Source organism: Choloepus didactylus, chromosome 20 (assembly GCF_015220235.1).
Source record: "Choloepus didactylus isolate mChoDid1 chromosome 20, mChoDid1.pri, whole genome shotgun sequence".
NCBI classification, from domain to species: domain Eukaryota; kingdom Metazoa; phylum Chordata; class Mammalia; order Pilosa; family Megalonychidae; genus Choloepus; species Choloepus didactylus.
This window is the reverse complement of record NC_051326.1, coordinates 59,792,047-60,067,548: the sequence shown is the minus strand read 5'-3', so window position 1 is coordinate 60,067,548 and position 275,502 is coordinate 59,792,047. Positions and strand designations below refer to the sequence as shown.

The 275,502-nt window shown below is 39.1% G+C and overlaps 1 protein-coding gene and 1 pseudogene across 1 annotated transcript; one reads left to right on the top strand and one right to left on the bottom strand.

The window, feature by feature from the left end:
• Positions 1 to 44,423: 44,423 nt before the first annotated feature.
• Positions 44,424 to 252,832, top strand: NOL10 (nucleolar protein 10). The gene is made up of 21 exons (XM_037813078.1): positions 44,424 to 44,574; positions 49,763 to 49,808; positions 50,303 to 50,401; positions 75,946 to 76,023; positions 77,203 to 77,240; positions 79,133 to 79,269; positions 80,475 to 80,540; positions 81,901 to 81,961; positions 101,181 to 101,266; positions 105,609 to 105,687; positions 108,119 to 108,268; positions 135,055 to 135,121; positions 148,680 to 148,732; positions 209,889 to 210,015; positions 213,442 to 213,521; positions 213,751 to 213,849; positions 215,369 to 215,458; positions 237,664 to 237,837; positions 238,108 to 238,355; positions 243,967 to 244,069; positions 250,810 to 252,832. Exons 1-21 carry the CDS (start codon positions 44,509 to 44,511, stop codon positions 250,927 to 250,929), a joined length of 2,067 nt encoding a protein of 688 aa, XP_037669006.1. The 5' UTR covers positions 44,424 to 44,508; the 3' UTR covers positions 250,930 to 252,832.
• On the bottom strand, positions 223,606 to 224,425 carry LOC119516687 (annotated as a pseudogene).
• Positions 252,833 to 275,502: the final 22,670 nt, after the last annotated feature.

The window sequence follows — 275,502 nt, the reverse complement described above, 5'->3', positions numbered from 1 at the left end:
ATAGGACCTTTGAAGATCCTACTTGGGTAAAGCCAAATTGAAGCAAGGTGGGTGTGCTGATTAGAAGCTGTTATGTAACTTAGGCCAGGAAAGTTCATGGTCTTTTAACCCATTCCTGTGGGTGCAGACCTGTTGTGGGTGGGACCTTTTGATTAGGTTATTTCAATTGAGATGTGACCCAGCCCATTCAAGGTGGGTCTTAATCCTTTTACTGAAGTCCTTTATGAGAGGATAAAGGGCGGAAAAAAGCAGAGAGAGCTTAGAGAGGAAAAGCCCTGGAGAAGCTAAGAGGATCCACAGAGGAAGCCACTGGAACCAGAAGCTGAAAGCAATGCAACCCTGGAGAGAAGGACCAGCAGATGCCAGCCCTGTGCCTTCCCGTGCGACAGAGGTGTCCTGGATGCTGGCTGCCTGTCCGCAGAGTCCAGGTATCATCCTGTTGATCCCTTAATTGGGACATTTTCATGGCCTAAGGACTGTAAATTGTTAAGTTAATAAATTCCCATTTTTATAAGCAAGTCCACTTCTGGTATATTGCATACCAGCAGCTTTAGCAAACTGAGTTAAGCCAAAATGACCAAAGTCTTTCTAAGCCAAGGAAAATGTAGGTGGAAGTAGAAACCAGAGTAGAAGCCAGCAATGCGAGCCAGAGAAGGAGACATATCACAACGTGACAAAGGCAGAGATCAAGCCAGCACCTGGACCCTGCAGACTCCGAGAGACAGCGTGACCTTGATGAGGACTTCCAGCCTCCAACACTGTGAGACGGTAAATTCCTGTTGTTTGAGCCAACCGGGGTGTGGTATTTGTCATAGCATCCCTGGCAAAATGAGACACCTTCTCGTCACTTCTCATCCCATCTCCTTTCCTAGATGCTCTTTAGGGTTTTGCATAGTCAAGTCCGCACATTATAATAATGCCTTAAAATTGTTTCTCAACTTTCTTCCAGGGCCCAGGGTTCTTTGATCAGTTTTCTCATTCAACCAACACCGTTGTTGTTTAAGGACAGCTGTCATTATGCTTGGCATTTTTTTTTTTTTTTTGGTTGGATAAAATAAGGCTGAAAAACTTTCACGATTCATTTGCCCAATTTTACTCAATTAAGGAGAAGTCTCCTCTGTTCATTCACTCAATTAGCAAGTATTTTCAGACATTTCGGTGCATGCAAAAATAAATCAGAGATCAGCAGTAAACAGAAGCAATATATTGTGCAGTCCCAACTCGCTAAGGTAGGAAAATAAAACACAAAGCAGGATGTGAGCCATGCATAAAATTTGGTCCAAGTATTCAAAAAATACTGTGATCCTCATTTCACAGATGAGGAAACAGGCTCAAGGAGATTAAGTGATTTTCCAAGAATGCAATTAGTGATAGACCTGGGACTCAAATTCATTCTTCTGCTGCCAAGTGCATATTGCACTGCAAGATCTAAACTATCCCTCCACTGTCCTATCCCCATACTCTGGGATGTACCAGGGTTTCACGCTAATATGTACAAACCAACCAGATCTCCCCACCCCCCATTCAAGGTCCCATGTAATTACAGTATTTGCAAAAACTGACCATACAAGTTAAATTATATAGTGTGCTACAGAAAAGATGGATTTTGCACCAAATAAACATCTCTTCCTTTGGTCTCACACAGAGGTTGAAATTTTAAAACACAGCCAATATCATCCTTTACCCTTTAGCTGGAATTACCTTAGTCCCAACCAAGTCCATTTCATTCACATCTCTAATCGAAGTCTGATCTCCTTTTCAGCCTCTTTATCAGTTGCTGCAGGGGCAATGCTGGCACTCTCAGATGCCGAACTCAGGCTCCAAGTCCAAGGCGCCACACAGATGCCTGAAGCTCCAGGGACCGACCAGGTCACACATAAACAGCTCAGCATCTCAGAATTTAGAAATAACTGTTACAACTCAGGAATAGATGTGACTGCTGTAAGAGCTTACAACCTAGGAACCTTTACAGTAAGCCTTCTCCTGATAACACATGCTCCCAGATGAATTCTCAGAGTCTGCACATTATTGTTAGTCCATATTAGTGAGGCATTACAATGTTTGTCTTTTCGTTTCTGGCTTTCACTCTGTATACTGTCCTCAAGGTCCATTCACCTCACAACTTCATTCCTTCTTGCACTGCTGCTCAGTATTCCATTGTTATTTATACAGTTTGCCGTTCGATTTATCAGTCGCTGTACCCTTAGACCACCTCCATCCACTGCAAACCATGAATACTGCTGCCACAAACACCAGTGTGCAATGTCCATTCACGTCCCTGCTCTCAGTTCTTCCAAGCATATACCTAACAATGGGGTTGCAGGACCATATGGCAACTCCACAGTTAGCTTCCTGTGGAACCACCACTGTGCCCTCCAGTTGGGCTGCATCATTCTACTTCCCCACCAACACTGAATAGGTACATCCTCTCTCCACATCTTCTCCAGCACTTGTATCCCTCTGTTTATTTTTTAAACAGTTTTATCCACACACCATGCAATCCATCCTAAATAAACAATCAATGATTCCTGGTATAATCACATAATTATTCATTCACCACCCCAATCTGTATGAGGATATTTCCATTTCTTCTGCAAAGAAAGAGGAAGAGGAGAAAAAAAAAAAAGAATAAAAAAAAATATAACTATAAAATAAAGAAAATAAAAATAAAATAAAATAAAATGCAATGAAAAGGTTAGACACCACCATCACCACCACCAAGAATCCCATACCACTCCTTTATAGCCCCCTTTATAGATATTTAGCTTTGGTATACTGTCTCTGTTACAATTAATGGAAGCATCTTACAATGTTACTGTTAACTTTAGACTCTAGTTTGCATTGATTGTATCTTCTCCCCATACCATCCATTTTTCAACACCTTGCAATGTTGACATTCATTTGTTCTCCCTCATGTGAAAACATTCATATTTTTGTACATTTAGTCACTGTCATTGACCTCTCTGGGTTTCGCTGAGTTATCCAATCCCAGTCTTTATCTTGCAGATGTAATTAGGATCTCGAGATGTATCACACTGGGTTTAGGATGGGTCCTTCACTACTCATGTTGTATTACTTAGTGTAGTTGCTATATGCTGAAATGATAATTGCCACACCTTGGCTTCTTCTTTCCTTGAACTCCTCCCTCAGCGATCTCATTAGCCCTTCACTCCCACGGTCATAGCCTAGACTTTGTCATCACCACTGACCATGAACCTCCCTGATCTCAGTTTCCTGCATCCCACTGTCTGATCCCACTGTTCGGGTGAATAAATAAATAAAATAATTAATTAAATGAAAAAATGGAATTTTCCCTGCTGCCAAAAGAGGCCCTTCCCCCCCTTCCCTTTTCTTAGAACATTTGCTTGAGAAAACTTGTATTTGTAAATCCTACCTCTGTCCCTTTCATATGTATGTAAATCTTTTTGAAAGCTTAATAAGCCTCTTACCAGCACTACTGGAAAATGGTTTTCTTTAGGGCCTAGGAGCCATCCCTTTGAAATATAAACACCCAGGAAGACGGAGCCACAGTCTTGTGTCCCTGTGGGAGTTTAGCCTAGGAGACTTGTTCTAAGCTGAGTCTCATTTGTCTGTCGTGAGATAGTTTTATTTTTCCTTAAGGTAAAAGTGATTAACACAGGTGACTTTAAGGTCACTTATGAACAAATGTACAGCAAATGGCACATGAGGATGAGTCATTGTTTATATTGAAAATATGCAGGTAATAGATTATATCTGCTTGGCTATATTAAAAGGGTGAATTTCTTTCTGTCTTTGTAATGTCATTAACAGATTACTTGTGATGTGCATTGCAGTCTGCCTTAGTAATAATAAAACTGTTTTCTTTCTTTTCTACCTTTGTAGGAAGGGTTTTCTGGGTTGGCAGGAAATTCTATTTTTAATTTTTTCCCAACAGCACCACTCCCATCTTTCCAGTTCATTCCCTTAGTCCTGGTTCCCTATCTTTCTACCCCACTGGGGCCAAAATCCATTGAGCCTACCACCTTTTCATTGTCTGTTACATACATACACACCTGTGTTCTTTTCCTTCTTAAATTCCATAGCCCATCATTGTAACTAATCCCTTACCTACCTTCTCAAAAATCTTGCCACATTTTTGTTTCATTTTACTTGTTTGGTGAGAAACCAACCCTGGTGAAAATCAATTCTTTACCTAGAACATGCTGCATCATGCAGCCATAAGTGTTAGAGGAAAACACATGTCTATCCTGATTAGTTTCACTTAAGTTTATGACAAGGAATCTAAGTGGAGCCTTTAATACATTCCACTAACCATACCATATTTCCCTGATCCATTCTCTCTCCACTCTCCAAGGCAAGTATTACAAACCTCACTCCTCTCTGGTATATCCAATTCTTCATCTCCGATCTCCACATTTCTCTAAGAAAACTAAAACAACTGGAAGAGAGCCTCCAGCAACCTCCATTAGACACCCATCAGTATGTGTTCACATACACTGCTGTTCTGGTTGTCAATGCTTCTGTTTTCCAAAACACCAGAAATGGATCGGCTTTTATAAAGGGGGTTTATTTGGTTACAAAGTTACAGTCTTAAGGCCATAAAGTGTCCAAGGTAAGGCATCAACAAAAGGGTACCGTCACTGGAGAAAGACCATTGGCATCTGGAAAACCTCTGTTAGCTGGGAAGGCACCCAGCTGGTGTCTGCTTGCTCCCAGGTTGTTTCAAAATGGCTTTCTCCAGAACGTTGCTCTTGGGGTGTTCTGTCCTCTCTTAGCTTCTCTGGAGCAAACTCTGGGCTAGCATAAGTCTGCTTTCAATGGCCATCTCCAAAATGTCTCTGTAAGCTGCAGCAGCAAGCTCCTTCTGTCTGAGCTTCTTATATAGGGCTCTAGCAAACTAATCTAGTCCCATGCTGAATGGGCAGGGCCACACCTCCATGGAAATTATCTAATCAGAGTTATCACCTGCAGTTGGGTGGGTCACATCTCCATGGAAACAACCTAATCCAAAGGTTTCAACCTAATTAACACTAATATGTCTGCCCCCACAAGGTTGCGTCAGAGAACATGGCCTTTTCTGGGAGACATAATATACAAAAACTGGCACAACTGCCTATAAAATTATATAGAGAAAGACCTAGGGACCCTTCAGAGCCAAAAAAGCCCATGCCCTACTTTGTCTATGAACTCCCTCTTGAGTTTCCTGTTGATATCTTTTGAAATTTGAAAGCCCTACCAAGGAAGTTAACCCAGATGGCTAATTGAGTCCCTAGTTCATTATATTTGCCCCAATAAAAAAGAAAGCACACCTGCTCTAAACCTGCCCTTATAAGATGGACAAACTCCTGTCCAATCAATATGAGCCAAGCTAACTTCCTTTTTAAGCTATAGAAATCATTTGCCATCCCTAGAAGATTGAACCTATTTCCAGTTTTGCAAGTGATTTGGCTTCCTTGCTGCAGCAAAACTTTTTTAAAATTCAGTTTTGTTGAGATATATTCACATACCATACAGTCATTCACAGTGTACAGTCAATTGTTCACAGTACCATCATATAGTGGTGCATTCATCACCACAATCAATTTTTGAACATTTTCATTACTCCAAAAAAATAAAAATAAGAATAAAAATAAAAGTAAAAATGAACTCTCAAAACATCCTATCCCCACTATCCCACCCTATTTTAAATTTAATTTTTGTCCCCATTTTTCTACTCATCAGTCCATACACTGGATAAAGGGAGTGGTGAGCCCCAAGGTTTTCACAATCACACAGTCACACCACGTAATCTACATAGTTATACAATCATCTTCAAGAATCAAGGCTATTGGATTAAGGTTCGACAGTTTCAGGTATTTCCTTCTAGCTATTCCAATACACTAAAAACTAAAAAGGTATATCTATATAGTACATAAGAATAACTTCCAGAATAACCTCTCAACTCCATTTGAAATATCTCAGCCACAGAAACTTTGTTTCATTTTACTTCCCCCATTTGGTCAAGAAGACTTTCTCAATCCCATGATGCCAGATCCAGGCTCATCCCCGGGAGTCATATCCTGCATTGCCAGGGAGATTTACATCCCTGGGAGTCATGGCACATGTAGCAGGGAGGGCAGTGAGTTCACCTGCCGAGTTGGCTTAGAGAGAGAGGCCAAATCTAAGCAACAAAAGAGGTTCTCTTGGGGTGACCCTTAGGCACAATTATAAGTAGGCTTAGCCTCTCCTTTGCAGTAACAAGCTTCATAAGGGCAAGCTCCAAAATCGAGGGCTCGGCCTTCTAAATTGGTAGTCCCCAATGCTTGTGAGAATATCAGCAATTCCCCAGGTGGGGAAGTTTAATATTTCCCCCAGTCCCTCAAGGGGGTTTTGCAAATACAATTTTATTCTCTGCCCAAATTACTTTGAGAGGTATCAGGATTTCACACTAATCTGTACAAACCAACAAGATCTCACTCTGTATTTAAAGTTCCATGTAATTATGGTGTTTAAGTAAACTGAGCGTACAAATTAAAGTATCTGGTATGTGCAGCAAAAATTTGGTGTCCCAAATAAAATGCTGTAATCTGCAAATTCAACACTGATTTGTCTTTCAACACTGTCCTTCTTTCTTTTACTGCTGATGAACTAGCCCTATGCTTCTTTCACAGGCAACCTCACCCAGGTGTGCATTGGATCCCCTATCTCTCCTTGCCTCAAAGATATAGTTGGCCCCTCTCTCTTCTACATCATCAATTTTTCCACCCTGCTGGATAATTTTCATCAGCATACAATCATGCTGCTATTTCCATTAAAGAAAAAAAGCAACCCACCTCTCTTGACCCCACCTTACCCTTCATCTACCACCCCAAATATGGACTCTATTTACAGTAAAACTCTTTAAAAGTCTCTTCCTGTCTCTGTCTCCAATTATTCTCTTCTAATTCCCTCTTTAACCCACTCCAGTTAGACCCTGGCCCATTGCTTCACCAAAATCTTTCCTGAGAAGATTACTAATTACCTTCACTTGGCTGAGTCCAGTGGTCAGTTCTCATCCTCTCTTTGAAACACTTTCTTTACTTGCTTCCAAGTCATTATACTCAGAGTTCTCCTCCTACCTCACTGGCCACGCCTTCTTGGTCTCATTTTGAGACTCAGAACACAGTCCTTGGAGTTTTCCCCCTTTTCACCTACATTTACTCTCAATGTGATTTTATCCAGTCCCAAGGCTTTCAACCCTTCCTTTATGATCTTGGCACCCAAATGTCTCTTTACAAATGTTATTACCCAGCTTGGATCTCTCTCCTAGGAGAGTTCTTCCCAAACTCCACATTCATTTCTCCACATTTCTACCCTACATCTTCACTCAGATGCCTAATAGACATCTCAACATGTCCCAAATCCACAGACTTCCCCGTTGCAGGAAAGGACTAAACATTCCTTTCAGTTGCCTAGGCCAAAAACTTTGGAGTCGAATTCCAGTTGCCCAAGATGGCAGTGTATGGCACTCCAGGGTTCTATACCTCCACAGAATCTTTGAACAACTAGCAAAAACCATCAAAACTATCTTCCTCAAAATTCTGGAAAACAGTTAAAGGGTTGTAGTAACTGAATAAGTGCTGAATCAAGAAAAACACGACTTAAAACCAGCAAGAGAAGCTCATGGCACCCTTGCTGGCCTTTCCCCCAACTTCTTTCTGGCATGGTGTGGAGATGGGCTACCCTCCCATTGGGTGTACCTGGCCTTGTTCCAATGGGACCCTATTGAACATATTGGTGTGCCTATATGTCAGTCCCTATCTATGAGGTGGCAGTTTGAAAGTTTGAACCAATAAACTTATCTCTGGCTCACCCTCCCAGAATTTGCCCTGCAGGTAGGAGCAGCTTATGGACAGTTAAAGCAGTAAAAAAATAAACAATTAAATCCAAGAGGTCTTGAGGCATATAATTACAGGCTTGAAGACGTATAATAGAGCACCAAGAAAGGAGGGGGATGTCTATTACACAAGAATTACAGGAGGCATTCCAATTCCTGTAAATGAGGGAATTCCTAAAGCAAGAATTCAAGCCCAGGACAAGATACAAGCTCAGAAGAGATGGAGAAGACCCCACACTTCTGCCCCAGACTGGTCTTCTGGATAGGAGGGCTAAACTGTGAAGGAGAGACCAACAGAGAGCTAATTTGCAAAGACAGTGAAAGGTGTATATTTGTTTGTTTGTTTGTTTTATTAGTTCCTGGCACATCACTAGCTGGAAACAAACTGCATTTAGTTTATAACAGATAGTTCAAAGCCATAGTTAATGCATTAAAATTTACAGTGTGCAACAAAATTACAAGATGAACAAAGAAACAAGAAATGATGGCACATAAAAAGGAACAAGATAAATTATCAGAAGCCATCAATGAAGAAGACAAGACTTTGGACATACTAGACAAAGATTTTTTTCCAATTCAATTTTATTGAGATATATTCACATATCATCCTCCAAAGTGTACAATCTATTGTTCACAGTACCATCGAATAGTTGTGCATTCATCACCACAATTTTTTAACATTTTCATTGCTCCAAAAATAAAAAATAAAAATAAGCATAAAAATAAAAGCAAAAAGAACACACAAAGCATCCCATCCCCCAACCCTCCCACATTATTCATTTAATTTTTCAGACAAAGACTTTTCAAAAAACAATCTTCAATATAGTCAGAGATAAAGGAGTACTCAGAGAAAGAACTAAAGGATATCTGGAAAATAATGAATGAACAACATGAGAATCTCAACAGAGACAGAAATTTTAAAAAGAAACTAAGCACAAATACTAAAGTCGAAGACCACAATACCTGAAATTAAAAATTCCCTAGAGTTTCAACAGAGATTAGAACTGGCAGAAGAAAGAATTCATGAATCTGAAGATAAGACAATTGAAATGACTCAGGATGAGGCACAGAAATTAAAAAAGGGAATGAAATAAGTGAACAGAGTGTAAGAAACCTGTGGGACAGCAGAAGTTTACTGATGTATGCATTATGGGAGTCCCAGAAGGAGAAAAAAGAGAGAAAGGAGCAGAAAGAATATGCCAAAAAAAAAAAAAAAAAAACCAGGCAAAAAACTTCCCATATTTGACAAAAATCATGAATATATACATTCAATGAAACCAAACAGGATAAAACTGAACAGAATCATGCCCAGACACATTGTAGCTATATTGTCAAATGCTGAGGACAAGTGAAGGTTTCTGAAAGCTGCAAGATAAAAGCAACATGTAGTGTACAAGAGAGACCCAATAAGATTAAATGCCAATTTCTTACCAGAAACCATGGAAGCAAGAAGGCAGTGGGATGAAATACTTAAAGTACTGAAAGAAAATGACTGCCAACCAAGAATTTTATATCTGGTGAGACTGTCATTCAAAGATGAGGGAGAGACTGAAGAATGAGAGAATGATTAAATGAGAGGGAGGAATTGTAACAGAGAAGTTAGGATTTAACAAATGATTATGACAAATCTATTACAGAATTTGGAATTGTGGAACTAATTGTGGAACTATAACCCACACAGTACTTTGAAATTTGCTCTACAACTACTTGTTAACCTGTACTTTCAAATCTATCACTTTTCTGCATATATGTTACATTACACAATAAAAAATGTTTCAAAAAAAGATGAGGGAGAGATAAGTGTGGGGACTCAGGGCCTGGGCTCCCCCCCCCCCCCCCCGCAATGGAGAATGAGGCCCCACAGCATGTAGCAGCCTGTGTGACAGGGACAGAAGTTAAAGGTCATCAGAACTCCTCAGGGGACAGAAAGAATGTACAGATGGTACTGTAAACAAAGCATTACAACTACCCTCCCCTGATCCCCTCCCATAACAAACCCCCAGACCCCTGGGTCATGAGACTCTGCTGAAACTCTGTTCTCAAACTCTATGCAAAGTTTCTGTCCTAAAACTTTATAAACTGCCCCTTGCACTTCCTGCCCTTGTGGAGTGCTAATTCCATTTTCCTCAGACAGCCACCACCGGGGACCCTCTACTGTTTGTCAGTCCTAGTAAAACTCAGGTCTGAGACTGTGACTGGTGTGTTCTTTGGTCTTAGGACCAAAAAGCTTCAAAAGCTGGGTTGGAACAATAAGGTATTCCCAGATAAACAAAAGCTGAGGGAGTTTCTTACTTCCAGACTTGCCCTACAATCAGTGCTAAAGAGAGTTCTTCAAATCTAAAGAACACTAGACTAGACTAGACTAGACTAGATTGAACACTAGACTAGACTAGACTAGACTAGACTAGATTGAAGCAGCATAAAGAAATTTAAAAAAAAAGAAACTCCAATAAAGGTAAACATATGGGTAGTTATAAACTCCAGTAATATCATATTCTATTTTTGGATGTAACTCTACTTATTTCTTACAGGCTCAAAAATGCAAACACATAAAAAGTAATGATAAATCTATGGTTTGGGGCATATAGTTATAAAGATATAATTTGTAACAAGTACAACAAAAAAGTGGGGGAGACATAGGGGTATAGGAACAATGTATGTGTATGCTATTGAAGTTGTTAGTATCAAATCAAATGTGATTAGGATAGATTTAGGATGTTAAATTTTAGTCCCATGGTAACACAAAGAAAATATCTAAAATGTATCTACAGAGGGAAATGAGAAGGGACACAAAATGATACACTACAAAATATCGCATATATATGAAAGTAGGCATTAATGAAGAACTGAGGGACAAAAAAGGTATAAGACTTCCAAAGACTAAATAGAAAAGTGGCAGAAGAAAATTCCGTGTTATCAGTAGTTTCTTTAAATGTCAATGGATTAAACTCTACAGTTAAAAGGCAGATATTGGTAGAATGGATAAAAAGCATGACGCAAAAATATGCTGTCTACAACAGAGTCACCTCAAATTCAAAGACAATAGTGAAAGTGAAAGTGAAAAATGGGAAAAATATTCCATGCAAATATTAACCAGAAAAGAGATGCAGTAGCTATGCTAATATCAGATAAAACAGACTTTAAGTCAAAAACTTATGCAAGGGACAAAAAGGGACAATTCAACAAGAAGACATAACAATTATAAATACATATGTACCTAACAGTAGTTCCCAAAATATACCATGCAAATATTGACAGATTTGAAGAGAGAAATAGGTGGTCATATGTTAATTGTTGAAGACTTCAATACACTACTTTTAATAGTGGATGGAAAATCTAGAAAGAAGATCAATAAGGAAATAGAAGATTTGAATGACACTATAAAACAACTAGACCTAACAGACATATATAGAATACTTACCCAACCACAGCAGAATATGTATTTTTCTCTGGTATATATAGGTCATTCTCCAGGATATACCATATGCTAGGTCACAAAACAAGTCTCAATAAGTTTAAAAATATTGAAATCATACAATTCATCTACTTTGATAACAATGGAATGAAACTAGAAATCAGCAACAAAGGGATAACTGAAAACTTTACAAATATGTGGTAGTTAAACAATGCACTCTTAAACAACCAGTGTGTCAAAGAAGAAATCACAAGGGAAATTAAGAAATACCTTGAGGTGAATGAAAATGAAAACACGGTATACCAAAACTAATGGGATACAGTGAAGAAAGTGCTAAGCGGGAATTGTATAGCTCTAAATACTTAAATTAAGAAAAGAGATCTTGAATCAAAGACCTAACCTCACAACTGGAAGATCTAGAAGAAGAGAAGCAAACTAAACCCAAAGTAAGCAGAAGGAAGGAAATAACAAAGAGTAGAATGAAGATAAATTAAAGAGAGAATAAAGAAAAATCACACAGGGTATCAATGAAATAAAAACTGGTTTTTGAAAAGATCAATAAAGTAGGCAAAACTTTAGCTATATAGGTAAACAAAGAAACAAAAAAGGACAGGACACAACCAAAATCAGAAATGAAAGGGGAGACATTACTATCAGTCCCTCCTAAATAAAAGAATTACGAGGATACTATGAACAATTGTAAACCAATAAATTAGATAACCTACATGAAATGCATAAATTCATAGAAACACACAAACTACCTACATTAATTCAAGAAGAAATAGAAGAGCTCTACAAACCAATTACTAGTAAAGAGATTGAATCAGTCATCAAAAACCTCCCAACAAAGAAAAACCCAGGACCAGATGGCTTCACATGTGAATTCTACCAAGCATTCAAGAAAGACTTAGTACCAATCCTGCTCAAACTTTCCAAAAACTGAAAAGGATGGAACACTTCCTAACTCATTCTATGAGGCCAACATCATCCTAATACCAAAGCCAGTTTAAGATACCACAAGAGAAGAAAATTACAGACCAATATCCCTTATGAATATACCTGCAAAAATCCTCAGCAGCCCATTAAAGGAATTATACACTATGATCAAGCAGAATTTATCCCAAGTATGCAAGTGTGTTCAACATAAGAAAATTAATTAATGTCATACACCCCATTAGTGGAATGTAGGAAAAATACCACATGATCATCTCAATTGATTTAGAAAAGACATTTGACAAAACAAGTACCTTCTTGGTAAAAACCATCAGAAAACTAGGAATAGAAGGAAACTTTCTCAACACGATAAAGGGTATATAAGAAAAGCTCACAGCTAATGTCATACTCAATGGTGAAAGACTGAAAACACTCTCTCTAAGATCAGGAACAAGACAAGGATGCCCACTGTCACCACTGTTATTCAACATCGTACTGGAAGTTCTCACCAGAGCAATTAGGCAACAAAAGAAATAAAAAGCATTGAGATTGTAAAGGAAGAAGCAAAACATTCCCTATTTGCAGATGACATAACCTTATATAGAAAATCATATATATAATCCTGAAAAATCCACAACACAGCTACTAGAGCTAATAAACTAATTCAGCAAAGTGTCAGGGTACAAGATCAACAAACAAAACATTGGTGGTGTTTCTATACACTAGTAATGAACAATCTGAAGAGAAAATCAAGAACAAAATTCCGTTTACAATAGCAACTAAAAGTATAATATATCTAGGAGTAATTTTAACCAAGGATGTAGAAGAACTTGTACATGGAAAACCACGGAACATTGCTAAAAGAAATCAAAGAACTAATAAATGGAAGGACATTCCATGTTCACAGACTAGAAGACCCAATATTGTTAAGACGTCAATTCTACCCAAGTGATTTACAGATTCTACCAGTCCCAACCAAAATTCCAACAGGCTTCTTTGCAAAAATGAAAAAGCCGCTCTTCAAATTCATATGGAAGAGTAAGGGACCTTAAATAGCCAAATCATCTTGAAACAGAATAATAAAGTTGGAGGGCTCACACCTTCCAGTTTTAAAAGCTATTACAAAGCAACTATAATCAAAACTTGCTACATCATGGACGACCCTTGAAGACATCTGTTGAGTTGAATAAGCCAAACACAAAAGGACAAATATTGTATGATCTCACTCATATGAAATATTTAGAATAAGCAAATTCATAGAGTCAGAAACTTGAATAAAGGTTACCAGAGGCTGGGGTAGGTTTAGGGAATGGGGAGTTCATGTTTAACTGGTAGAGTTTTCCCCCTCATCCTATGCCATGAAACAAGATAACATGGAGTTGTCTTCCTGGTCAATGGGTAACCTCACTGCCTTGTCTAATCATATTTCCATAGCCCAGGTGACCTCTGATAATTGAGGAGATCTGGGGACTAGAACAGGCAAAACCCATGGGACTAATTCTACCAATGCTGTGATTCCAGAAAGGACAAGATACTTCAGGGGCTGACTCACAGTTTCTATGTTTGTGGCTCTCCCTTGTTGGGAGGCCTCCCAGGGCTGCGGGAGCTTGATGAATTCAGTGTGCTCCACGGTTTGCTTCCAGCCTTGTAACTTCATAAACCTGCTGAGTATGCTAGTGCAGGAGGAGCCAAGGCTGATGGCATCAGGCCTGGCTGGGTTAGAGGAGCCACTGGCCCAGGGGACAGAGGCTGGGGAGCTTGGGTTGCCCTCAGAGCTGGGACTCATGCCCTGCTATTAATTTCTAATAAATAGTAATAACCGCAACTACCTTATCATGCAGCCATGGTCATTTCTGACATCTCCCTGAGTCTGTTTCCTCATTTGTATAATGGGAATGAGAGTTTCTACCTTGAAGGGATGCTGTGACTATAACAGCAGATAATGTCAAGAAATTACCTCGAGGGCAATGGAAAAGTTTTGGTAATGGATGTTGGTGATGGTCACACAACATTGTGAATGTAATTGACACCACTGAATTATATGTATTTTGGTTTGCTAAAGCTACTGGAATGTAATACACCAGAAATGGATTGGCTTTTACAATGGGGATTTACTAGCTTATAAATTTATAATTCTAAGGCCATGAAAATGCCCAAATTAAGGCATCAAGAGGAAGATACCTTCTCTGAAGAAAGTCTGCTGGCATCTGGGGTTCCTGTGTCATATGAGAAGGCACCTGGCCGGTGTCTGCTGGTCTTTCCTCCCAGGTCTCATTGCTTTCAGCTTCTGGTTCCAGAAGCCTCCTGGTGTTTCTTTGTCTTTTATCCTCTCACAAAGAACCCTAGTAAAGGATTAAGAGCCACCTTGAATGGGCTGGGTCACATCTCAATTGAAATAGCCTAAACAAAACATCCTACCTACAATAGGTCTGCACCCACAGGGATGGATTAAAAGAACATGGCCTTTTCTGGAGAACATTTTGGAGAACACCACTTTGAAACACAACCTGGGAGCAAGCAGACACCAGCCACATGCCTTCTCAGCTAACAGAGGTTTTCTGGATGCTGGCTTCAGGCCAGCACAGTATGTTTGAATGTGGTTTAATGGGAAATTTAGGTGGCAAGTATGTTATCAGCATAAAAATTTTAAAAAAGATGGAGCAGTACAGCACAATCAGTGAACCCCAATGTAAACTATGGACTATAGTTAATAGTATAAACATAATAATATTTCTTTTCCTCAATTTTATCAGAAGCACCACATTAACGCAAAGTGTTAATAGGGAAACTGCATGCTTGAGGGAGAATGCTACATTTTCTGCAAGATTTTTCTGTAAGCCTACAAAAGTTCTCTAATTAAAAAAGAAAAAGATAAGCAGTACGCAAAATAGAAAAGAAGTATCATTATGTTATTTTAATAAATAAATTAATTAAAAAATGTATATAAAAAGGTTTTCTATAAGTGCCATCCTCCACCTCACCTCCTCCCCATCTCAGGGGAAAAAATACACAAGCCTTTGGAGTTAATTGTTGACTCCTCTGTTTCTCTCACACTCCACATCTAAACCATCAGCAAATCCTTTAAAACACAGAATCGGATTGTTTCTTACCACCTCCACTACCATCATTTCCTGGTCCACTCCAACATCACGGCTTCTGAACTCCTGAAGTAGACTCCTGTGCCAGTTTGGGTGTATTATGTTCCCACAAACACCATTATCTTTGATGCAATCTGTGGGGGCAGATGTATTAGTGTTGATTAGATTGGAATCCTTTGATTGAGTGTTTCCATGGAGATGTGACTCAATCCACTGTGAGTGAAATGTTTTATTGGACAATTTCCATGGAGGTGTTACCCCACCCATTCAGGGTGGGTGTTAATTGGATCACTGGAGTTGTATAAAGGAGTTCACAGACAGAAGGACCAGAGAGCTATTGAGAGTGATATTTTGAAGAAGAGCTGCGGTGTAGAGAGGACAAAACGCCCCAAGAGCAACATTTTGGAGAACGCCATTTTGAAACGCAACCTGGGAGCGAGCAGACACCAGCCACATGCCTTCTCAGCTAACAGAGGTTTTCTGGATGCCAATGGCCATCCTTCAGTGAAGGTACCCTATGGTTGATGCTTTACCTTGGATGCTTTATGGCCTTAGGACTGTAAGTTTGTAACCAAATAAACCCCCTTTATAAAAGCCAATCCATTTCTGGTGTTTTGCAAAATGGCAGCATTAGCAAACTGGAACACCTCCTAAATGTACCCCTCTGTCTCAATCCATGACCTTCTACAGTTACCTTTTCAATAGCCATGGTGATCACACTGAAACATTGGTCTGAAAATGACAATCCTCTGCTGAAGCCCTCCAAAGAATTCCCATCTAGGAGTACAAGCCCAAGTCCCTACATGGCTTGCATGATTCTGCATGGTATGTCCCCATCTCCCTCCTCTATTCCAGCCTCGTTGGCCTCCTCACTATTCCTTAATCTTTCCAGGCAGATTCTCACCCCAGGGCCTTTGACTTCTGAAGGGCTATTCCTTCTGAAGGAAACAATCTTTTTTAAATATTTTTTTACTTGGTATGTTTTAGGTTTACAGAAAAATCATGCAGAAAATATAGAGCTCCCGTATACTGCACCCCCCCCCCCCATTTTTGCTGCTATAGCACTCTGCATTAGCTACAATTGAAGAAACAATATTTGCAGGAAACAATCTTGATAGCCATGTGATTGCTTCCTTTACACCTTCAGGACTTTGTTCATATGTGGTCTTCCCTGACCACTCAGTTAAATATTGCAGACTTTTTATCACCCCCACCCCCCTTCCCTACTAGCCAGTATTTCTTTCCATAGTGTTTACCACCATCTAATAAACTATGCCCTTTACTTACTTATTTTATGTATCTGTCTTTCCCCACTAGAATTTAAACTCTAGAAGGACATGGATTTTCAACTGTTTTGTTCACTGCTTTATTGCTAGTCCTTAGAATAGTGCCTGGCACATTGTAGGCACTTGTTCTAGTTTGCTAATGCTGCTTTTTCACAAGACGCCAGAAATGGATCAGCTGTTATAAAGGGGGTTTATTTGGTTACAAGGTTACAGTCTTAAGACCATGAAGTGTCCAAGGTAAGTCATCAACAATTGGGTACCTTTACTAGAGGATAGCCCATGGCATCTGGAAAACCTCTGTTAGCTGGGAAGGCACATGGCTGTCATCTGTTCCAGAGTTCTGGTTTCAAAATGGCTTTCTCCCAGGACGTTCCTCTCTCAGCTCCTGTGCATTCTTCAAAGTGTCCCTCTTGGCTGTAGCTGCTCTTCAAAATATCACTCCCAGTTGCTCTTGTGGTTTTTGTCCTCTCTTAGCTTCTCTGGAGCAAAAGTCTGCTTTCAATGGCCGTCTTCAAACTGTCTCTCATCTGCAGCTACTCTCTCAGCTTCCGTGCATTCTTCAAAGTGTCCCTCTTGATTGTAGCAAGCTTGCTTTTCTGTCTGAGCTTATATAGTGCCCCAGTGAACTAATCAAGGCCTATGCTGAGTGGGCGGGGCCACACCTCTATGGAAACTATCCAGTTAAAGATCTCGCCCACAGTTGAGCGATCACATCTCCACGGAAACAACCAATCAAAAGTCTCCAACCCAATCAACACCAATGTTTTTCCTGCCCACACAAGACTGCATCAAAGATAATGGTGGTTTGGGGGACATAATCCAAACCAGCACAGCACTCAATAAATATTTGTGGAATGAATGGATAATATTTATCCTCCTGACTAGAATGTAAAGTACACAGGATTAGAGACCTCATCTTTATTTTTACCACTGAATTCTCAAGGGTCAGCTCAGAGCGAAGTACATAGCAGGCTCTCAATAAATATTGATTAGTAAATGAACGACTTGTTTCCCCATCTGGAAAGTCTGACCCTTTCCTTCCAGCTTTCACATAGCTTCCAAAGTGATTTTTCAAAACAACAAAGCTGGTTATGTCATTACTCACTTTGCTTTAAATCCCTGAATGAATTCCCATAAATTTCAGAGTGAAATTCAGTTTTCTAAGGCCTTTCAGATTTCTTGTTACTTCTTTGCAGAATGCATCTCGAGCCATTCTGAACCATCTCAATATTTGAAGACTACATATTTTGTCTTCCTTGTTGTCTCTGCTTGGAACACCTTCCCTTCTCTAGGATGACCAACGGATTCATTCTGGTCTGTCCAGTATAGTTTTAACACTGAAAGTACTACATCTTGGGAACTCCCTCAATCCTGGGCAAACTGGGAGGATCAGTCACCCTATGTTTCTTCTCCCCAATTTGTCTAACACCTGTGGTGGTCTGGAATTGTATGTAAGCTAGAAAATTATATTTCTAAAGCTAACCCATTCTTGTGGATGTAGGCCTATTGTAAGTAGGACTTTTTGATGAATTACTTCAGTTAAGGTGTGGCCCAGGGTGGGGCTTAATCCTTTTAACTGGAGTCATTTAAAATTGGGATCAATACAGAAAGAGTGAGAGAAAAAAAGCAAGGAAAGCAAGAAGCTGAAAGCAAGGAAACCAGAAAGAGAAGGGAGAGACCTGCAGGTGCTGCTGTGTGCTTTGCCATGTGGCAGAGGAGCCCAGCATCACTGCCAGCCAGTCTTTGGGAAGAAAACAGTGCCTTGACAATGGCTTGATTTGAACATTTTTCTCAGCCTCAAAACTGTAAACTAATAGATTCCCATTGTTAAGCCAACCCTTTTAATGGTATCTGCCTTTAGCAGTTTAGGAAACTAAAACGCACCCATTTATTCCTAAAAATGTGGCTCAATTATATGAGGCCAGTATCCCCAGATATCAAAATCAAATAAAGACATCACAAGAAAAGAAAACTATAGACCATTATTTCTTATGAATATAGAAACAAAAATCCACTACAAAATACTTGCAAACTGAATGTATCAACATATAAAAGGATTATACACCATTACCAAGTGGAATTTATGCAAGGAATGAAAAAATTGGTAGATCATCTGAAAAGTACTTAAGGTGGTATACTATATGCATTGAATAAAGGATAAAATCCCACACAATCTTCTTGATAGTTGCAGAAAAAACATTTGTCAAAATTCAACATTCTTTCATAATAAAAAAACTCAACAAAAATAGAAGGGAACTTCCTCAACCTGATAAAGGGCACAGCTAACATCATATTTGATGTTGAAAGACTGGATGCTTTTCCCAAAGATTAGGAACAAGACAAAGATATCTGCTCCCACCACTTCTAATCAATGTTGTGTTAGAGGTTCTAGCCAGGGCAATTAGGCATAAAATGATGTAAAAGGCATCCAGATTGGAAAGGAGTAAGTAAAAGTATCTCTATTTGCAGAAGACATGATCTTGTATAGAGGAAATGCTACATACCAGAGTAATTTGCCCAGAAAATGAAAAAGTATTTGAAAAGTTCCTTGAGGGACTGGAGAAAAATGTGGAACCATTAAACTTCCCCACCTGGGGGATTCCTGATATTCTCTCAAGCATTGGGACTCCCAATTTAATAAGCCAAGCTCTCAATCTTGAGGCTTGCCCTTATAGAAATTTTTCTGTAATGGTGAAGCTAAGCCTACTTATAACTATGCCTAAGAGTCACCCCTAGAGAACCTCTTTTGTTGCTCAGATGTGTCCTGTATCTCTAAGCCAAACTCTGCAAATAAACACACTACCCTTCTCCCACTATGTGGGACATGACTATCAGGGGTGTAAGTCTCCCTGGCAACATGGAACATGACTCCCAGGTGAGCCTGGCACTGGCAGTGTGGGATTGACAATGCTTTCTTGACCAAAAGGGGGAAAAGAAATGGAACAAAATAAAGTTTCAGTGGCTAAGAGATTTCAAATGAAGTCAGGAGATCATTCTGGTGGTTACTTTTAGGCAAGCTTCAGCCAGATATTGCAAATTGTCACAGTATGCCAAGCCCCAATCAACAGTATTCCTGAAAACCCTATAGAATACCCAGGGATCTATCTAAGACTCTATAAAAGTTTTACTTATTTATTTTTTCAGAAGCTAGAGACTCCAGATTGTTCCTGTGCCAAATGAACCCTGAAATCCCGAGGCACCAGTCTCTCCAAGAACATCAACCACTTCTATTCTTCTACCCCATAATGTCGACACCCTTTTTCAGCATGAAGAAGTTAGAAAGGCCATTGCCCAGATATCCCTGAAGGTTGAGAGAAAGATAAAATGAAAGGGAGGAGGTGTAACTGAGAAGTTAGGATTTAACAAATGATTGATTACTGACTCATTATATCTATCTATCTATCTATCTATCTATCTATCTATCTATCTATCCATCTATCCTATCTATCTATATTTCTTTTTAGTTTCTAGTGTATTAGAATATCCAGAAGGAAATACCTGAAGTTGTTGAATTAGAACATAGTAGGCTTGATCTTTGATAATGATTGTATAACTATATAGCTTTTATCACAAAGAAAGAAAGAAAGAAAGAAAGAAAAAAAATACTATTAGAACTAAGAAGTGAGTTCAGGAAAGTTGCTGAGCTTAAGATCAATATTCAAAACTCAATTATATTTATAGATACTTGCAATGAACAATCTCAAAATAAAATTATAAAAACAATTCCATTTATATTAGAATAACAAAGAATAAAACACTTAGGAATATATTTAACCAGGGAAGTGCAATATCGTACTCTGAAAACAACAAAACAGTGTTGAAAGAAATTAAAGAATACCTAAATAAGTGGACAGAAATCTGTTTTGGTTTGATAAAGCTGATGAAATGCAACATACCAGAAATGGACTGGCTTTTAACAAGGAGGATTTATTAGCTTACAAGTTATAATTCTAAGGCTGTAAAACCGTCCAAATTAAGGCATCGACAGGACTATATGTTCCGAAGAAAGGCTGCTGGCAATTGGACCTCTCTGTCACATGGCCAGGCACAAGGCAGATAAAATGTAGATCAATTTGGGAAGAATTGCCATCTTAGCAATATTGATTCTTCTCTCCCAGAAATCGTTGCTTCCAGCTTCTGGCTTCAGTGGCTTCCTCTCTCATCTTCTGTGGGTGTGTGTTCATCTCTCAGCTTCTCTTAATTTCGTCTCTCTTAGCTTCTCTGGGGCTTTTTGTGTCTTTCTTTCTCTTAAAAAGGACTCCAGTAATAGGAGTAAGACCCACCCTGGGGCAGGCCTCAACTGATATAACCTAACTAAAAGTTCCCACCCACAACAGGTCTGCACCCACAGGAATGGATTAAAAGAACATGATCTTTTCTGGGGTACATACAGCCTCCAAATTACCAGAACATCCCATATTCATCAATCGGAAGATTTATTATTGTTAAGATGGTAATTCTTCCCAAACTGATCTACATTTTATCTGCCTTTTTTATTTGCAGAGATTGAAAAGCTGATTCTAAAATTTGTATGGAAATGCAAGAGACCCAGAAGAGCCAAAACAATCTTGAAAAAAAAGAACAAATTTGAAGGAGTCACACTTCCTGATTTTGAAACTTACTGTAAAGCTACAAAATCACAAGAATGTGATACTAGCATAAAGATAGATGTATAAATCAGTGGGACAGAATTGAGCATCCAAAAATAAACCCTCACATTTATGGTCAATTGACTTTCAACAAATGCCAATAATTTGGCAAAATTGAAAGAATAGTCTTCAATAATTAGTGTTGAAGCAACTGGATATCCACAAAAGAAAGAGGACCCCTATCTCACACCATGTACAGAAAATAAACTCAAAATGGACCATAGACATAAATATGAGAGAAAATCATAAAATGCTTAGAAGAAAACATAGGAGGAAATCTTTGGGACCTGGGGTTAGGAAGAGGTTTCTTCGATATGACACCAAAAGCACAAGCAACAAAAGAAAATATAGATAAGTTAAACTTCATCAAAATTTAAAACTTGCATTCTTCAAAGGACACCATCAAGAAAGTGGAAAGTCAACCCATAGCCTAAGAGTCGCCCCCAGAGAACCTCTTTGTTGCTCAGATGTGGCCTCTTCTCTCTCTAAGCCCACTTGGCAGGTGAACTCACCTCCTGGGATGAGCCTGGACCAGACATTGTGGGACTGAGAAAGCCTTCTTGACCCAAAGGGGGAAGAGAAATGAAACAAAGTTTCAGTGGGTGGGAGATTTCAGATGGAGTTGAGAGGTCATTCTGGAGGTTATTCTTATGTATTTTATAAACATCCCTGTTTAGTTTTAGTGTATTAGAATAGCTAGAAGGAAATACCTGAAACTGTTGAACCCAGTAGCCTTGATCCTTGAAGATGATTGTATAACTATGTAACCTATATGGTGTGACTGTGTGACTATGAAAACCTTGTGGCTCACACTCCCTTTTCCAGTATATGGACAGATGAGTAGAAAAATGGGGAAAAAATTAAATGAATAATAGGGGGGAATGGGGGTGGGATGTTTTGGGTGTTCTTTTACACTTGTATTTTTATTCTTTTTTTTTGGAGTAATGAAAATGTTCAAAAATTGATTGTGGTGATGAATGCACAACTATATGATGATACTGTAAACAACTGATTGTACCTGTGGATGATTGCAGGGTATGTGAATATATCTCAATAAAATTGAATTAAAATAAAAAGAAGTAAGAGAACATTAAAAAAAAAGTCAACCCACAGAGTAGGAAAATATTTGCAAATCGTAGATCTGATAAGGGACTTGTAACTAGAACTCTTACAATTCAACCATAAAGACAACCCTATTTAAAAATGGGCAAAGGATCTGAATAGACATTTCTCCAGGGAAGATATACAAATGGTGAGCAAGCACATGAAAAGATGCTCAACATCATAAGTCATCTGGGAAATGCAAATCAAAATCAAAATGAGCCACTATTTCATACCCACTTGGAAGGCTATGATAAAAAAAAAGACAACAATAAGAGTTGACAAGGAGGTGGAAAAATTGGAACCCTCAAACATTGCTGGTGGGAACATAAAATGGAGCAGCTGCTTTGGAAAAGTTTGGCAGTTCCTCAAGATGTTAAACATAGTCACCATACAATTTCACTCCTAGGGATATACTGTAGAAATGTAATCATATGTCAAGAAAACAAAACAAAACAAATGTGCCCCCAAAACTTGTACATGATTGCTAATAGTGGCATTTTTCATAATAGCCAAAAGTTGAAACAACTCAAATGTCTATCAACTAATGAAGAGATAAACATAATGCAGTACATCCATATGACAGCATATTCATCTGTAAAAAGGCTGATACATGCTACAACGTGGATGAACCTTGAAAACAATATGCTAAGTGATAGAAGCCACTATTCTATATAAAATATCAGGCAAATCTATGAAAGCAGGAAGTAGATTAGTGGTTCCCTAACACTGGGAGAGAGAGTATTGAGGGAAATTGGAGAGTGACTGCTTATTAGGACTGGCTTTCTTTGGGGGACGGGGGGTGATGAAAATATTTTAAATTTGACTGTGATGATGGTTGCACAACTCTGTGAATATACTAAGAAAACATTGAGTAAACATCACAATTTAATTGGTGAATTGTATGGTATGTGAAATATCTCAATAAAGCTTTTAAAAAAGCAACAACTAAAAAAAAGTTGGCACAAATCCCATCTACTGAAAAAGGTAACCTAAAGAAAAAAAAAACCCAAAAACTCAGCTAAAGCATCGCTGGCCTGTGAAGCCTTTTCACATCCTTATTTGGTTTCCCACATCCCCTGGAATCACCCATCCCTCTATCACAACTTCTAATGCATTAGGCTGTAATCCTGCATTCTTTTTCTGTCTCCATAGCTGGACTGTGAGTTAGTAGAGGTACGAATCACATCTTACTCATCTTCGTATTGCCAAAACCCAGCATGGGGCTGGGCACAAAGTTGGTTGCCAGTAAATGTTTGTTTAATAAGTTGAGTTCTTGTAATTATTTTGATGAACATTACTCTGCCTAATAATTTGATAAAAGCATTAATCAAATATGTGATAATCTGATAGCATATATTATCCATCATCATGAATAACACATCCTTAATTCATAAACAGCTGGTGAACTTTGCTGAAATCAAGATCCTGAAAACCACGCTATGCCTAATGCCCTTAGAAGTCAGTAATGCCAAATTCTCCCAATACTTAAGCTCTGTGTTGATCACAACACTGTGTAGCCAACATTTTAGGGTGTACAATGCTGTGCCTGTGGCTTGAATGGCTGGGATCCGAGACTTGAACCCACCCAGCCCAGCTCCCTGCCACCTTGCTGGAGCTTGTCAGCCAACTCTGAGCCCTCTGCCTGCAGCCCAGCTTCGACGATGAGCCAGGCCACCTGGTTTGTGTTTCTGACTCATCTCCGTGTCCCTCACCCTGGCACAGCGTCTCACCCGGAGTGGATCGTCCGTCAGGGCTTGCAGCATGTTATCAGCCTGGCGGAAACCTGCTCTCAGCCAGCAAGCCAGTGCTGGCGAGCACACTCTTGACCCCAGAGCCCCCACGAGTGGGTGGCTGGTCCTGCCAATTCTTGTACTTTCACACCCCTGGGAGCCTCCTGCCAGCTGAGAGCAGAGTACACGCCTCCCTCCCCAGCACCTGAGAACAGTATAGGCAAGTTCCTTGGGTGCCAAATAAGGCTCTCACCCCACTATTGTCTTAAAGAGATTTTAAAGATTCCTTTTTAAACTGCTGAAGACATCTGTGAAAATTTATGCTAATATTGATGACCTGCTCTCTCCCATTGGATTTATTTGGTGGGAATGACACCTTAATCGATAGATGTAATATAATGTAATGAGCTAACCCAGCTTTTTTTTTTTTTTTAGTATGCCATTATTTTTAAGGTGTATCCATTTGGAAAATGAGTATTATGTAAACAAGGAATTTTCAGAATGTTATAAAGGAGCCATGGTTCTCAACACACATAAGAGCCCATGGCATAATTGCACTGATTTTCTACAAATCCATGGCTTTATGGAAGCCTGCTGAATCCTTTGACAGACTGAAGCAGTTCACACAGATCAGCACCCAAAGTGGGACTTTTGAGATGTTAGAAGAAAACAGTCGTGGACTCTCTCAGGAGAGGGGAAGGTATTTGTAGCTCTGGGTAGGGTGTGACCCTGAGCCTGCTGTCCAGAGCTGAAGCTGCCCAATCCTATAATTTAGAGAAGTCCATCCTACCCTGCTTCACCTCCCGCCACCTCTGCTTTTCCCGCTTTCCTTTCCTCACTCCAGTTCTTTTCATACCGCTGTGTCCTCTCCCCAGTCCATTCTCCCAGTGCTCGGAAAGCCCCTTCCACCTTTCCCCACATCTGCCATGGCCCTCCCCTGAGGACATCGTTGGGGAACTGCTGATTCCAGTGCTGTCCCCTGCTGCTGCTGGACTACAATGTCTCCATCCTTCTCCCCGTAGAAGGCCCTAAGCCCTTGCAGCTCCTGCCATTCAGCCAACCACCCTCTGCCCCTCCTAGGAAGGGACAGGAGAAATCAGAGATGTGTGCTGAGGTGATAGCTCCTATAGAGATGATGAGGTCCATCGGGGAGAGAGCCATGCCTGCCCAGGTCACCATGGGGTGAAGCCAGTCAACAGCCAGCATGACCTGAGTGAATGAATAAATGAAGTGTCACCATCTGCCCCACCTCCCTTTGCTCAGATTTAGGATGTCTTGGCTTTGGTGCTGTCTTTATCTCCAGTCCCAGAGCCACCATCATCTGGGGTGACTTCAGCGTCCTCACAGATGCCATGCAACCCCCTGGCCTCCACTCCAAGGACCTTCTCTTTTGTTTTTCTCCCTCTCAGCTGCCCACTCCTGCGGCCACACCCTGGAGCTTGTCAGCACCTGAAACTGCTCCACCCCTGAAATCTCAAATACCAACATCCCACTGTCTTACCACCATCTGCGGTTCTTCCCGCTCTCTCGTGTCTACCTCCCACCGCACCTGCCTTTCTACTCATACGTGTGCGTCTGCTTCCTCCTCCTGATCTTGCTTCTTTCCCTGCCGGGCCAGGACTCCAGGCGACTGTCTGAACTTCCCTCTCTTTAGCACATTTGATGTCCATACGCCATTTTCCATTCCCTAATCAACCACCCTCTGCCCTGTTTCAGCAAAACCCTAACCTGGATCAATTTTATAATGTCTCTTCTCTGGCTGCATCTTGGCAGCTCAGTAGGGCTGGAAAGGGCCACACACCAGAGCTGACTGGTCCCACCCCATCTTCGGGTTCTGGCATGACCCCCACCTCAATCAGGCCCCGGCTCAGCAGACTTTCTCCAGCTGCCCCTCTCCTTCGGTCCTTTGGCCATTTATGCCCTCCACAAGTGCACGTGGATCTCCTGTCCTGTGCCAGCCCTGTTCACGAACCTGGGGACCAAGTCACATGCTAGGGAAGAGGGGGGACAGAAAATAGGTGAATAAATATTTACCAAAGTGATTCAGCTAGTTTAAAATCACAATTATGGCTGAAGTTTCCTCCTCAGGCTTTGCAATCTTCCCTCTGTAGATTACTTTGTCCTCTACTTCAAGAAAAGTGATAGTCTGAGATGTTATATCCTTTCTAATTCCTCCAATCTTTGAATTTATCACCTACCCCCCCCCCCCCACTATCACCTCCTTTCCTCTTGTCAAAGGATGTTGACACGATCCTCCTGACGGAATCCTCCCCTCCTTGGAAGGTCATCTGCTTCCCTTTATCTTCTTACTGTCACTCCACTGACCCATTCCCTCAGCTTGCAAACAAGCTCAATTGTCTTTGATCCTAAAACCATCCTCCTTGGACCCCAAATCTCCTTCTACCTTCCATTCATTCTCTCTCATTCCCTTCTCTTCTAAACTTCTTGCAAGGTTTCTTTCCTTACTGCCATGCACACATTCATTCAACTCATAGTGGAGGACCTGCTCTTGCCTCTATGCTCACTGCTGGGGATACAACAACGAACCCAACAGACCTCCTGAAGCTCCAATTCTGGCAGAGAAGGCAGATAATACACAGGGAAATAGGTAGATGAGGAAAGAAATTGACAGAGTATTACAAAGACCTACGAAGAAGGTAAGAGGAGTAATGACACTGAGAACAACTGGGAAAATCCACTTTAACTAGCGTGGGCAGGACTATTCTCTTGGGAAAAATGATAGCGTCTGAATGATTGGAATGAATCCAGTACGTGAGGAGCAGAGGCAGGTGTGTCTGGGGCCACAGGAGCAGCAAATGCCAAGGGCTGGAGGTAGGGAGCTGCACGACTTGGGCAGGGAACGGAAGCTTTTCACTCCTCAGTCCCCACAATCTGGGAACGATAGGAATAATCGGCAGTAATGTTCCTCGGATTCTGATGTGCATTGACTAGGTGCAGGCCTCCTGTTCATTCATCGTCCTGGCTTCATTACACCTCGTTCAGCACCGTCTTCTGGAACCACTCCTTGCAACTTCTGTGACTCCATTCTTCCCTTATTTTCCCACTGTCTCCATGACTGTTCATTCCTTCGCTTCTTTCTGGGCTGCTCTTTCTCTCTGACCCTCTTTTACATTTTGTGGTTCCCAAGATTTCCGTTCCTTACCTCTGCGCTCTGACTCTACACGAGTTCCATAAACTTTTGGGGCGTTACAGATCCTTTTCTTTCTATGATGATTCCTTTTTCCAGAAAAATAAATAAATAAATAAAGGCACATTTTACAGACAAGATTTTTTTTTTTCAGACAAGATTATCAAGGGGGACTGTGGGCCCCCTAGTGTCATGAACTCCAAATTAAGAAACATCTTCCATACATATTCCTGGGGAGATTGAACCATTCTCACAGTACTATCTAAAGTCTTATAACTTTTAAAAATCAAAGTATAACATATATACAAGAAAGAGACTACGTTACAGGTATACAACTTGATGAATCTCACGTGGGAACTCCTGGGACACAATCACCCAGGTCAAGGAAAAGAGCCCCCTCCACTTGCCCTCTTGCAATCATCATATTTCCCTCTTCTTCCCCCAAGAGAATTACTGTCCTTATCTTTAACACCCTTGATTAGTTACAAATGTCATAAATAGGATAAATATGCTCTTTAGCGCTTGGCTTCAAGTCAGCATTTTGCTTGTGCAATTTCAGGGTCTTAGGTGTAGCCATAGTTGGTTCATTTCCATTGGTGCAAATGATTCCCTTGTCTGATGTACCACAGTGAATTTTGATGGATTACTGTTTCAAGTTTTGACCTCTTATGAATAATGTTGCCATGAACATTGTTGTGCATGTCATTTGGCAAACATGCTGTAAACATTTCCATTGAGAATATATTTAGGAGTGGAATTGCTGGGTCACAAGGTACACATATATTTGACTTACATAGGATAACCCCAAACAGTTTTCCAAAATGATTGTACTAGTTCACCCACCCAGCAGCAATGTTTGAGAGTTCCTGTTGTTCTGCATCCTTGGCAATACTAAATATTATCAGAATATTAAATTTTAGTAATTCAGATATGTGTGTAGTGATAGCTCATTGTGGTTTTAATTTTCATTTCCCCAGTGACTCATGATGTCCAGTACATTTTCATGTGCTTTGTGGTCACTAATATACTTTATTTTGTGAAATGTTTTTTCAAATCTTTTGCCCATTACGTTATTGGATTTTTAAAATTCAGTTGTAGGAATTCTTTGTATATTCTGGATACCAGTCCTTTGTCAGATATATGCTTTGTGAATATTTTCTCCCCGGTCTTGATCTTGTCCATTCATCTTAACTGTATCTTTTCATGATGAGAAGTTTTAAATTTTGATGAAGTCTCATTTATCAATTTTTCTTTTATGGTTATTGCTTCTGTGACCTAAGAAATTTTGCCTATTGTCCAAGTCACAAAGTGATTCTATGTTTTCCTCTAAAAGCTTTATAACCTTAATCTTGATGTTTAGGTCTATGATCCATTTTGAATTAATATTTTTTTGTATGGTGTGCAATAGGACTCAAGGTCAACTTTGTTCTCATATGGATATCCAGTTATCCCAGCACCATTTGTTGAAAAAGATTCCCTTTCCCCACTGGATTATTTGGGTGCCTTTGTTGAAAATCAAGCGTCTACATAAATGAAGATCTTATTTCTGGGCTCTCTAAACTCTTCCATGTTCTGTTTGCTTATGCCAGAAGCACACTATCTTGATTACTGAAGCTTTACAATAGATCTTGAGATCACCTAGCTTAAGTCCTCTAACTTTGTTCTTTTTTCAAAAGTGTTTTGGCTCTGGTGAGTCCTTGGCTTTCCTATACACGTTTCAGAATCGGCTTGTTAATTTATAAAAAAACCACATACAAAGCCTTCTGGGATTTTGATCGGGATTGTGTTGAACCTATAATTTGGTGAGAATGTATGTATTCACAAAAAATCTCATCTTGAATTGTTAATTTTTATCCCGATTCCCTAGCTCCCACCAAAACCTGCTCCTACTGATGTATTTTCTGTCTCGGGAAGAGTACCGTTATCTACTGTTGGGCCTAAGCCTGGAAATTGGAAGGCACTCTTAACTCTGCCCTCTCCCTGAGCCCCCAAAACAATCATTAAGGCCTACTGAATTTTCTTCCTTAATATTGAGTGGCTCCATTCTCATCTCTTTATCCTTACTATGCTAATTCAAGCCTTCATCACCACTCTCCTGGGTAACTACAATTACATTTTTCTTTATAATTTTTATGGTGGTAGCATATATACTACATGACATTTCTGATTTTATGCCCTTTCACACATAGAATTAAGAGGTGCTAATTGCATTCACAGCGTTGTGCTACCATCATCACCATCCTTTACCAAAACTTTTCCATCACACCAAAGAAAAACTCTCTCCCCATCAAGCATTAACTTCTCATTCCCACCCCCAACCCTGCCCCAGGTCCCCTGTGTTCTATTTTCTGCCTCTATGAAATTGCCTATTCTAGATATTTCATATAAGTGAGATCATACAATGTTTGTTCTTTTGTGTCTGGCTTATTTTGCTTACCTTAATATTTTCAAGATTCATCCAGGTTTTAGAATGTTTAAGAATGTCATTCCTTTTTACAGTTGAATAATATTCCATTGTATGTATGTATCAGTATATATCACATTTTGTTTATCTGTTCATGCATTTATGGCCCTTGGGTTTCTTCCACCTTTTGACTTTTCTAAATAATGCTGCTGTGAACATCGGTGTACAGATATCTTTCTGTGTCCCTGCTTTCAATTCTTTTGGGTATATGCCTAGAAGTGGAATTGCAAGGTCATATGATACTTTTATACTTAAGTTTCTGAGGAACCGCCAAGCTGTTTTTTACAGCAGCTACACCTTTTTATATTCCCACCAAGAATCCAGGAACGTTCCTATTTCTCTGCTTCCTTACCAACACTTGTCATTTTCTCTTTGTTTGTTTTTAAATAATAGCCATTCAAGTGCATGTGAAGTGGACTCAGCAATCACCTCTTAGCTAGCTTTCTGCTCTAGGCTGCTCTCTTATTTTAGCAAGAGCGTCTGTTCTTGCTAATCTGGCCAGGCCACTCTGGCTCAAAGCCCATTATCTCCAGGATGAAGTCCCAATTGCCTTCAACTAAAATGCATCATGCTCATAATATGGCCCTTTCCTACCTCTTCAGCTGCATTCCTTCCTCTTTTAAAAGCCCCACATCCTACAAATGAGTTAGGGCTCCTCCTTGGTGTCCCCGTAATGCCTGTACACAAGACTGGCTATCTAATTTGCAGGGCCCAGTGCAAGATGAAAATGTGGGATCCCTTGTTCAAAAATGATCAAGAATGTCAAAGATGGTGGTGACAGAGCATTGCATTGAATGCAGGGCCTTCTGAGCAGGGGACCTCGAGCCACACCAGGTCCTCTGCACACTTCACACTTGCTATCGTCTTTGTTTCTATGGAGTAGGCAGCCCCACGAGCACGAGGGGGCCAGAGAAGTTATCCATGAAGTGAGATGCTTTCTTCAAAGTCAACGGCTTTTGTCTGTTGTTATAGCCTGATCATTTTGAAGGCTCTTAGGAGGTAGAACATTCACTAGTATTATAGTCCAGTTTCTCAGCCTTGAAAACTGGAGTAAACAAATTACTATGTGTGAGACCCACTGTGATCAGGGCATTGGGAGTTCGGATTGAATGAAACTGATGGTTCTTAACAATGACAAAACTATGCCCAACATATACTGGAAACTTAATGGTTTGTTTGTTGCATGAATGCATGAATGGATATCATTATAGTAAGTGTGACCAAGAATAAAGAAGCATTAAAATAATGCAAACATACAAAAATTTTATAGTAAGTCCTCGAGGCACTTCAATACAACTCAAGCACCACGTTTGCACACAGTGAATTTAATTTCTCAAATCCTCACTATGTGTCAGGAGTCTATTTCTTGGAGGGAGGAATGATTCTGTCTTTCCCAGAGTGAGAAAAACAACCTGTGCTGGACAATGATGATGAAGATAATGACTACAGAAGTTGTTGTGTTGGGCAGAATTCTAAGCTGACCTCCAATGACCCTCGTCTTTGTATAATTCTCTCCCCTGTGAATATTATAACATATTACATTACATTACAAAAGATATTTTGCTTATACTAATCAGTCGACTTTAAGATAGGGCCTAACCTAATCCCAGGAGCCCTTTAAGAGCAGAGAATTTTCTCTGGCTGGTTGCAGAAGAGGAAATCAGGCTTACCTCTGGCTGACCTGAAAGAATGCAATTATCCGTGTTGTGAACGGCCTATGGAGTCACAAGGAAAGGACCTGAGAGTGACCTCTAGGAGCTCAGAGAAGCCCCTGATGGTCAGCAAGGAAAACTAGAACTTCAGCCCCACAGCTGCAAAGGACAGACTTCTGCCAACCAGCAGAACACGCTTGGAAGATGCTTTTCCCCCAGAACCTCCCTAGCTGGCATCTTGATTTCAGCCTTATGAGACCCTGAGCAGAGAATCCAGCCATGTCGTGCCAGATTTCTGACCTACAGAACTGTGAGCTAATGAGTCAGTAGTGTTTGAAGCTACGAATTTTGTGGTAGTTTGTTATGCAGCAGTGGAAAACCAGTAAGTTGTAAGTGGCATTTTTATGAAAAATTCCTCACAGGGCATGAGAAAACCTAAGTGATGACCCAGAGAAACAGGAAGTTGGATGTTTTGGGGTCCTGGGTCGGGAATCCCTTAGCTAGCCGTGAGGCATTTCAGTACTCCAGGGAAACTCAGATATAGGAGACAGACCACAAATGGAGAAGAAAACCATGAGATCAGCAGGAGTCTGAAGGACAGAAACATAATCCTTGGTGATCACTTAGTATAGTACCTTCCTCATTCATTCGTTCAACAAGTATTTACATTTGTTCTATTCTCAGCACTGCCTTTGTAGCAGTAAGTTGGGTAATGTTTCCTTTCTCATGGGACTTACATTCTAGGGGAGCATGGAGGATTCAGAGTGTAAAAAAGTAGAAATGTCAGTGAGCCAAGCACTTTTGGATACTAAGTACAATGAAGACAACAAGCACACTGGTATGATAGAAGCTGCTGGGTTATGGTAGGGGCCACTGTGGTGGTGGTGGGGTGACATTTCAGCTGACATCTGGATGATGTGAAATAGCCAGCCATGGAAAATCTGAGGACAGAACATTCCAGGCCAAGATAACAGCAAGTGCCAAGATCTTGAGACTAGGAAAAGAAAGAAGAAAGTGTGACTGGGTCATAGAAGAGGTCAGAAGGATAGGCTGACACCTGGTTGTATAGGGTCTGGCTGGCAGCATTAAGAACTTGAGATTTAAATATGTGTGTAATGGGTTTTTAACAGGAGAGCAACATCATCTGATGCACTATTTTGCAGGATTGCTCTGATTGTCGAGGTGAGAGCTGGCTGCCTCAGGGGAGGAGCGAAAGCTGGGAGACCAACGAGGAGGCTCAGGAGATAGTCAGGCAATGGTGATGGTGTTGGTGATGTGGGCCAGAGGGTAGCAGTGGTGATGTTGAAATCCAGACAGATTTGGGATCTATTTTGGAGTCAAAGCAGATTTGATGTGGAGGGTGAAATTGGGTAGATGGTGATGCAATTTATTGAGATGAGGAAGGCAGAGGAGAAGTGGCTAGAGATTCAGGGGCCATCAGGAATTCTGTTTTTCTAGGTTAAGTTGGAAAAAATATCCACAAGTCTATTGCAATGCTTTACTGGGAGAATGTGAGGAAGCAGGTTCTAGGAAAACAGAGACCCTCCATGGGTTTGGCAATGTAGTCAGTGAAAACCCAACCTGACTTCAGTATTAATATCTTTACTTGGTCTGATGTATATCTCTGGCAAGGCTGAATGGGGCTTATTCCCAAGATCCAAACAAGGTGGCTATACCTAACCTTGTTTTGAGTCCCAGTCCTCTTGGGAATCTGATGAAAACTCCATGTCTGTTCCATAGGAAAATGCACGCAGATGGAAATTTTGCACCAACTATTGGGGGTTTTAGAATTCCTTGAAGCCCACCTGTGGAGTCCTAGTCTACAGACCCCAGGTCAATATGCTGAACGAGGAGGGTCTCCCACAGAGTCATCTAGGAGAAGAGGACCAAGAGAATCACATTGACCCAAGGCCCAGAATGCATGTTGGTGGACAATGGTCATCTCTGCTCAGCATTTGAACCTCCTTCCAAGGTTTGTGGAAGGAAACGTGGTGCAGAAACTCTCCTCTCCTCTCCCTCCTCCCATGCAGCTTGCATGTGGGCCAATGATCTAGGCCTGGCCCATCAGAAATACTACAGCCTCTGCAATGGGAGTAGGTTACATTAAGGAGAAAGAAGGGAGCATCCTTCCCAGAGTCAGGAGGCTGCAGTGGCAGCAGGTATGTCCAGTTTTAGGAGCAGCGCATTGTGGAGTCTGGGCTCAGTGGCAATGGCAGCAGTGTCCTCACTGGGCTAGATTCGGGCCTTTTTTCTGGCTGCTGCCCAGCCTCCCTTATTTCTGCTCTTATTTGAGCCATCTCCTCTGCCTTCCCAAAGATTCTGGGAGCTACTCAACATCCTTTCTATAAATTTTTTTTCCTTTTACATCAGTCAGAGCCTGGGATTGTTGCTTGTCATTAACCCTGAATGATAAGAGATATAACCCTAGAATGGGAGAGAGTGTGAGGAGGAGTGTTCCAGTTTGCTAATGCTGCCATTATGCAAAATATCAGAAATGGATTGGCTTTTGTAAAGGGGGTGTATCTGGTTACAAAGTTACAGTCTTATGGCCATGCAAATGTCCAAAGGCATCAACAGTAGGGTACCGTCACTAAAGAACACCGATGGCATCTGGAAAACCTCTGTTAGCTGGGAAGACACATGGCTGGCGTCTGCTTGCTCCTAGGTTGCGTTTCAAAATGGCATTCTCCAAAATGTCTTTCTAAGCTGCAGCTGCTCCTTCTGTCTGAGCTCTGACAGGGCTCAGGTAAACTAATCAAGACCTACGCTGAATGGACAGAGCCATGTCTCCATGGAAATAATCTAATCAAAGGTATTACCCACAGTTGGGTGGGTCACAGCTCCATGGAAACAACCTTATGCAAAGATTCCAACCTAATCAACACTAATACGTCTGTCCCCACAAGATTGCATTAAAGAACATGGCGTTTCGGGGAACATGGTACATCTAAACCCGCACAAGGAGGTAGGAGTGTTCTGCAGTCAGAGAGAGCTGGGGTTGAATCCCACCTCTTTCATGCAACATTGGGCAACTTGTTTCTCTTTTTGTTTTTAAACTTTTAAACCTCCAGAAAAGCTGAGAAAACAGTATTGTCAACCATTCACATACCCCTTACATAGATTCAACAAGTATTAATATCTTATGACCAGTTTCTTGTTTGTTAATCTAAGTTTCATTTTCCTCATTTGTAAGATTGGAAAATCAATACTACCTCATTCATAGGTTTTGGTGAAGATTAAATGAGGTACCTTATGTAAAATATTTAACCTCAAATACCTACTGTACATACAATAAACTGGTGATAGTAGTAGTTGTAGTAATAGTAATTCTTACAGCAAATATTTACTGAGCATCTACAAGGGGTGAGACACTTTCAAGGCCTCAAGAATATGATGACAAACTTGGAAGTTTAGGGCTCTATGGGCGATGTAGATAAGTAAATAAAAAATTACAATATAAGAATAGTCTTCAACCATGAATAATGTTCAAGTCCTTGTAAGGGGAAAAGAAATCTCCAGCTCTCAATGTTGACAACTTTTAAAAAATTTTTTTTTCTGAAAAAATTTAAATGTAAAGAAAATCATGAATATAGTATAGATAGTTTCCATATACATTTCACCCAGTTTCCCTTATTGTTATCAACTTACGTAAGTATGGCGTGTTCATCAAAATTAAGAAATTAGCAATAGTACAACACTACTAATTAAACTACAGATTTTATTCAGAGTTTACCAGTTTTTTTCACTGATGTCATTTTTCTGTTTCATGTTCCAACCCAGGGCACCACATTGCTGCTAGGACTTAACCCTTTTCAGTGTGTTGCTTACATATGTACAAATATAAAACCTAGTGATAACGTTGTTGTATTTTTGCCTCTTATATTACTATAAACTAAAACAAATTAATACAGTATTTTCAAGGGAAACTCTAAAACCAATACAATTCAAATAATTTAATAGGATGGTTGATATCTAGTGGGGGTGAAGTGACATCTCATTGTAATTTGATTTGCATTTCCTTTACCGAGGCCTTTTTTTCTTTATGCATCTTTGATCTACTGCCTTTCAGTCTGAAGAGCTCCCTTTAGCACTATTTGTAGGGCAGATCTAGTGGCGATGAACCCCCTCAGCTTTTGTTTCTCTAATTTTTGAAAGACTGTTTTGCCTGATATAGAATTCTTGGTTGGCAATTCTTTTTTTCAGTACTTACAATATGTGCGCCCCACTGCTTTCTTGCTTCCATGGTTTCTGATAAGAAATGGGCACTTTACCTTATTGCGCTTCCCTTGCAGCATTCAGGATTCTTTCTTTGTCTTTGGCATTCGTTTTTCTTTTTTAGAATGTTTTTAGCAATTCGAGGCATATTTCCCTTCCAAATAAATTTGATAACTAGCTTTTCCAAGTCTGCAAAGTAGGTTGTTGGAATTTTAATAGGAATTGTATTGAATTTGTAGATTTGTTTGGGTAGAATTGACATCTTAATGACATTTAGCCTTCCTATGCATGAACAAGGAATATTTTTCCATTTTTTTAGGTCCCCTTTTATTTCTTTTAGTAAAGTTACATAGTTTTCTATGTATAGGTCTTTTTGTTTAAGTTTATTCCTAGGTACTCAATTTTTTTAGCTGCTATTGAGAATGGTATCTTTCTCTTGAGTGTCTCTTCAGTTAGGTCATTTCTAGTGTATAGGAACATTACTGACTTCTGTGCATTAATCTTGTATCCCACTACTTTGCTAAATTTGTGAATTAGCTCAAGCAGCTGTGTTGCCGATTTCTCAGGGTTTTCCAGATATAAGATCATATCATCTGCAAATAATGACAGTCTATCTCTTTATTGAGACTTTCATTTTGTTTATACCTTGTCTTCCTGATATCCTTGAGCTCTTTGCCATGTTTTCCATTAGCTTTTGGAGTATATTTAAGACCACTTTTAAAAAAGTCATTGTCTGGGGAGGAGCTAATATGGCGGCATAGAGAGGAGTGGAAGACTGTTAGTCCCCCCGGGAACAATTCATAAATGACCAAAAAACTAGTAATAACCTGGAATAACTGAGGGGAGACAAATGTGACTATCCACTCATCATCCACCAACCTGAATTGGGAGGAATGCCCGAGATTGCAGCATGAAATCTGTAAGTAAAACTGCGGACCCGCGCTGAGAGCCGAGAGCCCCCCCTCACAGAAGCCTCGCGGTGCTACAGAGCAGCACTCTTTCAGCCCAGCTCAAAGTGGGGTTTTAATGTTAACTGCTCAATACAGACAGCGAATCCCCAACAAGCAGACAGAGGCTTTTGGTGACAACTGACCTTAGGTGAGTTGGGGGACAAATCTGTCTCAGGATGGGGAGCCCAGAGGATCAGGTGCTATCTCTGGCTAATGGGAGAACCTGGGAGCTTTTCTGTCCTTTTCTCTCTCTGTGGAGAAAACCTCAGCCATTTTCAGCCTGCAGTGCTTTGCAGCAAGGACAGCTTCAGCCATTTTAAAATCAAAACACTTTGATCAGCAGAGTCAGAGAAACAAAGAACTTATTGATATGGAGATCACCTCTCTGGAGGGGGCATAGCTTCCCAAGAGGAAGGGAGGGGCCCAGCTCTACTGCCCGCCTTTCCAGAACCAGAACCCAAAGCCTGGGGGAGGAGAGCGACAGGCCACACCCTCTTACACAGGCAGGCACAGGCTGACAGGTGCACCTGCCGGGCAGAAAAGCACAGGGGTATCAATCCTCTAAGAAAAACCATCAGGGAAACCAGATACTGAATATTTCCTCCTCCTGTGACCTGAGCCTGTTCTCGTCTGGGAAAACCTGACTGGGGTGGCCTAGGAGGTCAGATGCCTAGACAACAGAAAACTACACCCTACCCTAAGAAAAATGAAGCCATGGCCCAGTCAAAGGAACAAACGTACACTTCAACTGAGATACAGGAATTTAAACAACTAATGCTAAATCAATTCAAAAAGTTTAGAGAATATTTCATAAAAGAGATAGAGGCTGTAAAGAAAACACTGGACATACATACGGCAGAAATTGAAAGTTCAAAAAAACAACTAGTAGAATCTATGGAAATGAGAGGCACAACATAAGAGATGAAAGACACAATGGAAACATACAACAGCAGATCTCAAGAGGCAGAAGAAAACACTCAAGAACTGTAGAACAAAACACCTGAAAGCCTATACGCAAAGGAGCAGATGGAGAAAAGAATGAAAAAATATGAGCAACATCTCCGGGAACTTAAAGATGAAACACAGTACAAGAATGTATGTTATCATTGGTGTCCCAGAAGGAGAAGAAAAGGGAAAAGGGGCAGAAGCAATAATAGAGGAAATAATCAATGAAAATTTCCCATCTCTTTCGACATAAAATTACAGATCCAAGAAGCATGGCATACCCCAAACAGAATAATAGGCCTATGCCAAGACACTTAATAATCAGATTATCCAATGTCAAAGACAAAGACAGAATCGTGAAAGCAGCAAGAGAAAAGTGATCCATAACGTACAAAGGAAGCTTGATAAGACTATGTGCAGATTTCTCAGTAGAAACCATGGAGGCAAGAAGGAAGTAGGGTGATATATTTAAGATACTGAAAGAGAAAAACTGCCAACCAAGACTCCTATATCTGGCAGAACTGCCCTTCAAATGACAGAGAGTTTAAAATATTCTGTGACAAACAGACAATGAGAGAGTTTGTGAACAAGATAGCTGCGCTACAGTAAACACTAAAGGGAGCACTACAGACAGAAAGGAAAAGACAGGAGTGAGAGGTGTGGGCCACAATTTGGGTGATGGTAGCACAGAAACATAAGTACACTGTACAAAGATGACTGTGAGTATGGTTGAAAAAGGAAAGTTAGGAGCATGTGGGACACCAGAAAGAAAGAGGAAAGATAAAGACTGGGACTTTATAACTCAATGAAACTTAGAGTGCCCAACAATTGTGATAAAATGTACAAATATGTTTTTGCACAAGGGAGAACAAGTGAATATCAACCTTGGAAGGTGTTAAAATAGGGTGGTATTGGGGAAAAATACAGTCAATGCAAAGTACAGACTATCGTGAACAGAAATTTTGTATTATGCTTCCTTTAATGTAACAAAAGCAATATACCAAAGCTAAATGCCTCCGAGAGGGGGCATAAGGGAGGGGCATGGGACTCTTGGCATTGGAGTGTTGTCTGAATCTTATTCTATTTTAGTTTAATTCTATCTTTCCTTTCATTGCTTTTCAGCTGTCATATTTCTTTCTTTCTTTTTCTTTTGTCTCTCTACCTTCTTTGGCCCTTCCTCCTTCTTTGTGGAGGAAATGGAGATTTCCTTATATAGATAGTGGTGATGGTAGTGAATACTTAAATGTGTAACTATACAGGGAACCATCGATTGTTTACTTAGGATGGAAAGAATGGTGTATGAACAAAACCGTCTTAAAAAAATGAGTTGATGAAGAAACCTTGAGGGCACTACATTGAGTGAAGTCAGACACATAAGGACAAATATTGCATGGTCTCAGTGATATGAACTAATTATAATATGTAAACACATAGACATGAAATATAAGTTAACAGGATATAGAATGAGGCTAAACAACAGGGAGCAGTTGTGTATTGTGAGCAGAATGTTCAACTAGGTTGAACCTAAGTGTTTGGAAGTGGACAGAGGTGATGGTAGCATGTTATTGTGAGAATAACAGTGCTGAATGGTGTGCGAATGTGGTGGAAAGGGTAAGCATAGAGTCACATGTCACCAGAAGGAAAGCTGGAGTTTAAAAGATGGGAATGTATAAAACAGTGAATCTTGTGGTGGACAATGTCTGTGATTAACTGTACATATATTAGCAATAACTTTCATCAACTAGAACAAATATATGACACTATAACTAGAAGCTAATAATAGAGGGGTATAAAGGGGGGAAATATACCTATTGCAAACTATGTACTACAGTTGACAGTATTTTAACATTCTTTCATCAACATTAACAAATGTACTATACCAATACTATAAGCCAATAATGGAGGGGAGGTGATTAGGGGTAGAGGAGGAACTGAGTTTTCTTTTTGTCTTATTTCTTTTCTGGAGCAATGCAAGTGTTCTAAAAATTGGAAAAAAAATAATTGTGGTGATGGATGCACAGCTGTATGATGTTACTGTGGGAAATTGATTGTGCACTTTGGATATTTGGATAATTGTATGGTATGTGAACAATCTCAATAAAATTAAATTTATTAAAAAAGAACAGATAAAACCTGATTTCAGGGATATTAAAAATTATGTCCTGCAATACTCATTACGGTATCAATTAATTTTATCTTCACAACAACCCTCTGCAGTTAGGAATATTATTGTCTTTATTTTACAGGTGGGGAAACCGAGGCAGAGAGTGGTTCGGTTGACTTGTTTAAGGCTCTCTACAGGCAGCAAGTGGTATAGCCAGGCTTTGGACCCAGGCAGCCTGGTTCTGGAGTCTGTGTTCCTGGCTTAGTTATACTGTCTGAGGACTGAATGCTTGTTTTAGAGATGATACTAGAAACTTGGAGAAGTTGTACTCTGCTTTGCAGCTCAGTCCTCAGTGGAAGTAGCCTGACCACCAAGAGTGAAGTAGATCAGACCCTTAGGCCGATGACTGGGGAGAAGGAGTTGTCCTGGGACTAAGTATGCCTCATTTTATCTTGCAGAAAACATTGTGTTCCCTTGCATGTGGTCCCTGACTCTTAGACTGTGACACTCTTGTTGGAGGGACAAGATGTATAAATGGACATACTTGAAACAATAAGGAATCATCAGGCACAGAGCTAAACTGTTTCAATTATTACTGAAGGCCAAAATAAATGGAACAAAGAGTTACAAGTTTGGGTCAGGATGAGGAGTGATTATTTACTTGGTCCAATTTTAAAAGGAGTGTACTATTTACCAGGCACTGGGTCAGGCCCTGAGAACACAGAAATTAATAAAGTTCAGTCCTGTGCCAATCTAACGGCTGGTAGTGGTGGCAATGGGGAGGGAGGAGGAGTGTCAGAGAAGCAAAATTAAAATCCACAAAGATAATTGTCATAGATTGACTGCAAAATAACTCAAAAGAATCCAAGGGTGAGGCAGTGATGGGGATACAGCTAAAACAAGATGGTCGAATGTGACTTGTTGAAGCTGGGTGATACATACGAGTTCAATACACAATTACACTTTTAAACGCATTTAAAATTTCTTATAATAATAAAAATGAGGGAGGAAGAAAATAGAGAGAACAGGTTCCAAAGGAGCCCATGCCAAGTTTAATAAAGGAAGACATTTTATGGGCTCTTTAAAAAGGCTAATTTTAATTAGCCTTGAGACGATGTGGTAACCAGAGGAAATCCTAGTGCCTGAAGAAATGCCAAGTGTGGGCACCTAATATAGCTTTACATTCAAGTGTGTTATTAGTGTACTTAAAAGGATGTTTTCATTTAGTGTTTAATTTGATAGTAAAAAGCTATTGGTCAGAAAAAAAGGATACAATTACTACAAAGTAGTTTCCATGATACAGTGCAAGTACAAGAGCTTGAGCAAAAGATCCCATAGGTGAGTTTTGAAGAGATAGGATTTGGCCATAAGGAGGTTGAGAGAGCATTTCAGAGTCCAGATCTGGGTAGGTAAACATTCAAAACCAGAGTCATGAAATCAGTGCTAATGAAGCAGAAGGAAAACATAGGGGTCAATGAGAATTAGGAATGAACGAGTAAAGCAAAATGGTCTATGGCCCATATAGGAGTACAGTATATATATATATCTTTTATCTAACACTTGCATAGTATTTACGTGACAGATGCTATTCTAAGTGCTTTACAGTCAATAGCCTTTTACAATACATTCTTGAAAGAGAGATAATAAAACTAAAGTATGTGTGTACATAAAATTATTCATGATTTCCTAAAAGTCATCCTGCATTTTTTTGAAAATTAGCTGTTTCCATATTTATGACTTTAAAAGGCCTATTATCACTGGGAAACCCATGATCTTTCTACCCCAAGGTAGCACACTGCCACCCCCAGGAGGATGGGAGTTCTGCATATTTCATCAAAGAAAGTGTCAGGAAGAAGGCAAAATTTGGACTGGGACTTGACAGTTATAATAGAAACAAAATGGCTAAATCCAGCAGTCCTTATCTCACCACCAACTGATATAACCTGTTGTTCAAAATGATATATCTCAAGAAACCATAGGCATGTACAACACAGTGAATATAAACTTCAGACTATAGTTAATGGTATAATTTATAATAATAGTTTCATCAATTGTAACAAAGTTACCATACTAATGCAAAAATTTTGTGTTTTTTTTTAACTCAGAGATTTGCTACTTTATTTGCACAACCAACTCATATACCAGAATTAGAATCCCAAAGTGTAGAAAATAGCAAGTCTAGGTCCCAGGTAGAGGGCATCTTAGGGAATGGAAAAATAAACAATATATTCTTAATTCTGAAAGGTAGAGACTCTGTGTTATATCAGTATATGATTATTGGATTTAATGTCCCTTATACATTCTAGGGTTTAATGAATCTCTTTTCTCCCCAGTGATATGTAATAAGAACATTTCACTATTTCTGAAATCTAATTTAAAGGCTATCAAGTTAAGTCCTAAATGTGAAAGGGGAGTGTTACTTTTAGCCATATGACATGGCAATCCTATGACAATTGCGACTCAATTTTCTAGTTGATCACTGGGATTGGGATAATGCAAAATTTTAATAAGGGATAACTGTGTGTACTGGGGGGCATATGGTAACTGTATTTTCTGTATGATTTTTCTGTAAATCTACAACTTCTCTAATTAACAAAAATATAATCCACCTCAGTTACATGTGGACAGATCTGAATTCTGCAGTTTACCTTAACTAAGCAAGAGTAATCCCAGCTATTGTACAAAGAAAACATTTAACTTAATGATGTTTAATACTATATATAAAGCAAGCAATTGTGAAAATAAAGTTGAACATCAAGTTATAAGAAACTCTAACAGAAAAATGAGTGGTTGCCTAGGGCTGGGGGCAGAGGATGTAGTGACACAAACAGCACTGGGTTTCTCTTTGGGGTGATGAAAATGGTCTAAATTGACTGTGGTGATGGTTGCACAACTGTGAATATACTAAAAACCATTATATTGTATACTTTAAATGGGTGAACATTCTGGTATATAAATTATATCTCCATAAAGCTGTTTATAAAAAGGAAACTAAAAGAATTTGGATAAATTTATATTTATTTAGTATATGGCATTTATTTTCAGTTTTATTTTACAAAACACATGGTAGTCACTACTTGCCAGGCACAGGGTGCCAAACACTTTACAAATATGAATGTATTTAACCCTACAATAACTCCATGAAGTGGGTACTCTTGTTATTCTCCTTTTACAGATGAGGAAACCGATCGACTCTTTTCTCCAATCTGTAATTTGGAAAAGCAATTTACCTAAGTTGATTCAGCTAAATGCGGCAAAGAAAGGATTTGAACCCTGATGGTCTGGCTCCAGAGTGTGTGATCTTCAGTGCTATATGCTGCTTTTCATTTTTAGCTTGTTTTTCTATATATGTAATAGATATGCAGTGCAGAAAATTTGAAAATTACTTCACCTTAGATCTTGAACTTGAGGACAGTTTAGGAATTTATCTTTGTTTACATTAAATGTAAATATTTAGACGTGTGTAACAGAGGCCAGGCACTGTTCTGGACATTGGGGTGGGGATGGATGGAGAGGGTGGTGTATATAAAGACAAATGATATACAGTTCATGAAGAACTCTTAGCCTAATTCAGATACAACGTGCTGTATTTGTTATCTAGGATTTGAGAGTCTCTGAGATTTTCTCAGTAGGGGAGTAAAGTGATTATATTTGTGTTTTAGACAATTTGCATGGCAGTAAAAAAGAAATATGTATTACAGCAAAAAAGGAAAAAAAAAAAAAGAGGTATGGAGACCATTTGGGGATGTTGGCAATCCAAAAATGACGAGTATCTGAACTTGGGTGAGAGGAACAACACAGAGTGCATTTGTAAGAAGTATTTCTTAATTAGAAAAAACAAGGCATAAAAACTGAATGTCAGGGCTAAAGGTGGAAATGATGGCTCAGAAACGCTATTAACCAAGATAAAGAATAAACACAATACTGAGATCTCAACTAAGGAATTCAGGTGTAGACGTGCTAAGCCTGGGGGCCAGTATGAAATTGTGTGGTAATATTCAAATTGGGAGTAACAAACTGTTGCCTGGAAACCAGGGAAGTCTCTATTTTTGAAGAATTAAACTGATATTCGAAACCCCCGTTCATTTGAGGCATTGTGTCCTACGTTATTATAAGAAATGCTACTATACCGTAAAGTTAGGGCTAAACCAACCAAGTAATATATAGCAGTAAGATACCATGGCAAAGTTGGGACACTGTACGTTTAACTGGCTCTTTTCTCAAATCTATAATTTGGAAGAACGCAGACGCTGCTTAATAGGGAGTGGGTACCAGGTTCCGCTTTCAAAGGACGATCAGGAGAGAAAGGTTGCGAAAGCTTTCTGAAAACGATGCGCACGGGAGGGCTGCGTCTCTGATTCCCGTCACACAGCCATCCCCAAAGGCGCCACGTTCAAATCCACTTCTTCCCGTTCTTTTACCAAAATCTGTTTGCTTTCGATCTTATTTCTCTTATTAGTTAGTGGATGAATGCCAAACAAGGCCAAAAAATAAGTAATATATATTTAACACGTAAACTTTCAAGAGCATGTATTTCTAAAGTAATGTTACAGAAACACTGGAGGAGAGAAAAAATACGGTTCCACTCCGCCCCCGCCCACCGACCGCCTTCCTCGGCTGAGTTCACCCGACCGGAACCCCTAAGTCCCTCCTCAGCCCTGCCAACGCCGCTCCGCCCCCGCCCAGGACCTTGAGATTTCGGCCTGGGCAGCGACTCTTTATTCTGCTTCCTGTCGCTTGGAATTTGGCCGCGCCCGGTATCGGTGTCGCCGCGAAACTGCTCGCATCGGCATAACTCCTTCTCTCCTCGTCTCTACTTTCTTCATCGGGAACGGGCGGGAACCCGGAGCCCGGAAGTACGTCATCAGAGATCGCCCGCTGAGGAACCGCGCGGCGAGGCTGTGCGGTTCAGATTCTTGAGTGGCCCGGGCAAGAGGAGCGTGGACTGCAAGGCGATTTGCGGCTCCACGGCGCCGCCATGCAGGTGTCCAGCCTCAATGAGGTGAAGATTTACAGTCTCAGCTGCGGCAAGTCCCTTCCTGAGGTGAGTCGTTTCCAGTTCCTTCACTCTCGAACTCTTCGGGGTCCTCCTCCTCGTGGGGCAGCCGCCCCTCTCCTCGGCTCTGTCTCTGGTCTCTGATCTGGGTCCTGGCCGGCCCCCCCCACTTGGGGAGGCCCAGAGGCGAGTGACATTACCCTGGGGTACTGGTCGGCACTGGTAGATGAGGACCTTACTGTCACCGCGCCAGAAGCTGGACCGAGAGGTGATCAGGAACGATGAGCTTTGCCCGAACTTTTGTAGAGTTCTCCAAAACAAGGGATGCGTCCCATTGGGCTTCCGTGAATCTTCACAGCTGAATGATTTCAGTTTTTTTATTTCCGAGATGACTCATTCTATTTTCTGCTAGCTCCATTCTGCAGTTGAAACCTTCTAGGGACTTTTTTAAAATTTCTTTTATGGTGGTCTTCAACTCCAGTGTTTCCGTTTGGTTCCTTTTAATAATTTCTGTTTCTTTATTGATATATTCATTTTGTTCTTTTTTCTCATATCTTTTAGTTTTTTTTCTCTGTGTTTTCGTTTATCCGTTTGAACATTAAATTAAAGATTATGTTTTTAAAGTCTTTGTGTTGTATGTCCGAAGTCTGGTCTCCTTTGTTGGTGGTTTTGAATTTTTATCTTGTTCCTTTGGATGGGTTATCATTTCCTGCTTCTTTTCTTGTAATCATTTATTGCACATTGTACATTTTAAGATTTTAATATGTTAACTCTTGAATTTAGTCCCCGAGCTGTCTATTTCTTTAGTTTGTATCCAGCTAATGATGTGGCAGAGATTTCCTTGAATGCCAAGAGCTAACAAAAACAAACCAATGCAAATTGCAAAACTGACTGTCATTGCAAATTGACTCCTGTTGGCTGGTGCCCCTCTTCAGAGTTTGGTTCTCCTAACAAGAAAATGAGCCTGAGGTGAAAGTGCAGAGTTCTTCTCTGCTTTTCTCAATGTGCGTCTTTAACTGGGCATGTACTCGTTCCTGGCTTTAGAAATTCTCCCTTTCTCATGGATCTGAATGCCCCCTTTACTCCCTATAGAATAGTATCCCCCTCCCTGGGTGTTCTATTTTATGTCTTGTGCAAGTAATTCTTTGTTCCAGACTGCCTCAATTTTATTGTTTCTTACATGGCTATTTGCAAGGTGCCTCTGGGTGCAGGACAAGTTCTGGTACTGTGGACAGAGACAAGTGTCTTGGTTCAATCCCTCGTGCTGCCACTCAGTAGATTGACATACAGGCACCCCAGGATGCGCATGGGGTTACTCTGCTCCTTCCAGAACAGAGCCAGGAACCAACAAGAAGAGCACAGGCTGACCCCCACTCCTCACAGTGAGGGATTGGGGAGGGGACCAGTAAGGGTACCACGAGCTTCTCCAACTACTTCTGAGTTGTGTTTTCTTGATTCTGTGCCCCCTCCAGTTACTATAACCCTTTATCTGTTTTTTGGTGAGCTCTGAAGAGGATGGCTCTGCCAGTCTTTTCTAGTTGTTCAAAGATTCTGTGGGGGAATGGAACCCCGGAGCATCATCTTGGTTGACTGGAATTCCCTGCCCCAGGTTTGCACTTGGAATTCTCTCTGCTTGACTATTTCTTCCAGAGATTCTCGAGGTTTACTTCCTTTACTGAAGAGAAGCCTAATCTTATTAACATTTCATTCCTTTTCCAACACTCCCTAACGTCTTTTTTCTTCCTTTATTTTTCTCTGTAGCACATTACCATATTACCATTTGGCATTCTAATTATTTTACTTGTTTATTTATTAGTGTCTTCCCTCACTTGAAAGAAAGTTTCAAGAGTAGGGGATTTTAATTTTGAGTGGTTTTCTAATGCTTCAGCATGTGTTTCCTCTTTTGTTGTACAGGCTTGACCTAGACCTTTGCTTCACTGTTATTTTTTTAATACAGAGGTTCTCAAAGCAAGGTCTGTGAGTCTCTGGAGGTTCCCAAGACTCCTTTAGAAAATCTGTGAGGAGAAACTGTTTTCACAGTGATGCTGTTACTTACTTTTTTCACTGTGTTGACATTTATTCTGATGGTGCAGAAGCAATGGTGGGTAAAACTGCTGGCACCTTACTATGAATCAAAATTGTGACACCAAACTATTAGTAATCATTGTATTCATTGCCACATACTTGCTGTTAAAAATATGCTAGTGTTTCTAAAGATTGTCTTTGAGAAACATTGAGTAATATTAATTTAAATCTCAATCCTTGAGTGCACATCTTTTTAATATTCTGTGATGAAATGAGAAGTACACATAAAGCACTTCTGCATACCAAAAGTACAGTGGTTGTCTTGAGGAAAAGGACCATGTAGTTTTTTGAGTTGGAAGCTAAATTAGCTGCTTGTTTTCTTGAAATGAAAGGTTTACTTAGAATGACTTATAGACAAATTACTGTTATTCAGACTTACGTATTTGGCATGCATTTTCTTGAAAATGAACAAAGTGAGTCTGCCACTTCAAAGGAAAGCAGCTGATATTTTTTGCTGCTGGTGATAAAGTTTGTACTTTCAAGTAAAATTTAGAATTTTAGAAAATTTTATCTACCACCATGAGCTTGACAACTTCCCAATTATTACTGATACTTTTCAAGTCTTTACTGATAAGATTGGTGGTATGATTGAGGAATGTGCACTTTTGATATTGTTTGATTAAATGTATCAACATCTGATCTGCATAATTCAGTGAACCAGTGTTTTCCAAATGACCAATGCGTGATGTTACAAAATCATGCATGGGTAAAAGATCCATTCAAAAATGCAGTATATACCAAAGAATATTTTGAAAAAAATTTATTGTGGTAACATGTATACAACTTAGGTGTGTAATTATATTGGGCTACCATCATCACCATGCATACCAAAACTAACCCAAAGAATTGTAATGTAACTATGTACAGAAAAGTCATCGATATGGTTTCAGGTTCCACATTGCAACTAATCTTAATGAAACTAGCATTCGGTGAGTTTTGGTTGTACTACCAAAGAAGAATATCCAGAATTATTTGAAAGGGCTAATGAAATACTTCTTCCTTTTTCAACCATTTATCTGTATAGACTATCTTAGTATACTTAAACCAAAACAGCATATCACAGCAGGTTGAATGCAGAAGCAAACATGAAAATCCACAGGTGTTTCCTATTAAAAAGATTAAAACTTTTAAAAAGTAGCTATTTTTCATTGAAATATATTATTTAGGTTAATATGTAATGGGTTTGTTGTTTTTAATTGACTACATAAATATTTAAATAATTTCTCAGTTTTAGTTTCTAATATATTAAATATTAATAGATATAACCCACATAAAAAAAAGCTCTTTGGGGTCCTCTATAATAGAGTGTCAAAGGTCTTGAGACCAGAAGTTTGAGAACTGTTTTATAAATCCCTCTCTCCCCTTTGTTCTCTTCATGAGTCTTCTTATAAAGTCATTCTAGTTCATCAACAGGTTACCCATTTTGCTTTACCCATGTCAAGTGTAAGAGCTAGAGTCTTCTTTTTTCTTTTTCTTATCAACAAAGAACAGTGAGGCGTCTCTCTAGTGAGAGAATTAAGTCATCAGCATTCCAGAGCTGTTTTGCTAAGTTTCTGATTAAATTCTTTGGCAATGGTAAAGTACAGTTCTTTTAGCTATGGCTTTATATAACGTAGAGTGGATGGCTGAATTTACTGACAACTTTCAGTTCTTTGGTGAACTTTTCTCTTTTTTTTTAACTTGATACATCTTTGTTCCCATACCATACTGACTCTGTGTGCTCCCCTGTAGTGCTGTCAATTTATACAAAAACTCATAGATGACCTTTCTTTCCTTCTCATCATCACTGTGTTAGAGAATTTCTTTCTCTCTAGGATCCTAGACTCCCATATCTCTGTCCCCTCCCTTTCTCCCCAAGCTCTCTTGCTCAGGGTGTATGAGTTGAGTTATTGTATTATACTGCCCCTTTCCTTGAACATAACTTCCTGAGAAGAGGAAATGGAATCCTGGTCATTAGAGCGGAAGTCCTGGCAATATACCTTTGTTCTGTTTCTGTTACCTTGATGTAAAATAATATAATGAGTTCCTAGAAGTTATACTTTAACACCACCTCTAATTTAAACAGTACTGTCTACAATAACATCAGAAAGTATAATCACAAAGACTAGGATAAACCTATAGATGAATATGCTGAATACAAAGGCAGGAGGAAAGCTCTGGCTCAAACTCAGGCACTTCAAAGTGTTACCTCTTCAAATGCAGACACTGCCCAGCTGTCATGCTTATGGTCTTGGTGAATCCACATGATTGGAGAGTCCTAAAGATTATAATGTCATGTATTTAACAAGGGCTGTGACTTGTGTTTGTGCTTTTAGAAATAACACCTGTTAATTTATTTGCTTTTCTTTTGATTCCTTTAGAGTAGAGTTTCTTAATTTTGACACTATTGACATTTTGCGGTTTTGACTGCATTGTAGAATGTTTAGCAGCATCCTGATGCTTACCCACCAGGTGCTGGTGATATATCCTGCCCCACCTGCACCTATGCAGTGTGGCAACTGAATATGTCTTTAGCAATTAGCAGATGCCCCTGGTGCAGGCAGGGAGGGAATTCTTTCTGGTTGAGATCCACTGCTTTGGGTATCATCATTGACCAGTGCTTCATAATTGGTACCCGTTCATTTCAATAGAATTATGCTGCTTGCCAAAACTAGGGTACTCTGAATTACAGAACAAAATCTGTTTTCAGTGACTATGACTTTAAAAAGTAACATTTCTTTATTATCAAGTATCAGTTTTTTTAATCTAGTTTTAGTCTTTGTAAGAAATATAATTGTATAAGTAACTGTCTCCATTTAATGTTTTGCTTTTTAAAATTTCACTTAAAAAGATGAAGTCATTCCATGTATTAGTTATAACTCATAATATTTTAGGCTAACTCCTTTCCCTAGGTTGAGTAGATGTATTAGTTTTCTTCTGTATAAAACAGAGTAGTTCTAAAAATGTGTCTTATGTATGTAAGTATAACAAGAAAAAAAAATCCAGATGATATGTTAACAGTTAGGTTAGGATTACAGAGTATTTTTATATTCTGTGTTATATATTCCTGGCAGGCTTTAACTTTTTAATATAAGCATATATTATTTTTTGCAAACAGAAAAACAATTTAGGGAAATTGGTTTTAAAATGAAGTCTCCTTGTTTTCTTTAAGTGGCTTTCTGATAGGAAGAAGAGAGCATTGCAGAAGAAAGATGTTGGTGAGTAAAAATTACTTTTCTACTTCAGCTACAGCAGTGGTCCATGGTATAATGCTTTCCACTCATTGCTATTGTATTTACATGAAGGTTTATGAAAATGGAGGGAAATAAATGTAGTGGAAAATAAGATTCTCTCTCTCTTTTTTTTTTCTTTCCCCTTTTCCTTCTTAAGAAAGCTTTGTCATGGTTAATATTATCTTGGTGGGTGTCTGATTTGATTTTATCCTACTTAGTTATAAACTAATACATTAGCCTGTTACTGTTCTTTTGAAGACAGAAGACATAAGACCCTTGGTGTCAGAAACAAGGGACTTTATTATTCTAGGCACAGCAAGTAGCATAAGTGGGACTGTTTGAGTCTTCTTTCCCAAAGTTTGAAGCATTGGGGGATTCTTTTACCTATTTTTAGTTGCTGTGACTTCTTTGCACACTTGGCCTTCTGTGGTATAGAATAAAGACTTGACTGTTAAAACATTTATTTTACCTCTTTGTAGATGTTCGTAGGAGAATTGAACTTATTCAGGATTTTGAAATGCCTACTGTTTGTACCACTATTAAAGTGTCAAAAGATGGACAGTATATTTTAGCAACTGGTAAGTAATCTTTTTGGTTTTGATTTATATACATTTCATAGCAGGAAATAGTATGGTAGGAAAGGTAACTTCTTTTTTATCCTAATATTTTATTATGAACAATTTCAAATGTAGAAACTGTTGAAAAAATTGTACAGTGAACACCCGCTGGCTGCTGAAACAAATACCATAAATGGGTTGACTTAACAGGAATTTATTGGCAAATTTTTTAGTGCAGTTCTATTGAGATATATTCACTTACCAGATAATCAACCAGAGTGTACAATCAGTGGTTCAAAGTATCATCATATAGTTGTACATTCATCACCAATATCAGTTTTTTTTTCCTCATTCCAAGTTATTTTATTTATTAAAAACAACAACAACAAAAACCCGTAGCATACAGTTCACCATTAATGGCCAAAGAGTAGTTTATATTTCCTTTACCTTTGCTGTTTGTGTTCAATACTGAGGCCATGTTTTATATGGGCTTCTTTTTTAATTATTATTATTATTATTATTATTAGTTTATATTTACCATGTGATCTTTATTGGAAATCTTTATTTCTTCATCTGGTTTCTGTCAATTGCTTAGTGTCCCTTCCTTTCAACCTGCACAATTCCCTTTAGCATTTCTTATAGGACTGACCTGCTGGTGATGAAGTCCCTCAGCTTTTGATTATCCGGGAATGTTTTCATCTCCCCCTCATTTTTAACCTCCAGGTGTTTGTGAATTTTCTAAGTCTTTGATGGTTATTGACTTCTGTTTGTATTCCATTGTGGTCAGAGAATGTGCTTTGAAAAATTTCAGTTTTTTAAATTTATTGAGGCTTGTTTTATGTCCCAGTATATGGTCTATTCTGGAGAAAGTTCTGTGATCACTAGAGAAGAATGTGTATCCTGGTGATTTGGGATGTAATGTTCTGTATATGTCTGTTAAATCAGATTCATTTATCAGATTGTTTAGGTTTTCAGTTTCCTTATTGGTCTTCTGTCTGGTTGATCTATCTATAGGATAGAGAGTGATGTGTTGAAGTCGCCCACAATTATTGTGGAACCATCCATTGCTTCCTTTAGTTTTGCCAGTGTTTGTCTCATGTATTTTGTGGCACCATGATTGGGTGCATAAACATTTATGATTGTTATTTCTTCTTGTTGAATTGCCCCTTTTATTAGTATGTAGTGGCCTTCTTTGTCTCTCATAACATCCTTGCATTTAAAGTCTATTTTATCTGAGATTAATATTGCTACTCCTGCTTTTTTTTGGCTGTAGCTTGCATGAAATATTTTTTCCATCCTTTCACTTTCAATTTCTTTATGTCCCTGTGTCTAAGATAGTCTCTTGCATGCAACATACTGATGGTTCATGTTTTTTGATCCATTCTGCCAGTCTGTATCTTTTAATTGGGGAGTTTAATCCATTTCATTCAATGTTATTACTGTGAAGGCATTTCTTGAATCAGCCGTCCTATCCTTTGGTTTATGTTTGTCAGATACATTTTTTCCCCTCTCTTTCTTATTGTCCTTTAGTGAACCAGTATTGAATCTCTTTAGTACTGAACCTTTCTCTATATCTCTCTCTCCTTTCTTTGTTTCTCTGTCGGTAGGACTCCCTTTAGTATCTGAAGTAGAGCAGGTTTTTTTTTTTTTTTTTTTGACCAATTATTTTTAATTAAAGTATAGAACACATACAGAAAATACACAAAATCAAGTGCACAACTCTATGAGTTACCATTAACATAAACTACATCTCATTTTTTAACATAGATATTCAATTCACCAACTGCCAAATTATTGAAAAGACAGACATTTATCCTCTGCTCTGCATGCCACCATTGTCATAAATTAAAATCATTTACATGTGGATCATTTAATTTTGTCTATTTGTCTATCCTTGTACCAATGCTCCTGTCTTGATTATCTTCACCTTTAACAAGTCCCTTTTTCTTGTTCTTCTTCAATTGTTTCTTGATATTTCTTGGCCATTTGAAATTCCTTGTGAAATTTTAAGTCAGCCCGTCCATTTAAAAAAAAAAAATCATTTAGTGACTTTGGGGCGATTGAACCTATGGAACAATTTGAGGGAAAATTGACGTCTTTTTGATATCTACTCTTCTAATCCATGAACAACTATGTCTATTCATTTATATAGCTCTTTAATCTTTCTTAATAGAGTTTTATTTCTTTAGATTTGTATGTATCTTTTCTTTTTTATTAAATTCAGTTTTATTGAAATACATTCACACACCATACAATCATCCATGATATACAATCCACTGTCCACAGTATGATAACATCTTTGATAAGGCAGTGAAGCCGAAGCAACTGGGAAAGAGCAGCTTGTTCAATAAATGGTGTTTGGAGAACTGGATATCCATTTCCAAAAGAATGAAAGAGGATGTCCATCTCACACCTTATACCAAAATTAACTCAAAGTGGATCAAAGACCTAAACATTAGCACCAAGACCATAAAACTCTTAGAAGAAAATGTAGGGCAATGTCTTAAAGATCTTGTGAAAGGAGGTGGTTTCTTAGACCTCACACCCAAGGCACGAGCAACCAAAGAACAGATAGACAAATGGGATCTCCTCAAAATTAAACACTTTTGTACATCAAAGGACTTTGTCAGAAAAGTAAAAAGGTAACCTACACAATGGGAGATGATATTTGGAAACCACATATCAGATAAGGGTTTAATATCCCGAATATATAAAGGAATCCTGCATCTCAATAACAGAAAGACAAACAGTCCAATTAAAAAATGGGCAAAAGACATGAACAGACATTTTTCTGAAGAGGAAATACAAATGGCTCAAAAGCATATGAAAAAGTGGTCAACTTCACTGGCTATTAAGGAAATGCAAATCAAAACCACAATGAGATATCATCTCACACCTACCAGGATGGCCATTATCCAAAAAACAGAAAATGACAAGTGCTGGAGAGGATGTGGAGAAAGAGGCACACTTATTCATTGTTGGTGGGAATGTAGAATGGTGCAACCACTCTGGAAGACAGTATGGAGGTTCCTCAGGAAGCTAAATATAGATTTGCCATATGACCCAGCTATTCTATTGCTGGGTATATACTCAGAGGAACTGAAACTTAAGACACAAACAGACATTTGTAAACCAATGTTTATTGCAGCATTATTCACAGTTGCCAAGAGATGGAAACAGCCCAAATGTCCATCAAAGGACGAGTGGATAAACAAACTGTGGTATATACACATGATGGAATATTATGCAGCTGTAAGACAGAACAAAGACATGGATCATGTAATAATGTGGATGAACCTTGAGGACATTATGTTGAGTGAAGTTAGCCAGAAGCAAAAGGACAGATTCTGTATGGTCTCACTAATATGAACAGACATTAATGAACAAACTTTGGGAGTTAAAAGCTGACAACACAGGCGACTAGGAGATAGAAAGAGGGCAGAGATCAGCCATTTGATGCTGAAGGACTACAGAATGTTTAGGATTGATTGCATAGATCCGGAAATAGATAGCATAATACTGTGTGATGGTAGCACGGTATTGTAAGTACACTGAACAAAGATGTCTGTGAGTAAAGCTGAAAGAGGTGGGACAGGAGAATGTATGACACCAGAGGTAAAGATAGATGATAAAGACTAGGACTGTATAACGTGGCAAAAACTGGAGTGGCCAATGACTGTTACTAAATATACAAATATAAAAATGTTTTTGCATGTGGGAAAGCAAATGAATGTCAACCATGTAGAAATTTGAAAAAGGGATGGTATTCAGGAAAAAACATAATCAAAGCAAACTGGAGTCTATGGTCAACAGTAACATTGTAATATACCTCCATTAAATGTAACAAAGGCAATACGCCAATGCTAAATGTATATGAGAGGGGGATATAGGGGAGTAATAGAGCAGGTCTTTTATTAGCAAAGTCTGTCCGCATTTGTTTGTGAAAAATTTAAGCTTTCCCTCAAATTTGAAGGAGAGCTTTGCAGGATAAAGTATTCTTGGTTGGAAATTTTTCTCTCTCAGAATTTTAAATATGTCATGCTGAGTAGTCACCACTTAGTCTTATGTTGTTTCCTTTGTATGTGGTAAATTGCTTTTGTCTTGCTGCGTTCAGAACTTGCTCCTTCTCTTCAGTATTTGTTAGTCTGATCAGAATATGTCTTGGAGTGGCTTTATTTGGATTTATTGTATTTGGAGTTTGCTGGGCTTTTATGCTTTGTGTATTTATATTTGTAGAAGGTTTGGGAAGTTTTCCCTAACAATTTCTTTGAATACTCTTTCTAGACCTTTACCCTTCTCTTCCCCTTCTGGGATACCAATGAGTCTTATATTTGGATGTTTTATTTTATGTATCATATCCCTGAGGTCCATTTCAATTTTTTCAATTTTTTTCCCCATTCTTTCTTTTGTTCTTTCATTTCCTGTTCTGTGGTCCTCGAGGTCGCTGATTCGTTGTTCAGCTTCCTCTAGTCTTGTACGATGAGTATCCAGAATCTTTTTAATTTGGTCAACAGTTTCTTTTATTTCCATATGATCATCTATTTTTTTATTTACTCTTGCAATTTCTTCCTTTTTTTTTTCAGTTTTAAAATGTGGGCAATTTTATTTCTTTTTGATTTTCAGTATTTACCAGCTTTTGTATAATGAACGTTAATTACCTATTATTAGGGACAAAATTTAAGTAGCACCAAAATTCACAGTTGTTACTCCTTGACTACTGCTTCTGATTTCAAGCCTTGAATTGGAAAGGGACATTTTTTTTTTTTATTGAGATTGTTCAGATACCATACAACTATCCAAAGATCCAAAGTGTACAATCAGTTGCCCACGACACCACCATACAGCTGTGCATCCATCAACACAATTTTTTTTTTTCAATTTTTAGAAGTTTTTCACTATTCCAGAAAAGAAATAAAGACAAAAAAAAGGAAACTCACATCCTCCCATACCCCTAACCATGCCCCCCGCCCCGCTCCATTGTTGATTCATAGTTTTGGTATAGTACATTTGTTACTGTTGATGAAAGAATGTTAAAATACTACTAACTGTAGTATATAGTTTGCAATAGGTATATATTTTTTCCTTATATGCCTTTCTATTATTAACCTCTAGTTATAGTGACATACATTTGTTCTAGTTCGTGAGAGAGATTTCTGATATTTGTATAGTTAATCACGGACATTGTCCACCACAAGATTCACTGTTTTATACATTCCCATCTTTTAACCTCCAACTTTCCTTCTGGTGACATGTGTGACTCTGAGCTTCCCCTTTCCACCACCTTCACACACCTTTTAGCACTGTTAGTTATTCTCATTACATGCTACCATCACCCCTGTCCATTTCCAAATATTTAAGTTCACCCTAGTTGAACATTCTGCTCATAATAAGCAACTGCTCCCCATTCTTTAGCCTCATTCTATATCCTGGTAACTTATATTTCATGTCTATGAGTTTACATATATAATTAGTTCATATCAGTGAGACCCTGCAATATTTGCCTTTATGTGTCTGTCTTATTTCACTCAATATAGTGCCCTCAGGGTTTCTTCAACTCATTTCTTTTAAGATGGTTTTGTTCAAACTCTGTACATTCCATCGTAAGTAAACAATCGTTGTTTCCCCTTATAGTCATGTATTTATGTATTGAGCACCATCGCCACTCTCTATATAAGGACATTTCTTCCACAAAGCAGGCGGAAGAATCAAAGAAGGCAGAGAGGCAAAAGAAAAAGGCAAGAGAAAGAGAGAAAAACAAACAAACAAAAAAACTGGCTAGCTTGTAGATGACAAAAGGAAAGACAGCATTAACCTAAAGTAGAATAGTCAGACAACATCACCAATGCCTGGAGTCCCATACCCTTCCCCTATTCCCCACCTCCCCATATGCATTTAGCTTTGGTATATTGCTTTTGTTACATTAAAGGAAGCATAATACAATGTTTCTGTTAATTATAGCCTCTAGTTTGCATTTATTGTATTTTCCCCCCAATCCCACCCTATTTTTAACACCTTGCAATGTTGACATTCATTTGTTCTACCTCATGTAAAAACATATTTGTACCTTTTATTACAATCGTTGAGCATCCTAGGTTTCCCTGAGTTACACAGTCCCAGTCTTTATTGTTCGTCTTTTGTTCTGGTGTCCCACATGTTCCCAGCCTTCCTCTTTCAACCATATTCACAGTCATCTTTGTTCTGTGCTACTATCTCCCAAAATTGTTTTCCAAACCTCTCACTCCTGTCTTTTCCTTTCTGTTTGCAGTGCTTCCTTTAGTGTTTCCTGTAGAGCAGGTTTGTTGTTCACAAACTTGGTCATTGTCTGCCAGAGAATATTTTAAGCTTTCCCTCATATCTGAAGGATAGTTTTGCGGATATAGGATTCTTGGTTGATGGTTTTTCTCTTTCAGTATCTTAAATGTATCACCCCACTTCCTTCTTGCCTCCATGGTTTCTATTGAGAAATCCACACATAGTCTTATCAAGCTTCCTTTGTATGTGATAGATTGTCTCTCTCTTGCTGCTTTCAGGATTCCCTCTTTATCTTTGATGTTTGATAATCTGATTATTAAGTGTCTTGGCATAGGCCTATTCAGATCTCTTCTGTTTGGGGTACGCTGTGCTTCTTGGATCCGTAATTTTATGTCTTTCGTAAGAAATGGGAAATTTTCATTGATTATTTCCTCTATTATTGCTTCTGCCCCTTTTCCCTTCTCTTCTCCTTCTGGGACACCAATGGCACGAAAATTCTTGCTTTTCGTTTTGTCTTTAAGTTCCTAGAGACATTGCTCGTATTTTTCCATTCTTTTCTCTATCTGTTCTTTTGTGTGTAGGCTTTCAGGTGCCTTGTTCTCCAGTTCCTGAGTGTTTTCTTCTGCCTCTTGAGATCTGCTGTTGTATGTTTCTAGTGTGTCTTTCATCTCTTGTGTTGTGCCTTTCATTTCCATAGATTCCGCCAGTTGGTTTTTTGAACTTTCAATTTGTACCTTATGTACGTCCTGTGTTTTCATTATACGGTTCATCTCTTTTGCCATATCTTCCCTAAACTTTTTGAATTCACTTATCATTAGTTGTTTCAATTCCTGCATCACAGTTGAAGTGCAAGTTTGTTCCCCCTGACTGGACCATAATCTCATTTTTTTTGGTGTAGGTTGTAGTTTTCTGTTGTCTAGGCATGGTTTCCTTGGTTACCCCAATCAGCCTCTCCAGACCAGAATGGACTAAGGTCCCAGAAGGAAGAAATATTCAGTATCCAGTTTCCCTGAGGGTGTGTCTTAGAAGATTGGTGCACCGTGATGCCTCAGGTCACTGTGCTTTTCTGCCCAGCAGGTGGCGCCTGTTAGCCTGTAATTCTTGACCGGTGTAAGTTCAGAATGAAAGGCAGGTAGTAGAGCTGGGCCCCATCCCTTTCCTCTTAGAGAAGATAGACGCCCTAGGGGGAGGTCATTAGCATTTCAGTGGTCTCTCTCTGCCTGTGCTATACCCTTGACTGGGTCACAGAACTGGGAACTGAAAATGGCTGAGGCTTTCTCCACTGAGTTGAAAAAGGAACAGAGCTAGTCTGAGGCAACCCTCCGGCTCTCCAAGGTCAGTCGTCATCCAAAGCCTCTGTCTACTTATTGGGGATTCGTACCTCGTAGTGAGCAGTTCATACTTGCTAATTAAAACCCCATTTGGAGCTCAGCTGAGCTATATTCACTTGCTGGGAGAAAGCTTCTCTCTGGCACCACGAGGCTTTGTAGCTTGGGTTGTGGAGGAGGGGTCTCCTGATTTGGATCTGCAGTTTTTACTTACAGATTTTATGCTGTGATCTCAGGCTTTCCTCCCAATTTAGGTTGGTGTATGATGAGTGGACAGTCATGTTTGTACCCCTGCAGTTATTCCAGATTATTTACTAGTTGTTCCGGTTTTTTTTCAGGTGTTCCAGGGGGACTACTTAGCTTTCACTCCTCTCTATGCCGCCATCTTATATCAGTTGCAATTTCTTCTTTATGCTCTTCTAGGCTCTTCTTCATGTCCTTTATATCCTGTGCTGTGTTCTTCTTCATGTCCTTTATATCCTGTGCCATGCTCTCGTTGTTTGTCTTTAGTGGTTTGATTAATTGCTCCAAGTACTGTGTCTCCTCTGATCTTTTGATTTGGGTATTTGGGTTTGGGTTATCCATATCGTCTGATATTTTCATATGCTTTAAAATTTTCTGTTGTTTTTGGCCTCTTGGCATTTGCTTTACTTGATAGGGTTCTTTTAGGATATGTAGGACTATTCACAGACTTATCTCTAATTTGTCAGATCTACAGCTTAGTGGCGTACACTTTCTCTAACCAGCAGATGGCATCCACAAGTCACCTATTCCCCTCAAGTCAGTTCTCCCCAACTTTGTCTTTGTGGTGTGTGGGGGTCTGATTCTTGTGGGGTCCAGTTGGTGCACCAAGTTTGGGTGTGTTATTGGTGCTGTCCGCCCTGAATGTGGGGTGTGTGTCTGAGCTGTTAGGGAGGAAGGGCAGCTTTAATAATCATACCTCCCAGGTGTTCCTGGAGATTTAAGGCTGTTGCAAGAGTCTAAACCTTCATTTCAGTCTCGCCACAGACTATCTCTGCTGCTGACGCACAAGTCCTTGGTATTGGCATATGGTCCCTGGGATTTCCGAGTGGGTCCCTCTTCCAAGCCGTGCCCTCCTAGGGCTTCTGCTGAGGAAAGGCTGTGCTGCGTCACAAGTGTGCGCCGTCCCTCAAGGGAAGTTCTGGGCTGCCGGCCCATGTAGGGGTGTTCCCAGCCTGCTGTAAGGATGGCTGAATGTGATGTGTTAATTTCCCCCTTTTTACACAGCTCTGCCTTACCAGCTCTGGGACAATTAGCTGCGGGTGTGTGAAAGGCTATTGTCCATGCCTGATATTGTGGCATGTGCGTGTGTTGCTGGAAACGCTTCCTGTCACACTGGGTTTTTTGGTGCGACTCTGGGCTGTGGCTCCGGCGCCAGACAGGAGCATTCCCAGCCCTCCGGGAAGGTGGCTGCAAGGGGCATGGTTATTTTCCCCTTTTGGCTCCCCTCTGCCTTCCTCACTCCAAGACAATTAGCAGTGGGTGTGCGAAAGGCTGTCTTCCACACCAGATATTGAGGCGTTCTCACAGCCCATTCCTGCTGCACTTCACTGTGTGGTTCTCGCTGTTGTATCTGCAGCCGCTTTTGGGTTTTTCAGAAAAAGAGCTAGTCCGCTTCCAAATGCCAACCCATGCTTTCCCCACACCGCAGCATGGCTGCTGGACATTCAGCTGGCTCACTCACTCGTTTCAGAATGCAGACTCCCGGTTTCACCAAGTGCGTGGTCCCTGTGGGTTTGGCAGACCTTGTCCAGCTGGTGCATCGCTGGAACTGGTGTTCTGGGTCACTCTCTGGCTTTTATCTAGTATTTTTCACAGAGGTGTTTTGTTGTCCTGTCTCTCCTAGCTGCCATCTTAGGTTCATCTATTATTATTTTTTAATAAATTCATTTTTATTGAGATGTAGTCACATATGATACAGTCATCCATGGTGTACAGTCAACTGTTCACAGTATCATTATATAGTTGTTCATTCATCACCCCAATCTATTTTTGAACATTTTCTTTACACCAGAAAAAATAAAAATAGGAATAAAATATAAAAGTGAAAAAGAACACCCAAATCATACCCCCATCCCACCCCATTTTTCATTAATTTTTTTTCCCCATTTTTCTGCTCATTCATCCATTCACTGGACAAAAGGACTGTGATCCACAAGGTTTTCACAATCACGCTGTCACCCCATGTAAGCTACATAGTTATTCCATCATTACAGTTTGATAATTTCAGGTATTTACTTCTGTCTATTCCAATACACTAAAACCTAAAAAGGGGTATCTATATAGTACATAAGAATGCCCGCTAGAGTGACCTCTCAACTCCATTTGAAATCTCTCAGCCACTGAAACTTTGTTTCACTTCACTTCCCCCTTTTGGTCAAGAAGATGTTCTCAATGCCACAATGCTGGGTCCAGACTCATCCCTGGGAGTCATATCCTGCATTGCCAGGGAGATTTACACCCCTGGGGGTCAGGTCCCACGTAGTGGGGAGGGCAGTGAGTTCATGCCGAGTTGGCTTACCTAGAGAGAGAGGCCACATCTGAGCAACAAAGAGGTACTCAGGGAGAAACTCTTAGGCACAATCACAAGCAGGCTTAGCCTCTCCTTTGCAGTAACAAACTTCATAAGGGCAAGTCCCAAGATAGAGGGCTCAGCGTACCAAACCATCAGTCCTCAATATTTGTGAGAACATCAGCAACAACCCAGGTGGGGAAGTCCAACATTTCCGCATTTTCCCCCAGCTCCTCAGAGGGGCCCTGCATATGTATTTTTTTTCTCGGCCCAGATTACTTTGAGATGTATTGCTGTTTCACACTGACCTGTGCAGACCTACCAGATCTCACCTCCTATTCAAGGTTCCATGTAATTATGGTGTTCAAATAAAGTGACTGTACAAGTTAAATTATTTAGTGTACTACAGAAAATAAACATCTCTTCTTTAGGTCTCAGATAGAAGTTGAAGTTTTAAAACACTGTCAGTATCATCCTTTACCCTTTAGTCTGATTTGCCTTAGTCCTAACCAAATCAGCTTCATTCGTATCTTTAATTGAAGTCTGATCTCTTTTTCAACTTTTTAAACAGTTGCTGTATATGGTACACTGACTTTCATAGCTGCAGGACTCTATCTCTGAGTTTCAGGTTTCACAGATACCCAAAGTTCCAGGGAATGACCAGGTTGTACACAAAGAGCCCAGCATCTCAGAATTTAGAAATAACCATAACAACTCAGGAATAGATGTGACTACTGTAAGAGCTTACAATAAGCCTTCCTCTGATAACTCAGGCTCTTGAATTTAGTTCTCAGATTTTGCGCATTTTATTTATTCCATATTAGTGAGGCGTTATATTAGTCTTTTTGTTTCTGGCTTATTTCACTGAACCTACTGTCCTCAAGGTTCATTCATCTAGTTGCATGCCTGACAACTTAATCTCTTCTTGTAGCCGCTTGATAGTCCATTGTATGCATACACCACAGTTTGCCCTTCTGTTCATCAGTCAGTGTCCCCTTAGGTGACCTCCATCCATTGGGAATCATGAATACTGGTGCTGTAAATACCAGTGTGCAAATGTCCATTTGTGTCCCTGTTTTCAGTTCTTCCAGTATATACCTAATAACGTGGTTTCAGGATTATATGGCAACCCTATACTTGGCCTCCTATGAAACTACCACACTGCCCTCCAGATGGGCCACAGCGTTCTATTTCCCTACCAGCAGTGAATAGTTACACCCCTCTCTCCTCATTTTCTCCAGCACTTGTATCTTTCTGTTTATTTTTATTTATTTATTTTTTATTTTTATTTTTATTTTTTCAAATTTATTGAGATTGTTCAGATACCATACAATTATCCAAAGATCCAAAGTGTACAATCACTTGCCCCTGGGTGCCCTCATACAGCTGTGCATCCATCACACTTAATTGTTGTTCAATTTTTAGAAACTTTTCATTACTCCAGACAAGAAATAAAGTGAAAGATGAAAAAAGAAAAAAAGAAAAGGAAACTCTAATCCTCCGCTATCCCTAACCAACCCCCCTCAATTGTTGACTCGTAGTATTGATATAGTACATTTGTTACTGTTTATGAAAAAATGTTGAAATACTACTAACTGTAGTATATAGTTTGTAATAGGTATATAGTTCTTCCCTATATGCCCCTCTATTATTAACTTCTAATTGTATTGTCATACATTTGTTCTGGTTCATGGAAGTGATTTCTAGTATTTGTACAGTTGATCATGGACATTGCCCACCATAGGATTCAGTTTTATACATTCCCATCTTTTGACCTCCAACTTTCCTTCTGGTGACATATATGACTCTGAGCTTCCCCTTTCCACCTCATTCACACACCATTCGGCGCTGTTAGTTATTCTCACATCTTGCTACCAACACCCCTGTTCATTTCCAAACATTTGAGTTCATCCTAATTCAACATTCTCCTCATATTAAGCAACCACTCCCCATTCTTAAGCCTCGTCCTATATCTTGGTACCTTATATTTCATGTCTATGAGTTTACCTATTATAATTAGTTCCTGTCAGTGAGACCCTGTAATAATTGTCCTAATGTGTCTGGCTTATTTCACTCAGTATATTGCCCTCGAGGTTTTGTCATCAACCCATTTTTTTTTTAATATGGTTTTGTTCACTCACCATACATTCCATCCCAAGTAAATGATCGATGGTTTTCTGCATGGTCATACATTTATGTGTTCACCACCTTCACCACTATCTATATAAGAGCCTCTCCATTTCTTCCACAAGGCAGGAGGGAGAGTCAAAGAAGGTAGAGAGGCAAAAGAAAGAGGAAAAAAAAAATGACAGCTAGGAAGCAGCAAAAGGAAAAATAACCTTAAATCAAAGTAGAATAAAGAATCAGACAATACCACCAATGTCAAGTGTCTAACATGCCTCCCCTATCCCCCCCTCTTATCTGCATTCACCTTGGTATATCACCTTTGTTACATCAAAGGAAGCATAATACAATGATTCTATTAGTTACAGTCTCTAGTTTATGCTGATTGCATCCCTCCCCCAATGCCTCCCCATTTTTAACACCTTGCAAGGTTGACATTTGCGTGTTCTCCCTCGTAAAAGAACATATTTGTACATTTTATCACAATTGTTGAATACTCTAGATTTCACCAAGTTACACAGTCCCAGTCTTTATCTTTCCTCCTTTCTTCTGGTGTCTCACATGCTCCCCACCTTCCTCTCTCAACCGTATTCATAGTTACCTTTGTTCAGTGTACTTACATTGTTGTGCTACCATCTCCCAAAATTGTGTTCCAAACCACACACTCCTGTCTTCTATCACCCTGTAGTGCTCCCTTTAGTATTTCCTGTAGGACAGGTGTCTTGTTCACAAAGTCTCTCATTGTCTGTTTGTCAGAAAATATTTTGAGATCTCCCTCATATTTGAAGGACAGCTTTGCTGGATACAGGATTCTTGGTTGGCGGTTTTTCTCTTTCAGTATCTTAAATATATCACACCACGTCCTTCTTGCCTCCATGGTTTCTGCTGAGAGATCCGCACATAGTCTTATGAAGCTTCCTTTGTATGTAATGGATCGCTTTTCTCTTGCTGCTTTCAGGATTCTCTCTTTGTCTTTGACATTTGTTAATCTGATTATTAAGTGTCTTGGCATAGGCCTATTCATATCTCTTCTGTTTGGAGTACGCTGCACTTCTTGGATCTGTAATTTTATGTCTTTCATAAGAGATGGGAAATTTTCATTGATTATTTCCTCTATTATTGCCTCTGCCCCCTTTCCCTTCTCTTCTCTTTCTGGGACACCAATGATACGTACATTATTGTACTTTGTTTCATCCTTGAGTTCCCGGAGACGTTGCTCATATTTTTTCATTCTTTTCTCCATCTGCTCCTTTGCATGTAGGCTTTCAGGTGTTTTGTTCTCCAGTTCCTGGGTGTTTTCTTCTGCCTCTTGAGATCTGCTGTTGTATGTTTGCATTGTGTCTTTCATCTCTTGTGTTGTGCCTTTCATTTCCATAGATTCTTCTAGTTGTTTTTTTGAACTTTTGATTTCTGCCTTATACATGTCCAATGCTTCCTTTACAGCCTCTATCTCTTTTGCAATATCTTCTCTAAACTTTTTGAACTGATTTAGCATTAGTTGTTTAAATTCCTGTATCTCAGTTGAAGTGTATGTTTGTTCCTTTGACTGGGCCATAACTTTGTTTTTCTTAGTGTAGGTTGTAATTTTCTGTTGTCTAGGCATGGTTTCCTTGGTTATCCAAATCAGGTTTTCCCAGACCAGAACAGGCTCAGGTCCCAGAGGGAAGAAATATTCAGTATCTGGTTTCCCTGTGGGTGTGTCTTAGAAAATTGCTCCCCCCTTTGATGCCTCGGGTCACTGTGCTTTTCTGCCCAGCAGGTGATGCCTGTTAGCCTATAATTCTTGACTGGTGTGAGGAGGTGTGGCCGTGTTCCCCCAGGCTCTGGGGTCTGGTTCTGAATGGAAAGGGCCCCACCCCTTTCCTCCTAGAGAAGACAGACCCCCCAGGTGGAGGTCATTAGCATTTCAATGGTCTCACTCTCTGCTTGTGCTGTCTCCGCCCTTCCCTGAGTCACAGCCCTGGAAACTGAAAATGACTGGGGCTTTCTCCACTGAGCCAAAAAAGAAACAGTCCCCTTCAGACCCAGTCCAAGGCAACCCTCCGGCTCTCCCAGGTCAGTCGTCACCCAAAGCCTCTGTCTGTTTTTGGGGATGCATACCTGTAGTGAGCAGTTCACATTTGCTACTTAAAACCCCAGTTGGAGCTCAGCTGAGCTGTATTTGCTTGCTGGGAGAGAGCTTCTCTCTGGCACCACGAGGCTTTGCAGCTTGGGCTATGAGGGAGGGGGCCTCACTACTTGGATCGGCAGGTTTTACTTACAGATTTTATGCTGTGTTCTCGGGCATTCCTCCCAATTCAGGTTGGTGTATGATGAGTGCATGGTCTCGTTTGTCCCCCCGCAGTTATTCTGGATTATTTACTTGTTGTTTCTGGTTTTTTGTAGTTGTTCCAGGGGGACTACTTAGTTTCCACTCCTCTCTATGCCGCCATCTTGCTCGAGTCTCCTCTGTTTATTTTTTAAACAATTTTATTCACACATACAGTCCATCCTAAGTAAATAATCAGTGGTTCCTGGTATGATCACATAGTTATGCATTCACCACCACAATCTATATGAGGACATTTCCATTTTTTCTGCAAAGAAAGAAGAAGAGGAAAAGAAAAATGAAGAATAAAAATAAAAAAATAAAAAGCAGAGAAACAATAACTCATAAGAATCCCATACCCCTCCCTTATATCCCCCTTTTACTGACATTTTGTTTTTGTATATTGCTTTTTTTACATTTCATGGAAGTATATTACAATGTTACTATTAACTATTTACTCCAATTTGCACTGATTGTATTTTTTCATATACATCCCATTTTTATCACCTTGTAATGTTGACATTCCTTTGTTTTTCTTCATGTAAAAGCATTCTTTCATTTGTTTTTTTTTTTTAGCATTCTTTCATTTGTACATTTAATCACCATCATTGTCCACTCTAGGTTTTGCTACGTCATGCAGTCCCAGTCCTTACCTTCTTTCTTTCATTCCAGTGTCATACATTCCCTTAGCCTTCCTCTTCCAATCCCAGTCAATGCTCAACTTTGTTTGATATACTTACAGTATTATGCTATTGTCTACCATTTTGTCTTTTGGATTTTATATGTTGTTCTAGTTTGCTAATGCTGTGGAATGCAAAACACCAGAGAAGGATTGGCTTTTATAAAAAGGGGGTTTATTTATCTACACAGTTAGTCTTAAGGCCATAAAGTGTCCAAGGTAACACATCAGTAATCGGGTACCTTCACTGGAGGATGGCCACTGGCATCCGGAAAACCTCTGTTAGCTGGGAAGGCACGTGGCTGGCGTCTGCTCCAAAGTTCTGGTTTCAAAATGGCTTTCTCCCAGGAGGTTCCTTTCTAGCAAGCTTGCTCCTCTTCAAAACATCACTCACAGCTGCACTGAGTTCCATCTCTTTGAGTCAGCACGTTTATATGGCTCCACTGATCAAGGCCCACCCTGAATGGGTGGGGCCACGCCTCCATGGAAATATCCCGTCAGTTATCATCTACAGTTGGGTGGGGCGCATCTCCATGCAAACAACCTAATCCAAATGTCCCAACTTAATCCCCACTATTATGTCTGCCCCACAAGATTGCATCAAAGAATATGGCTTTTTCTGGGGGACATAATACATTCAAACTGGCACATATGTCCTATCTTATTTTTTTTCCTCTCTCTGTTTCTACCCTTACTGATAGAATTCATTTCTGTACTCATCTCCAGACCTCTCTCCTGTCTTTTCCTGTCTGCCTGTAGTGTTCCCTTTAGTATGTCTTGTAGAGCAGGTCTCTTGTTCACATACCCTCTCAGTGTCTCTTTGTCTGAAAATATTTTAAACTGTCCCTTATTTTTGACTGACAGTGTTGCTGGATATAGAATTCTTGGTTGGCAGTTTTTCTCTTTCAGTATCTTAAATATATCATACCACTGTCTTCTTGCCTCCATGGTTTCTGCTGAAAAATCCACATATAGTCTTATTGAGCTTGCCTTGTATGTGGTGGATGGCTTTTCTCTTGCTGCCTTCAGGATTCTTTGTCTTTGACAATCTGATTAGTAAGTGTCTTGGAGTAGGTCTATTTGGGTCTATTCTCTTTGGGGTATGCTGCGCTTCTAGGATCTGTAATTTTAAATCTTTCATAATAGTTGGGAAATTTTTCAGTGATTGTATCCTCTGTTATTCTTTCTGCCTCTTTTCCTTTCTCTTCTCCTTTTGGGATACCCATGACATGTATATTTGTCCTTCAGTTTCCTAAGACCCTGCTCATATTTTTCCATTCTTTTCCCTGTCTTCTTTTGTGTGTAGGATTTCATATATCCTGTCCTCTAGTTCACCAGTCCTTTCTTCTGCCTTTTCAAATCTGCTGTTGTATGTTTCCATTGTTTTTTTCTCTTCTCTCTCTTGTGCCTTGCATTCCCATAAATTCTGTGAATTGTTTTTTCAAACTTTCAAGTTCTTCTTTATGTTCACCCGGTGTCTTTTTTATATCCTTCATCACTTTTGCCATATCTTCCCTCAACTCGTTGATTTGATTTTTGAATTGATTTGATTTAGCATGTTTGTTTGAGCATCTTTAATTAGTTGCTTCAAATCCTGTAAATCGTTTGAAGTGTTGTTTTGTTCCTTTGGGCCATATCTTCATTTTTCCTAGTGTGACTCATAATTTTTTATTGGTGTTTAGGCTCCTGATTTCCTTCATTAGTTTATTCTAGATGTCATTTTCACTCTTTTTTCTTTTTCTTTTTTCTTATTGGTTGACTTTGTTCTCAATATATTCTTTGGCATGCAGTTCAACTTACTTTAGACTTCTAGCATAGCTTCTGTTTAATCAGAATTTTTCATCTCTTATTCTGTTTCTTGTGCTTACTGTATAGAGCTGTTTATTTATTTATTTATTTATTTTTAGGAGGGTTTACCCAGATATGATCGACCCCAAACAGAATTTCCCAGACCAGGCACTTCCAGGTCTCAGGAGGAGGGTGTAATCAGTATCAAGTTTCCCTGAGGATGAGACTTAGCAGGTTGTCACATTTTCCTGTGAGGCCTCTAGACCCTGTGCTTAAACATTCTGCCCAGCAAGTGGCACTTGTCAGCCTGCAGTTCCCCGTATTTGCTTTGTCACAAATCTATTCGTTTTCTAATCTCTCTGTCCATCTAATCTATCTTGTTTTTTGATTCATTTCAAAGCAGATGTCAGTATACTTCACCCCTAAATACTTCCGCATATATTAGAGTTCATCACTGACTAGAATTCAATCATTTTTTATTTTTTGAGGTAAAATTTATATGCACTGAAATGCACAGATCTTAAGTGTGTCATTTTGATGAATTTTGACAAATGCATACAACTGTGTAACCCAAACCCTTATCAAGATACAGAACATTCCTTTGATCCCCCAAAATTCCTTCATGCACCTCTGTTCTAGTTTGCTAGTGCTGCTGGAATGCAAAACACCAGAAATGGATTGGCTTTTATAAAGGGGGTTTATTTGGTTACACAGTTACAGTCGTAAGGCCATAAAGTGTCTAAGGTAACACATCAGCAGTTGGGTACCTTCACTGGAGGATGGCCAATGGTGTCTGGAAAACCTCTGTTAGCTGGGAAGGCATGTGGCTGGTGTCTGCTCCAAAGTTCTGGTTTCAAAATGGCTTTCTCCCAGGATGTTCCTCTCTAGGCTGCAGTTCCTCAAAAATGTCACTCTTAGTTGCACTTGGGGTATTTGTCCTCTCTTAGCTTCTCCGGAGCAAGTCTGCTTTCAACAGTTATCTTCAAACTGTCTGTCATCTTCAGCTCCTGTGCTTTCTTCAGAGTGTCCCTCTTGGCTGTCACTCCTCCTCAAAATGTCACTCGCAGCTGCACTGAGTTCCTTCTGTTTGTCAGCTCATTTCTATGGCTCCACTGATTTAAATTAGATCCACTCTGAATGGGTGGGCCAATACCTCCATGGAAATTATCCAGTCAAAGTCATTACCCACAGTTGGGTGGGGCACATCTCCATGGAAACACTCAGAGAGTTACAAACTAATTAACACTGATAGGTTTGCCCACACAAGCTTACGTCAAAGGTAATGGTATTTGGGGAAACATGATACATCCAAACTGGCACAACCTCTCAGTCAGTTCCTGCTCCCAAACACACAACGGCCACTACAGTTCTGATTTTTTTTTCACCATAGGCAGGTTTATCCTCTTTAGAACATTCTATAAATGCAGTCATACATTATGTATTCTTTTTCTTCAAGGCTTATTCAATACAGAATTTTGTGTTTGAGATTCATCCATGATGTTGCATGTGTCAGTAGTTTGTATCTTTTTATTACCAAATAATCTCCCAGTGTATGAATATATCAAAGTTTAATTTATTCTTTTCCATTTGATGGACACCTGGCCTATTTTCCTTATTTGGTTATTATTAATAAAGCACACGAACAACCTTGTACAAGTCTTTTTTGTTGACATATGCTTTCATTTGTCTTTGGTAAATACGTAGGAGTGGAATTGCTAGGTTTTAGGTTAGGAGTGTGTATAGGCTTAAAAAAACTTTTTTTTAAAAATTAGAGCATTTGGAGGTTTACAGAAAAATCATGCGGAAAGTAGCGAGTTCCCTTGTTACCACTGCCCACACACAGAGTTTTCCCTATTAGTAACATTTGGCATTAGTGCCTTACCATTGCTACAATCAATGAAACAATTGTATATTTAATTTTTATAAGAAACTGTCAGACCTTTTCCACAGTGGTCTTATTTTGTACTCCCACCAACAGTGAATGAGAGTTCCAGGAAAGGTCGCTTTTAAGGTAATGTTTTTTTGTATCATGTACTAATGCTGTTTATATCGCTAGTATTTTGTGTTAGGAGTATTCATCATTATGAAAAAGCCATGAGACATATGGAAAGTTTATGTTATAATTTAGAACAGTATTACCCAAACATATTTGGTTGTGATTTGGCATGTAGTTCTGAGTGTTCTCCGTATACTTTTTTCCACTGGTTTAACTGTATCCATCTAAATCCCTTTTCCAGCCACTTTTGTATTTGATAGAACATCATATACATACACATGCCACTCCCTTTATTCTGTGTTAATGGTATTAATACTGTCCACGATTCTTAGCCTACAGTCTTTTTTTTAATACATTTTTTTAATTGTGAAATTTAACGTACATACCTAACAGTGATAACTTTCAAAGTACAATTTAACAGGTTGTTAGCAAATTTCAAAGAATGTTGTGGGTTACAGTTCCACAATTCAGTTTATTCCTTTACTGTGAAATATATATACAGGAAGGTGATAACTTTCAAAGTACAGTTTAACAAGTAGTTATATATGTAATTTCAAAGAATGTTATGGATTACAGTTCCACAGTTTCAGTTCTTTCCTTATTGTGAAAGATAAGGTTTATACAGAAAAGTGACAACTTACAAAGTATAATTTAGCAAGTAGCTATAGAACAAATTCCACCATTTCAGTTATTTCCTTCTAGCTATTCTAATACTCTAGCATCTAAAAATACATATATTTATAAAAAAGATTCAGTATTTGTAATCCTTTGTTCAATCCTAACTTGTCTGTTGCTACCTTTTCCTCTCATTGAATCACTTTCTCGATCTTCAGGGGTGTCTAGGAACTGACCACCCTAACTTGTTCATATTGAAAAGGTGTGTTGACTTTAAGGGGAAAGGGGCTACATCTGGTTGTTGTTTTTAAAGAGGCTGTTGCCTCTGGGTTTTAGGACTTGTATGGCATAGGATCACTGTGGTGGATTTAAGTTTCTGAGAGATTTACTTAGTGAGTGAAACTTTTATAGATTCTCAGATAGGGACCTATGTATTTCGGGACTGTTGTTGGTGAGGGCATGGCACACTATGGCCATTTGGAATATCTAGCTGGAGCTTGCATAAGAAAAACTCTAGGATAGCCTCTCAACTCTATTTGATATATTTTAGCCACTGTACCTTATTTTCTTCCCATTCTTTTCCCCCTTTTGGTCAAGAAGGCATTTTTAATCCCTTGATGCCAAGGCCAGGCTCATTCTGGGAGTCGTGTCCCACGTCTCCACGGAGATTCATTCCCCTGGGAGTCATGTCCCACATAGGGGAGAGATTAATGAATTTATTTGCTGTGTTGGGCTTCAAGAGAGAAAGGCCACATCTGAGCAACAAAAGAGGTTCTTTGTAGGTGCCTTTTAGGCATAATTATAGGAAGGCTTAGCTTCTCATTTACAACCCTAAGTTTCACAAGAGTAAGCCTCAGGATCAAAGGCTTGGCTTATTACATAGGGGGTTCCTAATTTCACATAGCATATATTCTGTCCAAGATAAATAGTGTCTCACATTACCGTCACTTAGTTGTAGTCATCGTCACTTTCAATTTTAAACAATTGTCATGAGACAAAACATCCCAGAGCTCTTATCAGTTGCTAATTATTCATCCCTAGTATTAGTGTAGTGCTGGTAAGATATTCCTATAAAATATAATTTATAATATGTTATGATTAGTTTTTCCATATACCACTCTGTTGTTAACTCTTTGTACCAGTGTCATAACCTTAGAGGTATATCATGCAAACACTTTTTTATATTTGTAGTATTACTCTGTGGGTTACATGCCTTTAAACAACCACTTTCGATCATGTTCTTCTTCAGTGTGGCACTGATACTTACAGTCTCATCAGTGAACCATAGTCACCCGTGTCCATTCCCATGTCTTTAAGTTCACCTTCATTATCATGTCTGTACATATTAGGTTATCATTCCCCCTTCACTAGCTTCTGTCTATCTCTAGGTCCCCTATATTCTACATTATAAGACACTGGTTTCGCATTGTTTAGGGAGTTCATAGTAGTGGTAACATACGATATCTCTCCTTTTGTGTCTGACTTATTTCACTCAGATTTATATCTTCAGCGTTGATCCATGTTGTCATATGTTTCAGGATCTTGTTCCTTCTTACTGTTGCATAGTATTCCATTATATGTGTATACCATGTTTTGTTTATCCACTTGTCTGTTGAAGGACACTTGGATTGTTTCCATCTCTTGGCAATTGTGAACAATACTGCTGTGAAGATCAGTGTGCAAATGTCTGTTCATGTCACTGCTTTCAGATCTTCTGGGTATATACCAAGAGGTGAAATTGCTGAATTGTAGGGTAACTCAATACCTGGTTTCTGATGGACTGCCAAACTGTCTTCCATGGCACCTGTACCATTATATATTCCCACCAGCAATGAATAAGAGTTGCAGTTTCTCCACTTCCTCTCTAGCATTTGTAGTTTTCCATTTGTTTAGTGGCAGCCATTCTTATTGGTGTGAGATGATATCTATTGTTGTCTTGATTTGCATTTCCCTAGTAGCTAGTGAAATGAACATTTTTTCATGTGTTTTTTAGCTGTTGTCATTGAGTTGTAGGACTTCTTTATATATGCAGGGTATGAGTCTCTTACCAGATACATGGTTTCCAAATATTTTCTCCCATTGTGTTTGCTGCCTCTTCACCTTTTTGACAAATTCCTTTGAGGTACAGAAGCTTTTGATTTTGAGGAGTTCCCATTTATTTATTTTTTTCGTTCATTGCTTGTGCTTTGGGTGTAAGGTCTAAGAAGCGACCTCCTAATACTAGGTCTTGAACATGTTTCCCTACATTATCTTCTAGAAGTTTTATGGTACAGTCTCTTATACTAAAGTCTTTGATCCACTTTGAGTTAATTTTTGTATGGTTGTGAGGTGGGGGTCCTCTTTCATTCTTTTGGATATGGATGTCCAGTTTTGGATATGAATGTCCCAGCTCAGTGGATTTGGGGGCCTTATCAAAAAATCAGTTGGCCATAGATCTGGGGGTCCATTTCTGAGTTCTTGATTTGATTCCATTGATTGATATGTCCATATTTGTGCCAGTAACGTGCTGTTTTGACTACTGTGCCATTATAATAGGCTTCAAAGTGAGAGAGTGTAAGTCCTCCCACTTTGTTCTTCTTTTTTAGAATGTTTTTAGCAATTTAAGACCCCTTTCCCTTCCAAATAAATTTGATAACCAGCTTTTCCAAGTCTGCAAAGTAGGTTGTTGGAATGTTGATTAGAATTGTATTGAATCTGGTAGATCAGTTTGGGAAGAATTGACATCTTAATGTTTAGCCTTCCTATGCATGAATTTGAATATTTTTCCCTCTCTTTAGGTCCCATTTGATTTCTTTTAGTGAAGTTATATAATTTTCTTTGTACAGGTCTTTCACATCCTTGGTTAAGTTTCTTCCTAGGTACTTGATTTTCTTAGTTGCTGTTGTGAATGGAATTTTTTTTTTTTTGAGTGTCTCTTCTGTTAGGTCATTTCTAGTGTATAGGAACATTACTGACCTTTGTGCATTAATCTTGTATCCTACCACTTCAGTGAATTTATTAGCTCAAGTAGCTGTGTCACTGATTTCTTAGGATTTTCCAAATGTACAATCATATCATCTGCAAATAATGACAGTTTTACTTCTTCCTTCCACTTTGGATGCCTTTTTTTTCTTTGTCTTTCCAGATTGCTCTGGCTAAAACTTCAAGAAGAGTGAAAAATAGTACTGACAGTGAGCATCCTTGTCTCATTCCCAATCTTAGGGGGAAGGTTTTCAGTGTCTCACTGTTGAGAACTGTGCTAGCGTGGGTTTTTCATATATGCCCTTTATCATATTGAGGAAGTTTCCTTCAGTTCCTCCCTTTTGAAATGATTTTATTGAAAAAGGATGCTGAGTTTTTTCTAATGCTTTTTCTGCGGCTGTTGAGATGATCATTTGATTTTTCCCTTTTGATTTGTTAATGTGTGGTATTACATTCATTGATTTTCTGTTGACCCATCCTTACATGCCTGGAATGAACCCCAAATTGTCGTAGTGTATGATTCTTTTAATGTGGCTTTGGATTCAATTTGCAAGTGTTCTATTGAAGATTTTTGCATCTGTATTCATTAAGGAGATTGGCCTTTAGTTTTCCTTTCATGTAGCATGTTTATCTGGTTTTGGTATTAGAGTGACGTTAGCTTCATCAAATGAGTTAGGTAGTGTTCCTGTCTTTTCAATTTTTTAATAAGAGTTTGAGCAGGAATGGTGTCAGTTCTTTTTGGAAAATTTGATTAAATTCCTCTATGAAGCCATCTGGGATTTTATTTGTAGGAAGCGTTTGATGACTGATTAGATCTCTTTACTTGTGACTGGTTTGTTGAGGTCTTCTGTTTCTTTTAGGGTCCGTCTATAGCCTGTATAGACTTATGTTTAAGAACTGATAAGGTGGACTGAGGAAACCCAAGATATATGGACACAGTAAAGACCTCTTTGAGGACTAGAAGAACTTAGAGAATAAATCATTTTTTTCATCTTATATCTAGAATAATAAGTGACTTGTTCAAGCTCAGAGATCAACTACTTAATAGGGCTAGCATACAAATTAAAAAGAGATTAAATGTCTGTTAAATTATACGTTTCTTTAAAAGATCATCCTTTACTTCCAGGAAAAATTACTTTTCTTCTCATTCATAACTTTTAGTTCTTATTTTTATCTTAAAAAGAATATTAAATAAATCATAGTGTGACTGAAAAACTGAAATTTTTGATTAATTTAATTTAAATAGCCACACATGGTGGTGGCTACCATATTGGATAGCCTAGTTCTAGAATCCAGAACCTTCTGGCTCAACTTTTCTAGAGGGCCTTTTTTTCTGGTATTGGTAGGGGAAGTGGACTTGGGGTATTACTTTCTTTATAATTTAATACAGTAGTGGTTCTTTTCTTTTGATCTCTTTCTCTCTTCTTCTACCTCAGATTGCTTTCAATGTTTTAGGCCATGTGACTGAAAAAAATTATTAACTAAGATATGGCCTAGCCTTTAAACAGATTTTAGGCTAGTTGGGAAAATAGACTATCCAAGGGACTGAACCAGGGAAATGTGCTGAGTGTTAATTTGTTGCAGAACTAAGCAGCCTCTTGGTTCCTTTTGGAAGCATTAGATCTATGATTGTGCCAGATGCAATTCTATTCTTAGGGTGTTGTTAGTCTTATATTAGTTTTTTTTTTTTTTTTTTGAGAAAAAGCATGGTAAATAGTGGGCTGCTTTAATTTATACTTACATTTTGTTGTCACAGCTTTTTTTCCTGATGGCTAAAATAAAAATGTCAATCTTTAAAACAGTGCAGAAATGCAAAGAAAACAAAACCCCAAAAATAAACAAAAAAGGAAGTAACAGCTCTGTATATATCAATAGTTTTGCATATAGGCTTTAAAATGTTCTTTTACACACGCACCTGCATACACCTTCCACAAATCTATTAAAATTGTCAAATTGTCATTTAGCTGCCAGCTCATGATATATTTATTGTTTTTTTTTTAACTTCCCCTTTTAAAATGAGATCTTGAGTTTTGATCAATGCCAGTAAATGTAGAACTACCTCGTTCTTTTCTTTTGGAAATATCATTATTGGTTTTAAAAGTTGATCTATTTCTTTTCCTGATTGCAAACATGATAAACTTGTATAAAAAGCAGACATTACAGAAATACATAGCCTATGAAAGTCCTCCAGCTCTTTTCTATACAAAATACTAACAATATCATTGTTTAATTTTACAAAAATAGGATCACATATGTAACATTCTGCAGTGCTCGCTAGTGCTCTCCCTGCACTCTCTCTTACTTTTTTGTACATTTTGTCAGCTCTCCACATCAGTAGCTGTGGCTGCCTCATCCTCTCTCTGGGCCATATAATGTTCCATTGTATGGGTTTACTGTGGTGTATTTAACCATTTCTCTACCTGTGCACATTTTATTTGCTTTCAGTTTTTGACTATTTATAGATTGTGCTGCAGTGAATGTTCTTCATGTCGTTTGTATACTGAAGAATGTATTTCTGTAGGATAAGTTTGACTAAGTTAGAATGCAGAGCCAAGGTGGATAAACATCACGTTTTATACATATTACCAGATTGTCTTCCAAAGTTGTGTCTTTATACTCACAGTATCTGAGAATACTTATGTTTCAACACCCTTACCAGCACCACATACTAACCATTTTTTAATCTTCACAAGTCTGATAGACAAAAAATTTTCTAGTAGTTTGTTTTAATCAGCTTTTTTTAGCTTATTAGTGATGTTTATATTTGTATTTCATTTTTTATGACTTGCTTATTCACACCCTTTGCCCATTTTTTCCTTGGATGATTGGGAGGGGCTGGTGTTATATCCTTTTCTTTTGAAATGGGTATAATTAATCCTACCTAGCTCTGAACAAAAAGTATAGTTGACATATGTGCAGGTTATTGACTATGAAAAGTATGTCCTTAAGATTTCACATACCATTGATTTTTGTCTTTACAGGAACATATAAACCTAGGGTTCGGTGTTATGACACCTATCAGTTATCCTTGAAGTTTGAAAGGTGTTTAGATTCAGAAGGTGAGTAAGAGGTCAGATTTGAATTCATGAAAATAACTTTTTACATTTGGCTGCTTTTCTACTTTTTAAAATGGGAACAGATGGTACAAATCTTAAAAAGGGGTGGTGTAAACTTACGACATCCATTTGTTAGCTCAGAGTTCTGTAGGTCATAAGTCTGCAGGATTTGTTATATTCTATACTCGGTTGTCATAAGGCTGAAGTGAAGGTTTGGTCTGGGCTGGGCTCTTAACTGGAGCCTCTGGGAGAGAATTCGCTTCCAAATTTATTCAGGTTGTTGGCAGAGTTCATTTCCTTGTGGTTGTAGGACTGAGCCCCCCATTTCCTCGCTGGCTGTCAGCCGGGGCTGCTCTCACATCGCCGCCTCCAGCTTCAGGCCAGCACCCTTCTCATGCTTCCCCCCTGCTGCCAGCCCAGGAAAAGCCCTTTTAAAGGGCTGGTGTAGTTAGATGAAGCCCATCCGGTGACTTCCCCTTGCCATATAATGTGACTTAATCAAGGGAGGGGTGTCTCATCATGTTCACAGGTTCTACCCACATTTTCCAAGAAGAGGGTTTACACAAGGGCAAATGTCATTGGGAGTCATTCTTGGAATTTTCCCCACCACAGATGACAAGTAAAATGGGAAATTTCATGTATTTTTATCAGTTTTTCTAGTGTTTGGGACCCAATGGAATATGGGTTCTATTGGATTATAAGCATATTTCCCTAACTTGTTTTACCCTTTGCTTTTTGAAAACAATTGAAACCCTGTGGACCGCTGATAGCTCTTTTAGCTCTTTGTTTTCTTTAGCAGGTGTACTGTGATGGGGTAAAAAGTTACTGTTATCTTTTTTCAAGTAACAAGTTTTGATTTTTCCTTAATGTACATTTGAAAGTCTTGTCTTAAAAATTATTTTGTTTTAAACATCTTAAGAAAACAGTGGAAGTCATTACATTTTTGTGAATTTACCTATTTTTAATTGGCTTCAATTCTGCAGACAATGTAGTTGATCTATACTGAGAAATTGTACATTAATTTTGCATTTGGTGTTTTAGAGGCATTAAAATATGGTTAGGAGCAGAAAAGCAAAAAACAATACTTGTGTATAATTTCTGTGTTGAATTACAGTCCTTTGCCTTTTCATTAAAATGCCTCATTGATAATTGCATTTTTTCCTACTACTTCTTGTTTTTCAGTTGTCACCTTTGAAATTTTATCTGATGACTATTCAAAGGTATGTTTGATAGAATTGATTTGTAGTGGCTCTATTCAAGAAATGAATGAGTGGACCCAGGGGTGTAAATCTCCCTGGCAATGCAGAATATGACTCCCGGGGATGAATGTGGACCCGGCATTGTGGGACTTAGAGTATCTTCTTGACCAAAAGGGGGATGCAAAATGAGATGAAATAGTTTCAGGGGCTGAGAGATTTCAAATGGAGTCGAGAGGTCACTCTAGTGGACATTCTTATGCACTATGTAGATAACACCTCTTAGGTTTTAATGTATTGTAATAGCTAGAAGTAAATAGCTGAAACTACCAAACTCTAACCCAGCAGTCTGGACTCCTGAAGACAATTATATAATAATGTAGATTACAAGGGGTGACAGTGTGATTGTGAAGACCTTGTGGATCACACCCCCTTTATCTAGTGTATGGATGAGGAGAAAAATGGGGATAAAAACTAAAGGACAAATGGGATGGGATGGGGGGATGATTTGGGTGTTCTTTTTTCACTTTTATTTTTTATTCTTGTTCTGGTTCTTTCTGATGTAAGGAAAATGTTCAGAGAGAGATTGTGGTGATGAACGCATGACTATGTTATCATACTGTGGACAGTGGATTGTATACCATGGATGATTGTATGGTGTGTGAATGTCTTTCAATAAAACTGAATTTAATACAAAAAAAAAGTAAAACAAAATAAAAAATAAAATAAATTAAAAAAAAAATGAATGAGTGGAATTGTATGTTAATAATAATTATTTTTAAGATGTTCCCATTGTTAAACTAAAGATGATTGTGTAGTAAGATATAACCAAACATTTTTTGTTACTATTTTTTAGTTTGTGACATGTATGATATTTAGTATTCTTTACAACAGTGATAGTGATATCCTTTGACCAGTCTAATATTGGAAAATTAGTTTTTCCATGTCATATATAATGTATCATATATGAAATTTTTAAGAATTCATAGCAGCCATCCTTTTAGACCTTTATGTTTTAGATTTGTGGTTCTGATTATTGCATTAAAAATAGATGTATTTGCCAGGTTGCTTTCATTCTCTTATTCAGATGTGAAAAGTAAAATAATAGTGCTGTGTATTTAATTTTCTTAACCCTGTAAATGGTTGTGAAATACTCTGAAATAGTTCAAAACACAGCTAAATAGATTTGTCTCTTTTCTTTCTTTTTTTTGTTACCATTAGTTCATCTTTCAATTGTTTATGGTCATTTCAATAGTTACATGATTGTTAAAGTCCTTATTTGGTATTAAATTAAAACTTTTTAGTAATATCAAATATCATCTTCAAGGCAGATTGAATTTTCTTTGGTGACATGTCATTTTATAATGTCTTCAGTTCTGGAAGCTACAGGGTATAGTTTATCCTTTTGCCAAGGCAGCCATTTTTCATTTGTTTTGGAACATGTATTTTTATGATGTATTTTCTCTAAATGTTGATAAATTTGCTTTTAAATACCATCTGCAGTTTGTAAACATACCTTTCTGATAGATTCAAGTTAAATTTATATAAGTTTATCAAAGACTGTGTGATAATTGTAGGTTTATTGAAATGTCTTCCTAATTGAAATGGGAAATTACTTGTTGGGGTTACTGTGTAATGCTTTACTTTATTAAATGCTATCACCATATACAAGAAGGATATTTGTTTTAAGTCTTTCAATTCAAAGTTCAGATTTGCAGAAAAACAATCTATGATGCAAGAAGACGTTAAGAAGACAGCGGAGAGGCAGATTGTGTGTGTGTGTGTATGTGTTTAAAGAGAAGGAAGGAGGCTGAGAAAGAAGAATTTTTTTTGTTTTTGCTCTGCTTGGTTCGGTGATGATGAAATAGACACTTCATCCAGAAACCTAAGCCAACTAATTCTCGTTTCATTTTCAGATTGTCTTCTTACATACTGATAGATATATTGAATTTCATTCACAACAAGGTTTTTATTACAAAACCAGAATACCAAAGTTTGGGAGAGATTTCTCTTACCACTACCCATCCTGTGACTTGTACTTTGTTGGTGCAAGGTATTGGATCTCATTGCTCTCTCTTTTTTCTTCTTTCCACCTCCCTAAAACAATTTGTTTCTTAAATTTATTTTACATTTTGTTTATTTAAATAGATTGCTTTAGAGAATAATTCAAAGTGTCCCATGGTTATTGTAAAAACTTAGAAGTAAGGGATACGCAAAAACAAAAGAAAACAAAACAAGCCTATCGCCTACATATTGATGCGTTTTATTTATAAGTAGGATCATAATGTACTGTTTTAACCCCTCTTGTTTGACTTAATAAAATACATTTATTTAGTGTTTAAAATGTCTGTGGTAGTTACATGTCCCAGTGGTTGAACCAGGAAATAATGGTGGGAAATAGGCAAACCTGTTTAACGTAGCCCCTTTGCCATAATTTATTAGACAATATTGTTTAGATTTTATTTCCCAGATTTCTGTTTACCCAATACTTCTAGATCCTGCTTTAAGTTTGTTTCAACATCAGTGATGAATTTATATCTGGACAGTTTGTGATTAAGGCCATATGTGGTTAAAAGAAATTGGGGGAGGGGCTTAAACAAGAGTATGACGTGTCCCTGTGTTTAGGTTGCTTAAAGGGTATAGCTGTGAAGTGTCTGGCTCATTTAAGAATTATATCCTTAAATTTTATTACCTAGTGCTCTAAGTCTGGAGACAGAGACATAGGTAACTAATAGGGTAATATTGTTTTGGAGTCAGTTTCTTAGCTCTGTTGCACAGGGTATTTTAAAACGTTTTATTCTTAAATTCTTCTTTTTATGATTATAAAAAAATACTCATTTTAGAAAATAGGGAAAAACAGAGAAAAGTATAAAGAAAAAATAATCATCCATAATTATGCCACATAGAAGAAACCCTTATTAGTATTTTATTCTAGTTCCTTCTAGTCCTTTCTTATATACATATATAGATACATTATGTATACTTTTGGATCTTGCTTTTTTACTTGCTATTATAGTGAGCATTCTCTGGGTTATTTGTAAATAGTATTCTACATATTGACTTCATACTATTTCCTTGGCACATGAGTGATTTAAATCACTTATGTGAATAAGTTCACAAATTGACTTTTTTTTTTTAGGTTTAGAATACATTTTTGTATCTGTTTTACAGATGCCTTATGAAGAATGTATTGCAAAAATAATACTTAAAGAAAAGTCCATTGTGGTTTACCAGAGTTTTAATTTTGTTACTTTGCAGCTCTGAGGTTTACAGATTAAACCTAGAACAAGGACGGTACCTGAATCCTCTACAAACGGATGCTGCGTGAGTATTTTTAGTAATACTGCTGTATTTATTTTGGCCAGGAGATGGCAACAGATGCTCAAGTTGTTAGCAAATAACATTTAAGCAACATAGGTAAAAAGAGTACTGATTAGTTTTCTCTGAAACAGACAAAAATTCTCTGAAGACTTGGTGATTTCTTTCAAATTTTAATTTTAATTTAAAGAAGTTTTAAAATATACTAAACACTTTAGAAAACTCAGCTTGTTTTTTAAAATTTTTTTGGTAGTGGTCTTAAAAGTTTCATTCATGGCTTTGATTTGTGGTATTTTTTTCTTGTAGAGAACTTTTGAATTAACTCTGAGTACTACTTTTTAAAAATTTTTTTGCTGGCAGTCATTTAAGGTTTTTCCAGTTTTTCTTTGATCATACATTGTATACTTTTGAATGTGGCATAATAATAAAAATAATCAATAAAATAAAAATAGTGAAAGCACATACTATATGCCAGGCATTATTCATTCATTTTAGATATGTTAACTTGTTTTAATCTCACAATAAATTTTTGTGGTAGGTACTGTTATCATCTCCATTTTATAAATAGGGCAGCTGAGGCTCAGAGAGATTAAGCAGGTTGCACAAGATCACACAGCTAGTCAAGTGGTGGAACTGGGTTACTTCCCATCTATGTAAATGAAAAGCTTTGTTGGATTTTCCTTACCACTTTGTGAGGGTTTCTAAAGATAAGAAGAACATGAAGTGATAGAAACTAGGTAAACTTCTGAGCATTTTTTTTCACATTGGCTTGAAATGCTGCTATTTTCTTTAAAAAAAAAATTTTGGTAACTTTGTGATGAATTCTTGAATAATAAAAAGTTTTCGGCTCTTTGATCTCCACATAATAGCAGCTACTATTTAGTTGGTATCTTCTGTACTCAGGGGCCTGTGCTGAGCATTTTGCAGTTCTTTTCATTTAATCCTCAAAACAGCCCAATTGAGGTAGGCAAAGTATCCATTTTACAGAGGAGGAAATGGAGGCTTAAATCAGCACACTCAACTCAAACTGGTCTCAGGATTATCATAGTCATTGCCCATGCCCTTTCAAGAATGCTACCTTGCCTAGGAAGGAAATTGAGAAAATGGAATGTACCTTTATTCTTATGGCTGGAGGACAGTGTTTCCCTCTTCTGGCCAGCAGAGTGCCGCCCTGGTGACTGTGAACCAAGCATTGACTCTTTTATGCCTTGTATTTGTCATTTGCAGATGAGTGAGAGAGGACCGGCATACGTTTTCTCTCCACAGAATTTGGGTTGACTGTTTATTTAGAAAGTTTATTGAATCTCCTCTCCCTCTAAACTACATGCTAACCAATACCTTTTCCTTTGTGACTTTACTGTTTTAGGGAGAACAATGTTTGTGACATAAATCTCGTGCATGGCTTGTTTGCCACAGGAACAATAGAGGTATGTATACATTGACATTAGTTTTTTAAAAAATATTTGTTTTACATTTGATAATGAATGGAGTTGTTTTTTTTTTTTTTTAATCTTCATTTTATTGAGATATATTCACATACCACGCAGTCATACAAAACAAATCGTACTTTCGATTGTTTACAGTACCATTACATAGTGGTACATTCATCACCCAAATCAATCCCTGACACCTTCATTAGCACACACACAAAAATAACAAGAATAATAATTAGAGTGAAAAAGAGCAATTGAAGTAAAAAAGAACACTGGGTACCTTTGTCTGTTTGTTTCCTTCCCCTATTTTTCTACTCATCCATCCATAAACTAGACAAAGTGGAGTGTGGTCCTTATGGCTTTCCCAATCCCATTGTCACCCCTCATAAGCTACATTTTTATACAACTGTCTTCGAGATTCATGGGTTCTGGGTTGTAGTTTGATACTTTCAGGTATCCACCACCAGCTACCCCAATTCTTTAGAACCTAAAAAGGGTTGTCTAAAGTGTGCATAAGAGTGCCTACCAGAGTGACCTCTCGGCTCCTTTTGGATTCTCTCTGCCACTGAAGCTTATTTCATTTCCTTTCACATCCCCCTTTTGGTCAAGAAGATGTTCTCCGTCCCACGATACCAGGTCTACATTCCTCTCTGGGAGTCATATTCCACGTTGCCAGGGAGATTCACTCCCCTGGGTGTCTGATCCCACGTAGGGGGGAGGGCAGTGATTTCACCTGCCAAGTTGGCTTAGCTAGAGAGAGAGGGCCACATCTGAGCAACAAAGAGGCATTCGGGAGGAGGCTCTTAGGCACAACCATAGGGAGGCCTAGCCTCTCCTTTGCAGCAACCGTCTTCCCAAGGGTAAAACCTGTGGTAGAGGGCTCAACCCATCAACCCACCAGTCCCCTATGTCTGTGGTCATGTTAGCAACCATGGAGGTGGGGTAGGCGAATACCCCTGCATTCTCCACAGGCTCCTCAAGGGGGTACTACATCTTTTTTTTTCCTTCTTTTTCTTTCTTTTTTTTTTTTTAACTTTCCCTTCTTTTTTAAATCAACTGCATGAAAAAAAAGTTAAAAAGAAAACAAACATACAATAAAAGAACATTTCAAAGAGACCGTAACAAGGGAGTAAGAAAAAGACAACTAACCTAAGATAACTGCTTAACTTCCAACATGTTCCTACTTTACCCCAAGAAAGTTACCTAATACAGCAACATTTCTGTGAACTTGCTCCTACTGTATCCATCAGAAATTAACAGACCATAGTCATTCCTGGGCATCCCCAGAACGTTAAATAGCTTATCTGTTCTTCTTTGATTATTGTTCCCCCTTCCTTAATTGCTCTCTATTGCTAGTTCCCCTACATTCTACATTATAAGCCATTTGTTTTACATTTCTCAAAGTTCACATTAGTGGTAGCATATAATATTTCTCTTTTTGTGCCTGGCTTATTTCGCTCAGCATTATGTCTTCAAGGTTCATCCATGTTGTCATATGTTTCACGAGATCGTTCCTTCTTACTGCCGCGTAGTATTCCATCGTGTGTATATACCACATTTTATTTATCCACTCATCTGTTGAAGGACATTTGGGTTGTTTCCATCTCTTGGCAATTGTGAATAATGCTGCTATGAACATTGGCGTGCATATATCTGTTCGTGTCACTGCTTTCCGACCTTCCGGGTATATACCGAGAAGTGCAATCGCTGGATCGAATGGTAACTCTATATCTAGTTTTCTAAGGAACCGCCAGACTGACTTCCAGAGTGGCTGAACCATTATACAGTCCCACCAACAATGAATAAGAGTTCCAATTTCTCCACATGCCCTCCAGCATTTGTAGTTTCCTGTTTGTTTAATGGCAGCAATTCTAACCGGTGTTAGATGGTATCTCATTGTGGTCTTAATTTGCATCTCTCTAATAGCTAGTGAAGCTGAACATTTTTTCATGTGTTTCTTGGCCATTTGTATTTCCTCTTCAGAGAACTGTCTTTTCATATCTTTTGCCCATTTTATAATTGGGCCGATTGTACTATTGTCATTGAGTTGTAGGATTTCTTTATATATGCAAGATATCAGTCTTTTGTCAGATACATGGTTTCCAAAAATTTTTTCCCATTGAGTTGGCTGCCTCTTTACCTTTTTGAGAAATTCCTTTGAGGTGCAGAAACTTCTAAGCTTGAGGAGTTCCCATTTATCTATTTTCTCTTTTGTTGCTTGTGCTTTGGGTGTAAAGTCTAGGAAGTGGCCGCCTAATACAAGGTCTTGAAGATGTTTTCCTACATTATCTTCTAGGAGTTTTATGGTACTTTCTTTTATATTGAGATCTTTGGTCCATTTTGAGTTAATTTTTGTGTAGGGGGTGAGGTAGGGGTCCTCTTTCATTCTTTTGGATATGGATATCCAACTCTCCCAGCCCCATTTGTTGAAAAGACCATTATGACTCAGTTCAGTGACTTTGGGGGCCTTATCAAAGATCAGTCGGCCATAGATCTGAGGGTCTATCTCCGAATTCTCACTTCGATTCCATTGATCTATGTCTATCTTTGTGCCAGTACCATGCTGTTTTGGCAACTGTGGCTTTATAATAAGGTTCAAAGTCAGGGAGTGTAAGTCCTCCCACTTGGTTTTTCTTTTTTAGAGTGTCTTTAGCAATTCGAGGCATCTTCCCTTTCCAAATAAATTTGATAACTAGCTTTTCCAAGCCTGCAAAGTAGGTTGTTGGAATTTTGATTGGGATTGCATTGAATCTGTAGATGAGTTTGGGTAGAATTGACATCTTAATGACATTTAGTCTTCCTATCCATGAACATGGAATATTTTTCCATCTTTTAAGGTCCCCTTCTATTTCTTTTAGTAGAGTTATGTAGTTTTCTTTGTATAGGTCTTTTACATCTTTGGTTAAGTTTATTCCTAGGTACTTGATTTTTTTAGTTGCTATTGAAAATGGTATCTTTTTCTTGAGTGTCTCTTCAGTTTGTTCATTTCTAGCATATAGAAACATTACTGACTTATGTGCATTAACCTTGTATCCCGCTACTTTGCTAAATTTGTTTATTAGCTCTAGTAGCTGTATCGTCGATTTCTCAGGGTTTTCTAGATATAAGATCATATCATCTGCAAACAATGACAGTTTTACTTCTTCTTTTCCAATTTGGATGCCTTTTATTTCTTTGTCTTGCTGGATTGCCCTGGCTAGCACTTCCAGCACAATGTTGAATAACAGTGGTGACAGCGGGCATCCTTGTCTTGTTCCTGATCTTAGAGGGAAGGCTTTCAGTCTCTCACCATTGAGTAGTATGCTGGCTGTGGGTTTTTCATATATGCTCTTTATCATGTTGAGGAAGTTTCCTTCAATTCCTACCTTTTGAAGTGTTTTTATCAAAAGGGATGTTGGATTTTGTCAAATGCTTTTTCAGCATCTATTGAGATGATCAATTGATTTTTCCCTTTTGACTTGTTAATGTGTTGTAATACATTGATTGATTTTCTTATGTTGAACCATCCTTGCATGCCTGGAATGAACCCCACTTGGTCATGGTGTATGATTTTTTTAATGTGTCTTTGGATTCGATTTGCAAGTATTTTGTTGAGGATTTTTGCATCTATATTCATTAGGGAGATTGGCTGGCAGTTTTCCTTTTTTGTAGCATCTTTGCCTGGTTTTGGTATTAGATTGATGTTAGCTTCATAAAATGAGTTAGGTAGTGTTCCATTTTCTTCAATGTTTTGAAAGAGTTTGAGTAAGATTGGTGTGAGTTCTTTCTGGAAAGTTTGGTAGAATTCCCCTGTGAAGCCATCTGGCCCTGGGCATTTATTTGTGGGAAGATTTTTGATGACTGATTGGATCTCTTTGCTTGTGATGGGTTGGTTGAGGTCTTCTATTTCTTCTCTGGTCAGTCCAGGTTGTTCATATGTTTCCAGGAAATTGTCCATTTCCTCTACATTATCCAGTTTGTTGCCATACAGTTGTTCATAGTATCCTCTTATAATTTTTTTAATTTCTTCAGGATCTGCAGTTATGTCACCTTTTTCATTCATTATTTTGTTTATATGGGTCTTCTCTCTTTTTGATTTTGTCAGTCTAGCTAGGGGCTTGTCAATCTTGTTGATCTTCTCAAAGAACCAACTTTTGGTGATCTTTATCCTCTCTATTGTTTTTTTGTTCTCTATGTCATTTATTTCTGCTTTAATCCTTGTTATTTCTTTTCTTGTACTTGGTTTAGGATTGGTTTGCTGTTCATTTTCTAGCTTCTTCAGTTGATCCATTAGTTCTTTGATTTTGGCTCTTTCTTCCTTTTTAATATATGCGTTTAGTGCTATAAATTTCCCCCTTAGCACTGCTTTTGCTGCATCCCATAGGTTTTGGTATGTTGTGTTCTCATTTTCACTCATCTCTGTATATTTAGCGATTTCTCTTGCTATTTCTTCTTTAACCCACTGATTGTTTAGGAGTGTGTTGTGTAACCTCCAGGTATTTGTGAATTTTCTAAGTCTCTGATGGTTATTGACTTCTAATTGTATTCCATTTTGGTCAGAGAATGTGCTTTGAATAATTTCAATCTTTTTAAATTTATTGAGGCTTGTTTTATGTCCCAGCATATGATCTATTCTGGAGAAAGTTCCATGAGCACTAGAGAAGTATGTGTATCCTGGTGATTTGGGATGTAATGTCCTGTATATGTCTGTTAAATCTAATTCATTTATCAGATTGTTTAGGTTTTCAATTTCCTTATTGGTCTTCTGTCTGGTTGATCTATCTATAGGAGAGAGTGATGTGTTGAAGTCTCCCACAATTATTGTGGAAACATCAGTTGCTTCCTTTAGTTTTGCCAGTGTTTCTCTCATGCATTTTGTGGCACCTTGATTGGGTGCATAGACATTTACGATTGTTATTTCTTCTTGCTGAATTGCCCCTTTTATTAGTATGTAGTGGCCTTCTTTGTCTCTCAAAACATCCCTGCATTTGAAGTCTATTTTATCTGAGATTAATATTGCTACACCTGCTTTCTTTTGGCTGTAGCTTGCATGAAATATTTTTTTCCATCCTTTCACTTTCAGTTTCTTTGTGTCCCTGTGTCTAAGATGAGTCTCTTGTATGCAACATATTGATGGTTCATTTTTTTTGATCCATTCTGCGAATCTATATCTTTTAATTGGTGAGTTTAACCATTTACATTTAACGTTATAACCGTGAAGGCATTTCTTGAATCAGCCATCGTATCCTTTGGTTTATGTTTGTCATATTTTCCCCCTCTGTCTATTAATATCCTTTATTGTACCCATACCGAATCTCTTTAGTACTGAACCTTTCTCCAAGTCTCTCTGTCCTTTCTTTGTTTCTCTGTCTGTAGGGCTCCCTTTAGTATCTCCAGTAGGGCAGGTCTCTTGTTAGCAAATTCGCTCAGCTTTTGTTTGTCTGTGAAAAATTTAAGCTCTCCCTCAAATTTGAAGGAGAGCTTTGCTGGATAAAGTATTCTTGGCTGGAAATTTTTCTCACTCAGAATTTTAAATATATCGTGCCACTGCCTTCTCGCCTCCATGGTGGCTGCTGAGTAGTCACTACTTAGTCTTATGCTGTTTCGTTTGTATGTGGTGAATTGCTTTTCTCTTGCTGCTTTCAGAACTTGGTCCTTCTCTTCTGTGTTTGACAGTGTGATCAGTATATGTCTCGGAGTGGGTTTATTTGGATTTATTCTATTTGGGGTTTGCTGAGCATTTATGATTTGTGTATTTATGTTGTTTAGAAGATTTGGGAAGTTTTCCCCAACAATTTCTTTGAATACTCTTCCTAGACCTTTACCCTTTTCTTCCCCTTCTGGGACACCAATGAGTCTTATATTTGGACGTTTCATATTATCTATCATATCCCTGAGGTCCATTTCGATTTTTTCAATTTTTTTCCCCATTCTTTCTTTTATGCTTTCATTTTCCATTCTGTCATCTTCCAGGTCACTGATTCGTTGTTCAACTTCCTCTAGTCTTGTACTATGAGTGTCCAGAATCTTTTTAATTTGGTGAACAGTTTCTTTAATTTCCATAAGATCATCTTTTTTTATTTAGTCTTGCAATGTCTTCTTTATGCTCTTCTAGGGTCTTCTTGATATCCTTTGTATCGTGTACTATGGTCTCATTGTTCATCTTTAGTTCTTTGAGTAGCTGCTCTAGGTGCTGTGTCTTTTCTGATCTTTTGATTTGGGTGCTTGGGCTTGGGTTATCCATATCGTCTGGTTTTTTCATATGCTTTATAATTTTCTGTTGTTTTTGGCCTCGTGGCATTTGCTGAACTTGATAGGGTTCTTTTAGGATTTGTAGACCAATTGAAGTCCTTATCTCTAATTTATCAGATCTACAGCTTCATGGAGTACACTTTCTCTAACTAACCAGCAGGTGGCGTCCACGAGCCACCTGTTCTCCCCAAGCCAGTTCTCCCCTGCTTAGCCTTTTTGGTGAGTGGGGGAGTGAGTCTTGTGGAGTCCAATTGGTGTACCAAGCTTGCGTGTGTAGTTGGTGTTGCCTGCCCTGTATATGGGGCGTGTTTCTGGGCAGTCAGAGAGGGGGGGGTGGCTCTAACAATCAAATCTCCCTGGTGATCCTAGAGTTTTAAAGCTGCTGCAATAGTCTAATCCTTCAGTTCAGTCCTGCCACAGTTTGTCTCTGCCACTGACCCACAAGTCCTTGGTATTGGCGTATGGCTCCTGAGACTTGCAAGTGGGCCCCTCTTCCAGGCCGTGCACCCCGGGTCCTCTGTTGAGGGATGACTGTGCTATGTCACAGGTGAGTGCCGTCCCCCCAGGGCAGTTCTGGGCTGTTGGGCTGTGTAGGGAGGCTCCCAGTCTGCTGAAATGATGGCTGAATGGGGCTTTGTTAATTCACAGTGCTCTACCTTCCCAACTCTGGGACAATCAGCTGAGGTTGCAGGGAAGGCTAATGTCCACGCCCAGTTTTGTGGTGTGTGCCTGTTATTTGAAGCACTTCCATCACACTGGGTTGTCTGGGGCAGTTCTGGGCTATGGGGCTGGCGATGGGCAGGAGTGTTTCCTGTCCACCAGGATGATGGCTGTGAGCGGACACCCCCCTTTTCTTGGGAAGTTGTGGTGTTTAGTGAATTTTCTCAGCCACTGGATTATTGCGTTTTGTCTCAGAGCTCTCCTAGTTCTGCTCTTGACTTGACCTGCCCAAATTGCAAGTCTTTGAAGCTTTCTGTATTGGGCTTCTTAGAGTAATTGTTTTAGAAAAAGAAAAAAGGATTTAAAAAAAAAAAAAAAAAAAAAAAAAGGGCCCTCCTCAGAGATCTAATGGGTTATTGAAATGCTAAGAGACAAAGCAGCCAGGGCCATTAAGGAAAGGTCCACAGGGCAGAGAGATCAGCTTTTCTTCGGGATTTGCATATGCGCCTCAGGGCCTGAGCTCAGGCCTGAGCTCTGCCCTTCCCCTTTCTATGTTCACCAGAACTCCAAAAATCCTCTGCTTTTATTTTGGATTTTTTCGTGTTTTTTTTTTCTATGCCTATCTCCTCTCTGCTGGGCTGGCTGCTCTCAGATTCTCTGGTGTCTGGTCTCCGTCTATCTATGGTTGGAGTTTGGATCAGTAGAATGAGTTTCCGATAAGGGCTGCCACTGCAATTCTCCCTTCTCCTTCCCGGAGCTGACAGCCCCTCCTCCCACGGGACTGATCCTGGCAGGGAGGGGCGCGGGTCCCCTGGCCGCAAAAACTTACAGATTTCACTGATCTCAGCAGTTCCACGTTTTCATGAGTGTTGTATGAAGTATGCCCAAAGTCAGATTGCTCTGTGGTGTCCAGTCCACGCAGTTCCTGGCTTTCTACCTACTTTCCTGGAGGAGTAACTAAAACATACAGCTCACCAGTCTGCCATCTTGCCCCGCCTGGAGTTTTAATTAAAGACAGTGTTGCTTGGTTCCTTAGAGCAGGGTGCTAATAAGGTGACAGCCACTGGTTTGCCTTTTGTACAGAATATTTGCGTTTCCACACACAGACACAGCTGCCTCACTGCTGTAGACTGCCCCATCATGCCTCTGATTTGGCATGATACATCGATCGTCAGGAACTAGAGGGAAAGGTCTTAAGTAGCTGAGCCCAGCTCACCATCACTGCTGAATCGCCACCTCACAGAGAATACAGCAGACAGTTGTTCTTCTCCATGGAGGCAATATGCTACACAGTCCCAGCTGTCTGTTACGTGGCCAATAATTCCATGACTCTCTCCAAGGCTTAGTTTCCTCATCTGTGAAATGGAGATGGTAATGCTTACTATATTACTTTCCTAGGGCTGTCTTAACAAATTACTACTAACTGGGGGTTATAAAACAAAAGAAATTTTTTCTTTCACATTATGTAGGCTAGAAGTCCAAAATCAAGGTGTTGGAGGGTTGGTTCCTTCTGTAGGATCTGAGGGAGAATCTGTCCTGTGCCTCTCTCCTAGCTTCTGGTGTTTGCCATCACTTTGGCATTCCTTGGCTTATAGTCGCATCACTCTTATTTCTGCCTCTGTCTTTGCATGGCCTCTTCCCTCTGCTTGTGTCTGCCTCCACATCTTTCACTCCTTATGAGGACCCCCACCATTGGATTTAGGACCCACCTTAATCCAGTGCAGCCTCATCTTAACTCGATTACATCTGCAAAGACCCTATTTCCAAATAAGGTCCATTTTCAGGTACTGGGGGTTAGAACTTGAACATATCCTTCTGGGAGACACAGTTCAACTTACCGTGCCCACTTTATAGAGATGTTGGTGAGAATCATGTGAATTAACTTATATGGAAACAATATAAATTCTAAATGTATATAGGGTAGTGATTTGTATATGCATCTTATATAGTAGCATTCAGTAAATATTGAGTTGAAAATACATGGCATTTTCCTTTTCATGCTATGGTATCTTTGGAACAGTGTCCTTCATAGTTGCCAAGAATTTTTCCAGTTTGCACTTTTAATTACGATAATAAAAAAACTCATAAAAAAGGAAATATGTCAGAAGTATAAAATTAAAAAGTGTCCTCTTATACCTTCCAACACCCTAGGTCCCTCTTACAGGGTTTGAAGTATATCCCTTCAGTTTTCTTCTATGTGTATTCAAATGGGCATAATGCATATATATGTGTTCATAATATTTTTAAAAGTTTTTTTTTTTTAAAAGAAATTATATTTTCCAATGATTCTCCATCTTGCTTTTTATTTTTTTTTATTTTTTTTTATTTTTATTTTTTTATTTTTTTAAAATCATCATTTTATTGAGATATATTCACATACCACGCAGTCATACAAAACAAATTGTACTTTCGATTGTTTACAGTACCATTACATAGTTGTACATTCATCACCTAAATCAATCCCTGACACCTTCATTAGCACACACACAAAAATAACAAGAATAATAATTAGAGTGAAAAAGAGCAATTGAAGTAAAAAAGAACACTGGGTACCTTTGTCTGTTTGTTTCCTTCCCCTACTTTTCTACACATCCATCCATAAACTAGACAAAGTGGTGTTTGGTCCTTATGGCATTCCCAATCCCACTGTCACCCCTCATAAGCTACATTTTTATACAACTGTCTTCGAGATTCATGGGTTCTGGGTTGTAGTTTGATAGTTTCAGGTATCCACCACCAGCTACCCCAATTCTTTAGAACCTAAAAAGGGTTGTCTAAAGTGTGCATAAGAGTGCCCACCAGAGTGACCTCTCGGCTCCTTTTGGAATCTCTCTGCCACTGAAGCTTATTTCATTTCCTTTCACATCCCCCTTTTGGTCAAGAAGATGTTCTCCGTCCCACGGTGCCAGGTCTACATTCCTCCCTGCGAGTCATATTCCACGTTGCCAGGGAGATTCACTTCCCTGGGTGTCTGATCCCACGTAGGGGGGAGGGCAGTGATTTCACCTTTCAAGTTGGCTTAGCCAGAGAGAGAGGGCCACATCTGAGCAACAAAGAGGCATTCAGGAGGAGACTCTTAGGCACAAATACAGGGAGGCCTAGCCTCTCCTTTGCAGCAACCGTCTTCCCAAGGGTAAAACTTATGGTAGAGGGCTCAACCCATCAAACCACCAGTCCCCTATGTCTGTGGTCATGTTAGCAACCATGGAGGTGGGGTAGGCGAATACCCCTGCATTCTCCACAGGCTCCTCAAGGGGGCACTACATCTTTTTTTTTTTTTTTTTTTTCCCCTTGTTTGTCTTTTTTCTTTTTTTTTTTTTTTTTTTTTTTTTAACTTTCCCTTCTTTTTTCAAATCACCTGTATGAAAAAAAAGTTAAAAAGAAAACAAACATACAATAAAAGAGCATTTCAAAGAGACCATAGCAAGGGAGTAAGAAAAAGACAACTAACCTAAGATAACTGCTTAACTTCCAACATGTTCCTACTTTACCCCAAGAAAGTTACATAATATAGCAACATTTCAGTGAACTTGTTCCTACTACATCCATCAGAAATTAACAGACCATAGTCATTTCTGGGCATCCCCAGAACGTTAAATAGCTTATCTGTTCTTCCTGGATTATTGTTCCCCCTTCCTTAATTGCTCTCTACTGCTAGTTCCCCTACATTCTACATTATAAACCATTTGTTTTACATTTTTCAAAGTTCACATTAGTGGTAGCATATAATATTTCTCTTTTTGTGCCTGGCTTATTTCGCTCAGCATTATGTCTTCAAGGTTCATCCATGTTGTCATATGTTTCACCAGATCGTTCCTTCTTACTGCCGCGTAGTATTCCATCGTGTGTATATACCACATTTTATTTATCCACTCATCTGTTGAAGGACATTTGGGTTGTTTCCATCTCTTGGCAATTGTGAATAATGCTGCTATGAACATTGGCGTGCAGATATCTGTTCGTGTCACTGCTTTCCGATCTTCCGGGTATATACCGAGGAGTGCAATCGCTGGATCGAATGGTAGCTCTATATCTAGTTTTCTAAGGAACTGCCAGACTGACTTCCAGAGTGGCTGAACCATTATACAGTCCCACCAACAATGAATAAGAGTTCCAATTTCTCCACATCCCCTCCAGCATTTGTAGTTTCCTGTTTGTTTAATGGCAGCCATTCTAACCGGTGTTAGATGGTATCTCATTGTGGTCTTAATTTGCATCTCTCTAATAGCTAGTGAAGCTGAACATTTTTTCATGTGTTTCTTGGTCATTTGTATTTCCTCTTCAGAGAACTGTCTTTTCATATCTTTTGCCCATTTTATAATTGGGCTGTCTGTACTATTGTCATTGAGTTGTAGGATTTCTTTGTATATGCAAGATATCAGTCTTTTGTCAGATACATGGTTTCCAAAAATTTTTTTCCCATTGAGTTGGCTGCCTCTTTACCTTTTTGAGAAATTCCTTTGAGGTGCAGAAACTTCTAAGCTTGAGGAGTTCCCATTTATCTATTTTCTCTTTTGTTGCTTGTGCTTTGGGTGTAAAGTCTAGGAAGTGGCCTCCTAATACAAGGTCTTGAAGATGTTTTCCTACATTATCTTCTAGGAGTTTTATGGTACTTTCTTTTATATTGAGATCTTTGGTCCATTTTGAGTTAATTTTTGTGTAGGGGGTGAGGTAGGGGTCCTCTTTCATTCTTTTGGATATGGATATCCAACTCTCCCAGCCCCATTTGTTGAAAAGACCATTATGGCTCAGTTCGGTGACTTTGGGGGCCTTATCAAAGATCAGTCGGCCATAGATCTGAGGGTCTATCTCTGAATTCTCAATTCGATTCCATTGATCTATATGTCTATCTTTGTGCCAGTACCATGCTGTCTTGGCAACTGTGGCTTTATAATAAGCTTCAAAGTCAGGGAGTGTAAGTCCTCCCACTTCGTTTTTCTTTTTTAGAGTGTCTTTAGCAATTCGAGGCATCTTCCCTTTCCAAATAAATTTGATAACTAGCTTTTCCAAGTCTGCAAAGTAGGTTGTTGGAATTTTGATTGGGATTGCATTGAATCTGTAGATGAGTTTGGGTAGAATTGACATCTTAATGACATTTAGCCTTCCTATCCATGAACATGGAATATTTTTCCATCTTTTAAGGTCCCCTTCTATTTCTTTTAGTAGAGTTATGTAGTTTTCTTTGTATAGGTCTTTTACATCTTTGGTTAAGTTGATTCCTAGGTACTTGATTTTTTTAGTTGCTATTGAAAATGGTATCTTTTTCTTGAGTGTCTCTTCAGTTTGTTCATTTCTAGCATATAGAAACATTACTGACTTATGTGCATTAATCTTGTATCCCGCTACTTTGCTAAATTTGTTTATTAGCTCTAGTAGGTGTATCGTTGATTTCTCAGGGTTTTCTAGATATAAGATCATATCATCTGCAAACAATGACAGTTTTACTTCTTCTTTTCCAATTTGGATGCCTTTTATTTCTTTGTCTTGCCGGATTGCCCTGGCTAGCACTTCCAGCACAATGTTGAATAACAGTGGTGACAGCGGGCATCCTTGTCTTGTTCCTGATCTTAGAGGGAAGGCTTTCAGTCTCTCACCATTGAGTACTATGCTGGCTGTGGGTTTTTCATATATGCTCTTTATCATGTTGAGGAAGTTTCCTTCAATTCCTACCTTTTGAAGTGTTTTTATCAAAAAGGGATGTTGGATTTTGTCAAATGCTTTTTCAGCATCTATTGAGATGATCAATTGATTTTTCCCTTTCGAGTTTTTAATGTGTTGTAATACATTGATTGTTTTTCTGATGTTGAACCATCCTTGCATGCCTGGAATGAACCCCACTTGGTCATGGTGTATGATTTTTTTAATGTGTCTTTGGATTCGATTTGCAAGTATTTTGTTGAGGATTTTTGCATCTATATTCATTAGGGAGATTGGCCGGTAGTTTTCCTTTTTGTAGCATCTTTGCCTGGTTTTGGTATTAGATTGATGTTAGCTTCATAAAATGAGTTAGGTAGTGTTCCATTTTTTTCAATGTTTTGAAAGAGTTTGAGTAAGATTGGTGTCAGTTCTTTCTGGAAAGTTTGGTAGAATTCCCCTGTGAAGCCATCTGGCCCTGGGCATTTATTTGTGGGAAGATTTTTGATGACTGATTGGATCTCTTTGCTTGTGATGGGTTGGTTGAGGTCTTCTATTTCTTCTCTGGTCAGTCTAGGTTGTTCATATGTTTCCAGGAAATTGTCCATTTCTTCTACATTATCCAGTTCGTTGCCATACAGTTGTTCATAATATCCTCTTATAATTTTTTTAATTTCTTCAGGATCTGCAGTTATGTCACCTTTTTCATTCATTATTTTGTTTATATGGGTCTTCTCTCTTTTTGATTTTGTCAGTCTAGCTGGGGGCTTGTCAATCTTGTTGATCTTCTCAAAGAACCAACTTTTGGTGATATTTATCCTTTCTATTGTTTTTTTGTTCTCTATGTCATTTATTTCTGCTTTAATCCTTGTTATTTCTTTTCTTCTACTTGGTTTAGGATTGGTTTGCTGTTCATTTTCTAGCTTCTTCAGTTGATCCATTAGTTCTTTGATTTTGGCTCTTTCTTCCTTTTTAATATATGCGTTTAGTGCTATAAATTTCCCCCTTAGCACTGCTTTTGCTGCATCCCATAGGTTTTGGTATGTTGTGTTCTCATTTTCATTCGTCTCTATATATTTAGCAATTTCTCTTGCTATTTCTTCTTTAACCCACTGATTGTTTAGGAGTGTGTTGTTTAACCTCCAGGTATTTGTGAATTTTCGAAGTCTCTGATGGTTATTGACTTCTAATTGTATTCCATTGTGGTCAGAGAATGTGCTTTGAATAATTTCAATCTTTTTAAATTTATTGAGGCTTGTTTTATGTCCCAGCATATGATCTATTCTGGAGAAAGTTCCGTGAGCACTAGAAAAGTATGTGTATCCTGGTGATTTGGGATGTAATGTCCTGTAGATGTCTGTTAAATCTAATTCATTTATCAGATTGTTTAGGTTTTCAATTTCCTTATTGGTCTTCTGTCTGGTTGATCTATCTATAGGAGAGAGTGATGTGTTGAAGTCTCCCACAATTATTGTGGAAACATCAATTGCTTCCTTTAGTTTTGCCAATGTTTCTCTCATGTATTTTGTGGCACCTTGATTGGGTGCATAGACATTTACGATTGTTATTTCTTCTTGCTGAATTGCCCCTTTTATTAGTATGTAGTGGCCTTCTTTGTCTCTCAAAACATCCCTGCATTTGAAGTCTATTTTATCTGAGATTAATATTGCTACACCTGCTTTCTTTTGGCTGTAGCTTGCATGAAATATTTTTTTCCATCCTTTCACTTTCAATTTCTTTGTGTCCCTGTGTCTAAGATGAGTCTCTTGTATGCAACATATTGATGGTTCATTTTTTTGATCCATTCTGCGAATCTATATCTTTTAATTGGGGAGTTTAATCCATTTACATTCAACGTTAAAACCGTGAAGGCATTTCTTGAATCGGCCATCTTATCCTTTGGATTATGTTTGCCATATTTTTCCCTCTCTCTATTAATATCCTTTATTGTACCCATACCGAATCTCTTTAGTACTGAACCTTTCTCCAAGTCTCTCTGTCCTGTCTTTGTTTCTCTGTCTGTAGGGCTCCCTTTAGTATCTCCAGTAGGGCAGGTCTCTTGTTAGCAAATTCTCTCAGCATTTCTTTGTCTGTGAAAAATTTAAGCTCTCCCTCAAATTTGAAGGAGAGCTTTGCTGGATAAAGTATTCTTGGCTGGAAATTCCTCTCTCTCAGAATTTTAAATATATCGTGCCATTGCCTTCTCGCCTCCATGGTGGCTGCTGAGTAGTCACTACTTAGTCTTATGCTGTTTCCTTTGTATGTGGTGAATTGCTTTTCTCTTGCTGCTTTCAGAACTTGCTCCTTCTCTTCTATGTTTGACAGTGTGATCAGTATATGTCTCGGAGTGTGTTTTTTTGGATTTATTCTATTTGGAGTTCGCTGAGCATTTATGATTTGTGTATTTATGTTGTTTAGAAGATTTGGGAAGTTTTCCCCAACAATTTCTTTGAATACTCTTCCTAGACCTTTACCCTTTTCTTCCCCTTCTGGGACACCAATGAGTCTTATATTCGGACGCTTCATATTATCTATCATATCCCTGAGGTCCATTTCGAGTTTTTCAATTTTTTTCCCCATTCTTTCTTTTATGCTTTCATTTTCCATTCTGTCATCTTCCAGGTCACTGATTCGTTGTTCAACTTCCTCTAGTCTTGTACTATGAGTGTCCAGAATCTTTTTAATTTGGTCAACAGTTTCTTTAATTTCCATAAGATCATCCATTTTTTTATTTAGTCTTGCAATGTCTTCTTTATGCTCTTCTAGGGTCTTCTTGATTTCCTTCATATCCCGTACTAGGGTCTCATTGTTCATCTTTAGTTCTTTGAGTAGCTGCTCTAGGTGTGTCTCTTCTGGTCTTTTGATTTGGGTGCTTGGGCTTGGGTTATCCATATCGTCTGGTTTTTTCATATGCTTTATAATTTTCTGTTGTTTTTTGGCCTCGTGGCATTTGCTGACCTTGATAGGGTTCTTTTAGGGTTTGTAGACCAGTTGAAGTCCTTATCTCTAATTTATCAGATCTACAGCTTCGTGGAGTACACTTTCTCTAACTAAACAGCAGGTGGCGTCCACGAGCCACCTGTTCTCCACAAGCCAGATCTCCCCTGCTTAGCCTTTTTGGTGAGTGGGGGGAGTGAGTCTTGTGGGGCCCAATTGGTGTCCCAAGCTTGCGTGTGTAGTTGGTGTTGCCTGCCCTGTATGTGGGGCGTGTTTCTGGGCAGTCGGGGAGGGGGGGTGGCCCTAACAATCAAATCTCCCTGATGATCCTAGAGTTTTAAAGCTACTGCAATAGTCTAATCCTTCAGTTCAGTCCTGCCACAGTTTGTCTCTGCCACTGACCCACAAGTCTTTGGTATTGGCGTATGGCTCCTGAGACTTGCAAGTGGGCCCCTCTTCCAGGCTGTGCACCCCGGGTCCTCTGTTGAGGGATGACTGTGCTATGTCACAGGTGAGTGCCGTCCCCCCAGGGCAGTTCTGGGCTGCTGGGCTGTGTTGGGAGGCTCCCAGTCTGCTCAAATGATGGCTGAATGGGGCTCTGTTAATTCACACTGCTCCCCCTTCCCAGCTCTGGGACATTCAGCTGAGGTTGCAGGGAAGGCTAATGTCCACGCCCAGTTTTGTGGTGTGTGCCTGTTATTTGAAGCACTTCCGTCACACTGGGTTGTCTGGGGCAGCTCTGGGCTATGGGGCTGGCGATGGGCAGGAGTGTTTCCTGTCCACCAGGATGGTGGCTGTGAGCGGACACCCCCCTTTTCTTGGGAAGTTGTGTTGTTTAGTGAATTTTCTCAGCCACTGGATTATTGCCTTTTGTCTCAGAGCTCTCTTATTTCTGCTCTTGACTTGACGTGCCCAAATTTCAATTCTTTGAAGCTTTCTGTATTGAGCTTCTTAGAGTAATTGTTTTAGAAAAAGCAAAAAGGATTTAAAAAAAAAAAAAAACGGCCCTCCTCAGAGATCTAATGGGTTATTGAAATGCTAATAGACAAAGCAACCAGGGCCATTAAGGAAAGGTGCCCTGGGCAGAGAGATCAGCCTTGCTTCGGGATTTGCATATGCGCCTCAAGGCCTGATCTCCGCCCTTCCCCTTTCTGTGTTCACCAGAACTCCAAAAATCCTCTGCTTTTACTTTGGAGCTTCTCGTGTTGTTTTCCTTCTATGCCCGTCTCCTCTCTGCTGGGCTGGCTGCTCTCAGAGTCTCTGGTGTCTGGCCTCAGTCTATCTATGGTTGGAGTTTGAATCAGTAGAATGAGTTTCCGATGAGAGCAGCCACTGCAATTCTCCCTTCTCCTTCCTGGAGCTGACAGCCCCTCCTCCCCCGGGACTGAGCCTGGCAGGGAGGGGCGCGGGTCCCCTGGCCGCAAAAACTTACAGATTTCGCTGATCTCAGCAGTTCCACGTTTTCATGAGTGTTGTATGAAGTATGCCCAAAGACAGATTGCTCTGTGGTGTCCAGTCCACGCAGTTCCTGGCTTTTTACCTACTTTCCTGGAGGAGTAACTAAAACATACAGCTCACCAGTCTGCCATCTTGCCCTGCCTCCTGCCTGCTTTTTATTTTAATATAACAGTATATAATGGGAATCTTTATATGTTGGTACTTTTATTGCCAAATTAATTTCCTGAATTCATAGACAGGTGTTCACTGTTTGATGTACTATATAGTTTATTAAACAAATTCCATATGGATGAAATGTAGGTTCCTCTACTCAAATTATTTTTATGTTACTAGATTATAATTTGAAATGGGGCACATGAATTGCGGTAACAGAAATAGGTAAAACTGTTTTGAATATGTTTTAACACTTTTATGCCTAAATCAGGCCAGTGAAGTATTCTCTTGGTAATTATTATTCTCTTGGTAATTATTTTACTTGAGATCACCAAGGGGAAGTTTTAAACTAGTTGCTGTGAGAAAATAGTTTTTAGATAGAGTCCTTAGAGCAATCTAGGCTAGATACCAGGAAACGTACTCTGTAAGAGAAATTATATATTAGAATGGGCTGCCCTTTCGTCAGCTGTTTTAAGACCAGCACTGGGACATGTTTCGGGGAGGGGTAGATAGTGCTCCATAGGCTGAGGTTCCTGAAATTCCTTGATTATTGAAGGCTTAAAAATTGACATGCATAGTCAGACCAGATTTAAAAGTTTATTTTTACATTAATTCTGACATTATACATTAGATTTTGTTGTCTTTTGTGATAGTCAATATTTTAAGATCGGACATAAGTGCTTGCGTTTTGTGCTTTTTGAAGTGTCAAAGAAAGGAGGCTTTAGCAATGGAAGTACTCAAATTTAGGTTATAGAAAACCAGCATGGTTAAAAAATAACTTTTTTTAATGGTCTTAAAGTCTTTTACTTCGAGAATGCATAGATATATACTACATTATTTGGGACCATCTGCTGTAAGATTTGTAAGATTTCTCTTAATTCATTTTTGTGACATACGTATTTGTAATAATATTAGAAGATTAATGGGATCAAGCCCTCTAAGTATATTTGAAGTCTTGTTTTAAGGCAGTTCGTATATTAAACAATTTTTTTTTAATCTTTGTGTATGCTTTTGTTTTCTTTAACCATTACAAAATTAAAGAATACAGCAGATGACAAAGTGAGAAGTATGGTTTCCTTCTCCCCTTCTCCGATCCTATTCCCTTAAGTAAATGCTGTTAATAGTTTGTTCTGTGTCCTGTCAGAGTTGTTTTGTTTTTTTTAATATTTATTTATTATTTATTAAGATTCATTCATATGCCATACAGTCATCCAAAATATACAATCAGTTGATCACATTACCATCTTATAGTTGTTCATTCCTGTCAGAGGTTTTTCTATGTTTGTATGAATATTTTTTTAAGAGACAAATGGCATATTATTTTTTTTCATAAATTGCTTTTTTTACTTTACAGATTATGAACATTTTTGTCTAGTACATGTAGCTGTGTCATTCTTTTTAGTGGCTACATAGTGTTCTGTTAAATGAATATACCTCATTTGCTCCTTTGTTTTGTTGTTGGTGATTCTTTTTTTATCTTTATTTTAACTTTATTTTTACCCCAGCTTTTTTTTTTAAGTCACTTTCAGAAAAGTTTAAAACATAGTCCCATAATCACTTATATACATTTTCACATTTGCTTTCTTTCTTTCTCTTTCTCTGTGCATATAAATCTATATACATAATATATTTGGGGTGGGGGGAACCATTTGGAAATAAGATGCAGATATTATGACATTTCAGCTAAATGCTTCAAAATGTATTTCCTAAAAATGAGGACTTTCTCCTATGAAAGCACAGTACCATTATCATACCTAAGAAATTTACCATGAATATAATATTATATATTATATATGTAACATTTATATAATAATATTTAAATATTTAAAATTTCCCAGTTATACTAAAAAAGTCCTCAAACCTTCAAAGCTGTTCTTCCCCACAGCCCCCCTTCCCCAGTCTAGGATCCAGTCCAGGATCTGCACTGCATTTTTTTCTTAACTACATCTTTTCTTTTATCCAAGAAATTCAGCTTATGGTAAAACCTTTAAGCAGTACTAAAAGGATATAAGGCAAAAGGTTAAGTTTTTATTCTCCATGAGATAATCACAGTTATTAGTTGGTTTTTTCTGTGTGTGTGTGTGTGTACAATTTTTCAAATGGTAGCTATTATTGAAATGATTACTGTTTGTTTGTTTAGGGTCGAGTGGAGTGCTGGGACCCAAGAATTCGAAATCGAGTAGGCCTATTAGACTGTGCATTAAGTAGTGTCACAGCAGATTCAGAGTAAGTAGAGATTAATTTATAGTTGGACCATTCATCAGCTTCCGATTTAAGGAAATGTATCAACATTAAAAAAAAAAAAATGCCTAAAGGACAAAACTCTTAAGACTTATATCTGAGGTTGTAGTTTTGTGATTGTTTTACTTAAAATTTGTTTCCTTTAAAAGCTCACTAAGCAGGTAAACCAGATAAAATTTCTTTCTACAGTACTATAAAGAATATCTTATTTCTTTAGGTGCATTAGAATTTTGTTAAAACAAGAATACTACTGGAATTTGTATTTCCATTTCTGTAGGATCTAGTAATAGAATCAGAAGTCTGTCTCCTCCCTGATTAGCAAGCAAAAAGATGTGCTTTGAATTCTAAGGTGTAGAGAAGTAAGCATTTTCAATATTTTCTTGTTCCTTTTTTCCTAATTCTTAAATTTTAAACAATTAAAAAAGTAAAACACACCTGGGGGGATAAAACCCTCTAAAACAAAGCATAGGATTGAATTAAGTAAAAATTCAACAGAGGTGATTATTGTTGCAGTTTGGTATATATCCTTTGATAGATTTTTCTGTGCTCATATTGACACATATACAGGTATATTGGTCAAATCCTTGACATGAGATTATTTGCTATAATCAGTTTAAGAACACCTTTACTCTGGGCTTTTGATATTCAAGATAATGATTTTTTTACTAGTATATACTCATTTCAGTTGATCAGACCACTTACCTGTAGCTTTGTATAGAAACTGTGAACTCTGTGAATTTACTGTGAAATTTTGTGTGATTTGCACATTTCTGGATGACAGGATCCATAGTTCTTTTTTTTAAAGAATCAGTTTATGTAAAGGAGCCTTGACCTAGAAAAAGTTAAGAATTACTTTCCAATATTTAGAAAAACATGTCTGTGCCTGTATATATTTTTCCTCATGTAAGTAAAGAATGAATGAATTAATGTCTTTTCATCTCTTAATTATGCCATTTAAAGTGAGCATAGGAAATAATTTTCTTCCTGTTACTAAATTTTATTGATGTAGTGCCAACAAACAAACTTCATTAATCATGGTGTGGAGGATAATATATTAAACAAGTTTAAATTGGAAAATTCACTCATTCTACATTTTTTAATAGAATTGATCAATGGAAAATGCATATTATTTCTTCATATGGGCATGAAAGAAGATGAATCAGAAATATAATTATTTTTAGAAAATAGAAAACTGATTATAAGTAATAAGGAACTCAGTACCTCAGAAGCAGAAAGGTTATTTTTCTCTCACTTTTAAACATTAATTTGTCTTTGAATTGGAATAGACAGGCTTGTATTGACAGAAAAAGCTCTGTCATTGATTGTATCATCTTGAAAAAGTCATTTTAGAAAACAGGCCTGCAGGAGTTATTTATAATATATATTAAGGCTCTTTCCTCCCTCCCTTCCTTTAGAACAATCATATACAAAAGACAGGTTTCCCATATACCACACTATTATTAACACCTTGCATTGGTGTGGTACATTTGTTACAATTGATGAAAGCACATTTTTATAATTGTAGTATAAACTGTAGTCCATGGTTTAACTCGAGGGTTTACTGTTTGTGTTGTGAGGTTCCTTGGGTTTTTATTTTATTTTTATTTTTATTTTAGTATCATATGTACAATCTCACATTTCTCCTTTTAAACAGTTTGAAATATACAATTCAGTGCTGTTAATTATGTTCACATTGTTGTGCTACCGTCACCACCATCCATTACCAAAACTTTTCTGTCATCCCAATTAGAAACTTTAAGGCTGTTTCTATTTAAAATTTAATGGCTATGATAAAAGTAACATTGTAGAAAATTTAAAGAAGGGATATGAGAAAATAATCTTGACTGGAGTCTTTAAAAACATAGGAATATTTATTTGCATGTATTTTTTAAAATAAAATATTGACTTACAAACATTTTTTAGTGACCTCTTTTGTTGTTGCTGATGGGTATTTTTCAGCTGTCATGGAGGTTAAATGATGACCCTTTTGTTGATTTTTAAAAGAATAATTTTTTTTTTTTTTTTTGGGAAGTGTGTTTGTTTAATTCGTTTCTTCACAGTATTAACATTGCTTCATGTTCCATGTATATAAAGGTTGTCTCTAAGAATTGGAAATTTATCAGTAAAAAAAAAGTCAATTTATTTAATTATTCTTGTTGCATTTCCCTTCACAACAGAGGTGTTCTCTTCTGTATTCACAGGAACGTTGCCACAATCTTTTAATTAACCTGGTCATAGTACAAGTATGTCACCTAGGGACCTGGTCCACACCTCAACAATTACCCAGTCATGACCTATAGACCAAACAAAATGTTAACAGGAATAATAATGAAGAATAATTTTATTATTTTGTAAAAATGATTTATACTTACTATAAAAATGTTAATTATGTTCACAAAAAAAAAAAATGAAAAGAAAATAAAAACCTCTGCATGTACACAAGCAGATAAAACTATAATTTAAGTCATTAGATCCCTATTGATATATTATGGTTTTTCACCTTAATACATCCATTTATAGTTCTGTGAATTGTTTCCTGAGGGAAAATTTGTAGAAATTGAATTCCTGAGTTAAAGAGTGCATGTTTTTAAGGCTTTTGATGCACTTTGCTAAATTGCCTTACAGAAAACTTACTTCAGTTTAAACTTCTACCAGCATGTACAGAGTGGATATTGTCCCATAATTCTTAGCCCAAGGCATCTAATATAACAATATTAATAATATTAAAATGTTAGAAAGAGCCTAGATATTAAACAAGAGGATATTGATTAATGAGCATGGTAGAAATAGAAACTATCAAATGGCACTTTTCTTTGCCAGCAACTGTTCTAAGTTTTTTACTTATATTCACTTACTTAATGCTCATACCAACCCTTGGTTTTAAGTCCTGTTACTGTATTTGTTTTATAGATAAAGAAACATCCATCAGAGGCACAATACTTTGTACGGCCTTTAAGAATTATGTTGCAGAAGCATATATACTATCTGGGAAAGCTGTTCCAAATTATACAGTTACCTATGGTGTTATAGCAAATTTTTACAAGAAAAAAATGAACGCATATTTATTGGCATAGGAAAGAATCTGGAAGTGTACGAAATGTTAACAGTTTTTCTTGCTAATTCAGTTTGGGTGATATTATTTATTGTTTTCTATTTAACTTTTTTTTTTCCTACACAAACATCATAAACTATCACCCTCTGTTTAACAAAATTTGGAAGATTGAGCTAATATAAGAGAGAAAGAAATATGTATAAATATTGGAAAGGTGAGGACAGATGTCCTCTATCATTATTTACAGATGATATAATTGTTTGCTGAGAAACCCAGTATAATCAACAGAAAAACTGTAAGAACTAATATGAAAGTTAAGTCGTGTGGTTACAAAATACATGTATTTATCAGCAACAACCAGCCAGAAAAATACAGTGGAAAAAACTTCTCATTTCTAACAAAAATTTTAAAATACAGAGGGATAAACCTGTCTGAAGAAAATGACATTTTATTAAGAAACAAAATGTTTGAATAAGTAGAGAAAAATAACCTGTCACTGTACTGAAAAATGATTCTAAAGTTCATTTTGAAGAGTAAATGATCCAAATTAATGTGGATGTGAGGCCTCAAGGTTCCAAACAGATGCTTCAGTGTAATTACTGGCTGAGGCTTTAGGTGGCCTAAGAGACTTGGTGATGCTCACCAGTCAACTAATTGGACTGGTCCCAGGGCATGTAGACTGTAAATATTGAAATCAGGACTCCTGTCTACATCTGATTGAAGCTAGCACTCTCTGTCATTAACTATTGCTTTGGTACTGATATTCTTAGATGGTGAGAAGCACATTTGAGTCTTTGGTACTTTTAGAAGTTTTAGGATCCCCATTGGGGTTTAGGCTTTTAGTTAGCTTGACATGGCTAACTCTAAAATGGAAATGGGTACAACCATGCCTAAATATAAAACTGATTCCTCCTATGTTAAAAAGAGGGTGTTTCTGTAAATATTTTTCTAACTTCATTAAAATGGAAGATATTGTTAAACTGCTTCTTTTCAGTTGGTTTTTCATTTTTCAGACTTTTTTTGTTTGTAGCTACTTTGAGAGTATTTCTTATAATTTTTCTAAGAGGATAATCCATAGGTTTTTGAAGGTAGATTTCATTGTCTGTAAAGATTATTTTTTATTTTGATGATGAAAGTTTGGATTTAGTACCTTTTAAACAGAAGGTCAGAAATATGATTTTTCTTATTAGATTTGAAGTGAGAATTAATAATGAACTTGCTGCTTGGAAGGAGTTTTGGCCATATTTACATGGACATGAATATTTTGCCTTTCAGGATAAACAGTTTACCAACAATTTCAGCTTTGAAATTTAATGGCGCCTTAACCATGGCAGTTGGAACATCCACAGGGCAGGTAAATGTGTTTGAGTTGGAAACTTCACACTGAAAGTTAGTATTACAGGGGAGTCCGTATGCTGTGGGAATTATCCACTCGTTCTACTCAGTGTGGGACCCAAAAATGGGGCATTTTTGCTCTGCCAAAGTAGAGAGGGTACTCCAGTATGCAGATGTCTTGCACTCTGAGTTTTTATTTTGGCTCCGGTGGTTAGTCTGAGAGACTCTAGAGCTAGAGCTTTACTGGGCCAGGACTTGGTTGTTCTCTTGGCAGGAGTTTGGGACATTTTCAAGAGTTTTTGGACCATTGGAATTTTGCCAAACTTCTATTTTTGGAGTTTCATAGTGTGTTTGAATACACATTAGAGGCTCTGAGAATTCCCACAGACAAGAAATGTGTTTAAAAAGTATTTCTAAAATTTGCTTATCCAAAGAAGTTTTTTCACACAGAATTATTAACCACATCGCATGCGATGAATGGTCAGCAGAACACACTTCAGAAAACGCTGAACTGAGGGGTAGAATGAAATAAACAGCTGCAAAGATTAATCTGCATCATCCTTTCTTCCTCCCTCCTTCCCTTTCTTTTCTTTTTTTATATTTAATTAAATATTTATTTTATTTAGTTTTTTCTTTCCTCTTTGTATTTTTGTATTAAAATTTTTTTTGGTCTCAAATATGTCTGTAAATCCCTGAGAAGATGTTAGACTGTATTTCCTAGTGGATAATGCAGACCAGCAGGAGCTGCCCACTAGGCACGTTCCTTGAGAATATAGAGTCCAAGAAGGTATATGCTGTCATGAAATTTACCACTTTCCCCTTTGCTTTGATCCCTGTCTCTCCTTTTTTTCTTATTGGAACACTGGCAAAAATAGGTAAATTTGTCTGTGGGTGATTTTTTTTTTTTTTTTTAATACATTGGATGGGAAAGATTAGTTTCTACAGTACAAAGATTTCAACCCAAGAGTCAGATTCATCTCATCTCAGTAGTAGGAAAAGATTTCAGCATTTAAAATGTATAAATATAGAAGGAACAAAACTATTTCTTTTTATTTTATGGAAAAGAACCTGTTGATTCTTTTGGAAAAGTGAAAAATTTTGTGTAGTTCTATCTTACATGCATTTAACTTCATGCTGACTTTAGAAACTAACCCAGTAGGAAAAGGACTGCACTTGTAAAGAGTCTTAAGATTTGGGCCACAACTAGAAATACCAGTCTGGAAAGATAGGAAGCAAGTGGCCAAGTTCTTCTCTATAACTTTTCAGAGAGTAATATGTACTTAAGTATTATTAAATAAGATATTTATTACAATTCAGCAAACACTCATGAGAATTCACTGTGTTTTGCCTTGTGTTATTTTCATATAATTTTTTTAATCAGAGAAATTGTAGATTTGTAGAAAAATCATACATAAAATACGGAGTTCCTGTCACATGTATTATTTCATTTGATTATTGTAATAGCACATCTATTGTCCGTCCATCCTTCCATCCCTCCATCCCTTTTCTATCCTTCTGCATACCAGTATATCAGAATGGAATAAACTCAGTACTGACAGCAAGCAAAAAACTTAGAATTTTTCACCCATCTCCTATTTGTAGTTAATAATTGAGTTATCTAAAGGAAGTCTGATTCAAATGTTTCTGTGAGCACTACCTGTCCTGGCTTCTGCTAATTGCTAGCTCCATCAACAGTTGTCAGGGCAGAGCCCACACATTTATAAATTGCCGTACCCCCAGAAAGGGTCTAAGACCCTGCCTCCAGTAGATTACTACCTCCATCATTATGAGTCAGACGGAGCCTACCCTCTGGGAGAAGGATGCAACTTCCCCAGACCCCATTGCGTTGATGACAGGAGTCAGAGGAGAGCCGCCTCCTCGAAGCCTTGCCAGCACCAGCTGTCTTGACTGCCGGGACTCTCCCCGTTATGCCTCCCATTCCCATTGATGGGAGTCTCTGTGGACTGGGGCATAGGAGGCCTCAGTTTATGTTTGTTGAGCTAAAGAAGAAAACAACTTCTTAGGAACTATCCTTTTGTTCCTTTCTTAGTATAGCTTAGTAGTTCTCTAACTTGGTGTGCCTAAGAATGACTTAGGGTTACATTCATAAAACCATATACTGTAATGGTAATTTTTTAAATGCAGTTTTATTGGGATATGTTCACACAATATACGGTCCTTCAGAGTGCACAGTCAGTTATCCGTAGTTGTGCATTGATCACCACAGTCAATCTCTGAACTCTAACGGTAATTTAAGAGTGTTTTCTAGGGTGGTTTTGCTGGCTGACTTTAGAATCTTAGCACCCTGAACAAGAGCGTTCTTTGTGCTCATAGAAAGGTAATCAAACAAATACATGGCAATCATTATTCTAAGTTTTAAATGTTTCTTTTTAAGATGAAATGTTTAGTTTGTTTAAGCAGAAATAACTTGGATTTTTTTTTTCTTTTAGGTTTTATTATACGATCTTCGCTCTGATAAGCCATTACTAGTTAAGGATCACCAGTATGGTCTACCCATTAAGTCAGTTCATTTTCAGGATTCATTAGATTTAATTTTGTCTGCAGACTCTCGAATTATCAAAATGTGGAATAAGAATTCAGTATGTATTTTTTGTTGAAATTACTTTTTTGCATATTTTCCTAATGCTCCTTTTCTTTCCATTGCCTTGTTTTAATTGTGTGGGTTCTTGAAAAAGACACTGAGTATCTATTTGGGAACATAGTAGGAAGTCAGTTATTTCACGATAGAGAATATCCATATTCATATAAAGTGGCCATGATGGAAGTTTTTCTGATTTGCTAGAACTGGCACACATTTGTAGATGTCCAGTTAGAGGGTAAATCGTTGTTTAAAAAAGTTGTTCATGAGAAATCCTCCTCCGTCCTCAGCCTCTCTCACAAACTTAGGATAAGTTTTTAAGAGCCTCTCATTTTCCGTACCTGTTTCTTATGCTTTCCAATCTCATCCCTTTTCCCCATCTCAAACAATTGCATTTTTTCCATTATATTTATGTATTTATTTTTTCTCAAACAATTGCATTTTAAAGAAGTGATACCTTTACAGTAGTTTTTTACCATATTTTTTCTATGGTATTTTGATATTCTCTCCTTTCAACTCCATCATTTAAAAAGTAATAATAAACCTCTGTTGCTTATTCTTATCCATCTGCTTTTCATTTTACATTTTAAAACAAGTAGTTTGAGAGAATGGTAAAAGGTTAGTTCATCAAATAAATGTAAAAAATGCTTTTACTATAGCAATTGCTTTTAAGAGTTCTTTGCATTTAATTAACTAGAAACTTATCTTTAGTATCTGTCTCTCTGCCTGTTTTCTAAACATTTGAGACTAGGTTGTATACATCATGCTTCTTGAACACTTATTTTCTATTCATTTTTTTTTAATATTCATTTTATTGAGATATATTCACATACCACACAGTCATACAGAACAAATCGTACATTTGATTGTTCATAGTACCATTTCATAGTTGTACATTCATCACCAAAATCAATCCCCAACACCCTCATTACCAGACACACAAAAATAACCAGAATAATAATTAAAGTGAAAAAGAGCAACTAAAGTAAAAAAGAACACTGGGCGCCCTTGTCTGTTTGTTTGTTTCCTTCCCCCACCTTTCCACTCATCTGTCCACAAACTAGACAAAGGGGAGTGTGATCCCCATGGTCCCCCCAATCCCACTGTCCCCCCTCATAAGCCACATTTTTATGCAATTGTCTTCAAGATTCATGGGTTCTGGGTTGTAGTTTGATAGTTTCAGGTATCTACCACCAGCTACCCCAATTCATTAGAACATAAAAAGGGTTGTCTATATTGTGCATAAGAGTGCCCACCAGAGTGACCTCTCGGCTCCTTTTGGAATCTCTCTGACTGAAGCTTATTTCATTTCCTTTCACATCCCCCTTTTGGTCAAGAAGATGTTCTCCATCCCACGATGCCGGGTCTACATTCCTCCCTGGGAGTCATAATCCACTTTGCCAGGGAGATTCACTCCCCTGGGTGTCTGATCCCATGTAGGGGGGAGGGCAGTGATTTCACCTTTCAAGTTGGCTTAGCTAGAGAGAGAGGGCCACATCTGAGCAACAAAGAGGCATTCGGGAGGAGGCTCTTAGGCACAATTATAGGGAGGCCTAGCCTCTCCTTTGTAGCAACTGTCTTCCCAAGGGCAAATCCTGTGGTAGAGGGCCCAACCCATCAAACCACCAGTCCCCTATGTCTGTGGGCAAGTTAGCAACCATCAAGGTAGGGCAGGCCAATACCCCTGCATTCTCCACCAGCTCCTCAAGGGGGCTCTACATATTTTTTTCCTTGTTTATTTTTTATTTTTATTTTTTAACTTTTTTTTCCTAACTCAACTGTATGAAAAATAAAAAAATTAAAAAAAAATTAAAAAAAAATACAATAAAAGAACATTTCAAAGAGACCATAACAAGGGAGTAAGAAAAAGACAACTAACCTAAGATAACTATTTTACTTCCAACATGTTCCTACTCTACCCCAAGAAAGTAACCTAATATAGCAACATTGCTGTAAACTTGTTCCTACTATACCCATCAGAGATTAACAGACCATAGTCATTCCTGGGCATTCCCAGAATGTTAAATTTACCCACAATAGCTAATCTGTTCTTCTTGGATTATTGTTCTCCCTTCCTTAATTGCTCTCTATCGCTAGTTTCCCTACATTCTACATTATAAACCGTTTGTTTTACATTTTTCAAAGTTCACATTAGTGGTAGCATATAATATTTGTCTTTTTGTGCCTGGCTTATTTCGCTCAGCATTATGTCTTCAAGGTTCATCCATGTTGTCATATGTTTCACGAGATCGTTCTTCTTACTGCCGTGTAGTATTCCATTGTGTGTATATACCACATTTTATTTATCCATTCATCTGTTGAAGGACATTTGGGTTGTTTCCATCTCTTGGCAATTATGAATAATGCTGCTATGAACATTGGCGTGCAGATATCTGTTCTTGTCACTGCTTTCCAATCTGCCGGGTATATACCGAGAAGTGCAATCACTGGATCGAAGGGTATCTCTATATCTAGTTTTCTGAGGAACTGCCAGACTGACTTTCAGAGTGGCTGAACCATTATACAGTCCCACCAACAATGAGTAAGAGTTCCAATTACTCTACATCCCCTCCAGCATTTGTAGTTACCTGTTTGTTTAATGGCAGCCATTCTAATTGGTGTGAGATGGTATCTCATTGTGGTCTTAATTTGCATCTCTCTAATAGCTAGTGAAGCTGAACATTTTTTCATGTGTTTCTTGGCCATTTGTATTTCCTCTTCAGAGAACTGTCTTTTCATATCTTTTGCCCATTTTATAATTGGGCCGTCTGTACTATCGTCATTGAGTTGTAGGATTTCTTTATATATGCAAGATATCAGTCTTTTGTCAGATACATGGTTTCCAAAAATTTTTTCCCATTGAGTTGGCTGCCTCTTTACCTTTTTGAGAAATTCCTTTGAGGTACAGAAACTTCTAAGCTTGAGGAGTTCCCGTTTATCTACTTTTTCTTGTGGTGCTTGTGCTTTGGGTGTAAAGTCTAGGAAGTGGCCGCCTAATACAAGGTCTTGAAGATGTTTTCCTACATTATCTTCTAGGAGTTTTATGGTACTTTCTTTTATATTGAGATCTTTGGTCCATTTTGAGTTAATTTTTGTGTAGGGGGTGAGGTAGGGGTCCTCTTTCATTCTTTTGGATATGGATATCCAACTCTCCCAGCCCCATTGTTGAAAAGACCGTTATGACCCAGTTCAGTGACTTTGGGGGCCCTATCAAAGATCAGTCGGCCATAGATCTGGGGGTCTATCTCCAAATTCTCAATTCGATTCCATTGATCTATATGTCTGTCTTTGTGCCAGTACCATGCTGTTTTGGCAACTGTGGCTTTATAATAAGCTTCAAAGTCAGGGAGTGTAAGTCCTCCCACTTCGTTTTTCTTTTTTAGAGTGTCTTTAGCAATTCGAGGCATCTTCCCTTTCCAAATAAATTTGATAACTAGCTTTTCCAAGCCTGCAAAGTAGGTTGTTGCAATTTTGATTGGGATTGCATTGAATCTGTAGATGAGTTTGGGTAGAATTGACATCTTAATGACATTTAGCCTTCCTATCCATGAACATGGAATATTTTTCCATCTTTTAAGGTCCCCTTCTATTTCTTTTAGTAGAGTTATGTAGTTTCTTTGTATAGGTCTTTTTTTTTTTTTTTTTTTTCCATTTTCTTCAATGTTTTGAAAGAGTTTGAGTAAGATTGGTTTCAGTTCTTTCTGGAAAGTTTGCTGGAATTCCCCTGTGAAGCCATCTGGCTCTGGGCATTTATTTGTGGGAAGATTTTTGATGACTGATTGGATCTCTTTGCTTGTGATGGGTTGGTTGAGGTCTTCTGTTTCTTCTCTGGTCAGTCTAGGTTGTTCATATGTTTCCAGGAAATTGTCCATTTCTTCTACATTATCCAGTTTGTTGCCATACAGTTGTTCATACTATCCTCTTATAATTTTTTTAATTTCTTCAGAATCTGCAGTTATGTCACCTTTTTCATTCATTATTTTGTTTATATGGGTCTTCTCTCTTTTTGATTTTGTCAGTCTAGCTAGGGGCTTGTCAATCTTGTTGATCTTCTCAAAGAACCGAATTTTGGTGATATTTATCCTCTCTATTGTTTTTTTGTTCTCTATGTCATTTATTTCTGCTTTAATCCTTGTTATTTCTTTTCTTCTACTTGGTTTAGGATTGGTTTGGTGTTCATTTTCTAGCTTCTTCAGTTGATCCATTAGTTCCTTGTTTTTGGCTCTTTCTTCCTTTTTAATATATGTGTTTAGTGCTATAAATTTCCCCCTTAGCACTGCTTTTGCTGCATCCCATAGGTTTTGGTATGTTGTGTTCTCATTTTCATTTGTTTCTATATATTTAGCAGTTTCTCTTGCTATTTCTTCTTTAACCCACTGATTGTTTAGGAGTGTGTTGTTCAACCTCCAAGTATTTGTGAATTTTCTAAGTCTCTGATGTTTATTGACTTCTAATTGTATTCCATTGTGGTCAGAGAATGTGCTTTGAATAATTTCAATCTTTTTAAATTTATTGAGGCTTGTTTTATGTCCCAGCTTATGATCTATTCTGGAGAAAGTTCCATGAGCACCAGAAAAGTATGTGTATCCTGGTGATTTGTGATGTAATGTCCTGTATATGTCTGTTAAATCTAATTCATTTATCAGATTGTTTAGGTTTTCAATTTCCTTATTGGTCTTCTGTCTGGTTGATCTATCTATAGGAGAGAGTGATGTGTTGAAGTCTCCCACAATTATTGTGGAAACATCAATTTCTTCGTTTAGTTTTGCCAGTGTTTGTCTCATGTATTTTGTGGCACCTTGATTGGGTGCATAGACATTTACGATTGTTATTTCTTCTTGTTGAATTGCCCCTTTTGTTAGTATGTAGTGGCCTTCTTTGTCTCTCAAAACATCCCTGCATTTAAAGTCTATTTTATCTGGGATTAATATTGCTACACCTGCTTTCCTTTTTTTTTTTTGCTTTTTTTTTTTTTAATCATCATTTTATTGAGATATATTCACATACCACGCAGTCATACAAAACAAATTGTACTTTCGATTGTTTACAGTACCATTACATAGTTGTACATTCATCACCTAAATCAATCCCTGACACCTTCATTAGCACACACACAAAAATAACAAGAATAATAATTAGAGTGAAAAACAGCAATTGAAGTAAAAAAGAACACTGGGTACCTTTGTCTGTTTGTTTCCTTCCCGTACTTTTCTACACATCCATCCATAAACTAGACAAAGTGGAGTTTGGTCCTTATGGCTTTCCCAATCCCATTGTCACCTTCATAAGCTACATTTTCATACAACTGTCTTCGAGATTCATGGGTTCTGGGTTGTAGTTTGATAGTTTCAGGTATCCACCAGCAGCTACCCCAATTCTTTAGAACCTAAAAAGGGTTGTCTAAAGTGTGCGTAAGAGTGCCCACCAGAGTGATCTCTCGGCTCGTTTTGGAATCTCTCTGCCACTGAAGCTTATTTCATTTCCTTTCACATCCCTCTTTTGGTCAAGAAGATGTTCTCTGTCCCACGATGCCGGGTCTACTTTCCTCCCCGGGAGTCATATTCCACGTTGCCAGGGAGATTCACTCCCCTGGGTGTCTGATCCCACGTAGGGGGGAGGGCAGTGATTTCACCTTTCAAGTTGGCTTAGCCAGAGAGAGAGGGCCACATGTGAGCAACAAAGAGGCATTCAGGAGGATACTCTTAGGCACAAATATAGGGAGGCCTAGCCTCTCCTTTGCAGCAACCGTCTTCCCAAGGGTAAAACTTATGGTAGAGGGCTCAACCCATCAAACCACCAGTCCCCTATGTCTGTGGTCATGTTAGCAACCATGGAGGTGGGGTAGGCGAATACCCCTGCATTCTCCACAGGCTCCTCAAGGGGGCACTACATCTTTTTTTTTTCCTTGTTTTTCTTTCTTTTTTTTTTTTTTTTAACTTTCCCTTCTTTTTTAAATCAACTGCATGAAAAAAAAGTTAAAAACAAAACAATTTCTTTGTGTTCTTGTGTCTGAGTCTCTTGTATGCAACATATTGATGGTTCATTTTTTTTGATCCATTCTGCAAATCTTATCTTTTAATTGGGGAGTTTAATCCATTTACATTCAACGTTATAACCGTGAAGGCATTTCTTCAATCAGCTGTCTTATCCTTTGGTTTATGTTTGTTGTATGTATTTATCTGTCTCTCTATTAGTATCGTTTATTGTACCCATACCGAATCTCTTTAGTACTGAACCTTTCTCCAAGTCTCTCTGTCCTTTCTTTGTTTCTCTGTCTGTAGGGCTCCCTTTAGTATCTCCAGTAGGGCAGGTCTCTTGTTAGCAAATTCTCTCAGCATTTGTTTGTCTGTGAAAAATTTAAGCTCTCCCTCAAATTGGAAGGAGAGCTTTGCCAGATAAAGTATTCTTGGTTGGAAATTTTTCTCACTCAGAATTTTAAATATGTCATGCCACTGCCTTCTCGCCTCCATGGTGGCTGCTGAGTAGTCGCTACTTAGTCTTATGCTGTTTCGTTTGTATGTGGTGAATTGCTTTTCTCTTGCTGCTTTCAGAACTTGCTCCTTCTCTTCCGTATTTGGCAGTGTGATCAGAATATGTCTCGGAGTGGGTTTATTTGGATTTATTGTATTTGGAGTTCACTGGGCATTTATGATTTGTGTATTTATGGTGTTTAGAAGATTTGGGAAGTTTTCCCCACCAATTTCTTTGAATACTCTTCCTAGACCTTTACCCTTTTCTTCTCCTTCTGGAACACCGATCAGTCTTATATTAGGACATTTTATATTATCTGTCATATCCCTGAGGTCCGTTTCAATTTTTTCGATTTTTTTCCCCATTCTTTCTTTTGTGCTTTCATTTTCCATTCTGTCATCTTCCAGGTCACTGATTCGTTGTTCAGCTTCCTCTGGTCTTGTACTATGAGTGTCCAGAATCTTTTTAGTTTGGTCAACAGTTTCTTTAATTTCCATAAGATCATCTATTTTTTTATTTAGTCTTGCAATTTCTTCTTTATGCTCTTCTAGGGTCTTCTTGATGTCCTTTATGTCGTGTTCCATGCTCTTCTTGATGTCCTTTATATCACATGCCATGGTTTCATCGTTCATCTTCAGTTCTTTGATTAGTTGCTCTAGTACTGTATCTCTTCTGATCTTTTGATTTGGGTGCTTGGGCTTGGGTTATCCATATCGTCTGTTTTTTTCATATGCTTTAAAATTTTCTGTTGTTTTTGGCCTCTTGGCATTTGCTTAACTTGATAGGGTTCTTTTAGGATTTGTAGACCAATTGAAATCCTTATCTCTAATTTGTGAGATCTGCAGCTTCGTGGAGTACACTTTCTCTGACTAACCAGCAAGTAGCGTCCACGAGCCACCTGTTCCCCTCAAGCCAGTTCTCCCCTGCTTTGCCTCTGTGGTCAGTGGGGAAGTAAGTCTTGTGGTGTCCAATTGGTGTACCAAGCTTGTGTGTGTAGTTGGTGTTGCCCACCCTGTATAAGGGGCGTGTGTCTGGGCGGTCAGGAAGGGGGGTGGCTCTAACAATCAAATCTCCCTTGTGTTCCTGGAGTTTTAAATCTGCTGCAGTAGTCTAATCCTTCAGTTCAGTCCTACCACAGTTTGTCTCTGCCACTGACCCACAAGTCCTTGGTATTGGCGTGTGGCCCCTGAGACTTGCGATTGAGTACCTCTTCCAGGCCTTGCACCCTCTGGTACTCTGTTGAGGGATGACTGTGCTATGTCACAGGTGAGTGCCCTCCCCCCAGGCCGGTTCTGAGCTGCCGGTCTGTGTAGGGAGGCTCCCAGTCTGCTGAAATGGTATCTGAATGGGGCTTGTTACTTAATGCTGCTCCACCTTCCCAAGTCTGGGACAATCAGCTGAGGGTGCAGGGAAGGGTAATGGCCATGCCCAATTTTGTGGTGTATGCATGTTATTGGAAGCACTTCCGTCACACTCGGTTGTCTGGGGCAGCTCTGGGCTATGCGGCCGGTGACGGGCAGGAGTGTTTCCTGTCCACCAGGATGATGGCTGTAAGCGGATGCCCTCCTTTTCTTGGAAAGTTGTGTTCAGTGAATTTTCTCAGCCACTGGATTATTGCGTTTTGTCTCAGAGCTCTCTTAGTTCTGCTCTTGTCTTGACCTGCCCAAATTGCAATTCTTTGAGGCTTTCTGTATTCGGCTTCTTAGAGAATTGTTTCAGGAAAAGAAAAAAATATATAAAAAATAAAAAGGGCCTCCTGGCAGATCTAATGGGTTATTGAAATGCTAAGAGACAAAGCAGTTAGGGCTATTAAGGAAAGATCCAGGGGGCAGAGAGATCAGTTTTCCTTTGGGATTTGCAAATGAGCCTCAGGGCCTGAGCTCTGCCCTTCCCCTTTCTGTGTTCACCAGAACTCCAAAAAGCCTCCGCTTTTATTTTTGAGTTTTTCGTGCTGTTTTTTGCTATGCCTGTCTCCTCTCTGCTGGGGTGGCTGCTCTCAGATTCTCTGGTGTCTGGTCTCAGTCTGTCTGTGGTTGGAGTTTGGATCAGTAGAATGAGTTTCCGATAAGCGCAGCCACTGCAGTTCTCCCTTCTCCTTCCCAGCGCTGATGGCCCCTCCTCCCACAGGACAGAACCTGGCAGGGAGGGGCGCGGGTCCCCTGGCCTCAAAAACTTAAAGATTTCGCTGATCTCAGCAGTTCCACATTTTCATGAGTGTTGTATGAAGTATGCCCAAAGTCAGATTGCTCTGCGGTGTCCAGTCCACGCAGTTCCTGGCTTTCTACCTACTTCCCTGGAGGAGTAACTAAAACATACACCTCACCAATGCGCCATCATGGCCCATCTCTATCTCCTCTATTCATTTTTTAGATAAAGAGGCTGGAAGATCCGCCAGCCTCAGCATTAGTGGCCAGAGGGCATGTCATCCTTTTTTTTTTGAGTTGCATGTGATAAAGCTCCCCATTACAATTCAACTACCTGCCAGAATCCCTGGCTTCTTGTACCTTTATGTTTTGTTTTATTTTATTTCATTAACTCCTTAAGTATTGACTTTACTTTCACCTTGCTTTCTTTTTCCCTTTGGATCTGTTCCACAGATTGAAAGTTATCTTTACAGTGTGTTCAGCTTATCTCAAGCCCTAATACCTTCATACCTCCTTGTGACTCTGCTTTTGTTAAGGGATCCCAGCATTTCTAAATTCTTGATTGTCTGGGAATGTACTATGATGTTTGCATTGTATGCTTTTGAGTTTGGAAGTTTTCAGAGACTTTCTTAAGAAGATTCATTGTTTTTCTCTGGAGTCTTGGACCAGCGTCGTCTTTGCAATCCAACTAATTTGTTTTAAGACTGATTTTTTTTATTATTATTATTTAATGTCCTTTAATAAGTTTTATAAGTTGCGGCACAAAGACATTGTACATCTTTTGTTAGATTTATTCCTAGGTAGGTAAAATATGTAGATTTATTACTAGGAAAAAATAAATTCTTTCTAATCCTTATGACTTTAATTTCTTCTGTTCTTAATCTCTCTCTTTTTTTTTGTTTTAATTTTTATTGGGATTGTTCAGATACCATATATTCAGAGATAGAAAGTACACAATCAGTTGCCCCCAGCACCCTCACACAGCTGTGCATCCATCACCACACTTAATTTTTGTTCGATTTTTAGAACCTTTTCATTACTCCAGACAAGAAATAAAGTGAAAGATGAACAAAGAAAAAAAAAGAAAGAAAAAAAAAGGAAACTTGAATCCTCCCATAACCCTAACGAATCCCCTCAATTGTTGACTCGTAGTGTTGGTATAGTACATTTGTTACTGTTTATGAAAGAACGTTGAAATACTACTAACTGTAGTATATAGTTTGCAATAGGTATATATTTCTTCCGTATATGCCCCTCTATTATTAACTTCTAATTGTATTGTCATACATTTGTTCTGGTTCATGGAAGAGATTTCTAATGTTTGTACAGTTAATCACAGACGTTGCCTACCATAGGATTCAGTTTTATACATTCCCGTCTTTTGACCTCCAACTTTCCTTCTGGTGACGTATATGACTCTGAGCTTCCCCTTTCCACCTCATTCACGCACCATTTGGCACTGTTAGTTATTTTCACATCTTGCAACAGATACCTCTGTTCATTTCCAAACATTTAAGTTCATCCTAGTTGAACATTCTGCTCATACTAAGCAACCGCTCCCCATTCTTGAGCCTCGTCCTATATCTTGGTACCTTATATTTCATGTCTTTTTTTTTTTTTTAAGATGGTTTTCTTCACACACCATACATTCCATCCTAAGTAACCAATTAGTGGTTCTCTGCATGGTCACATATTTATGTGTTCACCACCTTCACCACTATCTGTATAAGGGCATCTACATTTCTTCCACAAGGCAGGAAGGAGAGTCAAAGAAGGTAGAGAGGCAAAAGAAAGAGGAAAAACAATGACAGCTAGGAAGCAGCAAAAGGGAAAACAACCTTAAATCAAAGTAAAGAGTCAGACAACACCACCAATGTCAAGGGTCTAACATGTCTCCCCTATCCCCCCCTCTTATCTGCATTTATCTTGGTATATCACCTTTGTTACATTAAAGGAAGCATAATACAATGATTCTGTTAGTTACAGTCTCTAGTTTACATTGATTGCATCCGTCCCCCAATGCCTCCCCATTTTTAACACCTTAAAAGGTTGACATTTGCTTGTTCTCCCTCGTAAAAGAACATATTTGTACATTTTATCACAATTTCTTGAACACTCTAGATTTTACCAAGTTACACAGTCTCAGTCTTTATGTTTCTTCCTTTCTTCTGGTGTCTCACATGCTCCCAGCCTTCCTCTGTCAACCATATTCGTAGTTATCTTTGTTCAGTGTACTTACATTACTTTGCTACCGTCTCCCAAAATTGTGTTCCAAACCTCTCACTCCTGTCTTCTCCTGTCACTCTATAGTGCTCCCTTTAGTGTTTCCTGTAGGGCAGGTGTCTTGTTCACAGTCTCTCATTGTGTGTTTGTCAGAAAATATTTTGCGCTCTCCCTCGTATTTTTTTTTTGTTTTGAAATTTTGTTTTGAAATACATTCAAAGTTACAGAAACAGTTGTAAAAACAATACAAACCCCATACACAGAACTCCAGCATACCCTGACACCCCTCCCCTGATACCCCGATCCACCAACTTTAACATGCTGTCACACTGCCATTTCTCTTTCCCTCCCTCCCTCCCTATCATCCTTCATCTGTTGCTCTGTCTTCTGAACATGAGAGCAAGCTGCACACATCCTTGAACAAACACTATAATTCACATACACAATTCCCAAGAACAAGAACATTCTTTTATGCAATCCCATTAAGCACAGCTAAGAAGTTCAAGAAATTCAACATTGATACAAAGCTTACATTCTGTATTTCCTTTTTTTTTTTTTTTTTCCCTTATGTCTCAGCTGTGTTTCTTTGAGCCTCCTGTCGTCTATTCTCAGAGCTCATCTAGGATCATCCTTGGCATTCAATTGGCATCTATTTAAACTTTTTTTTTTTTTTTTCAATTGTGGAAACATAAATGCAGCCTAAATCTTCCCATTCCACCCCCTCCCTAGCATTCCATTAGTGGAATTAATCACATTTAGAATGTTGTAATGCTATCACCTTCCCACCATCCATTACTAGAAATTTCTCTTCACCTCATACAGCAACCCTACACTCATTTCTTAACTCCCCATTGCCCTTTCCCCCACTTATCGTGACCCATTCCTTTCATCTCTACTGTCATATTCTCTGATAATTTCTTTGTGTTTACTGTGGGGTTTCAAATTAACTTCTTAAATCCATAACAATCTTGTTTTCCTTTGATACCAACTTAACTTCAATAGGACACGTAAACTATGTTCCTATACTCCTCCATTCCCCCAGCTTTATATAGTTCTTGTCAAAAATTACGTATTTTACATTGAGTCCAAACCCACTGATTTGTCATTAGAGTTTGTGTATTTTAGATCCTGTAGGAAGTAAATAGTGGAGTTACAAATCAAAAATTATTGACTTCTATTTGTATTCCATTGTGGTCAGAGAATGTGCTTTGACTATATTCAATTGTTTTTTTTTTTTTTTTTTTTTTTTTTTTTAATTTATTGAGGCTTGTGTTATGTCCCAGCATATGGTCTATTCTGGAGAAAGATCTGTGATCGCTAGAGAAAAATGTGTGTCCTGGTGATCTGGGATGTAAGGTGGTATATGTGTCTGTTAAAATTCTCTATATCTCTCTCTCCTTTCTTTGTTTCTCTGTCGGTAGGGCTCCCTTTAGTATCTGAAGTAGGGCAGGTCTTTTATTGGAAAAATTTCTCAGCTTTTTTTTGTCTGTGAAAAATTTAAGCTCTCCCTCAAATTTGAAGGAGAGTTTTGCTGGATAAAGTATTCTTGGTTGGAAATTTTTCTCTCAGAATTTTAAATATGTCATGCCACTGCCTTTTCGCCTGCATGGTGGCCGCTGAGTACTCGCAACTTAGTCTTATGTTGTTTCCTTTGTATGTCGTGAATTGCTTTTCTCTTGCTGCTTTCAGAACTTGCTCCTTCTCTTCAGTATTTGACAGTCTGATCAGAATATGTCTTGGGGTGGATTTATTTGGGTTTATTCTATTTGGAGTTCGCTGGGCATTTATGCTTTGTGTATTTATATTATGTAGAAGGTTTGGGAAGTTTTCCCCAACAGTCTTTGAATACTCTTTCTAGACCTTTACCCTTCTCTTCCCATTCTGGGGCACCAATGAGTCTTAAATTTGGATGTTTTATTTTATGTATCATATCCCTGAGATCCATTTCGATTATTTTGATTTTTTTCTCCATTCTTTCTTTTGTTCTTTCATTTTCTATTCTGTGGACTTATAGGACACTGAGTTGTTGTTCAGCTTCCTCTGATCTTGTATTATGAGTATCCAGAGTCTTGTTAATTTGGCCAATAGTTTCTTTTATTTCCATAAGAGCTTCTGTTTTTTTATTTCCTCTTGTAGTGTCTTCTTTATGCTCTTCTAGGGTCTTTGTTATGTCCTTTATATCCTGTGCCATGTTCTTTTTCATGTCCTTTATATCCTGTGCCATGTTCTCATTCTTTGATTGTAGTCCTTTGATTAATTGTGCCAAGTACTTTGTCTCTTCTGATATTTTGATTTGGGTGTTTGGGATTGGGTTCTCCATATTGTCTGATTTTATCTTATGCTTTAAGATTTTCTGTTGTTTTTGGCCTCTTGGCATTTGCTTTGCTTGATAGGGTTCTTTCAAGCTGTAAAAAAATACCAATCTAATTTTTCAGATCTACGTCTTGGTGGCATACACTTTCTCTAACTAACCAGTAGATGGCGTCTGCGAGTCACCTAATCCCCTCGAGTCAGTTCTCAACTTTGTGGTGTGTGGGGAAATGATTCTTGTGGGGTTCAGTTTGTGAACTCAGTTTGAGTGTGTTGGTGGTGTCCACTCTGAATGTGGGGCATGCGTCTGGGTGGTTAGGGAGGGAGGGCAGCTTTAATAATGAAACCTCCCAGGTGTTCCTGGAGATTCCAGGCTGTTGCAAGAGTCTAAGCCTTCATTTCAGTTTTGCCCCAGATTTTCTCCGCTGCTGACCCAGAAGTCCCCGGCATTTACGTAGCGTCTCTGGGTTTTCCTAGTGGGCCCCCCCCCTCAGCCATGATCTTCCAGGACCTCTGCTGAGGGAAGGCTATGCTACGTCACAAGTGCACGCCAACCCTCAAGGGAAGCCCTGGGCTGCTGGGCCGTACAGGGGCGCTCCCAGCCTGATGCAAAGATGGCTGAATGGGTCTTCTCAGCCCCCCCACTTTTCACACAGCTCCACCTTCCCAGCTCCGGGACAACTAGCTGTGTATGCACCCAAGGCCACCGTCCACGGCCGATATTGTGGCGTGTGTGCGGTGCTGTGGGATACACTCCACATCACACTGGGTTTCCTGGCACGGCTCTGGGCAGTGGTTACGGCCCCGGGCCATGAGTATCTCCAGCCTGCCGGGGAGCTGGCTGCAAGCAGCGCAGTTTCTTTCTCCTTTTGGCTCTCCTCTCTACCCCCTGGCCCTGAGGGAATCAGCAGCGGTCTGTCCTCCACGCCAGACACTGAGATGTTGGCACAGCCCGCTCCTGCCGTGCTTCACTGTATGGTTCTCACCGTCATAACTGCAGCCGCTTCTGGTTTTTTTTTTTTTTTTTTTTAAAGAACTAGTCCGTCTCCAAACGCCAACCCCTGGTTTACCCGCATTGCAGTGTGGCCACGGGACTTTCAGCCGGCATACTCACTCGTTTCAGAATGCAGACTCCCGGTTTCACCAAGTGCACGGTCCCTGTGGTTTTAGCATACCTTGTCCAGCTGGTGCATCGCTGAAACTGGTATTCTGGGTCACTTTCTGGTTTTTATCTAGTATTTTTCATGGAGGTGTTTTTTTGCCCTGTCTCACCTAGCCGCCATCTTAGGTTTTCCCCTCCCTCATATTTGAAGGACAGCTTTGCTGGATATAGGATTCTTGGTTGATGTTTTTTCTCTTTCAGTATCTTAAATATATCACACCACTTCCTTCTTGCCTCCATGGTTTCTGCTGAGAGATCCGCACATAGTCTTATTAAGCTTCCTTTGTATGTGACGGATTGCTTTTCTCTTGCTGCTTTCAGGATTCTCTCTTTGTCTTTGACATTTGTTAATCTGATTATTAAGTGTCTTGGCGTAGGCCTATTCAGCTCTATTCTGTTTCGAGTACACTGCACTTCTTGGATTTGTAATTTTATGTCTTTCATAAGAGATGGGAAATTTTCATTAATTATTTCCTCATTTCCTCTATTATTGCTTCTGCCCCTTTTCCCTTCTCTTCTCCTTCTGGGACACCAATGATACGTACATTCTTTTACTTTGTTTCATCCTTAACTTCCTGGAGATGGTGCTCATATTTTTCCATTCTTTTCTCTGTCTGTTCCTTTGCGTGTAGGCTTTCAGGTGTTTTATTCCCCAGTTCTTGAGTGTTTTCTTCTGCCTCTTGAGATCTGCTGTTGTTTCCTTCTGTTGTGTTGTGCCTTTCATTTCCATAGATTCTACAACTTTTTTTTGAACTTTCGATTTCTGCCTTGTGTATGCCCAGTTTTTCTTTATATCCTCTATCTCTTTTGTGAAATCTCCAAACTTTTTAAATTGATTTAGCATTAGTTGTTTAAATTCCTGTATCTCAGTTGAAGTGTACATTTGTTCCTTTGACTGGGCCATAACTTCGTTTTTCTTGCTGTAGGTTGTAGTTTTCTGTTGTCTAGGCATCTGCCCTCCTAGGCTACCCCAATTGGGTTTTCCCAGACAAGAATAGGCTCAGGTCACAGAAGGAGGAAGTATTCAGTATCTGGTTTCCCTGATGGTTTTTCTTAGAGGATTGACACACCTGTGCTTTTCTGCCCAGCAGGTGCACCTGTCAGCCTGTCACCGGCTGGTGTAAGAGGTTGTGGCCTGTGGCTCTCCTCCCCTAGGCTTTGGGGTCTGGTTCTGGTAAGGTGGGCAGTAGAGCTGGGCCACTCCCTTTCCTGTTGGGAAGCTATGCCCCCTCCCGAGGGGTCACTGCATATCGATAAATTCTTTGTTTCTGTGACTCTGCTGATCAAAGTGTTTTGATTTTAAAATGGCTCAGGCTGTCTTTACTGCAAAGTGCTGTGGGCTGGAAACAGCTGAGGTTTTCTCCATAGAGAGATCTCTGGGCTCCCCGTCTTGAGACAGATATGTGTCCCGACTCTCACAAGGTCAGTTGTCACCAAAAGCCTCTGTGTTCTTGTTGGGGATTTGCTGTTTGTATTGAGCAGTTAGTATTAAAACCCCAGTTAGGGCTTCGCTGAGGCCCACTCGCTTGTTTGGAGAGTGCTGTTCTCTGGCACTGCGTGGCTTCTGTGAGGGAGGGGTTCTTAGCTCTCTGCTCTCAGCACGGGTCTGCAGTTTTTACTTACAGATTTTATGCTGCCATCTCGGGCATTCCTCCCAATTCAGGTTGGTGGATGATGAGTGGATAGTCAAGTTTGTCTCCCTGCAGTTATTCCAGGTTATTTACTAGTTTTTTGGTCATTTATGAATTGTTCCAGGTGGGGACTAATAGTCTTCCACTCCTCTGTATACCGCCATCTTTGCTCCTCCAAGACTAATTTTTTTAAATCATATTTTTTAATTGTTAAATATATCATATATACATAAAAGTAGTAACTTTCCAAGTGCAGTTTAACAAGTAGAGAGCAAAATTTCCAAGATTATTATAGGTTACAGTTACACAGTTTCATTTACTTCCTTATTATGAAATATAACATATATACAAAAGGTAACATCTTTGAAAGTATGATTTAACAAGTAGATATATAGGAAATTTCTGAAATTGTTATGAGTTATAGTACCATAGTTTCAATTATTTCCTTATTGTGAAATGTAATATATATATACAAAAGGGTATAGCTTTCCAATTAAAATTTAACAAGTAGCTATAGAACAAATTTCAAAGGATGCTATGTGTTATAGTTCCACCGCTTCAATTCTTTTCTTCTAGCTATTCTAATACCCTAGCAACTAAGAAAAAGAAAATTGTATAAAGATTCAGTATTCATAATCCTTTGTTAAATTCTATCTTGTCATCTTCCTGTATCTAGTTCATTCATTTTCTCGATCTTCAGGGATGTCTAGGCATTGACCACCCTAACTTGTTCATGTTGAAAAGGGGTGTCAACTTTATGAGCCAAGGAAACATATCTAATTGATGTTTTTGAAGAGGCTATTGCTTCTGGGTTTGGGGACTTAGCTGGCATAGGAGCACTCTAAAGGATTTAAGCTTCTGAAGAATAAACTTAGTGAGTGAAACTTTTATAGAGTCTCAGATAGGGATCCGGGTATTCTTTAAGGTTTTTGAGACTTCTGTTGACCTGGGCTTATCATATTGTGGTCATTTGGCATATCTAGGGGAAGCTTGCATAGGAGTAACCTCCAGGACAGCCTCTTGACTCTGAATTTTCTTAGCCACTAAAACCTTATTTTGTTGCCTTTCTTTTCCCCCTTTTGGTCAAAAAGGCATTCTCAATCTCTTGGTGTCAGGGTCAGACTCCTTCAGAGAATCTGTGTCCCATGTCACCAGGAAGGCTTATTCATCTTTGGGGTCCTGTCCAACATGGGGGGAGGGTGATGAATTTATTTGCAAAGTTAGAATTACAGAGAGAGGAAGTCCACATTGGAGTAACAAAAGAGGTTCTCTGGGGGTGACTCCTAGGCATAATTACAGGTGGGCTTAGCTTCCCTTTTACAACCATAAGTTTCACCTGAGCATGCCTCAAGATCGAAGGCTTGACTTATGAAGTAGGGGGTTCCTAAGTTCACAGAGCCTATGTTATGTCCATGATAATCCATCTGTATCTCACATTATCATCACTTAGTTGTACAATCTTCATCACTCTCCATTTTAAACAATTCTCATGACCAAAACACCTTGTAGCTCTTGTCAGCTCTTAATTATTTGTCCCTAGTATTTGTGTAGTACTAGTATGGTATTCCTATTAATTATAGTCCCTAGTATGAAATATGTAGATTTTTCCCATATACCCTTCTATTGTCAACTCTTTGTGCTATTGTCATACCTTAGACGTATATCATGCAAGCATCTATCTATATTTGTGGTACGGATCTGTGGGAAACATGCCTTTAAACAACCCCTTTTGATCTTATTAGTCTTCAATACAACTTTGATACTTATAATCCCATTAACAAACAACTGTCACCCTATTTATTACCATAGCTTTTAATTTACCATCATTAACATATGTGAACATAATAGATTATCATTCCCCCTCACTAGCTACTGTCTATCACTAGGTTCCCAATATTCTGTATTATAAGACGTTGATTTTATGTTGTTCAGATAGTTCATAGAAGTGGTAACGTACAATATCTCTCCTTTTGTGTATGACTTATTTCACTCAGAATTATATCTTCAAGATTCGTCCATGTTGCCCTGTTTCAGGACCTTGTTGCTTCTTATTGCTACATAGTGTTCCATTGTATGTATATATAACGTTTTGTTTATCCACTCTTCTGTTGAAGGACACTTAGATTGTTTCCATCTCTTGGCAATTGTGAACAGTGCTGCCATGAACATTGGTGTACAAACGTCTGTTCATGTTACTGTTTTCAAATCTTCTGGTTATATACCGAGAAGTGGCATTGCTGGATCGTAGGGTAATTCGATATCTAGTTTTCTGAGAAACTGTGAAGCTGTCTTCCAGAATGGCTGTAACATTATACAGTCCCACCAGCAATGAATAAGAGTTCCAATTTCTCCACATCCTCTCCAGCATTTCTAATTTGCTATTTATTTGATGGCAGCCATTCTTATCATTCTTATCTGTGTGATATCTCATTGTGATCTTGATTTGCATCTCCTTAATAGCTAGTGAAGATGAACATTTTTTCATGTGGTTTTTAGCCATTTGTATTTCTTCTTCATATACATTTTTTTCTTCCAGCACTTTAAATATGACATCTCACTGCCTTCGTGCATCCATGGTTTCCAATGAGAAATTGGCACTTAATCTTATTGAAGTTCCCTTGTATGTGACATGTTGCTTCTTTCTTGTGGCTTTCGGAATTCTCTGTCTTTTTGCGCTGATTATAACATGGCATGGTGTGAGTCTATTTGGATTTATCCTCCTTGGAGTTTTTTGAGCATCTTGAATGTGTATATTTATGACTTTTGTTAAATTTGGGAAGTTTTCAGCCTTTATTTATTTATTTATTTATTTATTTATTTATTTATTTAAATATTCATTTTATTGAGATATATTCACATACCACGCAGTCATACAAAACAAATCGTACATTCGATTGTTCACAGTACCATTACATAGTTGTACATTCATCACCAAAATCAATCCCTGACACCTTCATTACCACACACACGAAAATAAGAACAGTAATTAAAGTGAAAAAGAACAATTAAAGTAAAAAAGAACACTGGGTGCCTTTGTCTGTCTCTTTGTTTTCTTCCCCCATTTTCCTACTCATCCATCCATAAACTAGACAAAGGAGAGTGTGGTCCTTAAGCCATTATTTGTTTGAATTTTCTCTCTTCCCCTTTCTCTCTCTCTTCTCTTTCTGGAACTCCCATAGTGCATATATTGGTATGCTTGATGGTGTCTCACAGATTTCTCAGGACCTGTTCACTTTCCTTCATTCTTCCCTCTCTCTGCTCCACAAACTGGGTGATTTCAATTGTCTTATATTCAAGTTCACTGATTCTTTCTTCTGCCAGCTCCAGTCTGCTGTTGAACCCCTCAAGGGAATTTTTAATTTCTGTTACAGTGGCCTTCAGCTCTGTTTGATTCCTTTTCATATTTTCTTATCTTTTCCCCATTTTATAATTGGGCTGTTTGTTTATTGTCGTTGAGTTGTAGGATTTCTTTATATTTGCAGGATATCAGTTTCTTATCAGATACATGGTTTCCAAATATTTTCTTCCATTGCATTGGCTGCCTCTTCACCTTTTTGACAAATTCTTTTGAGGTGCAGAAGCTTTTGATTTTGAGGAGTTCTCGTTTATCTATTTTTTTTTCTTTCACTGCTTGTGCTTTGGGTGTAAGGTCTAAGAAGCAACCTCCTAATACTAGGTCTTGAAGATGTTTCTCTACATTATCTTCTAAGAGTTTTATGGTACTGTCTGTTATAATGAGGTCTTCGATCCACTTTGAGTTAACTTTTGTATAGGGTGTGAGGTAGAGGTCCTCTTTCATTCTTCTTGTTATGGCTCTCCAGTTTTTTTAGCCCCATTTGTTGAAGATACTGTTCTGTCCCAGTTCAGTGGATTTGGGAGCCTTATGAAAAATCAGTTGACCACAGATCTGGGGGTCTGTTCTCCCAATTTGATTCCATTCATCAATATGTCTATCTTTATGCCAGTAGCAGGCTGTTTTGACCACTGTAGCTTTATAGTAGGCTTCAAAGTCTGGAAGTGTAAGTTCTCCCACTTCCTTCCTCTTTTTTAGGATGTTTTGGGCAATTCGAGGCCCCTTTCCCTTCCAAATAAATTTGACAACTAGCTTTTCCAACTCTGCAAAGTAGATTGTTGGAATTTTGATTGGAATTCCATTGAATCTGTAGATCAGTTTGGGTAGAATTGACATCTTAACAATTTTTAGTCTTCCTATCCATGAGCATGGAATATTTTTCCTCCTATTTAGGTCCTTTTTTTATTTCTTTTAGTAAAATTTTGTAATTTTCTTTGTAGAGGTCTTTTACATCCTCGGGTAAGTTTATTCCTAGGTACTTGATTATTTTAGTTGCTATTGAGAGTGGAATCTTTTTCTTGACTATCTCTTCAGTTAGGTCATTAGTAGGGCATAGGAACATTACCAGCTTATGTGCAGTAATCTTATATCCTGCCACTTTGCTGCATTTGTTTTTTAGCTCAACTATGTTTGTGGTCAAATTCTCAGGATTTTTCAAATATAAGATCATATCATCCACAAATAATGACAGTTTTACTTCTTCCTTTCCAATTTGGATGCCTTTTATATCTTTGTTTTGGCAAATTGCTCTGGTTGGAACTTGCAGTACAGTGTTGCATAGTAGAAGTGACAGTGGTCATCCTTGTCTTGTTCCTGATCTTAAAGGGAAGGCTTTCAGCCTCTCACCATTGAGTACTAGGCTGGCTGTGGGTTTTTCATATATGCCCTTTATCATATTGAGGAAGTTTCCTTCAGTTCCTACCTTTTGAAGTGTTTTTATCAAAAAGGGATGTTGAATTTTGTCAAATATTTTTTCAGCATCTATTGAGATGATCATTTGATTTTTCCCTTTTGATTTGTTAAAGTGTTGAATTACATTAATTGATTTTCTTATGTTGAACCACCCTTGCATGCCAGGAATGAACCCCACTTGGTTGTGGTGTATAATTCTTTTTTTTTTTTTTTGCTATTTTATTTTTTTTTTTATTAAATTCAGTTTTATTGAAGTACATTCACACACCATACAATCATCCATGGTATACAATCCACTGTCCACAGTATGATAACATAGTCATGCGTTCATCACCACAATCTATCTCTGAACATTTTCCTTACACAGAAAGAAGCAGAACAAGAATAAAAAATAAAAGTGAAAAAAGAACACCCAAATCATCCCCCCATCCCACCCCATTTGTCCTTTAGTTTTTATCCCCATTTTTCTACTCATCCATACACTAGATAAAGGGGGTGTGATCCACAAGGTCTTCACAATCACACTGTCACCCCTTATAATCTACATTATTATATAATTGTCTTCAGGAGTCCAGACTGCTGGGTTGGAGTTTGGTAGTTTCAGGTATTTACTTCTAACAATTCCAATACATTAAATCCTAAGATGTGTTATCTATATAGTGCATAAGAATGTCCACCAGAGTGACCTCTCGACTCCATTTGAAATCTCTCAGCCACTGAAACTATTTTGTCTCATTTTGCATCCCCCTTTTGGTCAAGAAGATACTCTCAGTCCCACGATACCGGGTCCACATTCATCCCTGGGAGTCATATTCTGCATTGCCAGGGAGATTTACAACCCTGGGAGTCGGGTCCCACGAAGTGGGGAGGGCAGCGAGTTCACCTGTCAAGATGGCTCAGTTAGAGAGAGAGAGGGCCACATCTGAGCAACAAAGAGATACTCAGGGGGAGACTCTTAGGCATAATTATATGCAAGTTTAGACTCTCCTTTGCAGTAATGAGCTTCATAAGGGCAAGTCCCATGCTCGAGGGCTCAGCACATCAAACTGCCAGTCCCAATGTTTGTGACAACATCAACACCAGTCCAGGTGAGGATGTTCAACACATCCGCACCTTCCCCCAGATCCTCGGGGCTGGGGAGGGGGAGGCTGTAAATATATTTTTTATTATCTGCCCAAATTACTCTGGGATGTGTCACTGTTTCACTCCAGCCTATACTAACCTACCGTATCTCACTTCCTATTCGAAGTTCCATGCAATTGTAGTGTTTGAACAAATCGACTATAGAGTTGTACCATTTAGAAAATTGTGGTGTATAATTCTTTTAATGTGCCTTTGGATTTGATTTGCAAGTATTTTGTTGAGAATTTTTGCATTTATAGTCTTTGGGGAGATTGGCCTATAGTTTTCCTTTTTTTTGTAATGTATCTGGTTTTGATGTCATAGTGATATTAGCTTCATAAAATGAGTTAGGGGTGTTCCTTTTTCTTAAATTTTTTTTGAAAGACTTTGAGCAGGAATGTTTTCTTTTCTTTTTGGAAAGTTTGGTCAAATTCCCCTTTGAAGCCATCTGGCCCTGGGCTTTTATTTGTAGGTTGATTTTTGTAACTCATTGTATCTCTTCACTTCTGATTGGTTTATTGAAGTCTTCTATGTCTTGTTGGGTCAGTTTGGGTTGTTGATGTGTTTCAAGGAAATTGTCTAGCTTTTTAGCATACACTTGTTGCTAGTATCTGCTTATAGTTTTTATTTCTTTGGAATCTGTAGTAATTATCCCCTTTTTATTTCTGATTCTGTTCATTTGGGCCTTCTCTCTTTTTGACATTGCCAGTCTTGTTGAACTTTTCAGAGAACCAACTTTTGGTTTTATTTATCCTCTCTGTTGTTGTTTTGTTCTCCAGCTCATTAATTTCTGCTTTAATCTTTGTTATTTCTTTTTGTTTATTTGCTTTAGGGTTAATTTGTTGATCATTCTCTAGCCTCTTCAGTTGTTCAGTTAAGTCTTTAGTTTTAGCTCTTTCTTGCTTTTTTGATATATGCATTTAGAGCTATAAATTTCCTTCTCAGCACTGCCTTCACAGCATCCCATAGGTTTTGATATGTTATGTTCTTATTTTCATTCATCTCTGGATATTTACCAGTTTCTCTTGCAATTTCTTCTTTGACCCACTGGTTGTTTAGGAGTGTCTTGTTTAATCTCCATGTATTTGTGAAAGATCTGGTTCTTTGGTGGTTGTTGATTTGTAGTTGCATTCCACTGGGGTCAGAGAATGAACCTTGAATAATTACATACCTTAAAAATTAAGACTTGTGTTGTGCCCTAGCATATGATCCATCCTGGAAAATATTCCACGGGCACCAGAGAGGAATGTGTATCTTGGTACTTGGGATTTAATGATCTATATATGTCTGTTATGTGTAATTCATTTATCATATTGTTTAGGTTCTCAGTTTCTTTATTGGTCCTTTGTCTAATTGTCCTATGTATAGAAGAGACTGGTGTATTGAAGTTTCCTACTATTATTGTAGACATGTCTATTGCTCCCTTTAGTTTAGCCAACGTTTGTCTCATGTATTTTGGAGCTCCTTGATTGGATGCATAAACATTTATAATTGTTATTTCTTGTTTATGAATTATCCCTTTTATTAATATATTGTGTCCTTCTTTGTCTCTTATGACATCTTTGCATTTAAAGTCTGTTTTCTACAATATTAGAATACCTACCCTGGCTTTCTTTTGATGGCAGTTTGCGTAGAATATTTTTTTCCATCCTTTCACTTTCATTCTCTTTGTGTTGGAGGGTCTAAGATGAGTCTCTTGTAAACATCATATCAATGGGTCATAGTTTTTAATCCATTCTACCAGTCTGTATCTTTTAATTGGAGAGTTTAATCCATTCACATTCAAAGTTATTGCTGTGAAGGAAGTTCTTGAATCAGCCATCTTATCCTTTGGATTTTAGTTGTTAGATATGTCTTTTTCCCCTCTCTTTTTTTTTTCCTTTAAGTTACCCTTACTGATAACTCTTCAGTTATGTGCTCTTTTCCAGACCTCATCTTCATTCTTTTTTTCTCAGGTGGCAGAGCTCCCTTTAGTATTTCTTGCTGGGTAGGCCTCTTGTTAACAAATTCTCTCAGTGTTTGTTTGTCTGTGAAAATTTTAAGCTCCCCCTCAGTTTTGAAGGAGAGCTTTGCTGGATAAAGAATTCTTGGCTGGCAATTTTTTTCTTTCAGAATCTTAAATATGTCAGAACACTGCCTTCTCGCCTCCATGGTGGCCGCTGTGTAGTCACTGCTTAGTCTTATGTTGTTTCCCTTGTGTGTGGTATATCACTTCTCTCTTGCTGCTTTCAGAAGTTTCTCCTTCTCTTCAGCATTTGATAGTCTATAATCAGTATATGTCTCAGAGTAGGTTTATTTGGATTTATTCTATTTGGAGTTCATTGGGCATCTCTGATTTGCATATTCATGTCATTTAGAATGTTTGGGAAGTTTTCCTCAACTGTGTCTTGAAACACTCTTCCTAGCCCTTTACCCTTTTCTTCTCCTTCTGGGACAGCAGTGATCCTTATGTGTATTCACTTCATGTTGTCCATCATTTCTCTTGGATCCATTTCAGATTTTTCCATTTTTTTCCCTATTTTTTCTTTCTGTGTGGTTGCATTCAATTATCCTGTCCTCAAATTCACTTATTCTTTCTTCTGCCTCTTCAAATCTGCTATTGTGTGTCTCTACTATATTTTTAATTTGAGCCACAATGTCTTTTATTTCCATAAGGTCTGCTGTTTTTTTACTTTTTCAAATTCTTCTTTAGGCACTTGTAGAGTCTTCTTGATTTCCTTTATGTCTTTAGCCATCTTGTTGAAGTTGTTTTGGAGATTTGTTTGTACTTTTTTAATGGCTCCAAATTTTATGTCTCTTGCGGCTTTTCATTTGTTTATTTGCCTTGTCCATATCCTCTGGATCCTTCAAGTGCTTTGTAATTTTCTGCTGGCTTCGGGACATTTGCTTGTTGATAGGGTTAGTTTGGTAAGTATGGAATTATTTGAGCATTTATATATAACTTTGTTTGCTGGACTTCAGTTTCCCAATCCTACCAGCAGGTGGTGCTCTCAAATAGGTCTTCCCCAAACTTCTCCTGTGTGGTAGGTGGAGTCCAAACTGTGTGGGGAACCAATTAGTGCACCAAAACTTCATGTTCTCTGGGGAATCCCTGTCCCGGGGCTGCAATGTGGGCCCCGGGCAGGTAGGCAGGGAGTCTGATCAAGGACACCACACAGATGGGACATGGGCCCTGCCTGCCAGTTCTCTGCCTGCCTTGTGCCCACGAATCTCTGGGATGTGGGAAGGGCTCCTGATTACTGGTATGGTGCTTCTCCCTTCCCCGCTTCTCGCCATTGCAACCCTCCCCCCTTCCCGACTTCCATGGGGTGAGAGCAGGTCCCCATTATCTGACTGTGGTGGTTCACCCCCAGCAAACTGTCAGGGTAGATGCATGAGAGTGGAGAGCTGCTGCTCACTCCCTTGCCTGGCAGTGGTTTTGCTGCTGCCAGCAGGAGACTGTCCGACAGGAACACATTCATTGCGTCACTCCAGCTGCCATCTCTCCTCCGTTTTTGTTGGTGTCTCCTCCACGTACCTTGGGAGACCCTCTATGGCTGGTCACACCCCAAAACCGCAGTCCCTGGTGTCCTCCAGCCCCTTTCTAGTTATTCTGACCGAGGAGAAGTCTGTTCTGCCTCACCTACTCTGCTGTCTTCCCAAGACTATTTATTTTTAACCTCACAAATGCATGCATTTGTTTTTCAGAAACTCACAAAATACTGGTAATGTAGAAGATATCCTTTCCCGTGCTTCTACCCTACTTCCCTCCGAAAAGTAAATGAGTGTTATTAGTTTGGATGTATCCTTCAAGACCCTTTACTTAGTGCATAGCTTTCTAAAATGTGGATTTTCATATTATTTAACCTGTGACACCTTTTCTTTTTTATTCCGTGTAATTATAGTTTCCTTTCTCTCCTTCCTTCCTTTTTCCTTCTCTCTTTCCTTCGGTTTCATTGTGAACTTGGGAGGAAAAGTAATTAGTTGTGTGCATTTCGTTTGTCTTAAATTGGAATGTAATTGCTGTTTTTAATTTAGTGTGAAATAGCCATCTTCACTGTGCTTTAATTATACTCCTCCTGTTGCAATAGGAGCTAGCCACATCCCAGTGTTGGTCTTCTACTATTGAATTACAAATGCAAGAGCCAGAAAAAGTTCCAGTATCTGTTCTTGAAATCATAGTGCCATGATTACTACAATAAATTTTATTTTGGCCTTTTTTGGTTTCTTATGACTAAATACTTCCTCTTGACTAATACCAAAATTACTTGGTTTTTGCTTGCCTGGCTTTTCTTGTTTAATCTTTCTCTTCATCTTTTTCCACACCCATTTTCTTCTTTTTTTCTTTTATTTTCTCTCAATTTTTTTTTTAAATTTCACACATTTCCCCCACATTTAAAATAAAAATATCCTAATCGTAACTACATGGTAATATTACTACTTTATTCATTTATAAGATTTTCGTTTTATAAATTATTTTAGATCCATTATCTTGATCCTCCTCCAAACTTTTGTTATAGTTGTGGCAGATAATGTCCTCATTTTAGAGATGTTGACCATCTCTCCTTTGGTTTCTTTGAGTACATGTTTGAGTAGGGTATGTTATAGATTGAGACATTTTCTATAAAAAAAAATTCATGCAAAACAAAATAAAAAAATTGATGCACCACTTATTTTAAACTTTATCCTTTCTTAGTATAAAGACATCATCCTTAAAAATTTGTATTTGTTGTTTTAGACACTTTTCCTCTCTGGGACACAGTTTCCTCATCTGTAAAATGAGAACATTTGATCCATTGATAAGATAAATTCTCCAAGATCCTTTTAAACTCAAATTCTGTGATTTCAATTATGTGGTTTTATTTTTTTACTTAGCAGTAGGTTGTTGAGTTATGTCTCCATTTTGTTTTCTCTGTGTGATAATACCAAAAGTTTTCTTCCTTTAATTATTTTAATAATTTATTTTGCTTAATCTTTTAGGGAAAAATATTTACTTCCTTGGAGCCAGAACATGACCTTAATGATGTGTGCCTCTATCCTGACTCAGGTAGGCGTTAATTATATAGCACACGATCCTTCCCTGAGACAAATCTAGGCTATACTTTATTGGATTTTATACTCATTGTATTTATTAGGCCAGAGTTTGGCTTGGACATGACAGTTCTTGGATGTTATATTTACTGGGGAAAACCAAGAGCGGAAGTGGTGTGGATGATTCAGAAAATGTCACTCTTAATGACTCAGTGTTCAGCCAGCCTAGCTATTAGTAGAAATTGGTAACAATAGATTAGGTAGGTGGCAGGTGAAATGTGATTTTAGTATGTGCTTTTAGCTCTTTTATGTGATTAGTAATAGAGAGTGGAAATTGAGGTTAGGGATTTGGAGAAGATTTGAGTTGCCTAATAATACACACAAGGTTGATGAAGCCATGGGTTTTGGGATATTCTATATTATTCAGCAAATTACATGGCAGATTTTAAGATACGACAGTGATTTCAAGGCACATGTGTGAAGAATTGGGGGTTATAAGAAAAATGAGAATAGTTCCTGCTCTCAAGAATGTGCTCTAGGACAGACAGAGATAATTTTGGTAGAGAGATACCAGGCAAAACATGCAGAGTTCCGTAATGTAGGCGCAGACAGCACTGGGACGTGGTAGAATGATTTCAACTAGAGCAGCTGGAGAAGTCTATACAGAACATTTTTGTCTGGCATTGGGAGTGGTGATGCGATTTGGTTGGATGGAGTTGGGGATGAAGGTGATCCACGTGAGGGAACAGTGTAAGAGAGAGCAAGGATAGGATACTTAGGGCTTGGTTGGGAAAGGTGAGGAGCCTTATGTGACTGGAGCTCTGGTGGCCCAGGGAGAGCTGAAGTGGGAGTGAAACATGATGGTAAGTAGAGAAGTTGTGGAGGGTCCTTGAGTGATGTGCTGAATAGTTTGGGTTTTATTGGTAGAGGGGATCTGTTAAAACTACGCTTTAGGAAGGCAATTCTTTCCATAATGTAAAGGGTAGATTTTTAAATTTTATTTTGTTAGAGAAGTTGTAGGTTTACAGAAGAGTCATGCATAAAATACATAAAACACAGAGTTTCCTTTTTTTTTAGTTGAGATATAGTCACATACCATACAGTCATCCATGGTGTACAATCAGCTGTTCATAGTACCATCATATAGTTATGCCTTCATCACCGCAATCTATTTTGACCCCTTTCCTTATACCAGAAAGAATCAGAATAAGAATAAGAAATAAAAGTAAAAAAGAACACCCAAAATATCCCCCATCCCACCCTATTTTTTATTCAGTCTTTGTCCCAATTCTTCTACTCATCCATCCATACACTGGATAAAGGGAGTTTGATCCACAAGGTTTTCGCGATCACATTGTCACCCCTTGTAAGCTGTGTTGTTATACAATCATCTTCAAGAGTCAAGGCTATTGGGTTGGAGTTTGGTGTTTTCAGGTATTTGCTTCTAGCTATTCCAATACATTAAAACCTAAAAAGTGTTATCTATATAGTGCGTAAGAGTGTCCACCAGAGTGACCTCTCGACTCCATTTGAAATCTCTCAGCCGCTAAAGCTTTATTTCATTTTCACTTCACATCCCCCTTTTGGTCAAGAAGATATTCTCAATCCCATGATGCTGAATCCAGATTTATTCTTGGGAGTCATATCCCACACTGCCAGAAGAGTTACACCCCTGGGAGTCAGGTACCATGTAGGGGGGAGGGCAGCAAGATCACCCACTGAGGTGGCTTAGCTAGAGAGAGAGGGCCACACCTGAGCAACAGAGAGGCACTCAGGGGGAGACTCTTAGGCACAATTATAAGCATTTCCCTGTTAGGCTGTGCTCTAAGATTCAATTCTGAGTTTACACATTATAGTTAATCCATATTGGTGAGGCATTCTAGTTTTTGCCTTGGTTTCTGGTGTACTTCACTCAAAATGCTGTCTACAGGATCCATTCACCTCGTAGCATGTCTCACAGCTTCACTCCTCATAGTTGCTCAGTATTCCATTGTATGCATACATCACAGTTCACCATTCTGTTCCTCAGTCGGTGTACCCTTAGGTGACCTCCACTCGTTGCAAATCATGAATACTATCTCCATAAACACCAGTGTGCAAATGTCCATTCATGTCCCTGCACATACTTAGCTTCTTGTGGAACCACCACACTGACCTCCAGAAAGGCTACACCATGCTGGCTCATCAACAGTAAATGGGTATTTCCCTCTCTCCATGTTTTCTCCAGGACTTTTAACCGTATTTATATTTTTTCTTAAAATTTTATAGAGATATATTCACATACCATACAATTATCCATAGTGTACAGTCAGTTGTTCACAGTATCATATAGTTGTACATTTATCACCACAGTCAGCACTTAAACATACTGATTACTATGAAAAAGTTTTTTGTTTTTTTGGTGAATAATAAAAAAGATAAAAACAAAAATAAATGTCATACAATACAATATGATAGTAAGGACAGAAAACAACACCACTACCAAGAATCCATATCCATCCCTTATATCCCCCTCTCATACACATTTAACTTTGGTATATTGCCTTTGTTACATTAATGGAAGCATATTACAGTGTTACTGTTGACCATAGACTCCAGTTTGCTTTGATTATGTTTTTTCCCAAATACCATCCCTTTTTCAACACTCTGCATGGTTGACCTTCATTTGTTCTCCCACATGTGAAAACATTTTCATAGTTGTACATTTAGTAATAGTCATTGGCCACTCCAGTTTTTGCCAAGTTATACAGTCTCAGTCTTCATCATCTATCTTTACCTCTGATGTCATAGGGTGGATTGGTTATTGAAGTAAAATGATAAGGAATAGAGTGATGGTACTAGCTGAGATACAGAGCACAAGAGAGAGCAAGTTTGGAGAGAAAGGTTATGTTTTCTTCTTTTGAACATTTTGAGTATTAGGCGGTGCTAGGACAGCTATGTGGCAGTGTCTGGCAGAAGGTCTTAAACCTGGCTGCCCATCAAAATCACCTAGGGAGCTTTTGAAAAAAAAGAGTTCTTGGCTTCATCCCATATGTACTGACTCAGGCTGTCTAGGGGTGGGGCTGAGAAATTTGTATTTTTAACAGTCTTCCCAAGTGATTGTTATGCAGCAAGCCCCTGCTGATCCACAGACTTGCATCTGGGAGCCACATCCAGTATTTACTAGAAAATGTGGTTTCAGGACAAGCGGGTGTACTGATATAAATCATTGAGACATTTTAAAAGGTTATCCCAGAGGAAGTGGGAGTGGACGAGATGAATGATAGAGAAAGTGTGGAGTGAGACAGGGAGCTAGCAGGATCCGAGAGTCCTTTTAGGGGAGAGAGAGGAGAAGGTGGAGCCAGTGGAGGACTCAACAGTAATGGGCTGAACCATAACAGAAGAGCAGCAGTTTTTGAAGCATATTAGAAGCCACGAGAGGAGAGTCAGTGGGTTTGCTCAACAAGTATCAAATATTACAGAAGCTGTAAAAAGACAGAAGTTGAGGCATGAAGGAGAAAACTAAGGTTCATTCAATGCTGCTCTGTTGCCAGTCTGAACAATGGGTGCTTAATATAAAATTTTCATTGTATCATTTTTATAGTCTTATGTAGTTAATGGCATGCAAATTTTTCTTTTTCTTTTTTTTCCCCCTTTCTTGTTTCTTTCATAGTCTCTTTTAAATTTTTGTCATTGCCTGTAGTCATTTTTCTGATTAGGAATGGAAACTTAAAGAAAAAGCATCAATCCAGTTACTTTTTTTTATAATGCTAGTATCTCTAATAAAATTTCGAATTAGGAAAAAAAAAAGTGACAGAATGATTGGGTAGTTTGCCCAGGGTCACCCTGCTGGTTTGTGGCAGTGCCTTGGTTAGAAACCAGTGTTTCCAGATTCTGGAACCCACACTCTTTCCATTTCCATTCTGTTCTCCTGAAAAAGAGGAGAGAAAAACTGTAGGCCTTGTAATTAGCATTGCACTGGTGATAGTTGAGAGGATTTTATTATAATAGTAAGGTAAAGTCAAATTATTGTGTGTTCGGGAATAAATAGCAGATGAGGATGCTGGGCTTCTAGTTAGAGGTTATTGAAATGGTCTGAAATGACATCTGGGCTAAGTGAGGTGAGTAAAACCAGGTGGAGGTGAGGTTGTAACAAGGGTGAAGAGGGGGTTTAGCTGAATTGGTGGAATGAGAGTTTGAAGGAAGGTAGATAGTGGCGAGAAAGAAATTCTAAAGCTCTGCCTTCCAGTTTGGAAGCCTCTAGCCACATTGGCCATTGAGAACTGGAAATGTGACTAGCCTGAATTGAGATGTGCTGTAATGGTAAAATACACTCTGGATTTCACAGACATTGTTTGAAAAAAGAAAAGGCAAGTCCGTAATGTTTTATATCAATCGCGTGTTGAAATGATAATATTTTGTGTATATTGGGTTAAATAAAATATATACATTTTACTGGTTTCTTTTTAGTTTTTAAATGTGACTGTTAGAAGATTTTAGATCAACTATGTGGCTCACATGGCATTTGGACAGTGTTGGTCTAGACTTTGAGATTGTTAATGGTTTAGGCTGGTGTTAAGGTACAAGATATTAATACAGCTTTATTTGGCTCAAGTGAAGTGGGGATTACTGAAGCTGGTGAGCTGCCTTGGTTTTTTCATTGCAGTCGAGAACACAGAGGTCCAAAGGGACACCTGCTTAAGCAAGTGCCAGTCTATCAGCCACCTTGTGTTGGCATGCACACCAGGCTGCAGTGCTTGTGTAACCATTCTCCACTCCCTGAGGCAGGGCTGCGTGTTGGAATTTTTCTGTGGTCAGCATTATGTGTTGACCTATTTTAAGGTCAATTATTGTGCGTCCCTCATCCTCCACATTTAATGGACATAAAAATCTATTTATCCTCAAAGAGTAAGACTACTTGGCAAGAAAGCCTCTTTCTGAAAATACCTGCACTCATCTCATGCTCTAAAGAAATCTATTTAAAAAATTCCATCACTGATGAAGGTTGCTGGTGTTACAAGGATGGGGCTAGTTCGACTGACGTTGGAAGCGAAAGGTTGTCAGCTGCTACTAAGTATGAGACTTAAAATGCAGTTTAGAGAGTGCTGATAATTCAACCCACATATCTCTGGAATACTGATTTTTCGTCCCCTGTGTCTTTTTTTTTTTTTTTTTTTTTTAAATCTTCATTTTATTGAGATATATTCACATACCACGCAGTCATACAAAACAAATCGTACTTTCGATTGTTCACAGTACCATTACATAGTTGTACATTCATCACCTAAATCAATCCCTGACACCTTCATTAGCACACACACAAAAATAACAAGAATAATAATTAGAGTGAAAAAGAGCAATTGAAGTAAAAAAGAACACTGGGTACCTTTGTCTGTTTGTTTCCTTCCCCTATTTTTCTACTCATCCCTCCATAAACTAGACAAAGTGGAGTGTGGTCCTTATGGCTTTCCCAGTCCCATTGTCACCCCTCATAAGCTACATTTTTATACAACTGTCTTCGAGATTCATGGGTTCTGGGTTGTAGTTTGATAGTTTCAGGTATCCACCACCAGCTACCCCAATTCTTTAGAACCTAAAAAGGGTTGTCTAAAGTGTGCGTAAGAGTGCCCACCAGAGTGACCTCTTGGCTCGTTTTGGAATCTCTTTGACTGAAGCTTATTTCATTTCCTTTCACATCCCCCTTTTGGTCAAGAAGATGTTCTCCGTCCCACGATGCCAGGTCTACATTCCTCCCCGGGAGTCATATTCCACGTTGCCAGGGAGATTCACTCCCCTGGGTGTCTGATCCCATGTAGTGGGGAGGGCAGTGATTTCACCTTTCAAGTTGGCTTAGCCAGAGAGAGAGGGCCACATCTGAGCAACAAAGAGGCATTCAGGAGGAGGCTCTTAGGCACAACCATAGGGAGGCCTAGCCTCTCCTTTGCAGCAACCGTCTTCCCAAGGGTAAAACCTATGGTAGAGGGCTCAACCCATCAAACCACCAGTCCCCTACGTCCCCTGTGTCTTAAAATTAAATCCTAAAATGATTTTATTTTCTTATGGTAAAAATTATGTATGCTTTTTAAAAATTAAATACAGTTTTATTGAAATATGTTCGCATACCATACAATCATCCATGGTGTACAATCAACTGTTCACTGTACTATCACAGTTATGCATTCATCACCCCAGTCTATTTTTGAACATTTTCCTTACGTCAGAAAGAATCAGAATAAGAATAAAAAATAAATGTAAGAAAGAACATCCAGATCATCCCCCCATCCCACCCTATTTTTCGTTTAGTTTTTGTCCCCATTTTTCTACTCATCCATCCATACAGTAGATAAAGGGAGTGTGATCCACAAGGTTTTCACAATCACACTGTTACCCCTTGTAATCTACATTGTTATGCAGTCGTCTTCAAGAGTCCAGACTGCTGGGTTAGAGTTTGATAGTTTCAGGTATTTACTTCTAGCTATTCCAATACATTAAAACCTAAGAGGTGTTATATATATAGTGCATAAGAATGTCCACCAGAGTGACCTCTTGACTCCATTTGAAATCTCTCAGCCACTGAAACTTGATTTCATTTTCATTTTGCATCCCCCTTTTGGTCAAGAAGAAATTCTCAGTTCCATGATGCCAGGTCCAGATTCATCCCAGGAGTCATATCCTGCATTGCCAGGGAGCTTTACACCCCTGGGAGTCAGGTCCCATGTAGTGGGGAGGGCAGTGAGTTTACTTGCCGAGGTGGCTTAGTTAGAGAGAGAGAGAGGGCCACATCTGAGCAACAAAGAGGTACTCAGGGGGAGACTCTTAGGCACAATTATATGCAAGTTTAGCCTCTTCTTTTATGCATGCTTTTTAATGAAAATTAGAAGTGTTCGTTTCTGGGAAAAATATCCATGATATTTATTTAATGAAAATCATTTTAACTGTATATGTATTATTACTATTAATGTATAATTGATAAAGGAATTTTATGAAGAAATGTTTGACAGTCTGGAGTGAAAACATTCTTAATGATAGCATTTAAAAAGTAATCTATACCAGGGATTGGCATATCCAGTCTGTCACCTATTTTGTAACGGCCTGTGAGCTAAGAATGAATTTTACATTTTTAAACGGTTGGAAAAATATAAAAGGAGAATAATATTTTGTGACACATGAAAATGATGTGAAATTCAAATTTTAGTGCCTTTTGGAAGAAAGGGAGTTTTATGCAAACACAGCCACACTCGTTCAAGTCTTGTCTCTGGCTGCTTTTGCGCTGTACGGCAGAGCTGAGAAGCTGCGATGGAGACCACATGGTCCACAAAGCCCAAGGTGTTTTCCTGGCTCTTTGGAGAAAAATTTTGCTGAGTCCTAGTTTGTATTGTTAATTTTATGGAAAAGAAAGATCACTTTATCCCAAATATTTTATCAAAATAATCAAACATACAGAAAAGTTGAAAGAATAGTAGGATGAATGCCTCTTTATTCTCCACTTAGATTCGACGTCTTAATACTTTACTATTTTTGCTTTATATATGCACATTTAGAATTGCGTGCATGTGGTGTGTGTGCGTGTGTGTGGAATCATTTAAAAATAACCTATAGATGTCATCTCTTTGTAGTTCAGCATTAATCTCACAATAATAAAAGACATTCTTCTATTAACTAAAATACCATTATCAGGTCAAGTAAAATTATCAGTAATCCCTGATTATCTTATATCCAGTTCATTTTCAAATTTCCCTAATTGTCCCTAAAATGCCTTTTCTTAGCTCCCCTTTTTGGAACCAGGATATGATATAGATTATGTGTTACATTTAGTTGTTCTATCATTTTAGTGAAGAATAGTCCCCCTGTCTCTCTCACTTTTTTCTTCCTCTTCATGCCATTGGCTTTTCTAAGATCTGGCCACTAGTCTCTTAGACTGTCCCTCCTTCTGGATTTTGTGTTTGTCATATATGGTGTTTTTAAATTTGTTCCTCCAGCTTCTGTATTTTTTCTAAATTGGAAATTAAGTCTAAAGGCTTGATTAAATTTAGTTTAAATGTTTTGGACAAGACTAATCCATAGGATTGCTGGGTTCTTCATGTCAGACATCATACATCAGGTCTTCCCAGGATCCGTGATCATAAGCTTGGTCACTTTGTTAAGGTGTTGACTGCCAGATGTCATTATAAAGTAAGCTCTGCTGAAAAGTGAAGGCTTTGAGTGAAATTTTGGAAAGAGGAGTGATGATTATTGTCAAGTACCTTATCAAACATACAAAAACTAGCCAAATAAATGATTTCTTAGGACAGCAAGTGCAGCAAGGCAGGTACCACAGGTGTTTCTTTGTGCTTTGGATCCGAGTACAGTTGATTCATCTGCTTCACTGTCATCTCGCCTTCGTCATACCACACCTTTTCCTTTAACTCTACTCCAGGTTTTGTGCTTAATCATTATGAGCTTAGTCATCTTTTAGAAAAGCTAAAGCGTTCTTATCTTCTTGCTCATTTTGGAGTAATTAAAGCCTAATCATGATTATTGTTTTGTAATGTTTTCTAATACCAAGACTGCTCTGATTATTGAGACATGATTCCATCCTCGTGGCTCACTTTATGGCCCTGCTCTTGTTCACTCGGCTGTTTAGTCAGCATGTGTGCACTGAGTAACTACTCTGTGCAGGGCATGGTGTCTAAAGAAGTGGCGTAGTTCTGAGACTTCGGTGTGCATTAGATTCATGTGGGGAGCTCATGAAGCATACGTGTGTCTGAGCGCCACCCCAGACCTAGAAAATTGGGATCAGTGGTTGCAGAACCATTGGAAGAGAGAAAAGGTGGACTCTGAACTCAGAAAGACCTAACTCAGACCTAATGATTATGCACATTCCCTAACTCAGTTCTCTCATCTACGGAGACTGCCTATACTGTTAAATGTGAAGTCGCCTTTTATTCTCTCTCAATGTCCTCTAAATAGAAAAACCTGGACCATCTGTAAATATCCATGGTGCCTTGTATAGGAGAATCATATGCTCCATATTTACTTACTATATGAGATGAAACGTCCTGGCCTTTTCCTCTTTGGCACAGTGTTGTATGTATTTATAGATTGTCTCCTCTAAGTAGAGCGCTTATCAAACGTGTCTGGTAAAGAAGGGCTAGGTTTTGTGTGTGTGTGTTTTTAAATTTGCAATCCATTGCGGATGGATACTTTTCTAAAATACAATAAAAATGTATGTGAGAAAGAAGATGATGCATTGACTGTCACTGCAATTTCAGGTTGCTGTACAATTTTCTAAATATTTTCATTTCTGTACTGTGCCACGGACTGGTAACCGTTTGCAGCTGATCCTAGGGCCCCACTTTGAGTAGTGCTGATTTAGTGCATTGTGTCCAATTTCTTAATCTGAGCTTGGTCCTTCAGCTCCTCAAAGCCCAGGAAGATGAATGTTTCTGTGTGCATGTTTCTGGTGGGGAAGGCACTGTTGTTTCATCTAATTCGCTTTCACTGCCACTACTGTATAGTAGTATTTCATATTTAAAGTAGGTTTTTTTTTAAATTCAGTTTAATTGAGATACACTCACACACCATACAGTTACCCACGGTACTCAATCAGCCACCCACAGCACCACCACAGAGTTGTGCATCCATTACCCCAATCCATTTTTGAACATTTTCCTTATACCAGAAAAAATCAGAATCAGAATAAAAAATAAAAGTAAAAAAGAACACCCAAATCATCCCCGCATCCCACCTTACTTCCTATCCAGTTTTTGTCCCCATTTTTCCACTCATCCATCCACACACTGGTCAAAGGGAATGGGATCCACAAGGTCTCCACAACCACACCATCACCCCTTGTAATCTACATTGCTGTACAGTCATCTTCAAGAGTCAAGGCCACTGGGTTGGAAGTTGGCAGCCTCAGGTATTTACCTCTAGCCACTCCAATACATCAGAACCTAAAAAATGCTATCTATATAGTGCGTGAGAATGTCCACCAGTGACCCCTTGACCCCACTCGAAATCCCCCAGCCACCGAAGCTCTACTTAGCTTCACCTCGCATTCCCCTTTTGGTCAAGAAGATGTTCTCAATCCCACGGTGCTGGGTCCAGACTCGTCCCTGGGAGTCACATCCCACTCTGCCAGGGAGATCCACACCCCTGGGAGTCAGGCCCCACGTGTGGGGGAGGGCAGTGAGACCACCCGCCAAGGTGGCCTAGTTAGAGTGGGCCACATCTGAGCAACAAAGAGGAACCCAGGGGGAAACTCTTAGGCACAACCACAAGCAGGTCCAGCCTCTCCCCTGCAGCAACAAACCTCACAGGGGCAAGCCCCAAGACAGAGGGCTCAGCATATCAAGCCGGCAGTCCCCAATATTTGCGAGAACATTAGCAACAATCCAGGTGAGGAAGTCTAACACTTCTGCATCTCCCCCTCAGGGGATGATGCAGACCCTCAGGGGGTCCCCGAATATATATTTTTACTCTCCACCCAAACTACATTAGGGTTTGTTGCAATTTCACTCTAACCTATACAGACCACCACATCTCACTTCCCACCCAAAGGTCCATGCAATTGTGGTGCCCATACCAACTGACTGTAGAAGTTACATTGTTTAGAAAATATAGATCCTACACCAAACAAACATCTCTTCCCTTGGTCTCACATGGAAGTTGAAGTTTTAACACACAGTCAGTTTCAGCCTTTACCCTTTGGCCCAATTTGCCCTAGTCTTAACCAGATCTGTTTCATTCATATCTCTAATTGAAGTCTGGGCTCTTTTTCAGCCTTTTTTTTTTAAACAGTTGCTGTATGTGCTAATACTGACATTCATACCTGCCGGGCTCTAGCTTTGAGTTTCAGGTGTCACACAGATACCCAATGTTCCAGAGACAAATCAGATTATACACAAAGGGATCAACATCTCTGAGTTTGGAGATAGCCATTACAATGCAGGAATAGATTTGACTGTAAAGCAGGTTTTTTTGACCCTAGGTGCTGATTATCTTTTCCTTCCCTTTTAAAATTACACTTTTATTTTTGGAACAATAGTAAACAATGTTAAAGGAAATTTAAAAGAAAAAGCCATCCATATTTCCACAGTTGTTTCACTAGTATTATTAGTATTTTCGTTTCTCTATATTCTTCTTGTCTTTATCCTGTATTTGTATGTTTTAAATTGCTGTAGCCATGCTATACGTAAAATTGACTTTTGCTTTTCAGTTTGACATTTTATTGAAAACATTTTTCATGCTGCCATATAGTTGTTATTGGAGCTGTAGGGTTCCATGTTACATGGTCTTTGGCATCAACCAGAACAGTACAATATCAGAGACTTCATTTCCTAGTTGTGTGGTGACTTTGAGCAAATTATTGAACTTTCTGAGTCTGTTTACTCATCTGTAAATGTAAATGCCTGGCACAGCGCTTCACTCCCCATAAGTGTTTGCTCCCTTCTCTTGCCTATGATATTTTTTGCTTGAGTTAAGTCAGTGGTTTGATTTTCTGTTTCTACTTGCTAGAAACTTGTGATATTCCCTGGGCTTTGTGAGGTGGTTTGGTTTTTTCATTCATAGCTGGTTTTGGTGTTGACCCTCCCCAGTTTAGTTTGATAGTAGATCAGCTGGTATCATTAGGCCATAGTGTCCAGGTTAGCTCCTACTCCACTGTAGAAGGCAGTCTAGCTTAAGCCCTTCCGAGTTCTATCATGTAATCATGTGGTTTGTTTGATAAGTGTGGTTGTATTTCCTTGTCAAATGTTCATTTCGTTGACTCAGTGAAGACAGGCTAAGGAGATGTCTTTGTCAGGAACCTTCTATTTGTTTTATGTCTCCTCTACCCCTCAGACTTCTCCTTTATTTATGTATAAAGGTTCTTGGAGAATCCCTGGCAGTACTGTTGGTAGTGAAAACTTAGGAAACACAGTCAATAGAGATTGTTTCCACCATGGCCTCAGTGAACATTTCATATCCAGAAAGAGTACTGAAATGAAAGATTTTATAGGTGCTACAAGCTATGAAAACCATCTGTGATTTTTGTTTTGCTTTACCTTAGAGATATATTCTTGCTTTTCTGGACTTGACTAAGTGCATTTAGATGTTTCTATGGCATGTGTGTGTTTCTGGAGAGGTGTTAGTACCCGATTCAGGGCTGGCCCACACTTCTGAGTTACATGCAGGATGTAGTTCTGCTGAAATATAATTGAATTTCTGCTTTCTGATTGAATAGTAATTGACTTGATTAATCTCAGCATTTCATTTCTGTAACTGTTAAAAATCATCACTTTTAAAATCTTTTGTATTACAAAAGAAGACTGGCCAGAGATGTTTTTTAAAATACGAGATCGAATTATTGTCCTTAACATCTGGTGTATTTAATTATGATTATGTGATCTGATAATCCAAATGCCTTCCTTCTGTTGATTCTCCTGTTACATTTTACAAATAAATTTTTAAAATGAATATAATCTATTTGGTCTGTAAAAGTATTTAACAACAAGAACACTTGCGTTTGAATTTTAGCTTTAACATTCACTAACTCTGTGACCGAGTCCCTTTGAGCTCTATTTTTCTCATATGTAAAATAGGGGTGATGATATTTCTTATTTTAGATGATTGTCTCGTGTTTATTAAGATAATATATGTGGAAGTGCTCAGTAAATCATAAAGGCCTACCCAAATATTTACTGATTTTAGTTTAATTTACAATGCATCAGTCTGACCCAGGGGCTAGGATAAGTCTCCGCGGTTGCTTACTGCCACGTTGGAACTGCTTCACATGAGACTTTGGAGAGTAGGCTTTAGATGTGGCAAGGGAAAGAGAACAAAACTAAGGCATCTAAATACTTCCCTAGTACCAAACAATAATGGATTCGTAGGTTACTGGTGCTCCTGGGATTATATGGAAAACCTTTATTGAACACTGGAAAGCTGTCCTTTAATTCAGTTTTGCATATAGTGCTGATTCCAAGGAGACTAAATTATTATCCCCTCTGGTTGCTTCAGTCTGTTAAAATTCTCTTGTGAGGGAAGTATTTTGGTACAGTACAGGACTAGAGGATTTCATATAGGGCTTTTTTGGTGTTGCTCCACATAGCATTCCCCTTAAGTCATTTTGTTTTCAATTAAGGTGTGAAGTTAAACACAAAAATTCAGGAGCTTTTTTTGCTGTGACATGTTGTGGAAATGTTACTTTGGTGTCTGATTCCTGGTTAACAAAAGGAAGCCTTTTTTCTTAACTTCCTTGTTATAATAGTGTACTGAAACTACATTATGTCTTTGTGACTGAAGCTTAAAAATGATGGCAAACTTTATGTAGACCTGAGAACATTCTGGTAGGGATTGCTCAGTTATTGCTCTAGTGCAAGCCAAGTGTTCTGCAGATGGGGAAGTTGGCGTTTCTTGTAACTTGGTGGTTTGTTTAAGGCCCCACATCCTAGAGAGCCAGAGACTAAAGCCCAGGACCTGCCCCCTACGGTTTCTGATTGCCAGTCTGGGCTTTTCTGCTGTGCCGAGTATTGAGTCTTTTTTACCTCAAGCATTTCAAAATGTAAAACAAGTAGAAAAGAGTACTTTTCTTTTCCCCATGTGTTTAACTTTTTCATTGTTTATTTTTTTAGGAATGCTTCTTACTGCCAATGAAACCCCCAAGATGGGCATCTATTACATTCCAGTAAGTAATACAAATAGAGTTATGATAAAAATAGGACAAAGATACTTTATTTTGAAACTGAATGTATTAGAGGACTTTGGTTTTCCATGTGGCTATATAAATTAAACACAGTGGGCTCACTTACAGGTTGAATTTGCTTCCTGGAGCCAGTAAAGTAAGTGTAAGACTGATAGTTAAACATGGTTTTCTGGGAAACTGGTAATATCATGTTATATAGGTCCTCAAAATTAGTCTTTATTCTTCAGATTTACATTTGTATTGTTTCCAAGTATTTCATAATCTTAAATGTTCAGATATTAGTGATCAAGAGGAGGTCTGTCTAACCATTGGCCATCCTCCAGTGAAGGTACCCAATTGCTGATGTGTTACCTTGGACACTTTAAGGCCTTAAGACTGTAACTGTATAACCAAATAAACCCCTTTTATAAAAGCCAAAAAAAAAGAGGCAATCTGTCTAATTCTAAAATAATACTGTCCCAATCTTCTCATTGAAGTTGTATTGTTTCTTTAAAATTGAGTTATGTATAAATGAAACTATCTTAGAGTGACATGATCAGTGATGACATGGAGTCAATCTTGTCCTTTTTTTTCCTCTTTTTAAAGAATTCTTCTGTGTGCCAGAAGTGTCCCCTTTTTGTTTGTATAGGAAAGAAACTTGGAAATGTAACCTCCTAAACAGAAAAAAATACATATTACAAGGTTAGCAGTGATTACTTTATAGTTTAGCAAACATCTCCCTTATCTAAGAATTTTGGGAGTGGGGGAAGGGAGGTTGAAGACCAGAACTTCAGGGAAATAGACCCTCCGTAACCACTATCAGTCTCCAGTTATGAAAAATTTTTCATATTTTTGATGGTTCTCTGTGGAATGGCTCAACCATGTGTGTATTTCAAAAAGTGTTTTGGTTGATACTGACTTTTCTGTGGTTTTGGGACACTGATATGTTGTTGAAAGGCACTTTGAGATATTTATTTTGGTTGATAGTGAAATGAAGTTCATTCAAACAGTAGGTTTTTCAATTTTCCTAAGTTGCCAATTGTCCTTTTTATCCCTGATACCCACAGATAATGTGTCCTTATTCCTATCAGTTTATCCATCTTTCCTTGCATTCATTTGTTTAATAAGTATTCATTAATTGCATCAACCCTGTGTCAGGCACAATGTTATATGCTGGTGACTTCACAGTTTATAGGGTAATGCCTCTTTCCTCAAGGAGTTATAGTTAGTGAATAAAACAAAAAGCTAGGCAATTTCAGTTTGGTGTCGTGAATGCTGTAACAGAGGTAAGGAAGGGTACTTTGAGAGCACATAGGAGGAGAGGTCCACTGGGCTTGGGCGATGGTGGGAAGTATGGATGTGTGTACCCTGAGTGCAAACTTCCCAGCGGAAGTGGTTCCTAAGAGAAATGAAGGATGATGACGTATACTAGGTGTGTGTGTGTGTGTGTGTATGTGTGGAGTGGGGTGTGGGATGAGAGAAGGACCTTGGAAGCAGATGGAGCAGTATGTGCAGCGATAAGGGAGAAAATAATTCTATATGCCTGAGCATTAGAGAGAGAGGTGGGTGGAGAGCTAACATAGGCGGCTGAGGAGATGGTCAGAAACCAGATTGTGAAAGGTCTTGTAAGCCAGGTGTGGGAACATAGGGCAGGGAGTCTTTGAAAAGTTTTAAGCAGGGGAGTGATATGATTAGTTTGCGTTTTGGGAAGTGTACGTTGGCTACAGCAAGGAGAATGGGTTAGATAGGATCTAATCCGAAAGCAACAAAAATAGGCTGTGTAACAGTCTGCAGGAGAGATGGTAATGGCTTGTGCTACCTGTTGCAGGCCTCCCTTTTTAGTAGTTGTGCCTCTTTTGGGTTCTGGGATAATTTGAGAGAAGCCTAACCTGGCAGGTGGTAATTTCAGGAGGTTTGTTATCTTTGAATTGCTAAATGGCACGCCAAGCATGTCAGAGGGGCTCATTGACTAACTAAGATTTGTATAGGATCACAAGAAATGCCTTTCCTCAGCCCAGCTTTACATAATGTTCTCCCAATTTTAGTCCCTTTTGGAAACATCATAGAGAAAGGCGGAATAAATCAGTTTTGCCCCTGTGTGCTTTACTTGGGAGGGGTCTGTTCATCTTCCTCTTAAGAGTGCTTGCTGTCTTCTGCTCTTCAGCAGCTGCCCATGAGTTGTAGCCTTGGCTCTTGGAGCCCTTCCTCATGTCAGGAGAGTACCGAATCAGCTAGTGGAAAGGTGAAAGGCCCTCTAAGGTGGTGAGGCTGAGCACTGCATCTGGAGTTCTGCTTAGAGGAGGAGGAATGTAGGCTGGAGTGCCTCCTTGTGTTGACGGGGTGGGGCAGTTCTGACTCTTCACCTGTGAAGCCTTCTTACCGTTACCAGCCTGGGTTAAGAAGCAGTAGTGAGGATAGAATTGGAAGGATTTTTAAGGTTGTGAGATAGACTTAGTAATTGACTGGATATGGGGCGTAAGGAAGAGGAAGGAATTAAGGATGACACCCCAGTTTCTCCTAGGGAAAGTGTATGGATGAGGATGTCATTCCCTGAATCCAGGAAGAGGTGGGGGAATATTGAAAATTATTTTCCCTTTGGAATTATGTTTTACATTTTTAAAAATGACCTTTTAAAGAAACAAACAAAAATTGGCTTTCGTTTTGATTGTGCAAATAGTGTATACATATTCTTCTTTATTCCAAGAGTTTTACAAAGTTATCAGGAAATCAAAACCACTCATTTCCCCCCTCCCTGGGATAATATTATAACCTCTATTCATATTTGGATGTACTGTCTTTCAGTTTCTTGTGTGTTGTCTTATATCATATATAAATTTGTATTTTGGTTTCTTCAGTTAACTTTATAAATATTAACTACAAGGTATTGAAATTAGAAACCTTCTTAGTTCTCTCCATTATATTTTGTGGCTTGGCTTGTGACATTTATACAATCCTAGAATTGTGGGAGACCAATTATTCACTTCTGAGAGTGTGTCTGTTTCTTACTTAGGTTTTTTCTGTTCCAAGTAATGGGGACTTTAATTAGCAAGGATGAGAGGATTAGCACAGATGATAGCCGCGTTGGCAAGAAACTGTTTTCTTGACAAGTGTTAGCTTTTTAGTCTCAGCTTTAACTGAAAGTTGTGCAAAAAGTCCAGAGAGCTCACTCCTAGGTGACTGTGCATGTGGGGACAGTGAGAACCTAGGTAATTCTCGCTGAGCTAAGCGTTATGTGGGAACTTGTTCCTAAGTGTTCCTCCCTTACCTGCTGCTGTTCCACTGAGCGATGTCTTACAGCGCCACTTGTCTTTGCTTGGAAACTGCCTCTCTGTAATATTTCTTCAAAGCCAGAAGAGAGCCCAGGGCTCTGAAAGCTTGCCATTTTTCATAAGATTTTATCAAATTTACAGAGCTGACATTTGGCATGAAGGCTTATATTTGGGGCCCTAAAGAATCATAGAACTGTGTGTTTTAATAGATGATTTCGTGCCAAAATTAGGAGGTCTGGACTCTTGACTTTTAATAACATAAATCAGGTATGAATACTCTTTCTTTCTTCCCTGGGGATTGTGCTAAAAATGAAAGCTTAATGTTCTTTTAGCTTGTTAATTTTTGCCCTTTCCTGTCTGATACCATGTTTCTTGAATATTTGAAATCTTTATAGACTAAATGCAATTCCTGATTGACACCTCCTCTGCCACTTACATGTTCCTGTTCCTAAGTCCTTTATGACAAAATGGCTATTGGTAGCAGAGGATTTTTTCAGCCCTTGTCCTATTTTCTTAATAGTCTCCTTTCTTCCCTCTCAGAGACCAGGTTCTCGTTTGTTTGTTTTCCAAATTCCAGGATCTAATTCAGCTGCAGCTCTAGAGATTATTGCTGGGGAATAGTTTTTTCAAGTTTGGTTTTCCTCTTAAATGTAATTTAATTCTTTTTAATTAATACCTTTGGCAACTATGTAGACTCCAGAGGGATTCCAGGTTCCCTGTGGCACCTATCCTGGGATCCAGAAAGGGCGTTTAATACTGTTTCTGTTGGAGATGTTGCTGACCTCCAAACCCCTGTGTATCCATGAGCTCTAGAAACAATTCATTACTATATAGTTGGTTGCTTGCATGTTTGATGATGTGGATGTGTAAACTTGAGGAAAAATGTAAGAGGAAAATATATTCATTATTTGTTTAGGAAGCTGTTTGATTTAGAAGAAGAAAAATAATCTCAATTAAGGTGCATGTTTTTATTTTACCCAACTTTGAATCCTGGAAAATATTTTATTTTAAAACTTTTTTTAGGGAAAAGAAAACTTATATTGTTTTTATAAAAATGTTTTATATACAAAAAAATCTGCAGAATATGTTGATTTAATATTTTAACATTTGCTATTTAATTTAAAATTATATTTTAAATTTGGAAAGTAATTTTGGGACCATAGTACCTGCAAATGGGACGTAGTAGCAGAAGAATCTGCTTCGGTAGTCCTCTCCTTTTTTTATTTTTTTATTTTTTTTTTTATTTTGAAATAAATTCAAAGTTATAGGAACAGTTGCAAAAACAATACTAACCCCATACAAAGAATTCCATCATACCCTGACCCCCCTCCCCCAATAGCTCAATCCACCAACCTTAACATGCTGTCACATCGCTGTTTCTTTCCCTCCCTATCTGTCATCCATCATCTATTGCACTGTCTTCTGAACATATGAGAGCTAGCTGCACACATCCTTGAACATACACTATAATTCACATAGACACTTCCCATGAACAAGAACATTCTTTTATGCAATCCCATTAAGCGCAGCAAAGAAGTACAACAGGTTCAACAATGATACAAAGCTTACATTCTGTATTTCCTCTACCTTATGTCTCAACTGTGTCCCTTTGAGCCACCTGTCCTCTATCCTCTAATTCCATCCAAGTTCATCCTTGGCATTCAGTCCTCTATTTAGACTGTCTTTTTTTTTTTTTAGTTGTGGGAACATATATACAGTCTAAATCTTCCCATTCCACCACCTCCGTAGCCTTCCATTAGTGGGATTAATCACCTTTAGAATGTTGTAATGCTCTTTCCCACCATCCATTACTAGAAATTTCCCTTCACCTCAAACAGCAACTCCACCCTCATTTCTTAACTCCCCATTGCACCGTCCCCCATTTCTCTTAACCTGAACTCTACAATTCATCTCTATGGTTACATTCTCTGATAGTTTCTTTGTGTTTGCTGTGGGGGTTACAATTAACCTCTTATAGCCATAGCAATCTTGTTTTTCTTTGATACCACCTCCACTTCAATAGGACACATAAACTATGTTCCTATACTCCTCCATTCCCCTACCTTTATATAGTTGTCTAAAATTACATATTTTACATTGAGTTCAAAACCACTGATTTGTCATTAGGGTTTGTGTAATTTATATCATGTGGGAAGTAAATAGTGGAGTTACAGTTCAAAAATTATTGACTTCTATTTGTATTCCATTGTGGTTGGAGAATGTGCTTTTTTTTTTTTTTTTTTTTTTTTTTTAATTTCTTGAGGCTTGTTTTATGTCCCAGCTTATGGTCCCTTCTGGAGAAAGATCCGTGATCACTAGAGAAAAATGAGTGTCCTGGTGCTTTGGGATGGAAGGTACTATATATTTCTGTTAAAATTCTCTATATCTCTTTCTTCTTTCTGTTGTTTCTCTGTTGGTAGGATTCCCTTTAGAATCTGAAGTAGGGCAGGTCTTTTATTGGCAAAGTCTCTCAGGATTTGTTTGTCTGTGAAAAATTTAAGCTCTCCCTCGAATTTGAAGGAGAGTTTTGCTGGATAAAGTATTCTTGGTTGGAAATTTTTCTCTCTCAGTATTTTAAATATGTCATGCCGCTGCCTTCTCACCTCCATGGTGGCCGCTAAGTAGTCACTACTTAGTCTTATTTTGTTTCCTTTGTATGTGGTGAATTGCTTTTCTTTTGCTGCTTTCAGAACTTGCTCCTTCTCTTCACTATTTGAAAGTCTGATCAGAATATGTCTCGGAGTGGGTTTATTTGGATTTATTCTATTTGGAGTTTGCTGGGCATTTATGCTTTATGTGTTTATATTGTGTAGAAGGTTGGGGAAGTTTTCCCAAACAATTTCTTTGAATACTCTTTCTAGACCTTTACCCTTCTCTTCTCCTTCTGGGACACCAATGAGTCTTAAGTTTGGACGTTTTATTTTATCTATCATTTCCCTGAGATCCATTTAGATTTTTTTGATTTTTTTTCCCCATTCTTTCTTTTGTTCTTTCATTTTCTGTTCTGTGGACTTCTAGGACACTGAGATGTTGTTCAGCTTCCTCTAGTCTTGTATTGTGAATACCCAGAGTCTTTTTAATTTGGCCAACAGTTTCTTTTATTTCCATAAGATCTTCTATTTTTTTATTTAGCCTTGCAATGTCTTCTTTATGCTCTTCTAGGGTTTTCTTTATGTAGCTTATATCCTGGGCCATGGTCTTCTTGATGTCCTTTAAATCCTTTTCCATGCTTTCGTTCCTCAATTGTATTTCTTTGATTAATTCTGCGAGGAACTTCGTTTCTTCTGATAACTGGATTTGTGTGTTTGGAGTTGGATTCTCCATATCATCTGGTTTTATCAGATGCATTGAGATTTTCTGTTGTTTTTGGCCTCTTGGCATTTGCTCTGCTCGACAGGGTTCTTTTAATTTGTAAAAAAAAAAAACCTATCTAATTTTTCAGAAACACTGTTTGGTGACATACACTTTCTCTAACTAACCAGCAGATGGCATCTGTGAGTCACCTATACCTCTCAAGTCAGTTCTCCACCTTGTCCCTGCGTTATATGGGGAAACGATTCTTGTGGGGTCCAGCCGGAGAACTCAGCCTGGGTGTGTTGCTGGAGCTGTCCGCCCTGAATGCGAGGCGCTTGTACAGGTGGTCAGGGAGGAAGGACAGCCTCAATATTCAAATCCCCGCGGTTCCCGGAGATTCAAGTCTGCCGCAAGAGTCCAAGCCTTCTTTTCATTTCAGCCCCAGCTCCTCTCTCTTGATGTCTCACAAACCACCAGACTTGGTGTAGTGTCTCTGGGATCTCCTAGCAGGTCCCCCTGCCCAGCCGCGATCCTCCAGGACCTCTGCTGAGGTAATGCTGTGCTACATCATCAGCGCGCACTGTCCCTCAAGGGAAGCCCCGGGCGGCCGGGCCAAGCCGGCTCGCTTTCAGCCTTATGCAAAAATGGCCGAACGGGGCGTCTCCACACCCCCCTCCTCACACAGTTCCTCCTTCCCAGCTCCGGGACAGCTGGTGGGGCTCTGGGCTGTGGGCACGGCCCCAGGCAGGAGTTTATCCAGCCCTCCCGGGAGCGAGCTGCTAGCCATGGGGATTCTTTCGGCTTCTGGCTCTCCGCTCCATTCCCCTGGCCCCAGGGATATCTGTGGCGGGCTATCTTCCAGGCCAGACACCAAGAGGCCGGTCCAGCCCCCTCTTGCTGTGTTTTACTGCGTGTTTCCCATGATCGCACCTGTAGCCGATCGCACCTGCGTCCGCTCCTGGCTTTTTCTCTTTTTTCTTTTTTTTTTAATTAAAAGAGCCCGTTGGTCTCCAGATGCCAAACCCTGGCTTCCCTGGATCGCCACGTGGCTGTGGGACTTCCAGCCAGCTTACTCACTTGTTTCAGAATGCAGACTCTCAGTTTCACCAAGTATACAGCCCCTGGGGACTAGCAGATCTCGTCTAGCTGGCACATCGCTGTAACCGGTATTCTGGGTCACTCTCTGGTCCTTATCTAGTGTTTTCCATGGAGGTGTTCCTTAGCCCTGTCTCACCTGGCTGCCATCTTGGTTTCTCGGTAGTCCTCTCCTTTTAATGTAGATGTTTAATTTAAAATTAAAATATTTATTTTAATTTAAACATTTTGGCTTAGAGACTTGGTCTTCTTTTTATCTTATGGTCCCATCTGAGGCAACATGTGGATGACAGTTGTCCTACAGCCTCTGGAAACAAAATGGACCGCAGAGAGAATATTGACCAAAAGAGAAGAGACTGTTTTTTCTGGGGAGTTGGTTGTACAGAAGTCAGGCTCCCTTTCTTCTTTAATGTTCACCTCATTTACAAATCACTTCACTTTATTTCTAAGTAACATTTGACACTGTTTACTAGGCCTCCTTAAAACTCAATGCCTCGCATCCAGAACACCCTATTTTCCTAGTTTTCCTCCTATCGCCTGGTTGGCCTTTCTCAGTCTTCTTTATTGGCTTCTCCTCCTACTGGTATAGTCAGGGCTTGGGCCTCAGCTGTCTTCTCTTGACCGCTAAATGTTCTTGAACCACAGGCCTAGCCCTTGTCTCTGACCTGCATTCGGGATCTCATCCCTCCCTAGGTGTTGCATGACACCTGTATGTGGGTGACTTCCTAATTCCTATCGCCAGCCTTCCTCTCACATCTGAGTGGCAGAGTTATATATTCAGCCAATCTACTTGGGTTCTCTACTGCATATCTAATAGGCATATTATTATTAATGTGTCCACAAACAGAACTCTTGATCCTAGCTCCCCAGCCCCACCCCAAATCTGCCAGGCGTTTGCATTTCAACAAAGGCACTGCTGTCCACCCAGTCATCTAGACCCAGAGCACTCCAGCTTCACATTTCCTTATCCCATCTATTTGTAAGTCACAACTGCTGAATTTCCAGTATTTGTCCTAAATTTAACCACTTCTCAGTATTCTACTTCTGCCAAGCATCTAAATTACCATAATGGCCTTGATAAAAGAAAAACTTTTCAACATTAAATTTAGGATCCTACAGCTTTATTGAGCAATTGGTGACCCAGGCAGTATCTCACTCAGAGAGTAGAAAAGAGCTCCACTAGGAGGGTGGAAAGGAGAAGCTCATATAAGGGTGAACTTGGAAGCAAGTGATGAAATTGTTCTGATTGGCTGATGTTAAGTTTCCATATTACATGGTGGGGGGAGTTGTCTTAACAAACTGGGAAGCTGGTGCACATTGACTAGTGAGGTGTGCTTGTCCATTTTAATAAGCTATCTCTGCTGGGCCTAAACTATTTCTATCACCAGCTGTTGCCTATCAGCAACCCTGGAGGGTATGCTATATTTTCTAAAAAAACCGCTGCAGGTCAATTGTTTTTGCCCTCTTGAAAAGACCTTCTCAGAAAGGGGGTCCCTCCTGGCAATACCCAGTGCAGGTGGTCATTTTGTTTTACTTAACAGTCCCCCCTTAACAGTTTTCCAATGACCGAAACACTCTGATCACCACCGCTGATTTTTTTTTTTTTTTTTTTTTTCCTTGTCAGGCAGTCAAATAGGCTCGGTCAGTCATTTTGTTCCATTTTTCCTTTTTATTTTTTTGGTGTTGGTTTCCTTTCTTGATTGCAGTGAGATTCCTGTTCAATAACATTTTATTAAACCCTTGGAGTGGAGTTACTTATATGAGTAGATTATGGGTATGGCCCTTTCTCCAAGTCAGGGTGTCTGTTATTTTATTGTTAATCTCAGTACACTAAAGATAGTCCCATTATTTTCCGTTTGATTGGCTCTCTTAAGAGCAACCGTCTGCCTTGGGGATGACAAGGAATTTGAACAGAACCTGGTATCATGAAACTCCTTAACTTGGTCTTTTTAAATATTTAGATTATTTATCACTGAGCCACACTAACATAAAAGCTGCATTGCTCATGGGCAGTCAGGGTATCTAGAGTGTCTGCTTTGTAAGAACACTCATGCTAATGTCAGCTTCAGCCTGGAGGACCCAAAGAGCATTGAAATTGGTATTACAGCTCTGTTTCATAACCTTAGCTATATTTATAACTGCTCACTGAAGGTTATATGTTCCTGGGGAAGACATGATTGTGAGCATGAAAAAGTGGAACCCTATTTTACAGTAGGTCAAGGGATTGGGAATATTAACCCTCTTTTGTTGGTTTTAGGCCCGATGTACAAAAGATCCCAGATTCACTTTCTGACTGGCATTTAGTGTAGAGAATATATGCAAGATCACAGGATGATCCAGCCCAATTTACAGGCAGGTAACAAAGCCATGCAGATATCTGTATCTGTGGTTTACAAAAGGGATGCAAAATAGACAGTGAACAGACCAGAATCTAATAACCCATAGGAGTGTACTGTAGTTTTCCATTGAAACATAAAATTTCCCTACAGTCACCCTCCTTTTGATCAAAGATAACCCCAAAGATTATTCTTTTTTAATGCAATTTTATTGAGATATACTCACATACCGTGTAATCCATCCAAAGCATACAATCAGTGGCACACAGTATCATCATGTAGTTGTGCATTCATTGCCACAAACAATTTTTGAGCATTTTAATTACTCCAAAATAAAGAAACAAATATTTAAAAAATTAAAAAATAAATTAAAAAAATTCTTGACGGTAAAATAAGGCTGGTTTCATTAGATTTGGCCTGATTGTTTCCATTGGTGCAGCAAGAATGGCAGTTTACCATATGGGTCTTTTGACATTTGCTTGGCTGGTAGTTTCCCTAATGAACCTCTGATTGGACTTTTAAAAACCTCTTGAGGAACCTAAGCCAAGAATTTGACACCACGTTTCACCTGCAGTGGATATATTTTTGGGTAAATTACTCTTTTTCAAGATCCGCAAAATATCATATCATTGCCAGAAAGTAACCTTTGCTGACCTGTAAGACTGGAAACCCTGGAACCAGTTACCAGACCAGTTTTTCCAAGAGGGTTTTTGTAAGCCTTGCCTCCATAAAGTCAACCTTAAAAAATGTCCAGTTGCATCTGATTAAATGAGCATCCGTCTCAAACATGACGTAACAGTCAAAGCCTTGGTTATATAACCCTATCTCCAATAATTTGTCCTGTTACCAAGGAGGACAGGTTCTGTTTGAACCTATGCAAATAATTATTTTCCCATAAACATAAGAATATTCAATAAGTGTTTCCAAATCCTGGGGGGCCCAGGCAGGAAGAAGAAAATGAATGCTAAGAATTAGCCTCTGCCCCAGAGTACCCGGCACTGTCCTTTCCATGGGTCACACTGAGACAGTCCTTTTGACGAAACGCTCTGGCGTGTAGCTTACTGGAAGTGTTTTCTGAGAAACATCAGTATAAAAACTATCTGGAGATGACAAAAGACTTAAAATGGCCATGCTTAACTTACTGCTTTTTATAAAAGTGAATGATCTGCTGAGAATTCATTAAATGATATTTTAAGCATAACTGAAATTATGACCAATGAAACTGTTGTCTAATATTAGATCAGTACTACAGCATCTCATGGGCAGTGAGGACATGACCATATCTCTAAGAACTTTACACAATTTCTGAAATGTTTATTTAGTAGTATTTTACCCATACAAATCTAATTGACTAAAGGTTAGAAAATCCTTTTTAATTTGGTAATACTTCCCATGCAACTCATAAATAAACCTATTTTTATCACTTTTTTTTTTTTATTATTTTTTTCCTCTTTTACAAGGAGAAAGAACAAATTCTTTGTGATTTTCCAAGGGCCTCTGGAAAATCCCAAAGACAGCTTGAGATCAAGAAGAGGTTATTTAGGGTTTGATTCTGTGAACTGAAATATAAAAGTTGTCAGGTTTGAATGTCATAATAAAAGATTTTAAGAGTAGATAGAAGTTACCATGATTGTGAAAAAAATCTTAGTTCTTTCAAAAGTAAGGCATGTTCTCTTAAACATCTTTTATAGGATTGTAAGATCAATATAAAGGAGATTATTTGATAAGATACAGAATTGCCTCATAGGCAGATTACTTAGATGTTAAGAAAACTGTTTACAACTTTACCATGAGCAGACCAGTAATCCAAAAAAACTTTATCATTTTAACAGTGAAAACCAAATTCTAGTTTTGCATGAAGATATAGTCTGATAAGAAAACTAAAAATCTTTATAAACCTGATAATCTTAGCCAGTGTTGACCACGACAAATAAAATTCCTTTTCTGCAAACTTTTTACAACTTTCTGTATCCACTCAAGTTTTGTCCTATACATTCCTGTTTCTCATTCTACAACAACTAGTTATTTTTATTTTAGGGCAAAATTCTCTTTTTCTTTAAGAAAAACATGTCCTGCATGCCTTATATAAGTAACCAAAGAGATTTTGGAAACTGTTCTCAAGTCAGCATCCTACAAAGCATAGTTACTCTCCAAATAAAATTTGTCAGAATAACTCAATTTAGTTAAACACAAATTTACATTTTTTAATCATCTTAAGGATCTAGTATATAAAATGGTAGCTTATTTTATCAGTATACCTTTATAAATTTAGGAAGCACATACCCAATTAGAATAAAACTGTATGCATGTATTGTACACAGAAGGCAATACATTTTATGTAACTGATTATATGAAACTAGTCCTGTTTGTCAAAGGCTTATCTGAATTATGTTAGCCTGAATTTTTTTTTCTGTAGACATTTGGGTTTACTTCTATGAATACTTTTTTTTTTTGTTGGAAATGTTAAGAGTTTGGTTTCCTTAATTTATATATAAGCACTTATTTATCTTTAAAACAGTTTGAATAGAGCTCTTTTAAGAACTTTTATAAGTTAATTTGGTAGTGCACTTGGAATAGGCAAATATATATTATACAGACACAAATAGCTTATAGCTTTAATTTAAAATTAGTCTTGAGTCAGACATAAAAACACAGAAACACAGAAAACCTAGAAATACAGAACTCACTTGTTCATATAAGCTATTTTTCTTAGTAGACTTTGAGTACCAATTAAAATAGGCATGTCATTTGGCCTATTTAATTTGGGAGCCCTTTTTCTCGAGGGCACTTTGAGATGAGTAAGTTTATCTAATTGAAATGTTCCCCGTGATGGCCATTGCAACTCTGGGTTTTGGTAAGATTTTGCTATTTTGTTAGATAGGCACAGCTTCTGGCCTTGTAATTTTTGAACATGTACCATGTCAGGTACCAGATGGTATAAAATCAAAGCTTTTAGAGTTTGATGATCGCATTTTTATCATTTAACTTCTTACCCTGTGCACAGAACAAAGAAACAAGCAGTAGCAAAAAATGAAACTGTGGGCTACACCAAAAGGCTAGGGACTCAGGCTCAAAATTTGAGCCTTCTCGTCAACAAGATTGACTCACTAACCTTTGGACTAAAAGCTAATACAATTGGAGACCTCAGACTCAAAGAGAGTAGAGTGTGGATCTGAGAGGGATCACCCATGACCCTTTGAGACAGTGTGAAGGAAACTCCAGGGGTTCAGCAGGCACATCCATCCATGTTTCCCGTGGTCTCCGGGGTCATCAGCAGTCACCTTCAGACCCCATCATCAGCCTTCTGCAGCCACACTGTAGGCTATGTTGCATTTTCTCAGAGAACCCCTGCAGGGCAATTGTTTTTGTCTCCTAGAAAAGCCCATCTTGGAAAAGGGGGTCCCTCCCAGCAATGCCCAATGCAGGTGGCATTTTACTTAAATGGCTTATCATTTTCTTAGCATGACATTCTAATTCCTCTCATAATTTAAAATGCTCTATATAATAGACAAGCAGAAGGCAACTAAAAAAACCAGATTCTCTATTATCTCACATCAACAGAAAATAGATCTCTGTAAGCCTTCAGTCCATTTATGGAGATCACCAAATGGTCAGACTGTAAAACCAAATTCCCAGTGATTGCTGCCAACCAGGGTGAATCATTTACCAGTTAACCCAAAACAAAACATTAGTAGAGAAGAAAATTAAAATTAGAAAACAGAGTCAGTGAAGTCCTGCTGCCACTTTGGATTCCCCTCCGGGAGTTGAGTACAGAGGTGCTTGGGCATAAGCATCTGATGATGTGCGCTTCACTGGGGATGAAGTTTTATTTGGCTTCGTCAGGTGACTCCGTTGGGCATCTTGGTGTGACTTCCAGAATGGTTAAAGGGTAATTTTCCGAAAAAGAGGTAAAATCATGACTTGACGTAGATAAGATTTAAACACTTGTTAAAATTTTATTTAACTCATTAACTAAATGAGAGAACCAGGGCATGTATTATAACCAGATCAAAGGAGAAGTCAAAAAAAGCATGTTTACATGGGCTAAAGGAATGTTGACCTGAATGTGCAGTTGGATGCAAAATTGGCTTTTCCAAAGATGCCTATAGACAGGAATTCTTCTGCTTGCTGTCAGTTATCTACATTTTATAGGGTTGTAAAATAGATCACTTTGAATCAGAATCAGATAACCCTGAAGGGTGTGGTTGACAAACTGAGCACCAGTGGCTGTTTTTTGTAAATGAAGTTTTATTGGAACATAGCTGCACCCATCATTTACATATTGGCTATGGCTGCTTTCTCACTGCAGTGGCAAGGAGGAGTAGTTATGACAGAGACCCCAGGCTCTGCAAACCCAAACTATTTATCTGGCCCTTTAAGAAAAATTTTTCTGACCCCTATTGTAGACTATGTCTAGTTTTCCACTGAAGCACAAAATTTTCCTTACATTTATTTATCTCCTGGTTTATGTGTGTCTTTCCTCATTTAATATAGAACATAGATACAGAAACATTTGTCTTTTTCACTGTTCTATCTCCAGCACCTAAAACAGTGCCCGTCACACTGTAGGGACTCATTATGTGTTGAAAAAATGAATAAACAAATATAAGGGAGTAATCTGATACTGTAATTGGTGGAATCTTAGGTTATAGTTGTGTATGTTTGTAAACTTTATTTATCAGAATATTAAAAAAAAAACTTTTCAACAATACAAAACAAAGGAATAAGAAAAGCAGATAACCTAAAATAAGTATATTGCTTTCAACATGTTCCCACCATACCGCAAGAAAATTAGCAAATCGTAGTCATTCCTGAGCATTCCCATAAGATTAAGATTACATTCAATAATGTATCTGTTCTTATTAGATTATCATTCCCCCTTCACTAGTTGCTGTCTATCCCTAGATCCCCTACATTCTACAATATAAAACATTTATTTTCCATTTTTCATAGAGTTCACATTAGTGGTAGCATACAATATCTCTCTTTTTGTGTCTAGCTTATTTCACTAAGCATTATATCTTCAGGGTTCATGTATGTTGTCATGTTTCACAAACTCATTCCTTCTTACTGCCATATAGTATTCTATCGTGTGTATACACCGCATTTTGTTTGTCCACTCATCTGTTGAAGGACATTTGGACTATTTCTCTTGACAGCTGTGAATAATGCCTCTGTGAACATCGGTGTGCAAATATCTGTTCATGTCACTGCTTTCAAATCTTCTGGGTGTATACTCAGAAGTGAAATTGCTGGATCGAACGGTAACTCGATATCTAGTTTTCTAAGAAACCACCAGACTGTCCTCCAGAGTGGCTGTACCATTATACAGTCCTACTAGCAATGAATAAGTTTCAATTTCTCACATCCTCTCTAGCATTTGTGCTTTCCTGTTTGTTTAATGGTGACCATTCTAATTGGTGTGAGATGATATTTCATTGTGGTCTTGATTTGCATCTCCCTGTTAACTAGTGAGGTTGAACATTTTTTCATGTGTGTTTTTAGCCATTTGTATTTCCTCTTCAGAGAACTGTCTTTTCATATCTTTTGCCGATTTTATAATTGGATTGGTTGTACTATTGTCACTGAGTTGTAGGATTTCTTTATACATACAAGATAACAGTGTTTTATCAGATACGTAATTTCCAAATATTTTTCCCCATTGAGTTGGCTGCCTCTTCACCTTTTTGACAAATTCCTTTGAGGTATAGAAGTTTTTAATTTTGAGGAGTCCCATTTAACTATTTTTTTCTTTTGTTGCTTGTGCTTTGGGTGTAAAGTCTAAGAAGCTACCTCCTAGTACTAGGTCTTGAAGATGTTTCCCTATATTATCTCCTAGGAGTTTTATGGTACTGTCTCTTATATTGAGGTCCTTGATCCACTTTGAGTTAATTTTTGTGTAGGGGGTGAGGTAGGGGTCCTCTTTCATTCTTTTGGATATGGATATCCAGCTCACCCAGCCCCATTTATTGAATGCACTGTAATGACCCAGTTCAGTGGGTTTGGGAGTCTTATCAAAGATGAGTCAACTGTAGATCTGGGGGTCTATTTCTGAATTCTCAATTCAGTGCCAATGATCAGTATGTCTATCTTTGTGCCAATACCATGCTGTTTGAACTACTGTGGCTTTATATTAAGCTTCAAAGTCAGAAAGTGTAAGCCCTCCCACTTCGTTTTTCTTTTTTAGAATGTTTTCAGCAATTCGAGGCATCTTTCCCTTCCAGATAAATCTGATAACTATGTTTTCCAAGTCTGTGAAGTAGGTTGTTGGAATTTTGATTGGACTTGCATTGAATCTGTAGATGAGTTTGGGTAGAATTGACATCTTAATGACACAGCCTTCCTATCCATGAACACAGAATATTCTTCCATCTTTTTGGGTCGCCATCTATTTCTTTTAGTAAAGTTATATAATTTTCTATGTATAGGTGTTTTACAACCTTGGTTAAGTTTATTCCTAGGTACTTGATTTTTTTTTTTTTTTTTAGTTGCTATTGAGATTGGAATCTTTTTCTTGAGTGTCTCTTCAGGTAGGTCATTTCTGGTGTATAGGAACATGACTGACTTCTGTGCATTAATCTTGTATCCCACCACTTTGCTGAATTTGTTTATTAGCTCCAGTAGCTGTATTGTCGATTTTTCAGGTTTTCCAAATATAAGATCATATCATCTGCAGATAATGTGTTTTACTTCTTACTTTCCAATTTGGATGCCTTTTATTTCTTTGTCTTGCTGGATTGCTCTGGCTAGCACTTCTAGCACAATGTTGAATAACAGTGGTGACAGCGGGCATCCTTGTATCGTTCCTGATCTTAGAGGAAAGGCTTTCAGTCTCTCGCCATTGAGCACTATGCTGGCTGTGGGTTTTTCATGTATGCCCTTTTTTCATATTGAGGACGTTTCCTTCAATTCCTACCTTTTGAAGTGTTTTTTATCAAAAAAAGGATGCTGAATTTTGTCGAATGCTTTTTCAGCATCTATTGAGACGATTATTTGATTTTTCCCTTTTGATTTGTTAATGTGTTGTATTACATTGATTAATCAATCTTAAGTTGAATTAGTTCTTACGTTGAACAGTCTTTGCATGCCTGGAATGAACCGCACTTGGTCATGGTGTATGATCTTTTAAACGTGTCTTTGGATTCGATTTGTAGTTATTTTGTTGAGAATTTTTGCATCTGTATTCATGAGGGAGATTGTCCTGTAGTTTTCCTTTCTTGTAGCATCTTTACCTGCTTTTGGTATTACAGTGATGTTGGCTTCATAAAATGAGTTAGGTAGTTGTGCTGGTTTGAATGTCCCCCAGAAAAAGCCATATTCTTTGATGCAATCTTGTGGGGCAGACATATTAGTGGGGATTAAGTTGAACCGCTTGGATTAGTTTGTTTCCATGGAAATGCACCCCACCCAACTGTGGGTGATGACTCTGATTGGATAATTTCCATGGAAGTGTTACCCCACCCATTCAGGGTGGGTCTAAATTAAATCACTAGAGCCGTATGAATGAGCTGACAAATGGAAAGAACTTAGTGCAGCTGAGAGTGACATATTGAAGAGGAGCTACAGCCAAGAGGGACACTTGAAGAATGCACAGAAGCTGAGAGAGTAGCTGCAGATGAAAGACAGTTTGAAGATGGCTGTTGAAAGCAGACTCTTGCTCTGGAGAAGCTAAGGGAGGACAAACACCCCAAGAGCAACTAAGAGTAACATTTTTGAGGAACTGCAGCCAGAGAGGAACGTCCTGGGAGAAAGCCATTTTGAAACCAGAACTCTGGAGCAGACGCCAGCCACGTGCCTTCCCAGCTAACAGAGATTTTCCGGACACTATTGGCCATCCTCCAGTGAAGGTACCCTTTGTTGATGGACGCTTTATGGCCTTAAGACTGTAACTTTGTAACCAAATAAACCCCCTTTTATAAAAGCCAATCCATTTCTGGTGTTTTGCATTCTGGCAGCATTAGCAAACTAGAACAGTTGTATTCCATTTTCTTCAGTTTTTTGAAAGAGTTAAGTAAGATTGGTGTCAGTCTGTGACAGTTTGAATGTATTGTGTTCCCCAAACGCCATTATCTTTGATGTAGTCTTGTGGGGCAGATGTTTTGGTGCCGTTTAGATTGGCTTGGAATGTGCCCCACCCAGCTGTGGGTGATGACTCTGATGAGATATTCCCATGGAGGCATGGCCCCACCCATTGAGGGTGGGCCTTGATCAGTGGAGCCATATAAATGAGCTGACTCAAAGAGAAGGAACTCAGTGCAGCTGTGAGTGACGTTTTGAAGAGGAGCAAGCTTGCTAGAGAGGAATGTCCTGGGAGAAAGCCATTTTGAAACCAGAACTTTGGAGCAGAAGCCAGCCACGTGCCTTCCCAGCTAACAGGTTTTCCGGACGCCATTGGCCATTCTCCTGTGAAGGTACCCGATTACTGATGTGTTACCTTGGACACTTTATGGCCTTGAGACTGTAACTGTGTAGCCAAATAAACCCCCTTTTTATAAAAGCCAATCAATCTCTGGTGTTTTGCATTCCGCAGCATTAGCAAACTAGAACACAGTCCTTTTTGGAAAGTTTGGTAAAATTCCCCTGTGAAGCCATCTGGCCCTGGGCTTTTATTTATGGGAAGTTTTTTTTTTTTTTAATTTTAATTTTTATTGAGATTGTTTACATACCATACAATTATCCAAAGTGTACAATCAATTGCCCCTGGTACCCCCATACAGCTGTGCATCCATCACCACTATTAAAGCAAAAAAAGAAAAGAAAAAAAAGAAAAGGAAACTCAAATCCTCCCGTACCCCTGATCACCCCCCTCCATTGTTGACTCGTAGTATTGATATAGTACCTTTGTTAATGTTTATGGAAGAATGTTGAAATACTACTGACTGTAGTATATAGTTTGCAATACGTATATATTTTTCCCTATATGTCCCTCTATTATTAACTTCTAGTTGTATTGTCATACATTTGTTCTGGTTCATTGAAGAGATTTGTAATATTTGTAAAGTTAATCAACCCATTTTTTTAAGACGGTTTTGTTCACATGCCATACATTCCATCCTAAGTAAACAATTGACGGTTCCCTGTATAGTCCCGTATTTATGTGTTCACTACCCTCACCACTATCTATATAAGAGCATCTACATTTCTTCCACAAAGCAGGAGGAAGTCAAAGAAGATAGAGAGGCTAAAGTAAAAGAAAAAAGAAAGAGGAAAAAACAAACAAACAAACAAAAACATGACAAATAGGAAGCAGCAAAAGGAAAGATAACCTTAAGTCAAAGTAGAATCAAGAGTCAGATAACACCACCAATGTCAAGTGTCACACACCCCTCCCCTATCCCCCCCTTATCTGCATTTACCTTGGTATATCGCCTTTGTTACATTAAAAGGAGCATAATACAATGATTCTGTTAATTATAGTCTCTAGTTAACGTTGATTGCATCCCTCCCCCAATGCCTCCCCATTTTTAACACCTTGCAAGGTTGACATTCACTTGTTCTCCCCTAAGAATATATTTGTACATTTTATCACAGTTGTTGAACACTCTAGGTTTCACTGAGTTACACAGTGCCAGTCTTAATCTTTCCTCCTTTCTTCTGGTATCCCACATGCTCCCAACCCTCCTCTCTCAACCATATTCATAGTTACGTTTGTTCAGTGTACTGGCATTGCTGTGTTACCATCTCCCAAAATTGTGTTCCAGACCTCTCACTCCTGTCTTCTCCTATCACTCTGTGGTGCTGTCTTTAGTATTTCCTGTAGGGCGGGTGTCTTTTTCACAAAGTGTCTCATTGTATGTTTGTCAGAAAATATTTTGAGCTCTCCCTCATATTTGAAGGACAGCTTTGCTGGATGTAGGATTCTTGGTTGGCGGTTTTTCTCTTTCAGTATCTTAAATATATCACACCACTTCCTTCTTGCCTCCATTGTTTCTGCTGAGAGATGCGCACATAGTCTTATTAAGCTTCCTTTGTATGTGATGGATTGCTTTTCTCTTGCTGCTTTCAGGATTCATTCTGTCTTTGACGTTTGATAATCTGAATATTAAGTGTCTTTGCATAGGCCTATTCAGATCTATTCTGTTGGAGTACGCTGCGCTTCTTGGATCTGTAATTTTATGTCTTTCATAAGAGATGGGAAATTTTCGTTGATTATTTCCTCTATTATTGCTTCTGCCCCTTTTCCCTTCTCTGGGAGACCAATGATATGCACATTCTTATATTTTGTTTCGTCCTTAAGTTCCTGGAGACGTTGCTCATAATTTCCCATTCTTTTCTCCATCTGCTCCTTTGCATGTGGGCTTTCAGGTGTTTTGTTCTCTACTTCCTGATTGTTTTCTTCTGCCTCTTGAGATCTGTTGTATGTTTCCATTGTGGCCTTCATCTCTTGTGTTGTGCCTTGCATTTCCATAGATTCTGCCAGTTGTTTTTTTGAACTTTCGATTTCTGCCTTATATATGACCGGTGTTTTCTTTATAGCCTTTATCTCTTTTGCCATATCTTCTCTAAACTTTTTAAATTGATTTAGCATTAGTTGTTTAAATTCCTGTATCTCAGTTGAAGTGTACATTTGTTCCTTTGACTGGGCCATAACTTCGTTTTTCTTGCTGTAGGTTGTAGTTTTCTGTTGTCTAGGCATCTGACCTCCCAGGCCACCCCAATCACGTTTTCCCTGATGAAGACAAGCTCAGGTCACAGAAGGAGGAAATAGTCAGTATCCGATTTCCTTGATGGTGGATCTTAGAGGATTGACACACCGTGTGCTTTTCTGCCCAGCAGGTGGCACCTGTCAGCCTGTCACGGGCTGGTGTAAGAGGGTGTGGCCTGTGGCTCTCCTCCCCCAGGCTCTCGGGTTTGGTTCGAATGGAAGGCAGGTAGTAGAGCTGTGCCCCTTCTCTTTCCTTTTGGGAAGCTATGCCCCCTAGAGAGAGGTCATTTGCATATAAATAGATTCTTTGTTTCTCGACTCTGCTGCTCAGAGTGCTGCGATTTTAAAATGGCTGAGGTTTTCTTTACTGCGAAGCACTGGAAGCTGGGGCTTTCTCCACTGAGCTGCCCAGGTTGACAGGGAGAGAAAGGGACAGAAAGCTCCACGGATTCACCTTTCAGGTTCCCCATCCTGAGACAGATATATCCCCCAACTCTCCCAAGGTCAGTCGTCACCAAAAGCCTCTGCTTGTTGGGGATTCGCATTCTGTATTGAACAGTTAATATTAAAAGCCCAGTTGGAGCTGGGCTGAGGTACACTCGCTTGTTCGGAGAGTTCTACTCTCTAGCGTGGCGAGGCTTCCGTGAGGGAGGGGCTCTTGGCTCTCGGCGTGGGTTCGCAGTTTTTATTTACAGATTTTGTGCTGTTGTCTCGGGCATTCCTCCCAATTCAGGTTGGTGTATGATGAGTGGACAGTCAACATTTTTCTCCCTGCAGCTATTCCAGGTTATTTACTAATTTTTCTATCATTTATGAATTGTTCCAGGGGGGAGTAACTAGTTTCCACTCCTCTCTATACTTCTGTCTTAGCGCTTGTGGGAAGATTTTTGATGACCGATTGGATCTCTTTGCTTCTGATTGGTTTGTTGAGGTCTTCTATTTCTTCTCTGGTCAGTCTAGGTTGTCTGTGTTTTTCCAGGAAATTGTCCAATTCTTCTAAGTTATCTAGTTTGTTGGCGTACAGTTGTTCATAGTATTCTCGTATGATTTTTGTAATTTCTTTGGGATCCACAATAATGCCCCCCCTCTCATTTATTATTTTATTTGGGTCTTCTCTCTTTTTGATTTTGTCAGTCTAGCTAAGGGCTTGTTAATCTTGTTGATCTTCTCAAGGAACCAACTTTTGGTTTTATTTATTCTCCATTTTTTTGATTCTCTGTAACATTTATTTCTGCTTTATCCTTGTTATTTCTTTTCTTCTATTTGGTTTAGAATGAGTTTGCTGATAATTTTTTTAGCTTCTTCAGTTGTTCCATTAGTTCTTTGATTTTAGCTCTTTCTTCCTTTTTAATGCATGCATTTAGAGCTATAAATTTCCCCCTCAGTACCACCTTCGTTGCATCCCTTATATTTTGATATGTTGTGTTCTTTTCATTCGTCTCTAAATATTTAGCAATTTCTCTTACAATTTCTTCTTTAACCCACTGATTGTTTAGGAGTGTGTTGTTTAACCTCCAGATATTTGTGAATGTTCTAGATCTTTGATGGTTATTGATTTCTAGTTGTATTCCATTGTGATCAGAGAATGTGCTTTGAATAATTTCAATCTTTTTAAATTTATTGAGGCTTGTTTTATGCCCCAGCATATGATCTATCCTGGAGAAAGTTCCATTAGCACTAGAGAAGAATGTGTATCCTGGTGATTTGGGATGTAATGCTCTATAAGTCATATTCATTTATCACATTGTTTAGGTTTTCAATTTCCTTATTGGTCCTCTGTCTGGTTGATCTATCTATAGGAAAGAGTGATGTATTGAAATCTCCCACAATATTGTGGAAACGTCTGTTGTTTCCTTCAGTTTTGCCAGTGTTTGTCTGATGTACTTTGGAGCATCTTGAAAGGGTGGATAGACATTTATGATTGCTATTTCTTGTTGAATTGTCCCTTTTATTAATATTTAGTGTCCTTTTTTGTCTCTTATGACATCCTTGTATTTAAAGTGTATATTTTCTGATATTAATATTGCTACTCCTGCTTTCTTTTGGCTGTAGCTTGCATGGAATATTTTTTTTCCATCCTTTCACTTTCAATTTTGTTTGTGTCTGTGGGTCTAAGGTGAGTCTCTTATAAGCAACATATTGATGGTTCATATCTTCTTAATCCATTCTGCCAGTCTGTATCTTTTAATTGGGGAGTTTAATTCATTCACATTCAATGTTATTACTCTGAAGGCAGTTCTTGAATCAGCCATCATGTTCTTTGGTTTTTGTCAGATGTATTTTTTCCCTCTGTCTCTTTATTTCCTTTAATGTACTTTTACTAAAACTCTTGATTTGCATATTTATGTAGTTTAGAAGGTGTTCCAGTTTGCTAATGCTGCCTTTATGCAAAATACCAGAAATGGATTGGCTTTTATTAAGGGGGTTTATTTGGTTACAAAGTTACAGTCTTATGGCCATGAAAATGTCCAGAAAAAGGCAGCAATAGCAGGGCACCTTCACTGAAGAACCGTGGCATCTGGAATACCTGTGTCGGCTGGGAAGGCACGTGATTGACAGCTGCTTGCTCCTAGGTTGCATTTCAAAATGGCTTTCTCCAGGATGTTTTTCTCTTGGCATCTGGGGGTATTCTCTTAGTTTCTCCCAGGCAAACCCTGGAGTTGCAAAAGCCTACTTTCAGTGGTCATCTTCAGAATATCTCTCTTGGCTTCAGCTCCAAAATGTCACTCTCAGTTGTTCTCCAAAATTTCACTTTGCTGCTCTGAGGTCCTTCTGTTTGTGAGCTCTTTTTCATAAGATCCAGTAATTAGATCAAGACCCACCCTGAATGCGCAGGGTCCAAATTTCCATAGAAATAATCCAGTCAAACTTTTCACTCAAAGTTGATTGAGCTAACAACTCAAAGTATTCCAACTTAATCAGCACTAATATATCTGCTCCCACAAGATTGCATCAAAGAACATGGCTTTTTGGGGGACATAATATATCCAAACCGGCACAAAAGGGTTGGAAAGTTTCCCCCAAAACTGTCTTTGAATACTCTTCCTATTCCTTACCCTTCTTTTCCCCTTCTGGAACTCCAAAGATTCTTTTTTTTTTTTTTTTTTTTTTTTTTTTTTGAAACAACTATATAATTTCATGGGCTTATAGAATAGGTAAAAAGTGAGCAAATACAAATCTTGGGCAAAGTAATCTATTTAGCAGAGTTAAAAAAAAAAAAAAAAAAGGTTGTGGATGAGAGACCTTTAGGGCTGGCCAAATCAAGTGACACAAGTGAAGAATTCTCCTGGGTTAAATAGACCAACAGAGACTCTATCCCCCTTAATGGCTTATTCTCAACTATCTCTGCTGTTATACTGTAGGAGTTACACAAGCCACTTTTTTTTTTTTTTTTTTTTTTTTTACCCTGTAGCTGATTACTTTTATTTTTTTTTTTTATTTTTATTTTTTTTTTTAATCATCATTTTATTGAGATATATTCACATACCACGCAGTCATACAAAACAAATTGTACTTTCGATTGTTTACAGTACCATTACATAGTTGTACATTCATCACCTAAATCAATCCCTGACACCTTCATTAGCACATACACAAAAATAACAAGAATAATAATTAGAGTGAAAAAGAGCAATTGAAGTAAAAAAGAACACTAGGTACCTTTGTCTGTTTGTTTGCTTCCCCTACTTTTCTACACATCCATCCATAAACTAGACAAAGTGGAGTTTGGTCCTTATGGCATTTCCAATCCCACTGTCACCCCTCATAAGCTACATTTTTATACAACTGTCTTCGAGATTCATGGGTTCTGGGTTGTAGTTTAATAGTTTCAGGTATCCACCACCAGCTACCCCAATTCTTTAGAACCTAAAAAAGGTTGTCTAAAGTGTGCGTAAGAGTGCCCACCAGAGTGATCTCTCGGCTCGTTTTGGAATCTCTCTGCCACTGAAGCTTATTTCATTTCCTTTCACATCCCCCTTTTGGTCAAGAAGATGTTCTCCATCCCACGATGCCGGGTCTACATTCCTCCCCGGGAGTCATATTCCACGTTGCCAGGGAGATTCACTTCCCTGGGTGTCTGATCCCACGTAGGGGGGAGGGCAGTGATTTCACCTTTCAAGTTGGCTTAGCCAGAGAGAGAGGGCCACATCTGAGCAACAAAGAGGCATTCAGGAGGAGACTCTTAGGCACAAATACAGGGAGGCCTAGCCTCTCCTTTGCAGCAACCGTCTTCCCAAGGGTAAAACTTAATGGTAGAGGGCTCAACCCATCAAACCATCAGTCCTCTATGTCTGTGGTCATGTTAGCAACCATGGAGGTGGGGTAGGCGAATACCCCTGCATTCTCCACAGGCTCCTCAAGGGGGCACTACATCTTTTTTTTTTTTTTCCTTGTTTGTCTTTTTTCTTTCTTTTTTTTTTTTTTTTTTAACTTTCCCTTCTTTTTTCATATCAACTGTATGAAAAAAAAAGTTAAAAAGAAAACAAACATACAATAAAAAAACATTTCAAAGAGACCATAGCAAGGGAGTAAGAAAAAGACAACTAACCTAAGATAACTGCTTAACTTCCAACATGTTCCTACTTTACCACAAGAAAGTTACATAATATAGCAACATTTCAGTGAACTTGTTCCTACTACATCCATCAGAAATTAACAGACCATAGTCATTTCTGGGCATCCCCAGAACGTTAAATAGCTTATCTGTTCTTCTTGGATTATTGTTCCCCCTTCCTTAATTGCTCTCTACTGCTAGTTCCCCTACATTCTACATTATAAACCATTTGTTTTACATTTTTCAAAGTTCACATTAGTGGTAGCATATAATATTTCTCTTTTTGTGCCTGGCTTATTTCGCTCAGCATTATGTCTTCAAGGTTCATCCATGTTGTCATATGTTTCACCAGATCGTTCCTTCTTACTGCCGCGTAGTATTCCATCGTGTGTATATACCACATTTTATTTATCCACTCATCTGTTGAAGGACATTTGGGTTGTTTCCATCTCTTGGCAATTGTGAATAATGCTGCTATGAACATTGGCGTGCAGATATCTGTTCGTGTCACTGCTTTCCGATCTTCCGGGTATATACCGAGAAGTGCAATCGCTGGATCGAATGGTAGCTCTATATCTAGTTTTCTAAGGAACTGCCAGACTGACTTCCAGAGTGGCTGAACCATTATACAGTCCCACCAACAATGAATAAGAGTTCCAGTTTCTCCACATCCCCTCCAGCATTTGTAGTTTCCTGTTTGTTTAATGGCAGCCATTCTAACCGGTGTTAGATGGTATCTCATTGTGGTCTTAATTTGCATCTCTCTAATAGCTAGTGAAGCTGAACATTTTTTTCATGTGTTTCTTGGCCATTTGTATTTCCTCTTCAGAGAACTGTCTTTTCATATCTTTTGCCCATTTTATAATTGGGCTGTCTGTACTATTGTCATTGAGTTGTAGGATTTCTTTGTATATGCAAGATATCAGTCTTTTGTCAGATACATGGTTTCCAAAAATTTTTTCCCATTGAGTTGGCTGCCTCTTTACCTTTTTGAGAAATTCCTTTGAGGTGCAGAAACTTCTAAGCTTGAGGAGTTCCCATTTATCTATTTTCTCTTTTGTTGCTTGTGCTTTGGGTGTAAAGTCTAGGAAGTAGCCTCCTAATACAAGGTCTTGAAGATGTTTTCCTACATTATCTTCTAGGAGTTTTATGGTACTTTCTTTTATATTGAGATCTTTGGTCCATTTTGAGTTAATTTTTGAGTAGGGGGTGAGGTAGGGGTCCTCTTTCATTCTTTTGGATATGGATATCCAACTCTCCCAGCCCCATTTGTTGAAAAGACCATTATGGCTCAGTTCGGTGACTTTAGGGGCCTTATCAAAGATCAGTCGGCCATAGATCTGAGGGTCTATCTCTGAATTCTCAATTCGATTCCATTGATCTATATGTCTATCTTTGTGCCAGTACCATGCTGTTTTGGCAACTGTGGCTTTATAATAAGCTTCAAAGTCAGGGAGTGTAAGTCCTCCCACTTCGTTTTTCTTTTTTAGAGTGTCTTTAGCAATTCGAGGCATCTTCCCTTTCCAAATAAATTTGATAACTAGCTTTTCCAAGCCTGCAAAGTAGGTTGTTGGAATTTTGATTGGGATTGCATTGAATCTGTAGATGAGTTTGGGTAGAATTGACATCTTAATGACATTTAGCCTTCCTATCCATGAACATGGAATATTTTTCCATCTTTTAAGGTCCCCTTCTATTTCTTTTAGTAGAGTTATGTAGTTTTCTTTGTATAGGTCTTGTACATCTTTGGTTAAGTTTATTCCTAGGTACTTGATTTTTTTAGTTGCTATTGAAAATGGTATCTTTTTCTTGAGTGTCTCTTCAGTTTGTTCATTTCTAGCATATAGAAACATTACTGACTTATGTGCATTAATCTTGTATCCCGCTACTTTGCTAAATTTGTTTATTAGCTCTAGTAGGTGTATCGTTGATTTCTCAGGGTTTTCTAGATATAAGATCATATCATCTGCAAACAATGACAGTTTTACTTCTTCTTTTCCAATTTGGATACCTTTTATTTCTTTGTCTTGCCGGATTGCCCTGGCTAGCACTTCCAGCACAATGTTGAATAACAGTGGTGACAGCGGGCATCCTTGTCTTGTTCCTGATCTTAGAGGGAAGGCTTTCAGTCTCTCACCATTGAGTACTATGCTGGCTGTGGGTTTTTCATATATGCTCTTTATCATGTTGAGGAAGTGTCCTTCAATTCCTACCTTTTGAAGTGTTTTTATCAAAAAGGGATGTTGGATTTTGTCAAATGCTTTTTCAGCATCTATTGAGATGATCAATTGATTTTTCCCTTTCGAGTTTTTAATGTGTTGTAATACATTGATTGTTTTTCTTATGTTGAACCATCCTTGCATGCCTGGAATGAACCCCACTTGGTCATGGTGTATGATTTTTTTAATGTGTCTTTGGATTCGATTTGCAAGTATTTTGTTGAGGATTTTTGCATCTATATTCATTAGGGAGATTGGCCGGTAGTTTTCCTTTTTTGTGGCATCTTTGCCTGGTTTTGGTATTAGATTGATGTTAGCTTCATAAAATGAGTTAGGTAGTGTTCCATTTTTTTCAATGTTTTGAAAGAGTTTGAGTAAGATTGGTGTCAGTTCCTTCTGGAAAGTTTGGTAGAATTCCCCTGTGAAGCCATCTGGCCCTGGGCATTTATTTGTGGGAAGATTTTTGATGACTGATTGAATCTCTTTGCTTGTGATGGGTTGGTTGAGGTCTTCTATTTCTTCTCTGGTCAGTCTAGGTTGTTCATATGTTTCCAGGAAATTGTCCATTTCTTCTACATTATCCAGTTTGTTGCCATACAGTTGTTCATAATATCCTCTTATAATTTTTTTAATTTCTTCAGGATCTGCAGTTATGTCACCTTTTTCATTCATTATTTTGTTTATATGGGTCTTCTCTCTTTTTGATTTTGTCAGTCTAGCTAGGGGCTTGTCAATCTTGTTGATCTTCTCAAAGAACCAACTTTTGGTGATATTTATCCTTTCTATTGTTTTTTTGTTCTCTGTGTCATTTATTTCTGCTTTAATCCTTGTTATTTCTTTTCTTGTACTTGGTTTAGGATTGGTTTGCTGTTCATTTTCTAGCTTCTTCAGTTGATCCATTAGTTCTTTGATTTTGGCTCTTTCTTCCTTTTTAATATATGCGTTTAGTGCTATAAATTTCCCCCTTAGCACTGCTTTTGCTGCATCCCATAGGTTTTGGTATGTCGTGTTCTCATTTTCATTCGTCTCTATATATTTAGCAATTTCTCTTGCTATTTCTTCTTTAACCCACTGATTGTTTAGTAGTGTGTTGTTTAACCTCCAGGTATTTGTGAATTTTCTAAGTCTCTGATGGTTATTGACTTCTAATTGTATTCCATTGTGGTCAGAGAATGTGCTTTGAATAATTTCAATCTTTTTAAATTTATTGAGGCTTGTTTTATGTCCCAGCATATGATCTATTCTGGAGAAAGTTCCGTGAGCACTAGAAAAGTATGTGTATCCTGGTGATTTGGGATGTAATGTCCTGTAGATGTCTGTTAAATCTAATTCATTTATCAGATTGTTTAGGTTTTCAATTTCCTTATTGGTCTTCTGTCTGGTTGATCTATCTATAGGAGAGAGTGATGTGTTGAAGTCTCCCACAATTATTGTGGAAACATCAATTGCTTCCTTTAGTTTTGCCAATGTTTCTCTCATGTATTTTGTGGCACCTTGATTGGGTGCATAGACATTTACGATTGTTATTTCTTCTTGCTGAATTGCCCCTTTTATTAGTATGTAGTGGCCTTCTTTGTCTCTCAAAACATCCCTGCATTTGAAGTCTATTTTATCTGAGATTAATATTGCTACACCTGCTTTCTTTTGGCTGTAGCTTGCATGAAATATTTTTTTCCATCCTTTCACTTTCAGTTTCTTTGTGTCCCTGTGTCTAAGATGAGTCTCTTGTATGCAACATATTGATGGTTCATTTTTTTTGATCCATTCTGCGAATCTATATCTTTTAATTGGGGAGTTTAATCCATTTACATTCAACGTTAAAACCGTGAAGGCATTTCTTGAATCGGCCATCTTATCCTTTGGATTATGTTTGCCATATTTTCCCTCTCTCTATTAATATCCTTTATTGTACCCATACCGAATCTCTTTAGTACTGAACCTTTCTCCAAGTCTCTCTGTCCTGTCTTTGTTTCTCTGTCTGTAGGGCTCCCTTTAGTATCTCCAGCAGGGCAGGTCTCTTGTTAGCAAATTCTCTCAGCATTTCTTTGTCTGTGAAAAATTTAAGCTCTCCCTCAAATTTGAAGGAGAGCTTTGCTGGATAAAGTATTCTTGGCTGGAAATTCCTCTCACTCAGAATTTTAAATATATCGTGCCACTGCCTTCTCGCCTCTATGGTGGCTGCTGAGTAGTCACTACTTAGTCTTATGCTGTTTCCTTTGTATGTGGTGAATTGCTTTTCTCTTGCTGCTTTCAGAACTTGCTCCTTCTCTTCTATGTTTGATAGTGTGATCAGTATATGTCTCGGAGTGGGTTTTTTTGGATTTATTCTATTTGGAGTTCGCTGAGCATTTATGATTTGTGTATTTATGTTGTTTAGAAGATTTGGGAAGTTTTCCCCAACAATTTCTTTGAATACTCTTCCTAGACCTTTACCCTTTTCTTCCCCTTCTGGGACACCAATGAGTCTTATATTCGGACGTTTCATATTATCTATCATATCCCTGAGGTCCATTTCGAGTTTTTCAATTTTTTTCCCCATTCTTTCTTTTATGCTTTCATTTTCCATTCTGTCATCTTCCAGGTCACTGATTCGTTGTTCAACTTCCTCTAGTCTTGTACTATGAGTGTCCAGAATCTTTTTAATTTGGTCTACAGTTTCTTTAATTTCCATAAGATCATCCATTTTTTTATTTAGTCTTGCAATGTCTTCTTTATGCTCTTCTAGGGTCTTCTTGATTTCCTTCATATCCCGTACTAGGGTCTCATTGTTCATCTTTAGTTCTTTGAGTAGCTGCTCTAGGTGTGTCTCTTCTGGTCTTTTGATTTGGGTGCTTGGGCTTGGGTTATCCATATCGTCTGGTTTTTTCATATGCTTTATAATTTTCTGTTGTTTTTGGCCTCGTGGCATTTGCTGAACTTGATAGGGTTCTTTTAGGGTTTGTAGACCAGTTGAAGTCCTTATCTCTAATTTATCAGATCTACAGCTTCGTGGAGTACACTTTCTCTAACTAACCAGCAGGTGGCGTCCACGAGCCACCTGTTCTCCACAAGCCAGATCTCCCCTGCTTAGCCTTTTTGGTGAGTGGGGGAGTGAGTCTTGTGGGGCCCCAATTGGTGTACCAAGCTTGCGTGTGTAGTTGGTGTTGCCTGCCGTGTATGTGGGGCGTGTTTCTGGGCAGTCGGGGAGGGGGGGTGGCCCTAACAATCAAATCTCCCTGATGATCCTAGAGTTTTAAAGCTACTGCAATAGTCTAATCCTTCAGTTCAGTCCTGCCACAGTTTGTCTCTGCCACTGACCCACAAGTCTTTGGTATTGGCGTATGGCTCCTGAGACTTGCAAGTGGGCCCCTCTTCCAGGCTGTGCACCCCGGGTCCTCTGTTGAGGGATGACTGTGCTATGTCACAGGTGAGTGCCGTCCCCCCAGGGCAGTTCTGGGCTGCTGGGCTGTGTTGGGAGGCTCCCAGTCTGCTCAAATGATGGCTGAATGGGGCTCTGTTAATTCACACTGCTCCCCCTTCCCAGCTCTGGGACATTCAGCTGAGGTTGCAGGGAAGGCTAATGTCCACGCCCAGTTTTGTGGTGTGTGCCTGTTATTTGAAGCACTTCCGTCACACTGGGTTGTCTGGGGCAGCTCTGGGCTATGGGGCTGGCGATGGGCAGGAGTGTTTCCTGTCCACCAGGATGGTGGCTGTGAGCGGACACCCCCCTTTTCTTGGGAAGTTGTGTTGTTTAGTGAATTTTCTCAGCCACTGGATTATTGCCTTTTGTCTCAGAGCTCTCTTAGTTCTGCTCTTGACTTGACGTGCCCAAATTTCAATTCTTTGAAGCTTTCTGTATTGAGCTTCTTAGAGTAATTGTTTTAGAAAAAGCAAAAAGGTTTTAAAAAAAAAAAAAAAAAACAAAAAAAAACGGCCCTCCTCAGAGATCTAATGGGTTATTGAAATGCTAATAGACAAAGCAACCAGGGCCATTAAGGAAAGGTGCACAGGGCAGAGAGATCAGCCTTGCTTCGGGATTTGCATATGCGCCTCAAGGCCTGATCTCCGCCCTTCCCCTTTCTGTGTTCACCAGAACTCCAAAAATCCTCTGCTTTTATTTTGGAGTTTTTCGTGTTGTTTTTTTTCTATGCCTGTCTCCTCTCTGCTGGGCTGGCTGCTCTCAGAGTCTCTGGTGTCTGGTCTCAGTCTATCTATGGTTGGAGTTTGAATCAGTAGAATGAGTTTCCGATAAGAGCAGCCACTGCAATTCTCCCTTCTCCTTCCTGGAGCTGACAGCCCCTCCTCCCCCGGGACTGAGCCTGGCAGGGAGGGGCGCGGGTCCCCTGGCCGCAAAAACTTACAGATTTCGCTGATCTCAGCAGTTCCACGTTTTCATGAGTGTTGTATGAAGTGTCCCCAAAGACAGATTGCTCTGTGGTGTCCAGTCCACGCAGTTCCTGGCTTTTTACCTACTTTCCTGGAGGAGTAACTAAAACATACAGCTCACCAATCTGCCATCTTGCCCTGCCCAAAGATTCTTATATTTGTGTGCTTCATGTGTTCCATCATTTCCCTGAGATATGTTTCAAATTTTTTGATTTTTTTCACTTTTTTTTTTTTTTGTGCTTTCACTTTCTAAGACACTTTCTTAGAGTTTGCTTATTCTTTCCTCTACTTCTTCAAATTTGGTGTTATGTGACTCATGAATCTTTTTAATTTGATCAGCAGTTTCATTTCCATAAGATCCACTATTTTTTTTTTATTTACTCTTGCAAATTCTTCTTTATGCTCCTCTAGGGCCTTATTGATGTCCTTCGTGTCATGAGCCATGATATTGCTGTTTGTGATTACTTCTTTGATTAATTGCTCCAAGTTCTGTGTCTCCTCTGTTTTTTTTTTTTAATTTGGACGTTTGGTTTATCTATATCTTTTGGTTTCTTCATATGCTTCTTAATTTTCTGTTGTTTTTGGCCCCTTGGCATTTGCTTATCTTGATAGGGTTCTTTTAGGATATGCAGGCTTATTTAAACAATTATCTGTAATTTGACAGAGCTACATTTTGGTGGAGTGCACTTTCGCTGATCTGCCAGCAGATGGCGCTCCTGAGCCACCCGTTAACTTCAAACCAGTTCTCTCCGACTTGGTCTATATACTGAGTGGGGCCTAAACCATGTGGAGGTCCAATCAGTGCACCAATTTTCTGTGTGCAGCGGGGAACGACAGCCCTCTGGGTGGGGGTGCATGCCCTGTGCAGTTTGGTAGGAAGATGACTAGACACAGTACTCTCAGCTGTTCCTGGGGCTGCAGAATGCTTCTAACCCCACAGTTCCCTCTCTGCTGTGGGCCCATAAATCTCTGCGATTGGTGTAGGGCTTCTGGTACTTCTGTGCAGCTCCCCTATCTCTAGGCTGTGCACACCGCGCCTTCCGCTGAGGAGGATTTTGTGCTGTCACAAGCCAGCCTAGTCCAGAATTCCCTCAGGGAAGCTCTCAGCCACAGCCCTGTGAAGGGGTTTCTCCCAGCCAGCTGCAAAGATGGCTGCTTGGGGCGTGGAAACTGCCCACTTCTGCAATCGTCCACCTGCTGCAGCGGCCTGTCCCTGGCACAGGTTAGCTGTGGGTGTGCTCAGGGCTATCACCCACATAGGTACTGAGGCAGGTGCCCAAGGCATGGGAGGTACTCCTCACTGCGCTCTACTGCAGCTCCAGCTGCCCCTTCCCTGTTCCCTGGCAGCTTTTGGGTCTTAGACTCACTCGCCTCCAAACACAGTCTCTTAGTTTCTCCCCACCACACTCAACTATGACTCCGGCTGCCGTTTCAGCAGTGTTCAGGACCGAACACTCACTCATCTCTGAACACAGTCTCTCGGTTTCTCCAAGTACACAGTCACTGTGGGTGTAGAAGTCCCTTCCCAGCTGGTGGACCCCTGGAACCGTGATTCTGGAGCACTTTCTGTACTTTATCTAGTGTTTTTCACAGAGGAGAATTTTGCTCTGTCTCTCCTAATCCACCATCTTGTATCCCCCCCAGTTGTGCATCTTCACAGTGGATGGTTTGCAGTGCTTTTTAAGCTGTCCTTATAACCACTTCTAAATTTCGCATTTGCCTTTATTTGCTACCACTAGTGAAATATGAAAGTGGAGAACATGGTTTGTAAGTCCCAGGATACAATTTTTATACCGTAGGATAAGGATCAGTTACTTTGCTCAGAGAGAACATTCTAATCACCCAGATAGGAGAATCTTGGTATGGTGCAATAATTGTGTTTTGGAGTGCCAACATATTTCTAAAAGTAGCACCTTGTCCAAAAGATTTATTAGTGATTCTGTTAAGAGGATAGATTAAATTCCTTTTTTACAGAAGGAATATGAAAGTAAGGGCATTTAGGTTTTGTTGGAGCCTTTTTGAAATTTGTGAAGTTTTTTCTTTGCATCTGTGTAGATTAGGGTGGACTTAACTGTTTTACAGACTGCAAAGAATGCTTTTGTTTTTCTTTGTGTGTGTACCTGTGCTTTTAAAGAGTTCCCAGAAGTGCCACGTATGCTCTTTCTAAGATTTGAATTTGAATCTGGACCATGATTGGTCCAGTTGATCCATTTTGATTCAAAGATGACAGTGAAGGCTCATTTATGTCTACAAATTTTATAATCTGGAGAATTCTCCACAAGTAAGGAGATCTCTTTGGCCCATTAGGATATGTTGAAATGGCCCTGTGTATATTAGTGTCCATATGACACCCTAGAAATAGTAGATCCCAGTTTCATCTATAATATTCATTTGAGAGTTTTAAACATAGTGACAGAAGTAATTTTGTTATAAATTCCTATTTTACATACCATTAACAATATATTGTCGTGGTTTGGGGAGATAGTGCCAGATGCAAAGAAAACTATCCCTTGGGAAATTTGCCAACATAAAAAGGATGTACAAGATATATACAGGACAAGTAGTTGCTGAAGTGTTTTCCATAGTAAAGGATTTTTCAACATGCTTTAAAGGAAGGAGGAAGCTTTTGGGGCATAGAGTTTTAGAGCATTCGGGAACTTTGAGGTCATCTAGTATAACCCCTTACTTTACTTTATGGTTGAGGAATCAATCTATTTGTTCAAGGTCAAATGATAAGTTGGCAGAGCTGGATCTAGAAGGCATTTCTTCTTTTCACATTATATAGTAGAGAGAATTTCTATTTTGGAATTATTGAACCAGAGTTTGGATACCACCAGCTTTGCCACTGATAAATTTTGTGACCTTGAACGAGTTACTTATCCTTTCTGAGCCTTACTTCCTTGAACTACAAAAGTTAGGAATGATATCCTAAGGCAAGGCTTGTAGCTATGAGGTATAAGCAGCTTGTTTCATCACCTGGCACGGTGCCTGGCACAATGTAGGGGCTCACCTGATTATGACTATTACGCTTTCTTGCGGTGAGCGAAAAAGGGGTCTAGTGGCATATAGTAATTGGGTAAAAATTATGGCATTTTGTGGGCATAGACTGTTAGGTAGTTTTAAAAATTTTTTAATGTAATTTAATTTTTTTTCATTTTGAAGTTTTATTGAGATGAATTCACACACTATACAACCCATCTAAAGTGTACTCAGTGGTTCATAGTATCATCTCATAGTTGTGCATTCGTCACCACAATCAATTTAAGAATATTTTCATTATTCCAAACAAACAGACAAAACATCCCGTATCTCTTATCCCCCATTGTTACTGACACTCAGCATTGGTGTGGTAAATTTGTTACTGTTGGTGAAAGAATATTAAAATATTACTGTTAACTGTAATCCAAAGTTTGCAGTAAGTGCGTTTTCCCCCTGTATACCACTCTATTACTAACTCCTTGTAATAGGAACATATATTTGTTCTAGTTTATGAAAGAATATTTGTATATTTGTACTGTCATCATCCACCACAGGGTTCACTATGTTATACAGTCCCATGTTTTATCCTCTAGCTCTCCTTCTAGAGACATACTCAACTCTAACCTCCCTTTTCAACCACAACTGCATTCATGATTCAGTGCTGCTAATTACATTCACCATAATATGCTACCATCACCTCTATCCATTTCCAAACATTTACATTCAACCTAGTTAAAAATTCTGTACACATTAAGTGTCTGCTCCCCATTCTCTACCTGCATTCTATTTCCTGGTAAGCTGTGTTCTAGATTTTAACTTTGTGAGTTTAACTTATTTTAAGTAGTTCATTTTAGTGAGATCATACAATGTTTGAACTTTTGTGTCTCACTTATTTCACTCAACATAACGTCCTCAAGTTTCATCCATGCTTCAGGACTTCATTCCTTCCTGCTGCTGAATAATATTCCATTGAATATATACCACATTTTGTATATGCATTCATCAGTTGGTGGACACTTAGGTTGTTTTCAACTTTTGGCAATTATGAATAATGTTGCTATGAACATTGGTGTGCAAATGTGTTTTGTAGTTTTAGAAGAAGTGTGACATTGAGCAAAAGAATAAAGATACACCGAAAAAGTTTGAAAAATCCTAAGTGTGAGCAAGTAAAGTGATCTTAGAAATACAATTTATAATTGTTCAGTCTTTCGTTAGAGATCATACAAAATACAGGTTGACAGAGAACTATTGAATGTCATGGGTTTTGCTGTTAATTATTGAGACAAAGCAGTGATAAAATCTGGTTGCTAAAATAAGATATCTGATTTTTAAAAGGGAGTTCATTTTCTCTATTATATGAGCAAAGTGCACTGTTTAGAAAATTTGGCAAATGCAGAGTAGAAGAAAACTCAGACATCTTCCACAACTCAAAGACAAACACATTAATGTTTTGCAATATTTTTCTGATATTTTAATCTGAAACATTGTTGATGTAGTTTCATATCTTGTCTTTTTCTATTTATTTATAAGTTCCCCATGTTATTTTATATTCTTTAAGATTATTAAAAAGTGGTTTTCAGTGCCATTGTAAAAGTAATATATAGTTATTTAAAAAATTTTTAAATAGGAAAATAGAAGAAAAACAACCATAATTTTACTAGTCAGAGATTATTGGTAGCATTTGTGTTACATTTTCATTGCAGTTGGGAACATTTTAGGGACTACTGATTAGATTTACGGTGGGGTCCTATAGAGTGTTCATTTACCTTACATAAATTTAAATAGAAGCCTTTCAAAGGATTGGGAAGGCAGAATTGAGAAAATAGTTATTTTTTGTGCTCGTTGGTTTGAACAAGGAACTCTGGTTGAGAGAGGCTGCTTGAATCTGTTGTTTCTTCAAAAGGTCTTCATCCCCAGTACCTTTCATAGTATCACCATACGAATATGATTCTGATAATTTAAGAGAAAAGCTCTTTTAGTATGATAAGGCAAGTTATCCGCTATATCTGATATTCCAACATCACAGGAAAAATGTGCTATTTTAGGCTTACGAAAGACATCATAAAAAGGGCATTTTCAAGATTAATTTTTTTTTGCATTTTTCACATACGTTTTTTATTGTGAAATTTAACATATATACATAACAGTGATAACTTTCAAAGTATGACTTAACAAGTAGTTGGCAAATTTCAAAGAATGTTACCAGTTACAGTTCCACAATTTCAGTTATTTACTTATTGTGAAATATAACATATATATAGAAAAGTGATAACTTTCAAAGTGCAATTTAAGAAGTCGTTATGTAGGTAATTTCAAGGAATGTTATGGGTTACAGTTCCACAGTTTCAGTTATTTCCTTATTGTGAAATATAAGATATATGCAGCAAGGTGCTGTCTTTAAAGTACAATATAATGAGTAGCTATAGAATAAATTTCAAAGACAATTATGGGTTACAGTTCCACCATTTCAGTTATTTCCTTCTAGCTATTCTAATACCCTAGCAACAAAATATTAATATAAAGATTCAGTATTCAAAATCCTTTGTTAAATCCTGTCTGTTGCTATCCCTTCCTCTTGTTTAATCACTTTCTCGATCTTCAGGGGTGTCTAGGCAGTGACCACCCTAACTTGTTCATATTGAAACGGGATGTTGACATTATGGGGAAGGTTGTTGTTCTTAAAGAGGCTGTTGCCTCTGGGTTTGAGGACTTGTCTGGCATAGGAACACTCTGGTGGATTTAAGTTTTTGAGAGATAAACTTAGTGAGTGAAACTTTTATAGAGTCTTAGATAGGGACCTAGACATTTAGGGACTACTGTTTGTTGGTTAGGGCTTAGCATACTATGGCCATTTGGTATATCTAGCTGGAGCTTGCATAAGAGTAACCTCCAGACAGCCTCTTGACTCTATCTGAAATCTCTTAGCCACTGTAACCTTATTTTGTTACCTTTCTTTTCCCCCTTTTGGTCAAGAAGGTATTTCTTGACCCACGCTACTCCCAGGAATGAGCCTGGCCCTGGCGTTGAGGGATTGAAAATCAAGGTTAATTTTGATTCAGCTCTGTTTAGTCTTACCTGCTTGACTTTAGAACCAGATCTCTATATAAGAGGATGGACCAATGAAATTATTCAGAAATATTGAATGCAATGGATAGAAAAGAGAAGAAGAGGAAATTGTTTTAAAAAATAGCAGGCATAGAATGGATGAGATATGGCTTAGCAACATCTGTTAAAAAAAAAAGATCTGAGGGTTTACTCAATATTGAGTGAAAGGAATAAATGCTAAGCAGAAAGTTGGTGGTGACTGCACATGTGAATAGGAGTGGGGAAGCAGTAGGTGGTGCACTGGAAGGGCTGTCTTTGAGACTCCCAATGTGGTGAATGCACTATTTTGTAGTTGTTGAGGGCAAGAAAAAGCTTGGAAAAGATTTCAGAACTTGTGTTATCTTATCAGGCGCCATCTAGAGAACGCGTGTTTTTAGGATATAGCACAAGTTGAGATCATAAAAGAAAAGCACCTCAGGTTTTGTGAAGAAAATGATGGGGTACTGGGGGGAAGAAGAAATTTTCCATTACGGAGAGTGTGGGAGAAAAGCTTTCAGAATGTGGGAGGGAGAGCTTCTAAAAGAAAGAAAAAGGAAGACAGATGTCAATGAAAAACATATTTTGTTTTAAATAGAGTTTAATTTTAATGAGTTCAAAAATATATACTTCTTAGATTCTTGGTTCATAATAATATGTATGGAATATATACTTAATTATGTTTTCCAAAAAAGACATTTGAAATATCAAGCCAAGCATATTAGAAGGATCTGGATGGATAAAACATCCTTTGGAAGGTGAAAGACCTAATTCTTTTAATGCATTTTTTATTGTGAACTTTAACATACATACGTAACAGTGATAACTTTCAAAGTACGATTCTGCAAGTAGTTAGAGAGCAATAATTTCTAAGAATGTCATGGATCACAGTTCCACAACTTCAGCTATTTCCATCACTGTAAAATGTAATATACATCTCAACAAGCAGTTATATAGGTGTTCCGGTTTGAATGTTATTATGTCCCCCAAACACCATTATCTTTGATGTATGTAATCTTGTGTGGGCAGACGTTATCAGTGTTGATTAGATTGTAATTCTTTGAGTGTTTCTGTGGAGATGCGTCCCACCCAACTGTGGGTGATGACTCTAATTGGATAATTTCCATGGAGTGTTGGCCTGCCCATTGGGTGGGTCTTGATCAGTAGAGCCATATAAATGAGCTGATGGGCAGAGGGAACTCAGTGCAGCTGTGAGTGACATTTTGAAGAGGAGCTACAGCCAAGAGGGACACTTTGAAGAATGCACAGGAACTGAGAGAGGAGCTGCAGATGATGGGACAGTTTGAAGACAGCTGTTGAAAGTAGACTTTTGCTCTGGAGAAGCTGTGAGAGGAAAAATGCCCCAAGAGCAACTAAGAGTTACATTTTTGAGGAACTGCAGCCTAGAGAGTAATGTCCTGGGAGAAAGCCATTTTGAAACCAGAACTTTGGAGCAGATGCCAGCCACGTGCCTTCCTGGCTTACAGAGGTTTTCCGGATGCCATTGGCCATCCTCCAGTGAAGGTGCCCGATTGCTGATGTGTTACCTGGGACACTTTATGGCCTTAAGACTGTAACTGTGTAACCAAATAAACCCCCTTTTATAAAAGCTGATGCATCTCTGGTGTTTTGCATTCTGGCAGCATTAGCAAACTAGAACAATAAGTAATTTCAAAAATTGTTACCGGTTACAGTTCCACAGTTTCAATTTTTTCCTCATTATGAAATATAGGGTATTGTGCCAGTTTGACTGTATTATGTCCCCCCAAACACCATTACCTTTGATGCAGTCTTGTGTGGGTAGACTTTATTAGTGTTGATTAGATTGTAATTCTTTGATTGTTTCCATGGAGATGTGACCCACCCAACTATAGGTGATAACTCTGCTTAGATAATTTCCATGGAGGTGTGGCCCTGCCCATTCAGTGTAGGCCTTGATTAGTTTACTAGGCACTATATAAGCTCAGGCAGGGGGAGGGAGCTTGTTACAGCCAAGAGGGACACTTTGAAGAACACACAGTTGCTGAGAGTGGAGCTGCAGATTATAGAGACATTTTGGAGATGGCCTTTGAAAGCAGACTTTTGCTCCGGAGAAGCTAAGAGAGGACAAACGCCCCAAGAGCAACTAAGAGGGACATTTTTGAGGAGCTGCAGCCTAGAGAGGAACATCCTGGGAGAAAGCCATTTTGAAACCAGAACTCCAGAGCAGATGCCAGCCACGTGCCTTCCCAGCTAACAGAGGTTTTCTGGATGCCATTGGCCATCCTCCAGTGAAGGTACCCGATTGCTGATGCATTACCTTGGACACTGTATGGCCTTAAGACTAACTGTTAAACGAAATAAACCACCCTTTATAAAAGCCAATCCACTTCTGATATTTTGCATCCTGGCAGCATTAGCAAACCGGAGCAGGTATATTCAGAAAGGTGAAGACTTTCAAAGCACAATTCGATGAGTAGCTGTAGAGCAAATTTCAAAGCATATTATAAATTACAGTTCCACTGTGTCATTTACCTCCTTCCAGCTATTCCAGCACCCCAGCATCTAAAAATATATATATATTTATATAAAGTTTCAGTATTCATACACCTTTGTCAAATCTTATCTTGTTTGTTGCTACCCTTCCTCTCACAATCTCTTTGTCCATCTTCAGGGGTGTCTAGGCAGTGGGCACCCTAATTGTTCATATTGAAAGGGAGTGTCGACAGTATGGGGAAGGGAGCTGCATCTGATTGTTGCTCTAAAAGAGGCTGTTGCCTCCGGGTTTTAAGACTTGTCTAGCATAGGAATGCTGGTGGATTTAAGTTTCTGAGAGATGAAACTTAGTGAATGAATAAAAGACCTAATTTTATATGGAATAAATGTGAGGCACTTACAGGCAGAACCCAGCAAGAGTTATATTCCAAACCTGTGTATTTTCATTACTTTTTCCATATTAAAAAAAGGGGGGTGAGAGGATGTAAAAAAGATGTATTTATTCTTAGAGAGTCTCCTTTCTAACCCAAGCTTTCAGCAAATCTGTCATAATTGAATTTTATCTTATACGTGAAATTGCTTTATAAGGCATAGTGTTTTGTTTGCAGTTTTCAGTTACATATTCATGAATATGAAATGAGAATTAAGGAAGGCACAAATCAGGTGAATAATAAAGTCCTCTTTTCTAATACAAACAAGTTGTTTGTGTCTTTACAAAGGGGAAATATGGGCTTCCTATTTTAATCTAAACACTTTCAGGCAGTAACATAATGTCTGTGGCATTTTTCTCCACAGAGGAAATCCTTTCCATTTCCCCGTCACAATTTATGGGGACACAAGAATAGCAGTGATACAGAAAGCATTAATGTGTGACACTCAGGAAGCAATTTTCTGAGCATCCTGTCACATTTTCAAAAATTAATTTCAGTCCTGACTGGGTAAAAATGCATGCAATTTCCATATGAAAACATTTGCTGCATATATGACATATTTTATTATGCTAATGCACTCAGATATTTGTTTTTAGCGAGGCAGATTAGATATCTGGCATGCCCATTTTCCTGAAAATAAATGACAACTTCCTACTCAGATGCTAGTTATTCAGTTTGAATCAAATACTGATCAAAGGCTTGTCTTCCAGCTCTGGCTTTTACCTCCATCCTGGTGCTTGCCAGACCAGTTACTCTCTTTACTATTCTTGTTTTGGACAAGATAGAGTTGGAAGTAAATCTAGTGTTCCACTCTCCTCTTGGTGTGGCGAAGTGTATGGCAGTGATAGAATGTAGTGTTCACAACCAGTGATTGGTTTTAGTTTCTGAGTGCTTGGATTGCTTGAATTGTGTGGCAGTTTCTTTGATTGCTACAATGTACATTACTTTCCCCTGTCCTTAAAATTGGAAGGCAGGTTTTACAGATAGGCAAGAAATTTGAGTTGTGTTCAGAATCAGAGAGGATAATGATGTCTGAATTGAATTTTGAAGGATTTGTAGGGATTAGCCAATGAAGAAGGGTTAGGAAGATGGATAGTGGGATCAGGGAGATTCTACACATAGGGAATTGAAACAAGACACCTGAGTTCAGTCTGTTGATAGGAGGGGCCAGGGATAAGACTGGGGAGGCATCAGGGCCTAGATTTGAACCTTTTATGCCATGTTGAAATTTTTGAGTTTGATTTTTAATAGAGTGGATTACTTTTTTTGTATTCATTTTACTGAGATATATTCACATACCATGCAGTCATGCAAAACAAATTGTACAAGTGATTGTTCACAGTACCATTACATAGTTGTACATTCATTACCAAAATCAATCCCCGACACCCTCATTACCACACACACAAAAATAACCAGAATAATAATTAAAGTGAAAAAGAGCAACTAAAGTAAAAAAGAACACTGGGCACCCTTGTCTGTCTGTCTGTTTGTTTGTTTCCTTCCCCCACCTTTAGAGTGGATTAGTTTTGAAGGGTTTTATTCAGGGGAATGAGACCAGAGATTTGTGTCAGATTATTCTGCCTGGAGGGTGAGGTGTGATTTTGGAAGCAGAGGATAGGGCATGTTGTAATATATCAGGGAAAAATAGTGAGGGCCCCATCTAAGGCAGGGGTGGTGGCTGTGGTGAAGGAGGAGACAGATAGTAGAAGTGTGAAGGTATTCCTTGGATGCATCTTACACCCATAGAGTTTGGCCATCACTGGAAGTGGTGAACTGAATGAATCGTGGTGCCCTTCACAAAGGTAAGGGCTACAGAAGGTGGAGTAGATGTCAAGGTCAGTTTTGTGTGTATGAGGCAGAACTCTGGAGCTTCAGATAATACACCCTGAACTGCTTCCTGGGTGTTTTTATCTTTTGTTTTGGTTTTTTGTTTGTTTGTTTTTTATTTTTGGTTCATTTCCAGAGGATCAAAGGTTGTGAGCTAGGTTCTTGAATTTTCTGGAGAAAAAAATCATCTTTATTAGCTACACTTAGAATGTCTGAAATACTGTAGCTAGATCTCCCTTCAGTCAGCATCACAAGTACTAATTCATGTGTTCACTATGGACCTCAGTCATTAGTTATTGGCTGAATCTCCAGCCCCTTTACAACGATCATTTGAAACAATTGATATTTCAGTTTGATAAAGTAAGGTCTTTGTTAACCCACTTGGTATCTGTAGCTGTATCCTTTTGTGGGTGTTGTTTTGCTTTAGAAAAGTGCTCTAATTAAAAAAAAAAAATCAAACATTGTAAAAACACATAACCTAGAAAGGAAAAGTCCTTTGTAACCACCCCTCTCATATCCATTATTAACACGTTGATGTACATTCTTGCAGAGTCAAGTCAGTCTCCTCCATTCCCCCAGTACACGTGCATTCACATGCACATTTTAACAGAATTGGGATCTCACTTTGTGTACTATTCTAAAAGTTTTTTTTTTGTCACTTTATTTATCATTCTGATCAACACATATAAATTAAACTCATTCTTTTTTATAGTTGCATAGTACTTCAGTGTTTAAATGTATCGTAATTTATCTTGTTCCCTGTTTGTGGATATTTACTAGAATTTCTTTACAGAATGTGACCCAGTGCTGTCTAATCAAAACCTTCTACAACAAAGGAAATATTCTATATCTGCCCTGTCTGATACGGTAACCACTAGCCACTCTTGAGCATTTGAAGTATGGTTCATGTGCCTGAGGAACTGAGTTTTAATTTTATTTCATTTAATTAACTTGAATTTAAAAAGCCACATGTGGCTGGTGGCTACTGCATTAGCACAGCTTGAAAGTATTCCAGACAAGTTAGATCATCAGGCTCCTTGCTTGGGCCCCATTACTTTTGCCCTCACAAATTATAGTTTAATGGTGTTTCTTTGATACAAAGGTTCTTTTAGAAACTTCTTTTAAAAGAAATATTGTTCAGGGTTGAAATCCCTTAAGGAAAGATCTATGATATACTTGTTTAGTTCCAAGAGAGAGTTTCTCTATCCAAACATATCAATCAGTTTGGGAATTACTTCCCTTTATAAAGTAAATGATGTCTTTCTACTTTATTGTCCAGTTCCTTTTGCCTTGGTTGCCTGGGAGCCGAACGTTAAACTTTTGGTTCTGCTGTAGCAATTGGTCTTTTTCCTCTCATCACTGCCCCCATGAGATTACATGGCTTTCCTTTAATTCTAAGTTTAAAGATTTTATTGTGCACTTGGTTTTCCTTGTAAACTCATCAAATGCTTTTTGAAAATAATTAGGTTTTAAATATAAGCCTTTGGGATCTACCCTAAGACATAACTAATAAGAGATCAATACTGTATATGTGCTACTTCCTCCCACATCCCCTGCTCACACACAATGCATGTATCTTGATAAGATCACTAATACTATTGTGTGTGTGGAAATCTTATTTATTGGTTCAGATCAGAGGGAAATAAACATTTAAAATTCTGAAGTAGACATTCTCCCTAGGACTATAGAAAATTTCTTAAATATGTTTATGGTCTATTTTATTCTATTATGGGTACAAATTTGGTTTTTCTACCCTTTTCTTTTGCTGTGCCAGCCTATTGCTCTCCTTTGGCATTGTTTTGGGCATAGATGGGAAATCTTATTTTGCTTGAATTTAAAATGTGTTCTTCAGGATTTCCTAGTTTTGTGCACGGCCCCCTGTAGCTAATCAGTAACTGCTAAATGATGGCAAAATATTTTTGACCCTCTTAGAATAGCACTGTGTAACTGCATAACCCTGAGAAAAAGTATATGTATAATTAATTTTTAAAGCTCTTCCTTTGTTTCTGCCAAGTTTCCATCCCTAGATATTTTAAATACTAGGATACCCTTGGTTTCCACATAGACTTCTGTATTGAGAAGTGGAAGGCATTAAGAATATGGGAAAAAAAGACCTTTGCCTGCAAGGAAGCAGCCTAGAACCAGGAAACTACTGATGTGGTAACCAAGGATAACACACTTTAACCATGTGTGTCACTCTTGGCAGGAATAAGATGACAAAACAAGATCTTGGGGGGAGGGGGTGTGAGTGTGTGCTCATTACCAGGTGTGTGATAAAGATAAATACATTTTCATATGATACAAGTTGGCCTTGTGCTTTTAGCACCCATGGGGTATGGGTGCTTACGCGTGTGGATGCACACAGCCCTCAAAGTTTTGCATTTTAGTGCAGTTAGGAAGCTGGGGGAGGAAAGGCTGGAAGTAGGAGACTTTACCATTGCATGGAGTCATTGTTGTTACGGACTCTGGATGTAAACTCTGTGAAGGTGTGCTGGAATTTTCAAGTGTAATTATGATGATAAACAACAAATGGTGATTCGTAGCAGAGGTGCAAAACCAGGCTCTTCAGAAAAGAGTGAATGAGAGACCTTAAAAGAAACATTTGTTTTTCTTATTTAACTAACAGTGAATTTTGAAGAAGACTGGGACAGTGCTAAGATAGAGCATTATTTTTTTTAACCTGGAGAACTGATGGAAACCAAGGATTTTTTCATGCTATTTAATGCATCATTTGTAATTTTTCCTGAAAAGCAGACAGAAATGTAAAACTTTTTGTTCTGTTTCAAATTAGAACAACTTGGATTAAAAATAATGCAATTTTGAATACTTAAAGAACTTTGAGAGATTTGTTTTATGAAAGAATTTCACGGTTTTGAATAAAACATTTTCTCACTTAAAGGCAGTGGTTCATTTGAGAGTAATTGTTATTTCCTCAATTTCTAAATAGCAGGAATGTCTGGTTTTCATCAAGCTTTCATGTTCCGAATGTCATTCAGTTCAAATTTCTTAATTTTCTAGTGGGCATGAGTTTGGTTTCCAAAAAATTGTTTCTTTGGTTTCCCAGAACCTTCCTTGAGATTCTAGCACCTCAAATAAATGTTGAAAGTTAAAGAGTGATGTGGTTTTGTGTATCCTTTCAGTTGGTCAATAAGGAAACAGGATAGTATATCTATAGGCATAGTCCTTTCAGGTAAGTTTGCTTCTTTTGAAAAGCACTGAGGTGTGCCCCTATCTTTCAGCCTCCCCATCTTTCCTGTCTATTTTGGGGGTGGGGGCTTGGGGGGATCACAAGTTTTTCTTGAATTTCTCTTGCCTCTCCTTCTGTAGTCCAGGATTGCTTTGTCAGGAATTTATATTTATATTAGGTTTATTTATGACCCAGTTGGTTCCTGGAAGATGGTTCCCAGACAAACCTTTGTTGAACCCCTTCCTGGAAGACAACAAAAATTTTAAATAGTGAAAAAATACAACAGTGTAAAAGTACATGAACATAAAATAGTATAAGCACATGACTTCACAAATATCAATCATGCAAAGCCAAAGCTTAATGTATGAATTGTTTTAAATGTTCCGTTGGCACAGCATCACCTGTGCAGTTCTTGCCAGAAGTGTTTAACTGAATGTAGTTGTGAAGACCAGTCAGCATGTGCAGATTGTGGGGCATTCTACACATTAGCCGACCTGAACTCTTAGAAAATGTCAGAAAGCTGAAAGGACTCTTCTAGATTAAAGGAAATGAAAGAGATGTAATAACCTAATGTAATGTGCGATCCTTAATTGAATTCTTTCTAAAAAATTAATAGGTTTATTAGGATATAATTCACGTATGGTTCACCCTCTTAAAATGTGGCCCATTGTGGCCCATACTTAGTCCTGGCTATGTGTGGAGCTTTCAGAATTCCTAAGGTTGTATTGGAGCTTTTCAAAGCCCCTGTAAACATCTCATTCTGCAGTTTTTTTCTTTAAAATTTTTTTGGTCAGCTTCTCTTTAGCCCCAAATGGTAACCCTGTCTCATGCAACATGATTTTAAACAATTGCCATTGGTTGCTTTTGATCAATGTCCTTGGGTTGGGACAGTTTACACAGAGTGATCTCTGAGTCAGGTCAAATAAAGACAAGTTCTAAGAAGAAAGCTTTTCAACAAGCTGCCAAACCAGAACATCTTATGAAAATTATTTCGGAATGGGGCTTCTTGAGAGCTCCTAATCCCTTTTCCCCTCTCCAGTGGCTATTAAGCAGCTGGTTTTCTTAATGAATGTAACTGCGAAGATGTTGGTTTTCAAGGCTGGGGAGAGTCAGATGTTATTTGGGCGAGTTTAAAATGCCACAAAGCTCACTGTTCTTATTGAGATTCAACTATTTTTTCATGAATAAACACCCTTTGGATTGTTGTTTCATGGAGGAGTACATTTTTGCAGGTCTCTACTCTGTCATTCCAGAAGTGTCCCACTTCCTTGATTGGATCCTGGATCAGAAAAATAAAAGTTATTAAGGCATGTTTGGGACAATCAAGTATATTTGAATTTGGATTGTGTATTAGGTAATACTTGTTATCAGTGTTTAGTTTCTTGATATTTTGGTTATGTTGAGTAATGTGCTTGTTCTTAAGAGATACATGTTGAAGTAGTTAGGTATGGAATGCATAATATCTATGACTTTTGAATTGTTCAGCAAAATAAAAGATATATATATATGTGTGGAAGCATAGAGGATAAGAGATAAAGCAAAATGTTGCAAAATCTTAACAATTGGTGAAACTAGGTGAAAGATATGCAGGTATTTAATATACTCCTCTTTTAATGTTTTCATAAATGTAAAAAATTTCAAAATAGCTACTTGAGAGTGTGGGGTGGAGTTTTTTTTATTTTTTTATTTTTTATTTATTTTTTTCCAGCTTGAGTTAGACTGTGCCAAGCTTCCTGTATTAAAATCACCTTTCTTTTCTTGGTCATTCTCTGGAAGCAAGTATAAGTATGTCTCAATGTTCCACATACCTTTCAACTATGTTCTAATTGTAGTTATCTTTTTAAAAATTCACATTGCTATTTTATGAGCTAGAATGCTTATGAAAGTTTTTATAAAGGAGGATTTTCCTTGTGACCTCTTGAATGATTCCTTCTCTCCTTTTGTAGTCACTAAGCGCCAGTTGCAAACAAACCAGTTGCAGCCGTTAATGAAAGTGAACCGAAATCATTCTTTGATTTCAGTTAACTTTCCTGGAAAGCTTACCAGTGTTCCCCACCTTGAGCCTTTGATGTTAGGCTGAACAGTTCTGTTCCTAAAGTGATTAAACCATCCTTTGTCACTAGTGAAAATGTTTTCCTATGCGTTCTTAAGCATTCTGAAAAGAGATACCTTTGCCAAAATCATTCTTTATTTCACAGACATCAGTATCAACTATATTTGAACACAGTTCACATAATCAAGTTTTTCCATTTTCTGAATCAACTTATTCTTATCTCCATACACTGTCAATAGTTAAGTGGTCATGAATATAAAATTTTGCCATTACTTTGAATGTCTTATTTTTGTTAACAGAAATCATAAAAACAAAGGATCTGAGGTCAAACTGTTGAAGTTAGAGGTTTCCTTTACTGTATTGAGCATTTGCTAAAAGTTGGAGGTTGTGCTAATTAAAAAAATGTAAGACTTGATTTTTGTCATCAACATACTCATTGTATTCTTGGTGAGATATGTAAGATAATTACATAAATAACATCATAAGATAGTATAGGCAGTGGGAGCTATAGGCTCAGGGTTGGGGAAGGGGGGCACTGGAGAATGAGTATGAATAAGCAAACTGTTGGTTAGAGGCAGGCAGAGTGAACTTGAGTTTGGCCTTGAAGAAACTTACTCTATTTAGATCTGTCTTGTTATGATGTGATACTAGTGCTAATCTGTAACACTGGTTCTTGGTGCCCCATCGGCCACATGATTATTATTTGGGAAGTTTGTTGGAACCTAGTTCCAGGTTCAGATTTAGTAAGATGAGGTGGGACCTGGAAATTTATATTTTTTTACAGAACACCCCAAGTGATTCTAACACCAAATCAGATTTGGGATCTTCTGGACCAGGGGTTCCAGATGGCCCTTAAGTTTCATTGGTGTCATTTTAACATACATATAAAAACTGATAAGATTAGGTATGGGATCTTCTTCACTAGAGACATTATAATTACCTAACTGGAGAAGTTATTTGTGATGACCCAGTGGTTCTCATAGATGGAATTTAAGAGGACTTGTGATTCTGAGCCTTCTTTCTAAGAAAAGAGGCTGTATGATTTCTGTCATTTGAGTAGTATCTTTCAAAACCATTTTATATGAACTGGCTAAAATCTTGTTTGGACATTTCAATTAAGGTCCGTGGATATTCAAAACAAACTTTGGGTAACTTTATGGTTCTGTCTATCTCCTTTACTAGTTCTCTTCTCTCCAGTCCACGTCCCAGAGCTCCATCCTCAGACCTCCCTTCTCTTTTCTATGTACAGGCACTCCTTAGGGGTCTCACATGGTCTCCTGGCTTTGAATACTCGTCTGTGTCTTGATGATTCCCGAAGTTACATTTCCTGTTTGCGCCCTCCCCTAAACTACACCTCATATATTCAGTTGCCTACTCTACATCTACACTTGGATATCAAATCGGCATCTCTGACTTTTCATGTCCAGAACTAAATTCCTGATCATCACCAGCCTGTTCCACTCACAGGCATCTCAGTCCCTGGCTACCCTAACTAACCATTCAGGCCACCAAACAAACCTCGAAGTCATCCTTGGCTCTTCTTTTTTTTTTCAAATTATTTTAAAAAAATTTTCATCCAGTCTTTATTTTTATGCAAATGCATACGTAAAGACATATTTGCGATAATATGATATATACTGTTTTGTATCCAGCATTTAGCTGCAAGAATTTCCCAATTTTAATCATTTTTAATTTTTTTCCATTTTTAAAGTTCAGTTTTATTGAGATATATTCACATACCATGCAGTCATCCATGGTGTACAGTCAACTGTTTACATCACATAGTTGTGCATTCATCACCACAATCAATTTTTGAACATTTTCCTTATACCAAAAAGAAATCAGAATAAAAAATAAAAGTAAAAAAGAACACTCAAATCATTCCATCCCACCCTATTTTTCATTTAGTTTTTGTCCCCAGTTTTCTATTCATCATCCATACACTGGATAAAAGGAGTGTGAGCCACAAGGTTTTCACAGTCACACTGTCACACCATGCAAGCCACATGCTATACAGCCGTCTTCAAGAATCAGGGCTACTGGGTTGCAGTTCGATAGTTTCAGGTATTTCCTTCTAGCTATTCCAATATATGAAAACCTAAAAAGGGATAGCTATGTAGTGCATAAGAATGCTCTCCAGAGTGACCTCTCGACTCCATTTGAAATCACTTTTGGTCAAGAAGTTTTTCTCAATCACAAGATGCCATGTCTGGGCTTATCCCTGGGAGTCATATCCTGTGTGGCCAGGGAGATTTACACTCATGGGAGTCAGGTCCCATGTAGTGGGGGGGAGGGCAGTGAGTTCACCTGCTGAGTTGGCTTAGCTAGAGAGAGAGGCCACATCTGAGCAACAAAGAGGTTCTCTGGGGGAGACTCTTAGGCACAATTATAAGTAGGCTCAGCCTCTCCTTTGCAGTAACAGCTTCATAAGGGCAAGCCCCAAGATTGACAGCCCAACATCTTCAATGTTTGGAAGGATATCAGCAGTAACCCAGTTGGGGATGTCCAACATTTCCACATTTTCCCCAGCTCCTCAGGGGCACCCTGCAAATATGTATTTATTCTCTGCCCAAATTACTTTGGGATGTATCACTATTTCACGCTAACCTGTACAAACCTACCAGATTTCACTACCTATTCAAAGTTCCATGTAATTATGGTGTTTGAATAAACTGACCATACAAGTTAAATTATTTAGTGTGCTGTAGACTAAATATGTCCTGCACCAAATAAACATCTCTTCCCTTGGTCTCATACAGAAGTTGAAGTTTTAAAACACAGTCAGTATCATCCTTTACCCTTTGGCCATTTGCCGTAGTCCTAACCAGAGCTGCCTCATTCATATCTCTAATTGAAGTCTGGACTCCTTTTCAGCTTTTTTAACAGTTGCTGTTTGCGCTAATACTGAGATTCCTAGTTGCTGAGCTCTAGCTCTGAGTTTCAGATGTCACACAGATACCCAAAATTCCAGAGACCAACCAGTTTATACACAGATTTCAGCATCCAAGAATTTGAAGATAGCCATTACAATTCAGAGATGGATGAGGCTGCTGTAAGAGTTTACAATCTAGGGAGCATTGCAATGAGCATTCCCCTAATAAGCTGTGCTCTAAGATTCAATTCTCAGAATTTACACATTGTAGTTTGTCCATATTGGTGAGGCTTTATAATGTTTGTCTTTTCATTTCTGGTGTACTTCACTCAAAATGCTGTCCACCAGATCCATTCACCTCATTGCGTGTCTCACAGCTTTGTTCCTTCTCACAGTTGCTCAGTATTCCATTGATGCATACACCATAGTTCACCATTCCGTTCATCAGTTGATGCACCCTCGGGCCATCTCCACTCATTGCAAATCATGAATACTGCCTCCATAAACACCAGTGAGCAAATGTTCATTCATGCCTTGACTCTTCTTTATCCTGTCATACTCCACATAACAATTTATCAGCAAATTCTGTTGGTTCTTTTCTAAATATACCTAGAATCTGACTATTTCTTACCACCTTCACAGCTACTAACTTGTTGCATACCATTCTTATCTCTCACCTGGATTATTTCAGTAGCCTGCTAACAGGTTTCCTTGCATCAGTCCTTGCTCCCTCTATAGTATATTTTCCCCATAGCTGCCAGTGATCCTCATACATTCAAGTCAGCTACAATAGTCTGCAATATCCTTCATTTAATTGAGAAAGCTCCCCAGTCACTTCCTTGCTTCCTCCACTCAAGCCATACTGGGTTGGTCTCCTTCCTAATTTCCAAATATGCCAAGCAATTCTGATCTCAGGGCCTTTGCACTGGCCAAATACCGTCATGGATCACCCCCTTCTCCTTCAGGTCTGTGTTCAGTGTCCATTTGGTAAGGGCCTCCCTGTCTACCGCTCCTCCCCTTCCCCTCTGCCTTTTTTTTCCACATAGCACCTATCAGTGTCTATCATACTCTATACTCTTTCACTTACTTGTTTATTGTTCCCCCTTTCTGGAATGTAAACTGTTTCAGGACAGGGATTCTTGTGTCTTACGTCTTGGACGTCTTAATGTGCTCAATACGTATTTGTTGAGTAAATGAATGGTGATCTTTAGCAATTGATAATTATTTAAGAATGAGGTACTAAGATGCGGATCGCTGTTTGTACATGGTAGTCTTATCCATTGGTAGTTTTCCTGCTGACTGTTCGGTTAATGCACTGTTAGAGGATTCCTAAATATCATTATCTGGAAGTCTATCTTCTGGAACTTTTCAATTTCTTCAGAGAAGAAATCTCCCAGTTCGTTGGAATGGTGCGTGTTTCAGGTGGCAGGAGTGGAAGCACAGCAATATATATTTGGTTTCTGGCACTCTGGGAGCTGGGTGAAAGGAGCTGAGGGTCCTGCAGTTTGATGTGTGGACTTCATTTAATTATCCTGATTTCGGCAATACAGCTCAAGTCACCTGTGCCTGGTGTCCCCAGGTGTGGGCAGCTGTGGTTCACGTTCTCTGGAGACTATCCTATGGTCTCCTAAGGAGTGGGTGGGGACTCAGAGATTCAGTGTCATCAGTGCCCCTTTTATATTCAGCCGTGTGCTTTATCCCCTGCCATCCCAGATACTTGGAGCCTTCAGGTGCTGGATCTCAAGGATGCTAAGGGAAAACTGCCTCTCTTTTCTCTTTGTTATCCACCTCTGTAAGTGCTCAAGTTTAACTTTTTTTCATTTTGTTATGTCAGTTATCACATTAATCTCTTAACCACTGTATTCTTCCTTTCTGTTCTTTTTGTCCTTGAGAGTTAATATCTTTTTATATTCATTTATTTTAATTTTAACAAGGCTTTGGAGGGAGAGGAGATAAAATATATAGTTAATGTGCCATTATTAACCAAAAATTCTTGGTAGTTCTTAATATCAGTTTCATATTGAATTTAAGTGTTTGCCTAGGGTGTCCTTTCTCCCCCAGCTTTTAGTGTAGATACTCCATATTGTGCTTAGTTTTACTGATGGATCTTAGAACAGGTTAACTATTGCTTGATTGGCTGATAGGGAAACAGTGACGTAAGTAATCCGTTTTTTTCCTGTGGCCTTATTTGTCATGTCATTTCAGTGCCTAAACTACTTTTGCAAAAGCAAAAGCAAAATTGAAATTGTGGTTAGATAGTAATTCTTTTTTCGTTTTTAGAATAGATCTTTAAAATGTTTGAAGTTAAATTGCTCCTTTACTAATCTGATTTTGAGGAATGAGCAAACAAAACACTACAAGTACAGTGTCTTTAAATGACTCATAATTACTCACACAAATGCATGTAAACTTGGATGTGCAATTAGGCAGCTAATTATGTTGAAAATGCAATTCGTGCTTAAATACAAGGCCACTCCTTCTGGCTCACCCAGTTGTTTCTCTTGTCTTAGGCATATGATCGTTTATTATTAAGCCTCAGCTGTCAGAATTTGAAAATACATGCTGGTGCTAGTAGTGTCTTTCAACCAATAATGGAAGAAAAGTTTTAAAAGGAAATTTTCTTTTGAATTTATGAAATGCAGAGCTGTTCTTTTTAGTTGGCAAAGCCTGATTCTCCCACTGGAGATGCAGGCTATGCAGTTACAAAAAATTATCATTAATAATATAGTGGTCAGTGATATTTACATTAAAATGTAGTTTAGTCTCTTTATCTGCAATTCTGAAATCAAAAAAAGCTCTGAATAATGTTTTATAACTCACTGGTGACAAAACTAGTCCTGACCTGATTCCTTTAGACTCAAAACTGATGTGTAATGATGACACTCTTTATAGTCTTGATTTATCCCAACATGTTTATGAATATGTGTGGGTTTTGCTACATTTATATTAATGTCTTTGATTATGGGTCACTGACCCTGAACCAGACTCCACCAAAGATTTTATGTAACATGGAGTACACATACTGTAATACCTTTTTAAAATACAAAAATTTCTGAATTCCAAACCACTTCTGGCCCCAAAGGCTTCTGAATGATGGCCTTATGGCCCAGATTTCTAGTTAGACCTGGGTTTAAATTTTAATGGGGATAAAACCTCCTATCTCTTAGAGTTCTAGATTGCTGCTGCTATTATTATTTTTGTTATTATTATTGTTTTAGTTTTAGAACTGATATTTGTATCTACTTTTAGAATGTCTTCAAAACAGTTCCATAACTAAATAATGTGATATTTATATAGTTGTTAGGTGGTAAAATAATTTTATATTCAAACACCCCATTGTTACTAGTCAGTAAATGTAGTTCTTACTTATTTAGTGGTGTCAGTATGACATATAATAATGTTTAAATTTTGTTTCTAGATTGTAATAGTATAAGATCACTATAAGGAAAAATTGACAGTTGTTCTAATGAAAGATCTGTGTAATTAACAATGAATTAAATAAATTAATTTTATATCACATTAAATGCTAACTGGTTAGTGTGGCAATTAATATTTACTAATTATAAAATCATAATTTCCTAGAATTTTTCAAGGCCTAGCTCAAATACCTTTTCAAAGCTCTTGATCTCCTGCCTCAGCAGATAAACACTCCCCCAGAACCATTAAGAAATTTCTCTGCTGTGGCACTATTCACTTTATATTATACTTTTTTTTTTTTTTAACATATTTCCCACACTTTGTTTTATTTCTATTTGACATTTAGAACTTAGGTTTTAGCAAAGGTTCAGTTAACTTTTTAAATGAATAAGTGAAGTTAAAGAAATTAGGAATCATCTTAGTCCTTTTACACAAGTATCACTATATTTTCAGTTTCTTTTTGCTACCTATTTTTATAGAGTATACACTCCCTAGAACATAATAGGCACTCAATAAATATTTGATGAATGAGAATTGAGTTGAAATCTATCTCTTTACAGTTAGAAGTTCTGTTTTTATTCCCCAAACTTGAAAGAATATTCTTAAATCCCTTTTCCATATGATGCTGTCTTATGCTATCATCAGTCTGTTTCCACTTATCATTCAAAACATTTATCCCATTTCATATTATTTGCTGTAATGCACTCTGAAAATTTTGTTGAAGAATACTTTAAAAGTTAACTGTAGGGAGAACCAGGAAGATGGTAGCATAGAGAGGAGTGGAAGCTAGTTAGTCCCCCTGTGACAACTAATAAACAACCAGGAACAACTAGTGAATAATCTGGAATAACTGCTGGGAGATGAACGTGACTGTCCACACATGATACACGAGCCTGGATTGGGAGGAATGCCCGAGATCACAGCATAAAATCTGTAAGTAAAAACTGTGGACCTGAGTCGACAGCCCCTCCCCCACGGCAGCCTGAACTGCAAAGCCTCGCTGTGATAGAGAGCAGCATTTTCTGAACAAGCAAATATACCTCAGCCCAGCTCCAACTGGGGTTTTAATTAAGAAATGTTGACTGTTCATTACAAGCTATGAATCCCCAAAAAGCAGACACAGACTTTTGGTGACGACTGTGGAGAGCCAGAGGACCTCTCTAGGAGGGAGGGGGAGCCCAGAGAACCGGGTGCTATCTCTGGCTGATGTGTGAAACTGAAGGTGGCTGCAGACTGGCCCTGAAGGGGGGGCTTTCTGTCCCTTTTTTGGCTCAGTGGAGAAAGCCTCAGCCATTTTCAGTTCACAGCTCTCTAACTTAGACAAAGGTGGAGATAGCAGAATCAGAGAGACTATTTGAATGCAAATGATATCTCCCCAGGGGGTGTATCTTCCCTAAGAGAAAAAAACGTGGTGCCAAACTCTACTATCCACCTTCCATTAAGAACCAGACCCCAGAGCCTGGGGGAAAACAGCCACAGGCCACACCTCCTTACACCAGTCTGGAGTGACAGGCTGACAGGCGCCACCTGCTAGGTAGAAAAGCACAGTGACTTGAGGCCTCACAGGGTATATCAATCTTCTAAGACCTGATACTGTTGCCTCCTTCTGGGACCTGAGCCTGTTCTGGTTTGGGAAAACCTGATTGGGGTAACCAAGGAAACCAGATGCCTAGACAATAGAAAACTACAACCCTACACTAAGAAAAACGAAGTTATGGCCCAGTCAAAGGAACAAACTTACACTTCAGCTGAGATACAGGAATTTAAACAACTAATGCTAAATCAATTCAAAAAGATTAGGGAAGATATGGCAAAAGAGATGAAGCATATAATGAAAACACTGGGCTTACATAAGGTAGAAATCAAAAGTTCGAAAAAACAACTGGCAGAATCTATGGAAATGAAAGGCACAACACAAGAGGTGAAAGACACAACAGAGACATACAATAGCAGAGCTCAAGAGGTAGAAGAAACACTCAGGAACTAGAGAGCAAGACACCTGAAAGCCTACACACAAAAGAACAGATAGAGAAAAGAATGGAAAAATATGAGCAATGTCTCTGGGAATTGAATGACAACTTGAAATGCAGAATGTACGTGTTGTGGATGTCCGAGAAGGAAAAGAGAAGGGAAAAGGGGCAGAAGCAATAATAGAGGAAATAATCAATGAAAATTTCCCATCTCTTATGAAAGACATAAAATTACGAATCCAAGAAGTGCAGCATACCCCAAACAGAATAGATCTGAATAGGCCTACGCCAAGACACTTAATAATCAGATTATCAAACGTCAAAGATAAAGAGAGAATCTTGAAAGCAGGAAGAGAAAAGCGATCCGTCACATACAAAGGAAGCTTAATAAGATTATATGCAGATATCTCAATAGAAACCATGGAGGCAAGAAGGAAGTGGTGTGATTATATTTAAGATACTGAAAGAGAAAAACCGCCAACAAAGAATCCTATATCCGGCAAAACTGTCCTTCAAATATGAGGGACAGCTTAAAATATTCTCTGACAGACAGACAGTGACAGAGTTTGTGAACAAGATACCTGCTCTACAGGAAACACTAAAGGGAGCACTACAGACAGAAAGGAAAAGACAGGAGTGAGAGGGTTGGAAAACAATTGGGAGAGATGGTGGCACAACAATGTAAGTAAATTGAACAGAGATGACTGTGAGTATGGTTGAAAAAGGAAGGTTAGGAGCATGTGGGACACCAGAAAGAAATAAGAAAGATGAAGACTGGGACTGTATAATTCACTGAAACCTAGGGTGCTCAATGATTGTGATAAAAGGTAGAAATATGTTTTTACATGTGGTAAAACAATTGAATGTCAACATTGCAAGGTGTTAAAAATAGGGTGGGATTGTGGGGAAAAATACAATCAATGCAAACTAGAGACTATAATTCACAGAAACATTGTATTATGCGTCCTTTAATGTAACAAAGGCAATATACCAAAGCTAAATGCATATGGGGGGGGAACATAGGAGAGGGGTATAATGTTGTCTGACTCCTGATTCTACTTTGGTTTAATACTCTTTCCTTTTGTTGCTTCCTAGTTGTCATGTTTTTTTTTTTCTTTTTTTTCTTCTCTTTCTTTTTTGTCTTTTGTCTCTACCTTCTTTGACTCTTCCTTCTTCTTTGTGGAAGAAATGGAGATGTCCTTATATAGATAGTGGTGACGGTGGTGAATACATAAATAACCTGACTATACAGGGAACCATCGATTGTTTACTTAGCATGAAATGTATGGTGTGTCTTAAACTGTCTTAAAAAAATGGGTTGATGAAGAAACCTTGAGGGCCCTATGTTGAGTGAAATAAGACAGACACATAAGGACAAACATTGCAGGGTCTCACTGATTTAGTTACAATATGTAAATTCATAGACATGAAATATAAGTTACCAGGGTATAGAACGGGGCTAAAGAATGGGGAGCGGTTGCTTATTATGAGCAGAATGTTCAACTAGGGTGAACTTAAATGTTTGGAAGTGGACAGAGGTGATGGTAGCACGTTGTAAGAATGACTAACAGTGCTAAATGGTCTGTGAATGGGGTGGAAAGGGTAAACTCAGAGTCATGTATGTCACCAGAAGGAAAGTTGGAGGTTAAAAGATGGGAATGTATAAAACTGAATCTTGTAGTGGACAATGTCCATGATTAACTGTACAAATATTAGCAGTCTCTCTCATGAACTAGAGCAAATCTATGACACTATAACTAGAAGTTAATAATAGAGGAGTATATAGGAAAAAAATAACCTATTACAAACTATATACTACCATTAGTAGTATTTTAATATCCTTTCATCAACAGTAACAAATGAACTGTACGAATACTCTGAATCAGTAATGGAGGGGGGGTGGTTAGGGGTATGAGAGGATTTGAGTTTCCTTTTTTTGTCCTTATTTCTTTTCGGGAGTAATGAAAATGTTCTAAAAATTGAAAAAAAGATTAATTGTGATGGATGCACAGCTATATGATGGTACCATGGGCAATTGATTGTACACTTTGGATCTTTGGATAATTGTATGGTTTGTGAACAATCTCAATAAAAAAATTTAAAAAAAAATTAACTTCACAAGCTTGGATGTATTATATACTTCTATTTGTGCTAATATAAGTATAAATCAGTTAGTTTCCCATGCATAAGTCCATTTGGGTTCAAAGTTATTTATTGTCTGTTGATAGAGTTCTAAGATGTAATTAAGAATTTTCTCGTTTCCTAGAAATTTTTTTGTCTTTTATATAATATTTTGAAAACCCAGTATAATTTTACTCTCAGTTGCTATCAATAATTTTCTTATCATTCATATTAATAATAGGAAAAATAATGAAATTTTTTGTCATGTTCAGCATTATTAGTAGGAAAAGGATGACTTTTGTATTAAATTAGTACATTTTGATTCTTTGTTTACAGTAATATTAGTAGTACTTTATTGTTGTTTTTGTTTAATCATCCTTGATCTGTAAAAACCATCCATCCAGTAGTTTTGGATCTTTTTTTTTTTCCTCCTGTTTCAACACATTTGTGGGATGTGGCATAGTGATTTTTCAAAATAGGAGTGGGGAAGGGTACCTCAACTCTATGAATTTAAAATTCATACCTCCCCTACCCCTAGTTTTTTTGGCCACCACTAGAATTGATGTGAATTTAGAGTTTTATAATTAAGCATTTGTAAATTAATATCTTAAAGGCAGATTGTAATCATAGAAGCAGATGATAATCTTGAGCACATGGCATGTGTTTTCATGTACTTTAAAATTGGTTCTTTGGCCAAATGAATTAGAACAAACAGGTGCCTGAGTGCATTTGAGTTGAGGGCCTTCCAATAACATGTTAATAGATATGGATTCTTTCATATCTTGGGGGACCAAGTATTTCCATTAGATTGTTTGATATTGTTATCATTAAAGTCGCTAAGGGACTCACAGTATCTTTTTGCAGCAATTTAAGGAATCAGTTTTCAGTTCTGTGCTTTTATTGACTTTAGGTAATTCTTATAAATAAAAAGTTAAAAGATCATTTTTCAGACAATAGAAATTTAAAACAGGACAACCACCAATATTTTGAAACAAAACTCTTAAGGTTCATAAAAATGTAGATAAATAAGCAATAATCAGTTTGGGCTGAAATAAAGAATATAGCAATATAATGACAATACCAAAAACCTTGAAGATTTTGATGTAGTAGTAATAATAGTCCCGCAGTAGTTCAAAAGGATCTTTTCTTCAAGTTGTAAATTTAGAAAATAATATATTTTTAAAGATTAGGTTAAATATGAGTTGTGGCTATGAAGACAGCAAGGAAGTTTACCTGTTATTTAATATTGTCTATCAGAGAGCTGTGGCATGTGGATTAATCCCTCTTTATTGGTTAAACTGACCACTATTTTTGTAACTTAATAGTAGGCCTTTGAGTAAAGCCCTAATGTGGATAAAACCCACAGTTAGTACCAGTATAAATCAGTAATTTCAATTTTGTTATCGTGCTGATGTTTTTTTTTTTTTTTCCACTGAGAAGGAACTGGGGGAATGTGATTAGTAAAGTCAACTCAATAGATTTAATTTTGTTTTTGATGGAAATATTTCCTCCTATAAAATTTAATGACCATGAATCTGATTGCAGAGATAATTTACCATAGCCAGACCTGTCCCCTGAGAGGCAATTTAAAACAATTCCGTTAGAATCCAGAATCAGAAAGAATGTTGTGGAACATTATGAAACATTTCAAAATAGATCTATATGACAAGTAAATTCAGGTCTGGTGTTAATATTTTGGTATTCCCTCCTTTCCTGCCCCCCACCCCCACCCCCAAGAAAAGTCAGTTCACAGTACAGTTTTTTCATAGTCTTTGAAGCCCATGTTTGTGACTAATTTGAAGGTGAAAGTCCTTTGAATAATGCATGCCCCTTGCTTAGTGTGTTGGTGGGAGTGGGAGGGAAGGGAAAACACCTTTCCAGTCAGGCAAAATAATATATCTAAATTAGTTTGGCCATACCTAGCATTTTTTTAATTGGACTGTTCCATTATATATACCAGTAAAGGAAGAGGGTGTTAACAGGGGGTTTGTGTTTCTTTGTTTTAACTCTCTTCCTTCTATCTTCCCTTCTCCAAAAAGTTTAAGCTAGATTTAATAATTTCCATTATATATTTTTTCCTGTATAATTAATTACTACTAAAATAAACAAGAAAGTATTCATTAGACATTGCAGTTTGTCAGTCTCTCTCCTGAATGCTTCCAGCTGAAGGGAGGATTTCAATAGCGTATCTTTTCCACAGAATGAGTGTTATTTCCTTTGGAATAAACGTTGACTTCATTGGGTGTGATGGCACTTTGGGAAAGATCTGTATCAACAGCAAAATAGTATAAAGTGGTATTTTGCGGAGGTCGTTAGATCGCAAATTTAGTATTCCTCGTTCATTAGTTAGTTATGAATACTGTTGTCCTTTGTTCTCAGGCTTTCAGTGGGACCAGCCCGTGGTCCTGCTGGCCCGTTTTACGTTAAGTCTGAAGAATTCCATGTATAGACTTCAGGTTTAATGAATTAAATGAATTAGGCCATATAGGGTTGAGTGTGATTATCCAATGATTAGTTGAAAACCCTCAAAAGAAGGTAATTCTCATTTTAGACTTCTGTTTGCCATAGGTGGTGAACTTAAAAAATTGTGTATATCAAATATGCTTCTGTAAATTCTAGTACTGTTTGGAATGAGGAGGTGATGGGTGAATGGATGGATGTTAATTATTATAAGTACCTGAATTCTTTATCTGTATTTTGATAGTTATAATGTAAGTCTGTTCATCAGTATCTTTGTATTTCAGACTGTGACTTTTTTCCCCTTAGAAGCCTAAGTGCTTCCTCCTGTGCTTATTTGCTGCCATTTTATACTTGCTTATTTATACATTCTGTATTGCAATTATTTTTAATACTTTTGATAGGAATAAGGATTTTTAAAATTATATTAAAGGAAATCTGGTTGTAAAATAACTTTCAGTCAACATTGCGAGAATATACATCCCAATCTTTTAATAAATGCCAACAGGTTTTGGGTCCTGCTCCCAGGTGGTGTTCTTTCTTGGACAACTTGACAGAAGAATTGGAAGAGAATCCAGAAAGCACGGTTTATGATGACTATAAATTTGTCACCAAGAAAGACCTTGAAAATTTAGGTAAAAAAAATATGGTAAAATGGTCATAAGATTGTTTTACTTCTGCTCTTAAATGAAGAATAGTTTATTTAGCACATTAGTTGTGTATACAAAAAATGTCAAAAAAAAGCAGTGATCTTTCATGTCCTATTTGAATGTAATATGGTTTTGAAAATATTTCAGAGACCCAAGTAAATGATTTCTGACTCCCTTTAAGATTTGTTTATAGAAAACTTAACCCAAGGCTTTGAACCCATAGTTGATCCTCAAATATAGCAGAACATTAATAGTTAACTCTAGGTTTAAAGGTCACAAACCAAGGAATGCCTCTGAATAATACAAACACTTACATAGTGCTTGCTGCGTGCCAGACGGTATTCTAAGTGCTTTACTTGTAACTCAGTTAACCCTCACAACCTTATGAAGAATGTACCATTGTATGATTGCATTTTATAGATGAGGAGACTGAGGCACAGAAAGATTAAAGAAAGTTAACCTTGCCAAAAGCAAAGCTTTCAGTGAAGGTAAATGAGAGAGAGTCAGGATTTAAACCAAATCCAATTCATCACCTCAGCTTTCTTGACCCCTCAGAAGAGCTTATTTATACTGGTGGCTGGCACTAGATGGGTAGGATAAACAGAGAAGATTTTGCTACTCTTGTTATATTGGTTGAATAGGTTACATAGCAGATTATTAAGAGTGGAAAAACTAAAATGTAGGCAATTTAGTTATCTTTGGAATAGATTTTACAGTAGTAGTTAAATGTTAAAAAAATAGAATCATGCAATAAATAGATTAATAGAGATGTTCTTAAACTTTATTTCTAACATATATCTCATAGCACAGTTATTCCATGTGCTGGAATTGGTAATTACCAGTTACTATCAAATAGTTCTTTAAATTTTAATGTCATTGAAAAGAAACGAACCATAATCAGCTTGTAGAAAGGACTTATGAATGAAATAAGATGAAGTGTAGGGTAGGATCTTCCTACTGAAGTGTCTTCTTAAATATTTCCAACATAATTTCACAATATGCTTGTGTCACACTCCTCTACATTCTTAGATTGGAGAAAAAAGGGCGTCATTATTTTGTGGGGTTTTTCAACTGCAGTACTTAGTATGTTTTTCTTGTTACTTTAATCTCTGCTGTGTGTATTTTGGGTAAGAAAGACAGTTGTAAAGGTTTGGGTACATTTTGTTAAAATATAATCATACTGCCTACTTTTAAAACTATGGAAATAGATAAGTATTCAACAAAATAACAGCTATACTAGAAAGCATTTTCATGTACATTATTAGTATCTTTTAATATTTTAATCAGCGACTGATTGTCATTTTTCAACAGATTTCCCCATCATATATAAAACCTTTAAAATAGTTTATCTTAAAAGTTGGAGCAATAAAATACTAACTTCTCTTATTTCCTAAGATTATTTTTAGTGCAGCATTAGTAATATTGAATACTTGCAAGTTCTGTCTCTTACCACATGATAGGATAATATTTCCCAAAATGTGTCCTGTGCAATACGACGTCGGCAAGAAGTAATGGCTGGATGGCGTCGTATCTTATGTCACGGACACTGGACCTACAGACATAGGCTCATAGCCCACCTCTACCACTAATAACCATGTGGCCTTGGCCAGTTTACTTAGCTTCATTAAACCTCAGTTTCCTCGTCTGTGAAAAGGGAGTAATATTAGTACCTACTGATAGGCTTGGAGAATAAATCAGATGATGTTTGAGAAGAACCCAGCACGTAAAACCTAGTATACAGATGTTAACTATTAGTTTTAAGAGGTTTGTGGGAAATAAGTTTGGGGAATGCTGGATAAAGCAAAGTTAAATCAGTTTCTTTACTTCTGGGCTTCTTAGAGCCTTTAATTTCATCACACATTTTGAATCTCCAGGAGGGGGAGGAAAGGGTGAGATATTTCCCAAAATTCCTTGACCACAGGCCTTTTTTTTTTTCCTTAGACAATCCTTTGGGACTTCTATTTAGTGGCGCTAACTATGGGAAATGCTGGGCAGTCAGATTCTCTGTTTAGAATTGTTTTAGTGTGAAAAGCTTTTGCTTGGTTTTCATCTGTGAGTTCACTTGAAATGGGAATAATTCTGTGAGATAACCATAAGTTTTATTTGTTAATATGAGGAAACAGAAATTACTGTTGCTGTCATTGATACATGTACTTCATAATTTGGTTATCAGATAGGCTTTTCTGAGGAAAGATTAACTATAAACACACACACATATGCTAGTATATAAATTTAGATTGGTGTGCATTGGTACATTTCATTAAGATTCAGACCTCATTTTTTAATTTTTTAAGACTCTCCTGAGTAAGTCCAAATTCTGAAGTTTTATTAACCTAATGAATTTGAAGAACGTATTCTTCTGACCAAGTCTTATGATTCCTTCTGAGATTATCCTAAATTTAAATTTGCCTTTTCATTTTGTTCTGTTTTGTTTTACTTTGTGATTTTTGCCTGGTGCCTGATTTTCATGTCTTTATGAATGAATATTTATTCCTAAAATTGGAAATCAGGGTTGTGTTTTCCTTAGAAAGACACTTGGCTTCTTGTTTGTTTCTTTGTTTTGTTTTTTCTTTAAGGCAATTTTATTGAGAGCTATTCACACACCATACAAACTATCCAAACTATACAATCAGTGGCTCATAGTATCATCGCATAGTTGTGCATATAGTTTTATACTAGCTAAAGCTGCCCTTTATGTGGGTATATCACATGTGGTCTTATTTTGAAGATAAATATTCTTATAACCTTTTTCTGTATAAATATGTACAGTTAATACTTTGTGAGATGAGTAGGACACCCTTTGGTGACCACCAGCACCACTAATTCTAAATGTGTTAAACTGTATTAAAACTGGGAAACCTTTGAAAGATTGTTTAAGACAGTGACCTTTTCATTAGTCCGCAATGAAACGTATGTGATAATTTGTATATCCATACTTGTAGATGTCAGTATAAATTTGCCAGCTCTCATTTCTTGGGGAGACTGACTTTTATGCCATTATTGTTGTAACAGTGTCCTTTGTTTTTGGAGATGATGGGAAATCATAGTGTTTTTCCCCCCACTGTCCCTATTTGGGAGTATGAAAGTTGACAACCTAGTGTTGGTCCCCCAAATTATTTTTAAAATTGAACTGGTTCATGGAATCCAGAAATCTGAGAACCACTAGAACAAGGAGCCCTTTTTAACCAGTCTATCATAGTTCATTTTTATGCTATTATGTTTAGAATAAGTAAAGATGATATTGACATGGATTTAAAACTTTCTCTATAATTAATTGAAGATTAATAATTCCATTCCTTAAATTTTTACTTAGAAGTGAAATCTTATAACTAAACTGTTATCGAAGAAAAACTCTTACATTTTAATCAAGATTTCATAAGGACCTGCCCTCTTCTGATTACTTTTTCCTAGGACTCACACATCTCATTGGATCACCTTTTCTCCGGGCATATATGCATGGGTTTTTCATGGATATAAGACTCTATCACAAGGTAAATACAAAATTATAGTTATTTTAGGTGACAAAATTAGTTATTTTGGGTGACTGTTTTAGGTAACTAATCTGAAGCTTATCTTTGCTGCTTACTTGCATTTTCATAATACATACTTAAGATTTTTTTAAGGGGTTTGTCTGTTCTTTGGTGTAATAGACATGGTGTTTATGAAATATGCTGCTAAATATGATTCTTTTATGTTTTAATTTTTTTTCATTTTGAAAAGGTAAAATTGATGGTAAATCCATTTGCTTATGAAGAATATAGGAAAGATAAAATTCGACAGAAGATAGAAGAAACACGTGCACAAAGAGTCCAAATAAAGGTAAATTGTGCTAACCATTGAATTTACCAGTAAAAGTACTTAATTTTCAATTTGTTTATTATACCAATCTGCCATCCTTTTCTTAGTTTTCCATCCTTAATTGGTGTCTTTTACTAATATTTTTGGCAAATTTTATTTCTTATGAAGATATTGTTTATGGTTTTATCATTGTGAACTATGTGGTTTCATCGGAAATAATGCCAGATGGTCTGATACTGTCAGCTCTATGAAGAAAATGAGACGGCGTTTTCAAATTGGTTTTCAGGTTTTGGAGTGTTGGGGCTTTGCAAGTAGCTATTTCTTACTGACCTTTGGTCCTATCATCAGCTATATCTGTTTGAATCCTGGGGAATCCATGGTCCAGTCAGGAAACAGAAACCACACCAGTTATTTAACAGAGAGGATTTAATGGAAAGAATTGTTACCCAGATATTGAGAACTGAAAAGGCAAAAGCACTGAGGTGTAACTGCAGGGAGTAGCAACCACTACAGGGCTAGGGGACAGGAAAGAGGATGTGGGACCCCACCTCTGAGGAGGGACAACAGGCCGGTGCAGGGGTCCTTGAGACATGTTGAGGCTGTTTCAGGGAGTGGTGGAAGACAGCAAACTAGAGCCAGCCGCTGTTACCAGAAACCCTGTTGCTGCTGGGGAAAAGAACGGTTGATGCCTCCGTGCGAACCCAAACGGGAAGCAACCAGAAATCACAAGTCCCGCCTCCCTCCTCCTACTTCCCAGTCTCTAGCACTCTCTGTTGATTGGTTTAGTTACCAAATGATACAGATATTTATAACTGAATGTTGGTAAAAGTATATTTATATTATTTCAGGACAAAAGACTAGAGACTGCTTTCTGACCTTATCTCAATACTATTTCCTTTTTCTGGTCTCTGTTGAAAGTTTTAAAGAGTGATGAATGTATATATTGGCAAGGGGAGACTGGGATACAGTAATACTTTTGCTCCAGCTATTTATAGTACTTATCAAAATTGTATTTTACTTACTATACCATGAAACATAAAGTACTAAGTGGAAAATGACAATAAATAGCTTATAACTTTATCCATAGAATTGTCAGGCTCACCTCTAGAATTCCCTTTAGAAATTTGCCATTTCAGGAGTAGGAAAGAGTGCAGCTGAGCCTCAAGTGGCATTTTAGTAGTTCCCTGCAACCCCAGCCAGAGGATACAACACCAGACACTCTGGTCTCTTACAAACCATTTGTGGGTCCCAGACCCACTGTTGCTGATCTAGGTCAAATGCACCTTCTCCCAGTGTGGTTCTCCGTGTGCTGTAAGAGCCATGGATATGGATAAAGGTATGTTCTGTCAGCAGGGAGCTGAGGCTGTTTTTGCACTATTTAGCACACCTGATAACATCATTGGTGCCTGCATTATTCCCTCCTTTGGGGATAATGAAATTTTAAAAATAAACGTTAGAGATCTTCTGTTGTGAAATTATGCTCCTCATGGAGCTAATAACCTTTAAAACTAAAATGTAGGTATCTGTGTGTCTCTTCTAGAAATTGCCAAAAGTTAACAAAGAGCTGGCACTTAAATTAATTGAGGAAGAGGAGGAGAAGCAGAAATCTACATGGAAAAAGAAAGTTAAGGTAAGATTGTATAAGGAAGAGAAAAATTTTGATAAATTGTTTCTAAATTTTCTTGATAGTAACTTGTATCTTTTTTAAAGTTTCTTTTTAATGTGAAAATGTAAAATTTTTTTTCAGCTTATAATAAAATAATCTATACTGAGAATAGAAAGTTTATAATAGAAAAGACTATAAGGAAAAAAGCCACCCATAATTCTTCTACCCACAGAAAGATATTTGTATTTCAGTGAATTTCCTTCTTGTTTTATTTCTCTTAAAATTATAAACTATAGCAAGATCATACTGTATATATCAAATATTTCTCCTGGTTTTGTAACAAATGGTTTCCCATTTTGTTAAAAATTCTTTATAAATATTTTTAATGGCTATGTAATCTATCTTATGATTGTACTACAATTTGCTTAATTGATACTCTATTGTTTAGTCTGTAAGGGCATTTTTAGTGCTGTGATTTCTAAATGGATTCAAACTCACTACTCCCTCTTGTTCTACTTTGCTTCCTTATCTTCTCTGCATCACTCATCCTTGTCTATTACATACTTTAATTGTATTATTTAAAGACCACAGGAAATCTTAACTTTTAGAGGCCTTCTTTAAGTATTTAAGTAGATGTCTTTGTATTTCCATTTTTCTTACATGAATAATCTACCAATGTTTAAAGAATTACTTAAACTTGTTAAATTTCAATCTTACGCTATGGCTCTGGCTATGCACCTACCTAATTATGTCAATTTATAGGAATGTATATGTAGATCTTAAATTGTTTAAAATGTAAGTGCTTCCGCTATGTTGGCTTTTCCCTCAGAGTGTTCTCATTGATCTTCTTACTAGCCAAGCCTAAGGATGATTAGGGAGGTAAATTTGCAGTTTCAAAATGTTGTTTTCAAAGCTAAATGGAAGTGAGGTTTGGATTTACGTGCTGTAGGGCTTTAGTAAGAAGAAAGTTAAGCTAATTTAGGCTTCAGATGTTATACGTCCTATGTTTTATGCTTATGAGACCTTAACATTTGATTTAATGTTATAGAGGATAGGACACTTAAGTTAAAATTTAATTTTGATACTTTGTGCAGCATGGGCAGTATACAGTCAAGCGTTTGTTTAGAAGGCCCTAATGGTTATAAAGATGTGAAAAAAAATCCTTCTTTTCTTTCGTAGAGTTTTGTTGGGGGAGGGGGCAGCCAGAGATTTAGAACACAGTCAGTCCTTGCTTTGCACAATAGCACTGGATGATAATGACTGTGAAAACTGAAGCCATGCAGAGCAATCTTAATAGTCAATCAGAAAAATTATGATTGTTCCTTGCCTTTAAAAATCTTTGTCAAAACATTTAATACTCTCTTATTGTCCATTTTAAATGTATATGGAAATGAGAAAATAGAAAAACTGATGTCTATTTAGTACACTGTAATTCAAAACATTAGAAACAAATATAACAAAGCGATTTCTTTGTAGAAAACTTACCAGAGTCATTTGAATAGCTGCTTTCTTCTTGCTGTCATATAATATGGAGCAAGCATCTTTCCTTTGCCTTGGTAAATTGTCACACTCCTTTGTAAGTTTGGATGGACTTCCAACATTTTATCCTATGCCCGTTTGATGTTGTGAAGTATCTTGAGTTCTTTAATGCAGAGTTTTTTGCCAGCATCACTTCTTCTGGGACTTTTTCATCCCCTTTCTCACAACCATTTTCCTCATTTATGTTGATACCTTCTCCTTCACTAAGCTCCTCTGGCTGCATATCTAGGGTGTCCCAAAGGGCAGCAGTGTCCACATTCCCACGGTCAGCTGTCTTTTCTGGAACTCCATTTGCAGTTGGTTCAAATTGTCTTTTCTTTGCCTCACTTTCATCTTTGTTAGACAGTCCTCTCTTTTAGTTATCCATTTTTGTAAAATGTCACATGGGTTTACATTTGGGAGATAGGGAGGCAACACAACGACATGCTTTGCTGTCTGTGCATGAATTGAAAAACACGTATACAATGACCGATCACTGACAAATTCTGAAAGAAGTGACATGATTGGTCACTGGAGGCACACCTGTCATTTATGTAGTGATTTGTGGACTAAAGAGCTAGCAGCACTTTGCGTTTTGTGCAGTGACTTACTATATGGTGGTAACTGAAATTTGGACGGTGTTGCTGGGGACTGGGGTTATTTAACTACACCGTTGGAACTATGCAAGGTGGAGGACTGCCTGTGTGTTATGTCTAGTCAATCTATGTTCCATTGTCATCTAATTTATGCTGCTACAAATCTCTTATGTACAAGAACCTACTTGTGGGTCATCCTGAAAAGAATCACCATGCTAAGTACTGTTTCTACGGCAAGTGTAAGAAGGAAGAACCTTCGACATTCTTATCTTCTTCCGTCAAACAGCAAATTTCTCCCCAGCTGTTCAAAGCTGGAGGTACTGTTTTTTTAGCCGTCTCCTGTATCAAAATTCTGCTAAATCATGATGTCTGTGAAATTTGCTGCTGGTTCTCTTGTTTGATGGCTTACTGACCCAAATCAGGCCCTATTCTCAGAGCTCAATATCTTTCCAGAAGTATTTGTATATGGTCTTTTAAAAATCAGAGCGTGTTCTTAGAAAAACCTTGTTTGATCTAGTTTTAGCTAATGTAAAACAAAGACTTTAAAAATCATTCATGAATTAAGGAAAGAATGCTTTGTTACAATTGTAAAGAATATTTGAAAGAATTGTTAAATCCATTAGCAAGTCATTAGAACTCAGCCCATTTACACCTCAAGAGCTTTAATAGCACTGATATCTCCTGATTTGAAAGTCAGCATCTTGCATTTATGGTCTGCTTTGGTTCCAACTGAAATTTGATGGAGGCAGATGGTAACATGCTTTTGGAACTATTGCCACCACTGACAATCTAATGAAAGCATAATAAGGTGTTTCCAGAACAGTTGATGGTGAATTCACAATGGAAGAGTCCCACTGCATAATATCAGGAAGCATTATCTACATAGTGTACAAACTTAGAAATGTGGTAGTATCAATTCTAATACCTAATTCATTTATTCTTTCAACAAATATGTCTTGAGTTCCTAGTATGTACAAGAAATATTGAGATGTATGGGCATCAGAAATCCATTTGATCTGAAGAGTTTGAGTTTTAGAGTCTTTTTTCCTGTGTGTCATTTTTTGCCTCTTAACTGTTCTGCCAAGTTTTTTTTTAATGCATTTTTTAATTGTGAACTTTAACATATATACATAACAGTGATAACTATCAAAGTACGATTTAACAAGTAATTAGAGAACAAATTTCAAATAATGTCATGGGTCACAGTTTCACAACTTCAGCTATTTCCATCATTGTAAAATATATCATACATACAGAAAGTGCCTATATCTGAAATATCGCTAATTTCAAAAATTGTTATGGGTTACAGTTCCACAGTTTCAGTTCTTTCCTTATTATGCAATATGGGGTATATACAGAAAGGTAAAGATTTTCAATACACAATTCAGTGAGTAGCTATAGAGCAAATTTCAAGGGATGTTATAGGTTACACTTCCACCATATCATTTATCTACTTTCAGCTATTCCAGCACCCCAGCATACACGCACATGTGCACACACACTTATTTATTATTTATTTATTTATTTATTTATATAAAGCGTCAATATTCATAGACCTTTGTTAAATCTTATCTTGTTTGTTGCTACCTCTTCCTCTCACCTAATCCCTTTCTCCGTCTTCAGGGGTATCTAGGCAGTGAGCACCCTAACTTGTTCATATTGAAAGGGGGTGTCAACAGTATGGGGAAGGGAGCTGCATCTGATTGTTGTTCTTAAAGCGGCTGTTGCCTCTGGGTTTGAGGACTTGTCTGGTATAGGAACCCTTTGGTGGGTTTAAGCTTCTGAGGAATAAAACTTAGTGAGTGAATCTTTTATAGAATCTCAGCTAGGGACCCAGGTATTTGGGGATACTTTTGGTAAGGTCATGGCATACTGTGGCCATTTGGGATGTCTAACTGGAGCTTTCATAAGAGAAACCTCCAGGATAGCCTATCGACTCTATTTGGGAACTCTCAGCCACTGTGACCTCAGCTTGTTGCCTTCCTTTTTTCCCCCTTTTGGTTGCGTAGGCATTTTTATCCCTTACTGTCACGGCCAGGCTCATTCCTGGGAGTCATGTCCCATGTCGCCAGGGAGATTCATTCCCCTGGGAGTCATATCCCTTGTAGAGGGGAGCTTAATGAATTTATTTACCGAGTTGGGCTTAGAGAGAGAAAGGCCACATCTGAGCAACAAAAGAGGTTCCCTGGAGGTGCCTCTTAGGCATAGTTATAGGAGGGCTCAGCCTCCCATTTACAGCCCTAAGTTTCACAAGAGCACATCTCAAATTGTGGGCTTGATTTACTAAGTAGTGGGTACCTAATTTCACTTAATATATATCTATCCCAAGATAAATGGTCAGTTTCTTGCATTATATTCACTTAGTTGTACAGTCATCATCACTCTCAATTTTAAACAATTACCATAACATAATATATCCCAGAGCTCTTATCAGCTGCTAATATTCATCCCTAGTATTAGTGTAGTATTGGTAAGATATTCCTATTAAATATAGTCTTTAATATGAAATGGGGAATTTTTCCATGTAAGGCTCTGTTGTTAACCCTCTGCACCAGTGTATACCTTGTAAATATACGATGCTAACACTTATTTAGGTTTGTGGTGCTACTCTGTGGGTTACATGCCTTTAAACAACCATTTACACATATGTTCGCCTTCACTGCGTCACTGATACTTATAATCCCATTAACGAATCGTAGTCAAACCTGACCATTCCCATACCATTAAGTTGACCCTCATTATTGTATCTGTTCATATTAGATTATCATTCCCCTTTCACTAGCTTCTGTCTAGCTCTAGGTCCCATATATTCTACATTATAAGACACTTATGTTACATTTTTCACGAAGTTCACATTAGTGGTAAAATGCAATCTCTCTCCTTTTGTGGCTGGCTTATTTCAATAAGCATTATGTCTTCAGGGTTCATCTATGTTGCCATATGTTTCAGGGCCTCGTTCCTTCTTACTGCTGCATAGGATTCCGTCATTATGTATATACCACATTTTGTTTATCCACTTGTCTTTTGAAGGACACTTGGATTGTTTCCGTCTCTTGGCAATTCTGAACAGTACCACTGTGAACATTGTTGTGCAAATATCTGTTCGTGTCACTGCTTTCAGATCTTCTGGGTATATACCAAGAAGTGAAATTGCTGGATCGTAGGGTAACTCGTTATGTAGTTTTCTGAAGAAGTGCCAAACTGTCTTCCACAGCTTCTGTACCATTCTACATTCCCATTGGCAATGAATAAGTTTCTCCATATTTGTAGTTTCCTGTTCATTTAATGGCAGCCGTTCTTATTGGTGTGAGATGATATCTCATTGTGGTCTTGATTTGCCTCTCCCAAATAGCTAGTGAAGATGAACATTTTTTCATGTGTTTTTTAGCCATTTGTTTTTCCTCTTCGGAGAAATGTCTTTTCGTATCTTTTGCCCATTTTATAGTTGGGCTGTTTGTACTATTGTCATTGAGCTGTTGGATTTCTTTATAAATGCAAGATACCGTTCTCATCAGATACGTGGTTTCCAAATATTTTCTCCCATTGAGTTGGCTGCCTTTTCACCTTTTTTTTTTAACAAATTCATCTGAGGTACAGAAGCTTTTGATTTTGAGGAGTTTCCATTTATCTATTTTTTTCTTTTATTGCCTGTGCTTTGGGTGTAAAGTCTAAGAAGTGACTTCCTAATACTAGGTCTTGAAGATGTTTCCCTGCCTGCATTATCTCCTAGGAGTTTTATGGTACTCTCTCTTATATTGCGGTCTTTGATCCACCCTGAGTTAATTTTTGTATAAGGTGTGAGATAGGGGTCGTCTTTATTCTTTTGGATTTGGATATCCAGTTCTCCCAGCCCAATTTGTTGAAGAGAATGTTCTGTCCCAGGTTAGTGGATTGGGGGCCTTCTCACAAATTAGTCAACCATTGATCTAGGGGTCCATTTCCAAATTCTCAATTTGATTCTGTTGATCAGTATGTTTATCTTTATGCCAGTAACGTGCTGTTTTGACTAATGTGGCTTTATGATAGGCTTCAAAGTCAAGAAGTGTAAGTCCTCCCACTTCATTTTTCTTTTTTAGAATGTTTGTAGCAATTCAAGGCCCCTTTCCCTTCCAAATAAATTTGATAACTAGCTTTTCCAAGTCTGCAAAGTAGGTTGTTGGAATTTTGATTGGAATTGCGTTGACTTTTAGATCAGTTTGGGTACAGTTGACATCTTGATGAACTTTTAGCCTTCCTGTCCATGAACAGGGAATATCTTTCCATCTCTTTAGGTCCCCTTTTATTTCTTTTAGTACAGATACGTAATTTTCTGTGTAGAGGTCTTTTACATACTTGGTTGAGTTTCTTCCTAGGTACTTGATTTTTTTAGTTGTTATTGAGAATGGAATCTTTTTCTTGGGTGTCTCTTCAGTTAGGCCATTTCTAGTGTATAGGAACGGTACTGACTTATGTGCATTAATCATGTACCCCTCCACTTTCCTGAATTTGTTTATTAAGTCAAGTAGCTGTGTCATTGATTTCTCAGGGTTTTCCGAATACAAAATCATATAATTGCAAATAATGAGAGTTTTACTTCTTCGTTCCCAATTTGGATGCCTTTTATTTCTTTGTCTTGCCAGATTGCTCTGGCTAGCACTTCTAGCACAGTATTGAATTACAGTGGCGACAGCAGGCATCCTTGTCTCATTCTTGATTTTAGAAGAAAGGCTTTCAGTCTGTCACCATTGAGTACTATGTTGGCTGTGGGTTTTTCATATATGCCCTTTATCATAGTGAGGAAGTTTCTGTCAGTTCCTACCTTTTGAAGTGGTTTTTTTTTTTTTTCCTTTCAACTTCTTTATTAAGTTGGTTGCATAAAAGGTATACATTCTCATATTGAAAATTCTTGTCATAAACAAAAGCAACAAAAATAAGGCAACAGAAGGCTGTGCTTCACATATAAACAATCATGTTGTAAGAAAAGGAAATCTGGATCCCTGTACAACAAAAAGATTAGGAAGCAACATATGAATAAGCCCTGTATGCAGAATATATGCAAATGTGCATGCATAGACTGTACACCCATTATATAGGTCACTTAGGTTCTCCTGTTTATGATGCATAATTCCTTAATCATCCGTTTGTGAAATAAGAATGAACACTAAGAAACTGAAATCCGATTAGCATTTATTTTCACAATATCAATGCTAAACCCAAAATAGAAACTTCATTGACTGTAAATATTAAATGTTTCGAAAGTAAAAAGTAATCTTAATTTTAACCCTCTGAATGGGATCTGCCAAAAAAGGCAGATTATTTCATTCTACTTGCAAGGAGACTAGATAGCCTGAACTTAAGTAGCATGAGCAACAAAGAAAAACAAATGAGTGTCACTAAAAGTAATGCCCATACACATCAAAATATCTAGTTGGGCTATGTTCTTTCTACTTATATAGCTAGCCTATTAACCAGCATAATGGAAGCTTATACCTCATATGACAGAATTACTAAATTAATTACACATCTATCTGAAATTTCCAAACCCCTGCCCTCAAAACAATTTTAGTACACCTATTAAGTTAGAAAAACAGAAAAAAAAACAAAATAAAACATACACCCACTCTCTGCAATTAAATCTTTCTTAACACGTGAACAATGTTCTGATATAAAATTTGAATTATGTTTTTTCTAAATATGATTTATGTGATAAAGGCTTTCTAAACAAAGATCTTAGGTATATGATCTGTACAAACTTACAGTAGTATATATTCCAAATAAAGATTTTGTTCCTACTGTGATATTACAATATAACTCTTTTCTGAGTAAATATATATGTTAAGGCTTAAGGTGTAAACTCTTTGGAAGGCAAACAACCTAGCGAAGAAATTATCATTCATTTAAAAATGTGTGTCGTCTCATAATAGGCCCCTGAACTTTCAAATTTATATGTGAGAACACATTTACATCTCAAATTTCTAGGAAAGGCACAGGCTTTATGTAAAAAAGCAGCAAAATTTTAAACCCACCAGTTTATTGAAAAAGCCATTACTTTTTTTAGAAACAAACAATGCTTCTCAAGATGTTGGCAACAGGTCATATATATCGCACAGTGCATTTCTCTGTTTACATTCCAGCAGGAGGTGGAATACCTCCTTGCCCATGGGCAGATGTATTTGATGGACTGTGTAAGCTGGTCTCCTTGTACACAAACCAAGCATTTCCTACCCAAAGTATCATATTCAGAAAACCAAAGATCACAGACACATTTAAGGATCCCATACTAGTGACAGAGGCATAATGACACGTCAATTTTGGAGGCTTGAAACAAGGCAGAAGTTCCTCGACAATACTGGGACCAGTAGCTACTTTAATATCTGTAAGAGCTTTGGCCCAGGCTGAGGTGCTCACCAACCACAAAAAAGTGGCAACAAGAATAACAATGAAGTCAATCATGGGAAGTTTTCGACTATCCTGATATAGGTTCATGTAACCAACATAAAGGAGAAGAGCAGCAATGCAGTACAGAAAAACAAAGACTGCAAATGTAACAAAATTGTGCAGAAGAGGAGAAATCTCCTATAAGGACAAAACTTTTCCAGTTTACATCACATATGTTTACTGGAGATGACTGAAATGACTCCTGATTCAACCTGAATGGATAACCAAAAGTGTCTGTAACAGTTTTATTTTCAGTACTTTTAAGACAAGTCACTAGAATTTCTATTTTACCCTTAAAACCTCCGCAGGTGGCAAAAGCAAAGATGGAAGCAATCCACTCGAAGACCTTGATGAAGCTGAGCGGCTCCTTGAGCAGGTTGAGGTTGAGTTGGAAGGCAGACATCCTCTGAGAGAAGGAGGGAGACAGAGAAAAAGTCAGGCCGGCGGGGCGGAGGAGGAGGGGGACAGAACCTTTTGAAGTGTTTTTATCAAAAAAAGGATGCTGGATTTTGTCAAATGCTTTTTCTGCATCTATTGATATAATCATTTGATTTTTCCCTTTTGATTTCTTAATGTATTGTATTGCATTGATTGATTTTCTTACAATGAACCATCTTGCATGCCTGGGATGAACCACACTTGGTCATGGTGTATGATTTTTTTAATGTGTCTTTGGATTCGATTTGCAAGTATTCTGTTGAGAATTTTTGCATCTGTGTCATTAGGGACATTGGCCTGTATTTTTCCTTTCTTGTAGCAAGTTTTTCTGGTTTTGGTATTAGAGTGATATTGGCTTCATACATTGAGTTAGATAGTTTTCCATTTTCTTCAGTTTTTTGAAAGAGTTTGAGTAGGAATGGTGTCAGTTCTTTTTCCAAAGTTTGGTAAAATTCTTGTGAAGCCATCTGGTCCTGGGCTTTTATTTGTAGGAAGCTTTTTGATGACTGATTAGATCTCTTTACTTGTGATTGGTTTGTTGAGGTCTTCTTTTTCTTCTCTCTCAGTCTAGGTTGTTCCTGTGTTTCTAGGAAATTATTGATTTCCTCTAAATTGTCTAGTTTGTTGGCATACAGTAGTTTATAGTAACTTTTAAGATTTTTTTAAATTTCTTCAGGATCTGTAGTAATGACCCCCCTCTCATTTATTATTTTGTTTATTTGGGTCTTCTGTCTTTTTTACTTTGTCAGTCTGGCAAAGGGTTTTACAATTTTGTTGATGTTCTCAAAGAACTAACTTTTCGTTTTGTTTATTCTCTTTATTGTTTTTTTTTTGTTCCCCATATCATTTATTTTTGCTTTAATCCTTGTCACTTCTTTTCCTCTGCTTGCTTTAGGATTCATTTGCTGATCATTTTCTAGCTTCTTCACTTCTGTTAGTTCTTTGATTTTAGGTCTTTCTTCATTTTTAATGTGTTCATTTAGAGCTATAAATTTCCTCCTCAATACCACCTTCGCTGCATCCCCTAAGTTTTGATATGTTGTGTTCTCATTTTCATTCATCTCTAGATATTTAGCAGTTTCTCTTACAGTTTCTTCTTTAACCCGCTGATTGTTTAGGAGTGTGTTGTTTAACCTCCAGACATTTGTGAATGTTCTAGATCTTTGACGGTTATTGACTTCTAGTTGTATTCCATTGTGATCAGAGAATGTGCTTTGAATAATTTCAATCTTTTTAAATTTATTGAGGCTTGTTTTATGCCCCAGCATATCTATCCTGGAGAAAGTTCCATGAGCACTAGAGAAGAATGTATTGAAGTCTTACTCAGTTATTGTGGATATATCTGTTGCTTCCTTCAGTTTTGCCAGTGTTTGTCTTGTACTCTGTAGCACCTTGATTGGTTGCAGAAACATTTATGATTGTTATTTCTTCTTGGTGAATTGTCCGTTTTATTAGTGTATAGTGTCTTTCTTTTTCTCTTATTACATCCTTGCATTTAAAGTCTATTTTATCTGAAATTAGTATTTCCACCCTGCTTTCTTTCGGCTGTAGCTTCTGTGAAATATTTTTTTCCATCCTGTCGAGTTCTTTGTGTTGCTGGATCTAAGATGAGTCTCTTATTCATGGTTCATATTTTTTAAGCCATTCTGCCAACCTGCATCTTTTAATTGGGGAGTTTAATCATTCACATTCAGTGTTATTACTGTGAAGGCAGTTCTTGAATCAGCCATCATATCCTTTGGTTTTTATTTTTCATATCTTTTTTTCCCCCTCTCTCTCTTTATTTCCTTTTAAGTTGCTCTTACTAATACTCTTCAGTTCTGTGCCCTTCTCCTGGCCTCTCTCTCTTGTCTTATTTTCTCAGTTGGTAGAGCTGCTTTTAGTATTTCTTGTAGGGCAGGTCTCTCTTGTTAACAACTTCTCTCAGTGTTTGTGAAAATTCTGAGCTCTCCCTCAATTTTGAAGGAGAGCTTTGCTGGATAAACAATTCTTGGCTGGCAATTTTTCTCTTTCAGAATTGTAAATATATCATACTACTGCCTTCTCGCCTTCATGGTGGCCGCTGAGTAGTCACTACTTAGTCTTATGTTGTTTCCCTTGTATGTGGTGAACTGCTTCTCCCTTGCTGCTTTCAGAACTTTCTCCTTCTCTTCAGCATTTGACAGTCTGATCAGAATATGTCTGGAAGTGTGTTTATTTAGGTTTATTCTCTTTGGATTTTGTTGCGCATCCTTGGTTGGCATAATGATGTCGTTCAGAAGGGTTGGGACCTTTTCCCCAACAATTTCTTTGAACTCTCTTCCTAGCTCTTTACTCTTCTCTTTGCCCTCTGGAACACCAGTGATTATTACATTTGTGCACTTTCCCTGAGATCCATTTCAAATTTTTTTATTTTTTTCACCATTTGGTCTTTTGTGCTTTTGCAATCCATCGTCCTGTCCTTGAGTTCACTAATTTGTTCCTTTACCTCTTCAAATCTGCTGTTATGTGTCTCAAGGATCTTTTTAATTTGATCAACAGCACCTTTTATTTCCACAGATGTGCAATTTTTTTTTTTTTTTTTTTTTTTTTACTCTTGCAAATTCTTCTTTATGCTCTCCTAGGGTCTTCTTCATGTCCTTTATGTCCTGGGCCATGACATTGATGTTTGTGTGTACTTTTTTTTTTTAATGCAAGTTTATTGATATATGGTCATTCACACACCCTACAATTCATCCAAGTTGTACATCAGTGGAGGCCATAGCTTTTGTGCTTGAGTGCCATTTGGATTAATATTGTGGAAAGCAACAAGCCTTTTCATTGTGAACCTTCATTTTTCTATAGTAAAAAGCCATTTTAAAAAAATTCAGTTTTATTGAGAGATAGTCACATACCGTACAGTCAGCCATGGTGTGCAATCAGCTGTTCACAGTACCGTCATATAGTTATGCATTCATCACCCCAGTCAATTTTTGAACATTTTCCTTACACTAAAAAGAATAAAAATAGAAAATGAAAGTAAGAAAAAACACCCAAATCATTCCACCACCCCCCTACTCACCCTATTTTTCAGTTAGTTTTTGCCCCCATGTTTCTAGTCATCCACCCGTACACTGGATAAAAGGAGTGTGAGCCACAAGGTAGCCTTGATTCTTGAAGACAGTTGTATAATTGTGTAGCTTATACGGTGTGACAGTGTGGTTGTGAAAACTTTGTTTGTACTTCTTTGATTAATTGCTCCAAGTTTGTGTCTCCTCTGGCTTTTTAGTTTGGGTGTTTTGGTTATCTATATCTTCTGGTTTCTTCATATACTTTATAATTTTCTGTTGTTTTTGGCCTCTTGGCATTTGCTTATTTTGATAGGGTTCTTTCAAGACAAGCAGGATTGTTTGAACTTTTATCTATATTTTGGCAGAGCTACAGTGTGGTGGAGTGCACTTTCTTGAGCCACCTCTTACCCTCAAGCCAGTTCTTCCCCAGCTTTGTCTATGCTCTGAGTGGGGGTCCAGACCATGTGGAAGTCCAGCCAGTGCACCAGTTTTCCATGTGCCCTGGGAACTTCCAGCCCTGTCGGTGGGGAGCGTGTCCTGCATAGTTTGGCAGGGAGTCTGCTCCAGGACCCAGTGGTTCCGGCTGTTCCCAGGGCTGCGGGTGGAGCACTCGGGCTGCAGAGCGCGCGTCTCACCTTCAGCTCAAATGGCCCATTGTCCCTCTCTTCCGTGTACTCACGAGTCCCTGGGATTGGGGGAGAGCTCCTGGCACTTGCATGTGGCCCCTTGCCTCTAGGCTGTGCACACCGTGGGCTTCCATGGGGGAAGAGTGGTCGCTGTCACAAGTCCACCAAATCCTGAATTCCCTAAAGGGAGCTTTCACCTGTGAAGGGTCATCTCCCCAGCCAACTGCAAAAATGGCTGCACGGTGCCTGGAAAATTGCCCCCTTGCACGCTCATCTGCGTGCTCCAGCCACCAGCCCCTGGACAGGGTCTCTTGGCTGCAGGTCTGCAAAGGGTTATCTCCTGTGCAGAGGAGGGTCCCCGAGGTCTGGAAGGCTGCTCCCCTCTGTGCTCGTCAGATGGCTCTAACCGCCTGTTCCCCGGCGGTGTTGTGGGCTTAACACTCGCCGGTCTTCAATGCAGTCCCCTGGCTTCTCCAAGTACACATTCATCATGAGTGTAGAAGTCCCTGCCCAGCCGGTGGAACTCTGGAACTGCTCTTTTGGAGCACTTTCTGTCCTTTATCTAGTGTTTTTCATGGAGGACAAATTTGCTCTATCTGTCCTAATCCGTCATCTTCCTGGAAGTCCTTTGCCAAGTTTTAAAATTATGAATATCAAATTAGAAGACTAGCTGATGCTCTTGTCTTAAAGTCTTGACTTGTATGAACATGCTTTTCTTGGATTCTGCAGCAGCTCATTCGGGTTTTGCCATATATGACATCTGTAGGCCATGTGTATTTTGTGGCTAGGATACCATGGAAGTAATAATTCATCTCTCTAGGGAAAAGAAAGAATTATGCATAGATGCTCTGGCTTGGATCAAACCAATTGTAACAACTAAAGTGTTATTTTTTTAAAAAGGTTTTTTAGCACCACCTTAAATTGTTTTTGGGGTGAGGGGGTGTTTTTTTAACTACAGTTATTCATACACATAGTATTAAATACTAAATAGATCTCGGAGGTTTATTGGGAACATTGGCTATCTCATCCACCCCATCCCCCATTTTCACCTCTCCTCACACAACCACTTGCCTTTTAGCTGATTATTTTGTTATAAAACTCTTTGTCCCTTAATGTTGCCTCCAGTGCTACTTCTTCACTTTTTGTTATTAGGCATTCTCTTCTGATTGCCCACTATGAAAAGAAAGAATTCAGCTCTTTTCACTCTCAGCCTCAAGGTACTTAGTACGTTTCCATCTCTGTACCCTCCCTCCCAGTGAAGTTATGTTGTAATTTTAGTTAAATCGTATTCAGCATTTACATTGTTATGACTGTAAATGTTATATACAGCCAAGTCAGAATCACATAGTGATCTATGATTCATTTCCTGCACAATGTTTGTTTTTATTAGAATTAATTGTCTTTTTGTTTGTTTTCTATGTAGTTATCACTAATTAACCCCAAATATTTTGCCAGTTGTCTAAATCTCATCTCAAGATATTTATATAGATCAGGTGTTACATTAATTTCAACTTTCCAAAGAAGTCTCTTCTAGGTCTTTCTGCCTGCTCCATTCGGACTGATTACTTTCTAATCCTGGGCTCTCCCTGTACCATTATCCTGGGGTTTCCCTCTGCCTCACCTCATGTAGGATAAACAATTGTAAGACCCTTCAGTTTTCTGAAAGAATGTAGTTTTCAGCCTAGTATTTCCAACCAGGACCAGCATTCATTCAGTGTGAGGGTTTAATAAAGATATTTTTGTACATGTCTCAAAAAATTACCCTTACATGCTGCTTTTCCTCAGGAAGTTCCTAGAGGCCAGGAGAGAGAGTCTGAAAAGTCTAACACAGGGGGACTGTGTGCCATGTTGTGGGTCCATTTTCAGTCTACAAACCCAGCCAGTAGTGCTGGGTAGTTGGTAGGCCCTTTCAATCTAGAAACTCAGGTTCTTTGGTGCTGGGACATTGTTTTGAAAATAATTTCCTCCTGCTGTGATACTTAGATTATTTGTTCATATTTAGGAGTGAGGGATTTAAAAGGCTGAATCTCACTCTGAGGTGTGGGCAGTGTTCATCAGTCACCGTGTGGCCGTCTGGCCCAACCGTTTATTAGAGGAAGCTCCAGATATCCGAGTCTTTAGGTCTTTGTCTTGGCTCTCAGGTTCTCCTGCCTGGAGGGTGAAGGCCTGGTACAGGCCTAGAGAGCTTGGGGTGGGGTGGGAGTTGCAGGGTGGATCTCAGTGTCTAGTATGCAAACAGTCCTTTAATCTCCTTGTTACCAACAGTGTATCTCCCTTACCACACACCTTCTCTTTTACCTACTCTAGAGGAGAAAGCTCCCATTAGAGCGAGACAATTGCTAGGCATTGCAGAGTTTCTGGCCTCCTTTCATGCTTTAAAATTTATTCCTCTTGTTTCTTTTCCTAGCCTCATCTATCCTTATGGGTTTATGTTTTAAAAATAATAATAACCAACCCCTTTCTATTGTTTAAATGGGGTTTCAGGAGAGATTAGAGGGAGATTCTTGTCTTTCTCAGCCACCATCTTTACGTAAATGTCTGCACCAACTTAATTTCATAGCATTGGAAAAATTAATATGTCTTAAATATCAAGTATTTCTCATAAGTGTTACAATTTTGGAACAAAATAATAATAATAGGCAACCTGCTCAGATCTACAAATATGTTTCTTTGAGGTGGGGCTATGGTATGAATAGTACTCTAAGATGTTTTCCAAATTCTATGTGTATCATATATCTGTGTTTATCATTTATCTCTGTGTATTTTTAGGGCAGATCACTAGCCCAGACACTTGTAAACTACTTTGGAACATTACTAACTAAACCCACATCTTTTTTTTTTTTTTTTTTTTTTTTTTTAAGCCAGCTGTGAAAACAAACAATTAAAACAAGGAATAAAATCCCTGGGGGGAAATATTTTTACAGCTGGGTCAGAAGAGTTTTTTATTTTATAACTGTTCATCCAAAGCATTCTTGTTTTTAGGCAATGAAATTTATTTGTTTTAAATTAAGAAAAAAAAAAAACAACTTAAGAATGCCAGCAAATTATATTCGTTTAAATATTTTTCTGTTATTTATTAAACATTATTACTTTAATAAATGCAGTAAAATGAAAAGGAAAAATTCCCCATGGATTTCATTTTCATAATAAATGTATTTGAAAAATCTGGATCTTTGGAACATCACCTATCCCATATTTACAGATAACTCTGCATTTTACATTATAGCCCCCTGCCCTCTCCTGAGAGCTGGCACCTTGTAACCAGACACCTAATGGCAACAGTGAGAACCAAGATAGCCAGCCACTCTCCTTGTACCACAAACTTAACCAGTCTTACTTGGAACATAGTTTCTTGCTTTTCATTCCATTGTAAGCCTCTTTCTCTAATGCTCTCTAGTGATGAATACTAACTTACAGTATTACCGGCTTTCTAGTCAAACTAGGCACTTTAGAGAAATTTCTCCCCCTGTTTTTAACTCTTAACCCCCCATCTCATCCATCACTGGCTCTGTCAATTCTTAGAAACTTGTGTCCTGGTTTGCTAATGCTGAAATTAGGCAAAATATCAGAAATGGATCAGCTTTTATAAAGGAAATTTATTAGGTCACAAATTTATAGTTCCAAGGCTATAGAAGTGTCCAAATTAAGGCATCAAGAAGAGGATACTTTCATTGAAGAAAGGCTGATGACGTCCGGAACACCTCTGTCAGCTGGGAAGACACATGGCTGGTGTCTGCTGCTCCCAGGTTTTGGTTTCAAAATGGCATTCTCCAAAATGTCTCTGGGCTTCTGTCTCTCTTAGCTTCTCTCTGTCAGCTTCTGTGCATCCTTGCTTGTTCACTCAGGGCATTTCTCTCAAAGCATCTGGGGATCCTCCCTCCAAGCATCTGGGTCTGTGTTGGCTTTTAGCTTCTCCTGGGGCAAACTCTGGATTACATATCTTAGCTTCTTTCCAAAATGTTTCTCTCAGCTTCTCTGAGCTTCTTATTTCCATGAGCTCTCTTAAAGTACTCCAGCGATCTAATTAAAACTCACCTGGAATGGGTGGGGCCATATTGCCATGGAAATAATTTTATCAAAGATCTCACCCACAGGTGAGTGGGTCACATCTCCATGGATACATTCAGTCAAATGGTTCTACCCAACAAGATTGGATTTAAAAATCATGGCTCTTCTGGGGTCCCTAACAGTTTCAAATGGGCACACCATGTCTCACGGTAATCCTTTCCTGCGAAGACCTGCTCCTTCCTGATATTACCACAGCCCTTACTCAGGCCCCAGCTCCCTTTCCTGGCTCCCCAGGTGGCCTGTTCGTTCTTCCTGCTGACTTCAGTTTCTTGCACAGCAGCCCACCAGCCACCATGCAGCCGGGGACTCTTCAACCCAGTTTTCTGTCATCAGAGGTTCTTAAAGTACATTTCCATTAACATCCACTTCCTTCCTCCTCCTCCACTTCTTCCTCCTTTTCTTATTCCCTGGTGGTTCCCTTATACCTTCAAATAAAATTTGTGGCATTTAAAATGCTTTTACAATCTGGCTTCATCAAAAAATGCTTTTATAGTTTACACCATTATTCTTACTTTATCAGACTCTTCACCAGTCCTCAGCCAACTGGAAATGCTGTTTCTTCAAATTTCTGTTGAAACCCACTCATGTTTCAAATTTCCTCCTAAGTGCCACATCCCTGGAGAACTCTTCTGAGACATCTTTGTTGGAAGGACTTTTTACCTCTGCTCTGATACCACTTTTAATTTTTTTTTTTTTTGTGGCATCCTTCATAAGATACCTTGTAGCATATTTGCCGCCATTGCCACCACCACCACCCCCTTTTTTTTTTTTACTAGATTGTGAGCTAGCCACTTGGGATTAGGAAGTAGATCTCATCTGTCTTTGTTTTTTCCTTGGATATAACTCTGTCTTGAAAATGATCTTTAATCGGGGGTGACTTGTTGAATTCAGTGTATCACAGAATTTTAGGTAAGAGTTTTTCTGTTTTTAGTTACCTACAGGTGATGAACAGGCCAAGTTCCTTAATGTCTCATGATCTGCCAAACATTTTTGTAAATTCGTTATGCAAGTATACCTCATCTGTTCAGAACTCAACTGTTTACTGCCTCATTTACTCTCAGTTGTGGAGAAAGAGCCAGTGAAATTAAGTCCGCTCAGTAGAGCTAGTGTCCATCACAAATGGTTACTTTTCCAGCCTATGGTCAAGGCTCTTTACTCTCATTTCCAAACCATTCTAAGTAAATTGGTTTACCTCATTTCCCAGAATATAGCAGATAAAGAGCAATAAGAGAGCTCTGAGTGTATGATTCTCTATCATCTAGGTTTGCAATACATTTTACAAAACTTTCTGTTCAAAAATGGTACAAATAAAAAGGAATTTAGTGTCAGTCCTTAGTTACTCAAATGGGTCTTGATAGCCAAAGTTATTTTTTAATTGGAGAAGTTGTAGGATTATAGAAAAATCATGCATAAAATACAGTTCCCATATACCATCTTAAAATTAATGTCGCACATTAGTGTGGTACACTTGTTAGAATTCATGAAAGAACATTTTTATAATTGTACTATTACCTATAGTCCATAGTTTATGGTAGGGTTTATTGTTTGTTGTAAAGTCCTATTTAAACATTTTAAAAACTTTTATTCTACTTATATATATATACAACCTAAAAATTTCCTCTTTTAACCAAATTCAAGTATAATATAGTTCAGTGCTCCTTACATTCACAATGTTGTGCTACCATCACCACCATCCGTTTCCAAAACTTTTCCATCAACCCAAATAGAAACTTTACAGTTTAGATATTCTATCCATTATTTAAAGTGGTATATTGAAATCTCTTACTATTAATATAGAACCATGTATTTCTCCCCTCAAATCTCAGTATTTGCCTCCTATATTTTGGGGTTCTGCAGTTAGTTGCATATATATATTTATAATTGTTTTGTCTTCTTTTGAATTAACCCCTTTTTCAGTATATAATTACCTTCTTTGTCCCTCACAATGATTTTTTACTTAAAGTCTATTTTATCTGATATTAGTATAGCTACCCAGCACTCTTGGTTACTACTTGCATGGTATATTTTTTCCTTCCTTTCACTTTCAACCTACTGATGTCTTTGAATTTCAGATAAGTCTCTTATAAAGAGCATATACTTGGTTCATGCTTTTTCATCCATTCTGCCAATCTCTGTCATTTGACTGGAGAATTTAATCCATTTACATTTAAGGTAACTACTGGTAATGCAGTACTTTCTTTTGCCATTTTGCTATTTTGTCTTTGTAAGTCTTACATCTTTTTTCACCCTCAATTCTTCCATTAATGCTACTTGCATATTTATTTGTTTTTTGTATTGTATAATTTTTAGTCTCTTCTCATTTCTTTCTTAATATATTTTTCGTGTATTTTCTTTGTGGTTACTATGGGGTTAAAAGGTTAAAATTATCATACTAAATCTGTAACAATTTGGTACCAACTTATCTTCAATAGAAACACATGCACTGTTCCTCTACCTCTCAGTCCCCCACCTTTTTTAATACTTGTTATAAATTATATATTTGTACATTGTATGTCCAAAACCATTAATTTATCCTTACTTTTTATTCATTTGCATTTAACACCTGTAAGAGGTAAGAGGTAAGAAGTGGAGTTACATAACAAAAATACAATGCAATAGTACTGGCATTTCTAATTCTGTATGGTAACCTTTACCAGAGGTCTTTCTTTCTTTCTGCTGCTTTGATCCACTGTCTAGTGTCCTTTCCTTCCAGTCTGACAAACTCCCTTTAGCAGTGCTTGTAGGACAGGTCTAGTGGTAATAACTCCCTCAGTTTTGTTTATTTGGGAATGTCTTAATCTCTCCCTCATTTTTGAAAGACAGTCTTACTGGATATGAAGGTCTTGGTTGGCAGTTGTTTCTTCCAACCCTGAATATTTCATACCACTGCCCTCTTGCTTCCATGGTTTCTGATGAGAAGTTGGAACTTAATCTTATTGGGATTCCCTTGTATATAACTCATTGCTTTACTCTTGAAGCTTGTCCTTGGTGTTGGACACTTTGATTACTGTGTGTCTAGGCATGGTTCTCTTTGTGTTTATCTTGTTTGGGATTTGTTAGGCTTCTTGAATGTGCATATTCATGTCTTCTGTTAAATTTGGGAACTTCTCTGCCATTATTTGTTTTGAATATTCCTTCTGCCCCTTTCTCCCTTTCTTCTCCTTCTGGGACTCCCATGATGCATATACGGCTACACTTGATGATGTCCCACAGTGCTCTTAGGTCCTGTTCTTTTTTATTGTTTTTCCTCTCTGCTCCTCAGCCTGAATCATTTCAGCTGTCTTGTCTTCGCAATCACAGATTCTTTCTTTTGCCATCTCCAGTCTGCTGTTGAAACTGTCAAGGGAATTTTTCATCTCAGTTATTGTGTTCTGCAACTCCAATATTTCTTTGGAGAGATTCTCATATTGTTCGTTCATTGTTTTACTCAAATCTGTTTATTCTTTCTCCATGTTTTCCTTTATCTCCTTAAGCATATTGAGGATAAGTTTTTTTTTTTTTTAAATCTGTGTCCAGCAAGTCGAAAGTCTGGTTCTCTTCATTTACGGTTTCTAGAGTTTTAGCTTATTGCTTCAGATGGGCCATCATTTCCTGTTTCATTGTTTGTCTTATAATCTTTTGTTGCACACTGTATATTTTAGTATTGTAAAGTGTTAAATCTGGAAATTAGTCCCTGAGCTGTTCCTTAAGTTTGTATCCAGCTAATGATATGATAGAGATTTTCTTGAATGCCAGGAGCTAATCAGAATGAACAGACCAAAGCAAAAAGCACCTTTCGTTGTTATTGCACATTGTCTCTACTTTGGCTGGTGGTCTCCTTCAGAGCTCAGCCCGCCTATCAAGGAGATCTGCCTGAAGCAACTAGGAAGTGCAGTGTTCTCTCTGTCTTATCTGAGCCTGCCTGGAGCCTGAGCTGCATGGCCTGCTTCTTTTCCTGGACTTGTGCTTGCTAGAGGCCCCAGGAATTCTCTTTATAGTCCACAGGAGTTAAGAGTGAACACCTCTTCTTCTCCCTTCGCAATAGACCTCCTCCCGCATCTTGGTTGCTCTCTTGAGCGTCTTGAGTGACTTAATGCAGGTAGTCCTTTGCCCCAGGCGCTTCAACTTAATTGTTTCTCACACTGTCTCAGCTGTCTGCAAGTGGCTTCTCTGCCCTCAGGACAAATTCTGGGAGGGTGAGCCTGAGACATGTTCCCTGGCTCAGTCTCTCAGGCTTCCACCCTACAGATTGGCTCTGGCATACATGCACCCCAGTAAGTGCACAGGGGCTGCTCTGCTCCCTCTGGAACAGGCCAGCAACAATGGGAGCGCAAGCTGGCTCCACCCTGTGTTGCAAAGGGGAGGGGGAGGGACCAGCAAGTATGCCAGGAGCTTCTGTGGCTTTTATAGCACTTTTGGGGTTAATGCCACCCTGGAACTGTTTTCTGTAGTTTTGAGGGAGGTGGCCATCTTTAAGATTCCTCTGCCACCTTTCCCTGAGAGGGGGTTGAAACAGTGGTCCCCCTCAGTGGTCTGAAGTCACTGATCAAAAGTAATGATTACAATCAGACCACACAGCCTTAGAGTTTGGAAGACTAGGTCTTTGTGACCCACCCTGGCACCAGCAAGCTGAGTCAGGAACCCGAGCTCCAGTCCCCATTGCTGCCTGCCATGAGGCTAGTGGAAGGGGGATGGCAGCTGCTGCAGGGAGGGTCAAGCTGTTTTATCAGTTTCCTAGCCTCTCCCTCCTGCTCCTCCCTGGATGCTGCTCTGTGTTCCACTAGACTCTGAGATTTCAAAATGGTTGATTCAGACAGTTCCTGCCAGTTCAGCAGATGTTTTGGTGGAGGAACTGATTGCTGGAGCTTCCTGCTCCACCATCTTCCCCCAATCCTCTCTGCCAAAGTTTCATTGTATTCAAAACGACAACTCTTTACACTGTTTCCTTTCAGAACAATTAAAATGCCTAGGGAAAAAAATTGATGATGCTGTTCTATTAGGTATGGAAATATCTTGTGTTTCCAAGTAACTCATTTAGAGTTATCCCCACCCAACCACCCACCCACTAGCCCCACCACATTAATTGTTGACATCTTATGCTTTCTCCCAGTTTTGGAATATGAGTTTTAAAGATTCACTAACTTTAATTCAGTATAGTAGCCATGTTAAAAAAAAAAAACATGTTTCAAAAAATTGCATATTTCCTCAAAAAGTGTTTTTGCACTAAAAATGTTAATTGAAGAAAATTCATTCTAATGGGTTAAGCATGAAGTTAGCCACAAGGCTGGTTTTGAGTTTATTATGTGTAATGGCCAAGTAATATAGACCATCTGCAAAGTAGATTAATAGAATTTTTGATGTTGGGAAAAAAAAACCCAGGGGTAATTATAAGGTTCTGGAAACTACTTCTGAAGAAATTTCATAATGATTTAATAATTTGCGCCTTATTCAACTTATTCGTATATAATAAAGTGAATGTTTCTGAGCCATTTCTTTCTTGTCAGATTTTATCCATGTTAACTTAAAGTTTTACATGCGTTTTCCTTTTTTCCTTATAGAGCCTTCCTAATATTCTTACTGATGATCGATTTAAAGTTATGTTTGAGAACCCTGATTTCCAAGTAGATGAAGAAAGTGAAGAATTTAGACTTTTAAATCCACTTGTTTCAAAAATTAGTGAAAAGAGGAAGAAGAAACTAAGACTTCTAGAGCAACAAGAACGTCGTGAACAAGTAAGCACTCCTCATCTTATTTAGAATTTGTGCTGTTTCTTTAAGATAAAAATTTTCTGTATAAGGTAGAAGAATCTTTGAATATATTTGAGATGTAATTTGCTTGACATTTAGTTTAGGAGTAGATTCCACTTAATTGAAGACATTTCTTTAGATGTGTGTTATGTTGCATCTGTCACGTACTCTAATGGCTAATACTATTTAAAAGAAAATAATCAGTCGGTGTTTGGTTAGGGAAAGGGGGCTGCTGCTGACTATTTTTATTTTCAGGAAGAAGAGGAAGAAAAGGAAGGAAAACCAAGTGATGCAGAAAGTTCTGAGAGTTCAGATGATGAAAAAGACTGGGTTGAAGAGGTCAGGAAACAGCGCAGACTTCTCCACCAGGAGGAAAAGCTGAAGAGGCAGGAACAGTTCAAGGAGGACCAGCAGACGGTACTAAAGCCTCAGTTTTATGAGATCAAAGCAGGAGAAGAATTCAGAAGCTTCAAAGACTCTGCCACAAAGCAGAAGCTGATGAAGTAAGTCTACCACTGCTTTCAGTGAAGAGTTGGCATCCTCTTGGCACCCTTGCTTTTCCTAGTTGGCACATTACCCTGAAGGTGGCATTTTTATCTTTGGATGGCAGGGACTGGGGGGAGAAGGATTGAAGGGGTAAGGAAGGCAGTGCAAGGAAAAATGTGAGGGAAGCACCACAACAAGGCCCAGGGACAAAAGATCTCTTAAAATACATGTCTTCAGAATTTTTTTTTTTTTTAACTTTTTTTTTTTTAATCTGGTTGTGATACTGTACTATCACAACCATGTTTGCTTTATTACATGACATGGTAAACACTTACTGTGTTACATATACTATGGTTTCTAAATGGTTTACCATATTACCTTACATTGGGAGAAACTGAGCAAAGGGTACATGGGATCTCACTGTATTATTTCGTGCAGCTGCATAAGAATCTGCAATTACATCAGAAGTGTAATTTTTTAAAAAGTTAACTATTTGACAGGGGTCCCAAATGTATATAAGGACCCTGTTCACATAAATGCCCAAAAGGATGTTAGGACCCCAAGACAATAATTACAACATTCCAAAATGAGGTGTAAGACCACCTTGTAGAACTTGTAAAAGATGGTGAGAAAAATTGGTGGTATGCCTCTACACCCCTTTACCCACTTTATAGGTCTAAAATGGTAAGAGACTGGAGGAGGGAAGGTTTAGAAATCCCAGTTGTTATGCTGTGATCCCACTCTTCCTCTTGGAGGAGTGGTAGCTGATGTCTCTCTATATGCTAAATCAAAGGAGGGAGCTTTAAGGAGATCACTGGGGGAACGTAAGGATTGGGAGACATGGGAGTATTTATTTCCATTTGGAATATCTGGAGCTAGAGGATGGCTGGTTGGTCTCTCAGAGGTCAGATCCAAGAAGGGGCATGTGGTTGCTGAGCATGGCTACTTCATGATAGGATTTCCAGCTTTCCTGAATTCTTGCACTCAAGAATAGTTGTACAATATTGTTTCCAGATCCTGTTGGGGCAAACAGTGTAGTTTTCCCATGGACCTAATGTGGGCCGCTCTCCTAAGAAAGGAAACGTGGTCCTTTTAGGTCAAAACTAAGAGGATAGCCACAGAGGGTGAGCAGTCCTCTTCAGGGAGAAATCAAGTAAATAAAGGCCCATTAGAAGCAGAAGCACATTAGCTCTTGTCATGGGAACCCATAGGGTGGGTGGAGTGGGTCTCGGAAGAACCCAAGAAAATGCTCATGTGAGAAACAGTCAATTTAAAATATCTGCCAAGTCCAGAAAGCGCCAATGCTAGATCATGAAGACAGTGCCAATTCAGTAAGGTCTTTTCCTGAAGCTGCTTCCGTTAAATCCTCTCCCTCCCCGTGCTTCATGGGGAAAGGGAGAAGCAGCAGGCTGTACCCTCCCTTCACTACTTCCAAAATTGCTAGCTTCGTACCTGCAACTGGCCTGGAGATGGGACATGGAGAGGAGCCTTAACTCTAAAGCCTCCCTTGTGGTGGGGCCTAGAAATTCAAAGATTTTTGAGACAGTGCCTGCCTTTGAGGAGCTCATCTTCTTCACCAGGCAGTTTGCTGTATCTCTCAGTGAGCTTCTTATCACATCTACATTTTCGACGTTGTGAATTAACTATGGCAAATTTTTATCTTCAGCTATTTTTCCTTGCTAATAGTAGATAAGAGCTGAAGGAATACAATCTTATTTTAATATAAGTATTTTAAAAAAACTTATTTTAGAAGCAATTATATATGTGATATGAGTACTCAAGAAATATACAAACATAGTGTCATCTTAATTCTTACGAATGTAGAAGAAAAGGTAGAAATTTCTCTTATCCTCCCGCACTCCTTCCCCAAGATAATTTTTAAAATACATTCACTCAGTATATAGTTTTAGCTTTTCTTTCTTTAACTTGAATTGATCATACTAATCATATTGTAGTTTTACTTGCTCTTTTCACTTAAGAATAAGCTTTGGAAATTTTTCTTTGTAATTTCCTGTAGGTCTGCCTTGTGGACTGCATAATCGTTCCATAAGATGGAGAGGCCATAATTTATGTAACTATTCCCCTAATTTCAGATGTTTAGGATGTCTCTTGTTTTTCTCTTACCTTTTTACAGGGACAAATATGTACACATGTACAAGTATTTCTTTAGAATAAATTCCTAGTAATGAAATTCACATGGTCAGAAGGGATATATGATAGGTAACTACCAAATTGTCCTGCAAAAAGGAGTGCCTGTTTTCCCACCAGAGTGCCCGTTTTCCCCACACTTAGAACAAGAATGGATGTTAGGAATCTTTAAAAATTTTAGCTAAGCTAATGCATGGCATACCAGATTTCATGGTTGCTTGAATTTATATCTCCTGAGAGAGGGGCATTGAGGCAACATTTGCAAATTAGAAACACTAAAGTGGAATTTTAAGTAATCCTTACAGTTTATGTAAATGTTTGTCAACGCTAGTTATTTAAAACAAAGTACTTAAAATTAAAAAAAAATTTTAATTCTTAAAACTTGCCATTTTTCTTTGGATTCCATTTCTCCATTTTCTTCTTATTCTCTTTGGTGTGGACCGTGGAGTGGTGTCTCCTTATTTTAATTAGTAATGCTTCTTAAATGCAATATTAAAGCGCATGTTTTTTATGTTTATTTTCTTTCCACTCCCCTATTTCTCCTTCCGCACAAAGTGATTTAAAAACCTCTCAGTTGAGGAACATTATTTTTTAATTTAAATATTTTTTAAGTTAAAAATTTTAGCGTGTATGTGTTTTAAAGCCTCAAAGAAGTAAATCATTCAGTTTCCCCAGGACGTCTAATAAATATCTAATTTGATTTTTCTCCTTGTAGTTTATGCCCATGTTTCTCTCTTATTTTGAGGTCGCCCTACTAATAATTTAGGTTCTTCCCTTAATAGCCCCCTCCCTGTACTGAGTAATTCCACTCACTGTAAACCTTTGAAAGCAGTCATTACAAGTTTTGGGTTTTTTGTTGTTGTTGCTGTTCATCGTGTCCTCATTAGATTTTTCCCGAAGATTGTTAACTCATCATAAGTTAGAAAGTCCCCGAAGGTGTGTGGCTTGCAGACCCAGGGCCTGGATGGGAAAAGGACAGCAGTGGACCATGGAGGCGGGAGAGAGGGGACAAGGGATTGGAGCAAGTGCGGGGGCTGCGGCTCCCGGTATCAGGCCTGTGCTGGGAAGCGTGTGCAATTCGCTTGTCTCTTTTTGTTTTTCTGTTACAATAGAGAGCTTTCAGGTGTTATAGTGACTGTGTCTGTCTTAGAACTTTTTAAATCTTCTCTGACCAAAATCACATTCAACTAGCAGGCTTTGGAATTGCTGGTTAGCAGCCACATTCAGTAAACTGACTTTCAAAGGGAGGGAAGTAGAACTCGCTTTAATGTAGAAACCTCTACACACAGTCCCTGGCTGTGTCTGATCTCCTGCCATGGCTCGTTCTAAAACTCAGCCTGTCTTTCCAAGTAGCCTAGACAGAACAAGTTTTTACAAGTGCACGTCGCAAGTACATTGAGAGAAAACCAGAATTTATATACCCTATCATGGAGGAAATAAGGTCATTCTTAAGAGTAGTAATTTCCCACAATTTGCTTGAAGTCTTTTTCTTCCCAAATTAGCGTTTTGTGTGTATCACCTTGTCTCAGTGGCTCCATACTTATTCAGAATCCCTGTTAACTTGAAAAGAAAGAACAAAAATGAAATGAAGAGGTTGAGGATTTTGCTTATGCTTACACAATGCACATGCCTGACAGAGTCAGTTTAAACTTCATTTTCAAATTCTTGCTTTAAAACAAAAAAAGTACATCTTAATCTCATTCAGCTTATTGTGGAAGCTTGTCATTTAGAATACTTCATGGAAGTTGCCTGAACAAACTTTATAAATCAGGTATGGCCTGCTGCATTCCTGGAAACCAAAAATTCTTAAATTGGAATCCTGATTTTAGACTTGAATCCTGTGTGGCCTGGAGCAAGTCATTTAACATCTTACCTCATTTTTTTGCCATCTGTAAAGGATAAATTCTTCTGTCTCAGGGATGTTGAAAAGATTAATTAGTTAGTCTGTAAGGAACTTTGAAGATGAAAAGTACTTTAAAAGTGCTTCTTAATAACCTTATTGCTTAGAAAAGAGTACTGCTTTTATGCTAACCACTTTATGTCTCAAATTATAGAAAGAGGGTATGTTTAGTACCTCACTAGTAGTTATAAACTAGAGATAAATCTCTCATGGGTGAACATCAAACATTAGCTTCAAAATTTCAAAGGAGCATACTTGATTTGTGGGTCGTTTAGGAGCTGTGTGCTACTCCATAATTAGGTATGAAGCTCAAATTTCAAGGAAAAGAAGACCCTTTCTCAAAATTTAGCCTTTAACTTTTTATTCAATCAAGTTTTTTAGTATTAACTTTGAAAGGGTACATTCAGTTTGGGTTGATGGAAGAAGGATAAAAGAGGGAAGTATGTTTACTCTGTTTTGAGGAGGAAACAGAAGAGAACAGAGAACTATGTTCTTTCTTTTTGTTTTCCCTCTTCTCTCTCCTCCCAGTTTCATTATGGAGCTATGAGTGTTTCTAAGAAATCTTTAACCATTTCTAGAAGAGTTAGAGCTCTTAAAAATTACTGAAAGTAAAGAGAGTTAATTCAGTTTTTTTCCTCTTCTAAACCAAAAGGGCCAATGTCAAATTTTATAATAAAATAGTATTACAATGATGGTCAATGAAATATTATGTAACTGGTACAAAATTCAAATTTAACATTCTTATTGGAGCTAAACCATTAAATTCACCCTTTTAAAGTATGTTTTGATTATGCAATCAATATTGGATTGCATGGTATAGCAAACCATAAGAAAGACACGGATTCTATAAAGAGACCATAGAAAAGTTTGGAAAACATGGTCCAGAAATGAAATGACATTTAAATTTAGGAAGTATGGGTCAGAAAGATTAATTCAAATAAGAAATTGAAAGGAAAGCCACCTGGAGAAATAGCGTTGGTTTTGTTTTCTCAGTGTGATCAGGCAGATTCATTTTTCAGGTTGTTCATACTATGGGATGATGATGTAACTGGTAAGTTAAGAATGAGGGAAGGAAAATCTGATTTTTACCTCTTTTTTGTGGCTCGACCTAGAAGACTCTGATTATGTTCATTCATTGGTAAAAATAGGTGGGTTGTACTTCCACACCTAACTTTTGCATGGTTTAGAGAGACGTGAATGACAATGACCAACATAATAAATCACAAGCGTCAGAAATAATACTCCTTGCATTTTGGCTTCAGAAATATGATCTAACAAGATATGTAGCAACCATTAAAATACTTGGTTCTGCCACTTAAAGTGTCAAATTAGTAGGTTTTTGTTTCTAAGATCTATCTAACAGTTTTTGTTTCTAAGATCTATCTCTTGAGATTGGGTAATGATTATTTGAGTGTCCCTAATTCTTCCCCTTGATTGTGTCAAATGCCTGAAATTTTCTGTATTTGCTGCATATGTAGAGGATTTTTTCTTCATGTGATCAATCCTAATTAAAACTTGCTTCAAATAGTAAATCAAAGTATAATGCTAATAAATATATTATTCTCTGAAATTTCTTACAGCAAAACTCTTGAAGATCGTTTGAAACTTGAAGCAAACAATGGGACATTGAATGTATCGGACACCACTGTTGGCAGCAAACAGTTGACGTTCACATTAAAGAAGGTAAGGGGTTTGGGGTTGTTTTTCAATTCACAGAAGTGTTTGCGTGTGTCTGAATTTGGAACTGCCTTCCCGAGCTTTTCCCCTAATGAGGAAGCTTTTGTTCCCTGTGTTCAGCATTTCACCTGCAGCCTGGGTGGGAGCACCTGACATGACAGAAGCAGAGCCAGGAACATCACTGGTGTCCTGAAAGAAGCAGGGCCTCAGTGCCCCGAGAGCCGGCACTGTCCCTTAGAGTTGGCCATGATCCAGGAGCCTTGGTTTCTGGATCACCTCACTGCCTTAATGCAGCTTTGTAAAGCTGAAGGGCTGACCATGGAAGGTTTTGGAAGAATCCCAAAGATGCACTTTAAAGGAAGCCAGGAATTGTGGATTCTAATACACCCATGATAGTGATGCCCAGCTTGCCCCGGAGTCTGTCATTGCAGAAGGATAGTTACTCTGCCACCAGTAGACCTTATTCTACGCTGATTTCTAACATCCATTTCTTTAACCAGCTGAAACAACACCTGGCATGCATTGTTGGAAGAATAAGCTGCTAAAATATTTGCTATTACCTGTTGACATTCATGGTCAGTCCCGCAGTAAGGTCATCAAGTAAAAAAGAATGACAAAGATTCCACTTCTGATTCTTTTTTTTAAATTGAGATATAGTCACCTATGATAAAATTCACCCTTTTAAAGTGTACAGTTCAGTGGTTTTTAGTATCTTCACAAAGTTGTGTAACTATCAACACGAATTCCAAAACATTTTCATCACCTCCAAAAGAAACCCCATACCCTTTAGCAGTCACCTCCATGCCCCCTTTCCACCCCCACCCCCAGCCTCTGACAACCGCTTATCTACTTCCTATCTCTGTAGATTTGCCTGTTCTGGACACGTCATAGAAATGAATCATGCAGTTCATGGCCTTCTGGGTCTGGCTCTTTCATTCAGCTAAATAGTTTCAAGGTTCATCCATGTTGTAGCCTGTATCAGCACTTCATTCTTTTGGATGGCTGAACAGTATTCTATTTTATGGATATGCCACCTTTCATGTATCCATTATCAGTTGATGAACATTTGAGTTGTGGTTTTTTTATTTGTTTTGTTTTGTTGGCTATTATGAGTAATGCTGCTATATACACTCATGTATAAGTTTTTGCATGGACATATGTTTTCATTTCTCTTGGATGTATTCCCAGGGGTGAAATTGCAAAATAAAATAGTAACCCTAAGTTTAGCCTTCTGAGAAACTGCTGGACTGTTTTCCAAAGCAGCTGTACCATTTTCCATTCCCAGCAGCATATGTATGAGGGTTCCAATTTCTCACATCCTAGCCAGCATTTGTTATTTTCTGTCTTTTAATTACAGCTACCCTAGTGGGTCTGAAGTTGTGTCTTGTAGTTTTTATTTGCATTTCCCTAATGACTTATAATATTGAGCCTCTCTTCAAGTGGTTAGTGGCCATTTGCATATATTTTTGGAGAAATATTTATTCAAATCCTTTGCCCATTCACTGCTGATTCTTCTAGAAGTTCACCCTAACTGCATCCAGGAGGCTTGTAAATGATAATTTTTTTACTCTGAATGATAAGAAGCTTTCCAGTTAAATCAGTCTCCTTTTTGAACAAATTTGTACCCTTACACTTAACATTTAAATAAGCCAAAACTTGATATATGTTCACTGTGCCTATTCCTACTTTCTTATAACTTCTCTGGGTAGTTTAAAACATTTCTTGATTCCTTCTGAAATTCAGAAACTGTCCTGTGTGAGACAGGGGCCAGTGCTGCTGCAGGAAAGATCAACATTTCCATAGGGTACCAGCAGCCTTACTGATGAGAACTCCCTCTGCTCATTTGAATGAGGAGGCTACTTTGCAATAATATGAAAGTACAATTCTTCTGCCAGCTTTTTTTTTTTGGATTGAAAGGTACTAAGTTGAATATTAGTTTATAATTTGTGGCAAAATGAAAATAAGATAGCTTTGAAATGATATTTTTTGCTAAAAACAGAGGAAGTACTAAGAAGTACTTACAGTGGCATTGTAGTGGTTTTGAACTGTTTTGGGGCATGCATCAGTTAATGTCTATTTGTCACCTAACAAAATTTTTTAATTGTTAAAGCTCACTTTTATTTAAAAATACTTAGGCACTTGGGTATTTGTTTACAGAAATCTTGTTTTCTTTTAAATATTAGGTACGATAGATTCAGATAAAATCCTGAGTTTTTGCAGTATTAATTTTATGTGAAGTTGAATAATGGCAAAACTGGGATTAGTTCCCAAATGTTTAACATCCTTTAATTCAGCCCCTCCTCACATCTTTTGCAGGGAGCTGCTAATACAGTTGTGCTAGTTTACATTTACCCCGTCCCTTCTCTGTGGCTGGGTCTCTGTGTAGTGCAGTGAAAAGGCCAGGGACAGTAGCATGGAGGAGAAGGAAAGGAACACTTGGAAAGGAGTTAGTTGGACTGTAGATCATCACGAATCAGTCACATGGTGGCAGCAATCTTTTAGATGGTAATGATAATCCTTTATCTGGATGGGGAGTATCTGCAAAGCAATCATTTCTTCTTATAAGCCACCTCAGTAAACTCCTGCCTTTGTTGACAGAGTGTGGCTGAGCTTCCCAAACTGTGCTCCAGGAAATGTAAATAGATACTCCTTAAAAATTGCTTTTGCCATCAAACTAATGTGGAAAACACTTTGGACTGATATCCATATTGAAGACTCATAAAGCAGCTCAACTTTAAAGCTCTAACACACCCGTTTATCTTCAGTTAGCACTTCATTTTCCAGCATTATTTGAACAAGAAGCAGTTTTTTCTAGGATACTTAGTAACATGGAGAAACAAGAAAATATGAAGTAATTGGTGTTTGTTAATTTTACAAGGGTCTTGATGGTATCATGGAATACCTATTCTGTGCCAGGTGCTGCGAATACATAGAACAGACAGATGTGGTCCTTGCCGCCATCATTCTTGGTCTGTTGAGAGAGAGATAGGCAGTGGATAAAACTTCCATACCTATAATTAGATAATTATACCTCTGGTAAGTGCTCCAAAGGAGGAGAGAGGACAGTGAGAATGTTTGGCAAGGGCGCCTACCCGAGACGGAGGAGTTGGGAGAGGATACATGCTATCAGGTTGGGTCTTAAGGACGAGTGAGAGCCCGGTGAAGGGGGCGAGGAGGCCCCCTGCGTATGGTAGGTGGAGGCCAGGTCCTTGCTTGAGGAGGGAGGAAGCCTGCGTGCCCCGGGACCTGCGAGGGAGCCTGTGAGCAGGGAGCAGAGGGAAGAGTGTGTCAGATGGAACTGGAAAGGGAAGTAAGAGCTGAGTTATATGGGGCCTTATAGGTCGACCATGTAATCCTAAGAAGAATGGGAAGTTACTGAAATGTTTTAATAAGCAGGGGACTTAATGGGATTGCATAAAAGAATGTTCTTGTTCATGGGAAGTGTATATGTGAATTATAGTGTATGTTCAAGGGTGTGTGCAGCTAGCTCTCATATGTTCAGAAGACAGAGCAGTAGATGATGGATGATAGGGAGGGAGGGAGGGAAAGAAATAGTGATGTGACAGCATGTTAAAGTTGGTGGATTGGGCTATCGGGGAGGGGGTCAGGGTATGATGGAGTTCTGTGTATGGGGCTAGTGTTGTTTTTGCAACTGTTCCTATAACTTTGAATTTATTTCAAAATTTTAAAAAAAAGTACAAAAAAAAATAAGCAGGGGACTGACATAACATTTTTATTTTTTAAAAATTCTGGCTGTTGTATGGGGCATGAACTGAAGGGGAGGGGAGAGGAGTGAGGAGACCTTAGAAGGCAGCACCTGTAGTGGACTTGGTTAGGAATGAAGACAGCTGGGGTTAGCCTCAGAGGAAGAGCAAAGTAGAGGAATCTGGAATGTATTGTTGAAAGAATATGCAGGGCTGGATTTACTTGGAAAAGGCACTTGAAACAGGAATAATCAGAAAAGGAACTTAAATATTATTCAGGGAGAGGGGAAATTCATCCTTTCTGGATATTAAACATTGCTTTCCTTCCCTCCTGTTCCTTCATTCCCCAACTATTTAGTTTAAAAATATTGAGTAGTACCAGTTGGAGGTGAATATAGAGACTTTCTTCAATGGTAAAATACACATGAATATTTTTAGGTGCATAGAAAACTGTAGATCATAGGTGAGCAGGTTTCATAAGTATTAATCAGTCAGTGATTTTCAAATTTTAAACTTACCCAACTTACCCCCTCCCCCCCATGCTTTCTCAGTCAACTTTTCTGTGCAGCTCCACCTGCCATTTTTTTTTTTCTTGGCTTTACTTTCTGGAGTAATTCTCAAAGCCATCTTTTTTTTTTTTTTTTTTTTCTCTCATGTCTTTTTTTTTTTAATCTTCATTTTATTGAGATATATTCACATACCACGCAGTCATACAAAACAAATCATACATTCGATTATTCACAGTACCATTACATAGTTGTACATTCATCACCTAAATCAATCCCTGACACCTTCATTAGCACACACACAAAAATAACAAGAATAATAATTAAAGTGAAAAAGAGCAATTGAAGTAAAAAAGAACACTGGGTACCTTTGTCTGTTTGTTTGTTTGTTTCCTTCCCCTATTTTTCTACTCATCCATCCATAAACTAGACAAAGTGGAGTGTGGTCCTTATGGCTTTCCCAATCCCATTGTCACCCCTCATAAGCTACATTTTTATACAATTGTCTTCGAGATTCATGGGTTCTGGGTTATAGTTTGATAGTTTCAGGTATCCACCACCAGCTACCCCAGCTCTTCAGAACCTAAAAAGGGTTGTCTAAATTGTGCGTAAGAGTGCCCACCAGAGTGACCTCTCGGCTCCTTTTGGAATCTCTCTGCCACTGAAGCCCATTTCATTTCCTTTCACATCCCCGTTTTGGTTAAGGAGACGTTCTCCATCCCATGATGCCAGGTCCACATTCCTCCCCAGGAGTCATATTCCACGTTGCCAGGGAGATTCACTCCCCTGGGTGTCTGATCCCACGTAGGGGGGAGGGCAGTGATCTCACCTTTCAAGTTGGCTTAGCTCGAGAGAGAGGGCCACATCTGAGCAACAAAGAGGCATTCGGGAGGAGGCTCTTAGGCACAGTTATAGGGAGGCCTAGCCTCTCCTTTGCAGCAACAGTCTTCCCAAGGGTAAAACCTATGGTAGAGGGCTCAACCCATCAAACCACCAGTCCCCTATGTCTGTGGTCATGTTAGCAACTATTGAGGTGGGGTAGGCCAATACCCCTGCATTCTCCACAGGCTCCTCAAGGGGGCTCTACATATTTTTTTCCTTGTTTTTTTTTTTCTGTTTTTAACTTTTTCTCTTTTTTTTAAATCAACTGTATGAAAGAAAAAAATAAAAAAAAAAAAAAAACATACAATGAAAGAACATTTCAAAGAGACCATAACAAGGGAGTAAGAAAAAGACAACTAACCTAAGATAACTGCTTAACTTCCAACATGTTCCTACTTTACCCCAAGAAAGTTACCTAATATAGCAACATTTCTGTGAACTTGTTCCTACTATATCCATCAGAAATTAACAGACCATAGTCATTCCTGGGCATCCCCAGAACGTTAAATAGCTTATCTGTTCTCCTTGGATTATTGTTCCCCCTTCCTTAATTGCTCTCTATTGCTAGTTCCCCTACATTCTACATTATTAACCATTTGTTTTACATTTTTCAAAGTTCACACTAGTGGTAGCATATAATATTTCTCTTTTTGTGCCTGGCTTATTTCGCTCAGCATTATGTCTTCAAGGTTCATCCATGTTGTCGTATGTTTCACGAGATCGTTCCTTCTTACTGCCACGTAGTATTCCATCGTGTGTATATACCACATTTTATTTATCCACTCATCTGTTGAAGGACATTTGGGTTGTTTCCATCTCTTGTCAAAGCCATCTTATATGTTTCTAAAATTGCATAACTCTTACTTTGCCATGGATTTTGTTGATGGTTTCTCTTTGAGGAATTTCTGCTTAAAGTAATGAGCTGATTTAGGGGAGTAGGGAGGAGGGGGGAGGGCACAGGGAGGAGGTGCAGATTTTTCCTGAGCCTGTGAGTGTGGATGCCTACGAAGCAGTCAGCCTGACAGTCTATGTGCTCATTCCAACTGTGAAATACGTGAAGAGTCCCCCAAGCCCTTACCGGTGTTTAATATTAGCAAATCTCTGGCCTTTGAGAGGAATTTGATTTTTGAGAAAAAGTCAAATTCTTTGGAACCAGTTCTGGTAAATGAATACTTAATCAGTCTTGGATAATATGCTTCTAGTACATGTAAACATTTTTTTTTTTAATTTGTTTTAAAGACAGTATGAATAAACTAATGTTCTGGTTTATAAACTGAGTTCTAAAAGTTCTAGACATTTTCTAAGCAATAGCATCTTCGTAAGGTGGCTCTTTTATAGGAAACTTTTACCTTTAAAAATATCCCAGTGGAATTTGTATTGGTTGAAAAAAAAATCAATCTCATACTTTGCAGTTCAGACTGATATGGCTCAGGGGCATTTTCATACACTGAATTTCTGGTTTTAAAGTGGAGATGAAAGTTGGTCTGTCCATGTGCCAGAGGAGACTCGCCGGCCAGACCACAGGGCCCGGGGACCCTTTTTACCCTGCAGCAGGCGGAGGCTGAGGTCATGCTGCTGGCATCCGATGACCACAAGCAATGGCATGTTGGGGTTCTCATTCTCTTTCCCCTCCTCATTGAATTTTCTCTTTTAGTCCGAACAGCAGAAGAAGCAACAGGAGGCTGAGAAACTGCACCGGCAGGAGAGGAAGAAACTGCGTCGCCCAGCTGGCCACCTGAAGTCAAGGCACAGAAGAGGGCGGTTGCTCCACTGAATTTGGAAATGTCCCTGTGGAACACTTGGGGTTCAACTCCTCTGACCTCCAAATGCTGTTTGGAAGGAGCACATCTCCCAAACTGATTATCATTAGGTATATTAAACATAAAGGAGCACACATTTTTAAAATTCCATGTAAATTCTTTATGCATTTACAGAGATAAAGATTTTATAACTTGTTTCTATACCTTATATTGGGCCTTGAAACCAGGCTCACACCAACTGATTATCGTGAGGCCCCAAGCTGCTTTTTTGTAAGTTGTGGCTCTCTACAAACATTCTTTTCCTTCTCCTGGCTTTAATTAAATAAACCATATTGTAAAATGGGTACCATGGGATGAAAGGTTTATCTTATGCTGACAAAGAAGATTAATCATGTTTTGGGAACTTATTTCCCTGCAGTGCCTATTGCCATTCACAGTTAAACTGCCCAGAAATGCCCTTCCTGTTTTACCCAGCATGTGTATACTGGTCACGTCTGGGTCTGTTTATAAGAATGTGATGATAGGTTTGTTTGCTTGTTTTGTGTCCATTTTGGATTTTTTTTTTTTTTTATGTTTTTATACCAAGAAAGTATAATTTAGCGGTAATAACCTAAAACAAGAGATGGTTTATTGGGTATTCTTTTAACGTGGCTCAAGATTAAGCATGGGTTTTTGCTGTTTCTTAAGTGCAAATAGAGCTAAACCTGCTGGAGAAAACATTTATACAAATAAATTCTTTTCATTTGAATAGGCTCTTTGAGAAAGACCCATTCCTTTAGTTAATTTGGGAATTAATTTTGGTTTCCTTAGGTTTTGAGGTATGAAAGCGATTTTGGAGGTGCCCTTATACATTTTGTACATTTCTTTTTATACAATTGTAATAATAACTCTCTGGCCTGCCAGTGAAGAATCTGACTTGAAATACTGTGAGCAAAAAGGCGGAATGGACATTCACATAACCGTGCCGTAGAGCATGTGTCTCTCCTCAGGGGCATCTTGAACCAGGGATTCAAATTCAGTCAGATCTCCTTTTCCCTCTTTCTTGTCTTCCTCCTGTTTCAGCATCCTCCTTATCTCTTTAGGTCTCCAGGTCTCTCTTTTCATACCATCCTCCTTTTTCCCCCAGGCTTATCTCCGCCTGCAGAGGCTGCTTCTGTGCAGACTGGCTTGCTTCACCGGGCAGGGAACAGCTTGGTCATGTCTGCTCTGTGGTCTGTGAGTGGGTCTGATTCCAGAAAAAAAGCATCTGTGGTATATTGTGTGTGAGTGTGTGTGTGGATGGTGGTGTGTGTGTATGTACAGACATGCTAACCAGAAGGAAATGCTTGTTGTTTGAGCAACTGAGCCAGTTTGTGTTGTAGCATCAGAGAGTCCTCAAACTATTTAGTCCCTGGTTACCAGCCACATTCCTCTGTCAGTTTCTTATCCCCTGGACTCATCTTCATTGCCCACCTTTTCCCAAAGGAAGGTGCTTTGGCACTCATGTTGCTTTCTTTCTCTTTTTTCCACTTTGCTTCCTTAAGGGATCGGGAAGGTGGAAGGAATTAGAGATGAGGACTGGAGCTTTTCTGGCTGGTGTTTTTTTCCCCAGGGGCTGGGTGATTATGCTCTTGACCTACTTCCTGAGGAAGGTTTTTCCACACCTATACCTGGCTTTCCCAGCTCTCGCTTCCTCCTTTGAGGCACCTCCTTGTTTTATGGGGAGCCAGTATGCTGCAGTACTGAATTCCATAAGCAGTGCAGAAGGTTGGCAAAGGGAGTCCATTTGGTATGTAAAAAGGGTGCTCTTGGAACACTGGGGAGTCACACTGTTCTAGTTTGCTAATGCTGTGGAATGCAAAATACCAGAGACGGATTGGCTTTCATAAAAGGGGGTTTATTTGGCTACGCAGTTACAGTCTTAAGGCCATAAAGTGTCCAAGGTAACACATCAGTAATCGGGTACCTTCACTGGAGGATGGCCAATGGCATCCGGAAAACCTCTGTTAGCTGGGAAGGCACGTGGCTGGCATCTGCTCCAAAGTTCTGGTTTCAAAATGGCTTTCTCCCAGGACGTTCCTCTCTAGCAAGCTTGCACCTCTTCAAAACGTCACTCACAGCTGCACTGAGTTCCTCCTGTTTGAGTCAGCACGTTTATATGGCTTCACTGATCAAGGCCCACCCTGAATGTGTGGGGCCACGCCTCCATGGAAATATCCCATCAGTTATCATCTACAGTTGGGTGGGACGCATCTCCATGCAAACAACCTAATCCAAACGTTCCAACTTAATCCTCACTATTATGTCTGCCCCACAAGATTGCATCAAAGGATATGGCTTTTTCTGGGGGACATAATACATTCAAACCGGCACACACACCTTGACCAGGTCAAGGGTGGATGGTAGAGATACATTCTGGGCACTTTGGAGGCTGGTGAAATAGAGGAAAGAGCTTGGGCCCTGGAAGCAGACTCACCCTGGGTTGAATCTGAGCTCTGTCACATTCCAATTCTGTATCCTTCGTATTTATTTAACCTTTCTGAGCTGGGTTTCCTCCTATAAAGTGAGCTTAATACTTTGTTTTTGTGAAGATTAAATGAAATACTTACATTAGGGAAAGCACCTAATGGCGCCACGCACTCAAGTACTTAACAAAGCTCATTTCTCTCTAGCCACCTTTCCCCTCACCGCTGTGTACACACACAGCCCTCTGAACTCAACATATTCTTTAATATTGAGTTTTTCAAGCAGAAGTGCCCCTCAGCTTTTGTTCTGAGGATTCCTGACAGGGCAGATGGAGGAATTGCGCTGAATCAGGCATGTTTAAAATATTTGCTTAATAGATACATGAATACTTCTTCCAGACTCCACCATTCCCCCTGGTGGCCCAGGTTTTTGTGGCTGTCGATCCCTTAAAATAGGGTTGAGACCCCTGAAGTACCTGCTGCAGTCTTTGAAGTCTCACATTTCTTTGAATCTCCTATTTAAAAATTGTATGCACATTTTGTGTTCTACTCCACCATCTTTGCTTTTACCTGCTCTAGGAAATGATGTTTCTCCCATGACTCCATGCTGAGAAAGTGCACCCAGGGGTGTTCACGAGCCCGTAGGAGAAGGACAGCCTTAAAGATGGTGGGTGTGGTTTTTACATCAGGGCTACTGGGTTACTACTTCTCCCCTTCTCCACCTCCAGATTCCTTCATTCTCTGATATCCTAGACCGAATGCCTAAATACATATTTTTTCCAACTGTTTAAAATTTTGTTTTCAGAAGTTAGGATAGTGGTTACTTTTGGAGTGAGGGGAATGTGACTGGGGGGTGTCTAATGGGGACTTCTAGGCTCCTGGTTCTACTCCTCTGGCTGGCAGTGGTTTCCTTGGCATGGTCGTCACTTCGTGACCGCCCATGCTGCTCCTACACTTTGCACACCTTTCTGTGTGTGTGTCTTATACTTCAAATAAAAAGTCTTATTGAAAAGGAATTGTTTTTCAAAACAACATGTACCCATTTTAACAAGTCTATTCCTGTCTGCTCCCCCTGAGATAACTACTCACAGAATAAGGTATATTTTTCAGATATTTTTCTGATCTATAAACAATGACACATATTTTTGGTTTGGTGATGCAAATGGGATCATACTATATAAGCTGTACCTTGACATGATTTTTATAACCAATAATGTATCATAGACATTTTTCCTATATCTATTCTGTGTATCTGTCTCCTTCCCTCTTTCCCTACCTCCTTACTTCATTCTTTTGTATAAACCTTAAATCCATTCAAATGCTTCATGGGATATCCTTATGCTAAAAAATTCTTTGCTGTTTATCTGAAATTCAAATTTAACTAAGGGACCTGTGTTTTTATTTGCTAAACCAGCAACCCTAGAAAGAATTTTGGGACCTGTTATAAGACCACCACTCTACCCAGGGGGGAATGAGAGGTGCTGACCTTACATAGACTCATTGGCGGATCATGGCGAGAGAAGGCAGCACACGCGGTGAATTGAGATGGTAGGTAGGTACGGTGAGGGAAGCAGGTGTGCATTTTCTTGCAGTTGCTTCTGTTTTCTCACTGAAGTAAGAAGCAAGACTCGGCCACAGTAAGCTCCTTCCCTCAGAGACAGGAAGTGAAGTGAGCAGCCCGGCCTCTTGGCTCTGCCCCTTACACCACATACTGAACCTCTGTTCTTAAACACCTAGCTCACTCTTGATTCTGAGCCTCCGTGCTGGTTGAGTTATTTTAATATGTCTATGCTGGTCCTTTTTCTCCTTCCTACCCCTGCATCCCCATAATCTTCCTTGGGGGCAATAATCATTGTTTTTTTAGAGTAATAAGACAGGACATAGTATTGAGAAGCCTGGGTTCTGGTTTTTCTTTTCTCCATTTTATTGCCTTCCCAAGTTTCCAAAATTCTACCTCATTTGTTTTCAAATGTTTTTTTACTTTGTCTCACAGTAAGAAATGCATTGAACATGGTGACTCAGAATATATGTGTATCGAAAGTGTTATTAAACCGTACCTTACAGCATGTAAAGCACTTTGGTATTTTTCTGTTCTATCCTGGTCTCGTTCTTTAAAAAAAAATGTCGTCCACACCCGTTAAATTGATATCTGGACTCACTAATGGGCCCAAGCCCTGAGTTGCAAATCAATGCCTACCACCCCAATAGATCTATTGTGTTCTTGCATTCCAGGAACATGTTATCAAAACCCACTGAAATGTGTTCCTCAATCATCTAATTATTGTTGTTCTTTGTAATGGCAGTAAATTATGTGGTGAGATATTTTGTGGAGGCCTCCAAGTGAATTTATTTTTGACTGAACACACACGGGATGAGATTTTTTACTTTTCTTCAAAGCTCTGTCCTCAGCATACATTAAATGCAAAGTAGATTTTACAGTTGTAGTGGTGTTATAAGGAATTTTGTGGATTTTATGGTTTTTAGGTAAACTTTCAGTGCATAAAAAATGTGCCTGCATTTTATTTTTTATTAATTTGATTTTGAAATGATTTTCAAATCTCACTTTACCTGTGTAGCCATAAAGTTGAAACACGAAATCCTGGAATTTATGCTGTCATTTTTTTTAAGCAAATATAGATGATGGCAGTTACGTAACTTCATTTTACTGTTTGTGAAAAAAAGTCTCCATTTTTCATATCCAGTTGAAGACTCATCTCTCTTTTGCATTTGAGAATACTTGATCCAAGATAAATGAATGTGTTGTATCTTAGAGTGACTGAATTCTACCCCAAACTTGTGGAAAAAGACAGCAAGGTGTAGAGTAGGTGGCTTTCTAAATGTATGTATGTATAAATAAATATGGAAAGTAGACATTTGATTATTCCTTCTATATCCCTAAAATGTTTGTAGGTGGCATACATTTTTTTCTTCTCCTTGGGAAAGTATGGAATTGCCTATTATTTGGAGTGTCCTTATATTCAGGCATATGCAGAAGTTTTAGTACACTACACATCTTTTTGAATATGTGGGAAAATTCCAGTCTAATAATTTTTATTCTTGAAATTCATTTTTATTCCCATATAAATTTTCCAAATTATTGATTGCTGGTGATTGCAATATAAAAATCTGGCAGTGACATTTAAATGAACTATTTTGGAGGACTAGAGTGCTGTCCCAACAGCTAACATTCATTTTGAGTATCTACTCAAATGGGAATTTATTAGAAACTGTTGAAGATAGGATGGCCTAGAGCAGCAGTGACACATGTTTGGGAAACAGTCACACCAGCACTTTGTGGCATCCTGGCCTGGCGGTTGTGCTTATGGCTTCTGCAGGTGGGAGGAAACCACCCATATGCTCACTGGTTTTCCTGCCTAGTAGGAGTTCCCATACACACATTTTAATTGAGGAGGAAATTATTCTCTAATGGTCGTCGGTTCAAGAATCTATTTGTGACTATTTTGTAAACCCAGATGGAACTTCAAAGTTGTAGTGCCAAAAGATTTCCTGTTGGAAAGGACACCAGATATTTTTTTTAGTAGCCTTGGGTTTCTTTCAGATGCAGGACAAAATCATGAATCTGAGACTCAGGATTTAAAGGGATCTTGAAGTTCAGCCGGCTGACACAACTGCCTGACTGGATTTCCTCTAGAAGATCCCTTTCAGCTCACTGTCTGGTTTCTGCTAACACACCCCAAATGACAAGAGGCCTTCTCTCCAATTTCAGATGTTCCAGTTGTGTGTTGAAATTTGGGGAATTGGAACCCTCCCCCACGTCCCCTCTCTTCCTCCAGCTATACTGGTTTTGCCTTTCAGGGTCTGCAGAACAGATTGAGTTTCTCTTTGTGGCCCCTCTCCCAGTCTCCATTTCCTCCCTGCACCTTTATTCATTTCCCCATCGTAACCCACCTTCAGTCCCTTCCACTCCACAAGATGGGAAAGTAAGTTCATCTCCTGATCCTGCCAAATCTAAGATAAGATTCTTCTCTAACCTTGCTTGACTTCTTTGTAGCATTTGACACTGTCTCTCCTTTCCTTCTTGAAATACACAATGTCCTTGGCCTCCTCGCCTCTCTCTCCAGGTTTCCTCCTTAGTCCCTGTCGTGGATTGAATTGTGCACCCCAGTTTGAACATGGTCTTGGTCTTGGTCCACATTCTGCTGGGTGCGGACCATTTGTAAATAAGATCTCTTCAAGATGTCACTTCAGTTAAGGCATGGCCCCACTGAATCAGGTTGGGTTTTAATCTGGATTACCAGAGTCCTTTATAGGCAGAGTGAAAGTCAGACGGAGATAGAAAGAAGCCATGGGGAGCAGCCAGAAACTGGAAGTCAACAGAACTGGAGAAAGGAGAAGACACCTCCATGTGCATTGCAACATAGTGGAAAAGCCAAGGAATCCCCCAAATTACTGGCCTGCCAGAAGGTACTCACCCTGGGAGGAAGCAAGCCTTTCAGCCTCTGAAACCGTGAGCCGATACATTCCTGTTGTTAAGCCAACCCAACCCATTGCATGGTTTTATTTTAGCAGCTGAGAAACTAAAGCGGTGTCTCCACCAGCTCCTTATCCTCTGCCACTCCAAATGCTGACATTCTCTGTGATTTCTTCTTTAAGCTTGTCATTCCTGTCTTTAAATAGTACCACCTCTCCTTGGTGTTCCAGAGGCATCTAGTGCATGCACCTTTCACATACGTGTCCTGTGTCCAAAACTCATCAACCCCATCACACCCTCCCACACACATATGTGTTCATTCTTATTGTTGATCCAGTAACCCTAGTCAAAAGTCATGGTTCATGCAACAAATATTTATTAACCACTCTGTGCAAGTGAATAAGCAAAAAATTCTTGCTTTCGTGGTGCTTATATTTTCCTAGAAGGAAACAGCAAGTAAATGATAAACATAGTGAAGTTGGTGAGTGCTGGAGGGGTGCAATGGGGTTCATGAGGGTAACAGAACTGACAGAAGATATGTATATATAATGTAAATATTATGAGATTTTTTAAGGAATTGTCTCATGCAACAGTGGGGAAGGGCAAGTCCAAATTCTGTAGGGTAGGCCACAAGCTGGAAACTCTGATGAAGATTTCTGATGAATTTCCCAGGAGAAGCTGGCTCGTTGAAGTATAGGTGGAGATTCTCCCTCCTGACTGATGAAATCATCACTTCTCTTTTTAAGGCCTTCAGCTGATTGGATGAGACTTCTCTCACTGTTGAAGGCAATCTCCTCAGTTGATAGTAGGTGTAATCCACCAGAGAGGTGACTGACTTACTAATGATTTAAACCCATGAAATATCTTCACAGTAACAGTCCAGTGCTTGTTGGACCAAACAATGGGACACCATAACCTGGCCAGGTAGACACACGAGCTTAACCATCACAAAGGGTAAAAAGAGGAGCTGGAGAAGCGGGAGTTAGGAGGGCTGGAACTGGACATGGTGCTGAATTAAGCAGGCTGGTCTCAGGAGAGGCCTCACTGAGAAGGTAAGATTTGAGAAAAACACTTGAAGGAGGAAGAATATTCCAGGCAGATGCACTAGACCATGCACCAGAAGCCCCGGAGAGCTCTCTAAAAAAGCACGTCACTAGACCCTGCCCTAATCTCTGGTCCAGGAGTCTGGCGGGGTGGGGCATTTGATAGGTTTAGAAACTTGGCGTTGGACAGGTTCACAGATGCTGCTGCTGCTGATCAGGGGGCCCCACTTAGAACCACCTACTGGAGCAAAGGCCCTAAGGGGCCAGGTTCTGTCTGAGGGTCCAAGAAAGAGTCCCGTGGCTGCTGCTGCTGGCATGGAGTGAGTAGAAGGAGAGGAGGAGAAAAGGAGGCAGAGAAGGCCGAGGGGGGAGGTTTTCCGCTCATTAGGGCCTTTGGGCCACCCTAAGGACTTTCTCGTTTACTCTGATAGAATGGGGAGCCATGACAGAGGAGTGAGATGGTCTGATTCAAGGATTTGAAATGGTCTCTCCAGCTGTGGTGTTGAGAATAGACCACAGTGGAGGCATTAGTTTCCCGGGACAGTGCTAACAAATTGCTTCAAACTGGGGGGCTTAAAACAACAGAAATGTATTCTCTCTTAGTCTGCAGGTCGAGGTGTCGGCAGGGCCACCCTCACTCCCTGGGGGAGAGTCCTTGCCTCTTCTAGTTCCTGGTAGCCGTTGGCATTCCTTGGGGCTCCTTGGCTTGTGGCCACATCCCTCTAAACTCTGCCTCAGTTGCAACAGCCCTTCTCACTGTTAGGACACTGAGGGTGCACTTAGGGCCACCTGGAGAATCTGGAGTAATCTCCGCATGTCAAGACCATAACTTAATCACTTCTGCAAAGCCCCTTTGTTCTTATACAGTCATGTTTACAGGTTCCAGGGATTAGGAACTTTTGTTGGCCACAGTTTAGCCTTCTACAGTAGAAAGGGCGGGATCTGGAAATGACTTAGATCCTCCAACTTCATCCTCTACAGCTAATCAGTCTCTAAGTCTTGCACGTTCTCCCTCAAGTAGTGTTGGAACCGCTCTCCTTTCCAGGCCAGGCTCACTGCCTTATTCCAGGCTCGTCTTTCTTGCTTGGACTACTGCAGTAGGCTTTTAGCCAATCTCCCTGCCCCTATCCAAAGATGCTGTCCACACAGCCACAGCTCTCCTGCTTACCCACCACTTATTCCCCAATCCTTGCTGAAGACAGTTCAAATGCCTTTGGCCTGGCATCTTCCCTGCTGCCACATCTCCCTCCACTCCTCCCCTTGCCCCCGGCTCCTCAACCCTGTGCCGTCCTTCCCGGTGAAGCCTGCCCTGGAGCCCTCACCCCACTCTGGTCCACCAGGTGTCCTCCACTCACCCTCATGCTCTAAATGCCCCCTCCTCCATGAAGCCCTCCTCCATCCTCTCTGCCATCCTGAGCTCTCTGTTCACTGGTGGCTCCCAAGAACTGACTGTGGCGAGTACATTCCACAGTTGTTGCTCTCCCCATTTTGCCTGCCGTTACCCATCCACACAGCTGCCTCTCCCCTACCCTGAGCGCCCAGGAAGTGAGCAGACAGAGGCACCTGCCCCAGGTGCTGGCAGGAGAGGGTCTCAGCCCCGGCAGGGCTCCGTGTGTCTCCAGATGTCCCCACCAGACATACACCTCACTTTTCATTCATAAAGGTTTCACTAAAGCTCAGATTCTAGGTTCTTGTAAATAGAACATTAAGAAGATGTATTTTTAGTCAAGCATGATGTGAAATCATGAATTGGTTTTCTCTAATAGCTTTTAGTAAAAGCAACACCTTTCACTCTAATTCTATTTTCCTGTCAATTGTAAGATTTTCTCCGAGGTGGGGCAGGAGCGGCTGGGTGGTGCTTTCTCCGTGCAGACCCCTTGCCCTCCGTAATTCCCACAGCTGCGGCCACCTCTTGTCCCTCTGCACATTCCCCGCACATTCCCCGCAGCCTCCTGGCCCAGCAGCCTTTTCTGCAGACGGCCTGCAACAGAGTCTGGGAGCCCCAAACCACGCCGTGGGAAACCCTAAGCCTTTCATGATGAAGGACTTTGAAAATCCAGGATGGAGTCTGGACCAGCAGACACAGCAGAAGGAAACCAGAGGAGGCCTGGGGCGGGCCCTGGCTTGCTCGTGGCTGAGCCGCCTGTCCGCGGCCAAGTCGCTTAACCCGTCCGTGCCTCAGTGTCTACATCTGTGAAAGGGGTTTAATAGTATCTATCCCCTAACAACTTCAGAAGATGTTTGTGGAGCTTAATGAGGGGGGGTCCATTAAACTCAGAAGAAGAAAGGTGTAAGTAAATACAAAGCGCTATTGTAATTACGTTTCAGGTTCTTTAAGCCAAGTTGCATCTTGTTTTAAGAGGCTTACCATCACCACTGGTTTGTTTGAAAAACAAATGTCTAAAAGGTGTGGCCATAAATCTCACAATAATAGGCAAATTTCATTTTGCTGGTTTCTGTTGTCATTAAGAACCTTATAGCTCCTTACCAATGGTCTTAAATTGCTAGCCAGCTACAACTGCTGATTAGCTTCTCTACATTATTACTTCTCTCGAACACACGGTGGGCACTTAATAAGCAATTTTGAATTAATAAACGCACTGTGCCTGGGTGGTTGTTGGCTGCGTGGAATGGAGGCCGAGTGGTGAGAATAGTATTGGTGAGATTGCTGTTAACCAGACTCTTACCACATGCCAGGCTTTGTTATAAAAGCTCACCCACCCTGGGGTTCAAACCCAGCCCCTCCGCTTACTGGCTCTGTGACTTAAGGCAAAGTTCTTAATCATCGTGGGCCCCAGTCTCCTCATCTGAAAAATAGTAATAATCGTACCTGCCTCACAGTGTTGTTGGGACAGCTGAAAGAGCTTCTGGACGTAGCGTGCCGGAACAGTGCCGGATTCCTGGAAGGGGAGTGGGGGCCTTTGCATCAGTGTTCTCAGTGTATGGGTGAGGGCGGGGGCCTTGCTGCGGTCTGTGAGCACCAGTGCCTCCTCGGGCACCCTCCCTGTGCTCGCAGGCCGGGAACGAAGGACGCAGCCCTGGGCCCAGTCCCAGCTCTCCCACCCCTGACCCTGGTTCAGCTCCTCGCAACTGCTGCCCCCTTCTTTGGTTGCTTGTGAGGATGCCCGGAGCGGGTAGAGATGAAAGCCATCGCCTGTCATCCTCACCCTCTGCTGGGGCCTCCAGGGCTTGGCAGAGCAGTGACGGTGCGGCCACCCACCATGGGCTGGGCAGCACAGCAGAAGATCGGAAGGCAAATCAGACATCATTCTTGTCCCCAGGAAAATGAGAATATTAGGAGAAAAGCTAAACAGGTGAAAAGTTAAGCAGTGCCCTAGGTGTGTATGGTGGAGATCAAGGGAACGCAGGGTCCGTGAGATGCAAGAGCACGATGCAGGAGGCAGTCTAGGAAGGCTTCATGGAGGGGGTGGCTCAAGCTGGCTTTGAAGACTGGGTGGAGCATGGGGATTTGGAGAAGAGTCAAGAGAAGGACAGATTCTGACTGCCCAGTCGGGAAAGCCAGCTGGGCGGCGGCCTGGGGGTTCTCTTTTGTTCCCTGCTCTGCCCTGGTCCCTTCCTAGCATTAAGCTTCAAATCTAGCACCGCCTTCCTCACTCCTGGTGAGAGGTGACCTCGACTCCCACATCACCAGGATAAGACCACTGGGGCCCTCTAAACCTCTCCCCAGTGACGGCCACTTCTTCTCGGGCTCCGCCAACCCCTGGGAACATTGTGCCTTCTTCCCTCCGTATCCCGCTGCTGGCTTTGTCCTTGGAGAGGAGGACCCTTGGCCTCACCTGAAGGCCATTCCCACCCGTCAGAGAACACTGCTTCCAGGGAGCTCTTGTGGCTTGCCCTGACCCTCCTCGGAACCCCTAGAACTGTGTTTATAACTCACCACATCCTGCCTTTTTTTATGGTCATTGTTTACATTGGGGGAAGGCAGGGTCTTTGGCTTCATTTAATGCATCAAAGTTATTCTATTTCCTTGACTATCCTGCAGCGGATTCTCAGCCAAAAATTGATGAATGAGTAAGCGGGTGAGCGTGCAGCCTGCTAAATGATCAGTCCTCTTTCTGGATGTCCTCATGGGTTTTCCTTCCCTGCAGGGCCCAAAACCAAGGAGTGGGGAAGTCTCCATAGGCCTCGCCACTGGCTTTGTCCCTGTCATCTTCTCACCGGGGTCTGCTCTGGGGTGACGTGGGGTTTGGGTTTGTACATCTCCTTTTTTCTACCTGACTGTAAGCTCTCATTCTCTTAATAGTAACTCCTTTTTTGTTCTGGGTGAACGGACATTGTAATTTGTGACATTGAAATTGATTCACACCACACGTCTGTTCCCGCCATCACCAGAATCTGGGCTGCCTTCGGCATGGCTCTCTCCCAGCCTCGCTCTTCCTGCACCTCTCTTAGCCTTTCCTCTCCATTGCTCACAGGCTTCCCCAGGGGGTGTCCTTACTTCAGATGTCTCCTCCCCTCCACCTGGCTGAACACTTTGAAACTTCCAGGTGTGACGTTAGGAGGGATTCTTGTTTATTTCGGGCATTCCATACATTTCCAATCCTATTGATTTCGTGTCTCTTTGGACAGTGACAGGAAAGGGAAAATCAGTCACCAAATAATTTTGTTGTGAACTAAACTGGCTTCTTCTTTGTTCTTGCTCAGATGTTGCTGTTAGGGCACGTAAAAAGTAAGTGTTACCAACGGTTACATTTCATCTGTTCTGTCATAAAGGATTTCTGCTTTCACTTGACCAAATGACACAAGGGGTCTCTTCCTGCTGGATTGTTTGGCATCTGTCTTTCCACAACGGATTTCAATTTGGCTGGTTTTGAACAAATTGTCGTCCCAATAAGTTGGTCAGTATACACCGTATGTTTGACTTGTTCATCAGCGTACCATTTAAAAACAGCAGCCAACAACAGCTTCCAAGGCCATTAATGTGTAGTAATTGGACACCAACGAGGTGTGCCACCCTACCCTGCGCTCTGAAGAGGATACGGACGTATATAACATCATCTGGTGACCTTGAGGTATGGTTGGGTAGCCAAATTAGCACAATCTTTTTTTTTATTATTGCAAGCTTAATAGATTTGAATAAACTTGATCCTTGGGCACCATTGTTCCTGAGAAAAGTGTCTTAAAAGACAGAATAAATTATTTTGCATTTGGAATCTAGGACCTCACTCAGGTCCAGGTCACACTGGTAAATGGCTAATATGTATCCGTTTAACCCCAGCCCAGGTCCAGAGGTTATTAAAATCAAGTACCACGTCAACGTCAGCATTTGTCAGGTTCCAGGATACATTTGGCACCTTCATGGGTTCTGCAGACGTCACCCCAAACAGGCTAGTCAAGTCGGGACGTAGCCGGAAGTCCCCCCATCTGTGGGCCGGCTCATGAAGAGGACTGGGCTTTGGAACTTTCGAAAGGCGGCTGCACCTGTCTCGAAGGCCTGAGGCCACCCATTCTCTCCTCCCCTGGAGGTAAGTCCTGGACTCCCACACCAGGCAAGACCCTTGGCTTCTGCCTCCTGGTCTGGAAGGCAGAGCTCTCTCAGGGGTCCGGAGATCTGACTCTGGCCCTGACTCCACTGGGCTTTGCTGTGCGTGGCCTCAGCTCAGCAGCCTCTGCTCAACCTTCCCCACACGAGCTAGGAGCACAGTGACCCCACCAGCTCCTTAGGAAGAGAAAGAGGCGGGTTGGTGTCTGGACTTCATCTGCTCTGTGATGTGGATATAATAAAACTATCCAGATTCCTTTCTGGCGAAGCTTGTGCAGTCAATCAAAGCAGGAGATCGTTGGGGGAGAAGGTCTGAATCGGAAAAATCTGAAAGTGGCCTGTGAAGGAGGTGCTCTTGGGAGGTAACTTAATGGGAAAACCCAGGCTCTGTGGGATCCCCTTGGAAGTGGACTGGAGAATAAGTGCCACGTACTGTTTCACTCGAAAGAAATCTGTGCCCAGAGCAGGAGGAATGCAAACCACAGAGGGTGCCAGGCTCCATGATGAAAAGCTGGACGGGGAAGCAGGAACCTTCCCGTGGAGGGGCCGGTTGTAGCTGCAGGTGACCTGGGTGAGCGGTGAAGCCTGGTACGCCCCGGGGCCACCAGAAGCACGTGGCTCAGCAGGGGCAAGGAGGGTTGTGGCACCTAAGCTCCACGGTGTCCCCAAGGCCCCACAGGCTTGCCTCACCCAGCAGGCGGTCCATGGCCTCCCCTTTGATGCCGGGGGACCCTGAGGCAGCCACCTTGCCCAGCAGCAGGCATCCCTGCCAGGTGGCCATGGGGGAGCCTCCTGAGGAGCATTTGGAGAGAGCAAGTCCCCTGCAGACGCCTTTGGAAAGGGTGAGACTCCCACACTCTCAAGCCCCGAGGATAAACCATCATCCTATAAGTGACTCTCAGACTGAAATCTAATGAAGTACGCCCTGGGGGTTTTCGGAACTGTTCATCAGAGGAGGAGCACAGGAGCAGCCTCACAGCTCCAGAGAGGGGGCAGCTGGAGGAGGGCTGGGGACAGACGGCCCTGCGGCCACGGTAGTCGATAATATGAATGAAATCATTGGCATCAGGAAGTCAGAGGAAATGAAGCCAGGCAGAGAGGCAGCTTGGTGCAGGGTCGGCAAACATTTCTTAATAAGCTGAGCTAGGTGATGGTGATGGGAGCTGCCCCCACCCCACCAGGTGTTTTAGAAGGCTCAACTTGAAAATCACTGGTACGATGAAAAAAAAAGAAAACACAGAAAAGCCACTTACCCTGTCTGCACCTCAGCGTCCTCAGCTGTGAACTGAGGGTAAGGACACCTACTCCACAGGGTGGCCACGGGAGCCCAGGGCCCCGAGCACCCAGGGATGTGGTTCTCTCGCCTGCTTTCCCTCGGGCCCCTGCTGCTTGCCCCGGGCCAAGCCTCCCTCGCAGCGAGCTCTTGGTCTGTTCTTGTTGAGCCAATGAGCAAACCAGCGTGGGACAGTCCACTGGCTTCAGCCTAATGCACGGAGGCCTCAGCGGAGGTTTCGGACCAGCCACGAGGCCTGTGAGCAGACATTAATAAACTACTGAAACTTCAGATTGGAGGATGAGGCTAAAGATTAAAGAGGATGGCAGAGAACACACCTCTTAATTAATTAACCCAGAGGAAGATCGCGAGGTGTGCTTGTGGGGGAAGCAGGGAGCCAAGGTGCATTCCAGCTCCTTGAGAATGTGAACCAGTGGCTGGCAGTTTTTGCCTTCCGTCTTTGAACAGGAAACGCGCTTTCTGTGCATCGACTGCGAAGGAGAAAGCAAATCCCATCCCAAACCCGAAGGTCTCCCTGGAAGCATGTCCAAGGCATCCGTGCACCTGGAAGCCAGAGCCGCAAAACTCGCCATCCAGAGTGCTCGTTGCATGCCCTGCTTGCTGCTCACAGACCCTCCGTCTCTGAGGGACAGAGGGGCTCCCCGGGACACAGCCAGGCTTGGAGTCCAGCATGCGTGGCCTCTTAGCCTCTCTCCCTGGAGGAGGAGATCCAGAGTCCCCAGGGTGGGGGGCTCTGCCCGTGACAGACACTTGGAACTCAGTTCCGTGTACAAGCTCGAAGACTTTGAACCCACACTTCAAATCAACTGACTAGGGAGAAGTCACAGTTAGAAAGGAATGGATTTGGAAGAATGGGAAAATAAAGATGCGTGAGCTCGAGAACAGAGACAGGAGGGAGAAATTCAGGTGGGTACCGACGTCGCTGGGTGCCAAGATTCAAGCAGGCTGTGCTCAGAGGGCGCTTTATCTAATCCTGACTGCACCCACAAGCTGGTTGTGGATAAGGCCACGGGGGTTCCAGTGGGGGGACACCGCTTGCTAAGCCAGAGGCTGAGCCGGGGCTGGAAGGCAGTGAGGGGAACGGCCAAGCCCCTGCCCGTCCTGCCTGCAGTGGCTGGGGGTGCAGGACTGGCTCGCCCCCACTGAGACTCTTGCAGGGACTGGACGTAGCTCAACTCAGAACCCCAGGAGCTTTGCCTGGCAGAGGCTTCTTGTAGATGAGGGGAAACGGAGGCAGTCACAGGCGATGAGCTGAGCGAGATGAGAATGGACAGAAGGACAAATGCAGGGGAGTGTGGTCAGCCCACCCGGGAGGCGGCCACAGCGGGAGGGTGCACGGGGCGAGGGTCTCCTTGGGAGAGCCCCTCCTCCCAGACAAAGGTGCCTGGATGCCAGGGGTCGGGCATCACGTTATGGTAGAAGTTTCCAGACCCGGGCTTCTCTTTCGCTGGCATTAGCTGGCATTCCTCTTGCCAGAGAAAGGGCAGGGGCGGAGGGGAATCTTTGAAGAGTCATAGAAGAAATTTCTGCTGGAAAATAATTATTTTCCCTCAGGGTTTGGCCTCACGAATAGGGTCATTGACTTTAATGTAGTCAAGTAAAGCACCACATGAAAAAAGAAATCAGCATATTCTCCTTTCTTCAAGGAGAGTTGAGTGTCAGGCACTCCATGTAATTAGATGGGGGTAAAAAAAACCAAACTCAGGATTTGTGGCTAAAGTCAGTTCAACTTGCCCTTAGCCTGGGGAGGGTCCCCACAGGGCCAGGTCCTCAGGTGGCCATGAGGACAGTGCCTGGCATCACCGGAAGGCTCTGTCCACAGCTCCTCACTTTCTGCTATTCTTCAAATTTTATTGTTTCCTCTAAAATCTTAGCTATTCCATTCACATGGCCGGCATCTTTAACCATAAGCCTCCAGTTAACTGCTTTGAGCTCTGGTGGATCACTGGAGATCTGTAGTGTTCCACCATGGCTCGGCTGGTGCAGGTGCAGGTGTGAGAGCAGCCCCAGTGGGGAATGAGTGGGCTGTCTGTCTGGTTCCTGCACCCTGTCATTGGTGACAGCAATGACAATGGACAAGGATGGGAATGGGTCTTACTCTTGTTGAACCACTAAGAAAAGGCCAAGCTGTGATTTCTCAAAAAGTGAAACATGGAATTACCGTATAGAACTACCATCAGACCTGGCAATCCCACTTCTAGGTAAATGCCCAACAGAATTGAAGCAGGTGTTCAAGCAGATAGATATTTGTACACTGAAGTTCACAACAGCCAAAAGGTGGAAGCAACCAAAATGTCCATTAACAGAAGGATGGAGAAACATAATAAGTATATGCATACAATGGACGAGTATTCAGCCACAAAAAGGAATGAAATTCTGACTGATGCTACAGCATGGATGGAACTTGAAGACACTATGCCGAGTGAAATAAGCCAGACACAAACGGACAATTATTCTATGGTTCTAGCGATATGAGATATCTAAAATTAGTAAATTCTTAGAGAGAGAAAGTAGAGTACAGGTTACTAGGGGCAGTGTGGAGGGAGAGTGGAGAATTAATGCATCATGGGTGCGGGGTTCATGCTTGGGATGATAGGAAAGTTCCAGTAAGTGCTGGTGATGAGGGTAGTGCAACATTGGAAAGGCAATTAATGCCACTGAATTGAGCACTTAAAACGGTTAAAATGGCAAATTTCATGTTTAGTCGAGGTTACCACAATAATTTTTTTTAAGACTGTAAGGGGCGTTCAATGAGATAACGTGTCTAAAAGCTCCAACATTGCCTGGCATATGGTGAGTCATTGGTAGATATTTAATTCTCTCTGCCCACAGCTGCCCAGTCTTGCCAGGTTTTTCTGGACTGGTGTGAGCTCAGTTTGGTCATAGACGTGGAGGCTGGAGAAGTATCATGTTGGAGGGTTTTGCCGACAATGAAACTGTACTACAAGATGGCACCAAAGTGGAGATTTGCTTCCTGTGGGGTCTCTGGCCCAGTGTTAGCGAAGTGGGCTCTCTCCCTTGGCTCCAAAGACCCCATCCCCCATGGAAACTGAGTTGTTGGAATCCTGGGCTCCCCCTCCCCACTGCCTGAGTCCATTTTTGCCACCATCGTTTCTTCAATCTCCAATAAGTTCTCGCTCCTTCTTTCTAATAGTTACAACTTGCCAGATATGTTAAACCTTTGAAGAGGCATTTCAGAAGCTTCTATTGGATACAGAACAGAGAAGACTCAATTTCTGGCAGTGCTACTGCTTCTCCCCCTGCACACACTGCCTGGGGCTGCCAGCGACTGTCTTTCCCCTTCGTTGGGCGATTACCAGGATCCTTGATGTAAAATCCCCTCCTGTTCATTTCCCTGCAGTTTTCTGGACAACTACTAACCTCGAGCTTTGAATGAATTTTGAGCATTTCACGTCAAGCATTCATCCCTCTCCTTTCTCCTTTTGATTTCAAGCTTCTAATCTCTTGGATGTCAAATATTTGACTTTTCCCAAAAGTAGATCCATAGTTTAAATAATAACACCTGGTGATATGTGAATCTGATTATAACTCAGTGGTTTTTATAAAAATATTTCCAATATTTCTAGGCTGAAGAATATCTGGGGACAAAATCTCATTCTGAGTCCATCTTCTCTCAGAGAGCCTCGGCTGCTTGGCCTGTCAGTTTCCGTCTTTGAAGAATCAGAGTTTTGTGCAGCGTTGGTATTAGGGAGATGGCTGCCTTTTAACTGGCGAGAGTTAAAAAGAAGGAAAAGGCAGAGTGGCGCGGTGGGTTGGAGGGTAAGAGACTAGCTCAGGGAAGCTTCCAAAGCTGCCGCCTTCTAGCTCTTGGGAGCTGGGTTGTGGGAGGAGGTTTGGGGGACCACCAAGCCCTGAAGAACCCTTACTTTAGGTTTACCTTATTGGGTTCTGAACTCCCTTCCTTGGAACATGATATCTAAACGGGATACGCCTGTGAATTATGTCAATTATACTTGAAAATACTTGTTCAACTCAGTTGGCTTTTAAATTTGCTAATTTCATTCTACAAAGTAAAACCTTTTCCGAGCACCCACTATGGGCCTGGCACTGCACCAGACAGTAGGATGGGGGGGAGGGTCTAAGAGACAGACGAGTTCACAGCTCGGCCGAGGAAACCATGACAGAGCAGGCAATGCTGGGTGGAGCTGGTGCGGGCTCCTTCCCCTTCGAAGTGGCCAGTTCTGAAGAACTCGGGGCCAAGGCCAGCCCAGGGAATGAGGAATTGGTCAGCACCGGGCCCAGGGGTGCCCAGGAGGCCTTCACTCCTTAGCTCAGAGCCTGGGACGACTGGGGAGATGGTCTTGCCCCTTGTCCTGTGGCTCTGATACCCTGAAAGGAGGCTGAGCAGAAGCAGAGAGAGGCCAACTGGGCCTCCCAAACTTTCCTATCTCAAGCAAAGAATGATGCACTTCTTTGTAGTTTATACTTGTAATTTAGATAAATTCCTAGGTGCTAAATTACTGGGCCAAAGGATACATGAATTTTACATATTTTAGATATTGCCAAATTGTTCTTTCAAAGAGAATCAATTTATACTCTCAACCACTGTGTAAGAGTTCATAATTTTTCAGACTCTGACATTCACCAGTTTGGAATCTGAAAAACAGTTTCTGTTCCAGCTTGCTAGAGCTGCCATTGTACAAAAATACCAGAAATGGATTGGCTTTATAAATGGGGTTTATTAGGTTACACATTTACAGTTCTAAAACTATAGAAGTGTCCAAACTTAGGCATCAGCAAGAGGATACCTTCATTGAAGAAAGGCCAATGGCATCTGGAACACCTCCGTCAGCTGGGAAGGCACATGGCTGGTGTCTGCTGGTCCTTTGCTCCCAGGTTGCATTTCAAAATGGCTTTCTCCAAAATGTCTCTGGGCTTCTGTATCTCTTAGCTTCTCTCAGCTCTCTGCTTGGTTCTCCTGGGGCATTTCCCTCTAAGCGTCTGCGGGTCCTCTCTTAGCTTCTCCAGGGCAAACTCTGGGTTTCATTGTCCTTCTGTCTGCATCTCCAAGTGTCTCCAAGTGTCTGGGTCTGTGTGGGCTATCAGCTCTCTTAAGGACTCCAGTGTTCTAATCAAGACCCACCCTAAATGGGTGGGGTCACACATCAAGAGATCTCACTCACAGTAAGCCCACATCCACAAGACTGGATAAAAAGAACATTACCTTTCCTGGAGTACATGACAGTTTCAAACTGGCACAGTTTCTTTTCACAGTTTTCAGTTTAATTTATTTAATATTTGTGAAGTTTAGCATCTATTCTTAATATTTATTTTCCTTTTTTTCCTCTGAACTGCATATTCATATCATTTGCCCTCTTTATTTTGGATTGATTGTCTTTTTCTTATTGATTTATAAGTTCTCTTTACATATGCAGTAAATTAGTCTTCAATATATCATATGTGTAGCAAACAGTTTTTCTGGTTTTTACAGAAAATATGGGATATTTCCCATATGGAGAGTTTTAATATTTAGTTAATTTTATCATTCTTTTATCATTTCTGGGTTTGTGTGGTTCTTAGAAAGTTCTTCCCCACTCCAAAATTATCTATATATATATGAATCACACATGTTTTCTTTAGGTTGATTCAAGTTTATATTTTTTTAGTGCTCAAGTAAAATCCAGAATTAGTTATGGTCCAAGAAGAGTAATAGGAATCTACCTTTATTATTTTTTTCCAAATAGCTAACAAAAATATTCTTAATATTATATGTACCCAAGTCTAAAGAAAAAAGGGGGAGGGCAGAAATAGGGTCTTGCATTGCTCGCATCTTCTCTCTTGTCCTTTCCCAAAAGGAAAGGAAAGAATCCCCTTAGCTACCTAAAGAGAGTGAAAGCTCCCTTCCGAAGCCCAGATCAATCCAGAACACTTTGCTAATCTGGCCCTGGCCAGGGAGCAAATGCCATGCTGAGCACCACCCCCGCCATGGCCTACAGACCCCGTGGCCCAGTGCTCAGGCAAGCTGTCCTCCCCACCATTCACAGATGGAGCACGAGTACTCACCGGGCTGGGAGAGAATCCAGCCACACGCAGCTTTTCCCACTTATGGAAAGCCCTCCCTTTAATAACATGAAATGAATCTCCCACTGAGGTGAATGACTTTGGAATAAAAAAAATCATTGAGTATGTCCACCTGAAATATTTTAAACCAAGAGGTTTAAGCAGGACAGTGCTCCAGGGGTGACGTGACTGGCCACATGGCATAGTGAGGGCACCATCAGGGCTCTCTGCCAAGTCCTCCCACAGGCTCGCTGTGAGACCATCCCAGGCCCAGTGATCCCATGGACAGGAGGGGTAGGAATCAAGAGTCTCCTGGATGCCCTCTGGCTCTGAGCTAGAAGATTCCAAACAAGCTTTCAGAACCTGGTCTGGGGAGGAGAACCAGTGCATTCCAAGATAGTGCCACCCAAGACCCAGACTAAGACCCAAGCCAATTCCCAAGCTCCCCAGCCTCCCTGAAGGGCACCGGTCCTCAGGGCAGGCCATCCATTCGTCACACTCTGCAGCTCTAACTGGCAGGAAACCACTCCTGATCCCAGAGCACAGGCTCTCTCTCTGGGGCTAGGGGTTTAGCTGGGATGAGTGAGCAGCACACCCTTCTCCTGCCAATCTGCCCTTCACTGTTTTGTGTAGACAAACAAAGAGGGAGGAGGCCACAGGTAACTGGAGGGAAGGCTTTGTGTCTCCCTGACTCCCTGAACCCTGAGTTCCTTGGCACCAGGCCTAATGGGGTTGCAGGAGCTTGGCCCAGCCTCAGGCACAGGGTGCAGGGCTTTGAAAAGGCTCCAGCCCATTGCTAGAACTCAGCACGAGATCCAGCACTGTTGCCAACCCCGATCATGGGCCCAGTGGCAATCAGCCTGCCCATTTCTGGGCTTTTCTGAGATCCTGAACTCCTTTGATTCAAGGCTGATTTTCAGAAGACAACTCTGCGGACCAGCAGTTTAGCTGCCAGAACCCATACCCAGACCCAAAATACTGCTCTGAGAGCAAAGGGGTTTTAGCCCAGGGACTGGCCAGGCAGGACCCTCATCACCACCCCAAGACCTGTAGCGTTTTCCCCCCATATTAGAGATGAGAAAACCAAGGTTGAATGTTTTCCTCAAGGTCACACAGTTGCTAGGTGGCCCAGCTGAGATGAAGCCCAGGTCCTTCTGACTTTCCCACAATGCACCCCCCCTTTCTGTGGGTCCAGTACTGTTCTGGTTTGCTAATGCCACCAGAATGCAAAACACCAGAGATGGATTGGCTTTCATAAAAGGGGGTTTATTTGGTTACACAGTTACAGTCTTAAGGCCATAAAGTGTCCAAGGTAATGCATCAGCAATCGGGTACCTTCAGTGGAGGATGGCCAATGGCGTCCAGAAAACCTCTGTTAGCTGGGAAGGCATGTGGCTGGCATCTGCTCCAAAATTCTGGCTTCAAAATGGCTTTCTCCCAGGATGTTCCTCTCTAGGCTTCAGTTCCTCAAAAATGTCACTCTCAGTTGCTCTTGGGGCATTTGTCCTCTATTAGCTTCTCCAGAACAAAAGACTGCTTTCAAAGGCCATCTTCAAAATGTCTCTCATCTGCAGCTGCTGTGCTTTCTTCACGTGTCCCTCTTGGCTGTAGCTCCTCTTCAAAATATCACTCTCAGCTGCACTAAGTTCCCTCTGCCCGTTAGCTCATTTATAAGGCTCCACTGATCAAGGCCCACCCTGAATGGGTGGGGCCACGCCTCCATGGGAATATCTCATCAGAGTTATCACCTACAGTTGGGTACGGTGCATTTCCATGCAAATCTAATCAGCACCAAAATGTCTGCCCCACAAGACTGCATCAAAGAATATGGCTTTTTCTGGGGGACATAATACATTCAAACCAGCACAATTACCATCTTGGGGACCATAGGTCACAAAAGAAGCACAAGGCACAGTTGCCTCCTACCAGTGTCTAACAGCTTGGGCTGGGGAGACAAGTCAGAGCACATATAAACTTTTTGCATAAAAAATGCTTCACTGTAACACAATCCCTATCAAAATCACAGTTAGATTTTTTTTTGCAGAAATTGACAAGCTGTTTCTAAACTTCACATGCAAATTCAAAATTTTGAAATTGAAAATTGTCTATTTATTGATATTTTATTTTCAACAAGGGTGCTAAGACCATTCAGTGGGAAAGAATAGTTTTTTCAGCAAATGGTGCTGGAATGACCAGATATCCACATGCTAAAGAATGAAGTTGTACCCCTACCTCACACCATATTCAAAACTTACCTCAAAATTGTATCAAAGATACAGACAATTGATCTTTGATAAGGCAGTCAAGCAAAAGTGACTGGGACAGAGGAGCCTCTTCAAATGGTGTTTGGAGAACTGGATATCTATTTCCAAAAGAATGAAAGAGGACCCCCATCTCACACCTTATACAAAAATTAACTCGAAATGGATCAAAGACCTAAACATTAGCACTAAGTCCATAAGACTCTTAGAAGAAAATGTAGGGCAATTTCTTAAAGGTCTTGTGATAGGATGTGGTTTCCTAGACCTTACACCCAAAGCACAATCATCCAAAGAACAACTAGACAAATGGGATCGCCTCAAAATTAAACATTTTTGTACATCAAAGGACTTTGTCAGAAAGGTAAAAAGGCAGCCTACACAATGGGAGACAAATTTGGAAACCACATATCAGATAAGGGTTTAATAACCTGAATATATAAAGCGATCTTACAACTCAACAACAGAAAGACAAACAACCCAATTAAAAAGTGGACAAAAGACATGGACAGACACTTTTCTGAAGAGAAAATACAAATGGCTCAAAAGCATATGAAAAAATGTTCAACTTCACTAGCTATTAGAGAAATGCAAATCAAAACCACAATGAGATATCATCTCACACCTACCAGAATGGCCATTATCCAAAAAACAGAAAATGACAAGTGCTGGAGAGGATGTGGAGAAAGAGGCACATTAATTCATTGCTGTTGGGAATGTAGAATGGTGCAACCACTCTGGAAGACAGTGTGGAGGTTCCTCAGGAAGTTAAGTACAGATTTGCCATATGACCCAGCTATTCCATTACTAGGTATACACTCAGAGGAACTGAAAGTTAAGACACAAATGGACATTTATAAACCAATTTTTATCGCAGCATTATTCATGATTGCCAAGAGATGGAAACAGCCCAAATGTCCGTAACGGACGAGTGGATAAACAAACTGTGGTGCATACACACAATGGAATATTACGCAGATGTAACACAGAACAAAGACATGGAATATATAATAACATGGGTGAACTTTGAGGACATTATGTTGAGTGAAGTTAGCCAGAAACAAAGGGACAAATACTGTGTGGTCTCACTAATACGATCTAACATTAATGAGCAAACTTTGAGAGTTAAAAGCTAATAACACAGGCTACTAGGAGACAGAAAGAGGGTAGAAATCAGGCATTTGATGCTGAAGGACTACAGAATGTTCAGCAAGATTGATTGTATAGATCCAGAAACAGATAGCATGATACTGTGTGATGGTAGCACAATATTGTAAGTACATGGAACAAAGATGTCTGTGAGTAAAGCTGAAAGATGTGGGATAGGGGAATGTATGACACCAGAGGTAAATATAGAAGATAAAGACTGGGACTGTATAGCTTAGCAAAAACTGCAGTGGTCAATGATTGTGACTAAATGTACAAATATAAAACTGTTCTTGCATGTGGGAGAACAAATGAATGTCAACCATTCAGAGTGTTGGAAAGGGGATGATATTGGGAAAAAATATAATCAAAGCAAATTGGAGTCTATCACCAACAGTAACATTGTAATATGCTTCCATTAAATGTAACAAAGACAATATACCAAA

Excerpts from the sequence above, each read along its gene's own strand:
- NOL10 (XM_037813078.1), top strand. The coding sequence starts at position 44,509 with ATGCAGGTGTCCAGCCTCAATGAGGTGAAGATTTACAGTCTCAGCTGC. Across the intron at positions 77,241-79,132 it reads TATCTGATGACTATTCAAAG|ATTGTCTTCTTACATACTGA; the intron begins GTATGTTTGATA and ends TTTCATTTTCAG. Across the intron at positions 237,838-238,107 it reads AACAAGAACGTCGTGAACAA|GAAGAAGAGGAAGAAAAGGA; the intron begins GTAAGCACTCCT and ends TTTTATTTTCAG.